We start from the raw sequence: 247,592 nt of genomic DNA, 5'->3' as shown, positions 1-247,592 counted from the left end.
TGCCTTACCCACACGAGTGGTCCCTCGACCAGGAACTATCAACAATATCTTCTACCATTGGGGTGTACCATGGATAGATCTCTTTGTGACAGAACACAATAAAAAACTACACTAGTTTTGTTCTTTTCTACTTTCCTTCTTTCATGGTCAACAGGTAGGTCTTCTAATTCCTCTCATTACTCGTATAGAACAGAAATGCATTCAGGATGAAACAGAGATGATTCCCATAGCTCTGGCATGGCTGGGACAACCATGGTATGCCTATCTTGTACAATGATCAGTCCAGCCTCTGAGACCTCTGGGGAACTACCCAAGTCTCTTAACTCAAGAGGAAAGAACACTCCTACACCCGCTTCATTCCTCACTCCACCTCATGGCATGAATGTTGAACGTGAAATCTTAGTACCTCTGGATTTCCTGCTACCAATACAGGATGTCTTCCTCTCCGCAAGAAAACCATTGACTCTTTGCAATTATTTCTTCAAATGGAAATGCTATTCCAATAGGTGTATATCTCACTCTTATCGACCTTTTCACATATTCACCAGAACAATTGCTCAATTGCTTATACCAACTTTCCCAAATGGGACTGAAAATTTTGCCGGTCAGAGTTCATTTGACTGCTATTGCAGCATATCATTTTATTTATTTATTTATTTAATTTCTTTTACTATACCGATGCTCAAGACCAGGTCTTATCGTACCGGTTTACAATGTAACTGAGGGGAAACCAATTAACATCTAGGTAGAAAGTAAAGTTAAATTGGTGGCTGCCAAGATAAGGGACTATTCATCTCGATGCACCCTCTCATTTCACGCTTCATTTACATCCTTCAATATGAAAACCACCCATTCCTTGGGATATTAATACTGTTTTGATGGCTCTCATGTCAAGCCTGTTTGAAGCACTGAAAATGGCACCGCTCAAATATCTAACATGGAAAGTATTATTCCTAGTAGCTGTTACATTCACAAGATAAGTGAATGAAATTCAGGCCTTGGTTCATGTCTCACCCTATCTATAATTCTTCCCTGACAACGTGAATCTTCGACCGCATCCAAAATTTCTGCCAAAAGTAGTGTCCATTCTTCATCTAAATGAAGCTATAATGCTACTAATTTCTTTCCATACCACACCAGGATGAAAGAGAAAAAATCATTGCACACCTTGGATTGTAAACGAGCCTTAGCTTATTATAAACAACGAACGCAAGGCCACAGGCATGCCCAACAACTAATTGAGTCCCTCAACCCTAACAAACTAGGAATAGCAGTAACTAAAAGAACATTATCCAACTGTATTCAATACTGCTAACACTCTGCCTTTTTGCCATTGTCCGGCGCAGTCAGGGCACATCAACTATAAGCTTCTGCCTCTTCAATAGCACACTTACAAAATGTTCCGATTGCTGACATCTACAAGGCCTCAACATGGTCGTCTATGCACACTTTCATATCCCACTACTGTCTGGATCAACTCTCAACCTCCGATAATTCTGTGGGTCGTGCAGTTTTAAGTATTACAGGAGGCAAGTAGAGACTGCCACACATGTGGACGGGTCACAAATAACATTTAAAAAAGGGAACATTGCAAAAACAAGAAGCATCAAACAGCCTCCTTAGCTTAAGCCTCCCCAAGACAACATGACTAGCTCAGCTGCTTATCGACAGAAAAAAGCAAGTTTGCTTACCATAAACGGTGTTTTCCGAAGATAGCAGGATAAATTAGCCATGTGTACCTGCCCGCCTCCCTGGACAGTCTCTATCATCAGTCATAGTCTATAGTCTATAAGCTTAATTATGAACTGAGGAGCTTCTACTTCAGTCAGTCACATGGGAAACTGCTGTGCATGCACAGAGCATCAAAACTCTGTAATTAGAGAGAAGGCATCAACATCATGTAGTGTCGGATGACGTTACCCAAGACAGCATGGCTATTTCATCCAGCTATCTATGGAGAACACCCCTTTACAATAAGCAAACTTGCTGGTCTTTCAAATACCACATGTTTTCTTCCTTCCCAACAGCCCAGTGCAATGCAGGTAATAAAATGAGTTGATTTGCCTGAAAATGCAAATAGACCAGCTGATAATTATTGTAATGGAATGATAATTAAATAATGCAGCTTGCTTCTAGATTTGCAAGTCACATAATTTGATGGCAGTTAGATGCACTCAAGAGATGTAGCTTAACTACCCAGGAGAATTGGGACATTAATGTATGTCCCAATGCTCTTGAGCTTAGGCCTTAAAGGGGCCAATATGGTCCCTGGTGCTACCCCCCTCTAGAGTTGCTAAAATCAGTGGTGGTGGTGGTGGTGGTGGGGGGTCTATACAGACCCTTCTTTAATTGTTTCCAAGGAGGCCAAATGTTACAAATATATTTTTAAAATCCATGTAGACCTGCCCCATCCCAAAACCACTCTCTTTTGTCCAAAACAAATCAGACCTCACCGGCTCCTTTGACCGTGTCCCAAGGACAGCTGGCGTCATTTGAAAATGGCATTGCCTTGGAGAATAATGTAGCACTGCTAGGCACCAGGAGACCCCATGTGGGAATTTGATCTACTTTGGGTAAATGCACATAGATTCGCTGTTGGGCAGAGTGGATGGCCTTTTGGTTTTTATCTGCAGTCATTTATTATGTTACTTTGAGTGTAATGAGTTGTGTTGCCCCTCCTTGAGGCTATGAACACTCCCTCTACAACACTGCCAGGGACTGGGAGACCCCTGAGTGTGACGAACTCAAACGGCAGAGGGCGATACTGGACCTGATGCATATCAACAGGGACAGTCTCTCTGATGTTCTAGTAGACGATCATTTATTTTATTTATTTACAAATGTGCAGCCCGCCTATCTACAGTGATGACCGGATGGTGTGGTTCAGTATTAGATCGCAGGAGATGAAGGTTCATTAAAGGCAAGGGTCCTAGACTTCAGGAAAACTAACTTTGTTAAATGGAGGAGCACCTCAAGGAGCCGATAGCTGGACTGGAAAATCTAAGGAACAGAAGAGCAGTGGGCAAAATTAAAGAAGATATAAGGGCACTCATCTTTTTTGTTAGGAAGTAATAAGGAAAGAGGAAAAGAGGCCACTATGCTTTTCCAAAAAAGAAGCTGAAAAGGTGAGGGAGAAAAAGGTTTAGAATCATGAACTACAAGAGATCACAGAAAGGGGGAAGACGGGGTGACGATATCTGGAAAAGCTAAGAGAAGCTTGGGAAAGTAGTCAGGAATGCAGAGATGAAAATGGAAGAAAAAATAGCAATTATGATTAAAACAGGGAGGACAAGCCCTTTTATTATTATTTAAAGACTGATGAGGAAAAAGTGGAATTGCTTGACAAATATTTCTGTTCAGTATTCACCGTGGAAGAGCCTGGAGCAGGACCCCACAAAATGAACACAAATAAATTGGAAGTGAGGTAAACCTCAGTCGGATTTTAAGAAAGTGTGTTCATGAAGAGATAACCAGGTTAAAGCAGATAAGCAATGGGGCCGGATGGGATACATCCAAGAGTACCTAGGAAATTTAAAGAAGTTCTGGCAGCTCCGCTGGTGACCTTTTCAAAGCTTCCTTAGAGTCTGGAGTATTTCTGGAGGACTGGAGAGGGGCGGATGAGGTTCCTGTTCATAAAACTGCAAAGTGAGGAGGAAGCTGGGGACTACAGGCCAGTTAGTCTGACCTCTGTGGTGAGCAATTTAATTAAATTGTTGCTAAAACAGAGGCTGGTGCAGTTTCTGGAATCCAATGGCCTTGCAAGATCTAAGGAAGCATGGTTTATCAGAGGTAAAATCTTGTCAGACGGATCTAATCAATTTCATTGATTGAGTGACCAGAAAGTTGGATCAAAGGAAGCACTAGATTGTAGTGAACTTGGATTTCAGTAAGGCCTTTGACATGGTTCCGCATAAGTGACATAAATAAATTGAGTGCTTTTGGTATGGATCCTAGAGTGAATGACTGTGATAGAAACTGGTTGATGGGAGGCAACAAAGGATGGTAGTAAATGGAGCTTTACTAGTGGTGTTCCTCAGGGATCGTACTTGGACTGGTTCTTTCAACATTGTGGAAGGATTATCAGGAAATGTTTGTCCTTTTGCCAGTGATAAAGATTGGTTTTTACCTGCTAATTTTCATTCCTGGAGTCGTGAAAATCAGTCCAGACTCATGAGTTTTTTCTCCCCTACCTGCAGATGGAACAGAAAAAAAAAGCTTTGCTGAACTCAAGGTATTTAAACTAGTGCACCACCTGCAGTCCCTAAGTATTGTTACACTTGCGCTCGCAGGAGCTTCACTCTACCCAGGCCGGCAGGCCTTGTCGTGACAAGACGCTGCTTAGTGGTGAACACAACAGGATGCCACCAGGAGCATTGTCATCAGGTTGTTCCTTAGGCATATGCGTGCCTGAAGCAGAGTCCTTTAAAGGACCCGTAGCTGGAAAAGCTGTGGTGCCCTTAGATGACATCGCAGCCACGTGCCCTATAAAAGGGCTCTTCAGATGCTTCACCTTTGCCTCATCAAAAGGTTGCTCTCTTGACTTTGGCCCTGTTTTGCTTCAGTCTTCAAGCCTTATCCTGCTCCAAGTTTCAGCTTTAAGACTTTGCTCCGCTTCAGTTTTCAGCTTCAGCCTTGTTCCTCTTCAGTCTCTGCCTTGCTCCCGTCAAGCCCTCAGCTTTCGCCGTAGCCTTGTAGATGCTGTCATAGCCCAGCCCATGAGGTTGCGCCAACTGCACCACAGCAAGTGGGGCTCACGTTCACATTGTTCACAACAAGTATGCACTGCACCCAAACAAATAACTTCTGAAACCAGAATTATCTCCAACTTCCAGCCAAGCAGGGGAAAGATAAGCTCCCAAATGGAGCCCATCAATCTGTAGAGTAAACTCAAAACTCCAAAATAACAAGGCAACTATTGATTTATTACACCCAGACTAGAGCAGTCTTTTTAAGCAGGGTGGGGCTTTGAACTGATCTATGGGACTCCAGAAATTAAAATTAGCAGGTAAGAAATAATTTTCCTTTCCTTATCATCTCCCAGATCAGTCCAGATGCATGAGATGCACCCAAGCTGTTGCGTCCATCGGTCGCAGACGCTGCGACCGCTCTGCCTCACCTCTATTCTACCTTCTCCTCCCTCCATGGGAAAGATGACTGCCTCCGGTGCTGAGTGCCGAAACCCTCGGTGTCTCCGACACAGCATGGGCGTCCCCATCCGCCATGCTCCTTCCTGTGGCCTCCTAGGGCGCGCACGTACACGCTGCCTACGCTTATCAATACATCATGGCGGGAACCTCGGGGGCGTCCCCACCGCATGATGTGAATACGTCCGGGTATTTAAGCCTCCGCTCCGCTCCCATTCAACAAGTTAGCAAGGACTTCAGTTTAGCTACTCTGACCACTTCTAAGCTGCTCGCTTGGATTCCTCGCTACCCTCCGGGGTATCTCACTCCAGCAGAAGCTCTGGGCACCTGGCTCCTCGGGGGCCTCTCGCTTCTATCGACCCTTCGGGGTTCTACTACCTAACCTAAGACAACAGCTCCTCGGGGGGTCTTATCTACTTTATTTCAGGATCTCTCTGTGCTCCTAGGTACTCGCTCCTCGAGGGCCTTTCCAGCCCAGGGTATCCTGCACCACGGACCTTGGGTCCTTTCCTTCACCCTGCTACCAAGGAGGATTCCTGCACTGCCTCTCTGTGAGTACCTCTATGCTCCAGCTCTCCATTTCCACTCTTCAGATTCGGCTTATCCCGCTCTGCGGAAACACTACCAACCTTTGCTACATCCGGGTGAGACCATCTACATCTGAGACTGTCTCAGCTATTGGAAATATCGCTGGACTACAGTGCTATCCATTCCTGTGCAAGTATCATCTATCTACAGCAGTGCAATAAAAGCTTTCATCCTCAGTGTTTGCTTTCTGAGTCTAGCCTATCGCTGTGGTTCCCCACTGGGCCCCTCCTCGAGGAGGAGTCATCGCCACCTCGACAAGAGTCCACATTATGCCACAAACCCAACATGAGCTCCCCTAAACTGGGCAGAAATCCAAAAAACCTGTATGCAACACACTCTTTCCAAAATTAGCTGGGGTCCAGAGCCAGTCTGCAATACCTTACAAAAGTGTGGTAGCAAAGACCAAGTCACTGCCTGGACAGTGAAACAGTCACCGCCTGACAGTGAAACCAACTGATATTCAGCCAAGGATGCCGCCTGGGCCCTAATGGAATAGTCCTCAGTCCCTCTGGAACTGAACGCCCTTTACATATGTAAGGGGACACAATGGCCTCCCTCCACCACTGTGGAATGGTTGCTTTATTTATTTGTTTATTTATTTATTTATGTAAAAACTTTTCTATACCATTGTTCAGTAGATTACCGTCACAATGTTTACATAGAGGCACATATAGTAAATTGTACATGTAACTGTTCCTTGATCCCCTTTCTTGCTCCACTGGAAAGTACAAGCAAATGATCTGACTTCCAGAAACAATTGGTGAACTTTAAATAGCGTAAAAGGACCCAATACACCTTCAACAAATGCAGTTCCCTAGCATGAGAAGACAACCCAAATTTTCCAAAGGCAGGTAACTCCACGGGTCATAGGTGAAACGGAAACATCCCCTTTGGCAAAAAAAAATGAAGGAACTGCACAAAGACACCTCCTCTTCAGACAGTTGAAGGAAGGGGTCTCTATGAGATAATGCTGGACGTTCCAAAGTACATCTAGTCAAACAAACTGCCACCCTCCTTCTGTATGAGGTCTTTCAATGGATGCCTTCCTCAAAGTTCAAAAAGTGGATCACATAAAACTCGCAAAACTAAGATTCCATGGGGGAGCCACCTGTCTCACTGGGGGTCGCAAATGCTTTACTCTTTTAAGGAAGCCTCACTAAATTCGGTTGTGAGTTCAGGGGAAAACTGCTGAAATTCCCTCTGCAAAAAAGGTAAGAATTCGAGAAACTAAGGCGAAAAAAAACCCCACCCTTGCCTCGAGAGTCCACAACTAGCCTTCCACACCCAAATGTAAGTCAAAAGGGTTGAGGGTTTCCTGACCTGAAGCAAATCATGACTTCCTCCAAATGCCTTTTAACCATAATTAACTCCACTCAAGCCAGGTAGCGAGACAAATATGATCCACCTGTTCCAATTAAAATTGGCCCTGATGAAGCAGACCGAGAAGATGTCTGAGCCTTAGAGGCCCGTCCATCATCAGATTTACCAGATCTGCAAACCACAGCTGTCGCAGCCACCCCAGAACTACCAGGATCTCATTCCTGCAATGAGCCTCGATACACGTTTGAACTCTACTACTAAAGGCCAAGAGGCAAACACATATAACAAATCCCGCATGATCATCGTTGAACTAGAGCATTGAAACCTTCTACTTCCCACCTTTTGTCTGCAACTGAAATACCAGTGAGCTTTGGCTTTCTGCCTCAAATCTAGTTGGGGAACTCCCCACCTTGAGCAAATGAGAGTTATAGTCTCACTCAATAGCTCCCACTTTCCACTGTTTAGCATATTCCTGCTGAGGACAATCCATTTGCACATTTTCCACTCCAGCCACATGAAATGCTAACAAGGCCACTAGATGCTGCCCTGCCCAGTGAAACAGTTCTTGGGCCGCCCAGGACACCATTGGATTCCAGCTTTCACATTGTCGGATAGGATTGTTACCTTCCGATTTGGAAGCTTGGAATGAAAACAGAGTAACCCCTTCCAGATTACTCATTTCCAAATGATTGATGACCACCAGCTCTGCACCATTTAACCCTGACATATGATCCCCCAATTCTGTCAGACTGATATTGGTGGGTACCACTACCCTATTAGAGATTCCAACTCCACGCCCATTTCCTAATTCGTTAAAGAAAACCACCAGGACAGACTTGGCCTGGGATCCACCTGCAGAGGCAATGTAGCTGGAAATCCATTGACTATGGGTTTCAACACACCAACAGCACCTTCTGGAGTGGATGCATATATGCAAATGGCCAAGGAACCAGATCTAGGGTAGACTATATAGAACCAAGGAACTGCAGGTAATCCCAGACTTTGGAACCATTACTCTGCAACAATTTTTTTGACTTGTGCTTGCAACTTCAACATCCTCTCCATCGTGAGTAATACCTTGCTTACTTTAGTATCAAAAATACACTCCTAGTCATTCAGTGACTGAGACCTCACCAGCCCCTGGTGAGACCTCATTTGGAATACTGTGTACAATTCTGGAGTCCACATCTTCAAAAGGATATAAATAGGATGAGTCGGTCCAGAGGGAGGCCACTAAAATGGTCAGTGGTCTTCATTCTAAAGCATATGGGGATAGACTTAAAAATCTAGAGGAAAGGGGAGATTATGATACAGGCATTCAAATATCTTAAAGGGTTACATACATAGGAGGTGAGCCTTTTTGAATGGAAAGGAGGCTCTAGAATGAGGGGTCATGAGATGAGGGTGAAGGGGGTAGATTTAGGAGTAATCTTAGGAAATATTTCTTGACAGAATGGTAGTTGCATGGAACAGCTTCCCAGTGGAGGTGGTGGAAAAATTAAACAGTATGTCAATTCAAGAAAGCATGGGATAAATACAGGGGATCTCTAAGGAAGGGATGAGAATTATAATGCTAAATTAATTGGATGGATGAGTGGACTGGATGAGGCATATGGTGTTTTTCTGTCATTCTCGTTCTATGTTTCTAAGTTGCTTTTTGTCAGATTCGCCCAGCCCAGGGATTGCAAATTCTGCAGCACCCTTTGAATAGATCGGTGGCAAAGCTCCCTCGATTTCACCCGAATAAGCCAGTTGTCTAGATGAGGATGCACTAGAATGCCCTTCTTTTGGAGATTGGTGGCCACTACTACCATCACCTTGATGAACGTGCAAGGCGCAGTTGTGAGACCAAACGGAATACTTGGAACTGAAAATTCTCTCTCAGTACTGAAAAGTGAAGGAACTTCTGATGGTTCTCTGTGAGATCAAGGGATTCCAGGAACTCCCCTTTTCTTTTACACATAAATACAAGAATCCTCTTGTACAGAAAAAAGGAGATAAATGTAAATATTTCCAATAGCAAATACAATAAAGGTAATAATAACCACTATTACTTGCTATCTCCACTTAAAGGCAACGGGGGGTGGGGGACGGGGGGCAAGTGTATAAAGAGCGATTAATTCAGGAAAAAAGAAATCTCAAGAAAAGTCCACCAGATAATCTCTAAATACCCAAACCTAAAAATGAGAAAATCTTAGGCATGGGAATCCAGAAACGTTCGAAGTTGAGAAGGTTCAAATAACACATAGTTTGAATATTTCACCATATATTTGCAGGGATATCTTAACATAATCTTAGCCCCCCGTGACAATGCCTCAGATTGCATAAGAAACTTCTTCCTACGCTCTTGGGTAGTTCTAGAACTATCAGGATACATCCAAATTTTATAACCATGAAATAAGAGCAAGTGATTATGAAGAAAAAGACATAATACAGAATTTTCATCAGAGATAAAGGCAAATGAGACTAAGAAAGTTGCTCTCTTGGAAATAATAGTCTTTTGAGATAAATCTGACAGGTATTCTTGAGTTAACGAAGAATCAGGTAATTGATTTTCAAATGGACCATCTTCATTAAAAGGTAAATAGTAAATTTTGAAATTACCAGTAACGCTTCAGATGGCATTTTCAAAATTTGAGTAAGATAGGACTTAAACATCTCATATGGTGATATCAACTTAACATATGGAAAATTAAGAATTCTTAAATTCAAAGATCTTAAAGCATTCTCAACATTCTCCAATTTCTTAGAATGCATAAATTCAGATTGAGCCAGTTTATGCTGGAGATTCTCTACTGTTGTTATACGAGACTCCAACTGTTCCAATTTAAGTCCATGAGTAGTAACCAAATTCTCCGATGCAAGCACCCGATGATTAGTATCCAAAGCAATTTTAGTTAAAGTAGAAATAGCAGAGTCCAAGGAAACAAGAGCGTTCCAAAATGAATCCAAGGTAATCACGGCAGGCTTTACCAATAGAGGACCAGGAAATGAACGTACCTTGGAGTTCGCATCGCCTGCTCCCTTCCTCAGGCCTAAGAGAAACCTGTTGCAGCAATAATACTTATAAATCAAATAGGGCTTATGGACTCCAGCAATGATGGCACCAAATTATCTCCTTCTGGGCCCCCCATTTCAAGATCTTCCTTCGGCTGCATCCCAATTCCCTCGTGAAGGTGAACTGAACCGCTTGACCAACCAGTGAAGCAGTATAGGGAGGGGAAGGCATTGTCAGGGTGCCGGGGCTTAACGATACTCCTTGGGCCAGCAGCGCTGATGCCCACTCCACATCAGCATCGGCCCTCACATCCGGTGATGTTTTTGGTGGGGCAGCGAAAAAACTCTCAATCCGTGGCTGATGGCATTCCAGTAGGGGAAAGAGGAGACATTCTCCCTTAATTTCACCTTATGTTTGATATGAGGGCAATCCGATAAGAAGAAATAAGCAAAAACAAAGCTATTCGGAGAGAGCTCTTTCAGCATGGATCTCGAGCGGCAGCCATCTTCTCCTCTCACTAGGAATTCCCCTTTTCTGACTGCCACAATGACCGAGCATAGGGTTTCCATTCAGAAGCATGGGACCTGTAGGGACGCATTTATTGATAGGTGCCTTCTTTCTTTGGAACTATGAAATAGATGGAATACCTGCCTTGTTTCCGCTCCCCTTGGGCATGAGAACTATCACACCCAGTCTTTGTAGCTGTTCTAATGTGGTCTGCTTGCCACAGGAGGTGCAATGAGAGGTCATATAGGTTTTGTGTACTGGGAACTCTCAGACAATCTAAAAATCTAAGAGTCCTCTAAGACCCCCCAACAAATTCTGCAGGCTCCCCCCCCCCCCCCCCAAAGAGCATTGCTACAATAGGGAGAATCCCAAGCTGAACTTTGTACCATACACTTGTTGCCCCTTAATGCCATAAGAATAGACACCCAGTCATAATCTTAGCGGCTGTGCCATAGAAACCATTTAAGACATCCACCAGATTGGCCAAGGATGGTCTTAGGCCCTCCACTTCCATTCTTTCTTTCTTTCTTTATTTATTTAGCACTTTTATTTACCGATATTCAAGTAACAGAGTTACCAATCACTTCGGTTTACATTCCAACAAAAACCATGACAAGAGAATGCCTTACATTGAACCAGGGAGCTCAAACTTGGATACAAAGAACTGGGTTTAACATAGTGTATAAGAAGAGGAGACTTGACCGGCGAGCCTAATGCTAGCTGGTGTAATGTTCGGTGACTAAGACTAGGGAAAAGGGATTAGGTGCTATGACGGCGGGTTTATTAGAGCGGATGTACAATTAGTGATTAGCCAAGGACGGAGTCTACTAGTGGGAGATTTGATAAGATAGCTGAGAGTTATCTTATCTTGAGAGCTCTTCCACTGACCTTATTACCAGTATCTGTTGTACCCAGCATAAACAAGGTGGAAGCCTAACACTGCTATACCCAATTGCTCTGAGTGCCAGGACTAAAACTTCAAGATACACGTGAAATGTATTTCCACCTCTCTTAAGAGCAGGGCCTGATTTGCTGCCCATAGGCTGGATCAGAGAGCCAGGATGGGAGGGGAGTGGATAAAGGAAGTTACCTATGTTGCCTATGCATATATCCGGGCCTGCCAAAGAGCTGAACCGCCCAACCAGGAGGGCTTCAGAGCAGCTGCAGGAACACCTTATTCTAGAAAGACCTAGCAATCCCAGAAATTGTGTTAGCATAGAGGCAATTCACCCCTGCTAAACTGGTGGACGATCTCCAGATCAGCTGCTCAGCCATAGGTTCACCATCCTCCTCCTCCAGAGGATTCTTAACTCCATCACTATCCCCTGAAAATTCCTCTTGATATCCTTCATCTGAACCAAAGTCCTTTTCAAAGTAGGGACCATCCCCTAGCCTTCTCTGCTTGGAACAGAAAAGCAATAAGGAGCCCCATAGAAAGTCCCTTTTTTTTTTTTTTTTTATAATTTATGCTATTTTCAAAAAACAAATACAAACATTTGTTACAGTATTCAGATATCGTGATTGCTTTTACATTCTAATATTGACAATATAACAATTTAAACCTGATATTCAACAGAAACATTTCAGAAGTATAAATGAAATATAAGCGGATTAAAGGAAAAGATAAGTAGGATAACCTCCTTCTTTCTGTAACAATTGAATATTGAGAATTACTTCTGGATATTTTACTTTTGCAGCATATTATTGGGTGTGGGAAATCGAGAAAAGCCCGATTTTTCTAGAGTAACGCAAGAAAGGAGAAGAAAATTTATTAATATGAGAACAGAGCTAGAAGCTATGGCAGGAAAATGTTATTACAATTTCCATGTAAATGTGAGAACCAACCTATTATAATAAAACAACATGCAAAAAACTTGGGAGTAATCATTGACTCCAGACTTGCAATGGACACCAACATATCTGAAATAGTGAAAAAATCTTTTTTCAAAATCCATATGTTAAAAAAACTCAAACCATTACTACTTCCAAATGATTTTCGTTTAATTACTCAAGCATTAATCCTATCTGCATTGGACTACTGTAACTCTCTGTATCTCGGCCTACCCCAATCAACGATTTATCCATTACAATTGGTACAAAACGCAACTGCCCGAATGCTCTGTAATATATCACGTAGAGATCATATCACTCCCACTTTACAATATTTACACTGGCTTCCCATTTCATTCCACATAACTTACAAAATACTGTCCATAATACATAATCTGTTATACAATGTTAACTCTACTTGGTTATGTTCATTACTAAGAATCTATAAACCCACCAGACAGCTTAGTTCTCTCGATAAGTGCATTCTTGAAATTCCATAAAATTAGTTTATCCTTAACACGTAAACGTGCTTTCTCAGTAGCCGGACCTACTTTATGGAACTCCCTCCCAGATAATATCCGTCTGACATCAAACCGAAGAGAATTTAAAACACTGCTAAAAACTTACCTATTCACGCACGCATATAACCTACAGTAATGTTTCTATATAACGTACTATATTTCCATCAACGAACATTGCAATGTATTTAATTCTTGTATGCTTTTGTGTATTGTGTATTGTTTTAATTATGAATGTTTTATTTTGTAAACCGCCTAGACCAGGAGTCAGGAACCTATGGCTTGGGAGCCAGATATGGCTCTTTTGATGGCTGCATCTGGCTCACAGACAAATCTTTAATAAAAAAGTAAAAATCTAACAAAATCCCCCACCCTCCTGACACCCCTCAAGACCTCCAAAATTAATTTACTACAACCCCCACCCTCCTGACCCCCCCCCCCCCCCCAAGACCTGCCAAAAGTCCCTGGTGGTCCAGCGGGGGTCCAGGAGCGGTCCGGGAGCGATCTCCTGGACTTGGGCTGTCGGCTGCCAGTAGTCAAAATGGCGCCGACAGCCCTTTGCCCTCACTATGTCACTGGGGTCGACCAATGGCGGCGGTAGCCCCTGTGACATAGTAAGGGCAAAGGGCTATCGGCTGCCAGTAATCAAAATGGCGTCGACAGCCCTTTGCCCTTACTATGTCACAGGGGCTACCGCCACCATTGGTCGACCCCAGTGACATAGTGAGGGCAAAGGGCCGTCGGCGCCATTTTGACTACTGGCAGCCGACAGCCCAAGTCCAGGAGATCGCTCCCGGACCCCCGCTGGACCACCAGGGACTTTTGGCAGGTCTTGGGGGGTCAGGAGGGTGGGGGTTGTAGTAAATTAATTTTGGAGGTCTTGGGGGGCGCCAGGAGGATGGGGGTTGTAGTAAATTAATTTTGGAGGTCTTGGGGGGTGTCAGGAGGGTGGGGGGTTTTGTTAGATTTTTACTTTTTTATTAAAGATTTGTCTGCGAGCCCTGGACCCCCACTGGATCACCAGGGACTTTTGGCAGGTCTTGGGGGGGTGGGGTGGGTAGGATGGGGGGTTGTAGTAAATTAATTTGGCAGGTCTTGGGGGTGTCAGGAGAGTAGGGGGGTGTAGGTAAATTAATTTGGTAGGTCTTGGGGGAGTCAGGAGGGTGGGGGGTTGTAGTTAGTATGGCTCTCACAGAATTATATTTTGAAATATGTGGCGTTTATGGCTCTCTCAGCCAAAAAGGTTCCCGACCCCTGGCCTAGACGGATAGACTTCTACCCCACTGTGCGGTATATAAAACTTTAAAATAAATAAATAAATAGATAAATAAATTCTTTATCAGAATCAAAAATATGTATTTTTTTCCTTTTTTAATGAACCTCCTGAAGGCAACCTCTTTTTTTTTTCCCTGAAAGGGCACTGAGCACCAGGTTCTGGGGAAAATAGGTTCCTTATCCCCGTCTGACTTCCAGTGCAGACCAGTGCAGACCAGAAGAGTCACTTGTCCTCTACTGTGGATCCCCTGACCCCCCCCCCCCCCCATGAACAGGATTTAAAGATGGATGAGCAGCAGAATCCTCCCCTGCAGACCATAGTACTGTGGGACTGCCGTTCCTGCTCTCACCGCTCCCCCTGAGAGTCAGATACTACCAGCTGGCAACTCTGCTTATTTCCCCTGTGGAGGACTGCAGCACAGGCCTTCCCCATAGGACCTCCCCACTGAGGCCAGAAACAACAATAAAGCTTTAGTGGTCCTCCCGCACGGCCCCAGCCGAGGTGGGAAAGAAAAAAAAATCAGCTGCTCTTACCTCTCTCACCCTCTGTGCAGCGAAAACAGACCTCCGGCTAAACTCCCGCATCGCGGAGAACACGTCGCAAATACTCTTCTGTACGACTTAGCATCCATGGCTTCCAGCCACTCTGTGCATGGCCTCTCAGATAACTTTTCTCTTCTTTTTTTTTTTAAGGACCTGGCACTCGAAATTTAGATTGCTCTAAAGGTCAAGAAAATGGCAGGGTCTGAGGGCACCAACCCTGTGTTTCCTTCTCTCTGCAGTCACCAGGCTGCTCTGAAAAGGCCTGCACTAGCGAGCAGGACCACCATAAACTTCCCTTCCCTCCAGAATGCAGATGCCCTCTAACGGTCATTCTGCAAAAGACCCCTAAGGAAAAACTAAATACTTCCCTCATCGGAGTCTTCAGGGAAAGGCAGGAGAAATTGACCAGAGAGAGGGAGAAGAGGCCAGGGCATGAGGAAGTCTAAAACCCTCCTCCAGGCTGGGGTCCGAGACACAAAAGGGCCATGACCCCTTGCTTGACCTGACTGTACCAGGGGGTATGTCCCCACTACAGGATGTAGCACCCCTGGGAGTAAAGATCTTGTCTCCATGTCTGACTGCAAGTTCTGCACCTGTAACATCTGCTGGAGACAGAGAATACTGAGGAACTGTAAGGAGGCACACTGGCTTACGTCCTACAAGTTCAGTAACTCTGTCTCCATCTGCTGGTAGTGGAGAAAACTCCATGTGTCTGGACTGATCTGGAGGATTGTAAGGAAACCAACATTTTAAATAGGGTACACAGCCAAGAAGGTGTGGAAAATATGAAACGGGATCTAGTGAAGCTCAAGGAAAAGTCCAGAGTCTGTCAGCATGTTAAAAAATGCAGAATTATGCATTTAGGATGCAAAAACCCAAGGGAGAGGTAGAGTATTGAAATTCTTCGAAGCATTACAGTAGAGCAGGATCTGGGGTGATTTTATCTGGTAGCCAAACAGGTGGATAAAGTGATAGCCAAAGCCAGAAGGATGCTTGACTGCATAGGAAGAGGAATGGTCATCCGGGATGCGTGAACAAATCTACACCCGCGCGCATAGTATAAAATCTGGCCCTTATTATATGTATGTGAAGTTATTGTACAATTCTGGAGATCCCACCTTCAAAAGGATATAAACAGGATGGAGTCTGTCCAGAGGGGGCTACTAAAATGGTCAGTGGTCTTCATTCCAAAGCATATGGGGATAGACTTAAAGCTCTAAACATGAACACCCTAGAGGAAAGGGGAGCTGGGGAGATGTGATAGAGACATTCAGATATCTCAAAGGTTTCCATGCAGAGGAGTTGAGCCTCTTTCAGTGGAGAGGAGGCTCTAGAATGAGGGGTCATGGGATGAGGATGAAAGGGGGTAGACTCAGGAGTAATCTTAGGAAATATTTCTTTACAGAGAGCGTGATGAATGCATGGAACGGCCTCTCAATGGAGATTGTAGAGTCAAAAACTGTATGCAAATTGAAGAAAGCCTGGGTTAAACAGGGGTCATCTCTAAGGGAGTGATGGGAATTGTAACGCTAAATTAGTTGAGTGTATGGAAAGATTCGATGGGCCATACAGTCTCTTGTTGCCATTATGTTCCTATGTTTCCCCTTCCTGAAGCTGTGAATGTTCCCTGTGCAGCTGGCCAGACCCCAAGAGACCCCTGAATGTTGTGAGCTGTTGCCCCCTCCTCAAGGCTGTGAGCTCTCCTTATGCAGCATTGCCAGGCTCCTGCTTTCTGACTCACCGCTTGGTAATGGTTGGAGAGGATACGGACCAACCACTTCAATGGTAATACGTTGATCTGCTGTATCTCTTCCAACTGTCGACCTTTACAGGAAAGCACAAAGGAACGATTAATTCAGAGCTCATCTTGTCACATAAAATATGAAACAACCAAGGACCAGCCCAGAAGCTCCTGACATCCGTAGCCATTACACACTAACTGTCCCTGTCCCGCATCACATACTCACTCTCTGAGGCAATGACCCACCCGATGACGGCAGCCACTCCCTGTCCTATGTCACACACTAACTGTCCCTGTCCCGTATCACATTCTCATTCTCTGTGAGGCAATGACCCACCCGATGACGGCAGCCACTCCCTGTCCTATGTCACACACTTACTGTCCCTGTCCCGTATCACATACTCATTCTCTGTGAGGCAATGACCCACCCGATGACGGCAGCCACTCCCTGTCCTATGTCACAAACTAACTGTCCCTGTCCCGTATCACATACTCATTCTCTGTGAGGCAATGACCCACCCGATGACGGCAGCCACTCCCTGTCCTATGTCACACACTAACTGTCCCTGTCCCGTATCACATACTCATTCCCTGTGAGGCAATGACCCACCCGATGTCGGCAGCCACTCCCTGTCCTATGTCACACACTAACTGTCCCTGTCCCGTATCACATACTCATTCCCTGTGAGGCAATGACCCACCCGATGACGGCAGCCACTCCCTGTCCTATGTCACACACTAACTGTCCCTGTCCCGTATCACATACTCACTCTCTGTGAGGCAATGACCCACCCAATGACGGCAGCCACTCCCTGTCCTATATCACACACTAACTGTCCCTGTCCCGTATCACATACTCACTCTCTGTGAGGCAATGACCCACCCAATGACGGCAGCCACTCCCTGTCCTATATCACACACTAACTGTCCCTGTCCCGTATCACATACTCATTCTCTGTGAGGCAATGACCCACCCGATGACGGCAGCCACTCCCTATCCTATGTCACACACTAACTGTCCCTGTCCCGTATCACATACTCACTCTCTGTGAGGCAATGACCCACCCGATGACGGCAGCCACTCCCTATCCTATGTCACACACTTACTGTCCCTGTCCCGTATCACATACTCATTCCCTGTGAGGCAATGTCCCACCCGATGACGGCAGCCACTCCCTGTCCTATGTCACACACTAACTGTCCCTGTCCCGTATCACATACTCATTCTCTGTGAGGCAATGACCCACCCGATGACGGCAGCCACTCCCTATCCTATGTCACACACTTACTGTCCATAAGAACTGCGGTGCGGAGTCAGACCAAGGATCCACCCAGCCCAGCAGTCTGCCTCGGACAGTTGCATAACCTTTGCCCTGCCTCCCAGTGCTCCACTGGATTATCCCACTAATATAATTTTTGTACAGTTTTGTAGGCCATTCAATTTGGAATTACTTTATATTACATTACTTAAATTTATTATTTGTGGTGGAACATATGACAGTGAAAAACAACATCAGATTGACTGCATTAAAGGCCCGGTTTTAAATGGCCCATGCGGCCGGGCCTTGTGCACGCTGCGCGCATTTTAAAAGGGGCCTGGACGTGTGCGTAACCCCTGTTATGCACACAAGAGCTGGGCCTTGGCAAAGGGGCGGTCTGAGGGGCAATCCAGGGGGTGGGGTGGGGCCGGAGGCGCCTGGTACAGCGGCCATTTGCCGCTGTGCCGGGGGATCGTGTGCCGGCAGGGAGCCGGCGCGCGCAACTTGCTGCTGGTCCTTTGGAGGAGCAAAAGATAATAAATACAAAACAGGGCTACCTAGGGAAGGGATAGGGGAAGGGGAAGGGAGGTTAAGGTTGGGGTTGGGAAGTCCCCTCCCAGTCCGCTCTTTAATTGGAACAGACTGGGAGGGAACTGGGAAAGCCCGAAAATGCATTGCTGCTCACTTTTTGTGTATGTCTGCCCCCCTTTGCGCGCGCCGTCCACAATTTTATAACATGCATGCAATGGCACGTGCATGTTATAAAATCGCGCGTCCATGTGTGCGCCGGGTAGCGCGCACACATGGACACGCGATTTTATAACATGCACGAACGAACTGGCAGACTTCTTCGACAACAAAATCACCTCACTCCTAGCCCCCCTCAAGGGACCATCTACACATCCAAAACACGTAATCAACCTCACCCCTCAATCTTCGAGTTCACCCGCTCAACAAACACCACTCTCAACCACTCAACAACCTCCACTCCCAACAGATCAACAACCATCACACCCAAATGTCAATCAACACAACACTTCACTAACAGTGCTCAACACTTTTGAGCTCACATCCACTCTAGAAATAGAGAACATTCTCAAGAAGATAAAACCATCCTCCCATCCATCAGACCATATTCCATCCAACAAACTTAGTCTTATCACCAACACCATAGCCAAACCTTTAGCAGACATTATTAACTGCTCTTTCAACCAAGGACATGTCCCGAACCAACTCAAGTTAGCCATGCTCAAGCCGCTCCTCAAAAAACCCAACTTACCCACCTCAGACCCAGCTAACTTTAGACCCATAGCAAACCTCCCTTTGATTGCCAAAGTTATGGAGAAAGTTGTTAACAAACAACTTACAGAATATCTTGACGAAAACAATATCCTCACCTCAAACCAATTTGGCTTTCGTAAGACTATGAATACCGAATCATTATTAACATCATTATCAGACACTATCATTTTCAACCTAGAAAAGGGCCAACCTTGCCTCCTCGCTCTCCTGGATCTCTCATCAGCGTTTGATACTGTTAACCACTCATGCCTCTTGCAACGCCTAATAGACATCGGTATTACAGGAGTAGCTTTTAACTGGTTCAAATCATTTTTGGAGAACAGATCATACAAGGTCAAGATAAATAACAAAGAGTCCCACACCATCGAATCCAAAAGGGGGGTACCACAAGGATCATCCCTCTCCTCGACCCTTTTCAATATTTATCTGCTCCCACTCTGTCAACTTCTTACTAACCTTAAGCTAAGACATTACCTATACGCGGATGATATTCAAATCCTCATCCCTATAGAAGATTCCCTACAAAAAGCCATATCATTCTGGAATAAATGTCTGTTAGCTATCAACAATCTACTCACCAGCATCAACTTGGTTCTAAACAAAAACAAAACTGAAATCCTCATCATTTCACCGGAAAACTATACCCTCTCCTCACTTTCTACCACTAACCAACATCCGGACACCGCAGGGCTCTCCACCTCGCAACAAGTTAGAGACCTGGGAGTCATCTTAGACAGCAAACTCTGCCTCAACAAATTCGTCAACAACACAACAAAAGAATGTTTCTTTAAACTTCAAACATTAAAGAAACTCAAACCTCTCCTCCTTTACAGAGACTTCCGCATGGTCTTACAAGCCATCATTCTCCCAAAGCTTGATTACTGTAACTCCCTCCTCCTAGGCCTTCCAGCATGTACCATCAAACCACTTCAGATGGTCCTGAATGCCTCTGCAAGAATTCTTTCAAATGCCAAAAAAAGAGATCATATCACCCCTATTCTCCACCATCTCCACTGGCTTCCGATTAAATACAGGATCCAGTTCAAATCTTTAATGATGATTCATAAGGCCTTACACAACATCGCACCTCTCAACCTAACATTTCAAATTCGATTACACACATCCGTGAAACCAACCAGAAGCGCCTATCAAAACAGACTAATCACACAACCGGCGAAATCCATTTTGAGGAAACGTGCATTATCCACAGCTGGCCCATCACTTTGGAACTCGCTCCCTCCAGACCTTCGTTTGGAAACATGCCACCCTACATTTAAAAAGAAACTTAAGACTTGGCTGTTCAAACAAGCTTTCCCCTAGAGCCAAGAACACGAAGAAAAGTATTTTCAAGCCCACAACGTTTTATTCAGATCTATTATTTTATTCAATCAGAAATTTACACATGCTGAATTCATACATACTACATACATATACTCATATTGACTTCACATTTTTCCATGTTATTCATTGATTTATTAACTGCTTGTTTATTAACGGTTAAATATCATACACTATTTGCTTCAATTAATTTATTCAATGTAAAAACTTTGCTTACTTAGATTTGTTCAATGTAAAAACTTCTTTTATTATGTTCTATGTTCTATGTAAACCGCTATATTTTTTAGCGATAGTTACTGTTCTTTGTAAACCGGGGTGATATGTATACTATACAGGAACCTCCGGTATATAAATCATTTAAATAAATAAATAAATAAATGTTAACAGCAAAGAAAATGCTATTGGTAATCAAAGACGTTGGTGAATCTTGGGACGGCGCTTATTTTCAGAATACGATTTTAGCTGAAAATGTTATTCCAGTTTTGAGTGATAAGGAAAACATTTTGGTAGTAGGAAAAGCTACTTTTGTCCACGATAAGGCATCATGCATGTGTGCCAATGCCACACAACAGCTGCTTACAGAAAATGGCATTGATTTTTGGGGTGACAATGTTTGGCTGCTGCTGAAAACATCGGTGCCATTATTAAGGATGAGCTGGAGAATTTAACGTGGACAGATTGAGGTCCGGGCCATTAATTCACCGAAACCGTGTGTCAACATTTGGACTTTATGGTGCAGTTTATACAACCCAGTGTGAAGTGACATTCATGCTCTTATGTGCACATTTATATTGACCAGAGATGATGGCTTTTTTTTAGGTGGGGGTATGTGTTTGTTTTTATGCTTTTTTGTATTTTTAAGTTGTTTTTATTGCTCTGCTGTTACATATTTAGGACTAAGATACGCGCGCAACCCCTGAAAACCTACCCCTGCCTCCCCCTGCGCGTGCCGAGCCTATCTTGCATAGGCTCGATGGCGCACACAAGCCCCGGGACACGCGCAAGTCCCGGGGCTTGAAAAAATGGGCGTTCCGGGGGCAGGCCCGAGGCCTCCGGAGCAGCCACTGGGCTGGGGGATGGAGAGCTGGCGCGCGCAAGTTACGCCTGCTCGGAGGTAGGAGTAACTTCTTCAATAAAGGTTGGGGGGGGTTAGGGCTGGGGGGCGGGTTAGATAGGGGAAGGTGCGGGGGGGGGGGCGGAAGGAAAGTTCCCTCCAAGGCCGCTCCGATTTCGGAGGAAGGCTGCTCGGCTCGGCACGTGCAGGTTGCACAATTGTGCACCCCCCTGCGCATGCCGACCCTGGATTTTATAACATGCGAGCGGCAGCGCTCGCATGTTATAAAATCGGGCGTAGATTTGTTCGCGCCGGGGTGCGCGAACAAATCTACGCCCGCGTGCATGTTATAAAATCTGGCCCTTATTATATGTATGTGAAGTTATTGTTTATCTTAATATCTATGTTTTATTGCAACTCCCTAGTATTTTAGGTAAGCGGGATATAAATGTATAAATAAATAAACTGATCTTATTACATTTGGAAAATGATACTAATTTATTTCAAAATGTGTTGTGTTCATGCCCCGCTCGTTTTAAAGCCGTTTTGCAGGCTAATGGTGGGCACCCCGACTATTAATGATTTGCTGTTTCCTTCCGTTCTGAATGCTGATTCTATGTTTCCATCTGATTTGTGGTCGCTGCTGTAATGGAGGAGGATAAGGCTGTGCAACACCTGCTGGATCCACTTTCTTCAGGCTCACTCCCAGGGGTTTCCCAGAGTCACCTGGTTCATGACGTTTCATCCAGGAACTTCTCCAAACCCGTTTCAGACCCAGCTATTCTAGTTTACCTGCAGCCCTGGATTTGCCAATAGGGACCTAGGGCGGCAGCAAACATTCAGGGGCAGCTGCCTGGTTAACTGAACCTCATTCAGCAGAGAACAGCCCTCTGCTACCCTGTAACAGCACCTTACAGAGGATGGGGGGGATGAAGAGTTCCCCCGGGGCGGGAAAATCCTCAATCCATCCCTGTTTACACGATTGCACCCTCTGGTAACAAATTCCACAGCCTGACTGTGCATTGAGTGAAAACCTATTTCCTCCAGTTTGTTACAGGCTCTTTACCTAACAGCTTCGTGAGTTGCTTCTCAGTCCTATCTGAAAGGGCAAAGAGCCGGTCCCATTTACCAGTTCTATCCCCCTGCTCAGCCATCTCTTACAAACTGAAGAATCCCTCATCATAAGGGAATTGCTCTTATCCCCTTTATCTTTACTTTGCCTTCCGCTGCATGTTTTCAGTGCCTGCTACGTCTCTTTTCAGATGGGGTGAGCAGAAGTGCACACGATACTCAAGGTGCGGGCGTGCCATGCGACTTTAAGAAAAGAGCAGACAGATTCCAAATTACCCCTGGCAACTGATGAGCAGGTCGTTAATAAAAATAAAAAAAACATACTTTGAAATGTCTGTATACAACTGCTAGAAGTCTAAAAAATAAGATGGGAGAGTCAGAGTGTATAGCACTGGATGAAGAGGTGAATATAACTGGCATCTCAGAGCCCTGGTGGGAGGAGGATAACCAATGGGACACTGTGATACCAGGATACAAATTATATCGCAATGATAGGATGGATCAGATTAGTGGCGGGGTGGCACTGTGTGTTAAAGAGAGCATTGAGTCAAACAGGATAAAAGTTCTGCAGGAAACATCTAGGTAGACCACCACTTGGGAGTATAGTCACAGAAGATCTCGTTTTCCATAAATTGGAAGACCACAGGGGTGTTGCACAATCCGAAAGGTATTACTTGGTACTCATAATGTCCGCCACTGGTGTTAAAATGCAGTCTTTCACTCATCGCTTTCTCAGATTTGTGTAAAGTTGTATGACCCCCGGGAGGTCTAACTTCATGAAACTTGTGTGCCTCGGAGACAGTCAAAGAGCTCTGAGATGGAGGGAAGTGGATATTCAGTTTGCTCAGTAATAGCACTGAGACCATGATAATCAATGCAGGGACATAGCGACCTATCCTTCTTCCCCACAAATAAGAATCCAGCCTCTGCGGGTGAGGCCGAGGGAAGAATAAAGCTTCGGTCCAGATTCTCCTTAATGCATGTAGACACTGTCTGTTATGGTTGTGGACCCTTGAGCCGGGACGGGTGTTGGCGCCACCACAGAGGGAAGGCCCTCAGTGGTTCCCGTCGCCGGTAGGTGGTGAAGGTAAGGTCATCCCAGCTGCAGCTTCAGCTATACCAGCCCTCGTTCCCCGCAGGTTGAGCCCTTGGGTACTGGGGCCGGCAGGACTTAGGAGCGGGCTGCCTCGGCGAAGCAGGAGCAGAGAGATGAAGACGAGGTCAGGAGCCCGGGTCTGGGCAGGCAGCAGAGAAGCAGAAGGAGAGTCCGATCTGAGAATTCGGGGCAGGCGGCAGGCGGGTAGAGACGAGGGAACCAGGCCAGGGGTTGAGACAGGCAGCAGACAAGCGAAGACGAGGAGCAAGCCAGGGGTCGGTACCAGGAGATCAAGCCAAAGAGGAACTCAGGAACTGGAGAACGAAGGAAGGAGCAAGGTCAGGAACTGGATCAGGAACCGGAACAGGAGGTGGATCAGGAACTGGAACGGGAGCTGGATCAGGAAGCGAAGGAACGCAGCAACTAGCACTCCGAGGAGACGACCTGTTGCTAAGGTGAAGAACTGGGGACTAAGGCAGGGTTTAAATACCCCTCAGTCCTGACGTCATTGGTCGGGCCGGGCCGAAGTTTCCCGCCGCGGCCCCTTTAAGAGGCGGAGCCTCCCACGCGTGCACGCCTAGGGAAAGCTTCGCAGGAAGCAGGGCGGCAGCGTTTGAGTCACGTGGGAGGCCGCAGTCGGTCAGCCCCATAGTGGGGAGCACCGTGCCGATCGGGGGTAGTGCCGGCTCGCCGCGGAAAGGTAGGGGGGGGGGCCGGCCATGGTCTGCCACGGCCAGGACCCACAACACTGTCTCTGTTTCTGGAGCAGAAAGCAGATAAACTCTGCTTCTAGGTGGAACCTTGCCTGGGATTAGGTCTATGGTACAATCATAGGAGCAATAAGGCAGCAGGACGTCCACCTGCTTTTTACTGAATACATCGCTCACTCACTGTTGGCATCGGTCTCAGGACTCTACCTATGAGGCTGCGTCACTGCAAGAGGAGCTCACACATTCTCAGTTCCTTATAGGCCCAGCTTCGCCACCTCCTTTCTTTGGCTGGTAGGGCCCAGTTACTGCTATTTTGGCTCCTCTCCGGTCTATCACAAGGCTAAACTGATCAGCCTCTCCAAGATAGATAGTAGGTCCCAGGCAGCTAGCTCGTCTTTAAGGTGTTCCAAAAGTCCTTTTCAGAAAATTGCAATCAGGCTGTCGCTGCCCCACTGGAGTTCAGAGGCCATGGTTCCAAAATGCACTGCGTACTACCCCACAGACCGGGAGCCTTGTTTGATTTGCAGAAGTTCAGAAGACTTGGAAGTGGTGTAATCAAGCTCATCAAATACTTGTTGGAACTCTTGCAGAAAGGATGCTATTTCCCCTAAGAATGGATCATCCCTTTCCCAAAGGGGAGAGGCCCAGGATAATGTGGTGCCACCCAGAATGGCATGAACGTAGGTTACTTTGACTTGGTTTGTCAGGAATAATGCAGTTCAAATTGCATCCAACACTGGTTAAGAAAGCCTCTACAGCTTCTGGGATACTGATCATACCTCAGAGGTGGAAGTAAGTACAGCATGGGCATGGCAGGTTGGAACATAAGAACATGCCATACTGGGTCAGTCCAAGGGACCATCAAGCCCAGTATCCTGTTTCTAACAGGGGCCAATCCAAGTCACAAGTACCTGGCAAGTACTTGTGACTTAGATAGATCACAAGCTACTTGGATAGATCACAAGCTACTATTGCTTATTAATTACCATAATAGCAGTTTATGGATTTATCCTCGAGGTGCTGGAGCAGGCCAAGCTATAATGCCCTGAAGATAGCCAAACATGGTATTCAGCTGATCCTGCTGCTGATGAAGCTGGTGTGCTAGGCCGGCAATGGCGTAGGCAGGGGCTGGTCGACCGAGCCCATGGCCTCAGTAATCTGTAAGGGATAGGGGGTGTGTGAACCCTTAGTGCTGTAGCATAGCTGATGTAGCCTCGAGGATGAGCCCCTGAGGCCTACACCAGTAGCTGGTGAACGTGCCCTGTGATGGGATAGTCTGGAGATTCACCTTTACCAGCTGCCTCCTCTTCAGTTTGAGCCCTTGGATTCTGGCAATTGGCAAGACTTAGGCGGGTCCCTAGGGTGGAGGCAGTACTTAGAGTCCAGAGGCACATCAGAGATAGAGTAGACAGCAGGAAAACCAAGGTCAGGGAAGGCGGCAGGCAAGAATAGTCAGGTTCAGGCAAGAGGTCAAGATCCAGGCAGCACAGAAACGTGGTCAGGTCCAAGCAAGAAGTCAGGATCCGGAGTGAGAAGCCAAGGATGGACGTTGACACAGAAAACACTGGATGAGTCAACAAGGAAGACAAGCTGGATAGACTGGACTGGAAATCTGGGCAAGACTGGACTGGTAACCAAGGCTGGACTGGAAGACAAGGCAAGATGAAACTGGGAACACAGAAACACCATAGCAACACATCACACTCTGCTAGGCTCCAGACCCATTGCTGAGGCAAGGCAAGGAAGTCTGGGAAGCCCTTATATAGAGCTGAAGCACTGACATCATCAGTGGGTGCTGTGATCATTTTCCCACCACAGACCCTTTAACTAGCACATGATCCGGCATGCGCACACCTAGGGAGGAGCAGAGGAGTGGCATCCCATGTTGTGTGAAGGGAGCCTGGCAACATCCAGCTGCTGGTGGCATCAGAGTTGAGTCCAGGGCCTTCCTGCGAGCTGTGAATCTTAACAATGGGACACAGTCAACATGGATTTAGCCAAAGGAAGTCTTGTCTCACCGATTTGCTACATTTTTTGAAAGCATGAATATACATGTGGTTACAGGAAAGCCAGTTGATATAGTGTATCTGGATTTTCAACACGCTTTTGACAAAGTCCCTCATTAGAGACTTGAGGAAATTAAAAAGTCATGAGAAAGGAGGCAATGTTCTATTATGGACTGAGAAATGGTTAAAAATAGAAAACAGAGTAGGGTAAATGGTCAAAGTGGAGTGCCCCAGAGATCTGTACATGACCTAGAGATGGGAGCAACAAGTGAGGTGATCAAATTTGCTGATGCTACAAAATTATTCAAAGCTGTTAAATCGCAAGAGGATTGTGAGAAAATGCAGGAGGACCTTGCAAGAATGGAAGACTGGGCATCCAAATGGCAGATGACATTTAATGTAGACAAGTGCAAAGTGATACATGTAGGGAAGAGCAACTCAAATTATAGCTACACATTGGGAGTCACTACCCAGAAAAAGGATCTAGGCGTCAATGTGGATATGTTAAAGTCTTCTGCACAGTGTGCAGCAGCAGTGGACAAGAAAGCAAATCAAATGCTAGGAACTATTAGGAAAGGAATGGAGAATAAAACAGAGAATATCATAATGTCTCTGTATCACTCCATGGTGCATCCTCATCTTGTGTTCATATATCATACACAAACAGAATGCTGGGGATTATTAGGAAAGGAATGGAGAATAAAACACAGAATATCATAATGTCTCTGTATCACTCCATGGTGTGACCTCATCTTGTGTTCATATATCATACACAAACAGAATGCTGGGGATTATCAGGAAAGGAATGGAGAATAAATAGAGAATATCCTAATGTCTCTGTATCACTCCATGGTGCGACCTCATCTTGTGTTAATATATCATACACAAACAGAATGCTGGGGATTATTAGGAAAGGAATGGAGAATAAAACAGAGAATATCATAATGTCTCTGTATCACTCCATGGTGCATCCTCATCTTGTGTTCATATATCATACACAAACAGAATGCTGGGGATTATTAGGAAAGGAATGGAGAATAAAACAGAGGATATCATAATGCCTCTGTATCACTCTGGGTGCATCCTCATCTTGTGTTCATATATCATACACAAACAGAATGCTGGGGATTATTAGGAAAGGAACGGAGAATAAAACAGAGAATATCATAATGCCTCTGTATCACTCCATGGTGCATCCTCATCTTGTGTTCATATATCATACACAAACAGAATGCTGGGGATTATTAGGAAAGGAATGGAGAATAAAACAGAGAATATCATAATGTCTCTGTATCACTCCATGGTGCATCCTCATCTTGTGTTCATATATCATACACAAACAGAATGCTGGGGATTATCAGGAAAGGAATGGAGAATAAAACAGAGAATATCATAATGTCTCTGTATCACTCCATGGTGTGACCTCATCTTATGTTCACATATCATACACAAACAGAATGCTGGGGATTATTAGGAAAGGAATGGAGAATAAAACAGAGACTATCATAATGCCTCTGTATCACTCCATGGTGTGACCTCATCTTGTGTTCATATATCATACACAAACAGAATGCTGGGGATTATTAGGAAAGGAATGGAGAATAAAACAGAGAATATCATAATGTCTCTGTATCACTCCATGGTGCATCCTCATCTTGTGTTCATATATCATACACAAACAGAATGCTGGGGATTATTAGGAAAGGAATGGAGAATAAATAGAGAATATCATAATGCCTCTGTATCGCTCCATGGTGCATCCTCATCTTGTGTTCATATATCATACACAAACAGAATGCTGGGGATTATTAGGAAAGGAATGGAGAATAAAACAGAGAATATCATAATGTCTCTGTATCACTCCATAGTGCATCCTCATCTTGTGTTCATATATCATACACAAACAGAATGCTGGGGATTATTAGGAAAGGAATGGAGAATAAAACAGAGAATATCATAATGTCTCTGTATCACTCCATGGTGCATCCTCATCTTGTGTTCATATATCATACACAAACAGAATGCTGGGGATTATTAGGAAAGGAATGGAAAATAAAACAGAGAATATCATAATGTCTCTGTATCACTCCATGGTGTGACCTCATCTTGTGTTCATATATCATACACAATCTGAATGCTGGGGATTATTAGGAAAGGAATGGAGAATAAAACAGAGAATATCATAATGTCTCTGTATCACTCCATGGTGCATCCTCATCTTGTGTTCATATATCATACACAAACAGAATGCTGGGGATTATTAGGAAAGGAATGGAGAATAAAACAGAGAATATCATAATGTCTCTGTATCACTCCATGGTGTGACCTCATCTTGTGTTCATATATCATACACAATCTGAATGCTGGGGATTATTAGGAAAGGAATGGAGAATAAAACAGAGAATATCATAATGCCTCTGTATCACTCCATGGTGCATCCTCATCTTGTGTTCATATATCATACACAATCTGAATGCTGGGGATTATTAGGAAAGGAATGGAGAATAAAACAGAGAATATCATAATGCCTCTGTATCGTTCTATGGTGCGACCTCATCTTGAGTATTGTGTTCAGTTCTGGTCACCACATCTCAAAAAAGAGATATAATTAGAAAAGGTACAGAGAAGGGTGAGCAAGATAATTATGAGGATGGACCACTTCCCTTATGAGGAAAGGCTAAAGAAACTAGGGCTTTTCAGTTTGGAGAAGAGACGGCTGAGGGGGGGATATGATAGAGGTCTATAAAATAATGAGTGGAATGGAATGGGTAAATGTGAATCGGTTGTTTACTCTTTCAAAAAATACTAAGTCTAAGGAACACTCAATGAAGTTACTAGGTGATACATTTAAGATAAATAAGAGAAAATATTTTTTTAGTCAATATCTCTGGAATTCATTGCCAGAGGATGTAGTGAAAGCTATTGGTGTAGCTGGGTTTAAAAAAGGTTTAGACAAGTTTCTGGAAGTCCATAAACCATTATTAAGGTGAACTTGGGGAAATCTACTTATCCCTGGGATAAGCAGCTTGGAGTCTATCAACCTTTTTGGATCCTGCCAGGTACTTGTGACCTGGTTTGGCCACTCTTGGAAACAGGATACTGGGTTGATGGACCTTTGGTCTGACCCAGTATGGCATATCTTATGTACTTATTCCTTTCTTCTTAATTCCTAGTATCCTATTTGATTTTTTTTTGGCCATACCCACAATAAGCTGCCAGTTTCAAAGCACTGTCCGCCAGGACTCCAAGGTTCTTTTCCTGGTTGTTGACTCCCAATACAGAACCCAGCATTGTGTTCCTGTAGTTGGGATTATTTTTCCCTGTGGTGCATCTCTTCACAGTTTTCCACATTAAATTTCATCTGCCATCCAGATGCCCAGTTCCCCAGTCTCACAAAGTCTTTCTGCAGGTCCTCAGTCTGCCTGTGTTTTTGGCTATTTTGGGGTATTCTACAAATCTGCTCCCTTTCCTGGATCATAATGAATGAGTTAAACAAGGCCAATCAAAGGAAAGATGTTCTTACTTTCTGTTTCCTACCTTTAAACCAGTTTCTAATCCACAATAAGACATTGCCCCTATCCAATCTCTCATAAGGGAGATTATCAAACGCCTTCTGAAAATCCAAATCCACTTTATCAATCAGCCCACCTTTAGCCGTGTGCTCATTTTTACCTTGAATGAATTTTAATAGATTGGTAAAGCATGACTTCCCAGTGCTAAGTTACAGGTGGAATATCTTCTTTTATCCCCTTGAGTACAGATGTAGGGCAGGGATTCAATGGACTTGAAGCAGAACTCGGCGTTTCCCCATTAGCTGATAGTCTGTTTCCATCTGGGAATCCTTTGATCTAAGGTCATCATTTCATCCATCAGTTCCGTTTCAAGTTCATTAAATCCCTGCCCTACAACTGTACTCAAGAGAATAAAAGATGATATAGCACCCGATATTTAGGGAAGGGAAGTCATGCTGGCTCTTCCCCATTTAGCACTTTTCATCCATGTGACCAGTAATTTTGTTTTTAATTACAGTTTGTTTCATTTTACCAGGCTCATTGGTCTGTAGCTACTTGGGTCACCCCTGGAGCCCTTTTTGAAACCTAGTGTTACATTTGTTACCCTCCAGTCCTCAATTATGGTGGCAAATTTGAATGATTACAGATTGTAGTAGTCATTGCTTTTGATCCACCTGTTTCTTTGTGACAGCTGTCATTAGCGAATTTATACATCATTGACGTTCACTTGGATTGACATTCATGGCAGCTAACATTAGCACAATTGTACATTTTTTATGTGGCTGCGTCAATGTAGTCACATGCCATAGACACAAACTCGCTAAAAATGCTCCTTCACAGCGGCACCATGTAGCACTTCTACTCTTTGCTAATGCACCTTCTTAATGCCCTTCTGGAGGAAGTGGTGAAGACCAAAACTGTGAAGGACTTCAAAAGGTCGTGGGATAAACACTGTGGATCCATAAAGTCTAGAGGATGTGAATGAAGAGAGGGTGGCTTGCGGGAAAGACAGCTAATACCTGGAGATAATACCCTTATTCAATAGACATGCACACGGTTAATGCGACTACGACAGTGCTCTATGCTTCAACGGCAAGAGGAAATGTGGATAAAAGGATTTGCAGTAACAAAAAAGCAGGGAGTAGCTTGCTTGTTACAGCGGTTACTACCCCAAACCAAACAAGCCTGATACTTCACTTTCAATGCATATCCAGTGTAGCTCTCTGCTTCAACGGCAGGGGGGAATGAAGAAAAGATGATTTTATATTCAGACAACAACCAACAAGGACTGAATTACACAGTCTGGGTAAACAAATAAGCATGGGTGTAGCTTGCTTGTTACGGCGGTTACTACCCCGAATCAATTAAGCCTGATACTTCACTTTCAATACATATCCAGAGTAGCTCTGTGCTTCAACGGCAGGGGGAATGAAGAAAGGTGGATTTATATTCAGATAACAACCAACAAGGACTAACTTGCCCAGTCTGGGTAAACAAATAAGCATGGGAGTAGCTTGCTTATTGCGGCGGTTACTACCCCTAACCAATTAAGATAGATACTTCCCTTAGAAGCAGTTCCTGCACTGCTCTCTACATTAATGGCAGGGGTGGAAGGGAAACAAAACCAAAAGGTTACATTAATGGTGAGGGTGGATGGGAAATAGAACCAAAAGGTTACTAAATGCCAAGAGTAACAGATAAGTATGAGAGAGGAGAAAAAAAAAAGTGAAAGCTTGCTGGGCAGACTGGATGGGCCATTTGGTCTTCTTCTGCCATCGTTTCTATGTTTAACGAAAGTTTATAGATGCCAGTAAGATTTACATAGGATATTTGATCTAACTTTTCCTGAACCAATGCCTTCAATGCTAATTCTTTCTTTTTCTTTTACTTAAGTTAAATGTGCGACATCGCAGCAGTTTTCAATTCCTGCTGTAGAGCCTGTCCCGTCTCGAAACATAACGTTACGCCAGGTTGGGTTTTCCTTTGAAGCTGGCGTAATTCAAGTATTTAATTACAAGGGAAATGATTGCTTTTATTTGCATAGAACAAAATTTAAAAAATTGAACCTGTAGGCCAATGATTATACGTGACCCGATATATGTTTGGAAGCATAATAAATAGCTCCAACATTGTGGGTGTAATAATGGTCTATCATTAGACGTCACCGTAGCAAGAAATATTAATATATGTCATGAATGCTTGAGCTGTGCAATTTCTTTTGAATGCATTCAGACTGCTGACTCTGTTACCTTTCGTGATTAAGGATTTATAGGCCTTCACATTCCTTAAGATCGGAAGAGAAATGCCTGTTGGAGATTCCATCCATTATATTAGCAAGTTTAGATCTAACAAGAAACAGAGCCTTCTCCATAGCAGGCACATGCCTTTGGCACTCCTTACCAGATGGCATCAGGACTATCTGCAGTATCAAGATGTTTAAAAAAAGTGATAAAAACATATTTCTTTAAACAGCCTGCAGCCTGGAGCCCATGACTTAAATTCCCCTGAGTGCACCAAGGCTGGTGTATTCTGTAGATATTTTCATAGCACTGAGTGATAAGCTGCAGTAATTGTCCGTTTGTTCTCTCAGTTATGTGCAGCATTTATATTATGTAAACTTTTTGTTTTAAAGATATATATTGTTTTGTATCATGTTTTTATGTAGTCTGCCGTGAAATGCTTTGCCAGTGATAAGTGTGGAAAGTAAGTTTTAATAAATACAAATTTAGATTTTATCTGGGCTTCCAAGATGATGCTTTTAAACAGTCTGCAAACCTCATGCAGACTTTTAACCTTTGTAAGTGTTCCTTTTAGCTTTCTTCTAAGTAGTTTCCTTATCATATCGTAGTCCCGTTTAAAGTTATATGTTATTGTAGTATTTTTGAGGTCGATATTCAGCCGCAGAGCAGCTAGTTACATTAGCTGGATATAGCTATCCAGCTAACTTAACGAGGATATTCAGCGGCGGGGCTGAATAGCCCCAGCTATCTTAAAGTTGGCCAACTTTAGGACCGCCCTAAGGCATGTTCAGAGTTAACTGCATAACTCCAAATAGGAGTTAGCTGTATAACTTATAGGGCTAACTCTGGTCTATCTGGCAACATCTCCCACCTGCCCCTGGAATGCCCCCAATTTATGTGGCAAACTTCGATGCGCATAAGTCATTAGGCAGTTAGAATTTGGCTGCATACAACTTTAAATATAGATGGCTAGCCATTTAGACAGATATCCTTTCAGTTATCCATCTAACTGGCTTTTGAACATTGCCCTCTTTAATTTGTTTCCTCCAGTAACTATATCCAATTTGATTGCATTATGATAACTGTTGCCAAGTGGCTCCACCACAGTTACCTTTTGCACCAGATTCTGTATGCCAGTGAGAACTAGATCTTAAGTAGCTTCCCCCCACCACTGGTTCTAGGACCATTGGCTCATGAAGCAGTTATTTATGGTATCTAGAAACTTAACCTCCCTGACATGCATGGTTGAGACATCCAGTCATTATTGCGTTAATTGAAATCTCCCATTATTATTGTGGTTTCATGCCTTTCAGTAGTCAACAGACTATACTCAATGCTAACAAAAAGCAGAGTGTTTAATCTCTGACTATCTGTTTCACCATCCTGTTTGGGTGGATGGTAGTAGATCCCCAGTGCTATACTGCTTCCCATCCTGCATGGAATTTCTATCCATAAAGATTCCAGAGTGCAGTTTGTTTCCTGCAGAATCTTACTTGGTTCTATGGAATCCTTGACGTATAGTGCCACACCACCACCTCTTCTATCTGCTCTGTCATTTCAATATATTTGGAACTTTTGTATCACTGTGTCCCAGTGCATGTTTTCTTCCACCAAGTCTCTGAAATGCCTATAATGTCACTATCTTAGTCTAGTACTATACATTCTTAACTCTCCCAGCCTTCTAGCATTTGAATACAGAAATCTAAATGTATTGCTTTTCACAGCCTTCCTAGAAGTAGTTGATTCAGGTAATTTAGAATCCGTTTTTTTCACATCCTCTTAGTCATTATAATCCAATTTCTCTAGTTTCCTAGGTATCCTTAGCGCTACTAAGTGACTGTTAGCTTTCCCCACACTTTGAGACTCCGGGGCTCTGCCTGCCTCTGGGATCCTGCATATGGAGCTGGGAGCATTTCTGAGAATGCTACCCTACAGGTTCTGAATTTTGAGTTTACTACCTGGAATCCTAAATGTAGCCTCCAGAACTTCCTTCTTGCGTTGGGTACCTACATGGAACATGAAAGCCAGCTTCAAACCAGCAGTCTCTAAAATCTTGTTTAGCTGATGCTTGAGATCTGCTACCTTTGCACCAGGCAGGCAAGTTGCCAAACGATCCTCCCGGCTATCTACATTGATAATGATCGAATCACCAATAACAATAATGGTCCTATCTCTGCCCTCCTGGTCATATTACTGTGAAGAGGATGACACTTCTTCTGCAGGATACGCCCCAGCTACTGGAACACTTCCTGCCCCTCAGCCACTGAAAGGTGCTGTTCTCCTTTATGGTGTCCTTGACTCTCCAAAGCAGCAGAAAAGCTGCAAGAATATGAATGTAATCTGTTTTGAAGTGTCTGAGAGGAGGAATATAAATCAAAATAAAAAACACTGGAGACGGGAGAGATCTACTCTGCTCCGGAAGGTCTCATCTACACACCTCTCCGTCTCCCTGTGCTCCTGTAACCCAGCCCAGGGGCTGCCAGTGTGGAGGTGGGACGGCAGTACCAGGTCACTGAAGGCCTCCTGAATGCACTTCTCTGTCCATCTCAGCTCCTCCAGGTCCACACTCCTTCTGAGTGCCAGGTACAACTGGAAGTCACTCATACATGTGGCACTCACTGCAAAAGACTGGCTAAGCCCATCTCACTGCTGGACTGCTGTCTGCATATTTTTTTTATTTTTTCTAACTCAGGGCCTAATTTACTAATCCTTTTCTCCCACTCTGTGTCTATGGGGAAAATGCTGAGTGAATGAGGCCCTCCCAGGGATTTAAAATTTCCAGAATAACTAAAACAATGTTAGAATGGAGTTTGGTCTAAATTCAAACACAAGAGGTCTACAAAACTTTGAGGGAGGAAGAAGAATGCAAGCAGTGAAAGACTTTGTGCCAATGCCCTGTGCCACACACTTCCTGCCTCTCTCCCATTGTCACACACTTACTATCTGTGATCCCATGCACAGGCAGGCACTGCCACACACTTCCTGTCTCTCTCCCATTGTCACACACTTACTATCCGTGATCCAATGCACAGGCAGGCACTGACCCAGCTGAGAATGGCAGCCATCTTTGTCCTGTGCCACACACTTCCTGTCTCTCTCCCATTGTCACACACTTACTATCTGTGATCCCGTGCACAGGCAGGCACTGACCCAGCTGAGAATGGCAGCCATCTTTGTCCTGTGCCACACACTTCCTGCCTCTCTCCCATTGTCACACACTTACTATCTGTGATCCCATGCACAGGCAGGCACTGACCCAGCTGAGAATGGCAGCCATCTTTGTCCTGTGCCACACACTTCCTGCCTCTCTCCCATTGTCACACACTTACTATCTGTGATCCCATGCACAGGCAGGCACTGACCCAGCTGAGAATGGCAGCCATCTTTGTCCTGTGCCACACACTTCCTGTCTCTCTCCCATTGTCACACACTTACTATCTGTGATCCCATGCACAGGCAGGCACTGACCCAGCTGAGAATGGCAGCCATCTTTGTCCTGTGCCACACACTTCCTGTCTCTCTCCCATTGTCACACACTTACTATCCGTGATCCCATGCACAGGCAGGCACTGACCCAGCTGAGAATGGCAGCCATCTTTGTCCTGTGCCACACACTTCCTGCCTCTCTCCCATTGTCACACACTTACTATCTGTGATCCCATGCACAGGCAGGCACTGACCCAGCTGAGAATGGCAGCCATCTTTGTCCTGTGCCACACACTTCCTGCCTCTCTCCCATTGTCACACACTTACTATCTGTGATCCCATGCACAGGCAGGCACTGACCCAGCTGAGAATGGCAGCCATCTTTGTCCTGTGCCACACACTTCCTGCCTCTCTCCCATTGTCACACACTTACTATCTGTGATCCCATGCACAGGCAGGCACTGACCCAGCTGAGAATGGCAGCCATCTTTGTCCTGTGCCACACACTTCCTGTCTCTCTCCCATTGTCACACACTTACTATCTGTGATCCCATGCACAGGCAGGCACTGACCCAGCTGAGAATGGCAGCCATCTTTGTCCTGTGCCACACACTTCCTGTCTCTCTCCCATTGTCACACACTTACTATCTGTGATCCCATGCACAGGCAGGCACTGACCCCCATGCACAGGCAGGCACTGACCCAGCTGAGAATGGCAGCCATCTTTGTCCTGTGCCACACACTTCCTGCCTCTCTCCCATTGTCACACACTTACTATCCGTGATCCCATGCACAGGCAGGCACTGACCCAGCTGAGAATGGCAGCCATCTTTGTCCTGTGCCACACACTTCCTGCCTCTCTCCCATTGTCATACACTTACTATCTGTGATCCCATGCACAGGCAGGCACTGACCCAGCTGAGAATGGCAGCCATCTTTGTCCTGTACCACACACTTCCTGCCTCTCTCCCATTGTCACACACTTACTATCCGTGATCCCATGCACAGGCAGGCACTGACCCAGCTGAGAATGGCAGCCATCTTTGTCCTGTACCACACACTTCCTGTCTCTCTCCCATTGTCACACACTTACTATCCGTGATCCCATGCACAGGCAGGCACTGACCCAGCTGAGAATGGCAGCCATCTTTGTCCTGTGCCACACACTTCCTGTCTCTCTCCCATTGTCACACACTTACTATCTGTGATCCCATGCACAGGCAGGCACTGACCCAGCTGAGAATGGCAGCCATCTTTGTCCTGTGCCACACACTTCCTGCCTCTCTCCCATTGTCACACACTTACTATCTGTGATCCCATGCACAGGCAGGCACTGACCCAGCTGAGAATGGCAGCCATCTTTGTCCTGTGCCACACACTTCCTGCCTCTCTCCCATTGTCACACACTTACTATCTGTGATCCCATGCACAGGCAGGCACTGACCCAGCTGAGAATGGCAGCCATCTTTGTCCTGTGCCACACACTTCCTGCCTCTCTCCCATTGTCACACACTTACTATCTGTGATCCCATGCACAGGCAGGCACTGACCCAGCTGAGAATGGCAGCCATCTTTGTCCTGTGCCACACACTTCCTGCCTCTCTCCCATTGTCACACACTTACTATCTGTGATCCCATGCACAGGCAGGCACTGACCCAGCTGAGAATGGCAGCCATCTTTGTCCTGTACCACACACTTCCTGCCTCTCTCCCATTGTCACACACTTACTATCTGTGATCCCATGCACAGGCAGGCACTGACCAAGCTGAGAATGGCAGCCATCTTTGTCCTGTACCACACACTTCCTGCCTCTCTCCCATTGTCACACACTTACTATCTGTGATCCCATGCACAGGCAGGCACTGACCCAGCTGAGAATGGCAGCCATCTTTGTCCTGTGCCACACACTTCCTGCCTCTCTCCCATTGTCACACACTTACTATCCGTGATCCCATGCACAGGCAGGCACTGACCCAGCTGAGAATGGCAGCCATCTTTGTCCTGTGCCACACACTTCCTGCCTCTCTCCCATTGTCATACACTTACTATCTGTGATCCCATGCACAGGCAGGCACTGACCCAGCTGAGAATGGCAGCCATCTTTGTCCTGTGCCACACACTTCCTGCCTCTCTCCCATTGTCACACACTTACTATCTGTGATCCCATGCACAGGCAGGCACTGACCCAGCTGAGAATGGCAGCCATCTTTGTCCTGTGCCACACACTTCCTGCCTCTCTCCCATTGTCACACACTTACTATCTGTGATCCCATGCACAGGCAGGCACTGACCCAGCTGAGAATGGCAGCCATCTTTGTCCTGTGCCACACACTTCCTGCCTCTCTCCCATTGTCACACACTTACTATCCGTGATCCCATGCACAGGCAGGCACTGACCCAGCTGAGAATGGCAGCCATCTTTGTCCTGTGCCACACACTTCCTGTCTCTCTCCCATTGTCACACACTTACTATCTGTGATCCCATGCACAGGCAGGCACTGACCCAGCTGAGAATGGCAGCCATCTTTGTCCTGTGCCACACACTTCCTGCCTCTCTCCCATTGTCACACACTTACTATCCGTGATCCCATGCACAGGCAGGCACTGACCCAGCTGAGAATGGCAGCCATCTTTGTCCTGTGCCACACACTTCCTGTCTCTCTCCCATTGTCATACACTTACTATCTGTGATCCCATGCACAGGCAGGCACTGACCCAGCTGAGAATGGCAGCCATCTTTGTCCTGTGCCACACACTTCCTGCCTCTCTCCCATTGTCACACACTTACTATCCGTGATCCCATGCACAGGCAGGCACTGACCCAGCTGAGAATGGCAGCCATCTTTGTCCTGTGCCACACACTTCCTGTCTCTCTCCCATTCTCACACACTTACTATCTGTGATCCCATGCACAGGCAGGCACTGACCCAGCTGAGAATGGCAGCCATCTTTGTCCTGTGCCACACACTTCCTGCCTCTCTCCCATTGTCACACACTTACTATCCGTGATCCCATGCACAGGCAGGCACTGACCCAGCTGAGAATGGCAGCCATCTTTGTCCTGTGCCACACACTTTCTGTCTCTCTCCCATTGTCACACACTTACTATCTGTGATCCCATGCACAGGCAGGCACTGACCCAGCTGAGAATGGCAGCCATCTTTGTCCTGTGCCACACACTTCCTGCCTCTCTCCCATTGTCACACACTTACTATCTGTGATCCCATGCACAGGCAGGCACTGACTCAGCTGAGAATGGCAGCCATCTTTGTCCTGTACCACACACTTCCTGCCTCTCTCCCATTGTCACACACTTACTATCTGTGATCCCATGCACAGGCAGGCACTGACCCAGCTGAGAATGGCAGCCATCTTTGTCCTGTACCACACACTTCCTGCCTCTCTCCCATTGTCACACACTTACTATCTGTGATCCCATGCACAGGCAGGCACTGACCCAGCTGAGAATGGCAGCCATCTTTGTCCTGTACCACACACTTCCTGCCTCTCTCCCATTGTCACAGACTTACTATCTGTGATCCCATGCACAGGCAGGCACTGACCCAGCTGAGAATGGCAGCCATCTTTGTCCTGTGCCACACACTTCCTGTCTCTCTCCCATTGTCACAGACTTACTATCTGTGATCCCATGCACAGGCAGGCACTGACCCAGCTGAGAATGGCAGCCATCTTTGTCCTGTGCCACACACTTCCTGCCTCTCTCCCATTGTCACACACTTACTATCTGTGATCCCATGCACAGGCAGGCACTGACCCAGCTGAGAATGGCAGCCATCTTTGTCCTGTGCCACACACTTCCTGTCTCTCTCCCATTGTCACACACTTACTATCTGTGATCCCATGCACAGGCAGGCACTGACCCAGCTGAGAATGGCAGCCATCTTTGTCCTGTGCCACACACTTCCTGTCTCTCTCCCATTGTCACACACTTACTATCCGTGATCCCATGCACAAGCAGGCACTGACCCAGCTGAGAATGGCAGCCATCTTTGTCCTGTGCCACACACTTCCTGCCTCTCTCCCATTGTCACACACTTACTATCTGTGATCCCATGCACAGGCAGGCACTGACCCAGCTGAGAATGGCAGCCATCTTTGTCCTGTGCCACACACTTCCTGTCTCTCTCCCATTGTCACACACTTACTATCTGTGATCCCATGCACAGGCAGGCACTGACCCAGCTGAGAATGGCAGCCATCTTTGTCCTGTGCCACACACTTCCTGCCTCTCTCCCATTGTCACACACTTACTATCCGTGATCCCATGCACAGGCAGGCACTGACCCAGCTGAGAATGGCAGCCATCTTTGTCCTGTGCCACACACTTCCTGTCTCTCTCCCATTGTCACACACTTACTATCTGTGATCCCATGCACAGGCAGGCACTGACCCAGCTGAGAATGGCAGCCATCTTTGTCCTGTGCCACACACTTCCTGTCTCTCTCCCATTGTCACACACTTACTATCCGTGATCCCATGCACAGGCAGGCACTGACCCAGCTGAGAATGGCAGCCATCTTTGTCCTGTGCCACACACTTCCTGTCTCTCTCCCATTGTCACACACTTACTATCTGTGATCCCATGCACAGGCAGGCACTGACCCAGCTGAGAATGGCAGCCATCTTTGTCCTGTGCCACACACTTCCTGTCTCTCTCCCATTGTCACACACTTACTATCTGTGATCCCATGCACAGGCAGGCACTGACCCAGCTGAGAATGGCAGCCATCTTTGTCCTGTGCCACACACTTCCTGCCTCTCTCCCATTGTCACACACTTACTATCCGTGATCCCATGCAGGCGAAGGCACTGAAACACAGACATGTATTTCTGCCCCACTTCACTCTCCAGAAATGAGCAAGTCTTGGAAAAACTAGAGAGAAAAGAAGAACAGTTTTAGCTTCTTTCCTTCAAGGATTTCTTCCCTGGCTGAATCCATCTATGCAGTAAAATGGGAAAAGAGACCAATGAAGGAAGATACTAAGAAAGCATTTATCCGGTTTTACAAATGAAAATGTCCTGGCATATTATTAGAGGCCTTCATTTTCAATTTTCATTTTACTTTTCCTGGGAATTTTCAATATTTAAAAAAAATCGGTGGAAAAATTACTTTGTTATAACAGACAGGAGATAAATCAGTTGGAAAGTCATTTATCCAGAGATGTTTTTTTGTTCTAACTTTGTAATTCCCAGGAAAAGTAACATGAAAACTGAAAACGAAGATCCTATATATTATGTAGCTGTGCAGAGTGATGTAAAAGTAACCCACGATACGAGGCTCTCACCCAGCAAATCCCTCTTCTGCTGATCAGAACAGGCCAAAGGAAAGCCGGGGCAGCAGAAAGTGCTTTTTCACAATGAGTTTTTCTCAAATTTTATATTCTAACAATACAATACAATGCCCTGCATCAAACAAAATACCGCAAAATGTACTCTTCCTTAAATCCCAGTGCGTAACTTGTACCCTTGGTTCTTCCTGCGAGTGTGGACATCAGACAGGATTCCCACGGTAGTAGGCATTGCTCTCCGGCTCTTGGTCCTCAGCTCGAGGGAAAGCATCCAGCTTTGTTGTGAAATAACTTACCGGCAAAAAAGGAGCACTTCTGGTGCGTATTCAGTGTGCGAGGGCACACTCTGCCCCAGCAGGGTTCACTGGGGTGTCCTACCTGGTAACACGAGGAATTTTCCAGTAACGGGAGGTTCAATTATTTATTTATTCAAAAAACGGTATATTCCTACGTTCTTGGAAGAATACAATGAACACATATGTGATTATCACAGAAAATGGACAGCAGTGAAAAGAAACTATAAAAGCGTGTGACATGCACATTGATAGTTTACACCATGATCCTGTATGTGGAGAAACAGAGGTATTCTGTTCTATACATTAGATCAGGTAATAGTCCTGAATGTGGAGAAACAGAGGTATTCTGTTCTATACATTAGATCAGGTAATAGTCCTGTATGTGGAGAAACAGAGGTATTCTGTTCTATACATTAGATCAGGCAATAGTCCTGTATGTAGAGAAACAGAGGTATTCTGTTCTATACATTAGATCAGGTAATAGTCCTGTATGTAGAGAAACAGAGGTATTCTGTTCTATACATTAGATCAGGCAATAGTCCTGCATGTAGAGAAACAGAGGTATTCTGTTTCTGTACATTAGATCAGGTAATAGTCCTGTATGTAGAGAAACAGAGGTATTCTGTTTCTATACATTAGATCAGGTAATAGTCCTGTATGTGGAGAAACAGAGGTATTCTGTTTCTATACATTAGATCAGGTAATAGTCCTGTATGTAGAGAAACAGAGGTATTCTGTTTCTATACATTAGATCAGATAATAGTCCTGTATGTAGAGAAACAGAGGTATTCTGTTTCTATATATTAGATCAAATAATAGTCCTGTATGTGGAGAAACAGAGGTATTCTGTTTCTGTACATTAGATCAGATAATAGTCCTGTATTTAGAGAAACAGAGGTATTCTGTTTCTATACATTAGATCAGATAATAGTCCTGTATGTAGAGAAACAGAGGTATTCTGGTTCTATACATTAGATCAGATAATAGTCCTGTATGTAGAGAAACAGAGGTATTCTGTTCTATACATTAGATCAGGTAATACCTCTGTTTCTCTACATACAGGACTATTATCTGATCTAATGTATAGAAACAGAATACCTCTGTTTCTCTACATACAGGACTATTACCTGATCTAATGTATAGAAACAGAATACCTCTGTTTCTCCACATACAGGACTATTACCTGATCTAATGTATAGAAACAGAATACCTCTGTTTCTCTACATACAGGACTATTATCTGATCTAATGTATAGAAACAGAATACCTCTGTTTCTCTACATACAGGACTATTACCTGATCTAATGTACAGAAACAGAATACCTCTGTTTCTCTACATGCAGGACTATTGCCTGATCTAATGTATAGAACAGAATACCTCTGTTTCTCTACATACAGGACTATTATCTGATCTAATGTATAGAAACAGAATACCTCTGTTTCTCTACATACAGGACTCTTACCTGATCTAATGTACAGAAACAGAATACCTCTGTTTCTCTACATACAGGACTATTACCTGATCTAATGTATAGAAACAGAATACCTCTGTTTCTCTACATACAGGACTCTTACCTGATCTAATGTACAGAAACAGAATACCTCTGTTTCTCTACATACAGGACTATTATCTGATCTAATGTATAGAAACAGAATAGTCCTGTATGTGGAGAAACAGAGGTATTCTGTTTCTATACATTAGATCAGGTAATAGTCCTCTATGTAGAGAAACAGAGGTATTCTGTTCTATACATTAGATCAGGTAATAGTCCTCTATGTAGAGAAACAGAGGTATTCTGTTTCTATACATTAGATCAGGTAAGAGTCCTGTATGTAGAGAAAAAGAGGTATTCTGTTTCTATACATTAGATCAGGTAAGAGTCCTGTATGTAGAGAAACAGAGGTATTCTGTTTCTGTACATTAGATCAGATAATAGTCCTGTATGTAGAGAAACAGAGGTATTCTGTTTCTATACATTAGATCAGGCAATAGTCCTGTATGTAGAGAAACAGAGGTATTCTGTTCTATACATTAGATCAGGCAATAGTCCTGCATGTAGAGAAACAGAGGTATTCTGTTTCTGTACATTAGATCAGGTAATAGTCCTGTATGTAGAGAAACAGAGGTATTCTGTTTCTATACATTAGATCAGATAATAGTCCTGTATGTAGAGAAACAGAGGTATTCTGTTTCTATACATTAGATCAGGTAATAGTCCTGTATGTAGAGAAACAGAGGTATTCTGTTTCTATACATTAGATCAGATAATAGTCCTGTATGTAGAGAAACAGAGGTATTCTGTTCTATACATTAGATCAGGTAATAGTCCTGTATGTAGAGAAACAGAGGTATTCTGTTCTATACATTAGATCAGGTAATAGTCCTGTATGTAGAGAAACAGAGGTATTCTGTTCTATACATTAGATCAGGTAATAGTCCTGTATGAAGAGAAACAGAGGTATTCTGTTCTATACATTAGATCAGGTAATAGTCCTGTATGTAGAGAAACAGAGGTATTCTGTTTCTATACATTAGATCAGATAATAGTCCTGTATGTAGAGAAACAGAGGTATTCTGTTTCTGTACATTAGATCAGATAATAGTCCTGTATGTAGAGAAACAGAGGTATTCTGTTTCTATACATTAGATCAGATAATAGTCCTGTATGTAGAGAAACAGAGGTATTCTGTTCTATACATTAGATCAGGTAATAGTCCTGTATGTAGAGAAACAGAGGTATTCTGTTCTATACATTAGATCAGGTAATAGTCCTGTATGTAGAGAAACAGAGGTATTCTGTTCTATACATTAGATCAGGTAATAGTCCTGTATGTAGAGAAACAGAGGTATTCTGTTTCTATACATTAGATCAGATAATAGTCCTGTATGTAGAGAAACAGAGGTATTCTGTTTCTATACATTAGATCAGGTAATAGTCCTGTATGTAGAGAAACAGAGGTATTCTGTTTCTATACATTAGATCAGATAATAGTCCTGTATGTAGAGAAACAGAGGTATTCTGTTTCTATACATTAGATCAGATAATAGTCCTGTATGTAGAGAAACAGAGGTATTCTGTTTCTATACATTAGATCAGATAATAGTCCTGTATGTAGAGAAACAGCGGTATCTGCCTCAGCTACTGCCAGGCACTTTGTGAAGATACCAGGGGCTGATGATAGGCCCTGTATTGAAGCTGGAGAAATTCAAGGCTGAGTCAGAGGTATCTACATCTTGGGATCTGGATGCACTATTGTGTGTGTGTATGTGTGTGTGTGTGTGTGTGTGTGTATATATATATATATATATATATATATATATATATCTATAGGGGCCCTTCAGGTCCAGAGTACAAAGCCAGCCTCCCTTGTGCAACAATGGCCAGATTATGGGTCCCGTTGCCATCTTCCATTGTTCCTTGTGAAGAAGTTTGTTTACGGCTTTGAAGTCCAGGATGGGATGAAGGTGTCCAGTTTTGGGGGAAATGGGATGTATCCAGAATAAAATCCCCTTTCCTTTTACCAAACTGGAGTATGCGAGACAGCTCTTGCTTGGAGTAGGGAAGTGATTTTGTCTGTCATTAAAGCCTGATTTAGAATTTGCTGAGACTGTCTTGGGACATGATGTGCAGGGATTTTTAGAAACCATTGCCTGTATCATTTCGGATTATGCGAAGGACCCACAAGCCTTCTGATCTGTAGCGCAGGTTCATTTCCCCCCCAGCTGGAATTCATTTTTGCTGTGAGACTAGGACACTGGCAAAGATCTCTGTAAGGAGTCAAAACTGACTAAGTAAGGTGCACAGCAGCCGGAGGGTTAAAACTGAGGAACAAATGCCAAGTGAGCTGCAGAGAGCAGTCATAAAAGCAAAGGTAAAAAACCCGGGAGTATTCTAATGCGAGGCGTCCAGTCAGGTAGGGGAACTGCAGTGCACAGTCTGAGGGGGATCCGAGGCTTTGCTGAAACGCATCGGATGCTGTCCCCCATGGCATTGAGTACAGGGTCTCCTCCTGCCGTTCATAAACCCAGACAGGAAGACATTGAAACTATCGATGGGGAAAGCATGGCTGTAATTTTGTTTGTGCAAACTTACTGTTGCCACTCCCTGCGGAGCTCATTCCAGTCCCCAGCAGGTTCTGCTTAGAAGAACATCAGCAGGTCCCAAGACCTGAAGATTTTTAGCTCCAAGAAGGTCCCTTGCAGGTTCAGGGAGGCACGAGCTAAAGAGGCAAGAGACGGGGATACTTCCCTGAAAGGGGGACACAGAAGTGCTTTCTGCGAGGCACTGGGAGAGAGAGAGAGAGAGAGGACGCTGATGGAGCCTTAGCCTGGAACCAGAAAGGAGCTGGGTGTGCTGGGAGCCCGGAGGGACATCAAGGACTGGTGCCACATAAGTGCACATGAAAGTCATAAAACTAAAAGTTAGGAGGACGTTTATGCTCATAAGAACATAAAAAGTGCCTCTCTAGAGCAGACCCAGTCTCTAAGAAGGGCCTATCTGGGTCAGAGGTACCTGAGCACGTGAGTGAACACTCACACATTTCGGAGCATCGCTCACAGGTTTTACATGGTCACTCACGTAAATTTCTTTGTGCTACTTACAGAAATTTAACACTAATACTGGCACTCAAAGATTGTTGCTTTGAATAAATTGTTGCTCTGACAAAAATGTTTGCAGACACCCGGTCCCTCCTTGGAGGGAGCCTTGCCTGGCAGATCCCCAGTACTTCATCTGTTTCCTGTACCTCACTCCCAGGGATAAGCGCGGGCTTTCCCATGTCTACGTGACTATTAATAACCGTTTATGGGCTTTTCCTTCAGGGATTTGTCCGATCCAATTCTGAACCCTGCTGTGTTACTCGCCTCGGCCCCGTCCTCTGGCAGCAGATTCCAGCGCCTGATTGTGCGCTGAGTGAAAAAATCCTTCTCACGATTTGTTTTAAATCTGCCGGCTGCCGGTTTCATGGAGCGTCCCCTAGTCCTAGTGTTGTGTTAATAACCGTTCCCTATTCACCCGTTCCTCCCCACTCATGATTTTATAAATCTCAATCAGATCCCCTCTCAGTCCTCCCTTCTCCAAGCTCAGGAGCCCTGACCTGTTTAACCTTCCTCCATCCCTTGGATCCTTTTGGTCACCGTTCTCTGCACCTTTTCTATGTCCGCGCTGTCTCCTTTGAGATGTGGAGACCAGAACTGCACCCAGTGCTCATTAATCTATCCAGAGGCTTTATTTATGATATTCTCAGCTTTGTTCTCTCTTCCTGTCCAAACAATTCCTAACTTTCTCTTTGCCTTTTTGACCACCACCACCACCACACGCTGAGCTGAGGATTTCAAGGTACGGGACACAAGGATCCCAAGCTCCTTTTCCTGTAACCACGGAGCGAAGCACAAGTGCCCTGGCAGAGAGACCTGCTGTTTGTAAAAGGGCAGGGTTTAATTGGGGAGAGAAAATCTAAGGAAGATTTCTCTGCTATCTAAGGGCCTCATTTTCCAAACATTTTCCCCATAGAAACAGAATGAGAGAAAGTTCGTGGTAAATCAGGCCCTCAAACCCTTGAGTATTAGAGTTGTATGCCAGTAAGACTGACAGACACAGAATCAGAGACAGACAGTAAACATTTCTTTTGTTTATTTTTTTATTAGGTAGTTCACAGTGCGATTCATTGGTCCCAGCAAATGAGATGCATGCATGCCTAGATTTTGTTGGAAGACAGCTTGCACTGAGAGCAGATAGTCTCTCTATTTATTTGGAAAAGCTCAGGTTAGTAGGTGGTATGAGCCGGACGTGGATCAGAGGACCCCAGAACCAGATGATCAAAGACTCCAAGAAGAAGAAAGCAAGCCAATGTGCTCCAACAGCAGAGGCGAGGACTGCAGACGTGTGAGCTGTTACAGAGTGCGTTTCTGGCCAGAAACACAGAGAGCACAGACAGAAAACAGCCACAGAAATGCTGAGGGATGCACAGAGTGAGGCACGAGGAAGGACTGACAAAAACGTAGCATGCTCACCTTTTAAGAATTGAAGGTAATCTCTACTTACCTGCTGATTTCTAAGACTGGAAAGAGAAACAAAGATTGAAAATTATTTTGATAAAAGAACCATATTCTTGATTTGAGAATTTTACACTACAAGTTTGTGTTGATCATTTGCACTGAAACTTATCTGACGTTTTGTTGTTGGTGAATCCGTGTTACCTGCAAGGTAAAGGGAAAAAAAAGGAAGTTAATATTTGAAGTTCTTTGGCAAACCTGGAAAGTGAAAAGAAAGTTAAAGGAATTCTGCTCACCTGCTGAATATTTCACTTGTAGTTGTTAAACGTCTTCCTGGGAAGTATTTAAAAAGTTGTACTTCTTTCCAAAATAGTTTTTCTTCAACTTGTGCTCTTTTAAAAAGAAATGTTGTTGAATTTGAGTCAGGGAATTTATTGTTGTGAATGAACCCTTATATTTTTCTACAAGCAAATCTTATGCCTCTCCCCTACTTCCAGGGAAAGGGCTTACGATCCAGAGAAGACGCGTTCTTTAATGTGCGACTGCCACTGGAGGAAAAGGGAGGGTAACTCGCTCTGGCCCCGTGAGTTTTAAAGCTCTCCTGCCCTTGGCGGTTACCCTAGCAGTCGGCATTGTATTAGATTCCACGCTAACCATGTCTCATCACATTTCTACAATAGTAAAACATTATTTTTCCAAACTGCGCATATTGAAACCTCTCCGTTCCTTATTCTATCCAGATGACGTCCGAACAATATTACAGTCCCTGATATGTAGCGATCTTGACTTCTTTAATGCACTTCCAACTGGTTTCCATGATAATGCTATAGGCCCCCTACAATGAGTCCAGACCTCCGCAGCCCGCGTCCTAACTGGCACTTCTGGCAGAGATCACATATCCCCAATCTTGTAGTTCTTACACTGCCTACCTGTCCATTTTAGAATTCATTACAAACTCCTCTCTGTCATACACAACTTACTATATAACGACTCCTCTACATATACCAACCCAGCAGGAATTTACGCTCAATGCATAAAAACGTATTGCAAATCCCTACAATACGCGTTGCCAGACTTGACATCACCAGAAGACGTGCTTTTTCTGTAGCTGTCCCATTAATCGGGAACTCTATTCCTGACGAACTAAGGCAGATCACCAATCATAAAGAACTAAAAAAATCCTAAAACCTATCTTTTTTCAATTGCCTTTAGTAATGCTTCAGCCTCTTAAGCTTGTCATCTGTACATACCCCTTTGGCACTTAAAATACTTACCAGCCCCTCCCTCCCTCTGACTCCACCCATTTTAAATCAACAGGCACATTGATTTTTGTAAAGATTTACCTGTCTGTTTATGCATGTTGTCTTACTCTGTTTTTATGTTTATGTGTTTAAGTTATCTTAATTATGTATGTTTTTATGTAAACTGTTTTGATCAGCAAGTCATTGTAAAAGCGGTATACAAACATTCTCCAATAAACAAATACATAAATAAATAAATGGTATGCAAGGAAGACGCATACCTACAGAAGGCAAGATGAAAGCTGAGCAAGGCCGGCAAAACCAGACCTAGCTTGGGAGACGTCTCTGCATGCAGCTGTAAGACTGGCACAGGATGTCGCAGCTGGCTCCAGTGAGGACGGCAAGGAGGTACTTCACCAGAGCAGGGGCGCATCTCAGACAGGCCGGGAGCCCTGGAGCAGCCACCATTCCCTGCAGCTGAGCCCTTAGCTGCTGGCAGCTGCCAGGACTTACCAGGATCATGGCCCAGCAAAGGTGCGTCAGGCTAGGACTCCTTACATCCAGCCTTCAATGTGAGGCACAGATAATGCTGGTCCAACAGGGGGTCTCCGGGAGCAGGGCTCCCTAACTCCATTTAGCTTGATGGTTTGTACAGGATTCTTGCAGAGACAGAGTCCCCGGTGCATCACTGCAAGCTCCCCTGCCCCTGACCACCAAGCGTTGCAGGTTCAACCTCCGCTGCTCGTGACTCAGGACTGCAGGACTGGATGGGGAACAGGAACACTGGAGCAGACCGAAAAGCTGAAAATAGCACAAGAATAAGGCCAAACGTATTGTAGGAACAATTCAGGCTACCATTTTCTGAGCATGTCTTAAAAGAACTTATTCTCTTTGAACCAAAGAAAATGATTATTATTTATTGAATGTAATGTACCACTGTAAAACAGTTTATCCGAGCAGTTTACCATAAAAACATACATAAAATCCAATTAGAAAACTAAGTATGGAGGAAGGACAGCAAAGCATTATGGGCATTCACGTGACAGGTGCCAGAAGTAGGAATGCCGGGGTTATAAAACATATCCTGGGCTCTGCCACCACTCTGATACTGACTGGAGGACTCCTATCTCTAATCTCATTTTGGGACCGTGCAGTTCTCTATACTAAAATGAACTCTTCGCTTCTTATAAAGCGGAGTGAAACTCCCAGTCAGAGAGCTGTGCTTGGCCCTCATCCATACGTATCGGATATGCATGTATTGTGCCCAATCACGTCTATGAAAGTAAGTGAAACACAGGAGCCAAAAGCCTGTCATTAGAAAAAGTCCACCTCCAGAGACAGCCCGCCGACAGAGACAGCCTGGTATCAGAAAAAGCCCGCCATCAGAGACAGCCCACCATCAGTCATCCTGCCATCAGAAAAAACTCACCATCAGAGACAGCCTGCCATCAGAAAAAACCGCCATCAGAGACAGCCCATCATCAGAGACAGCCTGCCATCAGAAAAAACCGCCATCAGAGACAGCCCATCATCAGAGACAGCCTGGTATCAGAGACAGCCCGCCATCAGAGTCATCCTGCCATCAGAAAAAACTCACCATCAGAGACAGCCCACCATCAGAGACAGCCCACCATCAGAGTCATCCTGCCATCAGAAAAAACTCACCATCAGAGACAGCCTGCCATCAGAAAAAACCGCCATCAGAGACAGCCCATCATCAGAGACAGCCTGGTATCAGAGACAGCCCGCCATCAGAGTCATCCTGCCATCAGAAAAAACTCACCATCAGAGACAGCCCACCATCAGAGACAGCCCACCATCAGAGTCATCCTGCCATCAGAAAAAACTCACCATCAGAGACAGCCCACCATCAGAGTCATCCTGCCATCAGAAAAAACTCACCATCAGAGACAGCCCGCCGACAGAGACAGCCTGGTATCAGAAAAAGCCCGCCATCAGAGACAGCCCACCATCAGAGTCATCCTGCCATCAGAAAAAACTCACCATCAGAGACAGCCCACCATCAGAGTCATCCTGCCATCAGAAAAAACTCACCATCAGAGACAGCCCACCATCAGAGTCATCCTGCCATCAGAAAAAACTCACCATCAGAGACAGCCCACCATCAGAGTCATCCTGCCATCAGAAAAAACTCACCATCAGAGATAGCCCACCATTAGAGACAGCCCGCCATCAGAAAAAACCGCCATCAGAGACAGCCCGCCATCAGAGACAGCCCACCATCACAGACAGCCCACCATCAGAAAAAGTCTGGTATCAGAGACAGCCCGCCATCAGAAAAAACCGCCATCAGAGACAGCCCATCATCAGAAAAAGCCTGGTATCAGAGACAGCCCGTCATCAGAGACAGCCCACCATCAGAGACAGCCCATCATCAGAAAAAGCCTGGTATCAGAGACAGCCCGCCATCAGAGACAGCCCATCATCAGAAAAAGCCTGGTATCAGAGACAGCCCGCCGTCAGAGACAGCCCATCATCAGAAAAAGCCCACCATCAGAGACAGCCCACCATCAGAGACAGCCATCAGCAAAGAACTCCTGCAAATAACAGTGGACAAGAGCCTCAGGAGCAGATGAATAAGCCTGCCTGCCTGCATCCCTGCCTGCCTGCACCCCTGCCTGCCTGCCTGCATCCCTGCCTGCCTGCACCCCTGCCTGCCTGCATCCCTGCCTGCCTGCACCCCTGCCTGATCTTCAGAACGAACATTCGCTAACCAGAGATGCCCGCGCTCTCCAAATCCTTCCAGACCTGTAAACAGATGGGCATAGATGCATAAGTCTTTACAGAGAGAAACCATCCGTCTCCTTCAAGCACTGGGCTGAGAGAACAAACTTTAATTTTTAGTAAGAGATCTGAAGTTACATTTGGTTTTGGGGTAGATGGGTCTGTGAATGCTCTGAATGAACTCTTTGCAGACTTGTGTTCAATAATCTTTTGTGAAAGTGCATCCAGGTGTCTAATCACTGAAACAATTACTAGAGTAATCAATTAGATTTTAAATGTTAATGAATGCTTGACTGGGTCTGAAGTCATTAAGAAAGTTTGTTCTGACTTCTGGCCAAGTAGGAGGAGTTAATTAACTTCTCTGTTCTCCTAAGCATGAAGAGCACTGGAAATGAGGGGGACCATATTTAGCCACCATCCAGCAGCGCAGCCGTGCCACTGAATATACCCGGCTACCTAACAGCTAGCCGGAAAGTTAGCCGAACAAGTAATTCTGTCCCCCATCACCCCCAGCCGACTATCGAGCTGAATAAATAGTTACACAGGTAAACGGTGGCCGCTGAACGTGGCCAGACATTAAAATGTCGCCCACTTAGCTTGATAAAGTCCAAACTTCTCCAGGTAAATGGAACCGAACGTCGACCTTGGAGTTTTTATCCAGCTTCCCTGAGTCTGACCTGCATTTAGTTCTGGCTGGATGGGGAAGTAACTCCAGGAGCTCAGCAGGCTGCATGGGGCTTGATCAGCAAGGGAAATTATTATTGCAGTTTGTTTCTTTTTTTGTGCGTTTTGCTTTGTTGCTTTATATGTTTAAAACACCCACTATACAATCACTTGTATTTTCCTGTATGATTTGATGTCCATTATTAAAGAAGCTCTTACTGACTTCTGAGCAGATAACCAGCAGTTAATAATATCCTGCTGACTGCACGTGAAATGCGCTGCTGGATGATTTGCAAGAAGCCAGCTCTTCCACCAGTGACAAACAAACAGGCCAGCCTCCCTCTCCTTCAGTGCCAGGGGTGGCCGCCAAGCAGCCGGGTATCCTGCAAATCATTTTATGAACATCTGCAGACCCTGTAAATAAACCCATAAAGGCTGACTAATCTGTCTGCCTGTGCCTCAGTGTGTGCCAGGCTGCTACAGCCACCTTCCTAATGTCAATAAACGGTAGAGCTGAGTTACTGACAAAATACAGACGAGTGTCCCCCTCACTGCCTCCTGTGGACTACAAAAAAGCCATCGTTCCGTATCCATATGTGACTTACAGTGCCGGCACGTGGAGCAGACACAGCTTTAGTGCTGACACAACCCACTGTCTGGACTGACCTGGTATAAGAGACAGGGAACTAGCAGTCGTGCACATGTGGCTGCCCTCCTGCCGTGAGGAAAGCGTCTGCTCTGCCTGCCACCTGTGTACGGCAGGCCTCTTGCGTGTGCACTAGTGCATACTGCACCAGCACTGTGCACCTCCCCGCTGCGGCTGCGGGCACGGCGGGGGTGCAGGGAGAGGATCAAGGATGGAGTGGTCCTGCTTGCTTGCTTGCTGCATCGGTGGGGCACTTGAAAAAAACCACGGCTGAAATAAAAGAGCCCAATTTGGTAAGAAACTCGTGAATTTTGCAGCACTGCCCTTGTGCCTTGTAGAGAAACCTATACAGACTTCAGACAGGGACCCATCCGGGGATGATCACAAGACTCTCTATGCCCCTGGACGCTCCCCTTAGAGGAAATTTCCACATTTTAAGCTATGGTGAAGGCTTAAATCAGCCTGTATATAATGCAGGTACAGCTCCTTGCTTCACAGCACCCCATACAGGCCCAAATAAATACATAAACCACAATATAACTTCCGTACTGGCATCATGGACACACGCAACAGTTCTGTGAGTGCATGAGCATCCTCATTGTCAGATCTGCCCCCATGTCTCCTCTTCAGTCACTCTGCAGCTGCCACACATCTGGGAGGCTGAAGAGGGCACATCTGGGCATCCTCGGTATCAGATCTGCCCCCATGTCTCCTCTTCAGTCACTCTGCAGCTGCCACACATCTGGGAGGCTGAAGAGGGCACATCTGGGCATCCTCGGTATCAGATCTGCCCCCATGTCTCCTCTTCAGTCACTCTGCAGCTGCCACACATCTGGGAGGCTGAAGAGGGCACATCTGGGCATCCTCAGTATCAGATCTGCCCCCATGTCTCCTCTTCAGTCACTCCGCAGCTGCCACACATCTGGGAGGCTGAAGAGGGCAGATCTGGGCATCCTCAGTATCAGATCTGCCCCCATGTCTCCTCTTCCGTCACTCCGCAGCTGCCACACATCTGGGAGGCTGAAGAGGGCACATCTGGGCATGGACCTGCTACCTATGGCCGTGGAATGAAGCATTGCAAAGCTGAGATGGACAGTAGCAGAACTCAGAATTGCCTTCCAGCTTAAGTTATGATTTGGCCTCCCCCGATGAACTGGATAATTGGCAAAGCCTTCCCCGCAGGCGCTCTTACCTGTTGAAGAAGGTTAGTATGGAGCTGTGCGTTGGCAGGATCTGGCACAAAGGGTTCTCCTGTAGGTAGACCCAGTAGAGGATGGTCCTGAAGAGATGGTACTCGCTGAAGGTAAACAGCCTACGGGGGGAGAGAGCAAGGCAAGGTGAAAGAGGCAGCTGGAGCACCCCGGTCTTCATGACAGCACAGGATATGCACCAGGCGTCTAAACGGGGGAAAGGAGAAGGGAGAAAGATGGTCTCCTACGAAGCCAAGTGAAAAATAATTGTAGCCGGACCCTCCAGTCCCTAGGTTCAGTCTGGATATTTCAGTGCTATCAATGAGCCATCCATTCCCCGTCCGTCTCTCCCACTGGGAGGGCTGTGGTTGGGTGCCTCGACCCTATTCAACCCTGCCATTTTGTCCTCGGGGTGTGGCTAGTGGCTGGTTTGGGTTAGAAAGAAGCCTGGTTTCTCCCTGCCAGAGGGTCCCCCTGTTCTGTGCTCTCCCTGCCAGAGGGTCCCCCTGTTCTGAGCTCTCCCTGCCAGAGGGTCCCCCTGTTCTGGGCTCTCCCTGCCAGAGGATCCCCCTGTTCTGAGCTCTCCCTGCCAGAGGGTCCCCCTGTTCTGTGCTCTCCCTGCCAGAGGGTCCCCCTGTTCTGGGATCTCCCTGCCAGAGGGTCCCCCTGTTCTGTGCTCTCCCTGCCAGAGGATCCCCCTGTTCTGAGCTCTCCCTGCCAGAGGGTCCCCCTGTTCTGGGCTCTCCCTGCCAGAGGGTCCCCCTGTTCTGTGCTCTTCCTGCCAGAGGGTCCCCCTGTTCTGTGCTCTCCCTGCCAGAGGGTCCCCCTGTTCTGGGCTCTCCCTGCCAGAGGGTCCCCCTGTTCTGTGCTCTCCCTGCCAGAGGGTCCCCCTGTTCTGGGCTCTCCCTGCCAGAGGGTCCCCCTGTTCTGTGCTCTTCCTGCCAGAGGGTCCCCCTGTTCTGTGCTCTCCCTGCCAGAGGGTCCCCCTGTTCTGGGCTCTCCCTGCCAGAGGGTCCCCCTGTTCTGGGATCTCCCTGCCAGAGGGTCCTCCTGTTCTGTGCTCTCCCTGCCAGAGGGTCCCCCTGTTCTGTGCACTCCCTGCCAGAGGGTCCCCCTGTTCTGTGCTCTTCCTCCCAGAGGGTCCCCCTGTTCTGGGCTCTCCCTGCCAGAGGGTCCCCCTGTTCTGTGCTCTTCCTGCCAGAGGGTCCCCCTGTTCTGTGCACTCCCTGCCAGAGGGTCCCCCTGTTCTGGGCTCTTCCTGCCAGAGGGTCCCCCTGTTCTGTGCTCTTCCTGCCAGAGGGTCCCCCTGTTCTGTGCTCTCCCTGCCAGAGGGTCCCCCTGTTCTGTGCTCTTCCTGCCAGAGGGTCCCCCTGTTCTGTGCTCTCCCTGCCAGAGGGTCCCCCTGTTCTGTGCTCTTCCTGCCAGAGGATCCCCCTGTTCTGTGCTCTCCCTGCCAGAGGGTCCCCCTGTTCTGTGCTCTTCCTCCCAGAGGGTCCCCCTGTTCTGGGCTCTCCCTGCCAGAGGGTCCCCCTGTTCTGTGCTCTTCCTGCCAGAGGGTCCCCCTGTTCTGTGCACTCCCTGCCAGAGGGTCCCCCTGTTCTGGGCTCTCCCTGCCAGAGGGTCCCCCTGTTCTGAGCTCTCCCTGCCAGAGTGTCCCCCTGTTCTGTGCTCTCCCTGCCAGAGGGTCCCCCTGTTCTGTGCTCTTCCTGCCAGAGGGTCCCCCTGTTCTGGGCTCTCCCTGCCAGAGGGTCCCCCTGTTCTGGGCTCTCCCTGCCAGAGGGTCCCCCTGTTCTGAGCACTCCCTGCCAGAGGGTCCCCCTGTTCTGGGCTCTCCCTGCCAGAGGGTCCCCCTGTTCTGAGCTCTCCCTGCCAGAGTGTCCCCCTGTTCTGTGCTCTCCCTGCCAGAGAGTCCCCCTGTTCTGAGCTCTCCCTGCCAGAGGGTCCCCCTGTTCTGTGCTCTCCCTGCCAGAGGGTCCCCCTGTTCTGTGCTCTTCCTGCCAGAGGGTCCCCCTGTTCTGGGCTCTCCCTGCCAGAGGGTCCCCCTGTTCTGAGCTCTCCCTGCCAGAGTGTCCCCCTGTTCTGAGCTCTCCCTGCCAGAGGGTCTCCCTGTTCTGTGCTCTCCCTGCCAGAGGGTCCCCCTGTTCTGAGCTCTCCCTGCCAGAGGGTCCCCCTGTTCTGGGCTCTCCCTGCCAGAGGGTCCCCCTGTTCTGAGCTCTCCCTGCCAGAGGGTCCCCCTGTTCTGGGCTCTCCCTGCCAGAGGGTCCCCCTGTTCTGTGCTCTCCCTGCCAGAGGGTCCCCCTGTTCTGAGCTGCAGTAAGAGAGACGTTTTTGCTGGAACCCTATTGGGACTCCCAGTCCAGGTTTGAAGACAGGGAGCCCATTCACCCCCTGCATGTGGTGAGCTCCTGTGACATAAAATACCAGCCTTGGAAGATTTTGATTAAGGAAGTATTTTCCTCACTGGGAGCCAGGCTGGTACAGCAAGCTCTCAATCCTAAGACTTTTCTACACAAGGGGGTCACCTTCTAACCAACTGAGGAGACAAAGTAAAACCTGGAGACTCCCATCCATATCTCCACCCATATGGGAGAAGGCCACAGGACTGGGTGTTTGGGAATGATGTGGAGTCTCAGGTAGGCCTGTTTTTCTGTATTCAAAGGGACCCCTCCACTACGATTCCCGATAGGAAGCTGGGAGAGTTTTTGTGCACTTAAATATCACCATGGGAAGCTCTGCCCAGACATCTGAGGTGAAGGGCACCTACCCAGGAGAGAAACCCATATCTTTTCTTAATTCAGCTATAACTTCATACTTAACAAATCAGTAAACTTATAATCTAATACCCAGTGCCTTGTCCTGCCTGGTTTATCCCAGCATCTCTCTCTATCAATACGCACAGGGAATAACCCGGGCCAGAAGCAAGAGCTGGTCCCCACAGAAGGAATCCCACCTCTGGGATAGAGAGTACAAGCCATGGGAGGAGCAGTAGCTGGAGAAGCTCCGAAGATATAAATAAGTTTCTGCGCCCTTGGGACTAGACACCCCGCTGAGGTTACATAACGTAGAGACATGTTAGAGTATGATCCAGGGCTTCCAAGACCACAGGTCACGGCTCTAGAGGTAAGAAGAAAACAAGGGCAGAGCAGAGTCAAAGTTAATTGAATGTAGCGATCAAGGAGTAGACTGTGATCAAAAGCAGACAGGTCAGGGAGGATAAGGATGGAGTAAGTCCTTGGCATTGTCCACAAAGAGGTCAGTTTCCGTGACATATAGAGTATGAAAGCCAGACTGGAGCAGATCCAGAAGAATTTGAAAGTTCAGTTCTAGAAAGAAATACTTTTGTCTTTTCCTAGTATATATGAGCTAGTAAGTACTGATTTATCTAGAGTGGGGTCACTAAAACAATCAACATAGTAGATGATGATAGAAAAAGCCCATCTAGCCTGCCCAGTTATCCTGTCCACACTGCTAAGCATGCATCTCCTGCTGCTGGTCACAGACTGCAAGATTTCTGCTTATCCAGGATAATCTTTTTCTCTTCCACCAACTTAGTTCCCTCCAGCATCCACCTTTCACAAGCCTATCCAGAAGGCTCTGTAATAATCTAAAGAGCCAGAAATCCTAGTGTGGATGTTGCTCAAACATCTGGTCTCCTGTGTCACCAGATAGATCTGGCTATATATGAGCTTCTGTGTTTCCACTAGGACTTCTAATTATTACAGAACTTGCAGCCTGCCGACAGTCCCAGCTACTTGTTTATTCAACCATCACAGCCCGTCGGACAAACCAACCATATGCATATTTGTGTTACTGCTAAGACTTCTAGAGCCCAATATCAGTGGTTTCTACTCAGCCGGATAAGTCACTTGTCTGGCTAAGTATTTAGTTGGATAAATCTGGGGCAGGGAATAAGCAGATCGGGGAAGAGTTGAGTTAGCTGGAGAACTTATGTGACTATCTCTGGTCGATCCATACATCTTTCCTAAAGGTAGCTGGATAACTTATCTGACTATCTCTGGTCGATCCATACATCTTTCCTAAAGGTAGCTGGATAACTTATCTGACTATCTCTGGTCGATCCATACATTTATTTATTTATTTATTTAAAGACTTTTTTATACCGAAGACCATGTACAAGTACATATCACTTCGGTTTACAGCGAACCAACAGTTGGAAATTACAGCAAACAATATGAACATAATTTAACAAAATTGTACAAGAATATAATTAGAATTAGAATTAGAATAGAATAGAATAGAATTAGAATTAGAATTGAACATCTTTCCTAAAGGTAGCTGGATAACTTATCTATCTCTGGTCGATCCATACATCTTTCCTAAAGGTAGCTGGATAACTTATCTATCTCTGGTCGATCCATACATCTTTCCTAAAGGTAGTTGGATAAACTTATCTGACTATCTCTGGTCGATCCATACATCTTTCCTAAAGGTGGCTGGATAACTTATCTGACTATCTCTGGTCGATCCATACATCTTTGCTAAAGGTAGCTGGATAATTTATCTATCTCTGGTCGATCCATACATCTTTCCTAAAGGTAGCTGGAGAACTAATCTGACTATCTCTGGTCGATCCATACATCTTTCCTAAAGGTAGCTGGATAAACTTATCTGACTATCTCTGGTCGATCCATACATCTTTCCTAAAGGTAGCTGGAGAACTTATCTGACTATCTCTGGTCGATCCATACATCTTTCCTAAAGGTAGCTGGAAAACTTATCTATCTCTGGTCGATCCATACATCTTTCCTAAAGGTAGCTGGATAACTTATCTAACTATCTCTGGTCGATCCATACATCTTTCCTAAAGATAGCTGGATAACTTATCTATCTCTGGTCGATCGATACATCTTTCCTAAAGGTAGCTGGATAACTTATCTATCTCTGGTCGATCCATACATCTTTCCTAAAGGTAGCTGGAGAACTTATCTGACTATCTCTGGTCGATCCATACATCTTTCCTAAAGGTAGTTGGATAAACTTATCTGACTATCTCTGGTAGATCCATACATCTTTCCTAAAGGTAGCTGGATAACCTATCTGACTATCTCTGGTCGATCCATACATCTTTCCTAAAGGTAGCTGGATAACCTATCTGACTATCTCTGGTCGATCCATACATCTTTCCTAAAGGTAGCTGGATAAACTTATCTGACTATCTCTGGTCGATCCATACATCTTTCCTAAAGGTAGCTGGAGAACTTATCTGACTATCTCTGGTCAATCCATACATCTTTCCTAAAGGTAGCTGGAGAACTTATCTGACTATCTCCGGTCAATCCATACATCTTTCCTAAAGGTAGCTGGATAAACTTATCTGACTCTCTCTGGTCGATCCATACATCTTTCCTAAAGGTAGCTGGATAACTTATCTATCTCTGGTCGATCCATACATCTTTCCTAAAGGTAGCTGGATAAACTTATCTGACTATCTCTGGTCGATCCATACATCTTTCCTAAAGATAGCTGGATAACTTATCTATCTCTGGTCGATCGATACATCTTTCCTAAAGGTAGCTGGATAACTTATCTATCTCTGGTCGATCCATACATCTTTCCTAAAGGTAGCTGGAGAACTTATCTGACTATCTCTGGTCGATCCATACATCTTTCCTAAAGGTAGCTGGATAACTTATCTATCTCTGGTCGATCCATACATCTTTCCTAAAGGTAGCTGGAGAACTTATCTGACTATCTCTGGTCGATCCATACATCTTTCCTAAAGGTAGCTGGATAAACTTATCTGACTCTCTCTGGTCAATCCATACATCTTTCCTAAAGGTAGCTGGATAACTTATCTATCTCTGGTCGATCCATACATCTTTCCTAAAGGTAGCTGGATAAACTTATCTGACTATCTCTGGTCGATCCATACATCTTTCCTAAAGGTAGCTGGAGAACTATCTGACTATCTCTGGTCGATCCATACATCTTTCCTAAAGGTAGCTGGATAACTTATCTAACTCTGGTCGATCCATACATCTTTCCTAAAGGTAGCTGGAGAACTTATCTGACTATCTCTGGTCGATCCATACATCTTTCCTAAAGGTAGCTGGATAACTTATCTAACTATCTCTGGTCGATCCATACATCTTTCCTAAAGATAGCTGGATAACTTATCTATCTCTGGTCGATCGATACATCTTTCCTAAAGGTAGCTGGATAACTTATCTGTCTCTGGTCGATCCATACATCTTTCCTAAAGGTAGCTGGAGAACTTATCTGACTATCTCTGGTCGATCCATACATCTTTCCTAAAGGTAGCTGGATAAACTTATCTGACTATCTCTGGTCGATCCATACATCTTTCCTAAAGGTAGCTGGAGAACTTATCTGACTATCTCTGGTCGATCCATACATCTTTCCTAAAGGTAGCTGGATAACTTATCTATCTCTGGTCGATCCATACATCTTTCCTAAAGGTAGCTGGATAACTTATCTAACTATCTCTGGTCGATCCATACATCTTTCCTAAAGATAGCTGGATAACTTATCTATCTCTGGTCGATCGATACATCTTTCCTAAAGGTAGCTGGATAACTTATCTATCTCTGGTCGATCCATACATCTTTCCTAAAGGTAGCTGGAGAACTTATCTGACTATCTCTGGTCGATCCATACATCTTTCCTAAAGGTAGCTGGATAACTTATCTATCTCTGGTCGATCCATACATCTTTCCTAAAGGTAGCTGGATAAACTTATCTGACTGTCTCTGGTCGATCCATACATCTTTCCTAAAGGTAGCTGGATAAACTTATCTGACTATCTCTGGTCGATCCATACATCTTTCCTAAAGGTAGCTGGATAAACTTATCTGACTATCTCTGGTCGATCCATACATCTTTCCTAAAGGTAGCTGGATAAGTTATCTGACTATCTCTGGTTGATCCATACATCTTTCCTAAAGGTAGCTGAATAAACTTATCTGACTATCTCTGGTCGATCCATACATCTTTCCTAAAGGTAGCTTGTTAACTTATCTGACTATCTCTGGTTGATCCATACATCTTTCCTAAAGGTAGCTGGATAAACTTATCTGACTATCTCTGGTCGATCCATACATCTTTCCTAAAGGTAGCTTGTTAACTTATCTGACTATCTCTGGTCGATCCATACATCTTTCCTAAAGGTAGCTGGATAACTTATCTGACTATCTCTGGTCGATCCATACATCTTTCCTAAAGGTAGCTGGATAAACTTATCTGACTGTCTCTGGTCGATCCATACATCTTTCCTAAAGGTAGCTGGATAAACTTATCTGACTATCTCTGGTCGATCCATACATCTTTCCTAAAGGTAGCTGGAGAACTTATCTGTCTATCTCTGGTCGATCCATACATCTTTCCTAAAGGTAGCTGGATAAACTTATCTGACTGTCTCTGGTCGATCCATACATCTTTCCTAAAGGTAGCTGGATAAACTTATCTGACTATCTCTGGTCGATCCATACATCTTTCCTAAAGGTAGCTGGATAAGTTATCTGACTATCTCTGGTTGATCCATACATCTTTCCTAAAGGTAGCTGAATAAACTTATCTGACTATCTCTGGTCGATCCATACATCTTTCCTAAAGGTAGCTTGTTAACTTATCTGACTATCTCTGGTTGATCCATACATCTTTCCTAAAGGTAGCTGGATAAACTTATCTGACTATCTCTGGTCGATCCATACATCTTTCCTAAAGGTAGCTGGATAAGTTATCTGACTATCTCTGGTTGATCCATACATCTTTCCTAAAGGTAGCTGAATAAACGTATCTGACTATCTCTGGTCGATCCATACATCTTTCCTAAAGGTAGCTGGATAAGTTATCTGACTATCTCTGGTTGATCCATACATCTTTCCTAAAGGTAGCTGAATAAACTTATCTGACTATCTCTGGTCGATCCATACATCTTTCCTAAAGATAGCTGGATAACTTATCTGACTATCTCTGGTCGATCCATACATCTTTCCTAAAGGTAGCTGGATAAACTTATCTGACTATCTCTGGTCGATCCATACATCTTTCCTAAAGTTAGCTGGATAACTTATCTGACTATCTCTGGTCGATCCATACATCTTTCCTAAAGGTAGCTGGATAAACCTATCCGGCTAACTTTAGGCTATCTGGGTATATTCAGTGGCTGTGTTCACAAGGTATATTCACCAGCTAATTAGCAGAACCACACACCGGCTGAATATGAACCCCCTAATTTTTTATATTAACTACTTTTCCATGCATTCTGGCAGCTCCAGCACTCTTGCATCAGGTGAGAATGGCACTATGAACACTGAAAGCATGTGCCACTGGGTCGTTAGGTTGTGCTTTCTGCTCTCTCCACTTTTAGCAGCTAAGGATCTTCTGTGCTTTGCCCATATCCCCTTAACTCCATTATTGTTTTAGCCACCATCATCCATCTCAGGAGGGTGTTCCATGCATCCACTACCCTTTCCGTGAAGAAATATTTTCTAATGTTTCTCCTCTCAATTTATCCCCTCACAACCTTTTTGTTCTAGAACTTCCTTTTCCTTGAAACATGATTGCGTCTTGTGAACTATTAATACCTTTCAGTAACTGAATGTCTCGCTCATGTATTTTGTTTTTAAATTTGCATTCTGCCTTTCGTGACTGATCGGGCACTTCAAAGTGGATTACATTCAGGTACCGTAGGTATGTTCCTTTTCCAAGAGGGCTGAACAATATTCAATCCTATCCACCACGGTACAGCATTTATGCATGTAAATGGACGTGAGGAGATTAATGTTGTATTTTTTAAAATTGTGCAGCAGGAGCTGTACAGTTTATATCACATATCTCTGCTCCAACAGTATACGTTTATATTTCATTATGCACATATATTTCCTATGCAAGAAAATGCATACTTTCTTTACCCATTCCATAAACATATGAATGTATATTTTACATGCACAATAATTGTGACACTACACAAATAAATACCCAGAATTAAATGCAGAGGCAGATATTTTATAAAGTATGCACATATACCATTTTGAAAATAATTACTTGCATGAGTACTTGGAATCACTAGTTTGCGAATATCTCCACCAGTCCATTCAGTCCTTCTCCATTTTTACCTATACCTACTAGCACTTCACCCTGACCCCATCAGTTCACCCAGACCTTCCACCCAAAAACTGCAGACAACAGATAAGTCTGATTTCACTTGCAAAAATCATTTAGCAGGAATAAAAGTGTATGTACAAGTTCATTAATGTATACACATCTGTCTCTTATAAAATATCAACACTCATAGGTCTGAACCTTGACCTGGAACATCCCTAGACCATCCTTTTTTTTCAGGTAACATACAAGTGTGAAACTGAAAATATGTGCATAATCTCAAGAGGTATAAATAGCATATACATGTGTACATGCTACTTGCTATTTTTACATATAAAACCCGTTTAACAATTCACTCGTAAGTTTATACCTGAGGCAGTGGAGGGTGAAGTGACTTGCCCAAGATCACAAGGAGTGTCTCTTTCCATTCCTCTAGTGTATACATATTTATATTCTCATAAGACTTCTGATGCAGACCGTGCATTATTTTGGTAGCTCTTCTCTAGACTGCCTCAATTTTATCTACATCCTTTCAAAGGTAAGTCCTTCAGAATTGGATCTTCTTGGTGTTTGGGTACTTGCCACGTTCTTGTGGCCTGGTTTGGCTTCTGTTGGAAACAGGATGCTGGGCTTGATGGACCCTTGGTCTGACCCAGCATGGCAATTTCTTAAGATCTTATAATATTCCAGGTCAGATCTCACTAATAACCTGCACCACAACATAATCACCTCCTCTTTTCTACTAGTTATGCCTCTTCTTAGCATCCCTCCAGCTCTCACCACCAACTTGTAGCACTATTCTCCTGTCTTGAAATCATATTCCTCTAACCCTAGAGCTCACTGACCATTCTCCATAAGGCCCACATCTTTCCCATGTTGGATTTGCATGGTTCCAAAAATCTTATTTGAATCAGGATTAGGGATGAGTAGAATATCACTTTCTGAACTTACTATCAATAATTTGAATACTGTATAATGCTTTTTGGACTCACCAGGGCACCTGCTACTTTTCAGATGCTTATGAATGACATCTTCCATGATTTGTTGGATCTCTATGTTGTGTTCTATCTGGATCACATTCTAATGTACTTGGACGCCGGAACATAATGACCAGCATGTGACCTTAATTTTGAAGGGGCTGCAGAAGCATGGAATCTATGCAAAAGCAAAGAAATGCTTATTTGATCAGGAGTCTGTAACATTCTCAGGCTCTATACTATCTGCAGAGGGGAGGCAAATAAACCCACAAAAGATACAGATAGTACTGCACATTTATTTGGGACTTCTGCAAAGTTACGGCCTCACTGATGTCTCTGTTGAAAATACCAGAACTGTTTCAATAGAGCCCAGAAGCATAACAAATATTTGACTGTTTGAAGGTTGACTTCAACACTGGCAACCTCTGGTTCACCCAGATTCAACTGAGCTGTTTATATTGAAAATTGATACCTCCAAAGTAGCTCTAGAGGCAGTGCTCTCCCCAGCAACAAGCATTTTAGCAAGAGTTACACCCTCGTGCAGTCCTCTCCCAGAAGCTTTCATCTACTGAACAGAATGTTTCCATCCTAGATCAGGAACACCTGGCCATAGAAGCAGCCTTTCAGGTGTGGAAGAATTATCTAGAAGAGATTCTGCATCCTGTACAAGTAATAACTGATCATGGCAACCAAGAGTGCCTGTAATCAGTCAAAAATCTGAACCCCAAGGCAGGGAGGGGATCACACAGAACAGCATCATGGGACACAATAGCCCTTCTGGAAGCAGGGCACAAGATCTCCGATACCCGGGAAATGCAGGTTTTAATTAGAGCTTGAAATTTGCTTCATTGAGAAAAAAAAACACAGGCATAGCAGCTGCTTGTAAGGGTGTTTTCATCTGGACTGCAGGCCGAAAGCTGGGTGCAGATCACAAAAAAAAACCTCTGGAAGAAGGAATCCAAATCCAAGCAGCAGGATAGAAGACAAGGGAAAGCAAGGCATGGAAGGCTGCGGAGAGAGCGGCTGAGCATGTTTTCACCCGGGCGGAAGATGGCTCTGCATGCACAAATCGGTAGTGGTTTCCTCAAAGGGAGTCCTCTTTTACTTTTCCTGTTCAGAGCACGCTTGCTTTATTGCTGCTTCTTGAGGCCTAGGCCACTGGAAACTGGGAAAAGAGGTCCTGATGAATTTTCCAGAAAACTGTGAAGTTTCAAGCTAGATTTATTTTAACAGATAACAGAGACGTGGTTCTCTGTACCGGCTATCCTGAAGGCCATTTAGTAAGTCCAGAGACAAAATGTAAGCTCATGCAAAGCAGGTTCCAGTATATGTCTTCTCTCAATCTTGGCTGCTGTATGGCACCAGACCATCTGATGATCCCTGATGCTCAGGTGAGTACTTATCCAGAGATATTATCCCCATTAGTGAGCACTAAGTCAAGGGTCTTCCCTCTCTTCTAGGTTCTATCACCATTTTTTGAGCCGAGCCCCTTGAAGGGTATCCACTATCTCTCTACTTCTTGTAGATTCTGCAGCAGGGATTCTCCAATCCACATCTGGCAGATTAACATCTCCGAATAACACTTCTCCCTTTGGATATCTTCGACCAGATCTCTGTCCAGCTCTTCTGTCTGAATCTGAGGTTTGTAGACCACACCGATATAAACGGAAGCGCCATCTTCTTTTTTTTGGGAGCGGCCCATAATGCTTCTTCCCTACCCCACATCCCTTGCATTTCAGTTGATTGGATATTGTTTTTTGACATAAAGAGCTACTCCTCCCCCTTTTCTGTCCTTTCTTAACAGGTTATAGCCCAGGATAGCTGTATCCCAATTATGAGACCCGGTGAGCCATGTCTCTGGAATAGCAACAATGTCCAAATTTACCTCCACTATTAGGGTCTGAAGACCCGGAATTGTATTGCTCATACTACGAGCACTCATGGTCACAGCTTTTCAGCTATTCTCTCTTGGCTTGCTGCTCTTCCCAGTGCAATTTTTCTATGACAAAATACTTCAAAGACAAGGGGTCATGACATGAAGCTGAAGGGAGGAAGAATCTGAGGAAACATGAAAAAAATACTATGGTAGCTGCCGGCAGCAGTTCGCCCCCAGAGAGACTGATACTGAAACAGGACTGAGTAAAAGATATGGAATGGGTGGCAGAAGCTGGTTGAATGCTCATCTCCCAAACATGGTACAAAACCAGAGTGTGAAAGCAGAACTAACTTGGATTAGAAGTGATATTCTGCAAATGGCCAAGCTTGTATGGCTGACAGCTAGAATCTAACCTTAGCTAGTGCAGTGGACAGGAATGACTGAGCAGACTGGATTGGTCAATTGGTCCTTATCTGACTATCTTTGCATGTCTGATAAGGAATAATGGAGGCTCATGCATAGGGAAATAAGGAAGCGAATGCTTCCATTGCTTGGAGCAGGGAGGGCCTACAGTGCCTCATCAAACACACATTACATCTTTATTCACCCTCCCTCACAAGCTCTGCTTCTGTTTTGAAGAGCAAATATTTTTTTACCAAACTGGCTGAATAGCTGGCACCTCAGACTCCTTTCTAGCCTCAAATTGCATGAAGCAAGAACTGAGTGAGCCACAGCATCCTGCACTACTTGTTCTGTATGTAAGTGGCAGCTCCCCCCATAATGTGTTTAGATAAGATAGATCGATGGAGATAGATAGATAGAGATAGCAATAGACTGAGATAGAGATAGAGAGATAGATAAAGATAGATGGAGATAGATAGATAGAGGTAGAGATAGGCAGAGATAGAGAGATATAGATAGAGCAATAGTGATAGAGAGATAGATATAGAGATAGAGAGATCAATAGAGATATATAGAGAGAGAGTAATAGATAAAGATAGAGATAGAAAGAGATAGCAATAGAGAGACAGATATAGAGATAGAGATAGAGAAAGAGCAATAGATAGTGATAGAGATAGATAGAGCGATAAAGATAGATATAGAAATAGATATAGAGCGATAGATATAGAAAGATAGAGATAGCGTTAGAAAGAGAGACAGATATAGAGATAGAGAGATAAATAGAGAGAGATAGCGATAGAGATAGAGTGATAGCAATAGAGAGATAGAGATAGAGAGCGATAGACAGAGACAGAGATAGAGAGATAGAGAAACAGAGATAACAATAGATAGATAGTTAGAGAGATAGAGTTTTCTTTTTCACAACACTTCCAGCTCACCTGGGAGACATGAGAACTTTCTGCATCAGCTCCTCAGGAATCTGCCCGAGGTAGATCTGGGATTTGAGCTTAGGCACGAGGTTGACAGCCAGCCACTGTTCACAAGCTTCTTTCAATGCCTCCTGCTTGTACTGTACCAGAAAGAGAACAAGACAGAAACAACGTGAGGCCGGCCGAAGTGCTGAACCAGTCACGCTCCGGAGACACAACGGACAGAACCAAATTCATGGGCTGGCACCATGATATCATCAAAAATAAACCATGAGGGCACCCAGCATCCTGGATCAAGGAAATAGTCAGACCAGAGAGGAAAATGCAATTGAATGCAAAAGGAAATTAATATTAGCTTTGTCTAGAAATTAGGCAGAGTGTACAGTGAGAATAAAAGAGAAAGCTGAAACTCCTTTACCAGCAGCACGTTCTGTGCCCCCCCCCCGGAAAAAACGATCTTTCTAGAGTGACGGCCTGCGTGTGCTTCTCTCTGCACGACAGCAAGCTTGGACCCCAGAACTTGCACACTGCCACTTCCTGGTCTGGTGAACCGCAGGGGCTTTCCTCCCTCTCTCACTCACCCCCTCCTCAGGCTCTTAAGAACATAAGAACGTGCCATGCTGGGTCAGACCAAGGGTCCATCAAGCCCAGCATCCTGTTTCCAACAGTGGCCAATCCAGGCCATAAGAACCTGGCAAGTAAGCAAGGTTTCTGTACATCTCTGCTGCTTTGAGGCGAGCTTCTAGCACCCTTCTCATTCTGTTTGGGGAAAGTTTTCTTGCAGGCTTGCCATTTGGAAAAGACAAGCAATTAAATCTAAAAAAAATCCTACAATCCAGATCCGTGTTGCTATGCATAGGATTCTTACATACTTATCCGAAGAAGGCGGGAGAGAGGCTTTCATTCATCCTGGACTTATCTTTCATGCTCCGATCTCATCAATCTGCCAAGGCTCTGCTTCAAAACGTGCTTGGCTCATGTGATGAAATATTTCCTGATACTTGAACATCATAATACGGTCTTTTGTGCTTTCATTGTTAGACTATTGCAGTTCTCTGCCGGTGGATTTACTTTTAATAAGCTTTAAGTCAGAGGCTTGGGAGAATGTATTAATTTAAATTGTTTCTGCCTTTGCCCAACTAAGGTTTAATTTGACATGAAAACGATTCCTGCAATTCTTTTCTAATACTTGGAAAGGAAATGCTAGACAGTCGAGGGGGTGGGGACAAATGTGCTTTTGAAAGGTAATCAGTTCTTAATTATGTCCGGGTAACCATGGGAATTCAAGCTTCCCCTCCCTCCTTTATTTATTTATTTTATTTTATTTCTTTTACTATACCGATGCTCAAGACTAGGTCTTATCGTACCGGTTTACAATGTAACTGAGGGGAAACCAATTAACATCTAGGTAGAAAGTAAAGTTACATTAAACAGGGAGCGTAAAACATGGGAGATGGAAGACAGGACAGCATTTAAACTAAAACAACTGGAGAGTGATAAATATAATCAACAAAAAACTATATGTTAAAGATACATAAACAGAGATTTATCCTAGGCGATTATTAACATGGTAAGTCCAATGGGAGAAGGAGAGAGGTGAGGTGAGTGGGGGGGGGGGGGGGGGGGAGGGGGAGAGGGAAATGAAGAGGAACTTTATTTAGGAACTCCATGGGGGAGAGGAAAGAGTAATGTTTGGTGCCTGGAAGTTTTAAATAACTTTTGAGAAGTAAGTGATGCTATTAGCTGGCAGCCAGTGCCGTGTTATTGGCTGAACATCAGTGACACCCAGGGGACATTACTTCCTAAGGGGGGAGGGCTTTATAATTAACCTATCAGACACGGTTGAAACTCAATCTGTTGATTTGCAGACTTTTGTCTCAAGTTAGTTAAGTGGTACCTACCTAGTCATCTCTGTAGCCAGTAATAAGCAAGGGATCGATTAACCAGAAAAGAGATGGACTTTATTTCAGACTGGGCTGCCATAAGGTAATAGGTTTACTTGACGCCTGAATTTGGGCTGAGAAAAAAAAAAGGTGAAAAGGAGTTTCTTACTGCAAATTTGTTTGTGGGTTATCTTGGCAAGAAATCACGTATCCAGAATAGAGATGAGTCTTGAATGTAAGCAGAGTAAAACAAGTATAGTTTTTTGTTGATTTGTAAAAATGGCAAGTAAGGCAATTTTGAGATATCTTTGGGTTTTATTTTATTTCCAGTTGCTTATGTGAGGACTGTCAGAAAAAAAAAGGATGTCCCCCATGAGCCGACACTACAATGGGGTCCTGGACCCTGGCTGCAAGGACAAAACTAAAATGAGTAAGGAGAGCAAGTGCCAGCTCGATAGTGACTTCCCCTATGGACAAGCAGGACTAACGTCAGGCTCACAAGTGGCACCATCGCGAAACCTGAAGACCTCAGGAGAGCAAGTGCCTGCCCGATAGTGACTTCCTGTATGGACAAGCAGGACTAATGTCAGGCTCACAAGTGGCACCATCGCGAAACGTGAAGACCTCAGGAGAGCAAGTGCCTGCCCGATAGTGACTTCCCGTATGGACAAGCAGGACTAATGTCAGGCTCACAAGTGGCACCATCGCGAAACCTGAAGACCTCAGGAGAGCAAGTGCCTGCCCGATAGTGACTTCCTGTATGGACAAGCAGGACTAATGTCAGGCTCACAAGTGGCACCATCGCGAAACCTGAAGACCTCAGGAGAGCAAGTGCCTGCCCGATAGTGACTTCCTGTATGGACAAGCAGGACTAATGTCAGGCTCACAAGTGGCACCATCGCGAAACGTGAAGACCTCAGGAGAGCAAGTGCCTGCCCGATAGTGACTTCCCCTATGGACAAGCAGGACTAATGTCAGGCTCACAAGTGGCACCATCGCGAAACGTGAAGACCTCAGGAGAGCAAGTGCCTGCCCGATAGTGACTTCCCCTATGGACAAGCAGGACTAATGTCAGGCTCACAAGTGGCACCATCACGAAACCTGAAGACCTCAGGAGAGCAAGTGCCTGCCCGATAGTGACTTCCTGTATGGACAAGCAGGACTAATGTCAGGCTCACAAGTGGCACCATCACGAAACCTGAAGACCTCAGGAGAGCAAGTGCCTGCCCGATAGTGACTTCCTGTATGGACAAGCAGGACTAATGTCAGGCTCACAAGTGGCACCATCGCGAAACATGAAGACCTCAGGAGAGCAAGTGCCTGCCCGATAGTGACTTCCCCTATGGACAAGCAGGACTAATGTCAGGCTCACAAGTGGCACCATCACGAAACCTGAAGACCTCAGGAGAGCAAGTGCCTGCCCGATAGTGACTTCCTGTATGGACAAGCAGGACTAACGTCAGGCTCACAAGTGGCACCATCGCGAAACCTGAAGACCTCAGGAGAGCAAGTGCCTGCCCGATAGTGACTTCCTGTATGGACAAGCAGGACTAATGTCAGGCTCACAAGTGGCACCATCGCGAAACCTGAAGACCTCAGGAGAGCAAGTGCCTGCCCAATAGTGACTTCCTGTATGGACAAGCAGGACTAATGTCAGGCTCACAAGTGGCACCATCGCGAAACGTGAAGACCTCAGGAGAGCAAGTGCCTGCCCGATAGTGACTTCCTGTATGGACAAGCAGGACTAATGTCAGGCTCACAAGTGGCACCATCGCGAAACCTGAAGACCTCAGGAGAGCAAGTGCCTGCCCGATAGTGACTTCCTGTATGGACAAGCAGGACTAATGTCAGGCTCACAAGTGGCACCATCGCGAAACGTGAAGACCTCAGGAGAGCAAGTGCCTGCCCGATAGTGACTTCCCCTATGGACAAGCAGGACTAATGTCAGGCTCACAAGTGGCACCATCGCGAAACGTGAAGACCTCAGGAGAGCAAGTGCCTGCCCGATAGTGACTTCCCCTATGGACAAGCAGGACTAATGTCAGGCTCACAAGTGGCACCATCACGAAACCTGAAGACCTCAGGAGAGCAAGTGCCTGCCCGATAGTGACTTCCTGTATGGACAAGCAGGACTAACGTCAGGCTCACAAGTGGCACCATCGCGAAACCTGAAGACCTCAGGAGAGCAAGTGCCTGCCCGATAGTGACTTCCTGTATGGACAAGCAGGACTAATGTCAGGCTCACAAGTGGCACCATCGCGAAACCTGAAGACCTCAGGAGAGCAAGTGCCTGCCCAATAGTGACTTCCTGTATGGACAAGCAGGACTAATGTCAGGCTCACAAGTGGCACCATCGCGAAACGTGAAGACCTCAGGAGAGCAAGTGCCTGCTCGATAGTGACTTCCCCTATGGACAAGCAGGACTAATGTCAGGCTCACAAGTGGCACCATCGCGAAACCTGAAGACCTCAGGAGAGCAAGTGCCTGCTCGATAGTGACTTCCCCTATGGACAAGCAGGACTAATGTCAGGCTCACAAGTGGCACCATCGCGAAACGTGAAGACCTCAGCAGCCTCTTCACTCCCTGATGAGACTGCGCTCTCTCTCACCAGATAATGCGTAGCGTTTTCCAACTGAGTTTTTCTCAACTTCGCTTTTTGTTTTTCTTTTCTTTATTTTTGCCTGTGAATCTCTAAAGTCCTCTTTCGGTAGGGACAGCCATCTTCTCACCCTTCTATGATGTCTGGTAAGCAATTTTATGTCTAAAATGCTATTTCAAAGTGTCAAACCTGAATATTTATGAGGACTGTCTGTGCTGCCTTAATCTCTCACATGATTTATTTTATACTTTTATTTTATTTCTATCTTTATTTTAGCTTATGTTGTATATTTTACTTTGTTGAAATTATGTATGTAATTTTGTTAACTGCAAAATTCTGTGGATTAGCAGAATATAAATTTGTTAAACAAATAGATAAATGAGGTGGTCTAACTATGCAGCTTGCGGACCGATGTCTCCAAGGACCCTCTCTTATAGAGGCCTAAAATTGCAGCCTCTCCTCACTACTCCTCTGGAGAAAAAGAGAAAGATGTCTAAGAGACCCAGAATCTAAACTTAGTAAGTCAGAATCTACTTGCGCCACCAGCTCACTCACTCATCTACCTCCCATAATTCTCCAGATGACTCAACGAAACTCCACATGGGAAAAGAAAAGAAGAGTAAGTTGTCTTTGGCACCAAAATTCTCCAGATCTGACTCAATGAAGCCCTGTGCTGACGTATCTTTGGTGCAGAAATTGTTGGCTTTCATCTCCGTTGGCGCACACTAAATCTTGCTGCCATCATCATTGGCTGTCTTGGTGCCAACACTTCAAGTCATATCAGCGCAGACTCCTACACTCCTCCAGCCATGACGCATTCTCCAAGACATTCTCCATTCTCCAAGACACAACCCTTGTTATCATCACGAGGAAAAGATTTTCTGCTGGTGGTTGGTACCAGAATCTCTCTCTTCAGTGGTTTCCCCTCCTCCTGCTCAGGAACAGCACCCCCTTCATACAGAAAATGTGCACAAATATTTAACAAATATCCCTGCTGCCGTACATCTTCATCCACAATTAGAGCTGAGTTTGGAAAACTTTCCAGTCAGTGGGTCTCTCAGTCTTCTATAGCTCCCCGTCCAGAAAAGAGAGGAAGTAGATAAGCAATGCAGCTTCAGTTCATCTAGAGGTAGATCAACTTTGGAAGAACCTCCCATGGTTCTGACTCAGAAGAGAATTCTCAGCCTTCCTAGGATTCCTAATCTTGTTTTATTTATTTAAAAACATTTCTGTTCCACAACTTCCTTAAATCAGTCCAGTGCAGATTACAATGATACATTCACAAAAGCATCAAAATTCAACGATCAAACAATCAAATAAATTATATAAAAAATAAAACAGAACAAGTTCTAAAATCACTGACTCATCCAAAAGCTTCCTCAAAAAGCACAGTCTTACTACCCCTGCTAAATAATTTTAAATCCTGCTGTTCGCGGAGTCCAATGGCAATGTGTTCCACTCAATCGCTGCTGCAGAGGAGAAGGCCCTTGCTCTTATCTGTCCCATTTATACTTGCCAGCTGACGGAATAGCCACCAAGCAAGCATCCTCTGATCTTAGAGCCCGCCTTGGTATATACCACTCAGTAAGATCTCTCGAAGCACATGGAGGTATATTGTTCCAAAGCTTAAACACAACAGTCAACAGCCTGAGTCTTATCCTCCGCCAATGAAGGTCTCAGCAGAGAAGAAACCTGCTCTCTTCTTGCAAGACCAGTCAAAACTTGGGCTACAGCTTTCTGAGCCAGGGTTAACACGTGTCACTCTCTCAGGCAGACCCTGCATGCAGCGTTTATCGCAGTAAGATAAAAAAAACCTCTTAAGTGGTCGCATTATTTAATTCTCTGTTTCTAAATTTTACTTTTCTTTTTGTCATGTTGCTAATGTTTAATGAATGCCTGGTTGACTCACATTGCTCAATGTATCCGATGGGTGATGAATAAATGCTGTTTACTAGCAGGGTTCTTGCACAATTCTTATTGCTAAGTGTTAGGTTTCTTGCACAGCTCCTATTTTTTTGTCCACTTTCAACTGGGAGATTCATCAAGCTGCCTTACTGCTGTAATGCGCGAAAAACAGCTTATATCCTGCGATACAGACAATGTTTTGCATACCCCTGCCCAGGTTACCTCCCCTATTACAATGACCCACTTTGCGTATGATTTACATGCATGAATAATGCAAATGCATGCAAAGACGGTCATGCCTAGGTAATCCTATGCAAATGTCTTAGCACGGTCAACAGAGAATGTGGACGCCGTGATAAAATAGCACATTTCAAAAGTGTTAAATGTGAGGCGGGTGGCCCGGAACCCCCGCCGCATAGCAACAAAAAAGCCATAGGACTCCGGGGTGGGGGAGTGTGCCAGGGCTGGGGGGCCTAGGAGCCCGGGGTGGGGGGCTAGACCATTTTCTTTTCTCTTGGAGGGTGGGGTGGGAGGAGCTTCTATTTTATTTGATGGATTTTGGGGTCGGGGCCAGCGCCGCACAAATGCATTTTTTTAGATTTACACTTTGGGGGGACTTCGAGGGGCATCCCCTTCTCCAAATTGCTCGAGAAGGCACCAGGTGACTCTTCTGCAAATTGACGATCCAGCCCAACATGTTGTGTTCCGCGCCCGTGGCCATCCGCGGGCGCGCCCCCTACCTGACCGCGATGGCGACCCGCCGCGGCAAGCATCAGGAGAAGAGCCGTGGTCCGGTGCCATTGTTCCCGCGCATCGGTGCGGGCCCCCGAGGTGACCGCCGGGTTGGGAGCCGTCCCTGCTCCTCCTGCACGGCATCAAACAGCTTCTCCACCGGGGCCGGAATCCAAGATGGCCGCCGCCATCTTAGGCACGAGGCCGCGCCTCCTCACTAGATTTAAATGGACCTGATCCCTTTAACTACTTCCAGCTGTCTTCAATGAGCCAGAGCAGAGGAAGTATAAAAGGAGGCTTCCTCTGCTCATTCCTTGACTTGGCAACTTTTGGGTTAGTCAGGTCTGCTTGCTTCGGTAGTCTTCTTGTACTTTGGATCCTCGTTCCTTGTTCCTGATTCCTGACTTCGGATTGGCTAGCGGTGATTCCTGGTGTGCGACTTCGGACTGGCAAGCGGTGATCCCTTGGTGTGTGACCTCGGACTGGTAAGCGACGACCCTCTGGCACTTGATCTTGGACTTCTTCTTGACCATCGTCTCCAAGAGCCCACCTAAGTCCCAGCGGCCCGGGTCCCTACGGGATCCTCCTGGGGGGACCACGGGCTTCCAGGGGTGAAGCTCCAGTTAGCCCTTGCACTGAACGCTCGACTCCTTGACCTCTCAAAGGTCCACCTAAGTCCCAGCGGTCCGGGTCCCTACGGGCTCCTCCTGGGGGGACCTCGGGTTTCCAGTGGCGAAGATACAGTTCCTTTTCTCGATGTCACGTCTCTTCGTCTGCCTCCACAGTCGCCTCAATCTCCAGTGCCGAGGGTCAGCTGGTCACGTCTTCAGTTCCTGCCTCGCCACTCGACAGGAGAACCTACGGATCTTCCTCCTAAGGTATTTCATCCTCCCATCGGCCCAAGGGTTCATAAGCCTGAGCATAACACAATGACTCCAAGAGGGACCTCACACGGGTCACAGACCTCACGCACTCCTCCTGTGACTTCGCTCTGATCAGCCAGTCATCCAGATACAGATGCATCAAAATTCACTCCTGCCGCAAGGCTGCCACCACGATCACCATCACCTTTGTGAAAGTCCTAGGGGTGGTGGCCAGACCGAAGGGAAGGGCCCGAAACTGGAAATACTGCCCCAGCACCAAAAACCGGAGGAACTTCTGGTGTTCCTGCCGAATGGGAATATGCAGATAAGCTTCGGTGAGATCCAGGGACGCCAAAAACTCTCCTTTTTGAACCACCGCAATCACGGTGCGTAATGTCTCCATCCGGAAGCGTGGCACCTTCAAACTCTGGTTGACTTTCTGAAGGTCCAAAATGGGCCGAAAGGTGCCCTCTTTTATTGGCACCACGAAATAAATGGAGTACCTGCCCCGACCTCGCTTGGAGACCGGTACCGGAACCACCGCCTCCAGGCTTAATAACCGCTGAAAAGTCTCTTCAACTACTGCCCGCTTGCTTCAGGAAAGACAGCGTGACTCCAGAATCACTGACTGAAGAGGACGAGACAACTCTAAGACGTAACCATCTCTGACAACCTCCAGCACCCACTGATCGGAGGTAATCTTGGTCCACTCCTCTTAAAACAGGGACAGCCTGCCCCAAATCACCAGAGCTGAGGAGTGGACCTGCCTGATCTCATTGGGAGGGTTTAACTCCACCCCAACTCTGGGCGGACCCTCCTTTAGATACTCTCCCAGATCCTCGAAAGGACTGCTGTCTATTGGAAGACTGCCTTGGAGCCGAGCACGCTGTTGACCGGCCAGCATGAAAATGCCTCGAATCCCGATAAAGGGAGCGGGTGGAGAAAGGCTTCCGAGAAGGCTCCCTATCCTCCGGCAGCCTATTGCCTTTCATCTCCCCCAACGATTTCATAAGCCGATCAAGATTCTCACCAAACAACAGTTTGCCCTTAAAGGGCAGATTGCACAGCTGCGATTTCGACGAAAGATCCGCCGCCCAATTACGCAGCCACAAGAGACTCCTGGCCGCTACCACCAAGACCATGCCCCGAGCAGTAGTCCTCACAACGTCATATAAGGCAACAGCTCCATAGGCTATTCCCGCTTCTAGGTGAGCCACCTGGGCTGGGGACAGAGTTCCAGAGGCCGACTGTTCCTGCGATTTCTGTAGCCAACACAAACAGGCTCGCTGCATCAGACTGGCACATACCGCCACTCGCAGCCCCATAGCCAACACCTCAAAAGACCGCTTGAGCTGCACCTCTAGCTTCCGATCCTGAACGTCCTTCAAGGCAGAGGCCCTCGCGACTGAGATGGTGGTCTTCTTGGTGACCGCCAAAACTGACACATCCACCTTTGGGATCTTGAGGGTAACCAAATGTTCCTGCAACAATGGATAAAGCTTCGCCATGGCTCTGCCCACTCTCTGTCCAGAGTCTGGAGATTCCCACTCTCGGTTGATCAGCTTCTGGACCTTCTTAGGAATAGGAAAGGCGCTGGGAGGTCTCCAAAGGCCATCGAGCACCGGATTAACCCCTTCGTTATCCGAATCCTCCAAAGACAGCTTGACCCCCAACTCCTCCAAAACTTGGGGGTAAGTGGTCTCCCTCTTAAAGAGGCGTATCACCCGTGGGTCATCCCTGTCTGCTTCTGGGCCCTCAGAGGGACCCTGATCCGCCTTAGGGTCCCCTGGATTGTGGGGGGTGTCCCCGTCCCCCGTCCCCTGCACAGGATCCACATCCGGATCTCCCACCGTAGAAGCATCGTCATCTTCCTGAGAATCATCTGACTCCTCAGAATCGGAATCCAAACGCACTGGCCGAAGCCCCTGGTACGGTCCCCGCAGAACTCTTCGAGGGTCCCTTCGTTCATTTAGCGGAGCCCGATGGTCTGTGCATAGCAGGCCGCTTGCCCACCTGCTTCGCCAGGAATGCCTCATATAGTAACAGGACGAACTCGGCTGAAAACCCCCTGGGACCCCCGAGGGTCCTTCGGGACTATCGGGGCCCGAATCATCCAGGCCCTCCCCCCCGAGGCTGTACGGCAGGGGAAGGAGGCGGCGGGAACTCCTCAGAGCACTGAGGAGGAACCCTCGCATCCCGGTCCCCTTGAGGGGGAAGGACCTCCCCATGCGACCCCCCCCCATCTCTGCCACGGCCCGCAAAGCTCAATGCGACTTTGGGTGCCTTAAGGAAGCCACCTCTCCACCTCCTGCACAGCCCGTACAGAGAGAAAGGGAGTCCAGGCAGGCAGACCAAACGCTGCAGGCCCGAGAGGCCTCCACTAACGGCCTGTCAGTCATCTGCAAAAGAAAGCGCTCACCGCGAGGAAAAGCCACAGGGGGAGGGGCGCACCACGCGGTCACTGCAGGAGAAGAGAGAGGGCGCACCGCCGCGGCAAATTCCCACCGGCGTGAAAGCCCTGCCGTCGCGGTCAGCACACCCGTGCGGCCTTTGCTGGTCCCAAAAACGCTCCGGAGGCACTTTCCCAGGGCCACCCTCCTACCTGATCGGCATCTCTCCTTATCCCCCGCACCGCCTAACTGCCTCGGAGGCCGCCCCCCAATGATCTCACCGGGTCGGGTGCCTGAAAAACTGCTCAGCCTCCCCAGCTGCCGAGACTCTGCAAAGCCAGAAAAACAAAACTGCAAGAATAAAAGAAATAAGGGGATAGTTCCCTGATCCCAGGGGCAGGCAGAGGGGCTTCGAAACCCCTGGGCTGTCAGCGGTCCCGGGACACACGGGCTGAGACCTGGCGGAGTATCCAACCCCCCCATTCACCCGGCTCCACCCGAGAGATGGCCCTTAACAGGAACCTGGCACCTCGGGGAACAGGATTCAAAACAAACTCCAAATCAGTCAGGACTGCAGGGTTAGCACCTCTACCAGCTGCTGGAGTCAGAGAAATACTGAGGGACTGCAGGGTTAGCACCTCTACCATCTGCTGGAGACAGAGAAATACTGAGGGACTGCAGGGTTAGCACCTCTACCATCTGCTGGAGACAGAAAAATACTGAGGGACTGCAGGGTTAGCACCTCTACCAGCTGCTGGAGTCAGAGAAATACTGAGGGACTGCAGGGTTAGCACCTCTACCATCTGCTGGAGACAGAGAAATACTGAGGGACTGCAGGGTTAGCACCTCTACCATCTGCTGGAGACAGAGAAATACTGAGGGACTGCAGGGTTAGCACCTCTACCATCTGCTGGAGACAGAGAAATACTGAGGGACTGCAGGGTTAGCACCTCTACCATCTGCTGGAGACAGAGAAATACTGAGGGACTGCAGGGTTAGCACCTCTACCAGCTGCTGGAGACAGAGAAATACTGAGGGACTGCAGGTGGCGCTCTCGCTTATGTGGCATTGCCTGAAGTTTTGTTCTCTACCTCCACCTGCTGGTAGGGATGAATAAAACCCGCTTGTCTGGACTGATCTGGGTATGCTCAGGAAATTGTTACATACTACATTGACATGGAATGACAAGATATTATACCTATACACAAAGGCTCGCAGGTGTAGCAAGCCCATACCTATATGAAAGAAATATACACCCCCTCACCAGTTATAAAAATTATAAAAATGATCTAAATCAATTGAAAAGTTTTTCTGCCCAGACAGGTGAGGGAAGATCTTATACCTGTATTTATTTGATGATTTCAAACTTTTGCCAGTAGGGGGCGCTAAGCTGATTAGCATTGCAATAACCTTGGCAAAAAAATGTTATTCTCATAAGCTGGCACAATAAAGAGCTACCAAATATATCTATTTGGAAATCAGAAATGAAAAATTATGCTATAATAGAAAAGCTGTGTCAAAGAAACTATAGTGGGAACCCAGTAGGGGGGTGACTTTCCATTGTGGTCTCGATTGCTAGATATTAGCACTTTTATCATATACTTCCTTGCATCAATAACTTTGTTGAGAAGACACTAAGGTAAGTGTGTGGATGGATGGATGAAAGAGCGCGCTTGTGCTCTGTATGTAGCCCCATAATAGAAAAAACAAAAGGAGTGGAGCTAGAGTTCTTCTTCAGTTTTGTTTATTATAATGTGGCATTTGAAAGAGAAAGCCAGCTGTGGCTCACATGGGTTGTTTATCTTGCACTGTTACAATCCTTGCTTCAACAAAGATATCTTGGGGAAAAAAAAGAATGCATTCGACACTGCTACAGCCTAGCAGGTTCACAGGTCGCAGACTTGTGTTAAAGCTTATTAAGTGGGAGCTATGGCCTTTTCTGTTGCACATCTACAAGAAATGCCTCTTGCAGACATATGTAAAGCCGCAACCTGGTCACCTATTCGCACCTTTACGTGCCACTACTGCTAAAGCAACCTCTCAAGGACCCATAGTAAATTCAGAAAGGCAGTTTTGTGTAACCTATTCTCACAGTAAATAAATGCGCCACTGCAGCCCTCAAGCTAGGGGCTTCCCACATGTAATGGCCAATTCAGCCTGCTTAATGGAGAAAGCAAGCTTGCTTACCATAAACGGTGTTTTTCGTAGATAGCAGGATGAATTAGCCATGGAATAGTTACCCGCTTCCTTGGAGAGTTGACTACGATGCTCAGTAGAGTTCAAAACTCTACTAACTTGGAGAAAGAGACAAGTCCATTTGATGCAACCAGATGATATCCCTTCATCCTGCTATCAATGGAAAACACCGTTTATGGTAAGCAAACCTGCTTTGTGTCAGGTAGTGAATTACCCAGGTGAAATGTATTCACGTCCCCAGAGCACCTTCACCACCACCTCATTTTATCTGACTAAAGTTTGTGAGGGTATTGGATAAAATGTAACCACTCCACCAGATGACCGCCATCATCACCTCTTTATTCAGTTAAATGTTTGAGGGTAATGAGTTACCGGATAAAATTTAACCACTCCTTAAAGACACCTCCATCATGTCTCCTTTTATCCAGCTAAATTTTGTTGGGTAATGAGATACCTAAAGAGTGAAAAATATTTTTAAAACTTTTGTTTTGTCTAGGTAATTCCCAAAAGTTACCCAGATACAGCCCTTGACTATCAACCTCTGTCTTACCAAAACGAGCAAAGCCATTGCCTAAAACATCCAGCTTCCACATGCTTAATACCAAAATCAAGCCTTGAAAGTTATCCCAGTGTTAGGATTAAGGCTGTGTAGCAGGCAAAATCCTATCTTACCTTCTGGACTTCTGCAATGACGTCTCCCCACCAGCAGAGGCCCTCAGTAAGCCTCACTTCTAGCCTTGCTAAACTCCTCCTCTCTGACCCCCAGCCCTATGTAAACCAGCCTTATCGGAAGCTCCTCGTCTTCTTATGGTGTCACTTCTGGCTCCGTGACCTAACCCTTGTTCTTGCCTTGCCTTGAGACCCTCAGTCCTATCCTGCCTTGTTCCCTGTCTTGAGGCCTCTGGCTTATTCTCTTTTATATCCTGCTTTGGGGGTCTTCGGGCCTATTCTGTCTGTTCCAAGCCTTGCTGCTTTCAGGCTTCTGTGTTCTTTGTTCGATGCTTCCTTTGTCTGCCATGTCTAAGTCCTGACTTAGTGTGCCTCGTTGGTCTTGTCCTGTCTGTTCCAGTCTCCAGTCCTGCCTGTACCAGAGTCCTGTCCTTGCCTCAGCCTTATCTTGCCTAATTCCAGGTCTTGCTTAATGCCCAGACTTGCCTTCTTCTGCCAGCCAAAACTGCCTGATATAGCCTGCGAAGCCTTGTCTGCCTTGTCCAGCCTGCGAAGCCTTGCCTGTGTGGCCTTAACAATCCACTATGATGTACTGCCGTCACAGAGACCTACTGACCCCCAGAACCCAAGAGCTCAACCTGCAGGGAGGGTGCTGGCTAGGCGGCAGACCAGACCTGGTCTTGTCCCGAGTCCTGCCCTACAGTCCCGTGCCGCTTCCCAGGTAGGTTTCTTGGACTAGGGGGGCAAAACACCAGTGCCTTCTTGGAAGCCTGTTTCAGTCATAACCGCTGCACCATGCAAGTTCCTGTTGTCTGCTCCCATGGCCTGTGGTGCCTGTAGGTTTAGGGGTTTTTATTGTAAGACCTGGGAGTCACTGCCAGGTCTCACCAATCTTAAGAGTGGCTCCCTGACTCTCTTCTCCCAATTTTAGCCCCCCTCCATCACCTTCTCCAGATGCTTGCTGCCAACGTGGCCTGTAAACCAGATGTTATGTTTTCTTCTGGTGCCACACAATTGTCAATGAATCTGCACCATGCAATGCTGCTGAACTGCTACATAAAAACATAAAAACTGCCATACTGGATCAGTACAAGGGAAAATTAAGCCCAGTATCCTGTTTCCAACAGTGGCCAATCCAGATCACAAGTGCCTGGCAGGAAGCCAAATAATAAATAGATTCCATGCAGTTTATCATAGGAATAAGCAGTAGCATTTCCCAAATCTACCTGGTTAATAGTTTATGGACTTTTCCTTCAGGAAATTGTCCAGACCTTTTATAAACCCAGTTACACTAACTGCCTTTACCACATCCTCTGGCAATGAAATCCAGAATTGTGCATTGAGTGAGAAAATATTTTCTCCAATTTGTTTTAAATGTACAACTTAGTAACTTCATTGAATGTCCCCCTGGTCTTTGCATTTTTTGAAAACAACCAATTTGCATTTACCCAATCCACTCCACTCATGATCTTAAAGACCTCTATCATATCCCCCCTCAGCCGTCTCTTCTCCAAGCTGAAAAGTCCTAACCTCTTTAGTCTTTCCTCATAGGGGAGCTGTTCCATTCCCCTTATCATTTTGGTCGCCCTTCTCTGTACCTTCTCCATCGCAACTATATCTTTTTTGAGATGCGGCGACCAGAATTGTACACAGTATTCACGGTGCGGTCTCACCATGGAGCGATACAGAGGCATTATGACATTTTCCATTTTATTCACCATTCCTTTTCTAATAATTCCCAACATTCTGTTTGCTTTTTTGACTGCTGCAGCACACTGAACCGACGATTTCAATGTGTTATCCACTATGACACCTAGATCTCTTTCTTGGGTTGTAGCACCTAATATGGAACCCAACATTGTGTAACTATAGCATGGGTTATTTTTCCCTATATGCATCACCTTGCACTTATCCACATTAAATTTCATCTGCCATTTGGATGCCCAATTTTCCAGTCTCACAAGGTCTTCCTGCAATTTATCACAATCTGCTTGTGATTTACAACTCAGAATAATTTTGTGTCATCTGCATATTAAAAAGCACCCGTTCCAGGAGGGTTCCCTGAGGCACTGCACTATTTTCCTTCCTGATTAAGAAAACTGACCATTCAGTCCTACCTTCTCTTTCCTGTCTTTCAGTCAATTTGCAATTCACAAAGGGACATTGCCTCCTATCCCATGACTTTTTAATTTCCTAAGGAGTATCTCATGAGGGATTTGTCAAATACCTTCTGAAAATCCAGCTATACTATAACATTATGCACATGCTTATTAACCCCTTCTTAAAATGTAGCAGATTGATAAGGTAGTACTTCCTGTGGTTGGCTGTGTCCTATTAAATCATGTCTATTTATATGTTCTGTAATTTTATTCTTTAGCATTTATTTTAAACTTTTATTTTATTTCTATCTTTATTTTAGCTTATGTTGTATATTTTACTTTGTTGAAATTATGTATGTAATTTTTGTTAACCGTTAAATTCTGTGGATTAGCAGAATATACATTTGTAGCTGCTTTAACAAAGGAAGAGCTGTTGTTTAAAAAGTCTGAAGCTGTCAGAAGAGGAATCAGCTCGGTTTGCAACAGTTGGAGCACTCATAGGTCCAGATCCCGCAGGATCCAACGTGCTAGAGACAGCGCCGCTGCAATGGCCCGACCTCCTAATCCAGACTGAGACGTTTGGTGATTTAAGCTGCGATGAACATAAACTCAAAATCGGCGAGAAAGTGCCCCCAACAGTTTGCCCAAGCCCCGTTACTTCCCCGAGTCCAACCTCGGCATCTCAGCAGAAAGGAATGGAGGAGAAGGAGCCGCTCTGATGTCAGGGCTCAGGGACGCATCATCCAGCTCACGAATAAAGAGGTCAGCGGGATAGCAGGGGGAGCCCCTGGGTCCTCCCCGTCCTTTTGACCAGCAGATGAAAGAAAGTAATACTGAAAAAGCCGCCAGACGCGCCTCGCAGCACGGCCGCCATCTTGCATTTACCTCACCTACAATGTTTTTCCCGCATGCTCGAACACCTTCATGGAGTTTCTTTATCTCTTTTCTGTCTGTCTGACTTTACCTTCCTCATCCCAGCCTCCACTCGTCTTGCCTTCTGTCCCACCCTGCCCTCCTCTCCCCACCCCAGAGTCTCGGCTCCTGAGCACGTTTACCTTCAGACCAGCCTCGTACAAGCTGCCGATGTTGGATGAGCAGACCCCACTCTTCATTATACACAGGCAACTGTAAAGCAAATAACAGCCAGGTCAGAAAAGAGGTAACAGGATCCTAAAATACAGGAGGACGAGAGAAAAGCATCAGCCAGGAGAGCCTCACAAGAGAGGATGGGGAGGAGAGAAGGCATGGAGGAGGGAATCCTCCTGGTAGGGATGGGAGAGCCTCACAAGAGAGGATGGGGAGGAGAGAAGGGATGAAGGAGGGAATCCTCCTGGTAGGGGTGGGAGAACCTCACAAGAGAGGATGGGGAGGAGAGAAGGGATGAAGGAGGGAATCCTCCTGGTAGGGGTGGGAGAGCCTCACAAGAGAGGATGGGGAGGAGAGAAGGGATGAGGAGGGAATCCTCCTGGTAGGGGTGGGAGAGCCTCACAAGACAGGATGGGGAGGAGAGAAGGCATGGAGGAGGGAATCCTCCTGGTAGGGATGGGAGAGCCTCACAAGAGAGGATGGGGAGGAGAGAAGGGATGAAGGAGGGAATCCTCCTGGTAGGGGTGGGAGAACCTCACAAGAGAGGATGGGGAGGAGAGAAGGGATGAGGAGGGAATCCTCCTGGTAGGGGTGGGAGAGCCTCACAAGAGAGGATGGGGAGGAGAGAAGGCATGGAGGAGGGAATCCTCCTGGTAGGGATGGGAGAGCCTCACAAGAGAGGATGGGGAGGAGAGAAGGGATGAAGGAGGGAATCCTCCTGGTAGGGGTGGGAGAACCTCACAAGAGAGGATGGGGAGGAGAGAAGGGATGAAGGAGGGAATCCTCCTGGTAGGGGTGGGAGAGCCTCACAAGAGAGGATGGGGAGGAGAGAAGGGATGAGGAGGGAATCCTCCTGGTAGGGGTGGGAGAGCCTCACAAGAGAGGATGGGGAGGAGAGAAGGGATGAAGGAGGGAATCCTCCTGGTAGGGGTGGGAGAACCTCACAAGAGAGGATGGGGAGGAGAGAAGGGATGAAGGAGGGAATCCTCCTGGTAGGGTTGGGAGAGCCTCACAAGAGAGGATGGGGAGGAGAGAAGGGATGAGGAGGGAATCCTCCTGGTAGGGGTGGGAGAGCCTCACAAGAGATGATGGGGAGGAGAGAAGGGATGAAGGAGGGAATCCTCCTGGTAGGGGTGGGAGAGCCTCACAAGAGAGGATGGGGAGGAGAGAAGGGATGAGGAGGGAATCCTCCTGGTAGGGGTGGGAGAGCCTCACAAGAGAGGATGGGGAGGAGAGAAGGGATGAGGAGGGAATCCTCCTGGTAGGGGTGGGAGAGCCTCACAAGAGAGGATGGGGAGGAGAGCAGGGATGAAGGAGGGAATCCTCCTGGTAGGGGTGGGAGAGCCTCAGAGGAGAGGATGGGGAGGAGGTGAGCAGTCTCCAGGGAGAGATCTACCTACTGTTGAAAGAGAGCAGGGAACTGCAGCACTGCCGCAGAGGCCAGGACTCCCAGCACATCCTGCATGTCCACCTCACTTTTATTGTTGTACAGGTTCCTCAGGGCAATGGCAAAACCTTCACAGAGAGAGACAACGAGAAAGAAAACAGACAGAGTGTCTGACATCAACTTTCTGTCCAAGATGCTTTCTAGAGCAGTATCCATGAGGGCTATAAGGTAGTAATAATAATAATAATCTTTAACCATGCTACGACACACGTCAGCAAAAAGCAAGATACAACAGTTCTGCATGCATGTCAGATAACCTCTCTACAACTTCCTAAAATAAGTACAAATCATATTCTTCAGAACATATTCTAGCCCCTCCCACATCTCATACAGTACTACAGTCTAAATAGTCACGCAATATTAGGCCCAAATCAGAGAATCATTACAAAATAATAAGCTGATATATCTCCTCATAGCATCATGCCCCCTTCTCACCAATCTCAGTTACTAACAGCAGGAGCAGATTGCAGGAAAATATCAGCTTGGGGGATTTTTTTTTCAAAAGCGGCCCAAGGGGTATCTGACGTCCTCATCTCAAAACAAGCCACAAACATCTGATAATTTAAAAAAGTCACATAAATTTGTTCTAATATTTTCCAAATACCACTAAAATATTTTAAAACAGCAGACACATGAAAACACCCCACAATTTAAAATAATATTAAAAAAATCTCCAGTTTTCCATACCATAAAGTAAAGAAATACCAGGGATCTTTTGATTTCTACTCACCCAGAGATTGTTGTGGATTTGGGGGAAGAGGAAGCCACAAAATCTTTATCCTCTATCTCGCCCCTTCACACACATAGGCATTCTCTCTCGTAAACATGCAGGCTCTCTCGCTTTCAAACACTCATGCAGGCACTCTCTCTCATGCACATACGCAGGCTCTTTCTCTCATACGCACATGCTCTCTATATCATACACTCAGGCAAGCTCTCTCTGTCTCTCAACCACTCATGCAGGCACTCTCTCTCATGCACATACGCAGGCTCTTTCTTTCATACGCACATGCTCTCTATATCATACACTCAGGCAGGCTCTCTCTGTCTCTCAACCACTCATGCAGGCTCTCTCTCTCTCATGCACATACGCAGGCTCTCTCTGTCTCACACTCATGCAAGCTCTCTCTCTCATGCACATATGCAGGCTCTTTTTCTCATACGCACATGCAAGTGCTCTCTATATCATACACTCAGGCAGGCTCTCTCTAGCTCTCAATACTCATGCAGACTCTCTCCTCTCATGCACATATGCAGGCTCTTTCTCTCATACGCACATGCAAGTGTTCTCTATATCATACACTCAGGCAGGCTCTCTCTATCTCTTAATACTCATGCAGACTCTCTCCTCTCATGCACATATGCAGGCTCTTTCTCTCATACGCACATGCAAGTGTTCTCTATATCATACACTCAGGCAGGCTCTCTCTATCTCTTAATACTCATGCAGACTCTCTCCTCTCATGCACATATGCAGGCTCTTTCTCTCATACACACATGCAAGTGTTCTCTATATCATACACTCAGGCAGGCTCTCTCTTTCTCTTAATACTCATGCAGACTCTCTCCTCTCATGCACATATGCAGGCTCTTTCTCTCATACGCACATGCAAGTGTTCTCTATATCATACACTCAGGCAGGCTCTCTCTCTCTCATACACATATGCAGGCCCTTTCTCTCAATCGCACATGCAAGTGTTCTCTATATCATACACTCAGGCAGGCTCTCTCTGTCTTTAAGCACACATGCAGGTTCTCCCTCTCTCTCATTCACACACAAGCACTCTCCCTCATGCATGCACTCATTCAGGCTCTCTCATACACACAGGCTCTCTCTTTCATACACACAGACATATAGATGCTGTCTCTCATACACACATACCTTAGGCCTCCTCCTTTCTGCTGGGCCTTGGTCATGACGGCGTTGCTCCTTATTTACTGCCGAGGGTAGGTGGGAGGAGGTCAATGCTTCTGGTGGCCCTGCAACCGCCAGATGCGTCTTTCTTCCAGTCCTATAGGCTTTTCTTTTCGATCTGCGGTGGGTTGAGCTCTGTCACGGAGCCGCCAAAACAGCCCTTCTCAGCAGACCAGGTGACCCGTGAGATCGGCCTACCGGGGGATGCCCGATCCCCGATAAGCCAATCCGCCCCTGACTAACAGCTTCGCCCACCTCTATTATCCCCAAAAGCTTGTGTTAACAGCCACGTTTTAAGCATATGATGGAAGGCTAAGGAAAAACCCTCTATGCAAAGGCTGAATTTTTTAAGCATTGCTTGCGCTAAAAGGCCCATATACGCAAGCAGCGGGCTGCGCATGAGCAATGTGGATTTTAAAAGCTGCTAATTATGTGCAGATATGCGCATGTGTGAGTAGAAAAGGGGAAGGCAGGGGCGGGGCCAACCATTTTGCACGTAAATCTGCATTTTAAAACCGGAGGCCGCAGCGCATCGCGGCCGCTTGTAAGCCGCGGGTATTTATTCTACTCCTGACGAGATGTAAGTCTGCAGAAACCCTGTCTGAGTCCTAACACGACAGGGTGAGGGGTCCGGGTGAACCGGGGGAGTGCAGGCTGAAGAACCAGAGGGGTTTGGATGACCTCCAGATTCACTGGGCAAACTGATGGACCTCTTGGTAAAACCGGGAATGTCCTTCGCGCGAGCGCGTTTTAAAATCTACTTAGATGCGCGCATTGAAGCCGACAAAGTCCTAAGGAATATTATGTGAAGTACGTTTTCTCGAGTAACGGCTTAAAATCAGGAGCACCCATGCATGCGGCAGGCGTATTTTGAAGGTCAGTAGTTGTTGGCACTACCGGGGCCGAGATCTGCGAGACTTGTGGTCACCAGTAAGCCAGCCTTCCCTGAAGTTGCTCCTTCCCACTTGCATTACACCAGTTAGCAGATTATAAGTGTTTTAGGAGAGCTCTAAAGACGCGTTTTTTAAAAGTATCCTATAACTGACTTGCTTTAGCGACTGTATTTTTTTTTTAACTGTATTGAATGTTGTTTTGATATATTGTTACCCACCATGAGCTTAATATTGGTAATAGGGCGGGCTACAAGTTCTCGTAAGCAAATAAATAAATAAATGGTTTAAAATTCCAGCATGGGTGTCCACTTGCACACCCGTGCGCTTGCTTTAAAGTTACCATCGATGGTTTTGGCACACAATTCCATATTGTTGGCACAACACACAAAAAAGCCCTTTGTCTGATCCCAGCCAGCCTTATCTGTGTTTTAGCAGGAATTGATAAAAAAAGGACCCTCACTCGATCTTAATGAGTGACCGGGTACACACCTAGAAACATACCATAGAAACATAGAAATGACGGCAGAAAAGGACGGATGGTCCATCCAGTCTGCCCAGCAAGCTTCCCAACCGTGCAGGTTACCCCCATGATTTAGTCAGTGCTACTTGACATGCATTGCTTAAGGACTTGGCCGTAGAAGCAGCCCTGTGTTTTTCCTTAATGTCTGAGCATCAATACCCTAGACTATAAAAACATCATGGTGGTCTCTGAATCCAAAATTTCTCTTTCCCTTCAGCCCCCACCTCCCTCCTTTGAAGCAGAGAGCAATGTTGATGTTGCATCAAGGCTTATTGGTTAAGGGTGGTAATCCCATGCCTTCCACTACCGCTGCTCTGTGCTGGTCACCCCCATGCTCATCAGTTCTGCAGGTCCTCGTTGGTTGCTGGACCCTGATTACGGAGTGATTTGACTGTTCGGATCATTGCCTTAAAGATCATCCTTTACTGTGCTGGGAGCCAATGAGGTCACTCCAAAGCAGGTGGAATACGCTTTCCATATTTGGATCCTGATACAGGCAGCCTTCTACATTTTTTTGGTTTCTGTTGTAATTCTAAATATAAAATATTGCTATAGTCTAATTCTGATATTATGGATGCCTGAATCAGTACCAACAAATATACTGGGTCAAGAACCTGGCTAAGCAACCATATCGGTTCTCAATAAAAAAGGGTGTTTTTCACCACTGCTGGCAGCAATGTATTCATTATCACGAAATTTATAAAACACCAAGGTATCTAAAGAAATAGAACAGATAGGTCACACTTAAATGATAAAGACCAGCATACTACAGAGACACCAGCGTTCGCTATAATCGCTGTTCCTATATACATCAGGAACGCTTAGCATTTATACGTGTCCCTTAGTTATATAATCATAGGTCTCGCAAGTATTTTTTTCTTTTTTTCTTTTAAAGCTTTGTGTGATGATGGGAACAGCAGAAGACATTTGCTAGAAGCGCTTGGGAACAGCCCTTATTCAGGAGAGAAAGTGTGCCCTTGGGCCACAGTGCGGCCCCAAAGGAGGGCTCCAGAGAAGCACAGAGGCAGGTGAGACATATTCGAGCACGGGCGGACAGGCTGGAGACTCGGAGCACTCTGATCTCTGCCGAACCTGAACGCACCAGAAGAGACCCAGCAACGCAATACTGGTCTCTGGGGTAGCCCTCCGGCCACTTGATAGCCCTTTCGGACCCACCACCTGGGAATGGCAAGTGCGACAGGACGGACAGAGATCGAGGACAGGCGATGACTCTGGAATAAGGACGAGACGTAGGTGCTTGGAGACTTGGACAAGACAAGGCACTTGGAGACTTGGATGAGACGTAAGCACTTGAAGACTTGGACGAGATGTAGGCACTTGAAGACTCAGGCAGGTACTGCCCATCAGCGCGCCCTACACAGCCCCCCGTGGGCTGGTCGCGGACCACATTGTCCCACTGTGTTCCCTACACAACCTGAAGAGGCTGGTCGCGGACCACGTGGACAGCAGGACAAGCACAGGACTGAAGCTCAGAAGAATCCGGGCAGCACTTGAAAGGAACCAGGCTGGAACAGGGCTCCAATGACCAGGAACAAGAGTCAGGCTCAGATTCAAACACAGATTAAGGCAAAACTCAGGATGGTCAACTGGTGGTGGAATCCGGCGAGCGAGACAAGGCTGGAAAACCCAGAGCCAGGAAGTAAAGGATCAGGGACAACTGCACAGGGACTGAAGTACTGGAACAATTGGAGTCAGGGACATCCGAAGACAGGAACATTCGAACTGGAGAAGACTGGGACATCAAGGCATGGGGTAGACAAGGATGCAGAATCCGACAAGAGACCAGGAACAACGGACGAAGATAAGGGAGCTCCCACAAAGATCAAGGACCTTGAAGGAGAGATGATGGACATCAGAAGCCTCCTGGAATATTGAGATGGAAACCAGGAATCCAGGAGCAAGCAGGCTCCCAGGCTCCTTGCGAAGGCAACAAGGGACTGGTGAAGAGCCCTTTTATAGGGCTGAAGAAGAGACACCGGGTAACGTAATCAAGCAGGGCCACGGGGCTTTTCCCACCACGGGTCCTTTAAATATAGAAGAGAGGTGTGGCCGCATGTCTCTGGAGAGCCGGGGCCAGGAAGCAGCAGCAGTGGCATCCATGCCACAAGGCAAGGCTGAAGGCAGCACTCCTGCCACAGGACAAGGCAGGGACGTCAACAGCTCCCTGCCGCAGGGAAAACATCACCAGCAGCAGCTCTCCACACCGCGGAGAGAACAGGACCGACATTAGGTGGCAGGCAGGGCAAAAGCAGACCCCTGCCGCAAGGAAGACAATGGCGTCAGCAGCACCTGGGCAGCTGAGGAAGCAGAGATGACGATGGCCTCCAGGCTGCAAAGGGACCATGTTGGCGGCAGCTCCCGCTGCGATGAGGATGGCAGCATCGGCGTATGGAGAGAGGTAAGAGGCTGCTCGTGGTTGTGACCCGCGAGCAGCATCGTAACAACATTGTTTTGCTCTAGCCCGTAAAAACGCCCTAAGCACTATGTATTTTGAATCTTCGCCAGGGGCAACGGGTCAAAACAACAATGACATTTCTTCTTTCTCAGAGGCCACAATAGGCAACTGTTCATCCGATGTATCCCATCACCCAATATCTTGGCTACAACCTTCCCCAGAGTGTAAACAAAATATTGGACTTCTTGCCCCCTTCCCCCCCCCCCCCCAGGAAGCACTTCATATGGTTGGCCATCAGTCCTGCTTTCTTCAGACTGGTTAGCATGGCCTGGTGTTGGCTTAGGTATGTCTTCCAATCTGGGCTGTACACCCTAATATCATCCATATCGGCAGCTCCATACCCTTGATGTGGATAGAGCAAGCGATCAACCGATCAACCAAGCACTGAAACATTGCAGGGGCACCATGGAGTCCAAAAGGAAGGATGGTGAACTGTAAAAGTCCCCTGGCCATCAAGAATGCAATCTTCCCTTTTTCCGCTGGTGTGAGAGGCACCTGTCAATACCCTTTTGTAAAGTCTGGGATAGAGATGAACTGGGCTGATCCCAGACATTCAATCAGCTCATACACTCGAGGAATCGGATGTGTGTCAGGTTTTGAGACCTTGTTGACCTTTTTAAAGTAAATGCAAAACCTTATGCTGCCATCTGGTTTTGGCGTCCAAGCTAGAGCATCTCCTTCACTTCAGTCTCACGTGGCATCTGGCTTTAGGAATTCAATAGGGTTATTGCTGCACAACAATTCCAGGAGGCATAAAGATGTCATGCTGCACCAGATGTGTATGACCTGGTTGATTCAAGAAGATCTCCTTGTTTTGTTTCACCAGATGCTTTAAGTCAGCTATCTGTGTAGTGGATAGTTGCTCTCTGAAAGGGATCTGGGTTTGATCCACTTCAGGACCAACCTCTAGACTAAACTCTTCTTCTTGTACCAATCCACACACCTGTGGAACCCACTTCTTCAGAAGGTTTATGTGGTAGATCTGAGTTTTCTTTCATTTATCAGGCTAGGCTATTTTGTAGTCCATGGATCCTGTTTTCTCCAAACATCATAGGATCCCTGCAAAGGGGCTAATAGCTTGCTTTCTGAAGAGGGGAGGAGGACAAGGATGCGGTCCCCTAGCTGGAATAATCTTTAGACCGTGGGGAAATTATAAGCTCAGTCTTAGGTAGCCTAAGCCTTCTCTAGGTATAGGTGGGCTGGCTCTCCAGCTTTTTTTAGGCGATCCTGTACTCTGAGAATGTAGTCCATGAGGTTCTGCCCAGGGTTTCCTTCATCTTCCTAAGTTTCCGGATCTATGTCCAAAATTCCTCTTGGCCTCCTCCCCAACAATAGTTCAAAAGGGAAAAACCCCATTGAGCTCTGGGGCACTTTGCTGATTATGAACAGCACATAGGGCAGAAAGGAGACCCAGTTCTTGCCATCTTCATTCACAAATTTTCTCAATTTTTGCTTGAGCATCTGGTTGAAGCATTCAGTGAGGCCATTGGTTTGTGGGTGATATACCGAGGTACGCAGAGAGTTTACCATAAGCAAAGTGCAAAGGTGTTTCATTACCTTAGACATGAATGGGGTCCATGATCCATCAGGATCTCCTTGGGCAGCCCAAGTCATGAAAAAGCTTCCATTAGGCGGTCGCCATCATTACAATCTTCATGTTCCGTAGCAGAACTGCCTCTGGATATCTTGTGGCATAGACCAGAATGACAAGGATGTACTTATTTCCTTGAGTAGATCTCTCTAGTGGCCCCATAAGGTCCATGCCTACCCTTTCAAAAGGGGTCTTGATTACGGGCATTGGTATGAGAGGTGCCGCCCCATACACAGGCAGCTTTGTGAGTTGGCAGGTGGGGCAGGACTGGCAATTCAACTGGACCTGTTTATGTAGGCCTGGCCAATAGAACGGTGCCAGTATGTTCTCTCAGATCTTTTCCTCCCTTAGGTGACCCCGTAGAAGGTGGCTGTGAGCTAGATGCATAACCTTCTGTGATATGTTTTGGGAACTAGGAGTTGTTCTAACAATTCCCCTTTCACACTTCCCTTTGTAACTCAGTAAAGTAGGTCCCCTTTCATTATGAAATAAGGAGGAATAGGTTCTTATAGCTGCGACCCAGGGACTGACTTTCTGTCCACCCTTTGCATATGCTCCCAGGTCAACTTAAAGGACTCATCTTCCCTCTGGGTCCATCTGAAGCTCCCTGGGTCCCCTCTCCCCCTTTTCCCAAAGGGGCCAGGTATGACATTTTGGGTGGATTGCTGCTCTTCACCTGACTCCAACCCTTCCTCCCTGGCTGCCTCTAAACTACCAGCATAACTGTTGACGTTGCCTCCAGGCCTTAGGAGTCTTAGAGTCTTTATGATACAGATCTGAATCATCTAAGGGAAAAGTTCTGGAAACTCCAATTCTTCATTGTTGTGGCTAGATGAACCCATTGAAAGCTGGTTCTATAGGCTCTTAAAGTTTGGACAGTCCCATCCTATCACCACGGAGTAGGGTAGAGAAGGAAGAACACCCACCTCAATTTTGTCTTGGCTGGCCAGAGTCTTCAGTTGTAACTGGCTTGTTGGACAAGGCCTTTGGTCCCCGTGATGCAAGCCAGGGTCACTACTCAGTCGTAGTTAATTTGGACTCGCTTTATTCTCTTTGGATGAGTGTTTTCACACTCTAAGGGGCAGATTTTCAAAAGTACGTCCGATTTTATCAAATCGGGGGTCGGTGCGCGCAAGGGCCCTTGCGCGTGCCGACACCCACGGGCTTCCCGCACCCCTTCCCCTAACCTTTCCCCCTTCCCAGCCCTACTCTAACCCTCCCCCAAATTGTTGTTATACCTTTTGCGCCTGCCTGGAGGTTGCGCGCACCGGCAGCCTGCTGGCACGTGATCCTCCGACACAGCGGCAAATGACCGCTGTGCCGGAGGCCTCAGGCACCGCCCCCAACCCAGACCGCCCCTTTAGTAAAGCCCCGGGACTTAGAGGCGTACCGGGGCTTTACACGCGTCACTGGGCCTTTATAAAACCCATGCTGGGTCAGACCAAAGGTCCATCAAGCCCAGCATCCTGTTTCCAACAGAGGCCAAACCAGGCCATAAGAACCTGGCAATTACCCAAACACCAAGAAGATCCCATGCTACTGATGCAGTTAATAGCAGTGGCTATTCCCTAAGTAAACTTGATTAATTGCAGTTAATGGACTTCTCCTCCAAGAACTTATCCAAACCTTTTTTAAACCCAGCTACACTAACTGCACTAACCACATCCGCTGGCAACAAATTCCAGAGCTTCATTGTGCGTTGAGTGAAAAAGAATTTTCTCCGATTAATCTTAAATGTGCTACTTGCTAACTTCATGGAGTGCCCCCTAGTCCTTCTAGGTGTAGGCCTTTGAAAATCCAGCCCCAAGAGTCCACCAAAGCCTGAGTTGGAACACCATCTAACTCCACCACAATCACAAAAGTAGAGACTCCCTAGCTAAGGACATCTACAAAATTACAAAAATGTGGAGACACAATATTAACATCCATTGGTTTCTCATCCCTGCTCTGCAGGGACAGTCTCATGCAAAATGGCCCCTCTGACTGCAGCTAAAACATGGCGGTCCTGTGGGTTTTTGTGGTTGAGGTAAAAAGTCCAGCTTGTCTGACCACCTGCAGTTAGGGTCTCCTGTCCTTAGGAGTCTGGTGTACCTGGGTTGGGAGGCCTCCCCTGAGCCCACGGTGATTCAGGGATGGATTGAGCTTGGTAATAGGCCTGTGCCATCTCCAATGCCATCTCCAGCTTAAGGTGCCTGCACACCCACAGCCGCGTAGGGCTTCCTAGGAACCTCCCCCCTGGTTTTCTCTTCCAGGCACGGCTACTTCCCAGTCACATCCTTAAGTTGGTGGAAAAGGTTCTGCGGGTTTTCCTCTGGTTGAAGAACTCCTTACCAAAAGCGCTGTCTGTAGACGTCCGAGGTAAGCCCCACCCTCTTTAGGATGGCTGTTCTGACATCGGCATATGTAGTCCTTCCCTCCGGTTTGGCGGTTTGGAAGGCAGCTTGAAGTCCATCTATCTTCTGGCCATCCTGCCAAGTGAGTGATTCATTCAAAGCTCCTCAGGAAACACTCAGGGTCTTCTCCCGGGATCTCTTAAGTACAACTGATGACAAGGGAGGTGGCCTGGTTACAGACGTCTGTACGGCCTGTGCTACCTGCCTTAGCACGGTGCTTTGCTGCATAACTTGTTCTTGCAGTGCCTGCTGCTGGTCGGTTTACGTTTGTAGGATGTTCTTCAATTGCTGCTGCCCTATAGCCAGGACCTGAATCACCTGTTCCATCTCCCCTGCTTTCTCAGCTGCCTCCAAACTGGGTGGCTCTCTGGGGAAAGGAGAGGGGGGGAAAAAAACCCCCCGCTGGCCTGTTTAGCCCTGACACACTGCTTGAGGCCTGACTACACAGGTGGGCCACCCCTTTGGCCTATTGTAGTTTCAGCTGGGAGGCCCCAGAAAAAGAAAAAAACAAACTGCAGGATTTTTTTTTTCGTCTGCTCCTGTGGGCTCCTGCCTGCACTTCCTGCTTAGGCAAGAGATCCCACTGCTGCCATCACAAGTGGTAACTTGAGCAACAGCAGCCTGGGGAAACAGCCAGGAGGAATAAGCAGGCAGACTCTGGCTGTTTTCTTTACGTGCAATTTATTTACAGTGAAAAGCAAATCAAAACAAAGGATGCAGCTCACCTTAAGTTCAGGTAATAGACACATCGAAGGTTTTAGCCTAGGCTGGCTTTCTCCCTGCTTCTCAGGGCCTCTTCAACCCTTCTAGGCCTTGAGTTCTTATACAGTGGTGAGAGGCTCCTCCTTTCACCCAGGAATCTGGATCTTAAGGAGGACCGGGCAAGATAGCTGGGCCCAGTTCCTGAAGGTGGTCTGAGGGAGTTTCCTATATACTCCCTCACAATTGTATATTCTGCTTTTTATCATGCAGATTAAAATAAATTTAAAGTAGGTTACAATAATATTAGATCAACAGACAATATTGGTTGAGCATCTATATATTTAAAGACAGGTTCATAGGTAGGTTCTTTTATTGTTGCTGTAGAAATAGGAATACTTCTGTGGTAATTAGGCTGCTGGACAGGAAGTCTCTGCTGGGAATGCTTGGCTAAAAAGCCATGCTTTAGCTTTCTCCTGAAGATGAGGATTATATTGGGGCCACTTTTCAAGGACTTTAGACACCTAAGTAGGGGGGGGCAGAATTAGGTTACCTAATTTTTGAAAGCTTAGGGATGTGTGTGTGTGAGAGAGAGAGAGAGAGAGAGAGAGATTATAAGAGTCTTATATAAGTCTACTATTTATATCACTATAGGAGGGTCATCTTGTAACTCAAGGTGAGGTTTTGGTGGGGGACTAGGGTTTTGGGGCCAGTTTTACATGCACAGTCAGACGTACGAACAGCACAGTAGACATCAGTGAAGATTTGATGTGATTTGGAGTGAGGAAAGCTCCACAAAGATGACATTTCTAGATTTCTACCTGGGTGCTAGCAAGATAGGGCGAGAGTACATTGTAGAAATACTCTAAAAATTTGCATCTTCTTCAAACCCAATTCTTTTGCTGTCAACCACGCCATCATCATCATTCTATGGACCTGGTTCCTCCATAATGTTGAGGATGTGTCCATTGTACGTTATACACTATTTGGCTGTTAGTAGTCCTTTGTGTATGAAGTGTTTTCTCAGGACTGTATGTGCTTCAGAGGTGTCATCATCAATGTCATCAAATACACATACTATAGATCCATGAATGTGTAATCTAATATACTCTCCCCAAAAGAGATCTCTGGGCAGAACCAGACATAGCAATACAAGGTTCCAGGATCTTTGTGACAATTGTCACATAAGGGTCACACAACCTCTTTGTGCACTTGCACGGGGCACAAGTATATATGATGTATCAATTTAAAATTGACCTCCTTGGTTTCTCTGATGGCTAATCTGAATGATTGCATACTAAGGCCCTGTTGTCCCCTCATCCTGCCATTTTGCATGAAGTTGAACTAATGCTATACTGGATTTAAAGTTATCCTCTCTAACAAGGACAAGAAAAAACCTTGGTTCACTCCAGAATTAAAATCCATGAAGCGTGAACTCAGAAAAAGGGAACAGAACTGGTGCAGGAATCCTTCGTCCTCAAACCTATCGTCTTTTAAATCTCTCATGCACCAATACAGGATCGCCATTCTTCTGACAAAAAGAGATTTCTACTCCCAGAAAATCCACAACTTCATCTTTGATCCAAAAGCCCTTTTCTTCCTGGTTTCTTCGCTCACCAAACCACCAGTTCCAGCAATTCCAGATGACAAAGCAGCACTCAAATCCATTGAACTTGCCAACTATTTCAAGGATAAAATAGCTAACTTACTTGCCTCCCGCATAGTGAAAACATCTCCTGGCCAACCACATCCTCTCCTCGTAGCTCCGCCTCTCATCTCCAAGTCTAAGCAATTACCCACTGCCTCATTGCCTCATACGGCATGCCTTGAGGAATTCGAATCTACTTCCTCTCTAGAAATAGAAACTCTACTAAGGAAACTAAAGCCAACCTCCCACCCATTGGATGCGATTCCAACCAATCTTCTCATAGCGATTGCCAGTGAAGTCTCCAAGCCTCTCTCGCAAATCATCAATGCCTCCTTAGCCCAGGGTCATGTCCCTGACCCACTCAAACTTGCCATCTTAAAACCCCTACTAAAAAAAACAAACCTCTCCACAGACAACCCAGCAAACCTTCGCCCGATTGCAAACCTTCCAATCATCGCTAAGATCCTGGAAAGAATAGTCAATAAACAACTCTCCGAATTCCTGGACAATAACAACATCCTTTCTCCAGCACAACTTGGATTTCGTAAAGCTAGAAATATGGAATCTCTCCTTATATCTCTTTCAGACAACATCCTCATGAACCTAGAAAGGAAACAGCCCTGCCTGCTCATTCTCCTAGACTTATCGGCCGCATTCGACACAGTGAACCATCAGTGTCTCATTGAAAGACTAACAGAGATCGGCATCAAAAACACTGTCCTAAATTGGTTCAAATCCTTCCTTCAGAATAGGCAATATAAAGTCAAGATCAACAGCAAAGAATCCCCCCCTTTCATCTCCACCCTTGGAGTTCCACAAGGATCATCGTTATCCCCCACATTATTCAACATCTATCTTCTCCCGCTTTGCAAACTTCTTTCTGAGCTTAAGCTAACCCATTACCTATATGCAGACGACGTCCAAATCCTGATACCGATTACCGACTCTCTGCAAAAAACCATTCTCCTTTGGAACGCCTGTCTACTCTCCATTAATAACCTCCTCTCGAACCTCAATTTGATACTCAACGCCGACAAGACAGAGTTCCTACTAATCACACAAGATGGCAGCATACCGCTAAACAACCTACAACCGTCAGTGTTTCCTTCCTTTTCCCCCAAAGTCAGAAACCTCGGGGTAATCATGGACAGCCAAATGAGCTACACAGGCTTCATCAACAACATGGTAAAGGAGTGTTACTTCAAACTCCAAGTTCTAAAAAGGCTAAGACCCCTCCTCCATTTCCAGGATTTCAGGTCAGTCTTACAATCTATCATTTTCTCAAAAATTGACTATTGCAATGCATTTCTTCACGGCCTGCCAGATATCTCACTTAAGCCGCTCCAGTTGTTACAGAACGCAACTGCAAGGATTCTCACAAAATCCAATAAAAGGAATCATATAACCCCGATTTTAAAGAAGTTACATTGGCTCCCAATAAAGTTCAGAATCCTTTATAAACTATTAACAGTTACTCACAAGGCCATTCACAACATCACTCCACTGGACCTCACAATTCCTTTGCAACTCCACTCCTCCTCCCGTCCTCTAAGACTAGCCCAGAGAGGTACTCTTCAAGCATCTACTATCAAAACGTCCTTAAGCAAAAGAGCTTTGTCCGCTTCGGGCCCCAAGCAATGGAACCTGCTCCCACCTGACCTAAGGCTTGAACAATGTCCAATCACCTTCAAGAAGAGACTTAAGACACTGCTGTTTGGCCAAGCTTTCCCATAACCACTCTTTTCCTCCTCAGCCCCACCTGTCTGTCCTGACCTAAGCGTTCCCTCAAGTATCCTAAGTATTTGTAACAAAGCCGCCATTTTCATCCCCTTCTCACCCCTTTAACCAACCCCGTCATACCGGTTTTTTCACCCTTCAAGTACATCTCACCACGCTTTCACGTCACCTTCTCCCATATGTTGTTTTTACAAGTTTTATCTCCACTCTGTTCAATGTAATTCAAAACACTTTCACTGTTTTATCCCAAGTTATGTTTATCCAGGTTTCTCCACCTTGTTCAATGTAAGACAAGACTATGTCATTGTTGTCGTTTGCTGGTTGTAATGTAAACCGAAGTGATAATTAATTCTGTTAGTTGAACCTCGGTATATAAAAGTTATAAATAAATAAATAAATAAAATTATTTCTTATTAGAAATGTAGAACTTTCAGAGATAGAAATAGGATGTGTTAACCCGTTTGTTATACATTCCTCTAGTAGAGAGAAGCTTCAAAACTGAAGGCCTGATTTTCAAAAGCATTTACATGCTTAAAATTGGGTTTTCCACATGGAAATGCACTTTATCTGTACAAGTTGGCCTTTGAAAATTGCTACAATATATGCCATTGAATTGTCCATTGGATTGACCCGCGTTAAGTGCACTTAACAGAGGTAAATTACTTTTGAAAATTGCTATGATAGCATGCAAACTCATCTCTTAGGGTGAATTTTTCAGAAGGATTCACATAGTTAAAACTGGGCTTTCTGCAGATAAATGCACTTAATACATGTAAGCTGGGTTTTGAAAATTGCTATGATATATACCGGGCTGGCCAACTCTCGTCCTTGAGAGCCATAAACAAGTCATATGATGGCTCAACCGAATAACGGTATATAAAACTCAACAAATAAATAAACAACCCGACTGGCTGAGGGGTCCCCAGGACAGGGTTGGGAACCACTTCCTCAAAGTATTTTAGCTGGCGGAATACTGCCCACTCTCTCATTTTAGAAAGAAAGGAAAGATTTGATACTGGCCATACATTATTCCGATCTCTGGAGTTGTGAAGTTGGCGAGCCACGCACAGCCAAGCCTCTGACTTGCTAGAGGACGGTTACATTACCAGCTCTCGTGACCATGCTGTCTTGCACGTCCAAGCTTATGTTGATTTTTTTGGTCTTCTTTTGTCTGAAGCTCCTTTGGCCTCCTTGGGCAAATGAGAAGGTTTCTAGTGAGGCTGGCAACCTCCAGGTTCTCTCCTTCCTGCTGTCTCCTGAGAACAGAAAAAACAGAGAGAGAGAGAGAGAGAGAGCAGTAAGGAAAGGCTTCAGCGCCAGCCTGCCCCCAAGATCAAGTGCCTAGCAATCCCCCAATGCACAACCAGACTCACGACTCCTGGAGGAATTCTGTGCACAAAATCTGGGACAAATCTTGCCATAGAGGTAAAAACAAGCAATAAAACCTTTGTCAAGGACATCTGAAGCAAAAAGCTGGTGATGGAATCAGCTGGGCTTTTAAATGACCGAGAGGGTGAATAGGGTTGTCAGAGAAGACAAGGAAATAGCAGAAAAACTAAATGAATTATTTTTTCCTTTTAAACTTTTTAACAAGAAGACATAGTACAGACAGACTACTGCAATTGGTCGACAAGTATACAAGCGCATAGGTACGATGGCATGGCAGTTTCATCAACAATGTTAACAGCATCCCAAAAACACGTCAAACCAATCGGATCACTGACGAACATGCAAGCAGTATTTTCCCCAAACCTTTTCATACATTGCACACTTATTCTGCAGTGCAAATGCTCATTTCTCTGGAAAAGCAATTTCATGCACTTGAGAGAGTCAATGTGCCACTAATAGGGTCAACATCCAGAAAGCAGCGCTTGTGAACCCTTCTGCATGGATTAAACGGCCACACAATTTATGCTGATATCAATCTATCATCTTCAACAGTGCATGAAGGCACAGAGCAGACAGGAGTTTCACCCTCAAACCCAAGGCATCTATACTGAGAAGGATGGCAGGGGCAAACCCACACCAGAAACACTTTTTGCCGATGACTTTGAAACTGGAGGATGTAATCAGTCAGACTGACAGAATAAAGAATAAGAAATCACCAGAATGGGATGGCATTCACCGCAGAGCTCTGAAGGAACTAAAAAATAAAATGGTTTCTGGTCATTTGCAACCTAGCATTTGAACCGCCTACTGTCCCCTAATGTTAAAAGGGCTGCAGGGGTGATCCGGGAAACTATGGGCCGATGGCATTGCTGCCGGGCAAAATGGGCGAAGCACTTTTTAGAAACAAAACTAGTGACCACATAAATGGGGGAGAGCCGACAGGGTCTTGCAAAGGGAAGTCTTGCCTTAGCAAGATTTCCCGAGGATGTGGTTAGTGCAGTTAGTGTAGCTGGGTTCAAAAAAGGTTTGGATAAGTTCTTGGAGGAGAAGTCCATTCCCTGCTATTAATCAATTTTACTTAGGGAATAGCCATTGCTATTAATTGCATCAGTAGCATGGGATCTTCTTAGTTTTTGGGTACTTGCCAGGTTCTTATGGCCTGGATTGGCCACTGTTGGAAACAGGATGCTGGGCTTGATGGATCCTTGGTCTGACCCAGCATGGCAATTTCTTATGCTCTTATGTTCTTAGCGGTTTGCTAGATTTTTCTGAGGGTGTATGTAAGCATGTGGATAAAGGTGAGCCAGCCGATATAATGCGTTTGCATTTTCAGAAGGCATTTGACAAAGTCCGTCATGAGAGGCGCCTCAGGAAATTGGGAGATCCTGGGTTAGGAGGCAGCGTCCTGTTCTGGATTGGCAACCGGTTAAAAGACAGAAAACAGAGGGTAGGACTAAATGGTCACTTTTGCGAATGGATGAAGGTCGCTAGTGGAGCGCCCCGGGGTCTGCACTGGGACCTGTGCTGTTTAGCATATTCAGATGACACAGAATTGTTTTGAGTGGTTAAAAGAGCAGTGGATTGTGAAGAACTGCAGAAGGAGCTTGTGAGACTGGGAGACTGGACAGATGCAATTTAATATGGAGAAGTGCAGAGTGACGCACGTAGGGGATATCATCCCACCTGCAGGTGCACGAGGCTGGGGTCTGTGTTAGGAGTCACCACCCAGGAAAAGGACCTCGGGATCCTTGTGTCCCATGCCTTGAAATCCTCAGCTCAGCGTGTGGTGGTGGTGGTCAAAAAGGCAAATAGAAAGTTAGGAATTGTTTGGAGAGGAAGAGAGAACAAAGCTGAGAATATCATAAATAAAGCCTCTGGATAGATTAATGAGCACTGGGTGCAGTTCTGGTCACCAAATCTCAAAGGAGACATCGCGGACATAGAAAAGGTGCAGAGAACGGCGACCAAAAGGATCCAGGGGATGGAGAAAGGTTAAACAGGTCAGGGCTCCTGAGCTTGGAGAAGGGAGGACTGAGAGGGGATCTGATTCAGATTTATAAAATCATGAGTGGGGAGGAACGGGTGAATAGGGAACGGTTATTAACACAACACTAGGACTAAGGGACGCTCCATGAAACCGGCAGCCGGCAGATTTAAAACAAATCGTGAGAAGGATTTTATCACTCAGCGCTGGAATCTGCTGCCAGAGGACGGGGCCGAGGCGAGTAACACAGCGGGGTTCAGAATTGGATCGGACAAATCCCTGAAGGAAAAGCCCATAAACGGTTATTAATAGTCACGTAGACATGGGAAAGCCCGCGCTTATCCCTGGGAGTGAGGTACAGGAAATAGACTAAGTATTGGGGATCTGACGGGTAACTGTGACCTGCACTGTCGGAGGCAGGATGCTGGACTCGATGGACCTTGCTCTGACCCAGTAGGACATTTCTTATGTTCTTAAATTCTGTGCTAAAAAATTTAAAACTCTGCACTCCATATTTTAAATTTCTTGAAAATTCTGCATATATTTATCAAAATACTAAAAAATAATATAATTTAATCATGATTGTCTTTGAGCAGTAATTAATTTAAACTTCTAAACAGAAAAAAATTGTAACTCAAAGATGCAAAACTGTAAAGTTTTTGGTGCAGAATTCCCTCTGAAGGGCAGTAAGACTGCGCCATATCTAGGACGTCTGATACGTCGGGCTGAGGTTCCTCTAACAGTCTGCAGAGTCCACGGACGGCTCTGAACGTAGGCAGTGCAGATTTCCTGGAGCACCCAGTGCTATCCACGGTTCTTACTACAAACATAAGCAGCTGCCGCCACCAGAACTGAGCCTTTGCCATTGAAAAGAAAGCTGTACACTTAGGAGACATGATATGAAACGCCAAGGGGGCAGACGCAGGAAATATTTCTTCAGGAAAAGTGTGGTAGATGCATGGAATATCCTCCCGAAAGAGGCAGTGAGGACAAGGACAGTAATTCAAAAGCAGGTGAGACACACACAGAGGTTCCCTAATGTATAAAGGAAACAAAGAAAGGGTCACTTGTGTTAACCAGATTACCCTGCACGGAGAGGCACTTACCACCCTTAACAGAAACATGGGGGTAACCTGCATGGAGCGGCAGTTACCACACTTAACAGAAACATGGAGGTAACCTGCACAGAGGGGCAGTTACTACCCTTAACAGAAACATGGGGGTAACCTGCACAGAGGGGCAGTTACTACCCTTAACAGAAACATGGGGGTAACCTGCATGGAGCGGCAGTTACCGCCCTTAACAGAAACATGGGGGTAACCTGCACAGAGGGGCAGTTACTGCCCTTAACAGAAACATGGGGGTAACCTGCATGGAGCGGCAGTTACCGCCCTTAACAGAAACATGGGGGTAACCTGCACGGAGCGGCAGTTACCACCCTTAACAGAAACATGGAGGTAACCTGCATGGAGAGGCACTTACCACCCTTAACAGAAACATGGGGGTAACCTGCATGGAGCGGCAGTTACCACCCTTAACAGAAACATGGAGGTAACCTGCACAGAGGGGCAGTTACTACCCTTAACAGAAACATGGGGGTAACCTGCACAGAGGGGCAGTTACTACCCTTAACAGAAACATGGGGGTAACCTGCATGGAGCGGCAGTTACCGCCCTTAACAGAAACATGGGGGTAACCTGCATGGAGCGGCAGTTACCACCCTTAACAGAAACATGGGGGTAAACTGCATGGAGCGGCAGTTACCACCCTTAACAGAAACATGGAGGTAACCTGCACAGAGGGGCAGTTACTACCCTTAACAGAAACATGGGGGTAACCTGCATGGAGCGGCAGTTACCGCCCTTAACAGAAACATGGGGGTAACCTGCATGGAGCGGCAGTTACCACCCTTAACAGAAACATGGGGGTAAACTGCATGGAGCGGCAGTTACCACCCTTAACAGAAACATGGGGGTAACCTGCATGGAGCGGCAGTTACTGTCCTTAAAAGAAACATGGGGGTAACCTGCACGGAGCGGCAGTTACCGCCCTTAACAGAAACATGGGGGTAACCTGCACGGAGCGGCAGTTAGTACCCTTAACAGAAACATGGGGGTAACCTGCACAGAGCGGCAGTTACTACCCTTAACAGAAACATGGGGGTAACCTGCATGGAGTGGCAGTTACTACCCTTTAGAGAAACATGGGGGTAACCTGCACGGAGCGGCAGTTACTACCCTTAACAGAAACATGGGGGTAAACTGCATGGAGCGGCAGTTACCACCCTTAACAGAAACATGGAGGTAACCTGCACAGAGGGGCAGTTACTGCCCTTAACAGAAACATGGGGGTAACCTGCACAGAGGGGCAGTTACTACCCTTAACAGAAACATGGGGGTAACCTGCATGGAGCGGCAGTTACCGCCCTTAACAGAAACATGGGGGTAACCTGCATGGAGCGGCAGTTACCACCCTTAACAGAAACATGGGGGTAAACTGCATGGAGCGGCAGTTACCACCCTTAACAGAAACATGGGGGTAACCTGCATGGAGCGGCAGTTACTGTCCTTAAAAGAAACATGAGGGTAACCTGCACGGAGCGGCAGTTACCGCCCTTAACAGAAACATGGGGGTAACCTGCACGGAGCGGCAGTTAGTACCCTTAACAGAAACATGGGGGTAACCTGCACAGAGCGGCAGTTACTACCCTTAACAGAAACATGGGGGTAACCTGCATGGAGTGGCAGTTACTACCCTTTAGAGAAACATGGGGGTAACCTGCACGGAGCGGCAGTTACTACCCTTAACAGAAACATGGGGGTAATCTGCATGGAGTGGCAGTTACTACCCTTTAGAGAAACATGGGGGTAACCTGCATGGAGCGGCAGTTACTACCCTTAACAGAATGCATGGGGGTAACCTGCATGGAGTGGCAGTTACTATCCTTAACAGAAACATGGGGGTAACCTGCACGGAGCGGCAGTTACTACCCTTAACAGAAACATGGGGGTAACCTGCATGGAGTGGCAGTTACTACCCTTTAGAGAAACATGGGGGTAACCTGCACGGAGCGGCAGTTACTACCCTTAACAGAAACATGGGGGTAACCTGCACGGAGTGGCAGTTACTACCCTTAACAGAAACATGGGGGTAACCTGCATGGAGCGGCAGTTACTACCCTTTAGAGAAACATGTGGGTAACCTGCACGGAGCGGCAGTTACTACCCTTAACAGAAACATGGGGGTAACCTGCATGGAGCGGCAGTTACTACCCTTTAGAGAAACATGGGGGTAACCTGCACGGAGCGGCAGTTACTACCCTTAACAGAAACATGGGGGTAACCTGCATAGAGTGGCCGTTACTACCCTTTAGAGAAACATGGGGGTAACCTGCACGGAGCGGCAGTTACTACCCTTAACAGAAACATGGGGGTAACCTGCATGGAGTGGCAGTTACTCCCCTTAACAGAAACATGGGGGTAACCTGCATGGAGTGGCAGTTACTACCCTTAACAGAAACATGGGGGTAACCTGCATGGAGTGGCAGTTACTCCCCTTAACAACTTGCCGGGCAGAGTGGATGGATCTTGTGGGTGTTTTTCTGCCATCATTACTCTGTTACTATGTAAGAAAATAAGGCCTCGCTTCTTTTTGGAAAGATGTGGACAACGCCAGAGAGAAGAGAAGGCCTTTGCAAGTCTCATCATACATTTCCAGTGCTAGGATCTGAATAAGTGAGTGTTCTGGACTGCCAAGAATGAGTTTGCTATGCAGAGGAGTTTCTTGTGCTGCTTTGGGAGGACGTGAGGGAGGGGAGAGGAGAAGATCCCTGTCCAGTAAAAATAAAATCTCTCAGCCTGCTCCACTCCAGCACCTGCTTGACCATTTCAATGAGCCATGACTCTTAGCCTCTGCTCTAGCTGAGGCTGCACTTATACCTGTACACACGTGAACACGCGAACAGACACAGAGACATTCACCGCCGCCACCATCACCATCCTCTCATTCTGAGCCTGGGGGCCATCTCTCCAAGCTGTGCCTTTACATTCATTTTCCTGTAGGGTTAGTCAGGTAAATCAGGGGCACAAACTGGTTCCGGTTTTTCAGGACGTGGTTTCACCCCATTGCTGACTCTGAAATTCCCTCAGGAAAGCAGGAGTGGATCAGCCCGGAGCCAGCTGGTAAGTCTGCTAGATTCGGATGCCTCCCCCATTCTCGAAATAATAGCATCTCACCTCAATCTGGACTCCCCAGCCATAATCTTGGGAGATTTTAACTTACATGTAGACAAATCCCCCCACTCAACTAACTGCGAAGCTTTCCTCACCGCCATGTCAGCCATGGCCAAAGCAGTTAATCAACAACCTGACCCATAAAGCGGGTCATACGCTGGATCTCATCTTTACAAATGCAGGCATTTCTCACACTGAGCAACCAGTGTGCAAACAAGTCCCTTGGTCAGATCACACCTTAATCTCCACCTCCTTCTCATTATTACAATCGGGCTTCAATCACTGCCCCCCACCATCATTTCTCTTCAGGAAAACCTGCTCCTCGGAGCACCTCACCAAACTCCTAGCCCCCAGACCTCTCTCTCATTGACGTCTCCACTCCAAACTCGGCCCTCAAATCATGGTCCAAAATAACCGAATCAGTAGCAAACTTACTCTGTCCCCTGACAACAAAAAAACTCAAACTCAATGCTACAAAAAGACAACCTTGGTTCAACGAGGAACTTCGAAAATTCAAACATCTATTACGGTAGAAAGAAAGAAAATGGCGCAAAGCCCCTTCACCGACCTCCCTATCTGAATACAAACACTCCCTCCACTTATACAAGAGCATCACTTTAAAAACAAAAAGGGACTTTTATGCCTTCAAGATCCACAATCTCATCTTCAACCCCAAAGCTCTGTTTACCTACGTTTCCACTCTTACTAAAACCAATACTCCAGACATTCCATTCGACCAAGCCCAGACAAAAGCAGACGAGTTGGCCCTCTACTTCAGCAAAAAAATTACCAACCTGCTGAAACAACTGACAACAAATACGTACTCACCGTCTAGTACTTATCACCACCCAAACAAAGACATCTCTTTTGATGACTTTGAACCCATCACCATTTCAGAGATACAATCTGTTCTGAAAAAATTGAAACCATCCTCACACCCTTTTGACCAAATCCCATCTAAACTGCTTCTACTAATCCCAGAAACAATCTCTAAAGCACTGGCCGACATTATAAATTGTTCCCTTTCCCAGGGTATTTACCCTGACGATCTTAAAACGGCCTCAATCAAACCTCTCCTAAAAAAACCGAACCTGAACACCAGTGATCCCAACAATTTCCGTCCCATCTCCAACCTCCCTTTCATAGTGAAAGTTATGGAAAAATTAGTAAACTCACAATTATCTAATTACATTGAGGATCACCAAATTCTGTTCCCTAATCAATAGGGATTTCGCAAAGCATTAAGCACCGAAACATTACTCCATTCACTTACAGACTTCCTCCTCACCGGCATTGATAAAGGTCACGCTTACTTACTAATCCTTCTTGACCTCTCGGCTGCATTCGATACAGTCAACCACCACATCCTCCTAAATCAGCTGGCAAACATCGGCGTCACAGGCACAGCACTGACCTGGTTTAAAACCTTCCTGGAGAACAGAGGATTCAAGGTCAAAATCCATAATAAAGAATCCCGCTACTATTCATCCTCTCTCGGGGTTCCTCAGGGCTCCTCCCTCTCACCCACGCTCTTTAATGTTTACCTTCTCCACTCTGCCAAATGCTAACCAAACTTAACCTGAAACATTTCCTATTCGCAGACGATGTACAGATCGTGATCCCTGTAAAAGAATCCATTAATAAAACATTAGAATTCTGGGAAAGCTGCCTACTAGAGATCAATCACCTCCTTACCAGTCTAAACCTAATCCTCAATGCGTCAAAAACCGAATTCCTGCTTATATCCCCGGAAAACAACCTTCAAACCTCTCGCGTAAGAGACCTAGGAGCAATCTTAGACAATCGTCTTAACTTAAAATCTTTCATCAACCAAACTACCAAAGATTGTTTCCACAAATTACATGTCCTTAAAAGAATTAAGCCACTCTTCCACTCCCAGGACTTCAGAACAATTCTACAAGCAATAATCTTCTCTAAGATAGATTATTGTAATTCTATTTCATTAGGTCTCCCTGCATCCCATACCAAACCGCTACAGATGGTTCAGAATACAGCAGCCAGAATTCTGACCAACTCCAGGAGAATTGACCACATCTCCCCAATCCTCAAAGAACTTCATTGGCTTCCAATTCACTACAGAATCATGTACAAGGCCATCACCACCATTCACAAAGTCATCCATCACCACGCTCCGCTCAACTTACAAATTCCTCTCAAAAAGCATACCTCCTCCAGACCCATCAGAGAGTCTTATAAAGAATCACTCCATGTTCCTCACGCCAAAACCTTTCAACACAAAACCCTCAAAGACAGAGCCTTCTCAACAGCAGGACCACCACTATGGAACTCCACCCATCGGACCTGCGACAGGAACCCTGCCTACCGACCTCCAGGAAAAGGCTGAAAACAGGGCTTTTTAAGAAAGCTTATCCTTACCCTCCAACCATTTATCACCAGACATTACAAACTCTCCATTAACAATCTCCTTCACTACTCCAAACCTACGTCACTGTATTTAATTTTTTATACATCATGTAAATAATTTTTGCTTTCAGTTAATCTCCTTCTTCTTCGCTCCCTTCTGCTCCCAGTTGTGCACCTCCCTGTTTTAATGTAACTACAATTTTCTTTCCATGCACTTGTTATAAGTTCAGTTCGCTGTATATATCACGCCCTGTTAAATGTAAACCGGCATGATGTGATACCTTTCATGAATGCCGGCATAGTAAAAACACTAAATAAATAAATAAAATAATAAATAAATAAACAAACAAACAAATAAATAAATAAATAAAACAAACTCCTGAAATAACCAAAGATTAAAAAAAGAGCAAAAACCCCACCCACCAGGGTTCAAAAATCAAGAGAAACACATTTTTCAACTAATTCTCACCCAAACCAATGTCCACTGCCCGAACACAGCATCCGATATGTCAAAGTGCAAGAATGCAATCCTCCACCTCTTGTCATGCAATGGGCTTCATGCGGTGTCAGAGACAGCAACGAGTTTGTCAGTCATCTGCTGCTTCGAGACAAATCTTAGAAATCCCCCCCAAAATGTTTATCAATAGCGTATTATGTGAGAGATCATCCTTAGTGCACGAGTCAGGTAGGGAGGGGGATTTGTAAGTTCTTCGGGGCAGGGACCCTGGCTAGCTTTTCCTTCTCCTCCCATCCCATGCTGTAGGTCCTTTGGACTAGGGCTGGAAAGGAGTCCTCTCCGGTACCAGTATGGGGGGGCTGGAGGGGGGGTTTAGCTCATTCCCCCTCATTATACTGGAAGATGTGCACCACGTAGGTTGTGTCCAAAATAAATCTTTACTGACAGGTACAGAATTAAATATGGCAAATCGCACATCACAGTGTCAGGAGTTTCTCTCGGACTTACAGATCTTCCCTCCTCTGTCTGTGCTTTAGTCTCTGTTAGGAGCAAGGAAACAAAACGGTAGTCAGGCAGAGAAGGCCAGGAAGCACGAACAATAAGAAACGGACCCATCTCCGTGGGTATGAAGACGCCTTTCTTATACGTCCAATGACAATATAACGCTTACAAGCGCCCTTAAAGGATGCCCGACTCAGGCCGAGCTTCGCCCAATCTCAGGGCTGCATCAGGGGCTACAAAAATATATATAAACATTATTTATAATATAAATACAAAATTAACAAGTAAAAAACAATTGGAAAACAGGTAATGGAGCAGAGGACACATCACACAATGCAAAAAATATATATATTTACATTAATAACAAGATAAATATAGATTTAACAATTAAAAAGTGAATGAAAAACAAAGAAAGGTTCAGAGGCATCACCAAATGCTTCCTACATATCACACAGTGCAAAACAATATGAAGAAAGCAGAAATAATGGGACTCAGACTGGTGAATATGAAACAGACTATAGATCATATAAATTGATTCGTTTGTGGTAACTGCTCCGAGGGAATTGTGAGACAGAAAGTGAAGAGAAGAATAGAGGGGAAAACGGAAGAACAAAACAAAAAAAATTAAGGGGTAGATTTTCAAAACTGGTGTGTGCGCACATGGCGCACACAAGGGGGTGCACAATTGTGCAACTTGTGCGCGCCGACATCTGCGGCCTTCCCCCATTCCCTCCCAGGACTGGGAGGGTACTTCCCAACCCCCTAACCTATCCCTTCCACCCCCTACCCTAATCTAGACCCCCCCCCCGGACCTTTGTCCTACCTATTGCAGCTGCCTCTGCGGGCACAGCGGCCTCTGACCCCCCCCCCCCCCCCCCCCCCCCCCCGGACCTTTGTCCTACCTATTGCACCTGCCTCTGCGGGCACGCGATCCCCCGGCACAGCGGCCTCTGACCCCACCCGCCCCTTTTTCGAAGCCCTGAGACCTACGCACATCCCGGGCCTTTCTAAAACAGGCCCGGCCCCCGTAGGCTTTTTAAAATCTACCCCTACTGTTATAAGTAAGGCAAATTGCCAGATACCTATAGAAAAGTAAAACAATCTGTAATTACATGCTGTGTAAAACGCCGGCGGTTATTGGGGTGTCTTCATTCACTCTGATTACTAATCCAATCCGTCTGCTTTATATTCTGCTGGAGGAGAGAATCGCCGTTCCAATATCACCAGTAAGATGCAGCTTCATCACTCCTTGCGGTATTCGGTATATTTAACAGTAATGGAACGACAGCACCATCCTGTCACAGCAATCCCCGTAATACGCTAATGTTTAACCACTTTCTTATGACTTCTCAGAGTGAATGCCTTACTTATAACATTCATTTTTTTTGTTTTGTTCTTCCGTTTTTCCCCTCTATTCTTGTCTTCACTTTCTGTCTCACAATTCCCTCTGAGCAGTTACCTCAAACGAATCAATTTATATGATCTATAGTCTGTTTCATATTCACCAGTCTGAGTCCCATTATTTCTGCTTTCTTCATATTGTTTTGCACTGTGTGATATGTAGGAAGCATTTGGTGATGCCTCTGAACCTTTCTTTGTTTTTCATTCACTTTTTAATTGTTAAATCTATATTTATCTTGTTATTAATCTATATATATATATATTTTGTATTGTGTTATGTGTCCTCTGATCCATTACCTGTTTTCCAATTGTTTTTTACTTGTTAATTTTATATTTATATTATAAATAATGTTTATATATATTTTTGTAGCCCCTGATGCAGCCCTGAGATTGGGCGAAGCTCGGCCTGAGTCGGGCATCCTGTAAGGGCGCTTGTAAGCGTTATATTGTCACTGGACGTATAAGAAAGGCGTCTTCCTACCCACGGAGATGGGTCTGCTTCCTATTGCTCTATCAGGCCAGGACTCCATCCACACTTCTGGATTACCCTGTGCAGTGCTCCCACTGGGCCAGGCCCCCTTAGATGGTTAGGAAGCCCCTCACGATGGCAGAGAAATGTAACCTGGCACAGAGTTAACATCTCTATCCCTCAGGGCTCTTTGCAGACGCCAGATGGGTGTCCTCCTTCGAATGTAGATTCATCTTTACTCACAGTTAGTAGATTCATCTTCTGGTGGATCCCTGGTGGTAGGAATCCTTGTGGACTGCAGTTCTTGCAGAAAATCACTTCCCCCAACTTAAATAACTGCAGGAATCCACTGCATCGGGTCACCACCTTTGTTGGGCAGCTCTTCCCTAAACACTGGGCGTCTTCAGCTCAGGGTTCCCCAATCCCTGGCTTCGGATAAGTCCAGGGTCTCCATCGGGGCTCCTCCACATAAAAGTGTGAATTCCCAAAAATCACTCCCAGAGCAGCCACTCTGCACCTCGTGAGGAGAGGACAGCAGCGGAGCCCTTTGACCTGTCCTGGAGGGGTCGCAGCCACTCTGCACCTCGTGAGGAGAGGACAGCAGCGGAGCCCTTTGACCTGTCCTGGAGGGGTCGCAGCCACTCTGCACCTCGTGAGGAGAGGACAGCAGCGGAGCCCTTTGACCTGTCCTGGAGGGGGTCGCAGCCACTCTGCACCTCGTGAGGAGAGGACAGCAGCGGAGCCCTTTGGCCTGTCCTGGAGGGGTCGCAGCCACTCTGCACCTCGTGAGGAGAGGGACAGCAGCGGAGCCCTTTGACCTGTCCTGGAGGGGTCGCAGCCACTCTGCACCTCGTGAGGAGAGGACAGCAGCGGAGCCCTTTGGCCTGTCCTGGAGGGGTCGCAGCCACTCTGCACCTCGTGAGGAGAGGACAGCAGCGGAGCCCTTTGGCCTGTCCTGGAGGGGTCGCAGCCACTCTGCACCTCGTGAGGAGAGGACAGCAGCGGAGCCCTTTGACCTGTCCTGGAGGGGTCGCAGCCACTCTGCACCTCATGAGGAGAGGACAGCAGCGGAGCCCTTTGACCTGTCCTGGAGGGGTCGCAGCCACTCTGCACCTCGTGAGGAGAGGACAGCAGCGGAGCCCTTTGGCCTGTCCTGGAGGGGTCGCAGCCACTCTGCACCTCGTGAGGAGAGGACAGCAGCAGAGCCCTTTGGCCTGTCCTGGAGGGGTCTCAGAGGTTTTTGGATTCTCCAGGTAGGCCCAAATCCAATTTAGGGAAAATACAACCTCTCTCTCTGTCTTCCAAACAATACTGCCCCCAGAGCCTATGTCAGAGCTCAGGACCAGGGGTATCCATTAAAGCTCCGTCAGTGGGAAGGCTGTCCATGAATGGATACTCCCCTAATTAATTCCCTAACTGCACTAGGGGTCTGGGTTACATACTCTGGGCTTAGCTTGAGAGCTGTTTCGCCGCAGACTACATTCAATAAAGCTGTGCCCAGGACAGATCACCCATCCGACACAGGCCCATGTGCCTCAGGGAAACGAGTTACCGAGAAACAACATAAAAGAAAATATACAAATATTAATTATATTACCAATATGAGCGGACCTGCTATTTCCCGTACTCAGCAGAAAACAATTCCACACACAGACACCTCACAAAGCTGTGCTCAGTCGGGCACTGAGAAATGGCTCATCACCAAACGTCCATTCTTCAAATGCCGTAACGATCGTAGGTCCGCTCACATCGCTAATACATTCAATATCTGTACATTTCTTCTATGTTGTTTCTAGGTAACTCGTTTCCCTGAGGCACATGGGCCTGTGTCGCACGGCACGTCTCTCGAGGCAAGCACAGAGCAGATGGTTTTTTACAGGATACGGTAGTGATAATGAAATTTGGTGGGTGAAGTGGGATTTCTAAGAATTGCCTCGAACCAGCAGATGACTGAAAACCTCGTTGCTGTCTCTGACACCGCTTGAAGCCCATTGCATAGCAAGAGGTGGTAGACTGCATTGTTGCACTTTGACATATCGGATGCCGTGCTCGGGCAGCGTATGTTAGTTTGGGTCAGAATTATTTGAGAAAGTTATCTTGATTTTTGGAGCCTGATAATCTTTCTGATTGTTGCATTTCATAAAACACGCGCACAGCACTAACACGACCCGCTCCTTTTCACTGTGCTTGAGGAAGGCTGGGTCTCAGCCTGCCAATGCCCCCCATAGCCGAACGCCACAGCAGGACTACAAGAACCAGAAGGCCATGCAGGCGGAGGAGGAGCCAGGGCCTGTGCAAGGGTCTTAGGCACCCTAGGCGAACCTTTGCCTTGCGCCTACCCCCGCCGGTACAGGCCCCGGCTCCAGCCCCGACCTCATTCACTCAGACGGGCCTCCTCTCTTTCACACACTTAGGTTCTTTGTCTCAGACACACACACACCCCCTTCCACAGGCTCCCTCCCTCTCTCTCGTACACACACACAATCCCTCTCACTCACACTCACACACACACACACACAGAGGTGTCGCTCGGGGCCTGCTGAGTATCTGCTTCTCTCAGCCACGAGCAGGATGGGTGCTGCTTGCAGCTCCTCTGGGCTGAGAGTGGGATGGGCTCTGCTCGCGGCCCCGCATGACTGCTCTTTGCTGTCCCCAATGGCTGACGCCCTAGGTGACAGCTTAGTTCGCCTTTTGAGAAGCACTGGCCCTGGGTGGAGCCCCAGAGCTGGCTCGGTAGGAATGAGTGAGCTAAGAAGCGAAGGTCTCTTTAGTTCCTGAAGGGTTTGGAGTGGGCACATCTGTAGCTGTGAGCATACCTTGCCCCCTCCTGTCCTGCGCGTCCTTCTCCGGATCCCGGGCTTTTTCTTCTTGCACAGCCCTCCTGAAGAGTTCTGCCAGGATGCTGGATTTCACCAGGTAGGGTCGATGCAGTTCCCAGATGACTCCCAGACAATCCAGGGCAACCTCTGAAAACACAAAGCACCCGATCCATTATTCTGCATCCCATATCCCTGCTAGCCTCAATATTCAGACAACCGGGGCCACTTCTCCGCATTTCAGATGTGTGCACACATTTATAACATCCCAAATAATCTTCCTGCGCAGGTTTTGGTGATTATGCAACTGGAAAACAGCCCCGAGGAACGAGCCTCTGGGTATGAACATAGGTCACAGGTTGGAATGAGTCTACACGCCAGCCTGGCACAAGGGATTTGTAAATTAAAGCAGTGTAAGAGGGGCTCACCGAGGCTGAGCTCTCGGAGATTCGTGTGCCCTGGTGCAGAGCTGCTGAGAGAGAGCTGAAAGCACGCCGCCTGAGGGGGACAGCTTCCTGCTGCTGCTCCTCAGGACCTGCTACTATACTGAGGAACAGCTCTGCCATTTCTGGGGCCGTCTTAAGGGGCCGATGCAATAAATATGTGCAGAATGCTTCCTTAACGCGCTCCATGCAGTATTTAAGTTAGGGGGTCGCATTAGCAAGGAGGTGCTAGGGTCGCTTGCGTGCCCCTAGTGTCTCCTTGCTAACGAGAACCCGATCAGCGTCGGCCCTCCACCTGTTAGAAAAACCAACGCTGAGTTTATTGGCGTCGGTTTTCCTAAATGCCGCACAGCCAGGGGTTCAGGAAATGGACGCTTGTCAGTTGAGCGTCCGTTTCCTGCACCCGACTGCCGGTGGTATTTTTTTTTTTTTTTTAAGTTTATTTAGTTCTGTGTTTCCTCCTACTTAATATCACAATGATCTTAAGTAGGAGGCAATACAGAAAAGCAGTTTTTCAGTGCTGCCTATACAACCCGCGTCCAACTGCAAGTTATACAGTGCACTCGGCTGAGCGCAGTGTATTGCATCGGCCCCTAAGTGAGTTAGCCAAATAAGACTCTGCTGCTGAATATCCCATAAGAAATTGCTACTTAGCTGGATAAGTTAAATCCAGCCTCGTCAGACCTGCTCTATGGCACATCTAACTTATCATGGTTAACTTAACCAGATAAAGTAGTCCTGCCCTGATCTGCGCATTGCCCACCCCCAAAATATCCGGCTAAGCATGTAACTGGATGAATATTTATCTTGCAAAGCAGCGTTAAATATCGACCTCTACATGTTCAAAGTCTTTCTAGTAATTTGTCAGAATGAAAGTGAGCACTTCCCCATTTAAATCCACCTCCTGGTATCAAGCCACAGTTTCCGCACAAGGAGCATTGTCAAGGTGAGGGAGGAATCCTCTATCACTCAGAGAAGCAGGGGGGAGGGGGGGGAGAGGTAAGGAGAGGAAGCAGGGTCAGTAGAAGCACCGCTAATCTGGGGGCAGCGTGGGGATGGCCCCTCCTCCTTCCTGCCCTTGGCAGGACTCATAAGAGGAAGTACTGTAGTGAGCCCGCACATGAGGAGGAAGAGATGCCATCGACCGGCACAGTGGTGAGAATCAGGAGGCATAGCAGCCATCCCATGCAAGGTCAGACGGAGGAGCAGCCTGGCCTCCCCTCCTGTGGTCAAGAGCAGGAGAAGCAGCCGCACCAACCCCACCACCACCGAGCCAAGAGCAGGAGGGCAGGAGCAAGAGGTAGAGCATTGTCAGCCCTTGCAGCCAGAAAAAAAAAAAAAGAGGAAAAGTCCCATGCGCTATGAGGGCTGAAGGAGAAGGCTGCTGTTGCCGCCGCCGCGTGAGCTTCCCGGGTTAGGAGGAAGTGAGTGAGTGAAAGAGTGTGATTAAGAGCATGTGTGAGTGAAAGAGCGTGTGAGTATGCCCTTTACTCACCAAAAAAAAAAATCAACCACTCCAACACCCACAAACAGCCTTGGTACACGCCCAAATTAAAAACCATGAAACATGCCCTCCGAAAACTAGAAAAAATGTGGCGTAGTGACCCTTCACCCGTCCGTCTCAACAAATATAGATCCACCTTACATAAATATCGTGAACGAACCCACAACACCAAAGAAGACTTCCATGCAAAAAGAATCCATGATTTGCGATTCAATTCCAATGCCCTCTTTTCTTCTGTATCTGAAATGACTAAAACTACCCCTCCACCCATCTCTGACAAAGATGCAATAACTAAGAGTGATGAATTGGCTAAATTCTTTCACGAGAAAATAGCTAAACGCATGACACGTTTCCCAATCAACAACCTCCCAACTAAAACCATCCCACTTAATCCTAATGCCTCATTCAATACCTTTGAGTCCACTGCCTCCTTAGAAATTGAAACCATTATAAAAAAAATGAAACCTGCCACACACCCCAGTGACACCATTTCAACCAAATTGCTCCTGACCATTCCTGAATTAATAGCTCCTCCCATTGCCAACATTATAAATTGCTCCCTAGCACTAGGTGAAGTCCCCATCGCGCTCAAACAAGCCATCAAAAAACCCAAAGCTGATGCCTCCAACCTGACCAATTACCGCCCCATTTCCAACCTGCCTTTTCTGGCGAAAATCCTAGAAAAAACTGTGAACATACAACTCACTGAATACCTTGAAAAACAATTTTCTTTCACCCTCTCAATTTGGATTTCGTAGACATTTCAATACCAAACCCTACTTATCTCGCTTGCAAACTCCCTCCTGACTGGGTAGACAAAGGACAATCATATCTGCTAGCCTTGCTCGACATATCTGCTGCATTCGACACCATAAACCATAACACCCTCATCAACCATCTTAAAGAAATAGGCTTATCAGATACCCCCCTCCGTTGGTTGAGTCTTACATTCAAAGTAGGCAATATAAAGTAAACTTTGGAAACAAAGAATCCCAACCGTATCATCTATCCCATGGAGTCCCGCAAGGGTCCGCCCTCTCATCTACCCTCTTTAATATATACATGCATTCTTCCTCTCTGTCACCTTGTTTCCGAGCTCGGCCTCACGTATTTCATAAATGCGGACGATGTGCAAATCATCATCCCCATTACCGACTCCCTACATAATGCCCTTAAAACCTAGAACAATGCTCTCGCAGCTATTAGTGCACTACTTACCAGCATTAACCTTGCTATCAACCCTGACAAAACTGAAATCCTGCTTATCTCCCCCCAGAGAAGCAATATTATTGACACTTCATCCCCTACCCAATTCCCCGCAATCACCCTCGCGCAAAGGGTAAAAAACCTTGGAGTCACCATTGACAACCAGCTAAATCTTAAAAAACATATTAACAATACAATAAAAGACGGTTATTTTAAATTGCACACTCTAAAAAAATTAAAACCTCTACTCTATCAATGTGACTTCCGCACCGTTCTTCAATCCCTTATCCTCACAAAAGTAGACCACTGTAACTCTGCACGCATACTTACCAACACCCGCAGATCTGAACACATCACTCCTATCCTCAAAGAATTACATTGGCTCCCCATCGCACAACGGATAAAATACAAAACACTGTCTTTAATACACAAACCCTACATACCGAAAACATGCACTGGCTCAATAATGCTGTACATTTCCGCAAACATGCCAGACCATTCGGAACACAACACGCTGCCACATTACACACGCCTTCTCAGAAAACCACCCTATTCAACACAACTAGAGAACGCGCCATGTCTATAACTGGGCCGACAAGCTGGAACAATATGCCCCCTGACCTCCGTCAGGAATCATGCCCAAACAAGTTTAAACAAAAACTTAAAACATGGCTTTTCTTACATGCATTTACCTAATGATCCTTCTCCCTCATAATAGCAGTAAACATTTCCCCCTCATATCCCCTGCAGTTTACCATTTATTGCCAATGCCTTAATAATCTACCTCCTAATTGTACATAGCTTCAATTTATTGCTCAATTTTTGCAACTTATAGCATTATCCTTCAATATTCATTATATATCTTATACGCTTTGTCTACTTTTCTATCCCATCTATTCCTTACACTTTTCAACTTTATTCTTGTTTATCCCCTTCCTGTCTTACATATACCAAATCTTTCCGCTTATATTCTCAATTTATTTCTCTTTTCACAATATGTAGTATGAGTTTTAATCATTCCAGTTTCTCAACCTCGCAATTTTTTGCAACTTGTATTTTAACTTGTTTAAAATGTGTTTTGATCTTTTAACTTCTTAATCTCTGATTTACCTAGTTTGTACCTCTTTATCTTCTTCAAATGTTCCTTAGCTAAGAACAGGCCATACTGGGTCAGACCAAGGGTCCATCAAGCCCAGCATCCTGTTTCCAAACAGAGGACAAAACCAGGCCACAAGAACCTGGCAAGTACCCAAAAAACTAAGTCTATTCCATGTTACCATTGCTATGTCAGTGGCTATTCTCTAAGTGAACTTAATAGCAGGTAATGGACTTCTCCTCCAAGAACTTATCCAATCCTTTTTTAAACACAGCTATACTAACTATAAGAACATAACTAGTATTTGTTATTATTTCTAACCAGTTCAATTGTTCATGTGTAAAGCACCGTTGCTAGATGTTACGTTAATGGTAAACCGATGTGATGTTACTAAACGAATGTCGGTATATAAAAGCTACAAACAAATAAATAAACAAACAAACAAACAAACAAATAAATAAATGCCTGTCTGAGTGCGAGTATGAGAGAAAGCGTGTGTGTGTGTGATGAAAGAGGATGTGTGTATGTGAGTCATGTGTATGACTGTCTGTCTGAGTGTGCATCAAAGGATCTTTTGACCCAGGCAATCAGTCAACGGCATGGATGAACAGAAGTATTAAGACTTTTGAGAAAAGAACTCAGACGACCTGAAGGGTTTTGCAGTTGGATTAAAGTTTAAAAGTTTTGACCCACTTTGGTGCTTGGGGATACTTTTTCCATCTTAGCCTATCCTGGAGATGCACTCTGCTTATCCTTCCCTACAAGGGGAGGGGTTTTTTGCTATGGATGAGGGCACAAGAGAAAGGAGAGTATTGAGAAGATCTAAGATGAACAGGGAAGCCTTCATTTTCATTGTATAATCTCTTTGATGCTATTTTTATTTTCGTGATTTTAGCCTGGATACTTCTATTTAGGTTGCAGTAAACAGATGATTTCTCATTTTTCCCAGTGCATTGGCTGAACGGATTGAGATTGGTGGGAGTATTTATTTTCACTTATTCTGATACTTTTGGCTCCCTTGCTCTTACACTGGACACTTTTGTACTATGATGATCCTTAAGCTCGAGTGTGAGCCTTTAGCTGTAGTTGTGACTGAGCAGGGCCGGGGGGCCCAGGAGATAGCTTCACCACCATCCAGACGTGGACCCGGACCTGCAGCATCCCTGGAAGATGTTCATATCCACAAACGGAGGACCCCTTACAATTTTACTTTTATTAATAAGGCTTTACTCACAGCTTCTGACTATGGAGGAATGGCCTGATCATGGCATTATCTTGATGGTGTGGGACTCTTTCCAGTTTACAGTCGGGCCGATACAGTACAGTGAGTTTAATTTTGCCGGTGTCTGTTTTCCGAACCCGTGGCTGTCAGCGGGCTCGAGAATCGATGCCGGAAAAATTGAGCGTCGACTGTCAAAACCACTGACAGCCGCCGCTCCTGTCAAAAAGGAGGCGCTAGGGATGCGCTAGTGTCCCTAGCGCCTCCTTTTACCGCGGCCCCTCATTTAAATACTTGATCACGCGCCCAGGAGAGTGGCCTGGGCGCGTGTTGGGAGAGCGGGCGCTCCCGCAGATTTTACTGTATCGGCCCAGCGATAGCCCTAAGGGATATTCAAACACATTGACATTTTCTTATTGCCTTGCCCCAATCCATAGCTTTGAATTTATCCTGGAGTTCTTTTGGCAGCTCACTGTTGGCGTATTTGACCTTTGCTTCATATAAAGAACCTGTTTTTCTTCATCCAGCAGTATCTGAATCAGCTCATCTACTGTGATTAGGTACCGGCGGGCTTTGTTTATCTTATTGTGGACATTGTTGAGACAATGTTTTCAACTAGAGCTCATTTGGGTTTCTGCTTACAAAGGGTGTGAAGACCTCTTTTCTGTTCTTGATTACTTTTGGAATAATTCTGTAGTTTTTCTTTTCAGGGGGAGTGTGGTGCACATTGTGTGGATCAGTAAGACAAACTCCTGCTCTAATGCATTTTGATAAATGCTTGGATAGCAGAGTGTGGAAGGTGAACAGGCCTCTACCAGGCATTGTAATCTGGGTGAGAGTGTCTTTCAAGGCCAGTGTAAGAAGCTAATTGATATTAGTATAATTTGATAGGGGACCCGCTAATCCCCTTATTAAATATCGGGTTGTGGACACGTGTCCAACCATGGGTTAACCAGTGTGCTTGGCTGAGCGCACTGTATTGCATTGGCCCGAAAAAGAGGTGGTTAGAATGGAAATGGCAGACGTTCTTATTAGAAAATTCTTTTTCACTCAGCGCATAGTTAAGCTCTCGAATTCATTGCTTACAGCAGTTAGTGTAGCTGGGTTTAAAAAAGGTTTGGATATGTTCCTAGAGGAAAAATCCGTAAACTGCTATTACGGTAATAAATAAGCAATATTACCTCATGATCTATCTAATATTTGGGTACTTGCCAGGATCTTATGGCCTGGATTGGCCACTGTTGGAAACAGGATGCTGGGCTTGATGGACCCTTGGTCTGACCCAGTATGGCAGGTTCTTATGTTCTTATGTACTCTTGTTTTATTTGTATTATGATTGATGATTTATATTTCTTGATTTTGTTTGATATTTTATGAGCAATGGTGATGTTTCTGTTTTTCTATTGTTGCGGTTTCCAGTTCAGTTTTTGTCTGCACATTTCTATTTATACTTTATAGTATCTTTATTTTATATTTGGTGAGAGTATGTCTGTGTTCTACATGTATGACCGGAGTAAAGTATCTGCTAATGTATAATATGAGGCATGGAACGCTGCCCTATGAGGAAACAGATTTGTGAGGCAAGACTTGCCCTGGGTAAAGCCATGCTGACTTTGTTCCATTAAACCATGTCTTTCTATATGTTCTGTGATTTTCATGTTTAGAACACTTTCCACTATTTTTCCTGGCACTGAAGTCAGGCTAACCGGTCTGTAGTTTCCCGGATCGCCCCTGGAGCCCTTTTTAAATATTGGGATTACATTTGCTATCCTCCAGTCTTCAGGTACAATGGATGATTTTAATGATAAGTTACAAATTTTTACTAATAGGTCTGAAATTTCATTTTTTAGTTCCTTCAGAACTCTGGGGTGTATACCATCCGGTCCAGGTGATTTACTACTCTTCAGTTTGTCAATCAGGCCTAGCACATCTTCTAGGTTCACCGTGATTTGATTCAGTCCATCTGAATCATTACCCATGAAAATCTTCTCCATTACGGGTACCTCCCCAACATCCTCTTCAGTAAACACCGAAGCAAAGAAATCATTTAATCTTTCCGCGATGGCCTTATCTTCTCTAGGTCCCCCTTTAACCCCTCGATCATCTAACGATCCAACTGACTCCCTCACAGGCTTTCTGCTTCGGATATATTTTAAAAAGTTTTTACTGTGAGTTTTTGCCTCTACAGCCAAATTCTTTTCAACTTCTCTCTTAGCCTGTCTTATCAGTGTCTTACATTTAACTTGCCAACGTTTATGCATTATCCTAAGAAGTTAGAGCTGTTTAATTTGGAGAAGAGACAACTGAGGAGGATATGATAGAAGTCTACAAAATCATGAAAGGACTTGAAAAAGTTAATGTAAATAGGTTGTTTACTTTCTCAGATAATAGAAGGACCAGGGGGCACTCCGTGAAGTTAGTAAGTAGCTCATTTAAAACAAATTGAAGAAAATTATTTTTCACTCAGCACATAGCTAAGCTCTGGAATTCATTGCCAGAGAATGTGGTTACAACAATTAGTGTTACTGGGTTTTAAAAAGTTCCTAGAGTTAAATACATAAACTGCTATTACAGTAATTAATAAGCAATGGTAGCTTGTGATCTATCTAATGTTTGGGTACTTGCCAGGATCTTATGGCCTGGCAAGTACCAAGGGTACTTGCCAGGCCATAAGATCCTGGGTCTATCAAGCTGAACAAGTCAGGCTGCTGTAGATCCAAACACTGAACATAAGAACAGAAGAAATTGCCATGCTGGGTCAGACCAAGGGTCTATCAAGCCCAGGATACTGGGCTTGATAGACCCTTGGTCTGACCCAGCATGGCAATTTCTTCTGTTCTTATGTTCAGTGTTTGGATCTACAGCAGCCTGACTTGTTCTGTTTTCCTACTAGGAGGTGCATTGGTGTTTTAGAGTTTGGTGAAATATTTATAGTGTTTCTTTATTCATAATTAGGCTTGATATTATTTCAGTGCTAGAAGTTAGTGCTGTTTTAGTATGAGAGGTTTATTATATTGTAATTGAAATTCAGTTTATTCAAGGCTTTCTGAGAGCCAAGCCCACACCCAACACATATTACAATAGATCTAATTAGAAAATAATTCAGGAATATCAGCCACGCTTGGAAAAGTCGAAATTAAATGCGAGAAAGAATGATAGCCATCTTATGCTCCACTTCAGTGAGACAAATCCTTCAAAGTGTTAATGCAAATAACTTTATTGTCAATTCTTAGTTCAATGGTTCATGCGCCCTGGCACGATTCTGGATGAAAAGCGACATGGCTAAGCCATTTGGAGGAATATTGAGGCAGCAGGTACTTTGGCTTTGTTCCATGCAACATCCGTTATTATAATTGCATAATATTTAAATTGTGTGTGGGGCGAGGGTGTAACTGGAAGGGGCAGGGGCTCAAGGCTGTGAGGTTCAACATCTATCTTGCTCCACTCTGTTGATTGATTGATTATTTATGTATTTATCGGGTTTTGTATACCGTCGTTCGGTTTCGCCATCACAACAGTTTACAAAGTTTCGATGTTTAACAGAGTGTACAAAAATTCATATGCTTGTTAATAAAGTTATCTTAGTCGTTAAAACATAGTTTGGTTGTTAAATTGTACAGGTTAAGTTCCGTGCTTTGGATTGGTTCTGCATGTTTATATGGGGCCGGTAGGGAGGGAAGTTGTAGCAGAGAGTCATAGGGTGTTTTGGTAGGCTTTGGTGAACATCCAAGTTTTTAGTTCTTTTTTCAAGGTTTTTAAATTTTGTTGTGTTCTCAGTTCGGTTGGGAGGGAGTTCCAGAGTTTGGGACTTCCTAGGGATATGGCTCTCTTCCGAGTTGAGGTAAGTTTGTGACGAGCAGGTGGAATTTTTAGTAGACTTTTGTTAGCTGAGCGGAGATTTCGGTTTGGAGAGTGGAGTTTTATGGATGCTTTACTATCCACCCTTGGGCTTTCATATAAACGTTATACATATGACATCCAGTTTTTCTTTCCCGTAAAATCATCCTCCTCTGCTACTGCTAATTTTGCAACATTATGTCTGTCTTCAATAAAAATTTGGCTAGCACACAATAGACTTGCTCGTAATCTAAAAAAACAAACAGAAATTCTTATTCTTGGTTGCTGCCTAAATTTGAAGTTCCTAACAAATTCAAAGTGAATTAATTACAATTTCCAATAAAGTATGTAACCTTGGATTTACCTTAACTCAACATCTCTCCCTGAAAAACACACATTTCCATTGTCACAACAAAATTCCTTTGCAACGCTATAATTCCTCAGACACCTGAAACCATTCCTAAATCCTTCTGCTTTCAGGACCATACTTCAGTCTTTCGGTTTCTCTTCGTTAGACAACTGTAACTCGCTAAACTCTGGCCTACCACATTGCTCCATTAGAGCCTTGCAAATCATCCAAAATTCTGCCACTCGTCTACTAACTGGCACCAAGAACTGTGAACACGTCACTCCAATCTGAACTGGCTTCCTGTTCAATGGCGCATCCAATATAAATTAGCTTCAATTATCCATAACTTCTTACATCATCACACGTCTCCGTGGATAAATGCAACATTCAGAGTGTATACACCCAGCCGCGCCCCTCCGGTCATCCAGCCAACAACGCCTGGCGTCTGCCAGACTTGAGTCAAACAAGGGAAACAGTTTTTTTCCATCTCCGGCCCCTCGCCGTGGAGCTCATTGCCTGTGCAGTTATGCAGTATTGAAGACTGTAAAGAATTCGGAGACTTGCCTTTTCAACATCGTGGGTAAGGATTTAATCCAGGACCAGGCAGTCCAATAAATAACTTTACATCCTTTAGCCAGTGCACTAGTAAGACCTCTAGTGAATGGCACTTTGTAAATGTCCTTCTCCAAGATTGGTCTCCTGCTCATCATTGTATATAATTAATGTTTTATTGTTTTAGTTTCAATAGTTTTGATTAGCAAAAAGTTCCTCATCCTCTTCCAACTCCGCGGTACGTGATAGAGCATCCGCTTGCACATTCTTAGAAGCAGGGTGGTAGCGAAGCACGAAGTTGAAGCGATTGAAGAAAAGTGACCAACAAGCTTGCCTGGGATTCAAGCGCTGAGCGTGACGTAAGAACTCCAAGTTCTTGTGATCTGTGTAGATGGTGATAATGTGTGCGGTGCCTTCCAGCCACCGTCTCCATTCTTCAAAAGCCAGCTTGATTGCTAAGAATTTTTTATCTCCAATGCTGTAATTACACCCAGCTGCAGAGAATCTTTTGGAGAAGTACGAGCATGGTAACAACTCTCCAGAATCAGTACTTTGGCTAAGCACAGCCCCGACCGCGATGTTGGATGCATCTACCTCCACTATAAATGGACGGAGAGGGTCAGGGTGAAATAGGCAGATATCCTGTAAGAAGGCTTCCTTGAGATTTTCAAAAGCCAAACAAGCTGCTTCTGGCCATTCCACGGCATCAACTCCCTTCCTAGTGAGGACAGTGAGTGGCACCACCTTGAGTGAATAGTGAGGAATGAAATGTCTGTAAAAATTCACAAAACCAAGGAAGCACTGCAAAGCCTTTAATCCTCTTGGGCAAGGCCAATCTTTAATGGCAGCCACCTTCTCGGGGTCCATCTGGAATCCCATTGCAGACACAATATATCCCAAGAAGGGAAGACTCTCTTTCTCAAACATGCATTTCTCTAGTTTTGCGTATGAACAGTTCTCTCGGAGGATCTGCAAAACTTGTTTTACATGTTGTCGATGTGATTCCAAATCACGGGAAAAGATTTGGACGTCGTCCAAATATACAATGACTGACGTATTTAGTAGGTCACGGAGTACTTCATTCATAAGATGCTGGAAGACTGTGGGGGCATTGCACCAATCCAAATGGCATAACAAGGTACTCATAATGCCTATCCCTGGTGTTAAAGGCAGTCTTCCACTTGTCACTGGGCCGAATCCAGACCAAGTTGTTGGCACCCCACAAATCCAACTTCGTGAAAATCCTGGCCCTCTGCAATCTGTCCAAGAGTTCAGGAATCAGCGGGAGGGGATAGCGGTCACGTTTGGTAATAGCATTAAGTCCCTGATAGTCAATGCATGGCCTTAGGGATCCATCTTTTTTACCCACAAAGAAAAACCTCACCCCTGTGGGCGACTTAGAAGGTCTGATGAATCCTCTAGCAAGGTTCTCGGCTATGTACTCGGACATTGCTCGAGTCTCCTGCAAGGACAATGGATACACAGTTCCCTGAGGACGTGTGGTCCCAGGTAAGAGATCAATAGCGCAGTCGAATGGATGATGCTGGGTTAGAATCTCCACCTTTTTCTTGGAGAATACGTTAACAAACTCCGCATAGGGCGCAAGTGGTGCAAGGGAAGTCTGCAAGAGCGGAAAGCGTGGTGCACTTGGGACTCTGAGGCAGTTAGTGAAGCAGAAGGTACTCCATTTCGCAATCTGTAAGGTATCCCAATGGATGATGAGAGAATGTAGTTGTAACCACGGTAATCCTAATGCCATGGGGTGGACGGCTTTCTCCAGGATCAGAAAGGTAATTTCTTCTGAATGCATCACCCCGGTACATATCGTGATAGGAACCGTGGAGGCCGAAATACTTCCAGGGAGAAGTGTTCCGCGGATGGAGGTAATCCGTAAAGAAGGCTCTGGGGTCCGAGTGGGAATATGTAGTAGGTGAACCAGATCTGCCAGAATAAAGTTAACCCCGGCCCCCGAGTCAATGAAAGTGAGGGTCTCAAAAGACCCACCCGGGTATTCCAAAGTCACTAGTACCATACATTGAGGAGCAGAGTTAACACAGACTAGGAGCAGCTCCCACGACCTCCTAGGCTCTGGTGTTTGCTCCTTACATTGGGCCAAGAAGTGGCCCTTGTTGCCGCAGTAGAGACATAGACCCATGGTTCGGCGGCGGCGTCTCTCCTCAGTAGAGAGTAGGGTGCGACCCAACTGCATGGGCTCCTCTGTGGAGCTCTCTGGACGTGCGGCTCCTTGGCTAGATGCAGAAGTCATAGGTCTAGAAAATGCAGGGGCTAGTGGCACGGAACGCCAAATTGGCCAACCCTCTTTAGCTCTTTGCTGCAATCGGCGATCAATGCGCCCCGCCAAGTCTATGAGCTCATTGATGTCATCGGGGATGTCGTGGGCAGCCAATTCATTCTTAATGTGTGCTGCTAGACCTTCTAAGAACACACCTCGAAGACTATCCACCCGCCACCCTACCTCAAGCTCTAGGGTGCAGAACTCAATAGCATAATCGGCTAAAGAGCGGGACCCCTGTCATAGCTGCAGCAGTTCCGAAGTAGCTGTAGACAGGCGTGCGGGTTCATCGAAGGCCTGTTTGAAACTGGAAATGAACTGTGGCAAGTTGTTCAACAGAGGATCAGTTCATTCCCACAGAGGGGAGGCCCAAGACAATGCCTTCCCATCCAACAGGGATAAAGTATACGCTACTTTCACGGCGTCAGTAGGGAACTGAGTGGGTAGCAGGGAGAATCTGATGTAACATTGATTCAAGAACCCATGGCAAGTTTTGGCCTCCCCAGAGTAGCGAGAGGGCGCAGGCAGCTGCGTAGGCGTACTGACGCTCACCACCAGAGCAGGCAGAGGAACCTGGGGGGGTTCTGGAGGCATGGCATCTAGTAGACTTGCCAGGCGTTCCACCGTGGCTGTGAGCACATCTAGACAATGCTGTTGCTGCTGCAAGTGCTGAGCCATTCTGGGAATGGCCTGGAGGCCAGAAAGATCTGCCGGGTCCATGGCCTTGCAAACTGTTGTGAGTGGGGAGGTGGACCCTTAGGCCGGCCTGACGGAGTGAAGAGGTGGAAGAGGAAGCACACTCCATAGAGAACAAACAGACTGGGAGGCAGATACTGACAAGGCGTCGAGCAGGAGTCTTCACCCTGGAAGCCCAGATCCCCCCGGGAGGAGCCCGTGAGGACCCGAGTCGCTGGGACTTAGGCAAGAAGAGCGAGAAACAGTCCGAAGTCGAGGCAGGCGGCAAGCACGGAAGGACGGAAGCAGGCAGGTGTCAGGAACCAGAGAATCTTTGCCAAGAATTGCAGAGAATCATTGCCAAAATCAACAACAAGGAATCCCACCCTGTTAGCTCAACCAGAGGAGTCCCCCAAGGTTCCTCTCTCTCCCCAACTCTATTCAACATCTACCTTCTCCCTCTCTGCCAGCTCCTAATAAATTTAAAACTAACTCACTACATATACGCTGACGATGTGCAAATACTCATCCCGATTAAGGACTCTTTCCACAAAACCCTCTGCATTTGGAACAACTGCCTTCAATCTATTAACCACCTTCTCACAAGCCTCAACTTAGTCCTTAACACCAATAAAACAGAACTCCTCCTCATCTCCATGGACGACACTAAAACAGTCCCCAACAACCAGCTCACCACTCCACCTATCTTCTCCGCCCATGTAAGAAACCTCGGTGTCCTCATGGACAACCAACTGAATCTCAAAACATTTGTCAATAACACCACAAAAGACTGTTTTTTCAAGCTACAAGTCCTAAAACGACTGAGACCCCTTCTACATTTCCAAGATTTCCACTCTGTTCTCCAAACCATCATTTTTTCGAAAAAAGACTACTGCAATTCGCTTCTGCTCGGTCTATCAGCCAATACCATCAAACCCCTGCAGATGCTGCAGAACGCTACGGCGAGGATTTTAACCAAGACCAGCAAAAGAGAGCACGTTACACCCATTCTGAGTAACCTTCATTGGCTTCCAATCAAATTCCGTATCCAGTATAAAGTGCTATTGATTATTCACAAAACCATACACAACCTCACCCCCGCGAATCAAAATATCCCCTTTCGTCTACACAATTCCACCAGACCGATCAGATCTGCATATAGAGATACGCTTTACCACCACCCCCCCCCCCCCCATCAAATCCTCCCTACTGAAACGAGCCCTCTCCACAGCTGGCCCCTCCCATTGGAATGCTCTCCCGCCAGACCTCCGGCAAGAAAGATCTCTGACCACCTTTAAAAAAAGACTGAAAACCTGGCTATTCACTCAAGCCTTTCAGTAAAATCTTAGGTTCCGTCTGCCTTTCCTACTACAACAGGAATTACCTGCTCAGTCAAGCCTCCCGAACTTCCAACCAGACTCTACCTGTAGACAGGTCTTGCTTCTTTCAAGTTTTTCAGTCTCGTTCTTCCATCATGTTTTTCATGCAAGTTCTTTCAATTAAGTATCTTATTATCTGAGTTTTTATATGTTTAGACCTGATTGCAGGTCCTATATCATGGTTTAATGTAAGGTTGATTTATAACAGGAAGCCCATGCCATCCATATGTTATTTTTGATCCCAGTTCCTGTAACCCTGTTTGATGTAAGGCTATCGTTTTATGCTTCCCTCGTTTCACTGTAAACCGAAATGATATGTACTGTTTGCACATGAATGTCAATATATAAAAGTTCTAAATAAATAAAAACTGAAGGAGAAAATCCGGAACTGGAACTGAAGTGGGATCTGGAACTGGAACTGAAGCGGGATCTGGAACTGAAGAGGGAACTGGAACTGAAGGAGATCCTGAGCTAGAACGAAGCACAAGCAGGACCAGGAATCAAACAAGGAAGCAGGCAAAGGTCAGCAGAGCGCAGCAACTAGCTACCAGCAAGGAACCTCATTGCAAGGCGTTTGACTGAAGCAGACGCCGGCTTTAAGTACTTGCCGGCGTCTGACGTCACTTTAGGGGGCGGCCCACGGTCCGGCGGGAAAAGCCCTTTAAATTGGGCCTCCCTGCGCGCGTGCCTAGGAAGGGAGGGGCTGGATTCTGAGGCTCGGTGGTGTCTCCCTCGTGGAGACGCAGCCACGAAGTATGCAGGGCAGGCTCGACCGACCACAGACCCCGTCCCCGGCATGCCGACATGGAGCGCAGCGGTCTGAGCAGTGGACCCCGACGAAGGAGCCCTGCGGAGAGAGGTAAGGACCCGGTCGCAAAACCTGCGACCGGGACAGCAACATTCAGAGGATTTGACAAAGGACAAAGCTACCTATTAATCCTCCTGGATCTATCAACTGCTTTCGACACAGTCAACCATTCCATCCTAATCGACAGACTATCTGAAATAGGAATCAAGGATAACACTTTAAAATGGTTCTTCTCCTACCTATCATATAGAAATTTCCAAGTAATGTACAACAACAACCTCTCGGATAAAGTAAACCTCAACATAGGAGTACCATGAGGATCTGCTCTATCAGCTACACTATTCAACATATACCTCCTCCCTATCTGTCATACACTAGAACGCCTCGGTCTGACCCACTTCCTATACGCTGACGATATACAAATACTAGTCCCTATACAGAATACTCTAGAAGATACATACGATAGAACAGCTATCGATCTCTCGGAAATCAAAAAGCAACTAAATGACCTGAAACTCATAATAAACATTGATAAAACTGAATTAATCATCCTAGACCAAAAAAAACAACACTTCCCTCATGAAGCCGCTCAAAACAGAAAACCCCAAAACAGTAATCTCACCTGTCACCCATACGCGAAATCTAGGAATCACCATTGACAAAGAACTATCCTTCAAAAACCATACAACAAGATAAAGGAAGGATATCACAAACTACTGGTGGACCCAGAAAACAAATCGGAAGCCGATCCAGTTGGCTGTATAGCAGTAGAAGAAGCGAAGATCGGTGTATATACATTTATTGAAAATAAAGGGCTTTTTGTATATACACCGATCTTTACTTCTTCTATTGCTATATCACAAACTAATAACACTCAGACATCTTAAACCATTCTTTACACAAGATGATTTCAGAACAGTCCTACCAGTACTCAGCTTCTCCAACCTAGACTACTGCAATGCCCTACTCCTTGGACTACATTTCGCCACCATACATCCTCTCCAAATCCTACAGAACACAGCCGCCAGAATTCTGACTGGATCAAAAAAGAATCATAGGATAACAAAACAACTAGCTAAGCAAATCCATTGTAATACACATTCCAAAACGGAACCTATGCTCAATGAATAAAGGCCTCCTTAAAATCCCTCACACAAGAACCACTCGACTGAACACAACATGTGAGAGAGCCATATCCACCGCCAGCCCTACACTATGGAATTCAGCACCAATTGGAATAAGAACCCAACCATGCATCAAAATGTTCAAAAAAGACCTGAATACCTGGCTGTTCACCAGAGCCTACTCAGATTCACTCAACCAACCAGCCCACCAAGTACACATGAAACCCAACAACAAGAAAAATGCTACATCCCTACATCTACCAAAGAACTCTTAACAATGATTTATAACAGGAAGCCCATGCCATCCATATGTTATTTTTGATCCCAGTTCCTGTAACCCTGTTTGATGTAAGGCTATCGTTTTATGCTTCCCTCATTTCACTGTAAACCGAAATGATATGTACTGTTTGCACATGAATGTCGGTATATAAAAGTTCTAAATAAATAAATAAATAAGAACTGAAGGAGAAAATCCAGAACTGGAACTGAAGTGGGATCTGGAACTGGAACTGAAGCGGGATCAGGAACTGAAGAGGGAACTGGAACTGAAGGAGATCCTGAGCTAGAACAAAGCACAAGCAGGACCAGGAATCAAACAAGGAAGCAGGCAAAGGTCAGCAGAGCGCAGCAACTAGCTACTAGCAAGGAACCTCATTGCAAGGCGTTTGACTGAAGCAGACGCCGGCTTTAAGTACTTGCCGGCGTCTGACGTCAAGTACTACTTCATATAGTATATATTACTTCATAAGAAAGACACTTGGAATTGTTAAACCCTCCGCTGCTACAGATCCAAATGTATAATATCTCACCCAGCCTAATCACCTTCCCTTATCCCTCACTTATTAACCCAAGCCTATATGTAACATCAGTATATATGTAATTTCCTCGCTGTATGTAAGTGTGAAGCCCTTGGAGTGGTCTATGGCTGGAGTAGGCCGCAGAACAGACCAGGTTGGAGAATGGTCTGGAATTTGTTGCCAGAGGATGTGGTTAGTGCAGTTAGTGTAGCTGGGTTCAAAAAAGGTTTGGAGAAGTTCTTGGAGAAGTCCATTAAATGCTATTAATCAATTTTACTTAGGGAATAGCCACTGCTATTAATTGCATCAGTAGCATGGGTTCTTCTTAGCGTTTGGGTAATTGCCAGGTTCTTGTGGCCTGGTTTTGGCCTCTGTTGGAAACAGGATGCTGGGCTTGATGGACCCTTGGTCTGACCCAGCATGGCAATTTCTTATGTTCTTATGTTCTTATGGTCTGCTTTTCATCAGTTTATTTTCAAAATCACATAACAGAAAAGAAGCCAATGACTGCTTACCTCAGCAGACTAACACGCAAAGAAAAATGTCCAGAACAAATACAGCATTGGATTGCAGCTTCCTTCTCCTTGCGGGGGCCTGTCTAACTCTCTCAGGGCCTCACCTTTATATCTCTTACCTCAGGGAAATGCCTCCACCTGAGAATCCTTTTCCTGTCTGTCTTAAGGTGGACCGAGCCAGATAGCTGGAGCCAATTCGTTAAGGCAGTCTGAGGCTTTCTATCATATACTCTATCACATTCCTTCCCCCTCAGCTCAATCTTCCTTAGTTGAGCACCTGCCTGTACAAGGGAGACTTCACTAGAAAGGAAGTCTGCATTTATATTCGCCTTCCCTGCTCTGTATCGAACTTTAAGTGAAATGGTTGGAGTGCCAGAAACTACCTCATTACTCATCCATTGGACTCCTTTTCCAAGAGACACAGGCAAGGGGTTGGTGATCTGTTACCAGCGTGAACTGGCAGCCCAGTAGATAATAACGAAAAGCCTCCAAGGCCTATTTGACAGCTAAGGTCTCTTTTTCTATCGTTGAATTGCATCTTTCTTGGGGTAGTAGCTTCCTGCTAATGAAGGCTACTGGGTGTTCTTCGTCTCCTTTCTCTTGTGTGAGGATGGCTCCTAGCCCCACCTCTGATGCGTCTGTCTGTACTATAAAGGGCTTAGTAAAGTTCGGACTTAGCAGAACAGGTTCTGAGCATATGTCTTTCTTTAAACTCTGGAAGGCTTCCTCTGCCTCTGCAGACCATCTAACCTTCTCTGGGGCTTTCTTCTGTAATAGGCATGTGAGGGGCTCTGCTTTTTCTGAAAAGTTTTGTATGAACCGTCGATAGTAACCGATGAGACCTAAAAAGACTCTCACCTTACTCTTTGTCTGTGGAACTGGGACTCGAGTAATTGCTTCTATTTTCCACGCCTGCAGGTGGACTTTTCCTCTCCCAAGGGAGTATCCCAGATATTGTACTTCTTGACACCCTAATTTACATTTCTTGGGGTTGGCAGTCAGTCCAGCCTTTCGTAGACTTGTAAGTACTGTCTGTAATTGCTTTAAGTGTGTCTCCCAGTGTCCACTATAAATGACGATGTCGTCCAGATAGGCCGCTGCATAACCCTGATGTTGACGTAGCAAGCAGTCTACCAAGCGCTGGAAGGTAGCCGGAGCCCCATGAAGTCCGAATGGCAGGACCATAAACTGGAAATCCGCAGTTGGTGCCAGGGGAACTTGCCAGTATCCCTTTGTCAAATCAAGCATGGAAATGAACTGGGTAGTTCCCTAGCGTTCAATGAGTTCATCCACGCGGGGCATTGGGTATGCGTCCAGCTTCGAAGCCTCATTGACCTTCCAGAAGTCAATACAGAACCAGAAACTACCATCTGGTTTAGGTACCAGTACAATGGGCGAGGACCAAAAAGTCGAAGCATTTCTTTCACCTCAGCTTCTACAACCTGCCTCCTGGCTTCAGGAATCCGGTAGGGCCGTTGTTTAATTATTACTCCTGAGTTTGTAATAATGTCGTGACACGCTAAGTGAGTTCTCCCGGGCATAGTCGAGAAGACATCTTTATTCCAAGTCACCAGTTTATCTAGGTCCACTTTCTGCATTGTGGAGAGTTGGTCCCCATATGGGATCATCTGGGGCCCGAAAGTTTGTGAAACGTCTGAACCAAAGTCTTCTTCTTGTACCAGACTGCAAGTTAGAGCAACCCATTTTTTAAATAGATTCAAGTGGAAGATCTGGGCCTTCTTCCATTTGTCGGGTTGGGCCACTTTATAATCCACCGGGCCCATCTTCTCCATTACCTCATACGGACCTTGCCAACGGGACAGCAATTTACTTTCTGAAGTTGATAGTAACACTAGTACGCGGTCTCCCGGCTCGAAGACCCGATGAACAGCAGACTGGTTGTATTGCCGAGCTTGGGTAGCCTGGGCCTTTTCCAGGCATAATTGGGCAGCCTCCCCTGCCCTCCATAGTCGGTCATGCATCTGGATCACATAGTTGGCCAAATTCTGTTCAGAGTTGGGTTCCTCCTCCCAGGTCTCTCGTACTACATCCAGGATTCCCCTTGGTTTTCTTCCATACAATAATTTATTTATTTATTTATTTATTTAGCACTTTTATATACCGATATTCCGGTAACAGAGTTAATTCAAATGAGGAAAATCCTGTCGAACTTTGAGGGACTTCTCAAATGGTGAACAATATATATGGGAAGAGTAAGTCCCAATTCTTGCCATCTTCCGCGATGAACTTCCTCAATATCTGCTTGAGCGTTTTATTAAAACGCTCCACAAGCCCATCAGTTTGAGGATGGTAAACTGATGTCCGCAGGCTTTTGTCCTGCAATAATGTGCAAACTTGCTTCATCACTTTAGAGACAAATGGGATCCCTTGGTCGGTTAATATCTCTTTGGATAACCCCACCTGGGAAATCACCTCCACCAAGGCCGTGGCTATTGTTTGAGTCTTCATATCTCATTGGGGAATAGCTTCCGGATACCTGGTTACATAGTCAAGAATGACCAGGATATATTTGTTTCCACGGCTAGACCTTTCTAAGGGGCCTACCAAGTCCATAGCGACCTTCTCAAAAGGTGTCTCTATAATTGGCATGGGTACAAGGGGAGCTACATGCGTTGCTGCTGGTCTGGTTAGCTGACAGGTAGGGCAGGACTGACAGTAGTCCTGAAAGTGTCGATATAAGCCAGGCCAATAGAACTGGGCTAGAATCTTTTCTCGTGTTTTCTCCTCCCCTAGGTGGCCCCCCAAAAGATAACTATGGGTGAGCCGTAACACTTGCTGATGATACTGCTGGGGAACCAAAAGCTGCTCAACCATTTCACCCTCCAGATGCCCCTTTGCTACTCTGTATACTAGATTTTTCTTGAGTTTTTACACTTCCCGAGTCTACTAAGGCTTGGGTCGGGTCACCATCTAGCTCCACCAGAACCACGAAGGTTGTAAACCCCGAGTGGGGAATGTCCACAAACGAGCAGGAGTAAGGGGCCACCATACTGACGTCCATAAATTCATCCTCCACTTGATAGCAGTCCCGGGCAAAGTGCCCCCTCTCTCCACAGTTGAAGCAGGTCCCTTTTGGCGTCACTGCTTCTGGGCGTTTACTCATTTTGCCCTCTGGTCTCGTGAAGTAGGGAGAGTCTTCACTTCTCGGCCGATATAGCGGCCTAGGGTTCCACCCCTCAATTTTCTCCTTCCTTTCTCCAAGCCCTTTATTCGGGAAGTCTTCTCTGCTGGAGTAAGCCCATGGCCTGTGTCTGTAGCATCCAAATAATGCTCTACTAGGGAAACCACATCCTTCAGGGTCACCGCTGTCTGTCGCTGCACCCATTCACACACTCGGGAGGGGAGAACGTCCACAAACTGTTCTGCCACGACAGTCTCCGCAACTTCCACTCCCCTTTTATTATCGGGTTCTAGCCACCGCCAGCACCGGTCCTTTAATTTCTGAGCTAGGACCTGGGGTCTCTCTCCTGGTGTAAAGGTTAAGCCCCGGAAACTTTTCCGATAAGACTCCTTAGACAGTCCCAATCTATCGAGTATGGCAGCCTTGACCTCCTGATAGTCTTGGGCTTGCTGGTTGTCAAGGGCCTGGTATGCGGCCTGGGCCTCACCGGTTAAATGTGGGGCCACTCTCATGGCCCACTGGGACCTAGGCCAGGCCATGGCCACCGCCACCCTCTCAGAGGTGACCATGAATGCTTCCGGGTCATCTTGGGGCCCCATCTTTGTCAGCTGAATTTCCAGTGTTGGTGGGGTTGGACTCTGTTCCGTTCCGGTGTGTACCCCAGGGTCCCTGGTGCTGGTGTCCTTCGTAGTAATTGTCCGTTAAGCTGTGCTTGGGCTTCCAGGTGTTGCTGCAATTGTTGCAGTAGCTGTTGGTGCTGCGCATACTGGGGTAGATTTTCAAACGAGCGCGAACAGCCTACTTTTGTTTGTGCTCCAGGCGCAAACAAAAGTACGCTGGATTTTAGTAGATACGCGCATAGTCGCGCGTATCGGCTAAAATCCTGGATCGGCGCGCGCAAGGCTATCGATTTTGTATAGCCTGCGCGCGCCGAGCCGCGCTGCCTCCCCCCGTTCCCTCCAAGGCCGCTCCAAAATCGGAGCGGCCTCGGAGGGAACTTTCCTTTGCCCTCCCCTCACCTTACCCTCCCTTCCCCTACCTAACCCACCCACCCGGCCCTGTCTACACCCCCCCCTTACCTTTGTCGGGGGATTTACGCCTCCCGGAGGGAGACGTAAATCCCCGCGCGCCAGCGGGCCTGCTGCGCGCCGGGCCGCAACCTGGGGGCGGGTACGGAGGGCGCGGCCACGCCCCCCGGCCGTAGCCACGCCCCGTACCCGCCCCCAAAACGCTGCCGACACGCCCCCGCAACGCCGCGCGCTCCGGCCCCGCCCCCCGACACGCCCCCCTCCGAGAACCCCGGGACGTACGCGAGTCCCGGGGCTCTGCGCGCGCCGGGAGGCCTATGTAAAATAGGCTTCCCGGCGCGCAGGGCCCTGCTCGCGTAAATCCGCCCGGTTTTGGGCGGATTTACGCGAGCAGGGCTCTGAAAATCCGCCCCACTGGGTCTGAGCGGCTGACCGGAGCTGTTGCTGTCCCTCCATCAGGGCTTGCAGTAACTGTTCCATTTCTCAGGGAGGTTCCTGCTCCTTCAAGGCCGGAAACCTTTCCCCTTCTTTCAGGAAAATAACCAAATAAAAGAAAAGCCTGCTTCTCCAGCTCTGACTCACTTCTTCTGTTCCCTCCCTCCGGCGGAGCTTCTCTCCTAGCTGGTACCAATAAACAACAGAAAATAAAATCCTGTGTGGTTGCCGTTGCAGCCAGGACCCCCCCCCCCCCCAATTATTTTTTTTTCTAGTGTGGGTCCCTGTCTGTGCAGATGCTTGGAACAGGTAATCCCGCTGCTGCCACCATATGTGAAGCCTTGGAGCGGTCTATGGCTGGAATAGGCCGCAGAACAGACCAGGCTGGAGAATAGTCTGCTTTTCATCAGTTTATTTTCAAAATCACATAACAGAAAAGAAGCAAATGGCTGCTTACCTCAGCAGACTGACATGCAAATCAAAATGTCCAGCACAAACACAGCATTGGATTGCAACTTCCTTCTCCTTGCTGGGGCCTGTCTAACTCTCTCAGGGCCTCACCTTTGTATCCTTATCTCAGGGAAACGCCCCCACCCGAGGATCCCTTTCCTGTCTGTCTTAAGGTGGACCGGGCCAGATAACTGGAGCTGGTCCGTTAAGGCAGTCTGAGGCTATCATATACTCTATCACAGTAAGATATTTACTGTATATAATGAGCCTCACAATTGATAACTTTTATATGTAATCAACTTACACTACATGATAAGATAACCTCTGTTCTATGTAATGTTTTTCCAATTAATTTGTTTCGCTGTAAACCGATGTGATATGTAATGTTACATGAATGTCGGTATAAAAAAAGTTCTAAATAAATAAATAAATAAATAAATAAAGATGCTGTGATGATGTTTATACAACTGTCCCTTGATTCTGTAAACCATTCTGATGGTGAAACCGAATGACGGTATACAAAACACTTCAATGAAATAAATAATGGCATCTGAGACCTTAATGGTTGAGCATTCGCGATGCCTCTGCGCGTAACAGCGTGTTTATTACACGCACGCATCCTGTCTCCCTTTGTCTTGAATTTATGATCGGCCCACCTCTATCTTTTCTGGATCCCAATCAACCTTAGCGTTATTAGCAAAAACTAGGTCAAGAAAAAGCCCAGCTGTATGGGTTGGGGAGCACAATAATTTGGTTCCATGCAATCTAGCAACGTTTTAGCTATGGGAGCTAACAGGGCAACATCAACCTGTGCATTAAAATCCCCTAAGACAATAACAGCAGAAATATAAAGATTTAGATTAGAAAACACTTCAGCCAGGGGGGATGAATTGTGAACTAAAAGCCCTGGCGGGCAGTAAGATTACTTAAATCAAAGATAATTAGCTTATAACACTTCAGAAGCTAGGACAATTGCAATTTCATCTAGCTTCAACCCTAATGTTCTTCTCCCTAAAATCAAAAGCCCCCTCCACTTTTACTGCACCGAGATTTTGAAAAGACGTCAAACCTCTCCACATCAAGCTGCTTAATAAATACTGAATCTCTTTCTTTTAAGCATGTTTTAGTGTTATGCTCCTGCCCGCAAGAAGCGTGGGCAGGCTCTTACCTTCTCACAGACAGCCAGTCAGGCTGCTGACGCTGCTGCTTGCTTTCTCCCTGAATCAGCTGGGGCTGTCCCCGCAGCTGTTCCCATGCGGCCGGCTCCTCTGTTCCTGCCTTCCCCCGACGTGCTGCTGCGATCCCGGGCCCTTCAGTCAGCAGGCCGTCTCTGCTGGTGCCTGCTACAGCCCGGGTCCTTGCCTGGCTGGGAAGCCGTCCCTGCCAGTGCCTGCAGCCTGCTACAGCTCTCTGCTCTGCCTGCAGTCTTACCTCTCCTCCTGGGGCTGTTTTCACGGCATGGAGCCGTTCCTGCAGTCAGCCCTTCTCCTGCTTCAGTCCTTGCAGCTCTCTGTTCTCTCTGCCGGTGCCTGCAGCCAGCCTTACCTCTCTCTGCTTCTTCCTGCTTCTGTCCTTGCAGCTGGGAGCTGCTCCACTGACCTACCTTCACCCAGCTCCAGCCCAGGGCTGCTCCACTGCTTCCCTGGCCTTCCACGTGGCTGAGGACGCCACCAGCTTCCAGCTCTTCTCTTCAGCTCCCTAGGGCGCGAGCGCGCGTCTCTCTGCTCCTCTTCAAGGGCCAGCCAGGTGTGGCCCCCTGCTGACCCCTCCCTGGGCGTTGTCCACCTCAGCCCTACTAAAGGGCTCAGCTTTCAGTCTGTCTTGGCCTTCGCAAGGAGTTGGTCACTCCTGAGATCCTTCGCTCCAGGAAGTCGTCCGTGTTCCAGCACTTCTGCAAGGTCCCGTGTTTCATGTTCTCTGTCGGAGCTCCTCATCCAGTCCTGATGTTTGCTTTCTGTTCCAGTCCTGACGTCCACCTGCTGTTCCAGTCCCAAGGTCTGTCTCTTGATCCAGTTCCCGTGTTCCAGTCCTGATGTTACCTGCTGTTCCAGATGTCCATGTTCCAGCTCTGAGGTGTGTCTCCCTGATCCAGTATCTGTGTTCCAGTCCTGATGTTACCTGCTGTTCCAGATGTCCTTGTTCCAGCCCTGAGGTCTGTCCTAGTCCTTGTTCCTTACCCTGATGCTTTAACCTGCCTTAGGCTGCCAGTGTGCAGCAAACCTTGTCTTTGGCTGCCAGGAGTGCAGCACCAGCTTTCGGCTGCCAGGAGTGCAGTAAACCTCCGCTTCTTCTTCCCTGTGCTCTCCCGCTCTCAGCGTGGTCCGCGACCAGCCTCCCAGGGCTGTGTAGGGCGCGCATGGGACAGGGTGGTCCGCGACTCAGTCCCACGGGTGGCCTGAGTAGGGCGCCCTGAGGGTCAGTGCCCATGTCTACCTTCAGCCCTCGTTCCTGCATCCACGTCTATGGATCCTGCACCTCGTCCTGAGTCCACGTCTGTGCCTGAGTCTACGTCGTTCCTGAGTCTCGTCTGAAAACCACGTTCTAGTCTTCGCTGCCCTGGCCTCCATCCGGCCTGCCGCTTCGTGCCGTACCCTGCGGCAGGTCCGAAAGGGCTGGGAACGGTCGGAGGACTGTTCACAAGACCAACATTGCGTTGTTGGGTCTTCCGAAGCGTGCAGGTCCGGAGGAGGGCCTGTCTTCCAGTCTTCACTCCAGCTTGCCTCCGTCCAGCCCATGCTCGGGCATGCCACGCCTCCCGTGGCACCTCTCCAGACCCCTCTGGCGTCGAGCCGCGGCCCAAGGGCACACACATCTCCCAGGAGTGGGATCGCTCTCCTAGCGCTCCACAACATTTAGTAATACAAACACAATCTGGTTTCCCCCCGGTACTTGGGCACCAACCGCACTCAGAAATACAACAAAATAGATGAAGTAGAGGCAGCTCAGAGAAAAACTGCCGAAACAGGGCAGGGTTGGCAGCTAAAGCCCTGCAGGATGAGCCATATGGACCCAAATATATACAGTCTACCCTTAAAGGAACGAGGAGAGAGAGAGGCGGGCTATGACGGACACATTGAAATACCTCAAAGAAGTAATGCACAAAAAACAAATCTCTCTTAGTGGAAAGTTAGTTCTTTGACAGGAGGTGGGAAAAAGGCAGGCTCAGGAGTAACCTTAGAAAACGTTTCTCCTCAGAAAGGGAGATGGCGGACATCTGGGACAGGCACAGAGGGTCCTATGTGTGGAAAAGTGAAGGGATTGCCAGAAATCAACTCTCCAGGCTCGGTGTGGCCCTTATTTGCCATCCTATTCTGCTTCTGTGACTGTGCGCAGAAGAGAAAATTACTGTGTGACACAGTCAAATACTGATGGGCATTTTTTCACCTTTTCTTCTATTCTTGTTTTTTTTGTTTTTGTTTTTAAAAAATGTATTAATCGCTTAACGCAAATGGCCTAAGCGATGTACATAATTACATACACAGAATTACAATAAACATTTAACAAAGACTAAAAGTCAACAATATAAATTTAAATTAACATCAAATCAACAGATAAAACATTGTCACATTTGTATATGAAGTAAGATGACAAAACTTCATTACAATACATCTTAAATCTGATATATAATACTCAATCAGTTAGATGGTATTAACTTCATTGCTTACGTCTCAAAAATACAGGTGAGAAAAAATCTAAATCAGTTAGATGGTAATCGCTTCATAGCTAAATCTCAAAAGCACGGGTAAGAAGAAAATCTTTATAAGATGTTTTAAATTTCTTAAGATCATCTAGAGATCTTAGGTCAAAAGGAATCAAATTCCATTGTGAAGGTGCCGCAACTGAAAAGGAAGTCTCTCTAGTACTAGACAAACGAGCATGACGAATGGAGGGAACTTCAAGAAAACTCAACTGAGAGGATCTCAAGGATCTAGCTGGTTTATTGATTCTTAAAAGAGCATTAAACCAGAACGAAGAATTACTCATACGAAGTTTGAAAACAGTCAACCCTATTTTAAACAAAATCCTATCAGGAACTGGTAGCCAATTGAGTTTACATAAAACTGGCGATATCCTATCGCGACGTTTTAGGTTGGATACCAACCTAGCAGCAGAATTCAATAATAACTGAATTGGCTGAATTCGACATTTCGGTAACCCAATATACAATCCATTGCAGTAATCAATATGAGGGAAGATAATTGCTCGGACAACAGTCAAAAAATCTTTTTCATGGAGCAGATGACGTAAACCAACCAACAATCGCAATTTGAAAAAACCAGTTTTGATTAACATTCTAATTTGAGGTTTAAATGATAACGTAGAATCTAACAGAATGCCCAGACTCTTAATTGGATTAACAAGAGAAAAAGACACGTTATCAATTATCAAAGAGTTCTGAATAGAAGTAGATAATGATCGATGGATCAACAACATAGTAGTTTTATTAGTGTTGAGCAATAACTTGTTATGTTTTAACCAATGATTTATAGTATTTAAGCAGAGCGTGAGAGAATCAACTGTTTCCTGCCATGACTTTTTCACTTTGACATAAAATTGAATGTCATCAGCATATAACTTGGAAGGCATGGAGTGATTTTTCCACCCTCCCTTGGCAGCTCTGCCAAATCAACCAATTTTCCCTGCCATGGCGTGGTGCTGCCTCCTGTGGGGATTTCAGCAGCAGGCGGCCGGCCATATTGCCTCTGCTGGGGCAGAGCACATCACCCCCCCCCCCCCCCCACCAGCCCCAACAGATGTGAGAAGTAAAGCTCTCTGCAGGCCCTGGAAGGGGAGCATTCAGTATTCAGTAATGCGTGCCTGACGTCGCTGCTCCGGCATGGCGCTCGCAGCTGGTTGCGTGGAAGCCGCCCTTCATTTCTGAAACACAGTTTTGCAATGATAGCATAAAACAGCAATGCACACATTCGCCCTTCCTCCCAGCGGCCGTCACTCACCGGGCTCCATGCCATCCGTCACATTCTGCGAGTGGTAGCTGAACATGTCCTCCGGAGCCGGGTTGTTGTGCCAGGAGATTGACCTCCACAGAGCAGGAAAGAGAGGAAAAAGATAAGCAGAGGCATTGGTTCGTGACTCTCTCATTCGTTAGCTGCGGGCACGGCCCACTATTCTCCTGATTTTCCTGTCGGTTTTCTCCCCCTGCCTCTAGACCTCTTCCATTCTGCTGCAGGCTGTCTAGGCCTCCCCCCCCGACTCTCTCAGCAGTACATCAGCCCCCGTCCTCTCTGCAGAGGCCCCTTATTTATTTTATTTATTTATTATTTTTATTATACCGAGTTTCATGATATGAATCACATCAACCCGGTTTACAATTAACAATGTGAATAACTGCAGAGAGTAACATGGTAGAACATTTCCCAATTCAACCCTTCCTTCGGCTTGCGTCTCAATTCTGCAGGCTCTGCAATGAGGAGCAGAATGATCAGGGATGGTGTGGGGTTCGGGAGCCTTCAAGGGAACACAGCCTCCTTCTGGTGTCTTCCGGGATCCTAGCAGAGCTCAAGCCCAGCGTAGCTTCCCGAAACACCAGGGGCCTGAGTCCGCATAGAGGCCAGGGTGGTCCGGGTAATGGACAAGAGTCGTGAAGCGGGCTGGATAAAGAGAGTGGCTGTGAGCGCGTCAGGGCTCTGAGCTGTTCTCCGGGCCGGCCTTCTCTGCACGGGCTTTCCTAGATTCACCCAGGCTAGGGCTTCCCACACCTGTGCCAGCCCACAGTGAACACAGGCATGAGATAAGTCTGCACACGTCCAAGCACACTGTATGCTCATTTATCACTGCGGATATCCGGAAAACCCAGCTGGCACGGGTTTGGGAAGCCCTGCTCAGCAGTAAGATCTTAATCTACATTTTTCAAAATGAAAATCTGTTTTCAGAGCAGCACAGGGAGGTGACGGTCAGAAGTGCATAACTTAGGGGCCAACTGACCAAGGTTTATTCCCACAAACATTGAATGGGAAAACAGATTTAGTACAGCAGGCGCTGGTTTCCATGAAATAACATTTGCAGGTCGATTAATCCATTAGAGTTCACCTAAAATTAATATCAAAGCTTGTAAAATGCAGACTTCGGTGGGCTTTAATTATCCTCCCCGTGCCTGTCTCTGGCACAGATTATAATAAACCACTCGCGGAATTAGGGCCCTGCAGCCAAAAAGGTTCTCTCTCTCTTGTTTCATTTCTGTATTCGTGACACTTGGGTTTTTGGGGGGGTTTTCCCCGTTTTGCATTGTTTTAGCGTAGTGTGCACTGTTTTAAAACAAAATGAAAATAAGGACAGCACATCCCTAATGGAAATGCTGAGACAGAACTTAAAGCGACGGCAGGCGACGTTCGCACTTCCTGTGTGGGGACAAAGATAGGGCCTACTTTCTACCTGCAGGCTTTTCATCAATTTTCAAAGCAAGTACGTGCAAACCTTTGCTTTAAAACGAAGCAGGAGCAGCCTGCAGAAAGCACGTAGAGGAGAGCCTTACCTCCCCTGCCTAAACATGGCCCCCCCCCCCCCGGCCCGCTGCCCTCTAACTGCGGCTAACGGGCCCTGCCTCGCTGAACCTCATGGAGAGGACATTTTTACATTGCTTTGAACATTGCTCCTCCCTAAGGTTAAAGCGTGAGCCGGGATGCCATGAAGAGAAGAGATGCTGGGGGCTTACCTTTTTGGCAGGGGCTGATCCAGGCTAATGTTGCTGCACTCCGATGGCACTAAACAGGGCAGACTCATGGACTTCTCCTGCTTCAGCGAGGGCAGGCTGAGCAGGTCAGAATTGGACTCCTCGCTCAGGGACACAAGAGAACCAGCTGCAGGAGAACAGAAGGGCGGACGTTACCCTCACTCATCAGTCAACCCTCGCTTAGGTTTCTTGCTCTCTCTCCCTTGTCCTCCCTTGCCTGTGGCTTAAGTACTGATATCCCCCAGAAACCCCCCTGAAATAGGAATCCCTGGGGATTTGAGGAAAGATGAAGAGAGAGAGGGCAGGGAGCTTGAAGAGAGCCGGGCTGCTGTGACTGGGCTACTCACCAGATGGCCCCGCAGGAGACTGAAGGAGCTCAGGGTCCTGTGAGGAGCGTCTCCTATCGCAAGGCCAGAGGTGATGAAGCGAGGAGCGCGGCACAGTGACGTAACAGGGCACTCAGGACATGCAGGCTGGGCAAGTTCAGGCATAGGAGATGGCTAGTGTCCTGTGGGAGGAGAATGGAAGTGGCCTTCCCATAAGGGCTGTGTTCCTGGGAGTAGTCAAAAAAGGTGAGAAGTTTATGCTGTGGGTTAAGAGTGGGAAAGTCGCAGCGTGTGGGGTGAAGGGCAGCCCGAGCAGGCAGTGTGACTGTGAGCCAGTGGCAGGGGGAGAGGGGCCAGACGAGTGACTGGAGAAACATCAGACACCTCCCTGTGAGGTGAAATGAGTTGTGAGTGCTGAAGTGGGGAAGGAGGAGCAGGGTCTCCCAAAAAACGCCCCAGAAGGGTGGCGAGATGGAAGGAACGGGAGAGAAGAAGGCTCCTCTGAGAGAGGGGAGGATCGCCAGCTTTTAGGAGAGGGGAATGACGTTTGCAGGTGGGAGCTTGGAGTGAAAGAAGAAGACATCTGGGATTAGGACAGGGGAACTGTGGTGGGGGGGCCAGCTGGACCTGGGGAAGAGGTAATGGACCGGGCATTTCACTCTAGAGCTCAGGACAGACATTTGCCCAAGAGAAGGGGAGGCACCGTCCTGGAGGACTGAAGTTTGAGTACCGAACTGTGGTAACATCTGAGAACGGAAAAAATACACCAGGGACCCCCCTCCAAGAGTCAGAGAGAGCAGATTTTGGGGAAGGAGCTTGTTGGAGTCCCGAGGAGAGATATTGGTGAGCGACTGTACAAATATTTCTAGGTTCCCCAAGGGCCTGGGAGAATACGGAATAAGAGTGATTGGAGTAACGTGGAGTGGAGGGAAAAGGCCGAACTGGGGCAGAAGTGGACTGTGATTTTCAGAAGATGAGTTTTGTCTACTGAAGATTTAATATTCCTGATGTTGAAATCAGTTGAATTGTAAAGCTGCTTCTACCTTAGTTACAGTAAAGGTTTAATTTTGGAGCACAAGTATTGGTGTGGACAGTTTGTTTTTATAAAGTGTCTTCAGCCCAGTTTGGCCCTGCAGATGATTCTGTCATAAATACATAAGACTTGCCATACTGGGTCAGACCGAGAGTCCATCAAGCTCAGTATCCTGTTTCCAACAGTGGCCAATCCAGGCCACAAGTACCTGGCAGGATCCCAAGGTGTAGAGAGATTCCAAGCTGCTCATCCCAGGGATAAGCAGTGGATTTCTGCAACTCCACCTTAATAATGGTTAATGGACTTTTCCTCCAGGATCTTATCCAAACCATTTTTAAACACAGCTACACTAACAGCTTTCACCACATCCTCTGGCAACAAATTACAGAACTTAGTTATGCGTTGAGTAAAAAAAATGTTCTCTTATTAGTTTTAAATGATTTACCCAGTAACTTCATTGTGTGTCCCCTGGTCTTTGCACTTTTCAAAACAGTAAACAACTGGTTAATGTTTAATCGTTCCATTCCACTCATTATTTTATAGACCTCTATCATACCCCACCCCCTCAGCCGTCTCTTCTCCAAGCTGAACAGCCCTAACCTCTTCAGCCTTTCCTCATAGGGGAGCTGTTCCATCCCCTTTATCATTTTGGTCGCCCTTCTCCATACCTCTCATTTTGCTCTATCTTTCTTGAGATGTGGTAACCAGAACTGCACACAGTACTCAAGATGAGATCTCAACATGGAGGATACAGAAGCATTAGGATATTCTCTGTTTTATTCTCCATCCCTTTGCTACCGTCCCCAGCTTTCCATGTTCCCCATCCTGGTAGAGCTTCCCCAGTGCTCCCTGAGGCTGACTGATGGGAGTGTACGAGGTTTTCTGAACCCTGTACACGTTGCTGGTGATAAGACCTAGTGAAAGTCAGATTGTCAGCAAAGAATCCCCTAAGTCTGGAGGACGTTGTTGGAGAAAGAAACCAAGGTTTGGGCAGAACACCTAAGAAAAACCTAGAGAAGCTTCAGCAACGCTGTGGTTAGGAGAAAGCCCGGTCCAGGAAAAGCGCATGAGAGAGCATGAAAAAGTCCAGTGTTTGAAGAGCACCAGGAGAACCTGGAGAGCTTTGGCAGTGTTGTGTTTTGGACATTGAGGCGTGGGCCCTTGGTCGCTGCAAGAGATGGCACCTCCCACAGGGCAGGGACTTGCAGCAATAGGCTAGCTCCAGAGCAGAGATGGGCACAGAGAAAGTTAGTCTTTATTATACTGCAATGTACATGGTAACCCGAGGAACGGGCAATGATCCCAGTCAGCAGAGGAGATGTCTGATGGCAATGTTCCGCCTGAAGACTGCAGAGTGGAAAAGGCAGTTACACAGTCTCACCAGGTCCCGAGAAGGAGATGGGTCCAGTAGTGGTCCACGAAGTGGGGTAGGCCGAGAACACAGGCCTAGATGGAAAGGCCAGTGAGAGTGGATCTGGTAGTGGTCCGCGGTGTGGGGTAGGCCAAGGATCTATGAAGAGAAAGATGAGACAATGGAGAGACAGAACTGCAGTGGTAATACTCACTCTGATGCTGGTAGTTGTAGTAGGAGAGAACCCCCGAGGAGCGGAGGTCTGGGATGAATTAAGGCCTCCGAGGACCGGGTACCTTGGGCATCCTTGAAGGTAATAGGCAACCCCAGGGGGTAGACAGGAGCGAGGCAAGGCCCCCGAGGAGCGGGTACCTAAGTCATCCTGGAGCGAGAGTACACAGAGCGGAAGCGTCTGGTAACGTAGAGAGGTCAACATGGAGGATTCCTTGCTAACTCGTATTAGGAATTGTGAACGGACTTTAAATACCAGAGCTAGTGACGTCATGCGGTGGGGATGCCCCTGAGGTTCCCGCCTTGATGCACGTAAAGGACGGGGCTGCGCACGCGTGCCCTAGGTGACTCCGGGAGAAAGATGGCGAACGCAATCGCCCATGCCGGACCGGGGACGCCGGAGGGGTCGTTGTGGAGAAGCGGAGGCAGCCATCTTGCCAAACTGAACAGAGTCAGGCAGAAAAAAGGTGAGCAACAGAGGGCGCAGCCGTCTGCGACCGATGGGCACAACAGGCAGAATTGCTATTGCTGGGAAAATAAAATCTCTGCCGTTGCCTGGGATGCTGGGAATCTGATACCTCCTGCAGGCAAGAAGTGATGATTTACGGTGATTACTGTACAATGTTTGAGTGGAATTCCTGTCTGACGAATGCTGAACACCCTCTTTAAGGCATTTTGTTAATAAAGCAGCCAAGCAGAAAACATAATGAATATGGGGGTCTGCATTTTTGGAAGCGTGTCTTGGTCACAAGAGGTTACCAGCTTGTTCCAGTCACCTTGCTCTCAGTTTTTATTTGATAGGACCGGAGAGATCAGAGCATGTTCATGGGCCGAGTCACAAGGTAGTGCGTGTGAGCTGCTGGCAGAGGACGTGAAAGCAGCTGAAAAAGAAATTGGGATCAGTCTGTTTTAGTCTTTGAAGAGACTTCTTCTGTTTAATGTCATCAGTACCAGTTCCTTAGGCGAGCGCTACAATAACCAGGCAGCCCTGCCACCCTGGGTTCTATCCCGCCCCCGCCCAGCTGGGCCGTCCACCCTGCAGTACCACACAGACACGATGAAAAACCTCAGTCATAACTAGGACGCAAACTGGCCGCAGCGTTTATTAGATGACCCTAACAGGGGAATCTAATTTGGCGCCGAGTCCTACTATTAATCGCAGGGGAGGTACAGACGACTCAGCCCCTTCCGCCCTAGTGGAATCTGAAAGGGGGGGGGAGAGGGGAGGTTGCTCTCCCTGAGAGGCCCCCCCCCCCCCCGTCCAGCCGCAGAACACCGCTGCCGGAGGGGCCCCGTCAGGCCACCATGCAGCAGGCCCCGCCGGGGCCCCTCACAGATGTGCCAGGCCGCCGAAAATCATCAAGGCCCGCTCCCCATGCCCAACATCCGTCCTCGACGGCCAAGCGCCAATAAGTGGCTCCTAGGCCCCTCTCATCTTTATCGGCACCTCCCTATCTCATAAGCAGTATTCATCGTTACATTAATCTTCCAGGACTCAGTCGCCACCACCCTCGGGATCCCGTTGTTTGTGGGCCGAGAATACCTCTCGGCCCCACAGGACAGACTCCTCCCCCATACCACATGGCTACGGGCCCTGCATTACGCCTGTGAATACCCTCTGCCAGGCTTGCAGAAACAAATCAATGCCCACATCAGATAGATGCACTCCATCCAGAGAATGCAATTCTGCGCACTGCGCATCCACCCACCCATGCCTCGGGTGATGAGCGCCTTGGCGCTGCAAAGCCTTAGCTCTCTGCCTGTTGAATTTGGCATTGTATCTCCCCCACCATCCAGTGCCCAACCATCCCCCACCATCCACTGCCCAATCATCCCCCACCATCCAGTGCCCAACCATCCCCCACCATCCAGTGCCCAACTTCCGCCGGGTTATGATCTCTGACCAGCACATTCTGGAAGCCGGCCATGCTGAGATGATGTGGCTCAGTTTATCCCTAATCGTGTTCAGCAGTGCGAACCACAATGCATGCTGAACGACGACAGGGGGCAGCTGCAAGCAAAGGGAAGCTTAAGTCTCAGGACACACCCGGGCCACGGCAAGCAGTCATCCCGCCTGATGTATCACCCAAATGCCCTGGTCCTCCAATGGCCCATCTGCTGTATGGCAGCCTGCGGCAGGCCGGCAGATGCGGCGCTAGAGGTGGAATGAGTGAGTGCCGAAACATTCACTCTGAAGCTTGGCTTTTTGCAGTGCTTTCTTGAAAACTGCGGAATACGAGTATCTGCTTATTGGGGATTTGTCCCAGTGCCTTAAGAACAGGCCATTCACTTTTGGACACAATGCCAGGTATGACGTCTCGGCCACTATCGGACATGTTAACAGACCCTTGACTGCCGCCAGAGTGATGACTTGACCGCGTGCCCCTTGATCTGTCTTTGACTGCCTCAATGTCAGGTGTAGCGTGCCGTTTGAGACCCCGACGTCCTCCCGCAGCAAGCTATGCATCCGAAATGTGTTCCCCGATGGCGCAGTGAACTCACTAATGTGCAGGGCACTGAAGAATGCGAGTGCAAAAGTGACTCGAAAAAGTGCAGTCTCAAACTCACTTGGTACTACTGAGGGCATGACGCTCTACAGTGACATCAGCAGGTCCTGAGTTAACGGCCTCAGTGTGTTGTGTCGAGGTACAGACTCTCCTGCCCAGCCCAGCTTCACTCTTTTTACTGCAAAGTACTGTTCAGCTCGCCCAGTTTCCAACTTTGCGAAGAATGCCCAGGCGGCCAGATGCGAATGAACTATGTTTCTGGATACCCCGCACTGCTTGGCGTGCACAATGTAGCAAATCAATAGGTCCTCGGGATCCCGGTGACCGGACCAACCGCTTGTGGTGAGGAATGGCTTCACTTTCTTGTAGTTGTGGATATAGGCGTTCCAGGTGGATGAGCGAGGGATCTTCGCAGCATCTCATACACTGGCCAGTTCCGAAGGACCATAGCTGCCCTGAACATCTCTGCCAATCAGCTCCACTTATGGCGCCAGCTTCCTGAACAGGGACCACTTGCAATGAGAGAGCGAATCAGCAACCTCATTGCGCATACCAGGAACGTGCTTCACCTGCGTCACAATGTTCATTTGCAAGCAGCAGAATACGAATTCCCTCAGCAGCCCTGACACCAGGAGGCACTTGGAGATCTGCTTGTTTATCGACTGCAATACTGCTGCGTTGTTGCACCATAAAGCCACCCATTAGCAGCTACGGACATCGCCCCGGATGTGCAAGGCAACTACAATGGGGAATAGCTAAAAAAATATGATGTTCCTGGTTAAGCCAGTTGCCGCCCAATGGTCCAGCCACTGAGCTGTGCTCCAGGCGCTTTTGAAGTACACGCCGAAGCCGATGCCTCCTGATGCATCAGAGTACAGCTGAAGGTGGTCGCTGCTAATTGGCCTGGGAAGCCACACTGAGGCACCGTTGAAGTCCCTAAGGAATTCAGACCACAAGGCTAGGTCTTCTTTGATTGCCTTGCCTATACGCATGCCTATGGGAATAACCTGCACTGCAAAGGCCAAACTGTCTATGAGAGACCTCATGTGCTTCAACGTGACTTTCTTACTTCGCATGGTGACTGCCACCATATCGGCCAGCCTCACCAATTTGTTGCTGGGGAGTCAATTCCATCCGTGTGGAATTGAACTCGATCCCCAGGAAAGTAAGGACCGTCACCAAGCCTTATGACTTGTCTCCTGCCAATGGGATGCCAAACCTCCATGCCAAACTGTGGAACGTGTCAAGCAACCTGCCGCATTCGGCTGTACACCCTCTTCCTATGAACAGAAAGTCATCGAGGTAATGGACTAGGGACGTTAGCCCGGCGGCCTCTGTGGTAGCCCAATGAAGGAAGGTGCTAAATGTTTCGAAATTGTTGCGATTCTGCTTGTGGGATAAGCTCACAAGCAGCCTCTCACCTTCCAGTGGGGCCTGGAGGCCGCCGCCACCGATGCCAGTCCCACCGCCGTTATTACCGCTGCCCCTCCTGCAGCCTGGAGGCCGCTGCTTGCCTTCTTCCGCAGCAAGGTGGCCACCGCCGCCGCCGCCATCGCCGCTGGAGCTGGGTTTCGCGACCTGGTGCCGCTCCTGTTTCTTCCTTGCGGCTAAGCCACCGCCTTCAGCGGCCTGGAGGTCGCTCCGAAGCTCCTTTCCCGTGGCCCAGAGGCCACCATCGCCTGGGTCCTCTTCCATCCGGCTAGGCCGCCGTCGACGCTGGAGCTTGGCTTCACGGCCTGGTGCCAACTCCTGTTTCTTCCTTGCGGCTAGGCCACCACCAAAGCTTTCCTCTTCCATGGCCTGGAGGCCACCTTGAAGCTCCTCAACCGAGGCCTGGAGTCCGCTCCGGAGCTCCTCTTCATGCGGCAGAGAGCTTCTGTCAATCTTCTTACTTCGTGGAAGGGAGCCGCCGACGTCAAGGCCTTCTTCCTTCTTCGCAGCAGGACATCACTCTCCAAGGTCCTGCCCCTTCCTAGGCACATGGCCGCACCTCTTCTCTTCATTTAAAGGCCCAGCAGTGGGCAGTCCTCCTGGGCTCCTCCTGCTGATGTTCCAAGGTGTTTCCTCTTCAGCCCTGTAAAGAGGGCCTTCCTTCACTTAGTCTTCGCCTTTGCAAGGAGTCAGTCATGGAGCTGGACTGCTCCTGGACCCTCAGTTCCAACTCTTTGTTCCAGGAGTCCTCCGTGATCCTTCCTCGCTTCTTCAAGACACTCTGTTCTTTGTTGGTGCTCCTTGTCTTCATCCGTGGTCCCTGAACCTTTGTCTTCATCTTCGTTCTATATCCTGGTCTCTCGTCAGATCCCGTATCCTTGTCTTCAGATGTCCAGATGTCTCCCTGTCTCCAGATGTCTTCGTCCATCGTGTTCCAGATGTCCCTGAGGTCCTCCTCTCTAGATGTCCCTGATGTCCAGATGCCATAGATGTCCAGATGCCTTGATATCCTGGTGTCCCGAGGTAGCGGTGTCCTTTTGTATTCGACGTCCTATCTTCCAGTCCTGATGTTTCCAAGTTCCAAGTCTTGGTCCTGGTGTCCAGTTCTGATCCTGATGTACTGTCAGTTCCTAGTTCCAGGTTCAGCTTTGCCTCGCTCCAGACCTTGTCTCCAGCTGACCTTCCCTGGGAGTAAATCCGTTTCTATCTGGTGTTCGTTTCCGGTGGCTGGAGCCTTCTTCTGGTTGGATCCTTAAGCACTCCCCAGATGCCTGCTTCTGCCCTTGACCTAGATCCTGAGTCTTTGTCTTCGTCTGAGTATCCCAAGTCCTTGTCCTCATCAAAGTATCCGGAATCCTCGCCTGAGTCCCTTGAGTCCATGTCTGATCTTCATCCACGTCTGAGCGTCTTGCGTCTGAGTTCCAAGCATCCTCATGTCCTCGTCTCGTCTGCATCCCAATTATCCTCATCTCATCTGAGTTCCAAGTGCCAAGTGTCCTCGTCTCGTCTGAGTCCCAAGCGTCCTCATGTCCTCGTCTCATCTGAGTCTTCAAGCCTAGTCCAAAGTCCGAGGTTCTGTCTTGTTCCATGTTCCAGAACCATCACCTGTCCTTGACCTCTGTCCGTCCTGCCGCATCTGCTGCTCCCCAGTGGCAGGTCCGAAAGGGCTATCGAGTGGCTGGAGGGCTACCCCAGAGACCAGCATTGCGTTGTTGGGTCTCTACTGGTGTGTGCAGGTTCGGCAGAGGTTAGGGCTCCGGTGGCCAGCCTATTCCGTCCATGCTTGGACACGTCTTGCCTGCCTCGGCGCTTCCATCGAGCTCCTCTCTGCAGTCACGCCATGGTCCAGGGGCACACATCTCCCCGGAATCGGGACCGCTCCCCAGCGCTCCCACAACAGAAATAGGCACAAGGGATTGAACATCCCATTGGCAGACACTTGTCATAATAGAAGACCCCTTCGAAAGTGAATCCGAACAGTGGGAAGTTGCTGGGGTGAACTGGGAGTAGCTGAAAAGTGGCCTCGATATCCGCCTTTGCCATCAAGGTGCTTTGTCTGAATGACCTAAGCAGCTCTAATGCTGAGTGAAAGGACGAATACTGTACCGAGCAGAACTCCGAGGGGATGTGGTCATTCACAGAATCCCCCACTGGATGGGACAGGTTGTGTATCAACCTGTACTTTCCCAGCTCTTTCTTTGGTACAACTGCCAGGGCAGAGAAGACAAGATGGTCTAACAGGGGGCTCTGTGAATGGACCAGCAATCCACCCGTGCTGAACCTCCTTTCCAAGTTTCTCCCTGATGACGCAGCCCAGATTGCACGCCGAAGGGGCATTAATGACCCTGACGGTTTGTGGCTGACTGTGATGTAGTGCAGCGCTGCCGGGGGCAGGAATGGATAAGATACCATAAGGCAGCTGGTAATACTAGAGCTCGCCAGCAGGTGGAGCAGGTGAAGGCGGAAACTACAAATCCCAGGTTCCTAGAACCACCACCTGACCTGTAGGGAGAGCCTGGAGGTGAGCAGGTGGCAGACTCTGACACTAATGAGTCACACAGGTGAGCCTGGGGAGCTAGAGGAAGAGGGCGTGCCTAGGTAGCAGCAGCAGCCAGAAAAAGCGAGTGCCAGGAAGCAAAGGGGGAGAAGGAAATGGAGGTAGGTTCCGGGGGGAGAGGAATCCTCCAGCTGTCTCAGGGGCACAGCCTAGCCTGAAAAGGGAAACAGAGAACCTGTACCCTAAGGGAAGTTAGGGCAGGGGTGTTTGCGGGTGGACGGGAGAGCCAGGGGGCTCAAACAGTGCCTTTGCTCCAGCACCTGTGTTAAGGGGTTAGACTGCTGGAGAGCGGGGGCAGGGTCATTTGTTCAGCTCCTGAGGGGACGGAGCCAATGTAACAGATTCAGCTACTCTCATTTATAAAAATGCTTTGAGGAACCTCTCTCTCTCTCTGTGTTATCTTTGGGGGTTGGGGGACTGCTTCAACCCCACGCCACACAAAGAGAACCCAGAGGCCCAGCAAAACCAGGGCCGGCGGAGACCTGAACCCAGGGAGTCCTGTGAGACTGAGAGACTCCAGGGATATCCAGGACTCGCGAGGGGCCTGAACCGGAGGCAGCGGAGCGGCACCCAGGGCAGCACGGGCGGTGAGCCTTCACATATGGTGGCAGCAGTGGGATCCAACGGAACTCGCCGTACAGAGGCGCCTTACGGAGGAGAAAGACATACCAGGGCAGTTACTGACCTGGGGAAGGTAAAAGTACCTCGAAAGCCCGAGAATAGGATTGCCAGCATGGTGGGGGGAAGAGGCTAAGCCACAGCAGGGGCTGTAGTTTAGAAAAAAAAAAAAAAAAAAAATTTTTGTTTTTTTTTTGGTTCTCTCCCCTTTGTCTTACTTGGTTTGCTACCAAATGAATAGCAGCTGGTAAACCCCTAGAGTTGCGGGGTGAGGGGGCAGGCTACCCCAGATAAGGAGCCAGAGGGGTCAAGTGTTGAACGGCCGCACTTGGGTCCAGTCTTCTTGTTTTCTGGCAGAGCGGGTGTCAGAAGAGGTACTGAAGGGGGATAATCGAATCACACGAGGATACAGCCCGGACGAGTGCCCAACTTACAGACGAGGTTGCTGAGCCTGACCAGACTGCTGAGAGGACCGGACGGGATTAGGGGGAGCAGACCAGGCTGGGGATTAGCCGTGGAGAGCTCTGGATGCCTGTTGTGTCTAGGTTCCGGTAAGCGTACCTGGGGCTAGCCATACCGTCGGAAGGAGAAGGGGCTCCGGGTACTGTGGTGTATGGGGGTGCCAAGGAGACCTCAAGGGGTTATGCAATCGATGGCGGGGATGTATACTGCAGAAGTGCTGGTGTAATTTGTTCCTCTGGCAAGGGTACAAGCAAAGCCTGGGGGCCGGCAGAGTTTGGTGAAGCAGTCTGCACTCGGATCCCCTTTACTTTCGTTACCAGGTACCCAACGACTACGAGGGTGTACGAAGAAACCCTGGCCAGCAGCGAGAGGCACCACGTAGAGAGGATGCGGAAGCTGGCTGTGATGGGAAAAGAAGGCCGGACGACGATGGAAAAGCCAAAGGAAACGGACACCTGTGATTCACAGAACAGAAGCTATCACAACCCACTGTGGAAAAAGAGATGGGACTGTGTACCTTCAGTTAAGAAATCACTGGGACTGTTTCAACAGGTTGTAGATTGTGATGTTGAAATTGGTGATTTTATAGGCAGCCAGGGGGGCTGGAATAAGGAGCAGTGTCCTTGTGACAAAGGGATATACGGGGAACTGCAAAAGGTTTATGAGGTGGAATACTGTGTGTCACGTGATTTTATAGGCAGCCAGGGGGGCTGTAATAAGGAGCAGGGTCCTCAGGAGAAAGGGATATACGAGGAACTGCAGGAGACTGACACAGCAGGGGCCAAGAAGGCTAGATCCCCAGGGGGTGGGACTGAACCCACCATCCAGCAGCCAAAGATAGAAATGGCCGGGAAGGGTCCTAAACAGGAGAAAGAGGAATTCTTATGGGGCCCGCAGCCAGACCAGGTTAAGAAAGACTGCCCGTGTGAAGAAGTACACAGAGAGGGGCAGGAGATTAAGGGGGCAAAGTTAGGGTCTGGCACAGGAAGTGTCGTACATAGAGGAGCCCGAGGGACACCCCAAAGAAAGGAAAAAAAAGGTGGAAGCCGGAGGGGCAGTACCTCTTGCCAGATTTGTGGAGAAGACAGCCATGTAGGGGAGACTTGTCCCAAAGACCCACTGGAAATGCTATACAGAGAGTGGGTTGGGGAAGGGACAGCTCTTGAGGGATCTCCGCATGGAAGGGGTGAGAGTATAGACACCCCCAATGTTTGTACCCAGGTTGAGAAGAGGGGTGGTTTTAAGGCGGAACAGTCGAGGGGTGTTTTGCACGGTTTTAGTAAGGACAATAAGACCCAGAAGATGGAGGGCGGTTACGCGAGGCAGATAATGATGGGGGAGGTTGGAGAGAGTACCTCACAGTCTCAAGCTGCAGGTGACCCAGATGTCTTCATAGGGGCTTGTCTTTCAGCAGAATCCCACAGAGTAGGAGAGGCACACTCTGGGCAGGAAGGGACAGTAGAGAGGAATAAAAGGGAGGAATTTCTCCAAGCTTGTTTCCCAGCCAGAGAAGGGGGCATGGCTCCGGAGGGGTTGAGCACTGCTGATACTGAACAGGAAAGCAGCACCAGTGACAAAGTAGTAAGGGACTCCCCTTGCAGTGGTCAAAAGGGAGAAGGTTATATGAAGATAGGGAGTGTGGAAGGAAGCCTAGAAGTAGGCAAGACTCCACGTCGAAAGGGGAAGAAAGCAAGGAAGAAGCAAGTTGATTTTAAGAAGAGGGTAGAAGAGAAAGTTTCCTCAGTACAAGGCATCCGGGTTGAGCAGGAGAGTCCGCGCAAGCCAGGGGGAAGAGTGGATCAGGACTCTGTGGGAGGGTCCTTGGCCCAACAACTAGCGCTAGCCCTTCAGGGGAAGGTGAAGGTAGAGCTGGAGTTGGGGACGGCTCTGAGTTTATTGCAGCAGCAGATAGAACAAAATCAGCAGTTGCAGTTGCTAATGTCCGGATTACTCGATAGCCATTCGGCCACTAAAGGGGAAGTTGCATGCCTGCAGGGGAAGCTGCAGCAAGCACAGCAGAGTAATGCTGAGTCAGAAGAAAGGTGGACAAGGGTGATAGAGGAACAGAGGAGTATGCAGGAAGCAGAGGTGAAAAGGTGGGAGGCAAAGTGCCAGGAGCTCTCTGACCTTGTAGCCACCCAGCAGCAACTTAGGGAAACTGCTGAGGAGGAAGCGGCCAGATTAAAACAGTTATTAGATCAGGAGGCTGAGGTGCATGCTACTCAGCAACGGGAGATGGAAGGCAGGATCCAGTGGCTGCAAGACCAAAATTGCAAGATTTTGGAAGAAAAGACAGCAGTAGAAGGCGCAGTTGAAGCTAGGGTCAAACAGCTAATTCAGAGAGAAGGGGAACTGCAAGTCCAGGTTACTGCACTGCAAGAGGCTCTGGAGGCAGAAAAGTTGTTACGCAGGGAAGCGGAGATTGAGAAAATGAATTTGAATCTAGAGTTAGAGAGGTTGAAAGAAGAGCAGAGAGCTTGCTTAGATACCAAGGAGACTCAGTGTGTATTTCACTTGGGGTCTACATGCCCAGTCAAGTCAAAAGCAGTGAGGCCAGAAGTTAGTGAAGTATCTGAAGCCCAAGGTCATCATGTTCAGAATCTTTCAGGGGTGTTGGAGGATGGTCCCTACCTTGGGGAGAAGGGTCAGTGGCCATTGAAGTTAGACAAGCAGACTTTGGGAATCCAGGATGAGGAACAGCCCTGTTGCCTAGTGCAGTCGGTTGAGGAAGGCCAGGCATTGCAGAGGTGGGGAGACAAGACAAATTCGCTTCAGGGAGAACTGCAAGAGATTTCAAGGGGGTTGCTGAGGGAAGAGGAGATTATGCAGCTCGCTGGAGAACACATTCTTGTAAGAGCAGACTCACAGGAACCCCGCAAGCCAGATCAAGAGGAAACCGAACAGCCTCAACCAGCTGACAGGGGAAAAGGCCAGTTTCAGGAGGGAAAGGAGTCCTCATGGTTTCAGATAATAAAGGGAGTGAGCTGGTGGAGACAGAATAGACTAAGACAATCGGGGGTATATAGGCGTTGGTGCCAGCTACTCAAAGGTATGGGTAACAGCAAAGTCCCAGTAGTAACCTTTGACACATCCGCGGCCAGGAATAGAAAAGACAGAGGGTGGTGGACTTTCAAGAAATCAGAGAAATTCCTTATGGTGGAGTATCAAAGACTCAGAACAAACCAGAGGAGAGTAGATGAGGGCTACTGCTTATAAAGCCTTTCTACATATCCCTATTGGTAGCGGTTTGAAGAAGGATTGGTATGTTCTTGTCTCAGAGAATTTTTGTGTTTAAGTTTGAAATTAAAAGGGGATAGGAATACGGCATACCCTGTGCAAGGACTTTTAAGGGGAAGGGTGTGTGGTGAGTTGACCCAGAGGCGAGTCTCTGCACTCTACAACTTTAAGAGGTTTGGAGGACGTGATGGTGTGCTCTCTTCTAAAGGAATGGCTGTTTGTGTTCAGGTTGGACGCACTATACACCCCGTGCAGAGACTTTTTTAAGGGGGAGGGTGTGTGATGGCGTGCAGCGCTGCCGGGGGCAGGAATGGATAAGATACCATAAGGCAGCTAGTAATACTAGAGCCCGCCAGCAGGTGGAGCAGGTGAAGGCGGAAACTACAAATCCCAGGTTCCTAGAACCACCACCTGACCTGTAGGGAGAGCCTGGAGGAGAGCAGGTGTCAGACTCTGACACTAATGAGTCACACAGGTGAGCCTGGGGAGCTAGAGGAAGAGGGCGTGCCTAGGTAGCAGCAGTGGCCAGAAAAAGCGAGTGCCAGGAAGCAAAGGGGGAGAAGGAAATGGAGGTAGGTTCCGGGGGGAGAGGAATCCTCCAGCTGTCTCAGGGGCACAGCCTAGCCTGGAAAGGGAAACAGAGAACCTGTACCCTAAGGGAAGTTAGGGCAGGGGTGTTTGCGGGTGAACTGGAGAGCCGGGGGGGCTCAAACAGTGCCTTTGCTCCAGCACCTGTGTCAAGGGGTTAGACTGCTGGAGAGCGGGGGCAGGGTCATTTGTTCAGCTCCTGAGGGGACGGAGCCAATGTAACAGATTCAGCTACTCTCATTTATAAAAATGCTTTGAGGAACCTCTCTCTCTCTCTGTGTTATCTTTGGGGGTTGGGGGACTGCTTCAACCCCACGCCACACAAAGAGAACCCAGAGGCCCAGCAAAACCAGGGCCAGCGGAGACCTGAACCCAGGGAGTCCTGTGAGACTGAGAGACTCCAGGGATATCCAGGACTCGCGAGGGGCCTGAACCGGAGGCAGCGGAGCGGCACCCAGGGCAGCACGGGCGGTGAGCCTTCACACTGACCCATGTGGGGAATGGGAAAACCATCTTGGTAACCACTCAGCAGAGTATTCGCCCTGACCCTCTCTGGCTAGCGCACTAACCATGGGAGGCCTGCCACTTAACGGGAGTAGGGGCGATAGCCAGAGCCCACCCTTTACTTATCCTTGGGCGGGTATTTGTTCCTCTGGTGCGGTGCTGTGCATCGATTGCAGACGTGCTTGTACCTGCGATCCGCATTGGAACCAGTTCCCTGGTTCACTCTCCAGCAGACGTCATTGGGGATTCGCAGGCGCTTGGCTTGGGCACTCCATGCCTGTTCGCTGTGAAAGGGCCACGCTCCAGGTTTGGCATCAGGGGCGCGTGTGGTCATTTTCGTAAGCCAAAGGCTGATGTCCTGTCTTCCCCAAGACCTGTTGGGCTTGCTGGCCATTCTTTGCCAAAAGGCTTCATTGTAATTCAGCCACGTAAACCCGCTGTACTCCTTGAAGGCACCCAAGATGGTATCAAGATACATCAACAAAGGCTGCACAGCGGAGGGTTACGCGCACACAACCATGGAAGCCATTCTGGCAAATGCCCGCACCCAGTTCACAGTTTCCCTCTGCACAGGCTTGGCTGCCTCCAGCTCCTTCTTTCATTCCTGCTTTGTCTGCCCCCGCTTCCTATGCCCCTCCAGCAATCAGAACAGGTCAGGCCGCACTGGGCCAAGGAAGAAGAGGTAGGGCAAGATGGAGCCGGAAGGTTTTAAATCTCCCGCCATTGCTTCCCAGGCCAATCGCGTGGCCCCACGTCGGGGCACAGTCTACTGACATCACCGCACCTGACGCCGGACCAACCCAGGGGTGCAACATCACGAGCACCGCCCCCCAGAACCCCAGGAGGCCAGAAGAGTGGCATGCGAATCGCACGCGTCCGGCGCCATTGCCAACCACCATTGGAAGGGGAGGGAAGGGGAAGGAGAATGGTTCCCCCCCTCTATGCCAGTGGGTAGATTGGCTGGCGCGGCGGAGGCGAAGCCCCTAGGGATGCAAAGGGCGCCTGGTTATTCGCAGCACCCGCACATCTGTGCTGGGGGCGCCTTTGATTTCTCCTAAGGAGGATCAGGGAGGAAATTGTCATAGAAACTCCATTGCTGGAGGCCGCCAGTCTATGGCCTAATGTGTGAGAACAGTGACTTTACTATGATGTGAACAAAAGTAGCCAGAGACACCATGAGTAGAGATTAAGTACTGAGGGTTTAAGGACCAGTGTTGAGATATAGGTGAAGGTTCAGGTTCATCCTCCAGCTCTCTGTAAAGTTCTAAATGTTCTGTAAAAATAAAACAGGAAAGAGTTTTGGACTTCATTCCAGAGCATCACATCTTTATTTGAATTTTCGCACACACGCTGGGAATTTGGAGGAAGCAGCAAGGTACAGCTGAAGGACACATCCTGAGATTCCCTTAATAAATACTTTTGTAACAGAATAAAAGAACTCAATCTGATCTCCAGTGAGCTAGAATACAGGTTGCCCAGATTACAGGACTGCAGCCTTGCCCTGAGGATTACATAAATGTATTTTTCTTTGCCATCTATGTTCCATCAGACCATCTGCTGACCACAGATATATTAAGAACTCACAAAGCTGTTTCAGGGAGAATCCAAAGGCTACATAACAGTGGGACCCAACATGGGGCCTGGGAGTCCTTTTGCATGGTTTTAAGATGTTTTGGTCCGTTGTGCGATTTTGAGGTTTACCACACAGCAAACAGGCTACGAATGCTGTGGTTTTCAGCTGGCGTAAAGGATTCCTGCACCCGTCCTGAAGGAAAGTCTTGCGTTTAGGGGCTAAAACTGCTGCATTAGTGCACTGCCACCCAACCAGCCTGCTGGAGGGCAGGAGTGCACACTTACAGGCTCGTTTTAAAACCAGCATGGCTTGCAAGCAGAGATGCACCGCAATTTTAAATCGCGCGCCCACTTGCGCACATATGTTTTAACGTGCACCTCCCGTGCGCGATAGTATGCGCCTGTTCTTAAGAGCGTGCTCGAGAAAACTTACTTTGGCTCTCTTTTCTAGGACTTTGCTGTATGTTTGCAGATTGTAGAACATGCTTGCGTGAAGGACCTTCCCAGTTTTTCTAATTAGTTCACCGGATTGCCCAGCCAATATCGAGGTCTTCGAGACCCCTCTGGTTCTTCATCCTACACATACCCCCAGCGGCGGATTCCCGAGGATGACCGGCCCGGGTATTCGCCGCCCAGGCCGGCCCAGGACACATCACGTGGTCTGCCGAGCACGGCAGACCACGTGATTGGAGCGACCGGCCCGCCGGGGGATGCCCGATCCCCCGATAGGCCAATCCGCCCCTGCATACCCCAGTTGACCCAGACCCCTGTAAGCCCTAAAACCCGATAGCTGCAGCTTGCTCCTCATCTGGAGCAGCAGTAAAGTTAAACAGATTACACAGCACGGTCTCCAGTTTTAAAATATGGAGTTGCACTCGTAACTAATCATCTAATCCCGGAACTAAATCACGGAACTAATCACGGAACTAATCACGGAACTACATCTAATCACGGAACTAAATCACGGAACTAATCACGGAACTAAAACGTATTTTAAAACTCCAGTTTTAAAATACGGAGTTGCACACGTAACTAATCATCTAATCACGGAACTAAGCACTCATAACAATCATCTAATCACGGAACTTTCACACATGGACTTCACATCACCCAATGCAGCCGTTAATTCCTGGTCCTCCATAACAGAAACCGTGGCAAACAAACTATGTCTGTGGATAACAAAAAAAGTCAAACAAGGTGCGTCAAAAAGGCAGCCATGGTTTACAAATGAACTTAAAAACCTCAAACTCGACCTGCGTCAAAAAGAAAGTAAATGGCGTAAAGCCCCTTCCCCCTCCACACTTTCTACATACAAACTCGCCCTCCAAGCATACAAGAGCTCCACTTTAAAAACAAAAAGGGACTTCTATGCACACAAGATTCATAACATTATATTCGATTCCAAAGCGCTATTCACATTTGTCTCCAATCTAACTCAGGCAAACCCTCCTGACATACCACCTAACCAAGCTCAAACAAAAGCCGATGAGCTGGCACTCTTCTTCAGTAAGAAAATCACAAACCTACTAACACAATTAAAGCATAATACCGGCACACCAACCAGCAATTACATTATTCATAATAAAGACATCTCCCTCCAATCTCTTGAACTCACCTCTTCCTCAGAGATCCAAACTCTTCTTAAGAAAATGAAACCCTCATCACATCCACTAGACCAGATTCCGTCTAAATTACTACTGCTAATCCCGGACACCATAACCAAAACCCTAGCAGACATTATAAACTGCTCATTCATCCACGGTTTCTACCCAGACGACCTCAAAATAGCATCCATCAAACCGCTACTTAAGAAGCCTAACTTGGACCCCAAAGATCCTAACAACTTCCGTCCAATCTCAAATCTGCCTTTCATTGCCAAGGTGATGGAGAAACTAGTTAACACACAACTAGCAGATTACATAGAAGAACACAAAATTCTTTTCCCCACTCAATTCGGTTTTAGAAAAGCCTCAAGCACCGAATCCCTTCTCATCTCACTGACTGACAACATTATTTTGGGCCTCGATAAAGGACAGGCCTTCCTACTGATCTTATTGGATCTATTGGCAGCGTTCGATACTGTGAACCATGCCATATTACTAAATCAACTAGCGAACATCGGTATTGCAGGATCAGCACTAACATGGTTCAAAACATTCCTAGAAAACAGAGGTTTCAAAGTTAAAATCCACAACAAAGAATCCTCCAGATACCCATCATCACAAGGAGTTCCTCAGGGTTCCTCTCTCTCACCAACACTTTTCAACTTATACCTTCTCCCGCTTTGCCAACTGCTAAACAAATTGAACCTAAAACACTTCATTTTTGCCGACGACATCCAGATTGTGATCCCCATCAAAGAATCCATCACTAAAGCGCTAGAACTTTGGGAAAATTGCTTTCAAGAAATTAACGAGCTCTTATCCAGCTTAAATCTAATCCTAAACCAATCAAAAAGTGAATTCATTCTAATCTCTCCAGATAATTGCAAAATCACTACAAACCCGCCAGCCAACTTGCAAACCTCAAAAGTAAGAGATTTAGGAGTCTCCATAGATAACCGGCTAAATTTGAAATCGTTTATCAACCAAACAACCAAAGACTGCTTCCACAAACTGCACGTATTAAAAAGAATAAAACCCCTATTTCACTTCCATGATTATAGAACAGTGCTCCAAGCAATAATATTTGTGAAAATTGATTACTGCAACTCGATCCTACTAGGCATCCCATCATCCCATACTAAACCGCTCCAAATGATACAGAACACCGCAGCAAGAATTCTAACAAACAAAAGAAGAAGAGATCACATTACACCAGTCCTTAAAGACCTACACTGGTTACCAATCCACTACAGAATAATTCATAAATCCCTCACCACAATCTACAAGAATATCCATGGACTGGCTCCACTCCATCTACAAATAGCTCTCAAAAAACACTCCTCCAACAGACCCATCAGAGAAGCATATAGAGAATATCTACAGGTACCACACAACAATACCACCCAACATATAACATTGAGAGATCGGGCCTTCTCCACAGCAGGTCCCCCACTGTGGAACTCCATCCCCCTAGAACTAAGACAGGAACCATGTCTTCTAACCTTCAGGAAAAGACTGAAAACATGGCTGTTCATGAAAGCATTTCCAGACCCTTAAAGATTCACTACCATCAAATGCAGCATTACTGAACATTTCCTATTAAACTGAAACAGTCTCTATCTACCAATCATTACAATGTTTTACTTCTCGTTAAACTTTTTATCTTTCCTCTAACTCTAATCCCAGTTAGAATGACCCTCGTTTTATTGTAACTTCTTCTTCCATGCACTTGTTTTACTTTTAATGTATACTCTTATGTTATTAGTTATTTACGTTATAATGTATTTCTCACCCCTTGTTTTATGTAAACCGACATGATACGAACTCCGTGAATGCCGGTATAGAAAAATACAAATAAATAAATAAATAATAAATAACTGTGACCCCACCTCAGGTGGTCCATGCTCCACCATCTTATTTCTGCCGTCTTATTTTTCATGGTATACATGCGTGACCTTTGTGGCTTTTTAAAATCCGAGTTGCTCGCACGCGGCCCACGTATGCGTGACTGTGGCCATTTTTTGCGGGAACAACGTTTTTAAACTCGACCTCTGAGGGAGTCATTTTCAAAAGGATTTACACACATGAACCCCAGGTTTGTGCACAAAAATGACCTTTTAAAAATGACTTTGCGGGGTTGTGAGCATAAAAGTAGGTACAAAAGCAATCTTGCACAAATTTGTACGCGCACTGCGAAGAGACGTCACTGTGGGAGGGGGGAGTCGGAGATCAGGGCGCTTTCTAATTTCCAAAGTATACACATAAATATACCTACAGAAAGTGATACCTGCTCCTGAGCAGCTGTCTGTGTATGTTAGGACCAGCTCTGCACACACTTTCACATTTACCCATCTACCCAATCTAGAAGAGTACAAAAAGAGGATGTCAAAACCTGTTTTGGATAAGGAGTGTAGCTGAGTTCAAAAAAGGTTTGGATAAGTTCTTGGAGGAGAAGTCCATTACCTGCTATTAATCACGTTTACTTAGAGAATAGCCACTGCTATTAATTGCATCAGTAGCATGGGATCTTCTTAGTGTTTGGGTACTTGCCAGGTTCTTATGGCCTGGATTGGCCACTGTTGGAAACAGGATGCTGGGCTTGATGGACCCTTGGTCTGACCCAGCATGGCTATTTCTTATGTTCTTACAAGTGGTCATATTCTGTGGCTAGCAGCTAGGCTATATCTTTAGCAGTATGGACTGGAATACTGGGCAGACTAGATGGGCCAATTGGTCTTTTCTGTCATCATCTACTCTGCTACTATGTACAGAAATGGGTTCAGATGGTTTGCAATGTAATTCAGAGAGAAATCCCACTGGATGACTTTGGGCCTGAATGTTCCTTAAATACAGAGCCTTATGGAGACACTAACTGTAGATCAAAAAAAGGGACCTGACCCAACTGACTTGTCAGAATCAAGACATCTTCTTGGAGGTCCCCAATTGGATCAAAGTTCTCGTCTCATGAACCCCCAAGGAAATGGTCAGGCAAAACCCATACTGGATCCTCAAGGCTTGACTGAAAGTTTTCTCCCAAGAAGTCATCAAAATGTTACAACTGGGAGTCACAGAATAATTCATTCCTTGACCAGACAGTAGTGTCTGATTCTGCATTGACTTCACAAAATTCAATAAGATATCCAAGTTAATCAAAGCCCAAGATTGATGAAATTGTCAAGAAATTAGGGAAAGCCAAATTCCTGTCCATGCTTAGCCTTACTAAAGGTGACTGGAAATATTCACTAAGTCAGATGGCCAAGGAAAAGACAGCTTTTGCCATGGCAGCATGGTTATTCCAATTCAGAGTCCTCTTCTCTGGTTTATATGTAGACCCAGCCACATTCCTGCAGGTCTTGCATTGACTGTTATGCACCCACAGTGTGAAGGATGGCGTAGATGTGAGCCCTTGGTGCTGTGGCGTAGTTGACTCAGCCTCAAAGAAGAACCTACAAGGCCTATGCCGGCAGCTGGCAAACGCGCCCTGTAGAGCTTCACCTATACCAGCCACTTCCCCACAGATTGAGCCCTTGGGTTCTGGTGGCAGGCAGGTCTTACGCAGCTCCCTAGGGCGGTGGCTAGAGCAAGAGTCCAGTGGCACGTCGGGTGCAGAGTAGGCAGCAAAGTAATGAAGTCAGAGACAGGCCAAGGTCAGACAAGTGGCAGTCAAGGGTGGTCAGGTCCAGGCAAGAGATCAAGATCTGGAAAGTCAGGCCAAGGAAAGACGTAGACACCCAGAAGATATAGGACGAGACAAAAAGGACAAGGCAGGGCTGGACAAGGAAGACTGGAGAAGACAAAGCTAGATGAGGCACGGCTGGAGAGACAAGGCAGGAATCAGGAACGCAGGACACAGGAACCAGGAACTTGAAGCAAAAGACACTGCAAAGGCAGGAGAACTCTTGCTGAGGTGAAGAACTGCTGCAGGACCTTAGTTTTTATAGGTCAAAAGGCTGACGTCATCTGGAGGTGCCATTCAGGGTTTCCCGCCACGGCGCCCATATTATGTGTGTAGATGTGCACATACCTATGGGAAGGTGGTGGCCTGGCCGGGATGGCGGTGTCAGTGGTAGTTAGTGATGTTCGGTGATGGTGGGACACTGCCACAACGGGAAGCCTCTGGCATCGTCGGGCAGCAGCAGGGGTGAGTGTGGCGGCTCGCAGGACCGTCCCTTGAGCTGCAAATTGTAACATACAGGATTTATGCTCTTGCATATCTAGATGTAGTGGTAACAAATAGTGATGATTGGCTATCCTACCTGGAAAACCTCCACATGGTCCTGATCTCTCTCATAAAATTCTCATCATGGTTAGTCCAAAAATATGGGCTTGAGAGACAGGAAGTTCATTACCTGAGATATGTGCTGGGGATGAGTTAGGAAAGTAGAAGTCAATACCTGGGTATTAGTTCTGTAGTTCAAAACACAAGTGAACTTTTCCCAGAGATTTATGCTTAACTTTGCTATGGAAGGTGAGCCTTTAATGAGGATAAAAAGACTCCTGAGAAAGACCAGTACACAGAAGAAGTAGATCAAGCCTTAAAATGTGGACAAATGCAAGGTGTTGCATATAGGGAAAAATAACCCATGCTATAGTTACACAATGTTGGGTTCCATATTAGGTGCTACAACCCAAGAAAGAGATCTAGGTGTCATAGTGGCTAATACTTTGAAATCGTCGGTTCAGTGTGCTGCGGCAGTCAAAAAAGCAAACAGAATGTTGGGAATTATTAGGAAGGGAATGGTGAATAAAACGGAAAATGTCATAATGCCTCTGTATCGCTCCATGTGAGACCTCACCGTGAATACTGTGTACAATTCTAGTCGCCGCATCTCAAAAAAGATATAATTGGGATGGAGAAGGTACAGAGAAGGGCAACCAAAATGATAAAGGGAATGGAACAGCTCCCCTATGAGGAAAGGCTGAAGAGGTTAGGGCTGTTCAGCTTGGAGAAGAGACGGCTGAAGGGGGATATGATAGAGGTCTTTAAAATCATGAGAGGTCTAGAACGGGTAGATGTGAATCGGTTATTTACTCTTTCGGATAGTAGAAAGACTAGGGGGCATTCCATGAAGTTAGCAAGTAGCACATTTAAGACTAATCAGAGAAAATTCTTTTCACTCAACGCACAATTAAACTCTGGAATTTGTTGCCAAAGGATGTGGTTAAATAGCTGGGTTTTAAAAAGGTTTGGTTAAGTTCTTGGAGGAGAAGTCCATTACCTGCTATTAATCAAGCTGACTTAGGGAACAGCCACTGCTATTAATTGCATCAGTAGCATGGGATCTTCTTAGTTTTTGGGTAATTGCCAGGTTCTTATGGCCTGGATTGGCCTCTGTTGGAAACAGGATGCCGGGCTTGATGGACCCTTGGTCTGACCCAGTATGGCCTGTTCTTATGTTCTTAAAAAGATTTTTTAGAGCTGAAGTTGAGTAGTTATGATTTATCCAAATCCTTTTCCATGCAGACAGATATTTCCACTGCTATTAGGTTGATGCAAAGAATAGAAATGTAGAACACCCTATTGCATGTAATAGTCAAAAACTATTCCTGAGAAAAAAAATTAGGTTTGAGTCATTGAGAAGGAAGTTCTAATGATAACGTGGTCATTATTATTATTTATAGGGCTGCCAGCTCACCTTTATAACAAGCCACAATCTACTCAAACAGTTATATAAAAGCAAGGAATTGAACACCCAGATTAATGAGCTAGTTTCTAAGTCTCCAACTCTTGACCTTCCAAGCAAAATGCAGACCAGGCCAGAAAAATAGCAATGCGGACTTTCTTTCCCAGAAACCCCAAGGACTGGAGCAGGCACTCCCCACCACAGAGAAGAGTTGAGGGGCAGAGTATGGAGGAAACAGGGTAAGCTGGAACGTTAGTCCACCGTAAAGACTAACTTAAGACCAGCTAGGAACTTGCTGACTGAAAGGGAGGGGATGTTTTTGTACCCGGTTAAAAATCTCCAGCAGGAAACAGGAAGAGGAAGGAGAGATACACAAGTAGAACTATCGAGCAGGGATCAAACACCAGACCGAATGTCCAGTATATAGGGGGCTTAAAGCTGGTGCTGGCAATGGAGCAAGCAACACGGACACGGTGCGTGGGTGGTCTAACTAGAAAGCTTGGAGAAAAGACAGACTCTGAGGGATCCCACTTGCCCCGTGGAACGTTTATGCGTCTTGTTTCTGTTTGTTTTTGGAGCCTGGTGCAGTGTGGTGCTACCTAATCACAGATCTGCGTTCCCTCTGTTATTTAAAAGAGATGATCCACCCCAAGTGGCATTTCTAACCTCAGCTGGCCCTCAATCAATCGCACTTTTCCTGTGCATCCCAGCATCCGTCTGGCTCCGGTCACCACCTGATCACTATTTTGTATAACCCTTAGACCCCAAGCTCTCTCTCCTAGTCAGTGCACATCTGCCTCTCACCCCACCACTCCTCTCCCCCATCCATCTCTACGTTGTGTACCACTTCCCAGGATTTCTGTTCCCAAAGTGCATGACTTTGCACTTATATGCACTGAATTTTAACCATCCTGCATCCAATCGTGCTGAGTTGTGAGGTCTTCCCCTCACGTAACCTTTGCCTGCTTTTCTGTTGCTCCTCAATCTACGACTCTTTGTCAGCCATGCATTAGATGCTCACAGGTTTATTGATGCCATCAGCAGAGCAGGCACGTTTCTCTGCATGACACCTGGGACTTCCTAAATATTTGCATGTATGTGATGATTCTTTGTCTTTTAGCGGTGATTGTAAAACTCGTTTTTTTAATGTTACTTTTCAAAATTTGAGATATGTTCCTGCCTTTGGGTTGCCTTGACCCTAAGGTTGGACTGTAAATAAATAAAAAAAACACTGTCACAAGGCAGGGCTGTGATTGGAACCCCTCTAAAGGGTTCTCCTGACTCGTAACGTTCACCTCAGTGTCCTAAGAGGCCAGGAGATTATATTCTCTCTTCTCACCTGCCATGATCCGCATCAACGACTCGCTGAAGCCATGCCTGATGGCTCTGAAGGCCTGAGAGGACCCCAGCAGATCGCTGTCCAGAGGGTGGGGCATCTGCCAGCGGTTGGTGAATCCAGCTTGCTTGCGTTCCGGACGCTGCATTGTGCTGGTGGTTGACCTTGAAAATAAACAACGTAATAAATCCTCACTGTTTGCAGAAGTCAAGACTACTTACAGAGCAGAGAGATAGGCAATGCAAGCTTTTCTATGTCTAGCATCCGTTCCAGGAAGGAATCGAGTCCCTGATGCTGAGCAGACGAGCTCCTCGAAGGGCACATGTGGTAATTGGATACTGAGAGGAATGGTTTTGAGTTACCAGCTTCCCCCTGCTCCATTGGGCTTCAGGGCAGAGATCTGGCACCAGGAGCCTTCATTCACAACAACCTGGGGATGCTTATTTATTTATTTATTTATTTGCAAGCATTGATAGACCCCTTGCCCAAAGAGGTGAACAATCAATAAATTATATAAAAGATAAAACAAAAAAATAATATAAAAACACAATCAATTTAGAAAATCAAAGTTTAAAGACCCCCATTGATTCCCTGTCTCAAAATACTTATTCCAACCATCCCATCCCTAAAAGAGGATCCAACATCATACTATTGAATCTTTAATTTATTTTATTGTATGTTTTATTGTAGTTTTAATTGTCCTCGTTTTACTGTGTATGTCCTTTGTAACCATAAGCATGGGTGGCAGAAAAGTTCCAGCAAATCCAGAAGTACCTTTTATCCCCACACTAAGCACCTGCAACACCAGAAACATCATCCTGTCTTCTACTTTCAAAGCACACAACCGACCCTCCCTTTTCTTAAAGGGCCTTCAGCAGAAAAATCCAGGTTTTCGCCTTTTCCCTAAACGCAAAGTAACTCATCTGCACCCTAATATCCGGTGGCAAGCAGCTGCAGAGCATGGGTGCAGGCAATGAAAAGCTCACCTCACGTTCCAGTCCCCAGAGAGCTTACAATATGTCAGGACTTGAGGCAACAGAGAGTGGATCACAAGAAGCATCAGGAGGATTTGAACCTGCATACCCTGGCGCTCTAACCACTAGGCAACTCCTCCATCCCTTGCACAGAAGGAATATTTAACAAAGCCCCAGACTGGACCTGCATTCTTGTCCTGACCTGTGCCAAGTGAACCTGTCTAACAAACAGGCTGGACCATTCCTCCTCAAGATCCAAACATTCATTGCAAGGAGCTTAAACATAGTCCTAGCAAAAACAGGGAGCCACTGCAAGCTTTGCTACTCCATATCCCTCCCAACATACTTTAGCCTAGTTCTGGATTGAGGGCCATGCATGCACCAGGGCTCCTTCTGGACTGAAAATGTGACCCTAAATCTGGCTACCAGATGCCAGTATGTCATGTTGGCTAAGAATCTCTCCTCCCCAGAGGCTGTGAATTTGCACACACTGGGCCTCCAAAGTATGCAAATCTATCTCATGCATATTCATTGTGGAAATCCTGAAAACTCGACCGGACAGGTGTGCCTTCAGGAGAGGGTAGGGAAATAGTGATCTAGGCTATATCACCGATGTCGAATGAGGTCAAACGTGAAGACTCTACTATAGCTTTGCTAGTTTTGGTGGCTGTTTAGATTATTCAGCTTTATGGTAATGACATCGGAGGAAGCTCAGATATTAGACTAAGTATGGAACCTGGAAGGACCAAAGAAAGATGACAAGGCCTGGAAAAGCTTACCAATGGAATGAAAATGTAAACATGCATGGCACAGATAGAGAAGTATTGACAGAAGAAGCAGCATTGTGAGGAGAAACAGCGGAGGGGAGTGGGGAAGCTGGTATTGATTTATCATATCATTGTTTCCAAGATGCATGACCATAGCATGTTAGGCAGGAATGTTGTGTGTTTCCTTTCTCTTGGTAGATGAGCAGAAGCCGCTGGGTGGTCTACCCAAAGTGGCAGAGAACTGGGCAGACTGGTTGGACCATGACTTATCTGCCTTCACCTATTATTTTACCTACTGACTCATCACATAATTGATTCAAGTCAACCAATAGCCAAGAACTGTATTCTGCATGCAGCGTTGGCAGAGACGGTGAGAGAGAATTAATGTATACTATACCTTAACAGCAGCATCCAAAGGATGTCCCTGGACCAGGAGATCAAACCCCCTTGTATCTATTCTACGAAGATTTCAGCACAGACCTGGGTGGATGAAAAGAAATTATTGACTTTAGTCATACACAGAAGTTAGGCCCAGCACTAATATGGAAAGTGGGGTCACCCCCAATTTGTCCCTCCTCGGATGGTGCTACATAGCAGATTACGGCCCTCACCTCTGGCCACGATCTCAGACATGTACCCACTAGCTAATCATTTGTTTCACCCCCATCCTGAAGAACGCTCTTACTCTCCTTCTTCGTAAGACTGATGCATAGTCTTGTTCTCTCCATTCATCTGACTGTGTATGTTCTTACTGTACCCTGCTCTGAACGTAGGTAATAAATGTTTTCAAATAAACAAACAACATAATAAAAATAATTGATGGCAGAAAATGATCAATTGGCTCATCCAGTCTACTCAGAGCTGCATTTCTTTATTTAAACATTTATAGACCACTTATCATATTTTCTAAGTGGTTTACATAAAAACAACCATACTTAAAAGAATAAAATAATACTAAAGATATGTCCCAGCTACCAGCCATAGAATGTGACCACTTGTAAGATATCTCTTTTGGTCTTCCTCCTCCTATGTACTGAAACATAAGCATATAGTAGAAGATACCTCCTATGTACTGTAACATTAGGGGCGGATTTTAAAACGAGCGCGAATAGCCTACTTTTGTTTGCGCTCCAGGCGCAAACAAAAGTACGCTGGATTTTAGTAGATACGCGCGGAGCCGTGCGTATCCGCTAAAATCCTGGATCGGCGCGCGCAAGGCTATCGATTTCGTATAGCCGGCGCGCGCCAAGCCGCACAGCCTACCCCCGTTCCCTCCAAGGCCGCTCCGAAATCGGAGCGGCCTCGGAGGGAACTTTCCTTTGCCCTCCCCTCACCTTCCCCTCCCTTCCCCTACCTAACCCACCTGCCCGGCCCTGTCTAAACCCCCCCCCTTACCTTTGTCGGGGGATTTACGCCTCCCGGAGGGAGGCGTAAATCCCCGCGCGTCAGCGGGCCTCCTGCGCGCCGGGACGCGACCTGGGGGCGGGTCTGGAGGGCGCGGCCACGCCCCCGGGCCGCCCCGGGCCGTAGCCACGCCCCCGGAACGCTCCCGACATGCCCCGAAAACGCCGCACGGTTCGGGCCCGCCCCCGACACGCCCCCTCCGAAAACCCCGGGACTTACGCGAGTCCCGGGGCTCTGCGCGCGCCGGTAGGCCTATGTAAAATAGGCTTCCCGGCGCGCAGGGCCCTGCTCGCGTAAATCCGCCCGGTTTTGGGCGGATTTACGCGAGCAGGGCTCTGAAAATCCGCCCCTAAGCGTATAGTAGAAGATACCTCCTATGTACTGTAACATAAGCATATAGTAGAAGGATCCTCCTATGTACTGTAACATAAGCGTATAGTAGAAGGATCCTCCTATGTACTGTAACATAAGCATATAGTAGAAGATACCTCCTATGTACTGAAACATAAGCATATAGTAGAAGATACCTCCTATGTACTGAAACATAAGCATATAGTAGAAGGATCCTCCTATGAACTGTAACATAAGCGTATAGTAGAAGATACCTCCTATGTACTGAAACATAAGCATATAGTAGAAGGATCCTCCTATGTCCTGTAACATAAGCATATAGTAGAAGGATCCTCCTATCTACTGTAACATAAGCGTATAGTAGAAGATTCCTCCAATAGTAGAAGATACCTCCTATGTACTGTAACATAAGCATATAGTAGAAGATACCTCATATGTACTGAAACATAAGCATATAGTAGAAGGATCCTCCTATGTACTGTAACATAAGCGTATAGTAGAAGATACCTCCTATGTACTGAAACATAAGCATATAGTAGAAGGATCCTCCTATGTACTGTAACATAAGCATATGGTAGAAGGATCCTCCTATCTACTGTAACATAAGCGTATAGTAGAAGATTCCTCCAATAGTAGAAGATACCTCCTATGTACTGTAACATAAGCATATAGTAGAAGGATCCTCTTATGTACTGTAACATAAGCGTATACTAGAAGATACCTCCTATGTACTGTAACATAAGCATATACTAGAAGATACCTCCTATGTACTGTAACATAAGCATATAGTAGAAGGATCCTCTTATGTACTGTAACATAAGCGTATACTAGAAGATACCTCCTATGTACTGTAACATAAGCATAGAGTAGAAGATTCCTCCTATGTACTGTAACATAAGCGTATAGTAGAAGATTGCTCCTATGTACTGTAACATAAGCATATAGTAGAAGATACCTCCTATGTACTGTAACATAAGCGTATAGTAGAAGATTCCTCCTATGTACTGTAACATAAGCATATAGTAGAAGGATCCTCCTATGTACTGTAACATAAGCATATAGTAGAAGATTCCTCCTATGTACTGTAACATAAGCATATAGTAGAAGATACCTCCTATGTACTGTAACATAAACATATAGTAGAAGATTCCTCCTATGTACTGTAACATAAGCGTATAGTAGAAGGATCCTCTTATGTACTGTAACATAAGCGTATACTAGAAGATACCTCCTATGTACTGTAACATAAGCATATAGTAGAAGATACCTCCTATGTACTGTAACATAAACGTATAGTAGAAGATTCCTCCTATGTACTGTAACATAAGCGTATAGTAGAAGGATCCTCTTATGTACTGTAACATAAGCATATAGTAGAAGATTCCTCCTATGTACTGTAACATAAGCGTATAGTAGAAGATTCCTCCTATGTACTGTAACATAAGCGTATACTAGAAGATACCTCCTATGTACTGTAACATAAACGTATAGTAGAAGATTCCTCCTATGTACTGTAACATAAGCATATAGTAGAAGATTCCCCAGTACCCCTCCCTTCCCATGTCTATAAACTGAAAATAGTTACCCATTGCAATGTGGCTGTTGCCCCAACATCTGGTCTTCTAGGTGCAATGGCCTTGGAAAAAGCCATATCTGAGTTAAATGATTTTGCATCAGTGTCCATAGATAAGCTGCCTGATTTATGTCTTTCAGACAGTTTGCTTGGAGAAAACTTCAAGGTTGAATTTTCCCTTCAGTAATTTCAAACCATAAGTAAAAAAGCTGTGCTTGGCTCACATATATATATATTTTATTTCTGAAAGTATGTTGCTCACTTTGGACTGAATTTTAAAAGCATTCCTCGCGCTAAAAGCCCTATATAAGGGGGAGGTTCGGGTGCAAGCTTCCAAAGGCAGGAGGAAGCGAGGCCCACCTGAAGGACCCCAGCACTATAAGCCGCATCCTCCCATGCCACTACATCCAATCAATAATGCTTGGACCATGTGGCCACTCTGCAAATATTGGCTGGAACAAGTTCCTGTACCTCTGTTCAGGACGTCAACTGTACCCGGGTGAAAAGCACCCGCACTAACTCTGGAGGCCTCTTACCTCTTGTCAAGCGGGGTTGCTTGCGTGTAACAGGTGTTCTCCGGGGACAGCAGGATGTCAGTCCTCATACATGGGTGACATCAGATAAAGCCCCAAGGTAGAAAACTTATGTCACATTTTCTAGAACTTTGATTAGGCACACTGAATATACCCAGCATGCCCTACACCACATTGGGTCCCTCCCTAGTCTTGTAACATAGAATTATAATTAAAACAAAAAATAGAAAAAACCCAACTCTGCGGGTTGGGTTTCGTGAGGACTGGCATCTTGCTGTCTTCTGAGAGCACCTGTTACGTGTAAGCAACTCTGCTTTCTCTGAGAACAAGCAGGATGGTGGTCCTCACATATGGGTGAATCCCTACACAGGCTGCTCCCCAACACAAAAGGGCACCAACAGACACCCAACCAGGTGTCAACGGGCACAGCAACAACAACAGTGCTGTTGGTATCAGAGGGGGGGAGACAGCTTGAACCCAAATAATTGGCCCTAGGCGGGGACAGTTGGGTTCTACACCTCAAACAGTTTCCAAAGGACAGACTGGCCGAACCTACTGTCATGTCGGCCATCTCTATCCAGGCAATAGTGAGATGTGAATGTGTGGAGAGAACTCCACGTTGTAGCCTTGCGGATCTCCTCCATGGGAACTGCTCGCAAGTGGACCATTGATGCTGCCATGGCTGACAGAATGAGCCTTGAAATGACCCCCAAGATGCAGTCCCACCTGGGCATAACCGAAGGAGATGCAATCTGCTAGCCAATTGGTGTCTGTTTGGCAATGGCAATTCCTACCTAATTCTATCAAAAGAAATACAATTTGAGTAGACTGTTTATGGGCTTCTGTCTGTTCCAGATAGAAGGCTAAAGCTCGCTTGCAGTTCAAATTGTACAGGGCTCGTTTGCCTTGGTGCGAATGGAGCTTGGTAAAGAATGTTGGCAGGACAATGGACTGGTTAAAATGGAAATCCGTCACCACCTTAGGCAGAAACTTAGGGTGCGTATGCAGGACCACCCTGTCATGAAAAAACTTAGTGTAAGGTGAATAAGTCACTAAGGCCTGGAACTCGCTGACCCTGCACGCTAAGGTGACTGCCACCAAAAGTATGACCTTCTAGGTCAGATATTTCAATCACAGGTGTGGAGTAGCTCAAAAGGAGCTTTCATCAGCTGAGCTAACACCACATTGAGGTCCCAAGACACAGGCACAATAAAGCTCTGGAATTTGTTGCCAGAGGATGTGGTTAGTGCAGTTAGTGTAGCTGGGTTCAAAAAAGCTTCGGATAAGTTCTTGGAGGAGAAGTCCATAACGGCTCTTAATCAAGTTGACTTAGGGAATAGCCACTGCTATTAATTGCATCAGTAGCATGGGATCTTCTTAGTCTTTGGGTAATTGCCAGGTACTTATGGCCTGGTTTGGCCACTGTTGGAAACAGGATGCTGGGCTTGATGAACCCTTGGTCTGACCTAGCATGGCAATTTCTTATGTTCTAATAATATATGCGAGAATATGAGCTGCGTGTGAGCAATGTGGATCTTGAAAGCCACGCATGTGCATGAGCTAAAAAAAGGGGAGGAAAAGAGGCATGTTCCGGTCCGGGGGATGGTCCAGGGGCCGCTGTCACGCCCCCGGACATGCCCCGAAACACCGTGTCACTCCCGGTATGCCCCCCGACACACACCCCGACATGTGCGTCCCGGGGCTTGCATGCGCCGCCGAGCCTATGCAAAATAGGCTCGGCGCGCGCAGGGGGGATTTGGGATAGGTTTTCGGGGGGTACGCGCGTATCTTACGCGCGTACCCCTTTGAAAATCTACCCCTCTCTCTCTACTCACAGTTGTACTGCTTTGCCTCAGCTTAGTGTTTGGACAGTGTTATGTTATAGGAGCTGCCTTCTTCCTGGAGACCTGGTCCTGGTCTGGTTATCCCCACCTGGATCTCAGCTCTTATTTCCGAATCTCTAGTTATGCCCTCTGGACCCCACCTGCTGTTATGATTCTGCTTGTGGGATAGGCCCACAAGCAGCCTCTCACCTCTCCGCTGCCATCTCAATGCTGCCTGTTGGGGCCTGGAGGCCGCCGCCATTCAATCTCGGGGTCCGAAGACCGCCCCGTCTGTCTTCACGGTCTGGAGACCACCGGCACCTGCCTCCTTCCACAGCCAGGAGCAGCTGCCATTGCTTCTCCTGTGTGGCCTGGAACCCCTGTCGCCAAACCCTCTTCGCAGCCAGGAGGCCGCCGCCGATGCTCCTCTTATGCAGCGGGCCGACCACTGCTGACGCCGACATCTTTCACGTAGCCTGGGAACTGCCACTGGAGCTGCCGCTGATTTCAGGGCCTCTTCATGGCTAGGCCTCCGTCGACTTGCTTCCTCACGTGGCCTGGAGGCTGCTACCAACTCCGCTGTTTCTTCACGGCCTGGATGCCGCTTCTGACGTCCGCTTCCGCGGCCAGGAGGCCGCCCCAGAGATCCTCTTCACGCGGCCTGGAAGCCGCCATCAATCTTCCTTTCTTCACAGCAGGGAGCTGCCGACGTCTGGGCTGCTTCCTCCTTCACGGCAGGATGCCACTCTCCATGGTCTTGCCTCTTCCTAGGCGCACAGCCGCACCTCCTCACTCCATTTAAAGGGCCAGCAGTGGGCTGTCCTCCCAGGCTCCTCCTGCTGACGTTCCAAGGTGTTTCCTCTTCAGCCCTATAAAGAGGGCCTTCCTTCATTCTGTTGTAGCCTTCGCAAGGCGTCAGTCATGGAGCTGGACTGCTCCTGGATCCTCACTTCCAGCTCTTCATTCCATGATCCTTCCTCACTTCTTCAAGGCACTCTGTTCTTCGTTGGTATCCCTTGTCTTCATCCGTGGTCCCTGAACCTTTGTTTTCATCTTCGTTCCATGTCCTGGTCTCTTGTTGGATCCAGTCTCCTAGTCTCCAGATGTCCCAACCTCCTAGTCTCCAAATGTCTCCAGATGTCCCGATATCCCTATCTTCTTTAATAAACATGTGGATAAAGGTGAACCGGTAGATGTAGTGTACTTGGATTTTCAGAAGGCATTTGATAAAGTTCCTCATGAGAGGCTTCTAGGAAAAATAAAAAGTCATGGGATAGGTGGTGATGTCCTTTCGTGGATTACAAATTGGCTAAAAGACAGGAAACAGAGAGTAGGATTAAATGGACAATTTTCTCAGTGGAAAGGCGTGGGCAGTGGAGTGGCTCAGGGATCTGTATTGGGACCCTTACTTTTCAATATATTTATAAATGATCTGGATGCGGATGATACAAAACTGTTCAGAGTAGTTAAATCAAGAGCAGATTGTGATAAATTGCAGGAAGACCTTGTGAGGTTGGAAAATTGGGCATCAAAATGGCAGATAAAATTTAATGTGGATAAGTGCAAGGTGATGCATATAGGGAAAAATAACCCTTGCTATAGTTACACAATGTTAGGTTCCATAATAGGTGCTACTACCCAAGAAAGAGATCTAGGCGTCATAGTGGATAACACATTGAAATCGTCTGTTCAGTGTGCTGCAGCAGTCAAAAAAGCAAACAGAATGTTGGGAATTATTAGAAAGGGAATGGTAAATAAAACGGAAAATGTCATAATGCCTCGGTATCGCTCCATGGTGAGACCGCACCTTGAATACTGTGTACAATTCTGGTCGCCGCATCTCAAAAAAGATATAATTGCGATGGAGAAGGTACAGAGAAGGGCAACCAAACTGATAAAGGGGAATGGAACAGCTCCCCTATGAGGAAAGACTAAAGAGGTTAGGACTTTTCAGCTTGGAGAAGAGATGGCTGAGGAGGGATATGATAGAGGTGTTTAAAATCATGAGAGGTCTAGAACGGGTAGATGTGAATCAGTTATTTACTCTTTTGGATAATAGAAAGATTAGGGGGCACTCCATGAAGTTAGCATGTGGCACATTTAAAACTAATTGGAGAAAGTTCTTTTTCACTCAACGCACAATTAAACTCTGGAATTTGTTGCCAGAAGATGTGGTTAGTGCAGTTAGTATAGCTGTGTTTAAAAAAGGATTGGATAAGTTCTTGGAGGAGAAGTCCATTACCTTCTATTAATTAAGTTGACTTAGATAATAACCACCGCTATTACTAGCAACTGTAACATGGAATAGACTTAGTTTTTGGGGTACTTGCCAGGTTCTTATGGCCTGGATTGGCCACTGTTGGAAACAGGATGCTGGGCTTGATGGACCCTTGGTCTGACCCAGTATGGCATGTTCTTATGTTCTGATGTCTTCGTCCGTTGTGTTCTAGACGTCCCTGAGGTCCTCCTTTCTAGAAGTCCCTGATGTCCAGATGCCTTAGATATCCAGATGCCTGGATGTCCTGTGTCCCGAGGTACCGGTGTCCTTTTGTATCCAATGTCCTACGTTCCAGTCCTGATGTTTCCAAGTTCCAACTCCTGATCCTGATGTTCCGAGTTCCAAGTTCCGAGTTTTGATTCTGATGTCCTTTGTCCAGTTCTGATCCTGAAGAACCGCCAGTTCCTAGCTCCAGGTTCAGCTTTACCTTGCCCCAGACCTCGTCTCCAGCTGACCTTCCCTGGGAGTAAATCCGTATCTATCCGGCATCCGTTTCCGGTAGCTGGAGCCCTCTTCCGGTTGGATTCTTCCTCGAGCACTCCCTGGATGCCTGCTCCTGTCCTCAACCTAGATCCTGAGTCTTCGTCTGAGTATCCCGAGTCCTCGTCCTCGAAGTATTCAGAATCCTCGCCTGACTCCCTTGAATCCACGTTTGATCTTCACCCACGTCTGAGCGTCTTGCATCTGACTTCCAAGTTCCACACGTCCTTGTCTCATCTGAGTTCCAAGTCTAAGTTCCAAGTGTCCTTGTCTTGTCCAAGCCTTCAAGCCTAGACTAAGTCCGAGTTCCCGTCTTGTTCCAAGTTCCAGTACAATCACCTGTCCTCGACCTCTGTCCATCCTGCCGCATCTGCTGCTCCCTAGTGGCAGGTCTGAAAGGGCTATCGAGTGGCCGGAGGGCTACCCCAGAGACCAGCATTGCGTTGTTGGGTCTCTACCGGTGCGTGCAGGTTCGGCAGAGGTTAGGGCTCCGGTGGTCAGCCTGTTTCACCCATGCTTGGACACGTCTTGCCTGCCTCGGCGCTTCCACGAAGCTCCTCTCTGCAGTCACGCCGTGGTCCAAGGGCACATATTTCCCCAGAATCGGGATCGCTCCCTACACTCACGCAACACCTGCCCCACAGGATCCCACCCATAGAGCATACTCTCCTTAAGGCATTTAAATTGGACCAGGCATCTAGCCTTCTCCTGCACATGTAAATAAGGGAGCACTGGGGGCAACAATTGTTATGTGTGCCGTCCGCGGCAGACCCGCGGCAAGGCCGCCTCACCTTTCTACAGTGACTCCAGCTCCTGGTTCCTCCTCACTGGCGGCGGTGGGCTGTCAGCTCCATCCTCAGGCCTTCCCCCCCGGTGTCTCCGGCCCTGCTGCAGTCCCTGGCGTTCCCGGTCTTGCTACTACTTCTCATCAGGCCTCTCCGTGTGGCCCGCGGAGAGACGCTGCTACCTGCGCCCCTTCCTAGGTGCGCGCGTGTATCATTGATGGGTTTTTTTTTTTTACTTCTTTATTTATCATTTTTCAATACAACAAAAAAGAATATGTTAGGTGTAATTACTAACTTCTGAATATCAAGCAATTAAATTCATAATAGGAATCATTTTCTTTACATATAACAAATTAAATATCCAGTTTCTTCTCTAAAAAAGCATAAACTTAAAAGATAATTTTAACGTAATTACTACCTTTTAACAATTTTAGTACATATTACATGAAATTCCCAAATACTCTGAGGAGGCAAAGAAAACCAAAGTGAGAGAAATTTAGGAATTAAATTTTACATTCATGGCATTAACATAGGACTAACTGGAACCATATCTTTACAATGTCCTTACTAGTCAGCCGGGGAAGATGTAACTGGTCTACGGGCATCTATGAACTGATGTTTAAGTACGGACTGCAGCAGGAACCTAGCTGCGGCCCCAGATGATGACGTCAACCTAGCTACAGTATTTAAGCTCAGGCTCCGCTCCCTAGCGTTGCCTTTGCAACAGGTCTCCTCGCTGGTTGAGTACTCGTTGCCTCTAGAGATTTTTCTCATCTCTGCGTTCCTGTTCCTCGTTGTTCCTGGTTCCTGTCTTCTCATTCCTACCTTGCTTCATCCCTCGGATTGACTACATGGACTTTGACTTTGCTTTGCCTGACCACGCCATTGCCTCTCTCCAAGCCCAGACCTCTGCTTCACCTGACCAGCCATTGACTCTCTCCACGCCTGGACTTCTGCTTCACCTGACCACGCCATTGCCACTTTCCAAGCCCAGACTTCTGCTTCGCTTGACTAACGCTATTGACTATCTCCGTGATCAGACCTCAGCCTTGCTTGCCACTGCCTTTGGATTGCCGCCAGTCCTGACTCAAGAATGCTCTTTGATGCTTCTCCAGCTTACTCCCTGCACGTGGTTTACTCAGGCTTCGGCCTGCTTTGCTTTACTGCCCCCTGTCTGTCTTTGTTCCATTGGCGCTCGAGTTTCCAGGAAACTACCCTGTACAGAGTAAGACTGTACCATCTCTCACCTGCTGTCTCTGGGCTGAATCAACTCTCACCTCGACTACATACAGAGGCCCACCTAAGTCCTGCCGGCCCTGGCACCTAAAGGTTCAACCCGCGGAGAGCGAGGGCTGGTATAGGTGAAGCTCCAGCGGCCTCTGTCTATCAGCCCACTCCACCTGCTGACGGTGGGGACCCGTAGGTCCCTACCTATGGGTTGCATCAACCCCACCTCGGCCCAAGGGTCCACCTCCAATGCAACAACAACAAGACCATCACATGCCTACTCTGGATTTAATCCGCCCCAAAAATAAAAATGATAAGACCCTTATTATGATGGAAAAAATCATGCCTTCACCTTTTTACTCAGCTGGATAATTTGTTTCAACACTTACCTTCATGAGTGCCAAGTTCTACAATTCTGTTCCACCTACAGAAAACATTTTCCTGTTTACCATCTTACGATTCTCCTGTCTAGTGGGAACCAGTGCCAAAACTGCTGACAGTGACTGTAAAGTTTGAGTAGGCACATAGCTCCTGATCTTATCTTGTAGATAACTAGCACCCAACCCAAGTAATGCCTTATTGTCATTAACTTAAATTGTACTCTCTTTTCAACTGGTAACCAATGAGGGTAAACTAATAATGGAATCATACTCCTTCTTGGGAGGCCAAAGATTAGATGAGCTGCCATGTTCTGTACCACTTGCAGGTGCTGTATACTTTTTTTTTTTTTTTTACAATAATCAAACAAGGAGCATGTCAGTGCCTGAATCACCAATCTAAAAACAAATGTAACCTCCTCAACTGCCTAAGTCAAAAACAGACCCTTTGGACCACCATAGAAATATGGGCTTCCATAACAAAAGTTTCATCATCAAACTCCATGCCAAAAGTTTCTCACCTTTCGACTTCTCAATAATCATACCCTCCATATTCAAACACAATGCTTCACATGGGCTATCCACTCTCCTCACATCCATCCTCACATCCATCCATCCTCACATCCATCCATCCATTGTTACGGCGGTTACTACCCCAAACCAAATGGGCCTGATACTTCACTTTCGATGCACATCCAGCATGGCTCTCTGCTTCAACGGCATGGGAGAAGACTTATACGTCACGCATATCCAGCATAGCTCCCTGCTTCAACGGCAGGGGAGAAGAAAAACAACCAATAAGGGCTAATAACATAGTCTGGGTAAAACAAATAAGCATGGGTGCAGCTTGCTTATTGCGGCGGCTACTACCCCAAACTAATCAAGCTAGATATTTCACTTGGATGCAGCTCCATCACTGCTCTCTACATTAAAGGTGGGGATGGAAGGGAAATAGAACCAAGAGCTAAGAGAAACAGATAAGTATGAGAGAAAATATGTGTGAAGCTTGCTGGGCAGACTAGATGGGCCATTTGGTCTTCTTCTGCCGTCATTTCTATGTTTCTATGTTTCAGTTTTTTCCCTATTCACCAACAATCTCTGAGATTCAAACCACCTTAAAATCCTCCTCAACCCGTCATTTATCCTATTCATTGATTCAGTGTTATCCTTAACCTACTGGGAACAGAAGCTGCAAATCATCAGCATTATAAACCCAGTAAATCCCTGTTCCCAGATGACTGACCCCCAAAGGTTTCAGGAAAAGGTTGAACAACAAAGAGAATAAAAGTGATCCCTGCGGCACCCCAATTTCTAAACCATAAGGTCAGCAGAAACACCACTCGCTTGTACTACAGCTGATCTCCCCGTAAAAACAACACTAACCAATTCCACACAATTCCCCTCAATCCCAACTGCTTACATCTCTCCAAAAGTAAGTTATGATTCACCAAGTAAAAAGCACTTAATAAGTCCAGCAGTACCGAGACCACAGAAGTCTACCTATCCCTATATCTTAATCTCATCTCGTCCTGCTGCCATAACTCTCTCACTTGCAGGTGCTGTATACTTTTTTCCCCCCAATAATCAAATAAATCTCGATTGACACCAATCTAATTCTGCGCATGATTTAAAATTCCAGCGTATGACCGCTGTTATGCCTATACACGCATGTATAGGCACCAGCATGCTTGTTTCAAAGTTACTGTCTTTGTTAGAAAAACATTTTTGTGAGACTTTGTTAGGAAATAAATTTGAAAGAAAAGTATTACTCTCACAATTATTATATTTGATTTCTAAGATGGTATTTAAAATCAGTTTCATTTTATTGCAAGCTCTGTTACCTGGAAAATCAGGCATGGAGTTTGATGATCATAATGAGATTTACAAAGCATCTTAAATAAGCTGATTTTGTTAACGCATCACGGTCACATGAATGATGAGGCAATTAACATTTTAAATTGAAGGAATGCAGAGTTTAAGAGGTTAATCAGGAATGTTTAGCTGATAATGGATTTGAGAGATCACTTAACTAATTGTCAGAATCCTTGTTAGTATGAAGGCTCGAGTAAGGTTGCTTTAAATCCTGAAGTACAAATAGGACAATTGCACACACTACTGGGCAAGGTCCAGGGGCATGATGCAGAACAAAAGCAATATTTTGAACTAATATTACACATGGGTGTTAAAACAATCTGTGAGGCATTGCCTGGTAGAGAATTATATGTTTTAAAACAGACTTTACACTCCAAGAGTGGAGCACAGCATTCTGTAGACAGGATCAGCGGGCTTGAGTTACCTGATATTCACATTCCAATCTCTCTCTAAATGTGAGTGAACTCTCCACCCCCCAAAAACAGGCTGTGCTCAGGTCTGGGCCTTCAGCCAAAGAGAAGGGAGAGGGAATCTATTCCCTCACTTCCTCTTTCTTCTGAGAATCTTCGGTTGTGGGTGTTATCAACAACCCTAAGATACTACCCTTGACCTGCCTTGTTCCTGTGATGTTGGACCCACCTGAAATCTCTCATACCTTCCCTCTTTCCTCTAAATCTCCTCAGTCATGAATTTCTTTGCCAATTCAGCTGTTCTATCTTTTGTACCAAGCATGGTGACATTTTCCTTCAATTTCCTAAGTCATTGACATCACTGTACCCGGAAACTTACAGACCTGCTTGCAATTGGTCCCTCCAGACTCCTCTCCTCCCTCTACTTCTTCCTGACTGTTGAACTTGATCTCTCTTGTATCCATGATTATTAATGAACTATGTCCAGGAATGATGTAGGTCTGTTTGCAATTACCCTAGACACAATCTCTGCTGATTTACACAGCTACTTGCCAAACATGCAGTAGTTATCAAACCTGTAATGAACTTCTGGAACAAGGTGAACTTGTCAAAGTCCCAGTATGTTGATAATTTACTGCTCTATTCTTCCTCTTTTCAGGCCTCTGTGCTGAAGTTCCTGATGCTGGGCATGGGCTAAAGGTTTTTAAGCACAAATTTCAACTTGATCCTGGCTTCTCAATCTTTTGTTTTGGGCAATCCTCTAACCTTTTGTCCCTCATTCACTACCCCTCCTCTCACATTGAAGACCCAATTATTATCTCATGCCTTGCTTGCTCAATATGAACAGCTATTCCTTTCTGGGAATCTTACCACACCTTGCTCCTCACCACTTCATCTTGCCTCTTTACCTTCCCTGGGGGAAGCTGAAGCTCATGATATTAATACTCTCGGAGCTCCCCTGGCAGATTCCTGATTTGATCTTTTTCATGGATTGCTCCTGCCTCTGCAACCCTCCTGTATCCTTCGTTCTCTGTTCTCTCGCGGATGTCGTTGAGGCTGCCCATCTCCCTCCTGGTCTTTCTGCCCAGGTGGCAGAGATCTTTGCCCTTACTCGTGCCTACTTCTCAGTAGTAGGCCAGATTGTAATCATCCACATGGAGTCTCATTATACTTTTCGAATTGTATGTGATTATGGTGCTCCGCTGGCAAACATGCAGATTTCTAACCTCTTCAGGTGAATCCATTAGGAACTTTGCTTATATTCATCCCTTGTTGCACTCCCTCTTTCTGTCACAGGTGGCCATTGTTAAGGGTGCAGCGCATACCTCAGTGCCCTTTCCAGGGACCTTCTAATGAATATCTTCTTTTGCGTTACAACTTTTGGACCAATTTCTTTCTCTAATTTGTTTTTCTCTATGGAAAGAAGCGACCAGGGAGCATCCCACCTGGAAGAAACAAGGCTGCACACAGACCCTGATGGCCTCTGTGTACCCATCTTTTTTGCCCTACCTTGCTCAGTTGGCTCAAATTCTTCCCATTTGAGCATAAAAGGGCTAAGCATGAAATTCAATCGCATTGGTGGGCACCAGGTATAGGCCCTAGTGCACAGGAGGTGTCAACGTTGCAATACCTGCGCATTTCACAATGTTGGGAAAGAACTATGGGTTCCACATCCACATTTGAAAGCCCCTTAGGGTCCATATGTGAGACTACAAATGAAATTCATAAACATGAAAAAAAGCTTTATTAAATGGGGTATTAAAGAACAAACTTGCAAAAATCATACATGAGACTGCCTTGAAATGGCCAAAGGCTCCTATGGCTGTGAGGAACGTGCAAATTTGTAATTATTGATACACACAGAGTCTTAATGGGACAACCTATGACAACTGACTCCATGCCTAAGCTACCTGTGGACATAGATTTTTCCCAGGATGAACTGATTTTACATTTTATTTCCAACAGTTGAAGAAGAATCAATGCTGAGTGGCAGTAGCACTACATGCCTCACTAAACTCCTTAGTGCCAAACATACAGCTGTGACCACAGATGAGGCATGCCTGAACTCCACTGGACAGGCCATCGAGGTCCCTCATCTGCTGAGTGAATAAAGGCTAACTTTTCAGCAGCTTACCTGAACTCTACTGGGAGGGATCCATTGGGACCCTGCGGCAGACAAATTCTTGTACCCTGATAAAGAATGACATTCCTGTATAAGATGTGGCCGAGTATTACCCTTCTCATTCTGACCCACATTATTGCAGTAATGTCTGCTCCTGGAAGAAACAGATATGTCCATCTGACAACTACAGTCCAGAGGACTTACCAACTGCTCGCTATGCACTCATCTTCTGATTGCAATCACCTCTTCTTTTTCAGCTAATTCCTTCCTCGCTGTTGCAGCATATTTTACTGCCAGAATGGAGTCCGGCCTTGTATATAAGGGCTGTGATCCAGATCCTTATGCATTGGATTCCATTGAGCTATGTCCTGGACCCAGCTGAATGGTGTTTTCAACATACTCAGAACAAGACCTCACTGGACATCTCCCATGATGATGATTATTCAAATTGTGTCTACACCATCATGGTTCATTATATGGTAAGCTACAACCTTCCTCCTGGCTGGTAAACACATTTCTGGGAACATTTTGTTTCCTCCAGAAACTTGGGTGAAACAAGTAGATTTTAACAAGCTGAACACAAATATGCATTTATTATGTCTGTATCACGTACCGTTTGCCAGAAAAGTGCGATATACATTAAGCATTGTTACGTGTCTGCAGCGGCAGAAGCTATAATGGGAATGTTGGCACCAGAAACAGTCAGTTATATGATCTTTCTGTTCCCTCCATATCATTGGGATGGCAGACGGCATGGATGGTCGCACAACTTTCAGCCAAGCTCTCAGACTACTGGCGCAAGATGCGCAACATATATGAGGAGCCCGTGCTCCGTCCTGGTCACCAATTTTGCACCCAAAGTATAACTGGTATGCCTTACTAACGAGTGCAGTCATGCTCCTTTCTGTGCTTTCAGAGTAAACTCACTACAGATGTAACAAAACGTGTCACGGCTAATACGACATTGGCGCAACATTTCATAAAGTACATGAAATTAAATCCACAAGCGTTAAACTCAGTTTTAGCGATACGATTCGCTCATTCACACAGATGTTGCATAGGAGACAACTCATTGCTGCTGCTAATCAGGCCGATACAGTACATTGCGCTCCGGTGGAGCGCACTGTTACCCCGCATTTGGACGCGTGTTTTCGACGCGCTAGCTTTACCCCTTATTCAGTAAGGGGTAATAGCGCGTCAAAAACGCGTGTCTAACACCCCCCCCCCCCCCCGAAACTAATAGCGCCCGCAACATGCAAATGCATGTTGATGGCCCTATTAGGTATTTCCGCGCAATTCAGAAAGCAAAATGTGCAGCCAAGCCGCACATTTTACTTTCAGAAATTAACTCCTACCCAAAGTTCGGCGCTAATTTCTGCCGGCACCGGGAAAGTGCACAGAAAAGCAGTAAAAACTGCTTTTCTGTGCACCCTCTGACTTAATATCATGGCAATATTAAGTCACAGGCCCCAAAAGTAAAAAAAAAGTAAAAATTAAAAAAAAAAATTAAAAATCAGCCCGCGGCCTGGAAGACGGACACTCAATTATGCCGGAGTCCGTTTTTGAACCTGTGGCTGTTGGTTTGAGAACTGACACCGGCAAAATTGTCAAACCCACTGACAGCTGCCGCTCCTGTCAAAAAGGAGGTGCTAGGGACGGCCTAGTGTCCCTAGCGCCTCCTTTTATCGCGGGCCCTAATTTGCATAGGCCTCCCTCCTGAATCGCGCGCCCAGGAGAGTGGCGCAGGGGCTCGCCAGCTCTCCCACGCGTTTCTCTGAATCGGCCCGTATATAAGGCTGCGTCGTCATGGAAACAAGTTGGAATCTTGCACCCGCACTGGGGCTTGCCCGAGCAAGTTCTGCCATGATCAGGCAGAGTTTCTTGGTGTATTTTTTAAAAAGTTAGTCTCTGTTACATGTTACGTTGCTTATGGTCGTCAAAAATATGACATGGATTTTAAAAATCATAAAAACTACTGTCCAGCAAGAAAATATATAGAAACATAGAAATGACGGCAGAAGAAGACCAAACGGCCCATCCAGTCTGCCCAGCAAGCTTTGCACTTTTTTTTTCTCATACTTATCTGTTTCTCTTAGCTCTTAGTAACCCTTTGGTTCTAGTACACGAGATTATGTTTTAAATTTCACAATTACTGTAACACAAAATTAGCCGTTTCTCAAAACCCTTACGTGATGTACAAATTTCGAAGTAATATCTGTGATCAGCATTAAAAAATCTATTTGGAACACAAAGCCTGAAGGAAACAAAAACTTTGTGTACCAGTGTAATATGTATTACCCCCATTGGCCATTAAGTCTCTTTTGCATACTAGATTAGTAACTGTTCCTGTGCACATTTATTACAATCCCAGTGTTCCTAACATCTATCTCTATCATCCTAACAACATCCCAAACTATTTGATCCTGCCAAATTCTACAGTGTCTGATCATAACTGCACGATTCCTGCAAAGCTTTTCTTAGAACCTGTCACTTAGGGGCGGATTTTAAAACATTTGTGTGGTAACCGCTCCTGCGCGCGCCGAGCCTATTTTGCATAGGCCCGGCGACACGTGCAAAGCCCCGGGATGCGCGTATGTCCAGGGCTTTGTGAAAGGGGCGGAGCAGGGGCGGGACAGAGGCCTCCGGCACAGCGGCTGTGCTAGGATTGCGCGCTGGCCAAGTGCCGCCGCGCGCAACCTACACCTGCCCAGAGGCAGGCGCAACTTACGAAATAAAGGTTGGGGGGGTTAGGTAGGGCTGGGGGGGCAGAAGGAAAGTTCCCTCTGAGGCCACTCCAATTTCGGAGTGGCCTTGGAGGGAACGGGGAAAGCCTTTGGGGCTCCCCTAGGGCTCGGCGCGCTCAAGGTGCCACTAGTGTGCCACCCCCTTGCCGTGCGCCGACCCCAGATTTTATAACGTGCGCGCGGTTGAACCATTGATTACCATCTCTAGGAAGGACTCATTGTATATGTATCTGGATGCAGAGTGTCTTCTATTTAAATAGCAAAAGAACCCGTTCATTGCCATCTCAACACTTCCATGATTACCTCAGTTTCACGTATCATTCAGATATCCATTCCCACTGGTGAGTGGAAAGAAGATGGCTGATGCATAAAAATCCACCCGGATAGCATAAAGTTATGCTTTTTCTGGATTGCTAACCTTGGAGTATATGAACTGGAAGCATTTATGATGAACCTTTCCTCTCTTGTAGAACAAATAGCAAATGAGACCAACCATGGACTGACAGCTGTTATAACCGTCAGCTGCAGCCGTCCGCGGCCGACCCAACTCACATCATGTGCTGCCCTGCTCTCCTCTCCGAGCAAACTCGCGGCTGTGGCTAGCCATTGCCGACACATGCCGTCTATCTCCGGAGACTTCTCATTGCAGCTGGGACGCCGCAGATCTCCATGCCTCTTCTGGTCCTTCCTAGGTGCGTGTGTGCCACTGAGTCTACCTTTAAGGATGCTATGGTGGGAACCTCAGGGGCATCTCCTATTGATGGCACCACTAGCTGGGATTCATAAGCACCACCTGGAGCCTGCGCTAATTGACTTGGCAATGAGTTCCTTCACTACTGGCGCTTGTGCCTGTCTGCCCAGACGTTTGTTCCTGACTTGGATCTCTACCATGGTTCTTGGACTCTGGTTCTCAGGGGGCCTGCGTGCGCTTCTTGGGAGACTTGTCTCCAGACCTTCCTGCTCCTCAGGGTGGTCCCTGCGCCTCTCCAGAGGTCCTACCTGCTGGCTTCCCCGCTCCTCGGGGTTGCCCTGGAACCGCCTTACAGAGACTCTTGCTCCACACTTCCCCGCTCCTCGAGGTCGTATCTATGTCAGTGCCTACATCTCTACACCAGCGACTGGCTCTGCACTTCTCCACTCCTCGGGGCAGTGCCTACACCTCTACATCAGCGACTTGCTCCACTCTTCCCCGCTCCTCGGGGCAGTGTCTACGTCGCTACACCAGCGACTTGCTCCACTCTTCCCCGCTCCTTACGGCAGTGTCTACGTCGCTACACCAGTGATTTGCTCCACTCTACCCCGCTCCTCGGGGCAGTGTCTCCATCTCCACATCAGTGACTTGCTCCACACTTCCCCACTCCTCGGGGCAGTGTCTACATCTCAACTTGAGTGACTTTGCTCTTGCTTTCCCGCTCCTCGGGGCAGCCTAAGTCACTGCTGCTAGGACTGACTCTGTGCTGCCCCGCTCCTCGGGGCAGCCCCTACGTCATCATACCAGAGACTCTGTTACTAGGCTATACTACAGTTGTGTTCCCTGCTACTGCTGACCATGCCTCCCAATGGTGAGGACCTGTGGGGTCCTCTCCTCAGGCTGTAACAACACTTGCCTCGAGCCAAGGGTCCACGAAACCCATGAATCCTACCAACAGCCCTCCAGCAGGAAGTTTCCTCCCTTGCTGGTGTTATGAATCACAGAATGTCTCTAGACATCTTCCTAGCCAAGAAAGGAGGAGTTTGCCAGTTCATAAACACATTCTGTTGTACGTATTTTGTTCATGGAAGCCAAAAAAACCATCCCATTGTTACTCTTAAAGACCTGACCAACCAGGCTCATGAGCTTAGTATTAAGGATGATGGAATGGGATTTCGATCTATTTGGTATTGGGAAAAAATTGCTTACATTGTCACTTATTATTGTTGTTTTTCTTGGCATTTGCTTAACTGCTTATCATTGTATTTCTATGTGCTGTAAAACGATTGCTAGTGCGACAGTTACGATGGTTACTTCTTCTCCAGGTATGGAATTTAGGTAGTTAGACAGTTGTGAAAATCACAAAAGGAGTTCTTTGTAGAACCCAGCTTGGTCTATGGATAAGGGACGTTTGGTTTCCCCTTACTAGATGAGTGTACCATTTAGCTGAGGAGATTCTGAGTAGCAATACATGAGAGAGGTTTTGGTTTTGCTCCCCCATGTGGGAACATACAAATGGGGTATCCTAGCTGTTTATCATCCCAACGCACCTGCTATCCTTGGGGATTTTTAGTTTGGATTTTGTTGGGGTAGCAGCTCAGAATCCTGTCTTCTAATTTTTCCTTCTAATTTATGGAAAAGGTGTAAAGAAATTCCCATTTACGGTCAACCTCCTGTTGACTCTTCTACCTACCTTTTACAGATTGTTTGGACTCATAAGCTAATTTCAGATTTCCCCTTGAGAGCCATTCCCCCTGGTTGCAGTGGATTGGGGAGTCCCTGTATCGAGGCTGAATATGGGGTGATGAAGCCCTGCTTGTGCTGCGTCTCCCAACGATGCGTGCACAGTGATAGTAAACCTGCTGCAGAGGAAGAATATTTTGCATTAACTCTTTGAGCTCTCTCTTATGTTGGAGGCATGGAGTTTTATTCCATGCTTCCTGCTCTGGCTTAATTTTCCCACCTGGAGCTAATAAGTCCATGGTACCTGGTAATCAGTACACCAAACCCTTTTGTAAGAGTTAAAACTCCATGTAAAGCAAGGGATCCCAGTAAAGGGCACTGATAGGCGAAACAAAGAAGATGCCACATAAAGGTCACAAGAACTTTGATGCTGTTGGGGGAAGGTTAGCTAAGGGTGTGAGAAGGGCCCACCCAGCGCGGCCTCTAAGGAGCGTGAAAAGTTCAGGAAGAGTAAAGTACCCTTCAGGTGCTGCCTAAGGAGTTAAAAGTGTTCACAGAAGATTTCTGGGAAAGACAGTTATTAAATCTGGCACTGAGTTTCTGAGTAAATACTGGAAACTGTGAAACAATTCTATCACCTTCAGTGGGAAGAGCCAAAAGGAAATAAATTGGGAGGGTTAAAAGAAGATTAACTGTACAACTGAGGAAAGAAGGAATTGGATGCAGTGTAAAAATAGAGACTTTACTATCAGAAGTGGAGTCACAAGTTTATTCTATTTATTGCTGCTAATCAATCAAATGAGAGAAGTGTAAATATTATTCAGTCACCTGAACAAACCATCAGTAAAGACATTGAAAAGCACCAATCCTCTGCTGTGTGTTTCCTGGATGCCCAGACTGTGAACTGAGGACAGAAACAGGGCTTGATTGCAGAGAAGAAGGGTGTAAGAGCCGCGGTTCCTCCCCCACATCTTGGAACTTGTGCGCTCAGATGAAAGCTATCGGGGAGGGAAAGGTTTTATAGAGGCTGAGAAGAGTTGGTCTGTCTCTGCATCTTCCTTCTGTCTGTCCCGGAGTGCCAAGCAAAGGGTCCGGCCCTGCCCAGGGCTGCATTTACCTGCCTAGCTAAGCAGAAGTGCATGGGTCTCACAGACTTAGCCAGAACTTGTTTCATGCTGTGAAATGTAATAATGTTCTCTGTTCTGAGGTTAGTGCCCTGCACCGACAATAATTAGTTCAAAACAGATCTTCTCTGCAGTCAGAGAAACGAGGACTGTACATATGCATAAGTTACTGAATCTGCTAGAAATGCAGATGACTAAGAAAGCTTTTATTGGACAGGATCGGAGTTGTAAGTAAGACCACCCAGAGGAGGTGAGAGCTAACTACTAAATAATGAGATACTGATTACTGATGTATAACCTAAGTATAATGCTTTGCTGTACACAGAATATACATTGTCATAAATAAATACAAATAAATAGTGTATGTGCTTGCTGATAACAACTGGCTGAGCTTTTTCTCCTTGCATGCAAGTTATTTCTAATACAGAAAGTTACTGGGATCACTAGGTGTGGTTTTATTGAGTGACAATACCTGGTCAAAAGGTCGGAAGTGCTGAACGAAGCACCCCTGGTACTTCCCTGCCCCAGAGGGCTTACAATATTACTTGGTATCTGCGGATGAAGTGACTTACTCAGGTTCACAAGAAACATCAGCAAAGGATGTGGGATTGGAACTCTGGCTTCTAATCCTCCAAACTCATCCTCCGTGCCATGCACGTCCCTCAGTGAGGATTAAGGATCCTCTGTATCTATCCCATGCCTTCTTGAAGCCTGCTACTGTTCTAGGTTTCACCTCTATGCTCTTGGAGGCCGTTCCATGCACCTACCACCCCTTCTGTGAACAAATATTTCTCTGAGAAGAATCAGGGTGAGGAGAGAGAACTGGGGAGTGTGAGCCTGGTGGGGCAGAGAGAGGATACTGGTGAGGGGGGAGGGGGAGGTAGTGAGTGATCCAAGGTGGAAGAGAGATCAAGCATAGGAAATGGGAGAGAGAGAGGGTGGGAGAATGAGAACAATTTGGAGGGGCCAGGCCATATGACGGGAAAACTCTGCATCTTTTTAACACAAATTAAAATAACTTTGTATATCAGAAACACAAATGAGAATATAAATAAATCACAAGCATAGAACAAAAACTCATGATCTAATTACTATAATACACCAAGGAGAATGAAAGAGTGGAGTAAATAACAGCAAAACCTAATGTAGAGCACCCTGCCAGGGGAAGCCTCTCCCGCTATGGTGTCTGCACGTGGGTCGGGGGTGCATAAGGCAGAGACTTAGGGGGGACACCCTCAGAAGTGAGGAGATTGGACCCCAGGTAGGGAGGGAGAGCAGGGGTAAGAGAGGGGAAAGGGGGGAGGGGACTGAATGACTGGATTTATTTATTAGCATGAACTGCAATAAAATGATTAATGTTAAATCCCCCTGTTCCTTGTAAACCGATAGGATGTGATCTGTATCATGAATGTTGGTATAAAAACGTACTAAATAAATAAATAAAATGCAAAGAACCATAAACAATGTTGATAACAATACTGAAAATCTATTTTATATTCAAGATGTTTTGATAAACACTGAAGATGCAACTACTCCTGAGATGGCAGCCTGCTCACTGTCCTTCAGTCAAGAATAACTCTCAGATAAGTACTTTAAGGTTGAAGAGTTTCATGCTTTGCAGTAACTGTCCTTGTCCAGATGTCCCTGTTCCTGCTGCCAGGCAGTAGCAAAAAGGTAAGTATCTTTTACTTTAACGCTGTGTCTTGTTATTCGTGTTTTCCTTTATTATTATTATTTCCTTTTCTGCTCAGAGTAGTCTTGGGGCTGTCTCTTTCTTTGTCTGTGTAGGCGTTCCCTCCTTGTTTGAGGCTGTGAGTTGGTCTGAAGGCTGTGCTGCAGATATACTAAGCTTAACGTCTGCAGCTTGGTTTCTTTGCAGCTGCCTCCTGTATCTCGCTTCTCTCCAGGTCCTGCAATCGATGCGGCTGCTGGATCGGTGATTTTTAGTCTTCCCTATGCTTTCATTAAATAAAAAGGGAAGAGACTCACTGCACCCTCAATCTTCTGAAGGTGAACTCAAAGGCAGTGTTAACTCGGTGTGGCCCTGAAGACTTGTTGGCACTGTATTTCTAAATAAAAGGATAAGCAATTTCCCCTATTCCCCGTGTGCGGAGTGAATAAAAAGATGGTTCGTGCCTTTTGCAGCGGTGGCACTGACTGTAGCAGTCACACTGGGTATGCGGAGGTTTCCTTCCCTTGCACAGTAGCAGCGAAACAAAAGCAGCGTTGCTGCTTCTCCACTTAACTTGGATTTCCCTTGCTATAGATTATCAACGTCTACTGTTGTCCTAGGCAAAGTTTAGCTGTCACTGAGGTTGCAGGTTGCTGTGGTAAAACTGAATCTCGGAGATAAATTCTTCAATTATCCTAGAGAAACAACAGTAGAGAGAGCTCATTCTGTAAAGGACTCCCACAGATAAACGTGGATCGCTCAACAGAACAGGTGGCATCGAATAAAAGCTCACTTTCAAATTCTTCAACAATAAGATTATGCAGGCCTGGCTTAATCAGCTGAATTTGAATAAACACAATTACCATTAACTAACTCTTGCTTTTTATCCTTTGCTGAATCTTCTTTGTGTCACGGGAGCAGGTCCTGTGCAAGGGCAGGAGCAATGCTTTTGCCTCTGTCCTGTTCCAGCTGCTTTCCTTCGTTGCTTCTTTCTGTCTTTGATGTTGTCTCTTTCTCTGTTGCTTTCTTTCTATCTTTGATGTTGTCTCTTTCTCTCTTGCTTTCTTTCCATCTTTGATGTTGTCTCTTTCTCTCTCTTGCTTTCTTTCCGTCTTTGATGTTGTCTCTTTCTCTCTCTTGCTTTCTTTCCGTCTTTGATGTTGTCTCTTTTTCTCTCTTGGTTTCTTTCCGACTTTGATGTTGTCTCTTTCTCTTTCTTGCTTTCTTTCCGTCTTTGATGTTGTCTCTTTCTCTCTTTTGCTTTCTTTCTATCTTTGATGTTGTCTCTTTCTTTCTCTCTCTTGGTTTCTTTCCGTCTTTGATGTTGTCTCTTTCTCTCTCTTGGTTTCTTTCTGTCTTTGATGTTGTCTCTTTCTCTCTCTTGGTTTCTTTCCATCTTTGATGTTGTCTCTTGCTTTCTTTCTATCTTTTATGTTGTCTCTTTCTCTCTCTTGCTTTCTTTCTATCTTTTATGTTGTCTCTTTCTCTCTCTTGCTTTCTTTCTATCTTTGATGTTGTCTCTTTCTCTCTCTTGGTTTCTTTCCGTCTTTGATGTTGTCTCTTTCTCTCTCTTGCTGTCTTTCTATCTTTGATGTTGTCTCTTTCTCTCTCTTGCTTTCTTTCTATCTTTGAAGTTGTCTCTTGCTCTCTCTTGCTGTCTTTCTCCAGTCTGCTTCAGCTGCTGCCTTGCTTCTCAGATGCTACCTTCTTTCTGGCAAAAGCACATGAAGCCAGATCCTTTTTTCTGACCTGGGATATCCATCCTCTGGGGATAATTACAGAGAAAGTAGTACCCAGGGGTCCTCGGGGATAACTTTTACCATTACAAAAACTTTCCTTTTTTTCCCCTGCTTACAATAGCCAGCAGGAATGATGATTTTTGGCACAGTTTAGATCATTGAAATAATTTTCAATAACCTTAATTAAATTGAAGCACTGCAGGACATAGGGCATCCTACCACTGGCCTCTTCACTGAATTTTCTCCGGTGCAATTTCTAATTACTTGGCAAGCTGCCAAGCCGGAACCTCAGCAAGGAGGTCACAGTGAAATCCTGAACTGGATTCTTGCTTAGACTGGAGTCCCGGCACAGGGGCTTTCCCTGGCCACTTAACCAAACCAAACCAGCCTTGCACAGTTGATGGGAGCTAGCATGGTCACCCCAACATTCAGTCTGGTTCACACATTTATTTTTAAACGTTTTTTCCCGGAGGCTACACGGAGTTGCTTACCGGGATTCATTTTTCTCCCCAGGACCCTGTCTCCTAGAGCTGAGCAGCCGAGGGTATCCCAGCATCCCTTGCTGCTGTCTACGCTGTGCTCCCTGCTCCAACGTGCCTCTGTCACTCCCAGGGAAGACGCTTGTCATGGCTGCAGGAGCGTGGTACGTGCCTTTTTACTGCTTGTCCTTTCCCCCTCTTGCCTTTATTTTACCCTGTCTTAGCTTTGTTTTAATTTTCTTTTACTTTTGTGCCTGTCCCTGCGCTGCCGATACAACCTGGCTCCTTTAAGAGCCCAGGCTGGGACATCATTGTGGCTGGGCTGCTAGTGAACAGGGCAGCAGCAGCAGCAGCTCTTACCTCTGCTTCACCAGCTGATAGTCACGTGGGAGAGAGACAGTATCCCAAGAAAAGAGCAGCATGCTGTCGCTTCCTTGCCCTGCTTCCGCAAAGCCAGCTAACTTTTATTTAATAATAATGTTTTAACCTGTTCAGAATAAGATAACCGCAAATAACAACATGTGATGGACGCAATACAGATCGCTATCAGGAATTACGTAGGCGGTGGAGAGGATGTTACCATTCTACCAGAATCCACTAACAATTGTCATTCTTCCAAAGGGAAGAACACATAGCACTGATTATTTAAGTTAGCTACGCATTTACACAGATATCGTAATATAAAAGACCCTCCCAATGCTATAATCTCTGATCTTAAACCAAGGAAACCCTTTCTTCTCTCCTGAGTTACTCCTGAGAGGTCAGGACAAATCTTAACTTCAGGAGACTGAACCTCTACAAAAGCTGCTAAATGAAGCTCATTAAGAGAAAACTAAGTCTGATGCTGAGAAGCTAATCCATTAGGAAGAAAATATAACTTATTCTTCACAGGAGAATCACTTGAGGAAATTTGCAAAATATCAGAGAAATATTTCCTTTAAACATCTTTGAGTAATAACTTTTTCTGTATTGCATTATAAATTATTACTCCAAGAAAGCTTTATATTATTTGAAGAAATAACGTCTGCAGAATTTTAAAATATTGTGCCCACAATTTGTAATTTTCTTGTGCAGAATTCCCCCAGGAGGATTTTTTGTGGTGTTTGTATCATTTTCGTAGCCTTTCTCTAAACTGCTTCCATCCTCTCAAGCAGGCCAATGCATTATCCCTGCGCATAAAACGGGCCCGGTCTCCTAACGCACGCCGATACACCTCTCCTGGGCGCCCGATTGAATATTAAAGTTAGCTGCCGCAGTGAAAAGGAGGCGCTAGGGGAATCTGTGCTTCCCTAGCGTCTCCTCGGCCTCAGGCGCCCAGAAAGGTGGCTGTCAGTGCGGGTTAGGAAACGGACGCTCAATACAAGCGTCCGATTTCTCCCGCCACCGGCACAGTATACACGGCCTGGACCTTGTGCATTGTGGGTGTATATTGGGCGCTCAGAACGGGTTTTTTTTCCCCGCAATTTTTTATTTACGTGATTCCGCTTTCTCTGGTTCCTCCTACTTGTAGTAGGGATCACAGAAAGCAGGAATATTATATTTTTACAATGAGCCCTAGAGTGCAGAAAACCTTTAGTCCAGCCCCAGTCTGGCATAAAATTTGCCGCATTGCAAGGGCGCATTGGCCGCACGGGAAACGTTTTGCATCGCGAGGATTGGCTAAGAGCCTCATCCACATGTACTTGACTTGTGATGAAAGCTATTAGCTACGCGCTCGGTTGGATGCATGTTTTGGACCTGCTGATCCCTGTTTAGCATCAGGAATTATGGACGTGCGTCCAAAACGCGCGTCCCATCGCATGTTGGTGCGTGCGCTGGATGCAGTGCATGGGATTGCATCGGCCTGAAGGTGCAGCCTCCAGAACTGAACGGAGAACTAGCGAAGAGCGGTCGTACTAGGGGACCTAAACAGAGGCAACGTTATCTCCTCTCTTCTGCTGCTGAAACCTCTGCAGCCGAGCTCATTGTGAGCTTTCCCGGTTCTGAACTGTTGGCTGATCTGCGATGATTACTCCGAGATCTCTTTCTTCTTTAAGAGTTTCCAGTTCCAGTTGTTATGTGGGTCCTCCAGTTGTCGTTTTGCCTTAAGGAGAGTCGACTTAATTTACCGCCACCCTCTGTGGCTTGCCAGGTGCCATGCAAGCAGTTTCTCATCCAGTTTAAAATTCTCTGGCATCTTCCCAAACCATCCACTGTGCTTGTCAGGTTTTTTTTTTGCAGAACAGTGTAAAAAGCCTTACAGAAGTCAAGACAGACCACGTCTACTGCACTTCCCTGATCTACCACTTTTATCACCTTACTAAAGAACGCCAGACACGCCAAGTCTCACACATTAAGCATCAGCAGGGGTCTCGTACTGTGAGACCCTCCTCTCATGCATTTGGCCGCTGGGAGCAGAGGCATCAAACTCATTAGTGCGAGGCCCTGCCTGTCAGCAGCCAAAGAACGAGACAGGCCCTGAGCCAGAGGCGGTAGCATTGAGCCGGAAGAAAAGAAGAGGTGGACCCCCATCCCTCTGCAGCCTGAAGAGAGACCCAGTGGGGCCACAGAGGACCCCATTCCACTGCGGCCCAAAGAGAGGGGAAGGCCCCAAGGGGGTGTGTGTGTGTGTGTGAAAGCCTGAGTCTGTTTATGTGTATGCGAGCGTGTGTGTGCGTGCGGGTGAAAGCCTGAGTCTGTTTATGTGTATGCGAGCGAGTCTGTGTGTGTGTGTATGAAAGCCTGAGTCTGTTTATGTGTATGCGAGCGTGTCTGTGTGTGTGTCTGTGTGTATGAAAGCCTGAGTCTGTTTATGTGTATGCAAGCGTGTGTATGTGTGTGTGTGTGTGAAAGCCTGAGTCTTTTTATGTGTATGCAAGCATGTGTATGTGTGTGTGTGAAAGCCTGAGTCTGTTTATGTATATGCGAGCGTGTGTGTGTGTGTGTGTGTGTGTATGAAAGCCTGAGTCTGTTTATGTGTATGCGAGTGTGTGTGTGTGTGTGTGAAAGCCTGAGTCTGTTTATGTGTATGCGAGCATGTGTATGTGTGTGTGTGTGTGTGTGAAAGCCTGAGTCTGTTTATGTATATGCGAGCATCTGTATGTGTGTGTGTGTGTATGAAAGCCTGTCTGTTTATGTGTATGCGAGTGTGTGTGTGTGTGAAAGCCTGAGTCTGTTTATGTGTATGCGAGCGTGTGTATGTGTGTGTGTGTGTGTGAAAGCCTGAGTCTGTTTTTGGGGCTGCCCAGGTTAGGGAAGATCCACCCCTCTTCACCTCGAGGAGGATGGAGGAGGTGGTGTGCCAGGACCCTCTGGTGTTAAATTGCTTTTCAGGGGAAGATGTTGGCTGCTGCCCCTTCCTACCTGAAGGGACCATCAGGAGTTGCTGTTCCAGCGGGATTCCTCCCATAAGGGACGCGAGCAGCAAGAGAGTCCAAGGGAACTGAGAACTGTGAGCCAGAATTCAAATGAGATCAGCGAGTGCAGCACACAGGAGTCTTCACCCCCAGGGAGAGGGAGCCAGGATGTGCAGCTCTCTGGGCCAAGGCTGGTTTTATCCAGGGTTGGAGGGGAATCCCTGCCACACACATTTCCAGCCGGGGCCTCCACTCCTGGATACCCTGGGCCCCTGTGAGGGACTGAGAGAGAGAACTGGAAAGTGAAGAGCTTAACTGTGGGGCTGAGGACTGAATCAATTCTGCTTATCTGCAAGTAACCACCTGGGAGTCTGGAGTGATTCTTGCACAGTGGTCCACAGTGTGAACTTTCTCATGGGATGCTCCTCTCCCAGGGGTACCCAGACTTACCAGGGACACCCTTAGCTCTTAGGGCCTTGAAAAGTAACTTCCCCCCTCCAACAAAGGACCCATACCTTGGGGAGAAAAGAGACAACGTCCACTGCCGGCCAGAGTCCCTGCCCCAAAGAGACTGCAAATACGTTTCTGGCCCCACCTGTGCAGGACGGGCACACTGGGGTGCATGCATTGGAGACCCTGTATATGCAAACTTGTCTCATACATATTTATTGTGGGATATCCTTAAAATCCGACTGACTGTCGGGTCACCAGGAAACCTGTGCTAGACTTACGGCCTGTCGAATCTGCCGTGATGAACTCAGCAGAGATCCATCGGAATAGACGTGGAAGGCAGACCTGAGTTTTGAGACCAGTGGCGTACGTTGAGTTTGAGAAGGGCTTTAAGACTGTCTTTAATCGTAGCTCAGGATGAATTGTGAGGTGAAACTTAGTTAAGTTGTAAGTAATGAACAGAGTTAGGTCAATGAAACTGAAGATCCTGTGACGGGGTACCTGTGAGGCTTCAGCTGGTCTGAGTGCCCTCAGAGGTCTCACTAGGCCTTTCCTTCTTGTGATGCCCGTGTAGCGTCATCGCTGTGACGAGGAGGAACACCTCTCCCCTTTGGGAGGGGTTCTAGGAAAGCATAAACCCCCCTGCACAGTGCTGTAAGGCAAACGGAGAGGGGTCCCGCCTTCCCAGGGTGATGCCTGTGGACTTATCTCCTCACAGAGAAGAAGTGATCCTGCTCAAGGGGAGACGGCTGGGACCTAGGAAGAGGTTGGCCAGGCCTCATCCGAGAAGAAGAACCACAGGAAGAGGGAATTCCTGGAAATGAAAAGACAAAGGTTCCTGACAAGAGTCAGGGGAGATGACTGATCCGATGTTTCTACTTCGCCCTGCGACATCGGATCAGTCATCTCCCCTGAAGAAGAAACTCTGAGGTTTCGAAACAAGGCCTTGTAGGGAGGATATTGAACTGAAAAGATGCAGCACTAAGCTAAGTACTTGACGGGTAATAAAAGGAAAAAGGTGTATAAAGCATTCTTTGCTGGACTGAGACACATTTTGGAATAAATTAAGGAGATTTTAGATTTTTTGAATAAAATAAAGAGGATGGTAGGTGGAATGTCAATGATTACAAAATACAAAACAGACTAACATTAACCTCAGTGTTTGTGAAGTTAGTAAAGTCATTGAATGAGACATCCGCCTCCATTTAAAAAATTTTTTTTTAGAGAATTGTTCAACATGAATGGGTGGGGAAAACAGGATTTAATATAGAAAAAATAAATAGAAAAAAATCGGGATCTTCATATACAGTTATTTTGTATGAAAATAGGGGGTTGTATGAATGGTGTGGTATATTAAGAGTCACAACCCTCACTAGTGGAGATTTAAATAACAGTGGTTATTAATATTCAGGCACTTCAAAGAGACTGCATTCAGGCACTGGAGAGCTCACAGACTAAGTCTGTACCTAAGGCAAGGGAGGGTGACGTGACTTGCCCAAGGTCACAAGGGGCAGCAGTGGGATTTGAACCCTGGTTTGTAGCCCGCTGCTCTAACCACTAGGCTACTCCTTTACTGGATACGTATGTCATTAATTCTAGCATTGCGGTGTTCATTTTTGGGTCAAAGTGTGGTAAGGGACAGCCTACGGACACACAATGCAATAGACCTCCCTCGATGGTATTGTCATGGTTAAACTCATAGGCCCTCTCTCAGCAAGCTCACATGGATTAGATTAAGGTTGCCAGTGAGGGATGGTGCACATAGGCTCGCTCTCACCAAGCTCACATGGATTAGATTAAGGTTGCCAGTGAAGGATGGTGCACATAGGCTCTCTCTCAGTGAGCTCACATGGATTAGATTAAGGTTGCCGGTGAGGGATGGTGCACATAGGCTCTCTCTCAGCGAGCTCACATGGATTAGATTAAGGTTGTCAGTGAGGGATGGTGCATATGGGCTCTCTCTCACCAAGCTCACATGGATTAGATTAAGGTTGTCAGTGAGGGATGGTGCACATATGCTCTCTCTCAGCGAGCTCACATGGATTAGATTAAGGTTGCCAGTGAGGGATGGTGCACATAGGCTCGCTCTCACCAAGCTCACATGGATTAGATTAAGGTTGCCAGTGAAGGATGGTGCACATAGGCTCTCTCTCAGTGAGCTCACATGGATTAGATTAAGGTTGCCGGTGAGGGATGGTGCACATATGCTCTCTCTCAGCGAGCTCACATGGATTAGATTAAGGTTGTCAGTGAGGGATGGTGCATATGGGCTCTCTCTCACCAAGCTCACATGGATTAGATTAAGGTTGCCAGTGAGGGATGGTGCACATAGGCTCTCTCTCAGCGAGCTCACATGGATTAGATTAAGGTTGCCAGTGAGGGATGGTGCACATAGGCTCTCTCTCAGCGAGCTCACATGGATTAGATTAAGGTTGTCAGTGAGGGATGGTGCACATGGGCTCTCTCTCACCAAGCTCACATGGATTAGATTAAGGTTGCCAGTGAGGGATGGTGCACATAGGCTCTCTCTCAGCGAGCTCACATGGATTAGATTAAGGTTGCCAGTGAGGGATGGTGCACATAGGCTCTCTCTCAGCAAGCTCACATGGATTAGATTAAGGTTGCCAGTGAGGGATGGTGCACATGGGCTCTCTCTCACCAAGCTCACATGGATTAGATTAAGGTTGCCAGTGAAGGATGGTGCACATAGGCTCTCTCTCAGCGAGCTCACATGGATTAGATTAAGGTTGCCGGTGAGGGATGGTGCACATAGGCTCTCTCTCAGCGAGCTCACATGGATTAGATTAAGGTTGCCAGTGAGGGATGGTGCACATAGGCTCTCTCTCACCTAGCTCACATGGATTAGATTAAGGTTGCCAGTGAGGGATGGTGCACATAGGCTCTCTCTCAGCGAGCTCACATGGATTAGATTAAGGTTGCCGGTGAGGGATGGTGCACATAGGCTCTCTCTCAGCGAGCTCACATGGATTAGATTAAGGTTGTCAGTGAGGGATGGTGCACATGGGCTCTCTCTCACCAAGCTCACATGGATTAGATTAAGGTTGCCAGTGAGGGATGGTGCACATAGGCTCTCTCTCAGCGAGCTCACATGGATTAGATTAAGGTTGCCAGTGAGGGATGGTGCACATAGGCTCTCTCTCAGCGAGCTCACATGGATTAGATTAAGGTTGCCAGTGAGGGATGGTGCACATAGGCTCTCTCTCAGCGAGCTCACATGGATTAGATTAAGGTTGCCAGTGAGGGATGGTGCACATGGGCTCTCTCTCACCAAGCTCACATGGATTAGATTAAGGTTGCCAGTGAAGGATGGTGCACATAGGCTCTCTCTCAGCGAGCTCACATGGATTAGATTAAGGTTGCCGGTGAGGGATGGTGCACATAGGCTCTCTCTCAGCGAGCTCACATGGATTAGATTAAGGTTGCCAGTGAGGGATGGTGCACATAGGCTCTCTCTCACCGAGCTCACATGGATTAGATTAAGGTTGCCGGTGAGGGATGGTGCACATAGGCTCTCTCTCAGCGAGCTCACATGGATTAGATTAAGGTTGGCGGTGAGGGATGGTGCACATAGGCTCTCTCTCAGCGAGCTCACATGGATTAGATTAAGGTTGTCAGTGAGGGATGGTGCACATGGGCTCTCTCTCACCAAGCTCACATGGATTAGATTAAGGTTGCCGGTGAGGGATGGTGCACATGGGCTCTCTCTCACCAAGCTCACATGGATTAGATTAAGGTTGCCGGTGAGGGATGGTGCACATGGGCTCTCTCTCAGCGAGCTCACATGGATTAGATTAAGGTTGCCAGTGAGGGATGGTGCACATGGGCTCTCTCTCACCAAGCTCACATGGATTAGATTAAGGTTGCCAGTGAGGGATGGTGCACATAGGCTCTCTCTCACCAAGCTCAAATGGATTAGATTAAGGTTGCCAGTGAGGGATGGTGCATATAGGCTCTCTCTCAGCGAGCTCACATGGATTAGATTAAGGTTGCCAGTGAGGGATGGTGCACATAGGCTCTCTCTCTCACCAAACTCACATGGATTAGATTAAGGTTGCCAGTGAGGGATGGTGCACATAGGCTCTCTCTCACCAAACTCACATGGATTAGATTAAGGTTGCCAGTGAGGGATGGTGCACATAGGCTCTCTCTCACCAAGCTCACATGGATTAGATTAAGGTTGCCAGTGAGGGATGGTGCACATAGGATCTCTCTCACCAAACTCACATGGATTAGATTAAGGTTGCCAGTGAGGGATGGTGCACATGGGCTCTCTCTCAGCGAGCTCACATGGATTAGATTAAGGTTGCCAGTGAGAGATGGTGCACATAGGCTCTCTCTCTCAGCAAGCTCACATGGATTAGATTAAGGTTGCCAGTGAGAGATGGTGCACATAGGCTCTCTCTCTCAGCAAGCTCACATGGATTAGATTAAGGTTGCCAGTGAGAGATGGTGCACATAGGCTCTCTCTCTCAGCAAGCTCACATGGATTAGATTAAGGTTGCCAGTGAGGGATGGTGCACATAGGCTCTCTCTCACCAAGGTTGCATGGATTAGATTAAGGTTGCCGGTGAGGGATGGTGCACATGGGCTCTCTCTCACCAAGCTCACATGGATTAGATTAAGGTTGCCGGTGAGGGATGGTGCACATGGGCTCTCTCTCAGCAAGCTCACATGGATTAGATTAAGGTTGCCGGTGAGGGATGGTGCACATGGGCTCTCTCTCAGCAAGCTCACATGGATTAGATTAAGGTTGCCGGTGAGGGATGGTGCACATAGGCTCTCTCTCAGCAAGCTCACATGGATTAGATTAAGGTTGCCGGTGAGGGATGGTGCACATGGGCTCTCTCTCAGCAAGCTCACATGGATTAGATTAAGGTTGCCGGTGAGGGATGGTGCACATGGGCTCTCTCTCAGCAAGCTCACATGGATTAGATTAAGGTTGCCGGTGAGGTATGGTGCACATGGGCTCTCAATCAGCAAGCTCACATGGATTAGATTAAGGTTGCCGGTGAGGGATGGTGCACATGGGCTCTCTCTCAGCAAGCTCACATGGATTAGATTAAGGTTGCCGGTGAGGGATGGTGCACATGGGCTCTCTCTCAGCAAGCTCACATGGATTAGATTAAGGTTGCCGGTGAGGGATGGTGCACATGGGCTCTCCCTCAGCAAGCTCACATGGATTAGATTAAGGTTGCCGGTGAGGGATGGTGCACATGGGCTCTCCCTCAGCAAGCTCACATGGATTAGATTAAGGTTGCCGGTGAGGGATGGTGCACATGGGCTCTCTCTCAGCAAGCTCACATGGATTAGATTAAGGTTGCCGGTGAGGGATGGTGCACATGGGCTCTCTCTCAGCAAGCTCACATGGATTAGATTAAGGTTGCCGGTGAGGGATGGTGCACATGGGCTCTCTCTCAGCAAGCTCACATGGATTAGATTAAGGTTGTCAGTGAGGGATGGTGCACATGGGCTCTCTCTCAGCAAGCTCACATGGATTAGATTAAGGTTGCCGGTGAGGGATGGTGCACATGGGCTCTCTCTCAGCAAGCTCACATGGATTAGATTAAGGTTGCCGGTGAGGGATGGTGCACATGGGCTCTCTCTCAGCAAGCTCACATGGATTAGATTAAGGTTGCCGGTGAGGGAAGGTGCACATAGGCTCTCTCTCACCAAACTCACATGGATTAGATTAATGTTGCCAGTGAGGGATGGTGCACATAGGCTCTCTCTCAGCAAGCTCACATGGATTAGATTAAGGTTGCCAGTGAGGGATGGTGCACATAGGCTCTCTCTCAGCAAGCTCACATGGATTAGATTAAGGTTGCCAGTGAGGGATGGTGTACATAGGCTCTCTCTCACCAAGCTTACATGGATTAGATTAAGGTTGCCAGTGAGGGATGGTGTACATGGGCTCTCTCTCACCAAGCTCACATGGATTAGATTAAGGTTGCCGGTGAGGGATGGCGCACATGGGCTCTCTCTCACCAAGCTTACATGGATTAGATTAAGGATGCCGGTGAGGGATGGCGCACATAGGCTCTCTCTCACCAAGCTCACAAGGATTAGATTAAGGTTGCCAGTGAAGGATGGCGCACATAGGCTCTCTCTCACCAAGCTCACATGGATTAGATTAAGGTTGCCGGTGAGGGATGGTGCACATAGGCTCTCTCTCTCCAAGCTCACATGGATTAGATTAAGGTTGCCGGTGAGGGAAGGTGCACATAGGCTCTCTCCCACCAAGCTCACATGGATTAGATTAAGGTTGCCGGTGAGGGATGGTGCACATGGGCTCTCTCTCACCAAGCTCACATGGATTAGATTAAGGTTGCCGGTGAGGGATGGTGCACATGAGCTCTCTCTCAGCAAGCTCACATGGATTAGATTAAGGTTGCCGGTGAGGGATGGTGCACATGGGCTCTCTCTCAGCAAGCTCACATGGATTAGATTAAGGTTGCCGGTGAGGGATGGTGCACATAGGCTCTCTCTCACCAAGCTCACATGGATTAGATTAAGATTGCTGGTGAGAGATGGTACACATAGGCTCTCTTTCAGCAAGCTCACATGGATTAGATTAAGGTTGCCGGTGAGGGATTAAGGTTGCCAGTGAGGGATGGTGCACATAGGCTCTCTCTCACCAAGCTCACATGGATTAGATTAAGGTTGCCGGTGAGGGATGGTGCACATAGGCTCTCTCTCACCAAGCACACATGGATTAGATTAAGATTGCTGGTGAGAGATGGTGCACATAGGCTCTCTTTCAGCAAGCTCACATGGATTAGATTAAGGTTGCCGGTGAGGGATTAAGGTTGCCAGTGAGGGATGGTGCACATAGGCTCTCTCTCACCAAGCTCACATGGATTAGATTAAGATTGCCGGTGAGAGATGGTGCACATAGGCTCTCTTTCAGCAAGCTCACATGGATAAGATTAAGGTTGCCAGTGAGGGATGGTGCACATAGGCTCTCTCTCACCAAGCTCAAATGGATTAGATTAAGGTTGCCAGTGAGGGATGGTGCACATAGGCTCTCTCTCAGCAAGCTCACATGGATTAGATTAAGGTTGCCAGTGAGGGATGGTGCACATAGGATCTCTCTCTCACCAAGCTCACATGGATTAGATTAAGATTGCCGGTGAGAGATGGTGCACATAGGCTCTCTTTCAGCAAGCTCACATGGATTAGATTAAGGTTGCCGGTGAGGGATGGTGCACATGGGCTCTCTCTCACCAAGCTCACATGGATTAGATTAAGGTTGCCGGTGAGGGATGGCGCACATGGGCTCTCTCTCACCAAGCTCACAAGAATTAGATTAAGGTTGCCAGTGAGGGATGGCGCACATAGGCTCTCTCTCACCAAGCTCACATGGATTAGATTAAGGTTGCCAGTGAGGGATGGCGCACATAGGCTCTCTCTCACCAAGCTCACATGGATTAGATTAAGGTTGCCAGTGAGGGATGGTGCATATAGGCTCTCTCTCACCAAGCTCACATGGATTAGATTAAGGTTGCCAGTGAGGGGTTGTGGCTTAGCAGAAGCTGCGTAAACTAAGGCCATTATTCAGCAAAGTGAAACTTATTTTATTCTTTTAAATAACATTTTATTTCTTCCAGCGAAAAATAAAAATCCCGTTGTGCTGTACATAAAGAACTCCCACCTCAGATAAAATCAGGAGACGATAGGAGTTCTTATTTTGCGGACAAAGAGTCCAACTCTTCCCGGACGAATCACACACTACGCAGCTTAGGAGGAAGCAATTCCTGAATTTAAAGTCTAGAGTTTTAACCCTTGGGGCGACATATTTCCTCAAGTTTCCTTGTAAGTGTATCGTAGTGTTTCAGAGGAATAAATTTGTGTTTCAGGATCCCTCCCATTTAGAAGTGTTTTTGGTGGATAAAGAAACAGGTTGAGACAAATGCTGTAAGAAGTAGATATTCCCAGATATGTAAATTAAAATTACATTTTTCCTTAGTTAATTATATAGATGTTTCCTCCCATAAAGTGGACTAGAAAATTTTGATTTGGATTATTATTTCTTAGAACTATGTATGTACAAATTTCTGACAACAAAATTTGTTCTTTGATTTTTTACATTGTAATAATGTTGAAAAATCTTAATAAACTATAAAATAAAAAAAATAAAATCAGGAGATGATGGGACAAAATTGAGTCAGAAAGAGTTTAGGAATTTAAAGCCTAAAACACAACACCATCATTCTCTGCTGCTCCAACCTGCAGCTGCAGCAGAATCCCCTGCCAGTAATAGAACATCAAACCTGAGACAAAAGCTGCAGCAAATCTAAGAGCACAGCGTGGATCCTGGCCCTCCCACACTATTCCAGCAGGTACTGCCCTAACCCAACCCTTCCCTCAGTATTCCAGCAGGAACAGCCCTGACCCTAATCCTACCTCACAATCGGGCCGACGGAGCGCACTGTAACCCTCCATTGGACGCGTGTTTTCCCTTACCCCTTATTCAGTAAGGGGCCGAAAACGCGCGTCCAACCCCCCGAACCTAAGAGGGCCCTCAACATGCAAATGCATGTTGCGGGCGCTATTAGGTATTCCTGCGTGATTCAGAAAACAAAATGTGCAGCCAAGCCTCACATTTTAATTTCTTCGGGCACCGGGAAATTGCACAGAAAAGCAGTAAAAACTGCTTTTCTGTGCACCCTCCAACTTAATATCATGGTGATATTAAGTCAGAGATCCTGAAAGTTAACAAAAGTAAAAAAAAAAATTTGAAGTCGGCCCGCAGCTCGCAGCACGAAAACTGGACGCTCAATTTTGCCGGCGTCCAGTTTCCGAACCCGTGGCTGTCAGCGGGTTCGAGAACCGACGCCGGCAAAATTGAGCGTCGGCTGTCAAACCTGCTGACAGCCGCCGCTCTGGTCCAAAAGGAGGCGCTAGGGACGCGCTAGTGTCCCTAGCGCCTCCTTTTACCTGTTATTATTGCCGGGCCTAATTTGCATACAGAATCGCGTGCACAGGAGAGTGGCCTGTGCGCGCGCCGGGAGAGCGCACCCGCTCTCCCGCGGACTTTACTGTATCGGCCCGTATTCCAGCAGGAACAGCCCTGTCTCTGACCCTCCCTCACTATTCCAGAATGCACAACCCTGACCTGGATCCTCCCTCACTATTCCAGCAGGAACAGCCCTGTCTCTGACCCTCCCTCACTATTCCAGAATGCACAACCCTGACCTGGATCCTCCCTCACTATTCCAGCAGGAACAGCCCTGTCTCTGATCCTCCCTCACTATTCCAGAATGCACAACCCTGACCTGGTTCCTCCCTCACTATTCCAGCAGGAACAGCCCTGTCTCTGACCCTCCCTCACTATTCCAGAATGCACAACCCTGACCTGGTTCCTCCCTCACTATTCCAGCAGGTACAGCTCTGAGCCCACCCCTCCCTCACTATTCCAGCAGGTACAGCCCTGACCCAGGTTCTCTCTCACTATTCCAGCAGGTACAGCTCTGAGCCCACTCCTCTCTCACTATTCCAGCAGGTACAGCTCTGAGCCCACTCCTCTCTCACTATTCAAGCAGGTACAACCCTGATCCTGGCCCTTCCTCACTATTCCAGCAGGCCCAGCCCTAACTGCACCCCTCTCTCACTGTTCTAGTAGGCACAGCTCTGAACCTGGCCCTCCTTCAATATTCCAGCAGCTAATGCCCTAACCAAACCTTCCATCAATATTCCAGCATGCACAGCCCTGACATGGACCCTACCTCACTATTCCAGCATGCACAGCCCTGACATGGACCCTACCTCACTATTCCAGCATGCACAGCCCTGACATGGACCCTACCTCACTATTCCAGCATGCACAGCCCTGACATGGACCCTACCTCACTATTCCAGCAGGTACAGCTCTGACATGGACCCTACCTCACTTTTCCAGCATGCACAGCCCTGACATGGACCCTACCCTCACTATTCCAGCAGGTACAGCTCTGACATGGACCCTACCTCACTTTTCCAGGATGCACAACCCTGACCCAGATCCTACCTCACTATTCCAGCAGGTACAGCTCTGAGCCCATCCCTCTCTCAGTATTGCAGCAGGTACAGCTCTGATCCTGGTCCTCCCTCACTATTCCAGCAGACACAGCCTTGACCCGGACCCTCCATCACTATTCCAGCAGGTACAGTTCTGAGCCCACCCCTCCCTCACTATTCCAGCAAGCGCAACCCTGATCCTGGCCCTTCCTCACTATTCCAGCAGGCACAGCTCTGACCCTGACCCTTTGTCACTATTCAAGCAGGTACCATGCTGATCTGAGTCCTCGCTCACTACTCCAGCAGGCACAGCCCTGACCCAGGTCCTCCCTCACTATTCCAGCAGGCACAGCCCTGACCCAGGTATCTGACACCATTCCATCTATTTCAGCTCTGAACCTGGCCTTCCTCACTATTGCAGAAGCCATAATACTGTACTTATCAGAATCAGTTTTGGATCCTGGCCTGGAGGCTCAGCACCTCTCGCCTTTTCCCGTCCAACCTTGGCCTGAGTGAGATGAGTTGAGAATGCAGCTTCTGAGCAATCATTGCAGAGTCAGATTATGATCTGGACCTCGTGTGATCTTGATGGAGAGCAGCCCATTTCAGGAGGGCGTTACAAGATGTGTATGCATCACTGCACAGAATTCATATGCTTTAGATAGAAAACTCCACATCATCAAATTCAAAGACAAACCTGTTTAAGAGCTGTGAGCCGATCCTAGGCCTAGTGTCGACCAGCACGGCTCCAAGGTCTCAGGGTTCCGGCCCAAGTCACAATGAAGAATTCTGTCAGCTGGCCCGAGCTGCACGTGACATCGCCACGTTCCGAGCGCTCTCTGGCTGGCCAATGGAGTTCCAAAGGCGGCCTGGATTATTGGCAGTCTGCCCCTTTGAACTACACTTCCCATAATGCTGCTGACGCCACTGCCGGGTCACAGATCTGGAGACTGATGCAGGCCTTAAACGTATCTGCCCCCCAGTGCTGGAGATGCTGCCTTGGCATGGGTAGGCGCGCTAGATAAATTAAGATCCTGCTCTGCTCTGCCCTGAATAATAGCCCTGCAGTTCCTCCCCTTACATCCCCCCTCAGAGATCAGAGCGTACGTACATCACACGGTTTCTACTTTAAAACCTGAGGTGGGGGAGGAAGTGATGTCATCCTGGTAGAAGGATGCCTAAAACCTCAGCTCCCACCCTTATCAGCCTTAATCCTCGAAAAGAATAAGCAAGTTCTACCTTCTCTTGCACAGATTACCCTGGGATTATGCCGGTGCTGTACTAAATATGTCCCTGAAGAAAACATTTGTAGACAAAGCAGTTCTTGTTGCCTAGTAGTGTTGCATCGATGGCAGAAGGCCTCAGCGAGGGTGAAGGAATAGAGCATGGTGCATCTGAGGTAGGCTGCAGCAGCGCTGGTGATGCGTTCTCTGTGAACCAGAGGAAAGCACCTACACCCGCTGAATTTAAGCTCTGATTCACGGAGTTAAAACAAGATATGCTGGTGATTAAGAAAGAAATTGTGGAATCAATGCTGAAGCTGGGTAAACGAGTGGAGGAAACCAAAGCAAGATTCGATGATCAAGCAACAAAAATCAACCGATCAGCTGGAACTTCACACCACGGGCCTTTCCGAATGGTTGAAGGACCTGGAAAATAGATCCTGATTCAGCAGCCTGTGGTTTAGAAGGGTCCCAGAAGGGCTTGAGTTTGGGGACTGTTTTCAGGTTGCGAGTAGCATATGCACCACATCCTAGATACTGAAGATGCTTCTGCCGAAATATATCCCCTATTAAGCTAGAAAGAGCCCACCACTCTTTAGGCCACCATGGGCTAATCTTCCTCGCGATATTGTGGCACTTGAGAAAATTTCCTCTCAACCTAGAAAGATGAGCTAAATTGTGTGGAAAGGCCACAAGGTAGAAATTTTTAAGGATCTCTCTCCTGTTGCCATCCACAAGAGGAGGGCCTTCAAGGATATCCTGTCTGTACCACGTAAAGGAAATCTAAAATATTGTTAGTTGTTTCCTATTGGCCTCAGTGGCATTTCATTTCATGTTAAGACTGCTCCTGTAGCTCTGAAGATTCGGTGGGATGCGGGCATATCTGTTACCTCTGATCAGTCCAGATCATACCAGCCCTCAGCACCTTCAACAAAGGAGGGACCTCCCAAATGACAGAGAGTGACCAACGGGGGCAGGAGGCAGCGGAGACAGCCTGGAGGCGTTTCTTCAAAGGCCACTCTAACGGGACTTTATGCTGTGGATGGAAAGTGTTGCCAGTAGTCTTGGTTAGATGGATTGCTATTATGTTAGCTTCCTTTTAATCCCAATCGAGGAAGGTATATGCTTATTTTCTCTTTTCTATGTTTTACTGCAGCGGGCGGGGTGTTCTGAGTTGGGGACATTTGGAAGGATAACATCATTCCTTTGAGCAGGAGGAGTTCCACCAGAAGGGGAGGTGGATGGATCAATGGGAGGCTGGGGGTTAAGAGGCTATATAGTAAGGCCCTATAACCATAATGTTCTCTGTTGCTTACTACATTTTTTGTGGACAAGGATCTGGTAATATTGACAACAAGGCAGTTCTTTAAAGCGATTTGGTGTGCAGATTTGAATTGCATTTTCCCTTAACATTCCAATAACGATATTAAAAACGATCTCATTGAATGTTAAAGGATTGAACACGCCAACTAAAAGGTGTCTGCCAGTATATTACTCCAACTCTGGTGAAATTGCACTGGTTACCAGGAAAATATTGCATCAAGTTTAAGACTTTAATGCTGTTGTTTAAAAGAATTCATGAGCTGGCTCATCCATGTGTCAATGCCGCTCTAAAATTGTATCAACCATCCAGAGCACTTAGATCAGCTTCATGGGGATTGCCCAATGTTCCTTCCTTTCGCATCATCAGGCTTGATGAGACAAGGGAAAAGGTATTTTATATCCAGGGCCCTGAATTATAGAATCAACTGCCATGAGAAATAAAAAAGATCTCAATTATAAAATTCAGGAAGAAAGTCAAGTTTTCTTTTTTTACAATTATTGGACTAGAGATTTTAGTCATTTTTTGAGTTTTAGCAGAGTTATAAAAGATGAGGCTTGTCAGCAGAGTTTTTAAGATTATATGTGTAATGGTTTTATGTTGATTTTTATGTTTATTTTTTATTTTATGAGCCAATGTTTTATTTTGTATTTTTATGTGTAATTACTATCAATGTTTTATTGTGAACCACTTAGGAAATGTTATAAGTGGTACAGAAATTTATAAATAAATAAACTCGTGGGAGCCTGCCTCCAACTTACAAGCCCCTCAACTTCTGGCAGCCACAAGAAATTTCCCAGAAAACCCAAGCCCAGAAGACTGGGGAGGGGGCTTTGGAAATGGGGTACTGTTATGATCCACAACTCAAGGTCAGTGCCTCTGTCCTCAGGCACCAACACCCACATGGCAGGGAACGTCAATGATGCACAGATCCAGCCTGCTGCCATGCCATTACCTTTGACCTTCCCCTAAGGCACGCACGTGTCCAACATCCTGGATCTTAAGAAGCCCACAGCGGGAAAGTCCCCGTGTCACCCCTTGATGACATCGGAGATCCTCAACTATTTAAGGCTGGCCTGGACATCTTTCCAATGCCTCCGCAAAGGTCCCCTGGTGTGCCTCATGTCCCAGTGCAAGTTTCTAGTTCCTGTGTCTTGTCTCCTACTTCTCCTGTCTTTCCCTTGCCTTGTCCTTGTCTTGTTCGTACTCTCGTCTTGTCTGTTGTCCTGTGCCCTTGCTCTTTGTCTTCCTGTTCCCCCCCATCAGCTTGACATCCTGGATCCTCACCTCGGTTTTGGACTTTGACCTTGCTTTGTCTGCTGCCTGCTCCGACCTCTTGCCTGTTACTTCTCTCTGCTGTCTACTGCCTGCTCCGACCTCTTGCCTGTTACTTCTCTCTGCTGTCTACTGCCTGCCCTGACCATTGCCTGGACTATAACATGAATAGAATAAAACTTCATTTGTGATACATCATTTATGATATACTGTAGCAGCGAGATACCTCTATTTATATCTTTACATCATATATTAAAAATACACATCCATTCACGCTGTACAAAAATAGCCATATGACCCACATATCATCACCATCCATACGATAAATACCACTCCACAATGACTCAGAAATAATTATTGTGTGATACTCTGCATGCATTCTTCTTGTCTCTTCTCTCAGCATGGGAAAAGGCGAAACATGTTGGGAGGATGAAGAGAGTATAAAAACATTGCAAGAATTCACAAGAGAAGAGATTGTGATCCTTGGTAGTGATGACAAAATTTACAGGCATAAGAAGAATTTATTTCTGCTCCTGAGAAGCTATTTTGAAGAAAAGAAGGGTGTGATTGTAAAAATGAAGATGACAAATCTCAATACATAAGGAAAGATTTGAAAAATGTTTTTAGATAAGATATGAGTGGCTGAAGAATGAATGGTTTGGAAGTAGGGGTTGGGAGCTTTTTATATTAGTATTCCTTTTGTCTATTTGAAATTTAGAAGATGTTTAAGGAGGTTTTTTTTATAATATCTTTGGAAAAATGAATAAAGATTTATAACATATTATATGTCGCTATATGATATTTTTCTGTACACGGGGAAGGCAAAATTCAAATCCATTTCTGCTGCTAAAGCAGGATTCCCCCGTGAACTGAGCTTTCTAAAAGCTGACAGCCCTCCTTGTAGGTAAAGTTATTTCCGAGGGCAGGATTACGTAAGGGGAGACAGCAATGCGTGGCAGTTCTGGATTTTCCCAGCTCTGTGCAATGTTTTGCCCATGAAAAGTACCCACAGAAAAGCAGCTGCAAACATCTGTCGGTACTTTTTCCTCAGACAATAATTAAAAGAAAATTGTAAACCATGCAGGTAAAAACTAGCCGCTAGTGTTTGCACCAACGCAGGCAGCTTATTTACGGCCCCCTCTGTGTATGGACTGCAGCTGAAGGAAGACGGGAAAAACAAGGAACTTCAGCTGCAGGCAAGGCTTACTCAGGATTCACACTCACGCACAAAACCATCTTTCTGCCCAGAAGTCATAGGTGGCACAGACACATTACACGTACACCGAGAGACAGGAGTCTGATAACGATTCCAGATCGGGGAGAGGAGACCCTTTGCTGCAGGAAAACCTGGCAGTCACGCAGCGGATGCAGGAGGTCTTCTGACAGCACAAACTGAAGAGTGAAACGAAAGGAAAGAGACACAGAGCACTGTGACCGTAAGAAGAGGTGCATGCCTTCTATTCCAGAACCCCAGAGGACATGTTGGAGGTTATAAACAAGCCAGTTAATATTACGAGTGATCTGCTGTTGAAGTCACTAATTCATTGGTAAAATGTTCCGAGCACAGCAAAGCATTAAACTGTGGGGACTGGCAAGAAACTGCTCCAATTCTGCCACCTCCTGCAAGTGCCCTACTAAAGGGCCAAACTATGGAACCAAGGGCAGTGATGGAGCTGATGGGAGATGGCGTGATTAGTACCTGCACGTCTGGTGTCTCAGTCCAGAGTAAGAGCAGACACGTGATAAGAAAAGATCATAGGACAGGAAGAACAGAAGGAGCTCCAGCACTGAGACTTCAGGGATATGAAGGACAGAAGGAGCTCCAGCACTGAGACTTCAGGGATATGAAGGACAGAAGGAGCTCCAGCACTGAGACTTCAGGGATATGAAGGACTGAAGGAGCTCCAGCACTGAGACTTCAGGGATATGAAGGACAGAAGGAGCTCCAGCACGGAGACTTCAGGGATATGAAGGACAGAAGGAGCTCCAGCACGGAGACTTCAGGATATGAAGGACAGAAGGAGCTCCAGCACTGAGACTTCAGGGATATGAAACAGAAGGAGCTCCAGCACTGAGACTTCAGGATATGAAGGACAGAAGGAGCTCCAGCACGGAGACTTCAGGGATATGAAGGAAGAAGGAGCTCCAGCACTGAGACTTCAGGGATATGAAGGACAGAAGGAGCTCCAGCACTGAGACTTCAGGGATATGAAGGACAGAAAGAGCTCCAGCATGGAGACTTCAGGGATATGAAAGACAGGAGATCCAGCACTGAGACTTCAGGGATATGAAGGACTGAAGGAGCTCCATCATGGTGGCTTCAGGGATATAAAGGACAGAAGGAGCTCCAGCACGAAGACTTCAGGGATATAAAGGACAGAAGGAGCTCCAGCACGGAGACTTCAGGGATATAAAGGACAGAAGGAGCTCCAGCACTGAGACTGCAGATATGTGAAAGACAGGAGCTCCAACACGGAGACTTCAAGTATATGAAGGACAGAAGGAGCTCCAGCACTGAGACTGCAGAGATATGAAAGACAGGAGCTCCAGCACTGAGACTTCAGGGATATGAAGGACAGAAGGAGCTCCAGCACTGAGACTCCAGAGATATGAAAGACAGGAGCTCCAGCACTGAGACTTCAGGGATATGAAGGACAGAAGGAGCTCCAGCACGGAGACTCCAGAGATATGAAGGACAGAAGGAGCTCCAGCACGGAGACTCCAGAGATATGAAGGACAGAAGGAGCTCCAGCACTGAGGCTTCAGGGATATGAAGGACAGAAGGAGCTCCAGCACTGAGGCTTCAGGGATATGAAGGACAGAAGGAGCTCCAGCACTGAGGCTTCAGGGATATGAAGGACAGAAGGAGCTCCAGCACTGAGACTTCAGGGATATGAAGGACGAAGGAGCTCCAGCACTGAGGCTTCAGGGGAATAGGACAGAGAAGGAGACAGATGAGGACCAGGAGGAGCAGGTGAGCAGCAGGGGGATATGAAGGACAGAAGGAGCTCCAGCACTGAGGCTTCAGAGATATGAAGGACAGAAGGAGCTCCAGCACTGAGGCTCAGGGATATGAAGGACAGAAGGAGCCAGCACTGAGGCTTCAGGGATATGAAGGACAGAAGGAGCTCCAGCACTGAGACTGCAGATATGTGAAAGCAGGAGCTCCACACGGAGACTTCAAGTATATGAAGGACAGAAGGAGCTCCAGCACTGAGACTCCAGAGATATGAAAGCAGGAAGCCAGCACTGAGGCTTCAGGGATATGAAGGACAGAAGGAGCTCCAGCACTGAGACTCAGAGATATGAAAGACAGGAGCTCCAGCACTGAGACTTCAGGGATATGAAGGACAGAAGAAGCTGCAGCACTGAGACTGCAGGATATGAAGGACAGAAGGAGCTCCACTCCAGCACTGAGACTCCAGAGATATGAAAGACAGGAGCTCCAGCACTGAGACTTCAGGGATATGAAGGACAGAAGGAGCTCCAGCACTGAGACTTCAGGGATATGAAAGACAGGAGCTCCAGCACTGAGACTTCAGGGATATGAAGGACAGAAGGAGCTCCAGCACTGAGACTTCAGGGATATGAAGGACAGAAGGAGCTCCAGCACGGAGACTCCAGAGATATGAAGGACAGAAGGAGCTCCAGCACGGAGACTCCAGAGATATGAAGGACAGAAGGAGCTCTAACACGGAGAGTGCAGGGATAGGAAGGACAGAAGGAGCTCCATCATGGAGAGTTCAGGGATAGGAAGGACAGAAGCAGCTCCATCATGGATGTTGCGGGAGCACTAGGGAGCGATTCCATTTCCGGGAGAGGTGGTGTGCCCTTGGACCACGACGCGACTGCAGAGAGGAGCTCCGTGGAAGCGCTGAGGCAGGTGAGATGTGTCCAAGCACAGGCGGACAGGCAGCAGATCAGGGACTCAGACCTCCACCAAATCTAACGCTACCCCAGATACGCGTATCTGGGGTAGCGTATGAGGGCTACCCCAGATACGCAATGCTGGTATCTGGGGTAGCCCTCCAGCCACTCGATAGCCCTTTCGGACCTGCCATACGGGAACGGTAAATGTGCCAGGACGGACAGAGGTCGAGGGCAGACAATGGAACCGGAACAAGATGAGACTTGAAGACTGAAGACTAGGTCAGACGATACTGGAAGACGAGGTCGGATAATACTGAATAAGGATGAGGCAAAGTTGAAGAGAAGAACATCAGGGACACTGATGAAGACACTTGATGAGTAGAAAGACGACAGAAGAGTTTAAAGTCAGTATGAAGGTATCCGGCTATGACTCATAGCAGCATCCATCCTGAACTGAGCTTCGGGGACCAGGTGTGATCAGCGGAGGTTAACCTGAAGAAGCGACGGCTTCAGACCCAGCGTGGAAGACGCATCCAAAGGTCATCCCAAATTCGAAGAGAGGACAGGCCTCTAGGAGGTAAAATCCAGAACCAAGACATCGAAGAGGAAGGCTACTCTGACCAGGGAGCCAAAGAGTCTGAAGGCTTCCTTGACAAAGGAGCCAAAAGGGTCTGAACGCTTGACAGTGAAAGGACTGAAGACGGAGACGACAAAAGGATCTAAAGATGAAGACATTTTGACACGAAGACGTCTGGAACGTCAGGACATCTGGACTTCAACTCCCGGGACACTCAGTCAAGAGCATAACGGAGGGGTCAAGTGAACTGAAGAATGAGACATCTGGACTTCGGACCTCCAGGTCACCCAACCAAGAGCATCGAGGAGGCTCCGAGAGGCAGAACAATTAGGAAGATGGACTTCAGGAAAGACAGGACATCAGAAGGTGAGAACGTCAGGAAGATCTGAAAGTGAAGACATCAGGTGGGTCAGATGACTAAGACATCTGAAGACAAGCATTTAGGATCCGGCAAGAGACTAAACATGGAACGAAGATGCAGACAAAGGATCAGGAACCACAAAAGAAGACAAGGGAATTCCCACGAAGAACAAGTGCCTTGAAGAAGCAGAGGAGGACATCATCAGAGACTCCTGGACTGAAGAGCTGGAACGGAGGATCCAGGATCAGTCCAACTCCATGACTGACTCCTTGCAAAGGTGACGAGAAACTGAAGGCTGAGCCCTTTTATAGGGCTGAAGAACACCCAGGATGACATCATGAGGAGGAGCCAGGAGGACTGGCCCTTTAAATCCAAAGAGGAGGCGCAGCCCTGCGCCTAAGGGGGCAGGACCAGGGACAGCATCCATGCTGTGAAGAGAGGAAGTAGGCCTGAGCCGTCGGAGGCAGCTCCTGCCGCAAAGTGAAGCTGGGGGCAGCTCCAGCCACTGAAGAGAGGACTTAAGGCATCTCCAGCCATGTGAAGCACCGGCGGCAGCCTCCAGGCTGCGAAGAGGAGCTCTGGAGCGGCTTCCCGGCCGCAAGAAGAGGAGGATGGAAGCGGCTCCATGCCGCACGGGGAAGAAGGCTTCAGGGCGGCCTCCAGGCCGCATAGGAACGGCAGCTGCAACCTCCAGGCCGCTGGATGGAGGAAGGAAGTCGGCGGGTCCTGCTGCAACGGAGGCAGGATGATGGCGGCGACTCCAAGCCGTGAAGAGGCAGCGTCAGCGGCCCCTTGGCTGCAAGGGAGAGCGCAGCAAAGGCAGTTCCTGGCCACGGAGGAAAGAGGACGTTGGCGGCAGTCTCAGTCATGCGGAACGGCGTCGGGGGGGAAGCAGGCCCGCAAGCTGGTTGGTAGAGGTGTGAATCGTGTGATTGATCGTCTTAACGATCGATTTTGGCTGGGGGGGAGGGAAATCGGATCGTCGTGTTTTGTTTTGAAATCATTAAAAATCGCAAATCGGGGGAGGGCAGGAAAACCGGCACACCAAAAAAACCCTAAAACCCACCCCGAACCTTTAAAACAAACCCCACCCTTCTGAACCCCCCCAAAATGTTTTAAATGACCTGGGGTCCAGTGGGAGGGTCCCGGCGCAATCCCGGCGCGATGTCCGCTCTTGGCCACGGCTGCTGTGAAGAGAAATGGCGCCGGTGGCCCTTTGCCCTTATCATGTGACAGGGCAAAGGTAGCGCTGGCGCCATTTTCATTCCTAGCTCCAGACGTCACGCGTCCAGGAGATCGCTCCCGGACCCCCGCTGGACCCCCAGGGACTTTTGGCCAGCTTGGGGGGGGGCCTCCTGACCCCCACAAGACTTGCCAAAAGTCCAGCAGGGGTCCGGGAGCGACCTCCTGCACGAGGGCCGTATTGCCAATCTTCAAAATGGCGCCGGCGCTACCTTTGCCCTCACTATGTCATACCCCGGGCTTAAGGGCACTCATGCGGCGAGTACGCCCATTGTGGAGAAATTCGTAGTGCTCTCATTGTTCTTCTGCCCCTTCTTTTATTGCTCTCACGTCCCGCAACTCTGCTGCCTATCTTGAGGGCAAAGGTAGCGCCGGCGCCATTTTGAAGATTGGCAATACGGCCCGCGTGCAGGAGGTCGCTCCCGGACCCCCGCTGGACTTTTGGCAAGTCTTGTGGGGGTCAGGAAGCCCCCCCCCAGCTGGCCAAAAGTCCCTGGGGGTCCAGCGGGGGTCCGGGAGCGATGTCCTGGACGCGTGACATCGGGAGCTAGGAATCAAAATGGCGCCGGCGCTACCTTTGCCCTGTCACATGATAAGGGCAAAGGGCCACCGGCGCCATTTCTCTTCACAGCAGCCGTGGCCAGAGAGCGGGAGATCGCACCGGGACCCTCCCACTGGACCCCAGGTCATTTAAAACATTTTGGGGGGGTTCGGGAGGGTGGGGGTTTGTCTTAAAGGTTCGGGGTGGGTGTTAGGGGTTTTTTGGTGTGCCGGTTTTCCCGCCCCCTGTTTAACGATACAATACAAATGCCCCTGACGATAATCGTGGGCATTTGTATTGTATCGTGCACTCTAACGATTTTGGACGATTTTAAAATTATCTGACGATAATTTTAATCGTTCAAAAACGATTCACATCCCTACTGGTTTGGCTGGCTGGAGAAAAGGGTGAGAGACTGCTCCCGGCCTAGCCGCGGGCAGGATCGTAACAATGGAGAGTGGAAGGATATTAAGGATGGGGGAGCACAGGAGACTGCGAGCCTGATCTGGGTATAAATGAGGCAGGTTTAGGTGCACCCGGTATTAAAACAGCTGCCCCAGTACATCCCAATATCAATAATGTCATTCTTTAATACGGATACAGCGAGACAGAAATCCCAGATCCATTAGAAAGTCAGAAGTAGTGGAGGTAGAGACTACATGTATGCATGAGAGCGAATTCTCAGCCCTCCATAAATGCACAGAAACCCCCTGCTCATTCCTGGGATAAGCAGCAGGGAATCTCTCTAGCCCTCGGGATCCTGCCAGGTACCTGTGACTTGGCTTGGCCGCTGTAGGAAGGGGATAGTGGGCTTGATGGACCCTCGGTCTGACCCGGTATGGCACGACTTAGATCCGTGTGTACCACGTGTCTCTGCTTCATGTGGCCAGATTTATTTCGGAGTGGGGGGGGCATGGACTTACACACATACCTTGTATGTAAAAGGCATGACATCCATGTGCAGAAATCTTCGAGGAGTTATGTGTACATATTTAGCTGCATCCGCAACCTGCTATCGAAACTCAGTTTGTGCGGATCTTGTGTTTGAAAATTGGGCTGTTCTGTGCGTGCTGGAAATTCCTCCTCAGGCCTCACTGATAATTCACCTCATCTGCTTTCACACAAGGATACCCTCCCTGCTCAGGGCCCATTCCCCCCTGGGGATCACTGACGTCCCGTGCTGATATACTAACGACTTTAATATGGAGTCATGGGATGACATCTGGGGAGCCGGGCTGAGCTGTGTAAAGTCAGAGTGAGATGTCGCCCAAGATCTTTTACAGGACGACATGGCCAGTGACCCTGGACACCTGCTGGGAGCTGTGTCCAGACAGGAGGACGTTCTTATCCCACCTAAAGTAAAACTCTTTTGGATGGAGGTGCTCTCATCTTAGGATCGGACTGGGGGGCCTGGATCCATCCTCCTCCTCCCCCCCCCCCCCCCCCACTGCTGTTAGCTAAGAAATGCCTCCTAGGCGTGGAGAACTAACGAGGCTCCCCCCAGCCCACCCTGGTTCTGTAACATCCGGGCCATCCCGTCAGGGGCAAACCTCACAGCCCGCAGTGAGCAAGGCGCAGGCCTTTCATTCACTTTGCTTGAACAATCAGTGCTAAAGCCGGCTTCTCTCGCCGCGGTGGAGGAACCTCACCCGGGGAGAAGCCGGCTTACTCTGTGCTGCGTCTCGGACCTTCGCTCCTGGCGCGCGTTCACTGGGAGCTGCGCCTGCACTCCTGTCATTCTGGCGTTTTTCATTCACAGTTCGTAAAAGACCGCAGGACGGAGAGGCCTGGCCCCTGCTGCCCAGCCACCTCCCTTTGCTGGTCTGATGACGGCAGAAAGAGACCGGTGCGCGCTGCTAAGGACACAGCTCAGTGGCCAGTCACAGAGGGTGACCGCCAGGGCAGGTTTTCTCGCCTTGCTCTGGGGTTATACTCCACCCTCTGGGCAGATCCCCCTATTTAGTCTGCATCCAGCTCTCCCCGTGTCCAAGCACTGGATTTCCCTTCTCCCGGAGCAACCTGGCAATGCCCACGTGCCTGAAGGGAGAAGGGATCGCAGCAACGCCCAGGCACTGCCCCAGCTCTGCCAGCCCCCCCAAGCCCTGGGATTTACCCCGAAACAAGTAAGATAAAACCACTCTCGCATGTCCATCTTTCAAGGAAACTTTTATATACAACAGAGAGTCTGCTGGGCGGCATGCATCAGCTATGTCTCTTCCTTTTTGCTTTTGGAGAAGGCGTGGCATGGAGGCGGAGCTTGCTTCCTCTCAGGCGAGTCCCCGTGCATGAGGTGTGATGCAGACTTCCACCCACTCCGGAGAGACGTCAGGGTCGGGAACTGGTAGGAAAGGCAGCGACCCCCAGTCCCCCCCGACACAGGAACCTCCTCGCTCCCATTCGTTAGGGAACTCCGCTCTGAAGACCCGCAAAGAGCAGCCAGGGGCTTGGCAGACGTGTGCAGCACTGCTTCCGATAAACCGGCGGCTGTTCATACACAGCACAGGAGTGTTATATGGAAAAAAAAAACCTAAAACCACAAAGAAAGAGCCTGTCCACCTGGAATTCTGCACGCTCTCCGCTGCAACGTTATTGCACTGAAACTATCAGGTCCAAGCAGTGAGGCTCCCAGCTTAGCTCCGCCCCATCTTGGCTATGAGTTCATCACAAATCTTTGTCAGCTCCTCGATTTCTTTATTCTAGGGGAGAGGAGAAGAAAAAGTAAGCAGCAATTTACACACTCCCTCTTCCAGGATACATCTTACACACTCACTCACACACACACACACACACACACACATACTCTCCTCCAGAGAGCTCCCATCACACAGAGAAGCACTCCCTGCACCCCTGCCTGCACGTATACTCACATGCCCCTTCTTCTGGATAATATCCATCCTACAGAGAAGCACTCCTCACCTCCCAGAAGCACCACACACACACACACACACACACACACACACACATACTCTCCTCCAGAGAGCTCCCATCACACAGAGAAGCACTCCCTGCACCCCTGCCTGCACGCATACTCACATACCCCTTCTTCTGGATAATATCCATCCTACAGAGAAGCACTCCTCACCTCCAGAAGCACCACACACACACCACACACCACACACACACACATACTCTCCTCCAGAGAGCTCCCATCACACAGAGAAGCACTCCCTGCACCCCTGCCTGCACGCATACTCACATACCCCTTCTTCTGGATAATATCCATCCTACAGAGAAGCACTCCTCACCTCCCAGAAGCACCACACACACACACACACACACACACACACATACTCTCCTCCAGAGAGCTCCCATCCACAGAGAAGCACTCCCTGCACCCCTGCCTGCACGCATACTCACATGCCCCTTCTTCTGGATAATATCCATCCTACAGAGAAGCACTCCTCACCTCCCAGAAGCACCACACACACACACACACACATACTCTCCTCCGAGAAGCTCCCATCACACAGAGAAGCACTCCCTGCACCCCTGCCTGCACGCATACTCACATACCCCTTCTTCTGGATAATATCCATCCTACAGAGAAGCACTCCTCACCTCCCAGAAGCACCACACACACACACACACACACATACTCTCCTCCAGAGAGCTCCCATCACACAGAGAAGCACTCCCTGCACCCCTGCCTGCACGCATACTCACATGCCCCTTCTTCTGGATAATATCCATCCTACAGAGAAGCACTCCCCATTTCCCTGCACACACACACACACACACACACACACACCCCTTTGCTCGTGTCCTGCTTCACAGATCTGCTTCCTACTGAATGCTAGCTTGAGAAGTCTGTGAAATGCATCGGCTGTGCCCTGCAGAGTGAGGAGTTAATAAACCAGACTCTCTGAGACAGTAATTCTCTTCCATTGGCTCCTCTGAACTGATTTTGAACTGGTTCAGACTGTTTGTGCATAAAGACCAGTTTTGACCAGTAGACAGCTTCCAGTTACCAAGTCCTTAGTGGGAGGTATTCCCATTAACTGGCAGAAAAACTTAATAGTAGTCCAAAATGCGGCTGCAAGGGTTATTGTGGGCTGTAGATTAAGGACATATTTCACCATTTACTTTCCAAATCTATTGGCTACCTGTTATTTTTAGGTCTTGATTTTCGGGCATTGCATCTCAGGCTCCCAGTTATTTATTGACTACCTGCCCGACATCTGCGTCTGATACTCAGGAGACATCCGAAAAGCTTTCGGAAGCTCTCTGTCAGAGAAGCATTTGGCAGCGAGCCGAGCAGGCTGGACAAGTGTTGGAGCAGCTTTGACGTTTTGCTTAAAATTTGGCACCGGTTATATCTGGCTACCTGCACACTGCCGTTCCTCTGCCCGACTCGCCTTTGTGGCAGGTGATTGCCGATTGTCATGGGCTGTTGTATTTGCTTGTTTTATATGCTGTAATGTCCTGGAGCTAGGGATAGGTGGTAAATACATTAATAAGCTTCTCTGGAGAGCACGAGCAATTTCCACACACACACGCACACAACACAGACACCACACACAACCCATCTGCCCAGCCCTGCTTTGCCAGATCATCTCCGGCACTCCTACTCAGACAGCTCAAACTCCTGCCCAGCGGCCAAAGGGAGGGCAAGATGCAAGGTTATCATTTCCGATGCATGGAATGCTATCTGCCTGGCAACTACTTTTTAAAATGTGCATGGGAACTCCTGCTCCCCAAGCTGCCTGGGAGAAGGAAGGGGCTTGATTAAGCAGCAGAGCAGCTTTTCTCTGCTCTGTCCACTTCAACCTCACCCCCTCCCTTTTTGTTCCATGCAGGACAGGAGGGGAAAGGCTGAATCAGGAAGCAGAGTAGCTCTTCCCTGTTCAGTCTGCTCCAGCCTCAGCCTCTCTCTCCTCCTGTTTCCTCCAGGCTGCCTGGGAGGGGAGAGGCTGGAGCAGGAAGCAGAGTAGCTCTTCCCTGTTCCGTCTGCTCCAGCCTCAGCCTCTCTCTCCTCCTGTTTGCCTCCAGGCTGCCTGGGAGGGGAGAGGCTGAATCAGGGAGCAGAGCAGCTCTTCCCTGTTCCGTCTGCTCCAGCCTCAGCCTCTCTCTCCTCCTGTTTTCTCCAGGCTGCCTGAGAGGGGAGAGGCTGGAGCAGGAAGCAGAGTAGCTCTTCCCTGTTCTGTCTGCTCCAGCCTCAGCCTCTCTCTACTCCTGTTTCCTCCAGGCTGCCTGGGAGGGGAGAGGCTGGAGCAGGAAGCAGAGTAGCTCTTCCCTGTTCCGTCTGCTCCAGCCTCAGCCTCTCTCCTCCTGTTTCCTCCAGGCTGCCTGGGAGGGGGAGAGGCTGAATCAGGGAGCAGAGCAGCTCTTCCCTGTTCCGTCTGCTCCAACCTCAGCCTCTCTCTCCTCCTGTTTCCTCCAGGCTGCCTGGGAGGGGAGAGGCTGGAGCAGGAAGCAGAGTAGCTCTTCCCTATTCCGTCTGCTCCAGCCTCAGCCTCTCTCTCCTCCTGTTTCCTCCAGGCTGCCTGAGAGGGAAGAGGCTGGAGCAGGAAGCAGAGTAGCTTCTTCCCTGTACCGTCTGCTCCAGCCTCAGCCTCTCTCTCCTCCTGTTTCCTCCAGGCTGCCTGAGAGGGGGAGAGGCTGAATCAGGGGAGCAGAGCAGCTCTTCCCTGTTCCGTCTGCTCCAGCCTCAGCCTCTCTCTCCTGTTTCCTCCAGGCTGCCTGAGAGGAGAGAGGCTGAATCAGGGAGCAGAGCAGCTTTTCCCTGTTCCGTCTGCTCCAACCTCAGCCTCTCTCTCCTCCTGCTTCCTCCAGGCTGCCTGAGAGGGGAGAGGTTGGAGCAGGAAGCAGAGTAGCTCTTCCCTGTTCCGTCTGCTCCAGCCTCAGCCTCTCTCCTCCTGTTTCCTCCAGGCTGCCTGGGAGGGGAGAGGCTGGAGCAGGAAGCAGAGGTCTGCTCTCTGCTGAGGGAGGTTCCTATGCAGGGGGCGAGTGCTGGTGTCGGGGAGGAAAAGACGGGGAAGGTGCAGAAGACAGAGAAGCAGAAGGGGCGGGGGTTGGTCCTGAGAGAAGGGGAGACTGCAGGGAGGAAGACAGAAGGAGAGTGAACTCATGTGTGTTACAGAATGCAGACGTCTGCTGAGTCTCAGGCAAAACCCGGCATGGAGCCAGAGCAGGAGCACGGGGAGCCTGTCACACACCAGCTCACCGCTTGCTCTCTTCCAGGCCGGCACTGCCAGCAATATCAATCTTGGGCTCACACAAGATCAGCAGCAGGTGCTGGAGCCACGAGATCTGAAGTCGCCTGTGGTACCGGCCCTGGAGGAAACGAGAGGAGATGGTGGGGGAGGGGGAGAGGCAGAAGAGTGGATACCGGGGAAGAGAGAAATGAAAGGTTGGTGGGGGCAAGGGGTGAGAAAGGAGAATGGATGAGGGACGATGTGGAGGGAGAGAAGAATGAAGTGAATTGGTAGGTGGTGAAGGCAGGGAGGGGGCTGATGCTGAGAGATGAAAGGGGAAGATGCTGGGAGGTGGGGGAGAAGATGGGGAAGGGAGGGAGAGGGCTGGAGGGTTGGTGGAGGCATGAGGTAAGAAATGTGGACGGATGGGAAAGAAGGAATTGTAGGGATGAGGTGGAGCATCAGAAGGAGGTAGGAGGGAAGGGAAAGGAGGTGAAGCAGAGAGATTGGTGAGAGAGTGGAATAAAGGGAGACAGGTTATGGAGGGGCAGGAGGAGACGAGAGCTGGACTCTGAGAAGAGAAATGGGAAAAGAGGGAAGAGATTAATGGGGGAGAGAGAGAAAGGACCATTGAGGGAGAGAGCTGACAGAGGATTGAGGGAGAGGACAGGGGATGAGGTGAGAGAGGACTCTGTATTTGGTGGTGGGGAGGGAGATAATGGATGAGGAAGGGAAAGAGAACTGAAGGAGCGAGCACAGGGGGAAGGGGAGGAGGAATAAAGAAAGGAGAGCATTCAGGAAGGGAGAAGAAAAGAGAGAGAAGGAATGGGAAGTTAAAAGAAATAAAACTGAATCAGAAAAGAGAAAGGGAGAAGGAGAGCAGAAAGAATGAGGAAGCAAAGCTGAACTAGGAGGACAGAAATCAAGCTGCAGACACAGAGCTTGGAAGAGTCTTTAATTCCTGCCTACATCAAAGGCTTCCAGAGACAGGGAAACATCAAAGGCTCCCAGAGACAGGGAAACACCAAAGGCTCCCAGAGACAGGGAAACACCAAAGGCTTCCAGAGACAGGGAAACATCAAAGGTTCCCAGAGACAGGGAAACATCAAAGGTTCCCAGAGACAGGGAAACACAAAAGGCTTCCAGAGACAGGGAAACAGCAAAGGCTCCCAGAGACAGGGAAACACCAAAGGCTCCCAGAGACAGGAAACACCAAAGGCTTCCAGAGACAGGAAACACCAAAGGCTTCCAGAGACAGGGAAACATCAAAGGCTTCCAGAGACAGTGAAACAGCAAAGGCACCCAGAGACAGTGAAACAGCAAAGGCTCCCAGAGACAGGAAACACCAAAGGCTTCCAGAGACAGGAAACACCAAAGGCTTCCAGAGACAGGAAACACCAAAGGCTTCCAGAGACAGGAAAACAGCAAAGGCACCCAGAGACAGGAAACACCAAAGGCTTCCAGAGACAGGGAAACATCAAAGGCTTCCAGAAACAGGAAACACCAAAGGCTTCCAGAGACAGGGAAACATCAAAGGCTCCCAGAGACAGGAAACACCAAAGGCTCCCAGAGACAGGGAAACATCAAAGGCTCCCAGAGACAGGGAAACATCAAAGGCTTCCAGAGACAGGAAACATCAAAGGTTCCAGAGACAGGGAAACACCAAAGGCTCCCAGAGACAGGAAAACAGCAAAGGCTTCCAGAGACAGGAAACACCAAAGGCTCCCAGAGACAGGGAAACAGCAAAGGCTTCCAGAGACAGGGAAACACAAAAGGCTTCCAGAGACAGGGAAACAGCAAAGGCTCCCAGAGACAGGGAAACAGCAAAGGCTCCCAGAGACAGGAAACACCAAAGGCTTCCAGAGACAGGGAAACATCAAAGGTTCCCAGAGACAGGGAAACACCAAAGGCTCCCAGAGACAGGAAAACAGCAAAGGCTTCCAGAGACAGGGAAACACCAAAGGCTTCCAGAGACAGGGAAACATCAAAGGTTCCCAGAGACAGGGAAACACCAAAGGCTCCCAGAGACAAGAAAACAGCAAAGGCTTCCAGAGACAGGGAAACACAAAAGGCTTCCAGAGACAGGGAAACAGCAAAGGCTCCCAGAGACAGGGAAACACCAAAGGCTCCCAGAGACAGGGAAACATCAAAGGCTCCCAGAGACAGGGAAACATCAAAGGCTCCCAGAGACAGGAAACACCAAAGGCTTCCAGAGACAGGGAAACATCAAAGGCTCCAAGAGACAGGAAACACCAAAGGCTTCCAGAGACAGGGAAACATCAAAGGCTCCCAGAGACAGGAAAACAGCAAAGGCTTCCAGAGACAGGGAAACATCAAAGGCTCCCAGAGACAGGGAAACATCAAAGGATCCGAGAGACAGGGAAACACCAAAGGATCCCAGAGACAGGGAAACACCAAAGGCTCCCAGAGACAGGGAAACACAAAAGGCTCCCAGAGACAGGGAAACATCAAAGGCTCCCAGAGACAGGGAAACATCAAAGGCTTCCAGAGACAGGGAAACACAAAAGGCTCCCAGAGACAGGGAAACATCAAAGGCTTCCAGAGACAGGGAAAGATCAAAGGCTCCCAGAGACAGGGAAAACATCAAAGGCTCCCAGAGACAGAAAACAGCAAAGGCTCCCAGAGACAGGAAACACCAAAGGCTTCCAGAGACAGGGAAACATCAAAGGCTTCCAGAGACAGGGAAACACCAAAGGCTTCCAGAGACAGGGAAACATCAAAGGCTTCCAGAGACAGGGAAACACCAAAGGCTTCCAGAGACAGGGAAACATCAAAGGCTTCCAGAGACAGGAAACACCAAAGGCTTCCAGAGACAGGGAAACATCAAAGGCTTCCAGAGACAGGGAAACACCAAAGGCTTCCAGAGACAGGGAAACATCAAAGGCTTCCAGAGACAGGGAAAACACCAAAGGCTTTCCAGAGACAGGGAAACATCAAAGGCTTCCAGAGACAGGGAAAGATCAAAGGCTCCCAGAGACAGGGAAATCGCTGATCTCTATCCTTCACATTTGCCAGGAGAGATGGGAATAGGGGAGGGCTGTGGGCTGAAAAGTTCTCTCTTAGAATTATTCCGCCTTGGCAGCTCTGGAGGGTGGGGTGGGGTGGGGAGGGTACTGCAGGAAAGGGCCGGGGCATGTGATAAATTTCCTCTCCCTTTGCAGCTCTGGAGAGTGGGGGAGGGTGCAGTGAGATGGAATGGAGAGGGTGCCGCAGGACGGGAAGGGGGCATGTGCTGAAAATTCCCTGTCCCTGGCAGCTCTGCCACACACAGACACACTCTCTCTCTCCCTCTCCACACACGCCTCACTGAGGAGTCCCTTTCCTATGCTGGTTAGTGAACTCTCTAACACTTGAGTTTTTCTAACCACAGAAACGCAGCGTGCACGACTGATCCCAAACGGCCGGGCTGTTTTAGGGGGACGTGTGGGGTAGCGAGAGGCTCTGGAGAAGGACAGACGTGCACATTTACCTTCTGCTCCAATGTTGTCTCCAAAGCGTCCACCTTCAGCTGTTCCTTCCGGAGACTGGCCTGATACGCCACCTGCTCCTGCTGCGACTTGGTGCGAACCTGAGCAATCTCAGCGTTAGCTCTACAAGGAAACATGAAGCACCAGTGAATCGCATGGTGGACAGAAGCCAGGAATACTCCCCCACCCCAGGACACACAGTCCCTGGCCCTTACACAACTCAGGACTACCCACGCACACCATCCCGTCTATCCAAGCATGTGTACTCACCTGTAGCCATGCACACCATCCCGTCTATCCAAGCATGTGTACTCACCTGTAGCCATGCACACCATCCCGTCTATCCAAGCATGTGTACTCACCTGTAGCCATGCACACCATCCCGTCTATCCAAGCATGTGTACTCACCTGTAGCCATGCACACCATCCCGTCTATCCAAGCATGTGTACTCACCTGTAGCCATGCACACCATCCCGTCTATCCAAGCATGTGTACTCACCTGTTCCCATGCACACTATCCCATCTATCCATACCTGTGTACTTACCTGTTCCCATGCACACCATCCCGTCTATCCAAGCATGTGTACTCACCTGTTCCCATGCACACTATCCCATCTATCCATACCTGTGTACTTACCTGTTCCCATGCACACCATCCCGTCTATCCAAGCATGTGTACTCACCTGTTCCCATGCACACTATCCCGTCTATCCAAGCATGTGTACTCACCTGTTCCCATGCACACTATCCCCTGTCTATCCATGCATGTGTACTCACCTGTAGCCATGCACACCATCCCTTCTATCCAAGCATGTGTACTCACCTGTAGCCAGGCACACCATCCCGTCTATCCAAGCATGTGTACTCACCTGTAGCCATGCACACCATCCCGTCTATCCAAGCATGTGTACTCACCTGTTCCCATGCACACTATCCCCTGTCTATCCATGCATGTGTACTCACCTGTTCCCATCCACACCATTCCCTGTCTATCCATGCATGTGTACTCACCTGTTCCCATGCACATCATCCCCTATCTATCCATGCATGTGTACTCACCTATAGCCATGCACACCATCCCGTCTATCCAAGCATGTGTACTCACCTGTTCCCATGCACACTATCCCGTCTATCCAAGCATGTGTACTCACCTGTTCCCATGAACACTATCCCCTGTCTATCCATGCATGTGTACTCACCTGTAGCCACGCACACAAAAAAACCCAAGTGGTCCATCCAGTCTGCCCAGCAAGCTTAATTTATTTATTCTTTTAATTTATTTATTCTTATTCTGTTGCTCCATGCAGGTTATACATCTGCCTTCTGTTAACGGTAGTAACTGCCACTCCATTCAGGTTACTCCCATGTTTCTGTTAAGAGTAGTAACTGCCGCTCCATGCAGGTTACCCCCATGTTTCTGTTAAGGGTAGTAACTGCCGCTCCGTGCAGGTCACTCCCATGTTTCTGTTAAGGGTAGTAACTGCCGCTCCGTGCAGGTTACCCCATGTTTCTGTTAAGGGTAGTAACTGCCGCTCCGTGCAGGTTACCCCCATGTTTCTGTTAAGGGTAGTAACTGTCGTTCCATGCAGGTTACCCCCATGTTTCTGTTAAGGGTAGTAACTGCCTCTCCATGCAGGTCACCCTCATGTTTCTGTTAAGGGTAGTAACTGCCTCTCCATGCAGGCTACCCCCATGTTTCTGTTAAGGGAAGTAACTGCCGCTACCTGCAGGTTACCCCCATGTTTCTGTTAAGGGAAGTAACTGCCGCTCCGTGCAGGTTACCTCCATGTTTCTGTTAATGGAAGTAACTGCCGCTCTGTGCAGGTTATCTCCATGTTTCTGTTAAGGGTAGTAACTGCCGCTACCTGCAGGTTACCCCCATGTTTCTGTTAAGGGCAGTAACTGCTGCTCAGTGCAGGTTACCCCCATGTTTCTGTTAAGGGCAGTAACTGCCGCTCTGTGCAGGTCACCCTCATGTTTCTGTTAAGGGTAGTAACTGCCGCTCCGTGCAGGTTACCCCCATGTTTCTGTTAAGGGAAGTAACTGCCGCTCCGTGCAGGTTACCTCCATGTTTCTGTTAATGGAAGTAACTGCCGCTCTCTGCAGGTCACCCTCATGTTTCTGTTAAGGGTAGTAACTGCCGCTCCGTGCAGGTTACCTCCATGTTTCTCTTAAGGATAGTAACTGCCGCTCCGTGCAGGTTACCTCCATGTTTCTGTTAATGGAAGTAACTGCCGCTCTGTGCAGGTCACCCTCATGTTTCTGTTAAGGGCAGTAACTGCCGCTCCGTGCAGGTTACCTCCATGTTTCTGTTAAGGGCAGTAACTGCTGCTCTGGGCAGGTTACCCCCATGTTTCTGTTAAGGGCAGTAACTGCCGCTCCGTGCAGGTTACCCCCATGTATCTGTTAAGGGCAGTAACTGCCGCTCCGTGCAGGTTACCCCCATGTATCTGTTAAGGGCAGTAACTGCCGCTCTGTGCAGGTCACCCTCATGTTTCTGTTAAGGGTAGTAACTGCCGCTCCGTGCAGGTTACCCCCATGTTTCTGTTAAGGGCAGTAACTGCTGCTCCATGCAAGCTTCCCCTTATTTTCATTTCCATCCTTTAGCCAGTATTGATCCTTTGGTTTATCCCAAACTCTTCTGAATTCCGTTGCAGTTCTTGTCTTATCCACCTCTACCAGGAGGGCATTCAATGGCTCCACCATTCTTTCCGTGTAGAAATATTTCCGGACGGAGCTTCTTATTATTATGACCCCCTAGATCTACAGCTTCCTTTCCATTGGAACAAACTTGATTCCGATGCATGATTTATACCCTTCAATTATCTAAATGTCTGTATCATGTGCCTCCTATCCTCTCTCTCCTCCGGGGTATTCATATGTAGTCCATCAGCCTCTTCTCACAAGTCTTCCCATACCGACCCCACACAATTTTGGTCTCCCTTCTCTGCCCCGCCTCCATCCTGTCTCTGTCCCTTTTGAGATAAGGTCTCCAGAACTGAACACAATACTCCAGGTGAGGCCTCATCAATGAGGTGTACAGGGGGATCATCACCTCCTTTTTCCTGCTGGTTATTCCTCTCTCTATGCAGCCCGGCATCGCACTGGCCTTAGCTTTCATCTTGTCATATTGCTTTGCCACATTCACATTACCTGACACTGTCACCCCGAGGTCTCTGTCCAGGTCCGTGCATACAGCTCCTTTGGATTACCGCACCCCAAATGCATGACTCTGCACTTCTTGGCACTGAATCCCTGCTGCCTATCCTTCTTAGATCACCTTTAATTTTCTCCACTCCTGTAGACGTGTCCACTCTGTTGCAGATTTTAGTGTCATCCGCAGACAGATAAAATTTTCCTTCTGACTCTTCCACTGTGTCGCTTATACAGATATTGAACAATCCATGTGGCACTCCACTCATCACCCTTCTGTCTTCTGTATAGGCTCCATTTAACACTACTCATCGTCATCTGTCAATCAAGCAATTTGTAATGCATTCTAACACCTTGGGACCCACTCCCAGGCTTCTCATTTTGTTCATGAGCTTCCTACATGACAGCATCTTGAAAGCTTTGCTACATTCCAGATACATCACATCATGTGCTCTTATTTATCTAATTATCTACTTGCCCAATGAAAAAAAAATCAGATTCATTTGACAAGATCTTCCTCTGGTAAAACCATGTTGCCTCGGATCTTGCAACCCATTGGATTGACGATAGTTGACGATCCTTTCTTTCAACAGCATTTCCACCAGTGAGGTAAGGCTAACCAGCCTCCTCTCTGATCTCACGTTTGTGAAGCAGGACCACCACTGCCCTCCTTCACTCTTATGGCAGAACTCCCATTTCTAAGGATTTACTGAAGAAGTCTTTCAGTGGACCCTCTCCCAGAACATCTCTGAGCTCCCTCGGAATCCTGGGATGTCTCTCATCAGGTCCCATGGCCTTGTCCACTATTAGATTTCTTAGTTCCACCCAAAATCTTTCTTCTGTAAATGGGGTTCCATCTACACCATTCCCATCTGTCCTCCTGTCTACTATAACGTGTGTACTCACCTGTACATATGCACGCCATCCCGTCTATACATATGTGTGTACTCACCTGTACATATGTACGCCATCCCCTGTCTATACATACGTGTGTACTCACTTGTACATATGCACGCCATCCGTCTATACATATGTGTGTACTCACCTGTACATTTGTACGCCATCCCCTGTCTATACATACGTGTGTACTCTCATGTACATATGTACGCCATCCACTGTCTATACATACGTGTGTACTCACCTGTACATATGTACGCCATCCCCTGTCTATACATACGTGTGTACTCTCCTGTACATATGTACGCATCCCCTGTCTATACATACGTGTGTACTCTCCTGTACATATGTACGCCATCCCCTGTCTATACATCCGTGTGTACTCACTTGTACATATGTACGCCATCCCCTGTCTATACATACGTGTGTCCTCTCCTGTACATATGTACGCATCCCCTGTCTATACATACGTGTGTACTCACCTGTACATATGTACGCCATCCCATCTATACATACGTGTACTCACCTGTACCCATGCATGCAACCCCATCTATACATACGTGTGTATTCATCTGTATCCATGCACGCCACCCCGTCTATACATACGTGTGTATTCATCTGTATCCATGCACGCCACCCAGTCTATACATACGTGTGTATTCATCTGTATCCATGCACGCCACCCCGTCTATACATACGTATGTATTCACCTGTACATACACATGCATAACTTCATGCACCAATAGTTACATTTGTCCCTCTGCACACAAATATTTGCCCGCCCCAACCCCCACCCCAGCAACCTCTGCATGTGACCCACCCTGTAAAGTGCTTTGTTTAACTGATGAACGGTGACATTTAATGGTAAATAAACTAATGTAAACCACATTCAAACCAGTTCACTCTCCTCTCTGATCCACACCCACACCCTGTGCTCGCCCCTCTGTACCCGCACTGTGTGCTCACCTGTCAAGTTTCTCCTCCGCATGGATCTTCAGGGCGTGGTACCTCTGCTCCTCTTTCTTCACTCGGGCTAGATACTCCTGAGCACATTTCTTTAGCACTTCTTCATTCTAGTTCACAAAAGGTTAAAGAGAGCAGCACTGCCATATTAAAAGGAAGGAAATAATCTCCATACACAGAAAACGCTGCAGGCACCACATGCATGGAACCAGAGCACTCACAGCCCTTCCTAACATCTCCCTGTGCAGAGCGCAGCCCGTATCTCCCCGTGCAGAGCGCAGCCCGTATCTCCCCGTGCAGAGCGCAGCCCATATCTCCCCGTGCAGAGCGCAGCCCGTACGCGGTCAGAGACAGCGGCGCGCTCGCAGCCTCTCCCGAGATCTCCCCGTGCAGAGCGCAGCCCGTATCTCCCCGTGCAGAGTGCAGCCCGTATCTCCCTGTGCAGAGCGCAGCCCGTACGCGGTCAGAGACGGCGGCGCTCGCAGCCTCTCCCGAGATCTCCCCGTGCAGAGCGCAGCCCGTACGCGGTGAGAAACGGCGGCGCTCGCAGCCTCTCCCGAGATCTCCCCGTGCAGAGCGCAGCCCGTATCTCCCCGTGCAGAGCGCAGCCCGTACGCGGTCAGAGACAGCGGCGCTCGCAGCCTCTCCCGAGATCTCCCTGTGCACAGCGCAGCCCGTATCTCCCTGTGCAGAGTGCAGCCCGTATCTCCCCGTGCAGAGCGCAGCCCATACGCGGTCAGAGACAGCGGCGCTCGCAGCCTCTCCCGAGATCTCCCCGTGCAGAGCGCAGCCCGTATCTCCCCGTGCAGAGCGCAGCCCGTACGCGGTCAGAGACAGCGGCGCTCGCAGCCTCTCCCGAGATCTCCCTGTGCACAGCGCAGCCCATATCTCCCTGTGCAGAGCGCAGCCCGTATCTCCCCGTGCAGAGCGCAGCCCGTATCTCCCCGTGCAGAGCGCAGCCCGTATCTCCCTGTGCAGCCCGTATCTCCCCGTGCAGAGCGCAGCCCATACGCGGTCAGAGACAGCGGCGCTCGCAGCCTCTCCCGAGATCTCCCTGTGCACAGCGCAGCCCATATCTCCCTGTGCAGAGCGCAGCCCGTATCTCCCCGTGCAGAGCGCAGCCCGTATCTCCCCGTGCAGAGCGCAGCCCATACGCGGTCAGAGACAGCGGCGCTCGCAGCCTCTCCCGAGATCTCCCCGTGCAGAGCGCAGCCCATACGCGGTCAGAGACAGCGGCGCTCGCAGCCTCTCCCGAGATCTCCCCGTGCAGAGCGCAGCACGTACGCGGTCAGAGACAGCGGCGCTCGCAGCCTCTCCCGAGATCTCCCCGTGCAGAGCGCAGCACGTACGCGGTCAGAGACGGCAGCGCTCGCAGCCTCTCCCGACATCTCCCTGTGCAGAGCGCAGCCCGTATCTCCCCGTGCAGAGCGCAGCCCGTACGCGGTCAGAGACGGCGGCGCTCGCAGCCTCTCCCGACATCTCCCTGTGCAGAGCGCAGCCCGTACGCGGTCAGAGACGGCGGCGCTCGCAGCCTCTCCCGAGATCTCCCTGTGCACAGCGCAGCCCGTACGCGGCCAGAGACGGCGGCGCTCGCAGCCTCTCCCGAGATCTCCCCGTGCAGAGCACAGCCCGTACGCGGTCAGAGACGGCGGCGCTCGCAGCCCCTCCCGAGATTTCCGCGTGCAGAGCGCAGCCCGTATCTCCCCGTGCACAGCGCAGCCCGTACGCGGTCAGAGACGGCGGCGCTCGCAGCCTCTCCCGAGATCTCCCTGTGCAGAGCGCAGCCCGTACGCGGACAGAGACGGCGGCACTCGCAGCCTCTCCCGACATCTCCCCGTGCAGAGCGCAGCCCGTACGCGGTCAGAGACGGCGGCGCTCGCAGCCTCTCCCGAGATCTCCCCGTGCAGAGCGCAGCCCATACGCGGTCAGAGACGGCGGCGCTCGCAGCCTCTCCCGAGATCTCCCTGTGCACAGCGCAGCCCATACGCGGTCAGAGACGGCGGCGCTCGCAGCCTCTCCCGAGATCTCCCCGTGCAGAGCGCAGCCCATACGCGGTCAGAGACAGCGGCGCTCCCAGTCTCTCCCGAGATCTCCCTGTGCACGGCGCAGCCCGTACGCGGTGAGAGACGGCGGCGCTCGCAGCCTCTCCCGAGATCTCCCTGTGCAGAGCGCAGCCCGTACGCGGTGAGAGACGGCGGCGCTCGCAGCCGCTCCCGAGATCTCCCTGTGCAGAGCGCAGCCCGTACGCGGTCAGAGACGGCGGCGCTCGCAGCCTCTCCCGAGATCTCCCTGTGCACAGCGCAGTCCGTACGCGGTCAGAGACGGCGGCGCTCGCAGCCTCTCCTGAGATCTCCCTGTGCAGAGCGCAGCCCGTACGCAGTCAGAGACGGCAGAGACAGCGGCGCTCCCAGTCTCTCCCGAGATCTCCCTGTGCACAGCGCAGCCCGTACGCGGTGAGAGACTGCGGCGCTCGCAGCCTCTCCCGAGATCTCCCTGTGCAGAGCGCAGCCCGTACGCGGTCAGAGACGGCGGCGCTCGCAACCTCTCCCGAGATCTCCCTGTGCAGAGCGCAGCCCGTACGCGGTGAGAGACAGCGGCGCTCGCAGCCTCTCCCGAGATCTCCCTGTGCACAGCGCAGTCCGTACGTGGTGAGAGACAGTGGCGCTCGCAGCCTCTCCCGAGATCTCCCTGTGCACAGCGCAGTCCGTACGCGGTCAGAGACGGCGGCGCTCGCAGCCTCTCCCGAGATCTCCCTGTGCAGAGCGCAGCCCGTACGCGGTGAGAGACAGCGGCGCTCGCAGCCTCTCCCGAGATCTCCCTGTGCACAGCGCAGTCCGTACGCGGTGAGAGACAGTGGCGCTCGCAGCCTCTCCCGAGATCTCCCTGTGCACAGCGCAGTCCGTACGCGGTCAGAGATGGCGGTGCTCGCAGCCTCTCCCGAGATCTCCCTGTGCAGAGCGCAGCCCGTACGCGTTGAGAGACGGCGGCGCTCGCGGCCTCTCCCGAGATCTCCCTGTGCACAGCGCAGCCCGTACGCGGTGAGAGACAGCGGCGCTCGCGGCCTCTCCCGAGATCTCCCTGTGCAGAGCGCAGCCCGTACGCGGTCAGAGACAGCGGCGCTCGCGGCCTCTCCCGAGATCTCCCTGTGCAGAGCGCAGCCCGTACGCGGTGAGAGACAGCGGCGCTCGCGGCCTCTCCCGAGATCTCCCTGTGCACAGCGCAGCCCGTACGCGGTGAGAGACTGCGGCGCTCGCGGCCTCTCCCGAGATCTCCCTGTGCAGAGCGCAGCCCGTACGCGGTGAGAGACAGCGGCGCTCGCGGCCTCTCCCGAGATCTCCCTGTGCAGAGCGCAGCCCGTACGCGGTGAGAGACAGCGGCGCTCGCGGCCTCTCCCGAGATCTCCCTGTGCAGAGCGCAGCCCGTACGCGGTGAGAGACTGCGGCGCTCGCGGCCTCTCCCGAGATCTCCCTGTGCAGAGCGCAGCCCGTACGCGGTCAGAGACGGCGGCGCTCGCAGCCTCTCCCGAGATCTGCCTGTGCAGAGCGCAGCCCGTACGCGGTCAGAGACGGCGGCGCTCGCAGCCTCTCCCGAGATCTCCCTGTGCAGAGCGCAGCCCGTACGCGGTGAGAGACGGCGGCGCTCGCAGCCTCTCCCGAGATCTCCCTGTGCAGAGCGCAGCCCGTACGCGGTCAGAGACGGCGGCGCTCGCAGCCTCTCCCGAGATCTGCCTGTGCACAGCGCAGTCCGTACGCGGTCAGAGACGGCGGCGCTCGCAGCCTCTCCCGAGATCTCCCTGTGCAGAGCGCAGCCCGTAGGCGGTGAGAGACAGCGGCGCTCGCAGCCTCTCCCGAGATCTCCCTGTGCAGAGCGCAGCCCGTACGCGGTCAGAGACAGCGGCGCTCGCAGCCTCTCCCGAGATCTCCCTGTGCACAGCGCAGTCCGTACGCGGTGAGAGATAGGGCGCACCTGCATTATGTCAGCACTGCTGCCAGAGATCAGAGAACCAGGGGCAGAGGCCGCGGCAGATGTGCTCTTCCTCATAGCCCCTGGACGGGAGGGGGAGGGGGGCAGGGCTGACAAATCCTGGCCTTACCTTCCGGAATCCCTCAAGGACCTCTTTCATCTTCTCGTATCTCCTGAACAGGTCTGCCAGTGACTTCTCCACGGAGTTGAGGTCGGACAGGGCCTGCTCCTTCTCCAGGATCAGCTGCTGCACCGTGTGGTGGGAGGCAGACTTATCCCGGTGCTCGTCCTCTGAGGAGAGAGAGGCACAGACATAACCCTGCGGCCATCTCTGAAGGACCACCTAGGGAGACAGCTCCCTTCTCATCCACGCACACGCGTGGCCGGCTTCCAGGACAGGGACACACACACACACACGGGCTGCATGCACGGCAGCCCCTGCAGCCTGCAATCTCTCTCTGCAGCTGAGCAAGGAGAGGACCCCTGCCGACACCACCCCTATCACCCCAGGGTCACCACTTACACTCACACCTGTCCACCGCCTTGCTGGGTCACCTTTAGGCCTTCCTGACTGCTCCTCCAGCCGTAGCAGCAGGAGGGCACCGGGGGCAGAACCTGGCAAAAGCCTCAGGCGCCCCCTTGGGAAGGGAAGGGAAGGGAATGGAATGGACTCAGACCGAAGAGGAGAAGGCCACAGTTTGCAGCTTTCCCGCCGCTGACCAGCGCGTCCGAAATCCGGCAGGAAATATTGCACAACACAATGCGAAGTGATCATGGAGGGGAGGATGCGGGGAATTAAAGTGCAGCAGGCAATGCGATGAGGCGGGGGGAATGCGAGACTGGACCTCTACTTACCTGGACTGCCTGAAAAGTGCAAAGAAGCAAAGCGCAAGAAGCCAAAAGAAGGAAAAGCAAAAGAGATCATCAGGGAATGCAGTTCAGAGGCAGGAAAATTAATGCAACCCCCGCAGGGCAGGCAAACCTGCAGGGAAAGCTCTGTTAAAGGGACTTCTGAGAACCAGCCCTGCCACTCCCAGCACTGTCCCCGGAGACTCCCAGTAACAGGCCCTGCCACTCCCAGCACTGTCCCCGGAGACTCCCAGTAACAGGCCCTGCCACTCCCAGCACTGTCCCCGGAGACTCCCAGGAGCAGACCCTGCCACTCCCAGCACTGTCCCCGGAGACTCCCAGTAACAGGCCCTGCCACTCCCAGCACTATCCCAGGAGAGAGACTCCCAGGAGCAGACCCTGCCACTCCCAGCACTATCCCAGGAGAGAGACTCCCAGGAGCAGACCCTGCCACTCCCAGCTCTATCCTTCCCGCGAAGTGAGACTCCCAGGAGCAGACCCTGCCACTCCCAGCACTATCCTTCCCGCGAAGTGAGACTCCCAGTAACAGGCCCTGCCATTCCCAGCACTATCCCCGGAGAGAGACTCCAAGGAGCAGACCCTGCCACTCCCAGCACTATCCCCGGAGAGAGACTCCAAGGAGCAGACCCTGCCACTCCCAGCACTATCCATCCCGCAAAGTGAGACTCCCAGGAGCAGACCCTACCACTCCCTGCACTATCCCCAGAGAGAGACTCCCAGGAGCAGACCCTGCCACTCCCAGCACTATCCGTCCCGCAAAGTGAGACTCCCAGGAGCAGACCCTACCACTCCCTGCACTATCCGTCCCGCAAAGTGAGACTCCCAGGAGCAGACCCTACCACTCCCTGCACTATCCGTCCCGCAAAGTGAGACTCCCAGGAGCAGACCCTACCACTCCCTGCACTATCCCCGGAGAGAGACTCCAAGGAGCAGACCCTGCCACTCCCAGCACTGTCCCCGGAGACACCCAGTAACAGGCCCTGCCACTCCCTGCACTATCCCCAGAGAGAGACTCCCAGGAGCAGACCCTGCCACTCCCAGCACTATCCGTCCCGCAAAGTGAGACTCCCAGGAGCAGACCCTACCACTCCCTGCACTATCCCCAGAGAGAGACTCCCAGGAGCAGACCCTGCCACTCCCAGCACTATCCCCGGAGAGAGACTCCAAGGAGCAGACCCTGCCACTCCCAGCACTGTCCCCGGAGACTCCCAGTAACAGGCCCTGCCACTCCCTGCACTATCCCCAGAGAGAGACTCCCAGGAGCAGACCCTGCCACTCCCAGCACTATCCCCGGAGAGAGACTCCAAGGAGCAGACCCTGCCACTCCCAGCACTGTCCCCGGAGACACCCAGTAACAGGCCCTGCCACTCCCTGCACTATCCCCAGAGAGAGACTCCCAGGAGCAGACCCTGCCACTCCCTGCACTATCCCCAGAGAGAGACTCCCAGGAGCAGACCCTGCCACTCCCAGCACTATCCGTCCCGCAAAGTGAGACTCCCAGGAGCAGACCCTACCACTCCCTGCACTATCCCCGGAGAGAGACTCCCAGGAGCAGACCATGCCACTCCCTGCACTATCCGTTCCGTGAAGTGAGACTCCCAGGAACAGAACCTGCCACTACCTGCACTATCCTAGAAGAGACTCTGAGGAACAGACCCTGACAGTCCCAGCACTATCCACAAAGTGAGACTCCCAGGAGCAGAGCATGACAGTCCCAGCACAGTCCCCATAGAGAGACTCCCAGGAACAGCACTGTCCTCGGAGAGAGATTCCCAGGAACAGACCCTGCCACTCCTAGCACTGTCCCCAAAGAGAGACTCCCAGGAACAGAGCGTGCCAGTCCCAGCACTGTCCCCGGAGAGAGACTCCCAGGAGCAGACCATGCCACTCCCTGCACTATCCGTTCCGTGAAGTGAGACTCCCAGGAACAGAACCTGCCACTACCTGCACTATCCTAGAAGAGACTCTGAGGAACAGACCCCTACAGTCCCAGCACTATCCACAAAGTGAGACTCCCAGGAGCAGAGCATGACAGTCCCTGCACTGTCCCCATAGAGAGACTCCCAGGAACAGCACTGTCCTCGGAGAGAGATTCCCAGGAACAGACCCTGCCACTCCTAGCACTGTCCCCAAAGAGAGACTCCCAGGAACAGAGCGTGCCAGTCCCAGCACTGTCCCCGAAGTGAGACTGCCAGGAACAGACCCTGCCACTCCCAGCACTGTCCCAGGAGAGAGAATCCCAGGAACACATCCTGCCACTACCAGCACTATCTACGAAGTGAGACTCCCAGGAACAGAGCAATACAGTCCTAGCACTGTCCCCAGAGAGAGACTCCCAGGAACAGAGCATTACAGTCCCAGCACTGTCCCCGGAGAGAGACTACCTGGAACAGCCCCTCCACTCCCAGCAATGTCACTGGAGAGAGATTTCCCAGCAACAGACCTTGACAGTCCTAGCAATGTCCTCAGAGAGATGCCCAGGAACAGAGCATGACAATCCCAGCGTTGTCCCAGGAGAGACTCCCAGGAACAGATCTTGACAGTCCTAGCATTGTCCCAGGAGAGATGCCCAGGAACAGACCCTGCCACTCCTAGCACTGTCCTCTGCGAGATGCCCAGGAACAGAGCATGACAATCCCAGCATTGTCCCAGGAGAGACTCCCAGGAACAGACTCTGATATTACAAGCACTGCTCCCAGAGAGAGATTCCCAGGTACAGGTTCTTCTCTTCCTAGCACTATCCTGGTAGAGATTCTCCCAACAACAGGCAGTGTCTCATGAGAGAGATTCCCTGGAGGAGATCCTGCTATTCCCAGCCCCCTGTCCCAGTTACTCCTAGCACTTTTGTCCCTTAACAGAATAACTCAGCAATGCATCTTCAGAGGAAATAATATAATGGGAAAAAGCTTAAAATCAAATTAGGGAGGATTTAAATGCAATTAAAAACAAAGAAATCAAAACTGTTGTTCAGGCAATGACAAGAGTAAAGATGTGGCTCAGAGAGACAGTGCCTGCACAGGATGTGGATTTAGAGTTAGCATCAATGGTTCGACCTTTGGATGATCAATGGGTTAAAGGGGCACTTAGAGGAGATAAGGCCATCATGCAAAGATTAAACAATTTCTTTGCTTCGTTGTTTACTGAAGAGGATGTTGGGGAGGTACCCGTAATGGAGAAGGTTTTCATGGGTAATGATTCAGATGGACTGAACCAAATCACGGTGAACCTAGAAGATGTGATAGGCCTGATTGACAAACTGAAGAGTAGTAAATCACCTGGACCGGATGGTATACACCCCAGGGTTCTGAAGGAACTCAAAAATGAAATTTCAGACCTATTAGGAAAAATGTGTAACTTATCATTAAAATCATCCATTGTACCTGAAGACTGGAGGGTGGCTAATGTAACCCCAATATTTAAAAAGGGCTCCAGGGGTGATCCGGCTAGGGATTGAAGAGTGGAAGAATGAGCCTGTAGAAGGGTTTGGACTGATGCAAGCCAGTTGTCTAGATAGGCTACACAATGTATATAGTTTTCCCTTAGATGATCAGCAACTACTTCAAGCCATTTTATGAAGACTCTCGGAGCTGCTGAGAGATCAAAAGTGAGAACTCGACATTGTATATAGTTACTAACATATATATTTATTTCAACAGTTATGTACTCTCTTCTTAATGTTATGTACTTTCTCTTACCATGCTATGCAATCTAATCGTTCCATGGAATTTCTCTCTCATTATAATATGTTCAATGTAAACCATTACGATGTGCAAACGGTTATCGGTATATAAAAACCTTTAAATAAATAAATAGATTGATAATCATTATGTATGGTAAAATGAAGATATTTCCTGTAATTTATTGTGAATTGGAATGTGTGTGCACCTATTCTTGAGACAGCCAATCGTTTGGGAGGATGGTACTGGAGCAGTTCATCTTGAACTTCTCGTTTTGCAGATGCTTGCAGATATTCCTGAAGCCTGCATTCCTTTCAATTTCTGGAAGAAGGCTCTGCTGCACTGGCTGGGAGTAGGGTTGATAGTTCTTGTGCTCTCTCTGACATACTGTCTGGGCTGCTCTTGCCACCATCAGCAGGAGGATCCAGAAGAGGTAGAGGCCCAACTGGAACTTTGCCCTTTATCAGCCCACATTCTCCTCTGCTGATGGTCGGGAGATCGGTCGAGGTCGCTGGGTCAGAGTAAGGTAGTACAGGTGAGTTTGGAAGCTGACTGGAGTCACTGGCAGGCAGAGGTCAATTCAGGGAATCCGTCCAAAGGGAAAGGCAGAACAGATAGGCAGGCGGGAAGGGAAGAAGCAGGACAGGCGGACAGACGAGGAACATAAGAACATAAGAACATGCCATACTGGGTCAGACCAAGGGTCCATCAAGCCCAGCATCCTGTTTCCAACAGTGGCCAATCCAGGCCATAAGAACCTGGCAAGTACCCAAAAACTAAGTCTATTCCATGTAACCATTGCTAATGGCAGAGGAGATTTGGATGACCTGCACTTCTCCTCGTCTGCCTGATTTTTATTGTAATCCACATTTGAATATGTTAGATTACGCAGAAAATAAATGATTTTTAAATAAGTAAATAAATAAATTGAAGAACCAAAGACAAGGACCACAGGAACAGAAAACACTGAAGCAACTTGCACTACTAATAGTAGGGAGACCTGTTGCCGAGGCAAGGCGTGACTGAAGCGCTGCCCTCTTATAGGGCCTTGACCTGACGTCATCAACAGGGATCGTGGGGTTTTTCCCGCCACAGTCCCTTTAAACGGTGAGAAGAGGCATGCGTGAGCGTCTAGGAAGAGGCGCGGCTCTCAGTGCTGACAGTGTCCAGCCGCGTGTACCGAGGAGGTCTGTGAAACAATGGCTGGTCGGGCTGGTGACTCTCTGCTGTGTCGAAGGGCGGCATCGGCGGCATTTGAAGCCAGTGGGGGCCCGGCCGAGAGATGAGAGTGGCAGTTTGCGGGGTTAGCCCGCAGACCACTGAACGTAACATGCTACTGCCAAGGACACATCCATTGAAAAGGTTAAGGTTGATATCTTCTCCTTGAATACAAGTACTGCCTTTTGCAATACTGAGGTTGAGGCTGTTTAAGATGTAAAAGGTTGCCAGTCGAAACCCAGTCGTCTATTCCATCTTTTCAGGTTAGAAAAAACACATCACAGCCTGTCTCATGACTCACCCTCATCTCGGAAGAGGACAAAGACAGAGGATCCTCTGATTCACAGGAAATTTCTGAATCTTCTTACATTTCTCCACTATACCATTCAGATGATGAAAAACGCTACTGGTTTTCCATCGGATCCCTCTATACAGTCCCCAAGGGTATATCTCCACTTGAGGATGCAGCATATCCTGCTTTTGTCCAAATTGCTGAAGTGAACGCCTGAGGAGATTTATAAACTCCAGTAAGGTACAAGCTCCTGATATTATGGCCCTCAGTGATGAGTGTGCACGGGCCGCACAGTAGGGAACATCATGGGAAGGAGCGAGATATCAGACATCTGTCTTGCTGATCCAAGAGAAGAGCAATGAGGACATCTCTTGAACCCCGGCTCGTTGTCCACCATCTTGAAGAGAGGTAATGCTAAATCTAACTCAGTCTTGAAGAAAAATATTTACTCTGTTATTATCTTTTTTTAAACTTTTTTAGGAGACTAAATAAGAATAATTATAATAAAAAGAAAAAAACTCTTGAGGGAAAAAACAACAACTACGAGTGTCTTGAAGCTGAGAGAGTGTAAAGAACAGATCCTTTCGCACCAGTGGAAGGAAACAGACTGAGGAGACTTTTGCCGTGACGACGGGGCGGGAAGGCCCGCACATGCTCAGAAAGATCTCCTCGGTTTCTCTGAGCTCTGAGAGAGCTTTTCTGTCTCAGCACCACCACCTGTGTGGCTGTTACTTGTCCACGGAGAAAAATCTGTCCAGAAGTTACCCAGAAAACCTCAGAGCACGGAAACAGCTGGAAAAAGTTAACCCCGATGAAGTTAATATCCGGCGACTAGCAGCTGAATAGGAACCTCTGAGCATGTTTCGAGAACTGACTCCTTAGTACTTTAGTGAGCAGTTCCATGGATATGTGTCAAACCCATCTGCTATCCGGGGAGGCCTTAAATAAAGATATGACAGAGGCATTCAAACAGCGCCTCAACATGAAGCAAGCCTAGCACCAAAGTCACGATAATGAGGCCGCAAGGTGTCAGGAACTAGGAACACGCTGTGGTTTTTAGCCGTTGTCGCTTCGTATTGATTCAAAACTGAAACGATAAAAATGTTCACAAATTAAAAAAAAAAAATCTTTTTGTTTAGTGTGCCCTTTCGATTTAGTGCGCAGTGTCTGAGCTAGTGCGCACTATTACAGAGTCAAAGAGTGAGCACGGGATCGATTAGAGCGCACGAAATGAGAAGAAAACTAAAACTCAATGACAGCTTTATTGATGCAGAATCCTATCACAAAATGTTTCTTCCCACACAAGAAACAAGAGGATTCAGGAGCTGGTGGGATAAGCACGGAGCATCTTTAGCTGTGAACAAGTGAGATGAAGACGCAGGCGGGGTGCATTTCATGCTCTCCAGGAGCTGCCACGTTCTCCCTTTCTCTGAACGCTGGGGTAAAGGTTCGGGTGCAGGACTCAGCACGGCACCACTTCCGTGCTTGTGGACCTGGAGCCACAGACTGCTCAAGCCGTGGCTGGTATGGGAGGTCAGAGGTCGGGGAGCGGCACCGTGGCAGTCACTTTCATGTGAAAGCAGGCATATTTCTATTTCACTGCTCAATAGAAGTGACAAAGACAAACCTTTAACTCGAGAGGAAAGAATCCAGGGCATGTATTACAATCTGATTTGAGATTTGGTTAATGAATGCATGTTGTCTCTCTCCCGCACGTTTAGCAGTTAATAGGGACAGGTGAGGGCAGCTTTTTGCTTATTAATCAGAAGGTAGCTAACGGCGGGGAAGAGGCAGGCGCGAGCATGCACAGTGGGACTCTGCTCACTGTTTGGGTACTGGGAATTTGGGCATTAAGGCTCACATGCCGTTTCTGCAGGGCTGCTGACTGCCTCCAGATGTTTGGCTGCTGGCTTTCTTTTCAGGAAGAATCCTTTACCCTATTACATGTGTGTGCTGAGCTCCACACGTGTTCCCTGGCTGTCACTCTCTCTGCAGTGGAAGGTCACAGTGTGTTCTGTGTGTGCTGAGCTCCACACGTGTTCCCTGGCTGTCACTCTCTCTGCAGTGTAAGGTCACAGTGTGTCCCGTGTGTGCTGAGCTCCATGCGTGCTCCCTGGCTGTCACTCTCTCTGCAGTGTAAGGTCACAGTGTGTCTTGTGTGTACTGAGCTCCATGCATGTTCCCTGGCTCTCACTCTCTCTGCAGTGTAAGGTCACAGTGTGTCCCGTGTGTGCTGAGCTCCATGCGTGCTCCCTGGCTGTCAGTCTCTCTGCAGTGTAAGGTCACAGTGTGTCCCGTGTGTGCTGAGCTACATGCCTGTTCCCTGGCTGTCACTCTCTCTGCAGTGTAAGGTCACAGTGTGTCCCGTGTATGCTGAGCTCCATGCGTGGTCCCTGGCTATCAGTCTCTCTGCAGTGTAAGGTCACAGTGTGTCCCGTGTGTGCTGAGCTACATGCATGTTCCCTGGCTGTCACTCTCTCTGCAGTGTAAGGTCACAGTGTGTCTTGTGTGTGCTGAGCTCCATGCGTGCTCCATGGCTGTCACTCTCTCTGCAGTGTAAGGTCACAGTGTGTATTCTGAGTTCCCTGGCTGTCACTCTCTCTGCAGTGTAATGTCACAGCGTGTCTTGTGTGTGCTGAGCTACATGCATGTTCCCTGCCTGTCACTCTCTCTGCAGTGTAAGGTCACAGTGTGTATTCTGTGTTCCCTGGCTGTCACTCTCTCTGCAGTGTAATGTCACAGCGTGTCTTGTGTGTGCTGAGCTCCATGCATGTTCCCTGCCTGTCACTCTCTCTGCAGTGTAAGGTCACAGTGTGTTCTGTGTGTGCTGAGCTCCATGCGTGCTCCCTGGCTGTCACTCTCTCTGCAGTGTAAGGTCACCGTGTGTT

At 47.6% G+C, this 247,592-nt stretch overlaps 2 protein-coding genes and 1 non-coding gene across 4 annotated transcripts in view; 1 reads left to right on the top strand and 2 right to left on the bottom strand.

Moving 5' to 3' along the window:
• Positions 1-4,613: 4,613 nt before the first annotated feature.
• Positions 4,614-150,992, bottom strand: BTBD16 (BTB domain containing 16). The gene is made up of 12 exons (XM_029610755.1): positions 150,674-150,992; positions 143,730-143,874; positions 142,015-142,097; positions 114,208-114,357; positions 99,680-99,829; positions 84,655-84,769; positions 83,224-83,293; positions 66,841-66,971; positions 53,566-53,685; positions 40,282-40,373; positions 16,465-16,547; positions 4,614-4,730 (listed from the first exon to the last, which is right to left on the bottom strand). The coding sequence occupies exons 1-12, from the start codon at positions 150,990-150,992 to the stop codon at positions 4,614-4,616; spliced, it is 1,575 nt and encodes a 524-aa protein (XP_029466615.1).
• Positions 150,993-222,616: 71,624 nt separating this feature from the next.
• The window catches only part of TACC2 (transforming acidic coiled-coil containing protein 2), a 76,308-nt gene continuing 51,332 nt past the window's right edge, over positions 222,617-247,592 (bottom strand). For both annotated transcript variants that reach the window (XM_029610562.1, XM_029610563.1), the window contains 4 exons: positions 238,778-238,938; positions 234,688-234,794; positions 229,673-229,793; positions 222,617-222,744 (listed from right to left, as the gene is read on the bottom strand). In XM_029610562.1, the coding sequence (XP_029466422.1) occupies positions 222,679-222,744; positions 229,673-229,793; positions 234,688-234,794; positions 238,778-238,938 (455 nt within the window). In that variant the 3' untranslated portion in view covers positions 222,617-222,678. The remainder of the gene's footprint in view (positions 222,745-229,672; positions 229,794-234,687; positions 234,795-238,777; positions 238,939-247,592) is intronic.
• Positions 225,719-225,803, top strand: LOC115096308. Its single transcript, XR_003858039.1, has one exon. It is a non-coding gene; the product is annotated as a small nucleolar RNA SNORA17 (small nucleolar RNA).

This window comes from Rhinatrema bivittatum, chromosome 7, assembly GCF_901001135.1.
Source record: "Rhinatrema bivittatum chromosome 7, aRhiBiv1.1, whole genome shotgun sequence".
NCBI classification, from domain to species: Eukaryota; Metazoa; Chordata; class Amphibia; order Gymnophiona; family Rhinatrematidae; genus Rhinatrema; species Rhinatrema bivittatum.
The sequence above is the reverse complement of the archived record's forward strand: the minus strand, read 5'-3'. Positions and strand labels throughout refer to the sequence as shown.

Excerpts from the sequence above, each read along its gene's own strand:
- BTBD16 (XM_029610755.1), bottom strand. The coding sequence starts at position 150,992 with ATGGAAGAGGAAAGCTTTGGTGGTGGCCTAGCCGCAAGGAAGAAACAG. Across the intron at positions 40,374-53,565 it reads ATACTAACCTTCTTCAACAG|TTTTTCCAAGACTTGCTCAT; the intron begins GTAAGAGCGCCT and ends TTTTCTCTCTAG. Across the intron at positions 16,548-40,281 it reads CCTGCATGGGATCACGGATA|GTCGACAGTTGGAAGAGATA; the intron begins GTAAGTGTGTGA and ends TTTCCTGTAAAG.